General features: G+C 44.6%; 1 protein-coding gene across 13 annotated transcripts; it reads right to left on the reverse strand.

The window, feature by feature from the left end:
* Window positions 1-19,682: 19,682 nt before the first annotated feature.
* PHF20 (PHD finger protein 20) lies at window positions 19,683-211,382 on the reverse strand. 13 transcript variants are annotated; one of them, XM_075900751.2, is made up of 20 exons: window positions 211,226-211,372; window positions 196,144-196,344; window positions 192,556-192,670; window positions 167,520-167,691; window positions 166,649-166,733; window positions 157,722-157,801; window positions 140,215-140,599; window positions 139,078-139,185; window positions 134,226-134,405; window positions 133,462-133,638; window positions 121,936-122,214; window positions 114,268-114,456; window positions 99,414-99,503; window positions 85,496-85,654; window positions 79,298-79,473; window positions 62,478-62,577; window positions 58,387-58,582; window positions 38,476-38,875; window positions 24,936-25,119; window positions 19,683-23,499 (listed from the first exon to the last, which is right to left on the reverse strand). In XM_075900751.2, exons 3-20 carry the CDS (start codon window positions 192,636-192,638, stop codon window positions 23,357-23,359), a joined length of 3,186 nt encoding a protein of 1,061 aa, XP_075756866.1. In that variant the 5' UTR covers window positions 192,639-192,670; window positions 196,144-196,344; window positions 211,226-211,372; the 3' UTR covers window positions 19,683-23,356. The 13 variants fall into 13 exon arrangements, with proteins under 13 accessions (XP_075756866.1, XP_075756867.1, XP_075756865.1 ...); XM_075900752.2 differs by lacking the exon at window positions 196,144-196,344 and having other exon boundaries at window positions 121,936-122,169; window positions 211,226-211,382; XM_075900750.2 differs by lacking the exon at window positions 196,144-196,344 and having other exon boundaries at window positions 211,226-211,382.
* Between the last annotated feature and the right edge of the window lie 18,014 nt (window positions 211,383-229,396).

A 229,396-nucleotide genomic window follows, 5' to 3' on the forward strand; every position in this document is an offset into this window, starting at 1 on the left:
GTTCTGTTCAATATCTTCATCAATGATTTAGATATTGGCATTGAGAGTACGCTTATTAAGTTTGCAGATGATACCAAGCTGGGAGGGGTTTCAAGTGCTTTGGAGGATAGGGTCATAATTCAAAATGACCTGGACAAACTGGAGAAATGGTCTCAGGTAAATAGGATGAAGTTTAATAAGGACAAAGGCAAAGTCCTCCACTTACGAAGGAACAATCAGTTTCACGCATAGAGAATGGGAAACGACTGTCTAGGAAGGAGTACTGCAGAAAGGGGTCTAGGGGTCATAGTGGAACACAAGCTAAATATGAGCCAATAGTGTGACACTGTTACAAAAAAAATCAAACATGATACTAGGGTGTGTTGTGAGCAAGACCTGAGAAGTCATTCTTCCGCTCTACTCTGCGCTGATTAGGCCTCAGTTGGAGTATTGTGTCCAGTTCTGGGCACCACATTTTAAGAAAGGTGGAAAAATTGGAGAAGCTCCAGAGAAGAGCAACAAAAATGATAAGATCTAGAAAACATGAGCTGTGAGGGAAGACTGAAGGAATTGGGCTTGTTTAGTTTGTAAAGGACAAGATTGAATAGGGACGTGATAGCGGTTTTCAAGTATCTCAAGGGCTACGTTTAGATTGCATCCCTTTTTCGGAAAAGGGATGCAAATTAGACGTATCGCAATTGCTAATGAAGCGGGGATTTAAATCTCCCCCGCTTCATTAGCATAAAATGGCTGCCGCTTTTTTCGGCACGGAGCTTTGCCGGAAAAAAGCGCCAGTCTAGACGTGGATCTTTCGGAAAATAAACCCTTTTTGAAAGATCCCTTATCCCTTATTTTAAGAGGGATAAGGGATCCTTTGGAAAAGGCTTTATTTTCCGAAAGATCCACGTCTAGACTGGCGCTTTTTTCCGGCAAAGCTCCGTGCGAAAAAAGCGGCAGCCATTTTATGCTAATGAAGCGGGGGAGATTTAAATCCCCGCTTCATTAGCAATTGCGATACGTCTAATTTGCATCCCTTTTACGAAAAAGGGATGCAATCTAGACGTAGCCAAAGGGTGTTATAAGGAGGAGGGAGAAAAATTGTTCTCCTTGGCCTCTGATGATAGGACAAGAAGGAATGGGCTTAAACTGCAGCAAGGGAGATTTAGGTTGGACATTAGGAAAAACTTCCTGCCTGTCAGCATGGTTAAACACTGGAATAAATTGCCTGGCTGTGGGGAGGTGTGGAATTTCCATCACTGGAGATATTTAAGAAAAGGTTAGAGACCTGTCAGGGATGATCTAGACAGTGCTTGGTCCTGCCATGAGGGCAGAGGACTGGAATTGATGACCTCCCAAGGTTCCTTCCAATTCTAGTGTTCTATGAACATTGCCTCATGGATGCCAGAGTTGAGGGTGATAGTGAGACGGGGGCCCTTAAAGCAAAGCTGAGGGCTGTCTATATGGCTTCATGGAAAATTGAACTCCGACCTAATTCTGTGAGGGGATTACAGGTATAGTTGGTAAAGGTAATTGCATGGATATAATAGACCTAGGTCAGGTAGTTTAACTTTGAACCACATTCTGATTGGCATTGCATAGTAATATATTTTGTTAGCGCACAGTAGATTCTCATCATTACGACCACCTCAAGAATGAAGGTTGTTGGTAATTCTGAACAAAATGGTGTTGAGTGGTGTCCCTGTAGGTGCTCCACTGTGGGTGTCGGGTCATCCCAGTGCTGCAGCTTGGAGTTTTTGTGAACAGTGGTCAGCCAGACTACACATACACGGCATGCGCTTCGGGCCGTTCACGCCCTTTTGATCTCTGTTTTGCAGCCCTCGACCTGCAGGATGCCTGCTTTCACATAACTATCCACCTCGCACACAGACAATTCCTGTTCTTCATGGTGGGAACAGATCATTACCAATACCAAGTGCTACTGTTCAGCCTTTCTTCTGCACTCAGAGTATTTTTAAAGACTCTGCCTGTTGTTGCGGCATACCTTTGCAGACAGGTGGTCATTATTTTTCCCTACCTGGACGATTGCTTGGTGAAAGGCCCATTGGCGGCAGAGACACAATGAATGATAGCAACAACCAGGCAAATATTTGAACTCCTGGGCCTCATACACAATATACAAAGGTTGACTCTACGGCCAACACAGTCCCTAGAGTTTATAGGTGCTCAGCTGGATTCTGTAGCAGCAAGAGCTTACCTACCATTGCAAAGGTTTTACACAATTCAAGATCTTGTTACTACTCTCACCAACAGCCCCACAGTTCCAATACTCACATGCCTTCAAACTAATGGGTCACATGTCCGCTACACCCTACGTGGTCAATTACGCATGCCTGCACTTTCGTTGTCTTCAGCATTGGATTGCTTCTGTTTACACCCATCAAAAACAACAGGTACACAAGTTTGTATCCCCTCCACTCCACGCAGTACAATCCCTCATGTGGTGGACCAAACCACACAATTTCCTAGTGGGCATGCCATTCCACTGGGGTCAACCCTCTGTTCACATAACTACCGTTGCATCTCTCATTGGATAGGGAGCCCACATGAATACCATGTCAATACAAGGCCAAGGGACCACTCAAGAGACCACTTTTCACATCAATTTATTGGAGCTCAGAGCTGTTTTCAATGTATGCAAGCATCTAGCAATACACATTCACAGCAAAACTGTCGGAATATTGACGGACAACATAACAAAAATGTACTATATAAACCATCAAAGAGGTGTCCCATCCTATACTCTCTTCACCGAAGCAGTTCGCTTATGGAACCGATGCATAGAGAACAAAATCATCCTTGTAGCCTCATACTTAGTAGGAGTAAACAACATAGCAGTGGACGCTCTCAGCAGATGCTTCACCCTGGACCACGAATGGGAACTGCACCCTCAGATTCTCCAATCCATCTTTTGACAATGGGATTTCCCAGACATAGCTCTGTTTGCTTCCTATAAAAACAAGAAATATCATTACTGTGCGAGTGTGTGCATTGGTCTGGGATCTTTAGGGGATGTCTTTCTCCGCAGTTGGGAGGGTCCTCTCCTGTATGCATTCCCCCCCCTACTCCACTGATTCCTAGAGTGCTGGAAGAAGGTCAGCAGAGAGCAAGTCCACAGTGATCCTCATAGCACTGTTTTGGCCACGCCAGATATGGTTTCCTTATCTGTATCAGATGTCTCCTCTGCCTCCTTACTTCCTGCCGATTCAGCACAATCTCTTGACTCAGAAAACAGGAATCTTACTCCACCCACAACCACATGTGCTATGTCTAATAGCATGGCTTATTGTTGGTTCTACCAGGAAGAACTACAATGTTCAGACCAAGTAAAAGAGGTCATACTACATAGTGGGAAGCAGTCCTCCCAATCCACTTACCTACAGAAATGGATTAGGTTCCTTTCCTGATGTTCTAACAAAAAGCTAGATCCAAGAACCCTTACAAAAAAAAATCCTAGATTACATCCTGTCACTTAGGGATGCCAGATTGGCCCTTGCATCATTAAAAGTGCATTTACCTGCTATTATTGCCTTCCATCAACCAATAGAAGGGTTTTCGGTCTTCGCACACCCCATTACAAGAAGGTTAATAAGAGGTCTCATCTACCTATACCCACCATGCAGACCACCACCACTGTGGAATTTAAAAATGGTGCTGGACACTCTTACTCATGCCCCCTTTGAATTCTTAGCCCCCTGTTCACTTTCCATGATGTCACTAAAGGTAGTCTTCCTATTAGCAGTTACTTCTGCCCACAGAGTATTTGAGCTGGCAGCCCTAATGGCAATTTTGCCATATACCATCTTCAACAGAGATAATGTGGTACTACGTCCTCATCCTTCCTTCATAAAGTATGTTCTGACTTCCACCTAAGTGAACCAATTGTACTTCCTACCTTCTACCCTAAACCACACCAAACAACAAGAGATGTGATGTTTCATTTGCTAGACATATGAAGGGGCCTGGCATTCTACATAGACAACTCAATTTTTTCGTAAATCAGACAGTTTACTCATTTCCACTACTGAGCGTACTAAAGGGCAACCTCTATCATCATGACGAATTTCCAGACTTATAGTTTCATTCATCACACAATGCAATGTCTTAAGGAATAAACCACTGCCTCAGACACTAAGAGTATACTCAATGAGAGCGATGACAACATCTACAGCTTTTCTTCACAGGGTTCCCCTTAAGGACATATGCAGGGTGGCTATATGGTCCACCACCAACACATTTATGAAACACTACACCATATCACAGATTCAGGCAAAAGATACAATCGTGGCCTCTACTGTATTATTGACTATGGTTAAACCGTGAATCTGAGACTCGCCTTCCACTGGTCCTTAAGTACTGCTACACACTCACCAACAGTGGAGCACCCATGGAGACACCACTCGAAGAAGAGGAGGAAGTTTCTCACGTTGGTGCAGTAATGACTGTTCTTTGAGATGTGTCCCCCCATGGGTGCTCCTCTATCTGCTCTTCTCCCTGCTCTAGGTTCTGCCATTATATTTTTCAGATACCGGGGCGGACTCGAGGAACTGGCGAGAGCTGGACTGTGTGAGAGATCAAAAGGGCGCAAACGGCCCAAAGCACGTGCCGTGCATGTGTGATCTGGCTGACCACTGCTCACGAAAACACCGAGTTGTGGTGCCGGGACGACCCGATATCAACAGTGGAGCACCCATGGGGACACACATCTCAAAGAACAGTTGTTACTGCACCAAGGTGAGTAACTTCCTCCTCTTTCAAAAGTTTACAACTGAACTTAATACAACTCTGAAACTTTACCATGCAGAAAAAAAATTATGCTGTTTTTAACCAACTTAATTTAAATGAAACAAGCACAGAAACTTCTTAACTTATCAAATCTTTATTTTAAAATATTCTCTTTTTTAGTAATTTAATACAGTACTTTGTTTTTTTAATACAGCATTTGTTTAAACAAATTTAATACAGAATTTGTTTTTTGAGGGGTTTTTGGTCTCTGCTGCTGCCTGATGATCTACTCAACTTTGGAAGCCCCAGTGCCACAGTGATACAGCATATGGTGACGGCCACAACTTAAGTGTGGTTGCATATACCTGCAAATAGCTTCTTTCGCACTGATGGATATCAATACAAAGATTGAGGCAAGACTATACAACATGCAGGCCCCATTTAAGTCAGTTTTGCTGATATCAATAAAATGCAATATTTAACCTATTTCCACCCCTATGGCAGCACTTTTAATGAGCAATGACAGTCCAAGAATTTAACTACCGAAACACTTCTTAACAGAAGACCATTATATTGACTCACTGTTGTGGAGCGTGTTCCTAGCAGAGGCCATGTTCAAAGGATCCCAGCTGTGGGCTGCATGTTGAGCCCCACGTAAACCCAAACTGCACGGTGGGCTGCAAACAAACTGAGTAGCCCTGATCTAGTCCATCATTATCAGCCCTTTTTTCTCCCGGCACAATTCACATTTTCTTGAGTGCTAGGTTTTTGTAAACCGTGTTCATAGATGCCGAAGCACCTTCCCTGCCTACTGGCACTGAGCTCTTTAAAGTGTGAAGATATCTGCCAGGGATGCTAGCTCTCACAAGCAGATCTTGTCTTCAAAGAGTGTGATCAAACTGGAAGGCTGCTGTGTGAGGTTTTGATTTTGCTTCATAACACTCATCCCTTTGATGAGTGTTATATCAGCAGGGGAAGAGATATGCAGCAGGTCCAGTGGAACCTGTTTGTTAGAGTATATCCCAGCAGAGGATAAAGACTATTACCTAGTTCAGGGCAGCCCAGATGGGACTCCCTGTCCTAGGGGGCCCTGAGAAAAGGTCAGGCTCTATGAAAATGAGGCTCCCCAAATAGAACAAACCTTCACTGACCAGTGCCTTCCTAGCATCACAGTTGGTCCGAAGGTTATAGGAACAAGTAAAAGATCCACAACCCATACTGAGGTCACAAAGCCAAGTACTGTACAGAGGGGATCCCTGTATTGATGCCCACAAAGCTCAGTGGTACCTTGGGCAGGACAGGTGTCAGACACCTCTTCAGCTTGCTCTCATGGAGGAAGGGGACTCTTAGCTTCAACCCAATCATTGACATCCTCTGATTAACTCCTGCCTTCCAGGCATACAGTGTGGCTACAACAGATATATATGAGCCTTCATACTACTCAGAGCTCCAGCACATAGGCAGTGAGCTATATGGACCAGAGGTGCTTTGGCATCATGCATATTTATGGGTGGGGTTGGCTCCAGCAATGTTCACTGTAACACATCTGAGATGAAGTGGGAAGCTAGAGCAGCCCAGCCTTTGCAGCAAGGAGTGTTTATAAATAGAAGTAGGGTGACCAAGGTACCAAAGTGAACTAAGGATCATTAGATTGTCCCAAAAGTATTGTCAGGTTCTCCAGTCCAAAGATAGGAAACAAAAGGCGGGCAACTGGGGAGTTTTGCTGAGGAATTCAGAAGCAGAGTTTGAGGGAAGCTAGATACACTTGAACATTCTTTAAACTAAAACCAAACCACCTGATTAAAAAAATAAATGTCAAGAAACGATAAGCTCTAGGAGTAAAAGAGAATGCAGACAGAAGCTTCTCAAGAGAGCGGAGACTATCCTATTTATTGCACCGAATGTAACATGTATGATTCCCTGCAGGTGGCATGTGTGCATTCAGTGCAAGGAGCTCCTGGCCCTCAGGGCTTAGGAGACTAGCCTAGCTGAATTTGAGTTGCTAAGGGAGGCAGAGAGGTACACAGATGAGACTTTCCAAGACTCAGTAGAATGATCCCGTTAGCCAGCCTCTGAGGTTGAAAGTCTCAGGGATGGAGAATTCTCACCACTCAAGAGGAAGATCTTGGAGTCGTGGATAATTTTCTAAAAACATTCACTCAATGTGCAGCAGCCATCAAAAAAGGATACAAAATGTTAGGAATCATTACAAAATGGATTAAGACAGAAAATACTTTGTCTCTATATAAAACCATGTGTGGCAGGGTGGGGCTAAGCCCCTAGGTTCTGCACTTCTTGGTAGGGTTTTCTTGGTGTGCCTCACAGGCTCGCAGTGTCCCTAACACTGCCATGAAGGCAAGGGTATCCCGCTTTCCAAGCCCTTTTCATCATAGGCACATCCAGGGTATGGGAGGTCAGCCCCTACATTAGACCACAGGGCCTTTCCTATTTTTTGCAGGCAGCCCACCAGCCAGGACGGGGTTGGGGGAAACCCGGGCCCATCCACTTGCTCCAGGTTCTAGCCCAAGGCCCTATGGGGGTGGGGGCAGATAGACCTGAGTGGGTTGTGGGGCCTGGCTCTTGCCCCATGGAACAGTGGCCGCTCCCTGGGCCACTTCCCCAACCCCTCTTGAGTACCTCCTCCCAATGCCTTGGGTCAGGCTTTTTGCAGGCTGTCTAGGGTCAGTCTCTTGTGCTGGGCTGCTCTGTTCTACTTCACTTCTACTCTGGTCAGTTGGTTGGTCGGTCCGCCCATTCCCCGTCTTGCCTGAGGGAGGGTTATTTATGGTGCGCTCATCAGCCTTAACTGGCCTCAGGTGTTTTGTTTAGCCTTCCCTTCAGGCTGATGACAGATGGGCTTCAGGTGTTGAACTGCTGGGCCACAGTCTCTGGCAGCCTATACTGGAAACATAAAACTGCATACCCAGCTCCCCATTTATCTGCCTTCCACTAGGCTTTGGCAACCCCCTACTCCCAGCCTGCCATACATGGTTCACCTACATCTTGAATACTGTGTGCAGATGTGGTCTTCTCATCTCAAAAAAGGTATTTTAGCATTGGAAACAGTTCAGAAAAGGGCAACAAAAATGATTAGGGTCATGGAACAGCTGTCATAAGGAGAGATTGATAAGAGCAGGACTGTTCATCATGAAAGAGATGACCAACGGGAGATCAGGATATTCTAGACCTCTACCTTAAGGGTGTAGAGAAAGTGGAAAAAAGTTTACTTCTTCCCATAACAAAAAAATTAGGAGTCACTCAATGCAGTTAATAGATAGCAGATATAAATCAAACAAAATAAATTATTTCTTTAGTCAAGCTGTGGAACTCCTTGCCAGGGCTGTCTACATGAGACATGTCTAGTGCTAGGCACATTGGGAACATGAAAAACACCCCATCAGCCATCTCTTTCTTCCCAGACGTGCCTGGGTTTCCAGCTTAGTTTTGTGCCAACTTGAGCATCCGTGGCAAGAAAACCCGGATCCCAGTCTCCTGGCCCTTGTCATGAGCAGTGTACACAAGACATCGTGCATTGCAGCATACCTACTGTGACAGGGTTGGGCCAGAAAAGTACTAGAGAGGGATAGGAGGGATGTACATTAGCTTTAGATTGAACAAGTCTCTGACCCAACAAACCCTTCACCAGATCATCGCACGTCCTTGGCTTCTTTCTCCTCCTTTGCTGTAGGCTGATGGTGGACAAGATGGCGATGTTCTCAAGGTCTGGTCTTCAGAAGTAGCCATTACCAGTAGGGTGACTATCCTCTTCATGGTAACTCCACTAGCAGGCATACCCCTGAGGAGAACTTTCTACTTCAGTGGATTAGCCTGGAGGCGCAAACACCTCTCTGCAGCCATTGTGATCAGGGTGAGTTTTAAAAGTGGAGGGCAAATGGAGCGGGGGAGTGCTGCTTATGACTCCCCAAGAAAGCACAGACCGCGGTGGTGCAGCACTTGTACAAGGAAACAATGTTTGATAATCCTGCACCTGTTCACAGGCTGCAGTCACTGACATATCCCCGCTGAAGGTTAACAGGCAAACCTGGGCTCAGCTGCTAGAGGCGAGTGGAGGGTTCCCCATCCATGTGCTGCCTTTGTTCTGGCAACACACATTGAGGGCTGGTTTGGGAAAGTGTCATACGGGGTGTGGGGGAGGAAGGGGAGGAGCAACAGCAGCCCTGCCATGGAATCTCTGTGACAAAATGAATAAGTACATCAGGCGAATCTTGGACACCATTTCCCAGGAAAATTCTATTGCTATACGTGCATGCATCCATGCTGTGTTTGGCCAGGGAGTGCTAGCCAGCTCACAGAAATTAGCCCTTGTCTGTCCCATACTGCTGCCCCTGCCCTGACTGCATAGAGCAACTTACCATGCTACATGGCTGCCACCTGCTCAGCCTCCAACCCCGGGTGCCTACACAGCAAATACTCGCTGGGTACCAACTCCCTCCTGCCTTCCAACATACCCTGCGTCCCTTCTGTCACTTCAACACACTGTCTCTTCCACGATGAGTTGTTGCGTGTCCTCGTAAACATGGTGTAAGAACAATTCCTTGCTGCTAGGCACACAAGTTGTCACTGGATTGACCCTGACCTCCTGGCTCTCTTCCTCAACTTGTCTGTGTATCCAGGACAAGTATTTCTGGCTCTTTTCCCTGAGACCGAGCCAGTGTCCTGGGGTTTGGTTGTGGGGTCCTCACTCAGCGTTCTGTTCAGTTCTTTATAAAACCTGCATGTTTTGGGTGCAGCACCAGACCAGCTGTTGGTTTCCTTTGCCTTGTGGCACACCTGCCAGGGTTCCTTGGTCTTGGCTGTCCATTGTAGGGTGTCTCATGCATATCCCTTCTCACACCTGGTCAGAGAAAAGTGAGCATTTGAAGGGCCAGTGAAAGCTGCTTCCCAAACAAATGTTTCAGCAAATAGTGAAAGACCAGCTGCTGTGTCTAATTAAATATGTATCCCACTGCTTAAAGACAGAATGCAACAAACAAACACATACAGCGATGAGATTAGTTTGCCAAATGTGTGGAGGCAGTCATAACACAAGACAAAGGAGTCCAGCACACAGGGTGGATTTTCATTCATACAACAAAAGTAAACATGTCATTGCCAGCATACGTAGTAAAGAAATACAAAAGTAAGATACAGTACATTGATGGACATACTGACGGAAGACAAAGCTCTGAAAAAGATGCAGAACAGAGTTCTATTCTGGCTCTCAAATTTACAAAGCAAGTGTTCTACTATAAGTTGTTTTGTGACACTGGAAAGAATTAATCAAAGGTGAATTTCAAAATAGCTTCTGGAGCTGAGTACAGTGGAATCACAAACAGAACGCTTAGAGGCGTCTGCATTGGCAAGATTTTGCGCAAATACTTTTAACGCAAGAGTTTTTGCGTTAAAAGTATTTGCGCAAGAGAGTGTCTACACTGGCATGTGCTTTTGCGCAAGAGATGTGCTTTTGCGCAAAAGCATCCGTGCCAGTGTAGATGGTCTCTTGCTCAAGAAAGCTCCGATGGCCATTTTAGCCATCGGGCTTTCTTGCGCAAGAAATTCATGTTGCCCGTCTACACTGGCCTCTTGCACAAGAACAGTTGTGCAACAGGGCTTATTCCTGAGTGGGACCATCATAGTTCTTGTGCAAGAAGCCCTGATTTCACACATTAGAACGTCAGTGTTCTTGCGCAAGAACTCCCCGCCAGTGTAGACAGGTGGCAAGATTTTGCGCAAAAGTTTTGCGCAAAATCATGCCATTGTAGACACAGCCTTAGTGACCATGCCATGTAAAACAAAACAAGCTGATCTCATGATGTGGGCACAAAATGAGCAGCTGTGGCAAAGCTACATTGGCATACCTGTGTAAGGACAGATGCCACCTTACCATTTGAAATGGCAGAACAGGCGTTGGTTGGGCTGAAGAACTGTTGGCAAGTGCAGGTTATCAGCTGGGTATATTGCTTGTACCCAGGCACCAAACCTGTGGGCAGTTGCTACACATGCCTGTTAGGGAACCTGGCTATTTAATGCAGACAATTCTGGGAGACATAGTCCAGAGGAACAATTCATAGCCGCAGTCCTGGGACACATGATTAGGAGCAAACATGTGACCTACAGGAAACAGGATATAAAAATTCCTGTTAATCTAGTTACTTTAATGTGCTCATTCACATCTTGTTTTACTGGCTAGTTGAGTTTTATTTCTAAGACAACTTTTTAAGAATCATAGAATCCTAGGGCTGGAAGAAACCTCAGGAGGTCATTGCGTCTAGCCTCCTTGCCCAAAACAGGACCAACCCCAACTTGAGACCATTTGGTTGTGTCTACATTGGCAAGATTTTGCGCAAAAGCGCGTGCTGTCTACACTGGCCCCGAGTATTCGCACAAGAACACTGACGTTCTAATGTACGAAATCAGTGCTTCTTGCGCAAACACTCTGCTGCTGCCGCTCAGGGATAAGCCTTCTTGCGCAAGAGGCCAGTGTAGACAGGCAACGTTAATTTCTTGTGCAAGAAAGCCCGATGGCTAAAATGGCCATCGGCGCTTTCTTGCACAAGAGTGTGTCTACAGTGGCAAGGATGCTTTTGCGCAAAAGCACATGCCAGTGTAGACACTCTCTTGCGCAAATACTTTTAATGGAAAAACTTTTCCGTTAAAAGTATTTGCGCAAAATCATGCCAGTGTAGACACAGCCTTCCTCTTTGTTCTGTCATCTGCCACTACCGAGAACAGCCTCTTTCCGTTCACTCTTCTCTTCTGCAGATTATATAAGCCAGAATCCCTCAGCCTCTCCTTGTAGGTCCTGTGCTCCAGCCCCCTCATCATTTTGGTTGCCCTCCACTGGACCCTCTCCAATGCATCCACATGCTTTCTATGGTGGGGAGCCCTGAACTGACCACAACACTCCAGACATGGCCTCACCAGAGCCAAATAAAGGGGAATAATCACTTTTCTAGATTTGCTGGAAATGCTCCTACTAATGTACCCTAATATGCCATTAGCCTTTATAATGAGCCAACCAGGTCAAGTCTTTGTGCAAGCACCAGGAAACAATTTGCATATGAACATCAATTCCACACACTCTCTCTCTCTAGTTGGCTTGTGAAATTCCTTTGTAGAAGAACAAGTACTTTTAAATACATTACTGAGTGCCCAGGCAGGTTGAAATATCCCTCCTATAGGTTTCTCTGTTACCATTTCTAATACCTGATGTGTGTCCACTAATCATTTGTTGCAGAGACTGTCCAGTTTGGACAGTATCCATGGCAGAGAGGCATTGCACTTGATGCAGTTATATGAGGAGTGCAGTTATGAGAGCTTCTGCTAGTGTGGCTGATGTAGTGAGGTCCTGTGATGGTGTCCCTTAGATAGATGTGTGGCCAGAGTTGGCAACAGGGTTTGTTGCAGGGATAGGTTCCTGTGTGAGTCTGAGGTGAGGCTGCTGGAAAGAAATTGCTTCAGGGGGTTGGCTGTAGGTGAGGGACGGGCCTGTCTTCCAGGCCTGACAGAGAGAGGGATTGTTTTCCAGGCTAGGTTGTACATTGTCAATGATGCACTGGAGGGGTTTAAGCCGGGTGCTGTAAGTGATGACTAGTAGGCTATGTCTAGATTGCATCCCTTTTTCGTAAAAGGGACGCAAATTAGACGTATCGCAATTGCTAATGAAGCAGGGATTTAAATCTCCCCTGCTTCATTAGCATAAAATGGCTGCCGCTTTTTTTCAGCACGGAGCTTTGCCGGAAAAAAGCGCCAGCCTAGACGTGGATCTTTTGGAAAATAAAGCCTTTTCCGAAAGATCCCTTATTTTAGCCGTAGTGTTATATTCCTTGTTGGGCCTGTCCTGAAGCAGATTCCTGGGTACTCAGCTAGCTCGGTCAGTCTGTTTCTTCACTTCCCAAGGTGGGTATTTTACTTTTAAGAATTCCTGATAAAGATCTTTTAGGTGTTTGTCTCTGTCTATGGGATTGGAGTAAATCTGGTTGTACTTTAGGTACGGGCTACAGCTAGACTGTAAGCCTCTTTCTAAAAAAACGTTTCCAGAAGAAATTTTGGAAAAGCGTATTTTGAACTAGAGCACCCACACGCAAAAAGTGCAAGGAAAGAGTGCTGTGCTATTTCGAAAGAGCACATCCACACGGATTGGATGCTAGCTCTCATTTAAGGCCACCCGAAACCAGTTCAGGCAGGGCATTAGGTCAGCAGTTGCTTGTGGGTGCTTTTGCCTAAAGCTAGCTGGGGCATGTGCTTAAAGGGCCCCCCGGACAACCGTTTCTCAGCTTCTGCTTGCTTGCCTACCCCTCCGAGGGACAGCAAAGCATTTGCAGTGTGTGCTCTGGGTGCCCTGCTTCAGGCCATCACACAACTCCCTGCCATGGAGCCGGAGCGGCCTCTGGGCATGAGATGCCCCCACACTACCATGCTGCAGTTTCTGCAGGCTGCCTTCATGGCCCTGCATGAGCTCAACTCCGAGTTCATCATCGAGACCCTCTGCCTGTGTGCGAGAGCAAGGCCCTTTCAATCGTACCCCACAGAAGTACTCCAGAGAAGGTGCTGGAGGCTGGGCCACAGTTCCAACGGGTGGGACCGGCTAGTGATGGAACTGTGGGACGACCAGCAGTGGCCCCACAACTTACGAATGAGGAAGGAGACCTTCATGGAGCTGTGAGCTTGGCTTGGCCCTGCCCTCCAATGACAGGACACCCAGATGCAACCCGCCATCCCCATCTGGATGCTCGCTATGCCAGACAGTTACCTATCTGTGGGCAATCAGTTCGGCATGGGAAAGTCCACCGTTGGGGCCCTCCTCATGGAGGTAAGGCACTCGCGGGCTGCAGTCCCTGGTGTACTGCAGAGGGACCCTAGAGAAAGGGGGGGTTAAAGGTGTGGGGGGTGGGCTGGGGGAAAGCCTCGTCCGCAGGGGGTTCTGCAATCCCACCCTCACAGAGCCCTGCAGGGGTGAGGGGGCTTCAAAGGGATGGCTCCTGGGTGTTTGTGGGGGGGGAAGGAGAGGAGGATTCTGGGACCCCCTTTGATTCTGTTGTGTGTGTGTGTGGCTCCTTCTGTAGGTAGTGAGGGCATAAACTCCGTCCTGCTGTGCAGGGTCATCCGCCTGGGAGATAGGAATCCATTGTGGCTGGATTTGCCAGCCTGGGCTTCCCCAACTGTGTGTGTGGGGGGGGTGATAGATGGAACCCACATCTCCATCCATGCCCCAGACCATGCCATCCACTAGATCAGCCGAAAGGCCTATTTTTCCATGGTCCTGCAGGCCCTGGCTGCCCACTTTTGGTGGGTGGTTGGGGCTGGCGCACAATGCCTGCATGTTCAGAAACTCCAGCCTGTGCCGGAAGCTGGCACTTCAGGGTCAGGGACATGCAGATGCCACTGTGACTTGTGGGGAACGTGGCCTACCCCCTCATGCCACGGCTTATTAGGCTGTCCGCTGGCCACCTGGACCCAAGCAGGAATCATTTCAATGCCTGCCAGGGCAGGGCCCACATCCAGGCAGAATGTGCCTTTGGGCGCTTGAAGGCACAGTTCAGGTGCCTAATGACCTGCCTCATTGTGGCAGAGCACAACATTGCCCAGGTAGTCTCAACCTAGTGTGTTCTTTCACAACATCGTGGAGAGGAAGGGGGAAACCTTCCTCCCAGGGTTGGAGGCAGAGGCTGGCCAGGAGAGAAGGGCCTTCAAGCAGCCATGCACTAGGCCCCTCAACTGGGGGTGTGCATCGGGAAGGCCCTGAGGGAGCGTTTCTCTGAACGACCCTAGTAACTCTCCCCAGGGCCCCCAAGCTAGGGGTCTTTGCCTTGCCCCTCTCTGCCCTTCCCTGTAGAGTCAAACTACAGTTCAGTGTGGAAAAAACCAAACCAACCCTTTTAAAAAAAAGTAACTGGGGAGAAGGGGGCCTGTGAACTTTGGAGTGGGGAGGAGCGGCTCAGAGCTGGGGCTGTGTGGGGCACGTGGTATGGGTGGTAGTTCCATCTCAGCTCTAGGGAGCTCCGCAACCTCGGGAGTGGGGGTGTCCAGGGAAAACAGCGGGCTAGGCAGGAATGGGGTCAGGCATGGCAGTGGAAGCAGGAGCAGGAGCCGGGTAGGCCATCATGTTCTGGACGGTGGCACGTCTGCACCAGCTTGGTCCACATGTGGGCCCACCTGTCAGGCACCTTCTGGGTCAGGGTCTGATGCATGCCCCGCAGGATGGACACACCCTCTCATGAGGACCTTGTGGACCCTCCTATGCCTGCTGCTCCCCCAGGGTCAGGTAGCTGGTTTGCCTGGTGGTGATCGCCCCACAGTCCTGGCTGTGGAGAAGAAGAAGAGATGGTCAGTCATCCCTGGAGACACTGTCCCTGAGGTCTTGCCCTCATCAGTGAGCTGAGAGCAAATCTTCAGGCCAGAGGACGGTGGTGTCCTAGGAGCAAGGCCATGTGTGTGGCCTGGAGAGTGGGCCCGGTCTCACAGGGGGCCATACTTCCAGCCCAGCCCCTCCTGTCCTATGGGCAAGCAGGCAAGGGCTGTGTCTGGCTACACTGGGATCCCATGGGCCGTAGAGGGGCCTTGAGCAGCCTGGGTTTCCATCAGGGCTGCACAGACCCCTGTGTCTGGCAGTGCTGTCCCTGGGAGCGTGCAGGTTTGGCTGTGCGGCACTCCAGAGTCTCTGTATTGGCATGAGCGTGCCCTTCTCCACAGCCTCCTTCCAGTGGTGGCTGGAGGTGGGAGGGTGTCCCCCCAAACCAGAAGTGTTTCTGGCCTTCCCAGAGCCTATGAGCAGGGGCCCAGGGGTGCTCTGGGGCAGCATGTGCATCCATGTGTACTGACTGGTGTGAGGGACCAGGCTGAGCCCACTGTATGCTCCCTGTTAGGGCCAGTGGGCTCTTGGCTGGGACATTGGTGCCAGCAAGTCAGGAATTAGCAGTTGCGCGATGAGTTGAAGTTCCTAGGGCCAGCTTCCTGTAACAAGCCTGTCCTGGGTGTCTGCGGCTTTAAGAGCTGCCAGAAGGCAGGAACTAGAGAGTTGTGATGAGCATAGATAGAGTGGCCAGCAGGGCACCTGTGTTATTCCCTGACGCCTCTTTATGAAGTAACTCCCTCTTCCGCATCCACATGCCTTTTTTGGAACTAGTGTTATTCCTCATAAAATGAGGGTTACCATAGTCAGAAAAAGCTCTCCGTTATTTCGACTGTAACGTTATTGCAGTGTGGACACACGTATTGTTTTCCAGAGTAACGGACATTATTCTGGAAAAATGCTGCAGTGTAGACGTGCCCTATGTGATGTGTCCTGCATGGAAGCTAGAGGCATGTAGGTAAGAATAATGGCCGGTAGGCTGGCGGTTATGTGGCCCTCATTCAGTTGTACTGTAGTGTCCAGGAAGTGGCTCTCTCGTATGGACTCTGCTCCAGGCTAAGGCTGATGGGTGTGTGTGTGTGTGGAAGTTGTTGAAATCTCTGTGGAATTCTGCAAAGGGACATTGACAAGGTAAGGAGCTGCAGATCCAGAACACTTGATTAAAGCCGACTCCCATAGCCACCACCTCAGAAAACCAGCCAAAAGTAGTGACGGGAAGTGTCAGGGCTCCCCTTTGGGTCCTTGTGTTTCAGGGACTTCCTTAGATGAATGCTGCATGGCAGTGAAACCACAACAGTGCAGCTCATGGCTCTGGGGATTTGTTGACTCAGCATAGGAGTGAGTTACTATGTGACTGAGTAACATGCAAAACCAAACCAAACCCCACATTGGAGACTGAACAAAAGCAAGCGAGAGACAGGGCAACAATGAAATTGGTGTGGCAGGGAGCACCCATAGTTTTACATCCAGGGCGTGCTGTTCTAGACATTGCACAGTCTGTGTTAATGACCAGTGTAGTTAGTTTTCAGACTGTCACATTCACAGACGAAGTGGATCGAAATGATCAGGTTAGCTGAGCTTTCCTGTTCATACTAGGGGAGCCCTTTTCCCTCTAGTATTGCAGAACTCTGAGACCACAGTGCCTAACTCTGAAGCATCCAGAAACCACAGGGCTGGTACTGCTACCCACAAAGCTGAGCTCAGTGCCAGATGCTCTGGACTAGGACTGGGAAGAAAGATGCACTTTAGACTGTGATCCACAAAAATCAGCTCACAAGCAGGGAGCTGCCAACCAGAGCCGTGTGAGCTCTTACAGATCTGGGAGCCTAATGCAGAGTTCCAGAGAGATGGTACGGTGTCTGCAGTGCCTCATGACCATGCATGTCAGCCTCTGGGCAGGTTGTCAAGGAGGGCAGAGCATGCAAACTGGTTTCATATTCTACAATTTGGTTTCACCAGCCCAGTGACAAGTGATACCCTAAAGCACTGTAAACACTTTTACCATGAGAGGCAGACAACCCTCTGGGCATTCCAATCTATCATGCCACCCAAGTAAACTGGGCTTAGTGACAGATGGTGGATTTACACCAAAGTTCACGAAGGACACTGGTTACTCCTAGTCCCAAAGAACCAGTCACTTACTCTAGGACAATTTGTACTTTAGCTCTCACACCAAAGACAATGCTTGTAGTCAAACGTTTAGTAAACCACCAAAGGATTTATTAACTAAGAAAAGAAACAAAAGGGAGGTTTTTACAGGGTTAAAGCAGGTATGCATAGACAAATAAGTTATATATTTTAGGGAGTTCTCTGCCAAAAATTAAAAATTCTGCATGGAGTACTTTCAAATGATCAAAATTCTGCATATTTTGTGTGTCAAAATAAGACAATATGATCACACCAGTTTCAATAATTTTTGGTTATTTATTTAAAAATATGTTAAGTATGTCTAACAATACAGATGACAAAAGATTCAGGAAATGTGTTTTGACAGATAGATTCCTTACTAGGCAATTAGTGCAGAATTCGGAGTAATAATGCAGTTAAACTACCATACAGAACTGTATTTCCTGCACCCTGCAGAAGCGGTGCAGAGACTTGTGGGAGTCAGGGGCAATGCAGGAAATGAAGGGGAGAGAACTAATCGCTGGGAATGAGACTGGGTGTGAACTTGAGGGTTGCTGGGCATGCATGGGAAAAGCATGGAACAGGTTTGGGGGTTTTTCTGGTGGGGGAGGGATTATTAGGGAGCTTCTCTGATTCAGTCAAGCACATCTGACCCTGTCAGCATGTGTCCCTCCATCCCCCCCAGACACACTCCTCCCTTGTAGCCTTGCACTCTCCTCTGGCCCCATGTGTGTCTACCCCTACTCAGTCCACTGTCACTACATGGCTCTAGGCCCCTTCCCTGTCCCCATGTGGCCCTGTGTCTTCCTCCTCCCTGTGCTCCTGCACCTTCCCTGCCATCCAGCCCCTGCCTCAGACTGTCCTCTACCACCAGCTCTTATGAGCCCATGTGACTCCTAGTAGTCCCACAGTGCTGCTCTCCTCATATCCCCTTTCCTGACCTGGCCCCACAGGTGCTGTGGGCTCTCTCTTTCCTAGCTGGCCAGGAGCTGCTTCTCCAGTCTCTCGCCCCAGTGCTCATTGGTGGGAAAAAGGCAGAACTGCAGCAACTTTCCAGCAGAAGCATTTTTTTTTTGCACAAAACAATTAAAAATATGCACAGCTCATTAATTATGCATGAAAAATTCCCGACTTGTTCCAGTCCATGGTTTTGAAAGGTGACCGAGCGGTAGGAATCTGTCAGCTCTGGATGCGCATTGGAGCGAATGGATTGACCCCAGGATCTCTGCTTCTGATTTAGAGCTTCTTTAGAGAGTCTAAACAACAAGAGATGAAAAATTCTCTGGTTGGCCATCTCTTGCGCTTTCTTCCAGAATTCAAATGGACAGGCTAAGCCCTTTGCACATGGCCGCATCATGAGCGCAAGGAGGCAATTCAAGTCTTCGTATTGTGATGTCCCACAACGGTCCATTAAGGCTGTTTACACGAGCATTTATATTGGCAAAGCTTTTGTTTGTCAGGGCTTTGAATCCCCTCTCCCCCAACATAAGGCCTCTACTCCTTGGCAGGGTTGAATTCTGCCAGTGGCAGAGCAGTCTGCCATCAGCACCAACAGCTACGCAGGAGCCCAGCTGTGCTGCTGGAAGCGCTGTCGTGCAGACACAGCTGTAGCTTTGATCAGCCTCCTTGATGGTTAGACGTTGATCCCCCACGTGGGGTCTCAGTTCCAGAGAGACTTTTTTTAATACTTCCTAGGAGGTGGTGCCTGCTGCTCACTACGCTCGCCAACCCCTCCCTCCCCCGCCCGTAGGCAGCCCCCAGTCACCAGGGAGGACCAGGCTGTGGCCTAACAGCCCTGGCTTGCCTCGGCTCTCCTCCCTCCAGCTGCCACAGCTAGCCTGGCTGTCTTTCCTTCCCCCTGCTGGGGGATGGGCGTTAGGCTGGCCTGAGGTCAGCCTGGCTCTCTCCCTTCTGGCGGTCCAGGGGATGGGATGGGCCAAAGCAGCTGCTGGCCCAGCCCTCTCCTGACACAAAGGGGATATGGCATGTTGTCCTCTTCCTCTGGCAGGGAGGGCGGAGGGGACATGGCACAGGGCCCTCTTCCTCTGCCCACGAGGGGCAAGGCCACACAGCTCCCATGCGACCCCTCCCCCTGGATCACCAGTGATGCTGCACATGTCCTGCATGCCCCCTTCCCCCTCCCAGATCTACAGCTCCCACATGCCCCAGCCCCTGCATCTGAACCCGTGCTCTGCCCCCTCCATCCACTCGAGCCCTCATGGCTCCTGTCCACCTCCTCCCCGCACCCAAGCCCCCCTGCAAGGCTGTGGGGTTCCCGTAGGCCCCCCAGCCTGAGAGATTGCACGGCTCCTGTACCTCTCCCCTCCCCACAGCTCTCGCATGCCCCCCATGGCTCCCACTCACCTCTTCTCCCCCGCCAGCGGAGGAGCTGTGTGGTTCAATTTAAATTGTGGCAGCCCCTGCCCATGTGGCAGTTGCCAGAGGGATACTCAGGGGCCGGTGGTGGTTTTTTTTTGGGGGGGGGGGGGGGGGGGAGGATCACCACCGGCCCATGTGGCATGGAGCCAATAGGGGTTTATGGGCACGGGGAGACCAAGTAGGGCAGCTGTACAGCCTCTCCCTGGAAGGGGGGAAGCCGCATGCCGCAGGAGTCCCTCAGCTTGTGGCTCCCGCCACCCCAGCCTGCACCAGGTCAGGTCAGAGCATGGGGGAGGCCACATGGCTCCCAGCTCCCATGGGGAAGGGGAGGCCACGTAGCGGAGGGAGGGGCTACAGGACACAGTGTGATGCATGACATCACTCTGTCGTCCCACAGGAAAACCCTTTTGAAAGTATAGACAAAGCAAAGACATTTCCTTCTAGCAGGGCGTACAGCCACAAGTGAGATTATGAAATGCGTGTAAACTGCTGCTTGCACTGAAGTTGAAACACTGAACACACATTTCAAAGTCATAAGAATGGCCAGACTGGCTCAGACCATCTAGATCAGCAATCGGCAACTTTTTCAAATCGAAGAGACAAACTAAGTGCCCATTTGCATGACTAAACTACAGTATCTAACTTTCATAGAATCATAGAATAATAGGACTGGAAGGGACCTCGAGAGGTCATCGAGTCCAGCCCCCCGCCCTCAAGGCAGGATCGAGCTCCGTCTACACCATCCCTGACAGATGTCTATCTAACCTGTTCTTAAATATCTCCAGAGAGGGAGATTCCACCACCTCCCTTGGCAATTTAATTTCAAAAGTACTTTGAAGAGTACTATGCAAGGTCCAGAGTTTGTGTGTCTCAACAACAGGAAATGGTTCAATAAAAGACATTAATCAACAGCCCTAGTGGGAAGATATTGTTCTTAGGGATGGTTGAAGGTAATTCAGATAGAAATCACAATTCTTTATCTTAGGTGAAGACTGCTCTAAGGATTCTTCACCAGCTGTAATTCTAAAATATTTCAGAAAACCTTATTCAAGATTACTCACCAACTGTCTCTCTCCACAGTCCAAAAATCAACATTTTAATGTAAAACTATCTTGAATAATCATTAAACTGAAACAGAAATAGACTTTACGATGACTTAAACAACAAAAACCTATTTATTCCAAACACCAAGATACAGAAATTTTTCAAGTTTTGCAAATATTGCTCCAAAGCAAAATTCTATATACAACGCCCTCAGTTCTAATAGTGCATAACAAAGACATATATACTCATGTATCCACAGTGCAATGTTTGCTCATTTTATCAAGGCTCCATGTCGCATTCACTTACCAGTGATTTAAAGAAACAACAAAATGATTTGTAGACCAATACCGTGTTGGTCAAGAACATGGACAGCTAAAAAATGTGGAAACTTATAAAAACAGGGACAAAATGATTCAGGCAGAGTACAATACAGAACTTTTCCTGAATGTGAAAATCTCTAACCTATTTCAAATAAATATTTTCAGTCATCCATATCTGTTTAATCATCAAGGGGTTCCCTACTGTAGAATCATTCTGCTAAAGGAAAACAAAGCCTTCAGTATAGCTATTAGATTCAGCAAATTGAATTTTCTTTGCCATGAGCAAAAATAAACTGGTAAAACAAATTTAAAATGAATGCTCCAAAACCATTCTGGAGAGAAAACCACCAACTATTCCATTGCTTTAAACAGTAACAAAGTTGATTTGTTAACAATGTACATGTATTGAATTATTTTCAACTCTGAGTGCTCATTATACAGATTTCAAACAGGGAATAATTTACTGGCAAAACAGTAATCTGATAAAAATCTCACAGCTGTTTAAAACCCTTGTTGAGATACCCTTCTCAGCATTTGGTTACTGCTGTCTGTTACTAGAATTCAGACATCATTAAAAGGAACGACATGGCTTAAACATTTGTTTTTAGCTTTGCTTTCTAAAGTGACATTTAAGATCATATACACTTTATTCCAACTGTGTTACGGCAAAGTTTATTTTACTGCTGTACATATGTGAAATCGAATATATACCAACTAGTGCCATAAAATAGCGAGACAAATTATTCCCTGAAATGAGTCTTGGCAGAAAAGCCTTAACCACTAACTCGAGTAGCCTAGTTATTCCATTTTCTGAAGGAACTAATCTGATCAAAATATTAATTGTAGATATTATTATTCCTATGATGATAGTGGATATTTCAAGTTTACATAGTAAATCATTATTCTTTGCAGCATATAAACTTTACAGATTCATATATCCATAATTAACAATTTGTACATTTATGGGTCTGTTTGATTATAACTGTGCTTTAATTTTAACCTTTGGCGGTACCATCACAAATAGAACTAAAGGAAAGATTAAGGTAACAGAAATATTCTGCTTTTTCAACACACCCTCTCAATTCAAAACAATTTACCCTCTTCCACAGCAAAGCTATACTCAGCAATACTTGGGAAGAAAAACTAAAATTGCAACCATTATTTATGGAGATATGATCTGCACACAAAAGGCCTGTAACATATCAAACACAATACACCAATGTTTCGAATGGTATTATATAATGTATCTTCAACTTAAGCAGCATTTTCATCTTGATCTCACAAAATAATACAAACAGAAAATAAAAATAAAATATAAAGAGAGACTTTGAGAACATATACTATTTAACATAATACCTCACTTACTGTATGTGAGGACAGTACCTCATGCATAGCTTTTGAGGCTTCATTTAAACAAATATAAAATTAACTGATTCCCAAAACCACACATTCATAAGAAGTCTTTACAATGAGAACGTTTAGAGTATTGAAAAGTCTACATTTCAAAACAGAACCGGAATGGCAATTAACCAGTAGATAGAAAATGACACAATGTCTATTATACACCTGAAGTTTGGGACTCCTGGTACATCTCCCATCTTCCAGACATAGCACGTGCACAGTCACAACCAGAAGCACTAGTTCAGGAGGCACAATATGGCCGAATTTAAGAGAATTCAAGAATGCACAAGAAGCACAATGTAAATGGATTTCCTCAGTACCATAGTCATATGATAGTGACATAAATATGGAAAATAATCATTTACTATGAAACTAAGTGCAATCCAATTGTGACATTCTGCTACCTCTATTTAAATGAACAGAAGTGGGGTTTTAGGCCAGTATTACTTGCAAACCTCCATGTAACATTTTACAACTCAAGATGGACATTCATATTTACTATGCTTGAAAACTGTTACAGCGTTGCCTATTGATTAAATACTGTGCTGTGCATAAACCAGTAGGAATAAAGCATGACCTGACCTGGTATACAAGTCACTTAAATAAACTCTGTAAAACATAATTTACAACCTTTGTCAACTAAACATTTTTGGCTCTTAGAACTCTGTTTTATCTTCAGTGGCACAAATTTAAATCCATTTAATGATGAAAAAAGTGTATTTCATTCAGCAACTTGTTGCAAGGAGTGAAAAAAAAATCTAATAAATTTGTTAGCCTGCTCCTACCCTTGAAGACAAGAGTAATATCCCCTTCCATATTGTTAAAATTGCCTAGTAAACTCTCAAAGAACAAAAGATAAGGAAAACTTTGTTCAGTCACACTTCTTCACAAATCCCTGAAGTCAGTCTGCATCACATGCAATCAGCATGCTAGTTTCATTTAAATATATAGAGCTGTTTGTGTCATACACTCCGCATTCATATTCAACAGCAATTTCAAGAGCTCTCTAGTCTCATGTTGAGCAGCAAAAAGCTATTTGTTGCACTTTGCCTAGGTCCGTAATAAGCTGTTTTATGCAATGTTTGAGCTGTGGAAGTCTAGCTAGTGGTTCTGGTGGTTCCAGCTCTCCTGTGTAATCCAACCAACTCTCCAAAACTGCAAAAGAAATAAAAAAAGTTAATATTATTTCACTATTCTTATTAGCTAGCACATTTATATACATATTTTCAAAGCCATAAAACTAACACAGTATTTTGGAAATTAGAGACAACAGAACTTCCCAAATAGTGTTTGGTAACCTACTGATGTACCATCTGCTTAAATCAATGTATTCATCTCTGCCAGGCAAAAACCACACATGGCAAACCCGGACTGGGGTAAAAGCAACACCATACCACTCTGCTGAGTAGAAACAAGTGTTTTCTATCACTGGATTGGGGGGGGGCGGGCGGGAAGAGAAGAATTCCCAGCTTTCCGGTAGGACATGCCGCACTTGCTTTTAATCCTTGCAGAACCTAAAATACCATACTTTAAAGTCACGTTTTTTGCAACATTTTAGATCAGTTTTACTTTCTCTCCCCTTCCAGATTCATAATCACTAGGCTTTGACTACGGAACCAAGAATACAAACATGTCCCACTAAAATTTTTTAAAAACCTTCTGAAGGTTTTCTAAAATAGCTGTTCTGTAAGGCATGTTGTAGACCAAAATACCTAACATAGTGAAATGTGGTATAAAGGTTTTTATCAGCATAGTTTTGAGCCAATCTGTATAAAAATCTAAACTCACAGGCTGCGTCTAGACTGGCATGATTTCTTGCAAATACTTTTAACGGAAGTATTTGCACAAGAGAGTGTCTACACTGGCATGGTGCTTTTGCGCAAGAGACATCTTTTGCGCAAAAGCATCCATGCCAGTGTAGACACTCTTGCGGAAGAAAGCTCCGATGGCCATTTTAGCCATCGGGCTTTCTTGCACAAGAAATTAACTTGCCTGTCTACACTGGCCCTCTTGCGCAATACTTGCGCAAGAGGGCTTATCCCTGAGTGGGAGCCTCAAAGTATTTGCGCAAGAACCACTGATATTGTACAGATTATTGTTGCAGTATCTCCACTAAGTTATATTTCTGATTACTTTCAGCACTTTTTAATTGCAAGTAGTTCCAGCAGCCACCCTGCCGACACCGTGTGTTACACATTGAACACACCCTATGGTCTTCAGCCCTCCACTGGGACCCTTTGGTCCTGGAACATCTGTGGCTCAGGGTCACAGAGTCACGGTTTAGAGAGGTTCAGCCTGTAGAAATGTCTATAGAAATGAGTCCAACTGCAATCTTCCCTACAAGAAAATAAGTTTTCACCACAGTGCCAAAAGGGATCCATAGTAAATTTGGTTTTGATATAGTCCTATCAGAAGCATGATTTTTAATTATTAAAGATGGGCTATTTTGATAAAAAAGATGCTGGTATCTTTGCAGATTTACAGAAATAGGACTTGGATCTCAAAACAAAGCATTTTGGATCAAAACTATAATACGAACGGGATAAAAGCGTACATGCAGTTTAATCTATGAAAGAAAACATTTAATTTACCATCTAATTCTTTCTCAATGAAATCCATCCTGTGAGTAACTTCATCTTGTAGAGATTCAACATGGGCTAGAAGGTTAAGTTGCCACTGCACCTGTGAGTTCATAACTACATCCTTGTCCTTTTCCAGCAGTTTCATTTCAATAGCTTCCTCTGAAGGGATTTTCTTCGATACGCACTCTCTTACCTGACAAAGGTATTTAAAATTAGTATTTACCATAGTGAAAAATAAACAGTTCACTTAGCCAATCAGGCTGCATGGATTTTTATTGACGTGAATATTCTTTCAGTTCCCTAATATTCTTTTTTTCCTGTGTTTATGATTTGAAGAATTATTGTATTATTTCTTAATAACTAGTCTGAGAATCCTTGTAATTTGACACAGTGCCAAACATTAATATTTAAGTCTCTAGCCTTATCCCCTGTCAAAAATATCCTGTCTGCCCTACCCTCCTGGCTAGCAATAGGGCAATTTAGACGAATTCACAAAGTTCCAGGGGTGAACAACACTGCACCCAGATGAGCATTTCAAAAGCTATATGGAAACACACTTTTTATTAGGTAGATTAAATGTAACTTAATAGTAACACCTAATAAGTTTGTGTTTGGTGTGCATATGGACCCTAGAGAGCCCCAGTTGCTTTGACATGGAAAGCACTTATCTCACATAAAGCAGCATCCCAGCAACAGAATGATCTTGTAATAAACTTTCCATTCCGGATCCTGGCCATTTCCCCTGTCTGAGATGTTTGGACCATAGCAGCCAAGAAAAAAGTTACTCACTTTGTGCAGTAGCTGCAGTTCTTTGAGCTATGCCCCCCACAGGTGCTCCACACCAGGTGCCCATGAGCCTCTCTGTTTTCCATTAGCAATGTCCATTCAACCCATGATGCAGTCTCTACCTCCTCGTGCCACACACTGTGACTATCCAGAGATGTGCAGATCAACTGTCAGTTCCTTTTCCATCCAAATGCTCCATGTAGAATAGTCTCATTCGGGGGTAAGAGGATAGGCAGTGGAATATCGATAGGAGGACATGTGTCAAAGAACTGCAACTACTGCACAAGATGAGTAAACTCTTCTCTGAGCAGTGTCCCTATGAGTGCTCCACTTCAGGTACCTCCCAAGCAGGATCTCCACAGAAAGGCATGAGATGTGGGGCTGTGTTCAGAACTGAAGGAAGTAGTGCATTACCAGCTGCTGCCTTGGATCTGAAGGCATGGATCAAGGCATAATGATCAGAAAACACATGTACTGAAGACTATATAGCGGCCCTACATATTTCAGATGTTGGCACATATTTGGATAATGCTGTAAATGTTGCTTGTGTTTTGGTAGTGTGCGCTCTCACCTTTGGAGAGAGGATGAATACTGGTGGGTTATATACCCAGAGATCCACAATGAATATGGAGAGAGATTCCAGAAGACTGGAAAAGGGCAAATATAGTTTCTATCTATAAAAAGGGAAATAAGGACAACTTAGGGAATTAGAGACCAGTCAACTTAACTTGTGTACCAGGAAAGATAATGAAGCAAATATTTGAGCCCTTTGAGGAAACGTTTGGTTAATGGGAGGGGGGAGGAGGGAGGGAGGAGGAAGGGAGCGAGGAGGAAAATATAGAGTAACGATCCCCCTTGGGGTGAAAAGCTGTGATGGCAGATAGGTGGAAAGACCTGACCATTGGAGTTGTAGTGAGTACTCCCATATCAAGGGTAGTGAGGGAGCTATGCCATCTATTTTTGTTGGCACCAGACTTTAATTTGTGTCCATTTCAGGGCACGCATGTGATGAGTTGTATATCTGCAACTGCATAAAAATATCCCTTGTATCCTCCTCTGCTGCTCTGGTTCCTGAGCTGTGGAGGAGCTAGGCTCTGAGATGGAGTTTCCGTGGACACCAAGTTTGGTGAGACCACGCTGGGCTTATTAGAATTACTATGGCCCCATCCAGACTGATCTTGGGGATTACCTGAGTCCAAAGGGGGATGGGAGAGAATGTGTAAAGGGCATAAAAGGGGCTGTTCCACTTGAAGAGGAATGTGTCACCTAATGACTAGCTGTCAAGACCTGCCTTGGAGCAGAACTGTGGGTATTTGGCATTGTGGGAGGTTGCCAAAAGGTCTATTTTGGGGATCCTACACAGTTAGGAAATATGTAGGACGACAGTATTGTTGAGCACCCACTCATGGTCCTGAGAAAATTTTCGGCAGAAGGCATCTGCTGTGGCCTTTTGATATCGACTTTATCTTCAAAAAAAGAACTAGATACATTCATGGAGGTTAGGTCCATCAATGCTTATTAGCCGGAATGGTGTCCCTAGTCTCTGTCAGGGACTGGAAATGGATGACAGGAGAGGGATCACTTGATTACTTGCTCTGTTCACTCCCTCTGGAACATCTGGCATTGGCAGGATACTGGGCAGACGGACCTTTGGTTTGACTCAGTGTGGCTGTTCTTATGCATGTAAGTGGCGGTGATGTGGATATTGTGGCTGATACACCATCACCAGTGTGTGAACATTCTCCCCGTGGCCTATTTATGTAATGCATACAAACTATGTTGTCCATAAGGATTTGAATGGCCTTGTCCTTGAGCTGTAGTAAGTGTGAGCAAATGTTGTGGACAGCATGGCATTCTAATAGGTCTATGTATAAGAGGAATTCTGAAGGAGACCAGTGGTCTGGCATAGAATGCGGGTACAGGTATGCTCCACATCCCAGGAGTGAGGCATGTATTCTGGGTGAAGGGCACACCTGTGTACACGATGGCTGGGTGCAGCCAAAGGAGGGAGTCCTTTATTATATCCAGTTTTGTAAAACACTTGGGTATACCTGTGCCTGTGTGGAATGTAGTTTATGTGCAGCCATCCTTGCAGGCAACACACATTTAATCTGGCATGTCTGAGGAGGGTGTTGGTGCTTTTAGCAAGCAAACGTCCAGGTAAGGGAATATCGTAATTACATTCCTGTGTAGGTGGGTAGTCACTACAGCGAGTACCTTTGAAAACAACCAAGAGGCTGTGGAGAGGCCAAAAGGGAGTAGCTTGTAGTGAAAATGGCCTCATCCAATTGTAAAGCTGAGAAATCTGAGGTGTGAGGAGTGAATTGTTACATGAAAATAAGGATCCTTGACGTCGAGGACCAAGAACTAATCCTCTCTTTCCAATGCTGGGATTATTGTGTCTAGTGTAACCATCTTGAATCATTGCACTTTGACAAATTTGACTTGTTTGAAGTAGAGTATCCATTGGACTTCCTTTTCAGGAGAAAGAGATGGGAATAAAACCCTCGTCCCTTGTGTTGTGTTGGCATAGGCTCTATTGCTCCAAGTTGCACAAGATGGTTTACTTCACGTTGGGCCAAGGCCTTGTGAGAAGGTTCCCTGAAGAGTGAGGGGGAGGGAGAGTGGGGAGAGGAAGAAGATGGAGTAAAAAGAAATTACTCACTTTGTGCAGTAATGACAGTTCGAGATTTGTGTCCCCATGGGTGCTCTACTGTGTCGGGCTCTGCCTGTGCTGCAGGTCAGTGACTTTTTTAAAGCAATATCTAGTTGAGCCATGCATACGTGACCATGGTATGTGCCATTCAAGTCTTTGGAGTTCGCATGCGCCGTCTTACTACCCTCAGTTTCTTCATGAATTCCCTCTTACATGAATTGTTGAGCTGAAGAAGGAAGGTGGGTGGGTAGTGGAGCACCCATGGGAGGGCGGGGGGGCACATCTTAAAGAACTGTCGTTATTGCATGAGGGGAGTAACTTCCCTTCTTTCTTCCAGTGATGTCCCCGTGGGTGCTTTCTTTGAGTGATGTCCCCTGTGGGTGTTGTTAACTACCTAGCAGTATTCCAAAGATGGAAGGTGGGCTTCGACTAAGTTTTACGTGTGGATGAAAGTGCTGTGTTGGCTACAGCAGAGTTCGTGTCCGCTCGTGTAGAGATTGCATAATGTTTCATGAAAGTGTAATTTGAGGACCAGGTGGCAGCATGACATATATACACAAGTGGAACCTCTTTCAGGAAGACTGTTGATGCTGCCACTGCTTGAGTGGAGTGCACTTTAGGAGGTATAGGGAGAGGTGAACCTTGGAGGGAGTAACATTGGAGGATACAGGCAGTCACCAGTTTTGAGACCCAATGAAACAAGAGTGGCATTCTTCCAGAACACTCCTCCAGTGAAACACATAGGGCTTGTGATTTTCAGAAGGGTCATGTGCAGTCTATATAGAACGATCATGTCCTTTGGACACTGGAGCATGCAGGGCAGCCTCTTCTTGAGCGGTGAGAGGCTTTGGGTAGAAGGTTGGAAGGACTTTAGGCTCATTGATATGGAAATCAGAACAAACTTCAGGCAGGAATGAAGTGTGGGTGCTGAGAACCATTTTCTCTTTGGGGAATATGGGTAGGGAGGGGATGCTGTGAGAGCAATCATCTCACTAACTCACCTCACCAACGTGACAGCCATTAGGAACACAATCTTTAGTGTTAGTAGGTAGAATGAGCACTTTTCTGTTCGAATCATGGCTGTTTAGAAAGTGCATGGAATACCAATTCCAAACCCCACATAGGAGGAATGTGTCTATACCTGTGGTCCCCAACACGGTTCTCGGGGCTGGCCTGGCACCGGGCACATGGCGGGGGGAGCGCCAGCCTTGGGCGCGTGGCGCATGGCGGGGGGAGCGCCGGCCCCGGGCGCGCGGCGCATGGCGGGGGGAGTGCCGGCCCCGGGCGCGCGGCGCTTGGCGGGGGGAGCGCCGGCCCCGGGTATGCAGCTATGGGGGGGGGGCCGCCCCGGGCATGCGGCTACGGGGGGGCCGCCCCCGGGGCGCAAGTGTCCCCGCCCCCTGGCGGGCAAACTGCCACGCCCCCTGGCACCCGACAACCTTGAAAGATTGGGGACCACTGGTCTATACGGTGGAGTAAGGTTATGTAGTCCTTTGAAGAATCTCTTTGAAATAGGGTGAGCGAATACAGAGAAACCGTCAATAGGTTGATGGAATGCTGCAAGGGAAACTACGTGCACCTTGAATGATGAAACTAATAGACCTTGTTGCAGAGACAATGTCATCAAGGATCACATGAAGGTGTGGACGAGGGCTGGATGCCATTTCCTTCACACCAGGCCGTAAATTGTCTCCATTTATAAAGGTAAGTATCGCCAATGGACTGACACCTACTACAGAGTACTATGTTTCTTACTTGTTGTGAACACCTCTACTCCTCCTCTGACAACCACTGAGGAGTTACACCATCAGGTGCAGTGTCTGTGGTTGCGAGTGGTGGAAGGTTCCTTTTCTGATCTGTGAAAGGAGATCTGGGTGAGTCAGAAGGGGGTAGCGAGATCGGACAGACATCTGATAAAAATAGGAAAACCGAATCCGTTTGGCCCACACAGGGGTTATAAGGATGACTAGAGCATTGTCCAACTACTTTGCGAAGGACTTTGGGGATGAGTGGGATAGGAGGAAAAGTGTGGTATGAGAAAAGCACCTCCAAACAGTCTGGGTCCTATGCCCGCCCTGGAGCAATAGTGAGGTCACTTGGTATTGTGGCCTGTCACAAAGAGGTCTATCAGCGGCCAAGCCCAACAGCGGAAAGTGTCCTGTAGAACAGCGGTATGGATTTCCCACTTACGCTCTATTGTAAGCTTGAGGCCAAGGGTATCTGCAATAGCATTCTTGACTCCAGGTATGTAAGATGCAATGATGGTGATGTTGTTTCAGATACACCAATTCCACAGGTATACAGTCTCCACGCAGAGAGCACAGGAACATGCATCTCCTTGTCAACTGATGTAAAACATTGTTGTAACATTATCTCTAAGTTTGGGGGGGGGGTGGAGTGGCCGCCCACTGACTAAGGGGAGGAGCCCCTCCCCGAGCCTTGGTGGGCAGCACCTGGGCTTAGCAACCCACCTGACAGGAAGCCACGAGGAGAGGCCAGCGAGATAAAAGGCCAACCAGAGAGCCCAGTCAGGCCCCAGCAGCCAAGGAAGCCAGAAGACTGGCCAGATGACCTGCTTTGGACCCAGGTACAATCCAAGGGGGGAAATGGAAACAGCCTAGGGATAGCTGACTCAGCAACAGAAGATCAGTGTGTTACGGTACAGGTCTTTGCTGACCCAGCAGCAGATTACTCTGTTGCTGCTAGGGCCCTGGGGTGGGACGCAGTCGAGTGGGTGGGCCTGCTTCCCCGCTGCCACCCCACTCTTGGGTGGCAGTCTCCCCCTTGGCTGTTCCTGTTCAGCAGCCTTCATCTGCCAGACACCTGCCTGAGCAAGGAGACCCAGTTGCGGTTGTTGTAAACGAGCCTTGAACTATTTAGATGTGTTTGCCTGCTGCCCTGAACCAGGGCCCAGGCTTATAAACTGCTTTTATGCCACCCACCCTGATCCAGGGTCTGGGCGTTTAACTAACTGTTTAATTGCCTGTTACCCCTCCCTGAATTAGGGTCAGGCCTGAGGCCTGTCTTTGGGGTGTATTGTTGTCCTGCCTGGAACAAGGGCTGGTGTGTAGAGACTTTTCATTATCGACCGTGTTGGCGTAGTGGCCGCCCACTGACCCCATCGGGCTACAGTAAGTATGCACACTGTGGAACCTTGAATGTATTGACAGAAATGTTTGCAGGTGCTGTGTACAGCTCGGAGCTCCAGCAGGTCGATGTGGAGTGTGGACTCATGGGCGGCCCATCTCCCTTGAGTAAAGTGATGCTGGAAATGGGTGCCCCGGCCTAGGAGGTAATGTGGCTGGGTGGTTGTGCCTGATGAAATGGCACACCAGCAAGGAGGTTCCTTGGATCCGTCCACACCATAATGATGAGAGGACAGTGGGAAGGTTGCGGGGGGAGGGGGGCGGGGAGAAAAAGAGAGAGAGACCAAGATGCATCTGTGCGCCCAGTGTTCGGATGGTGTGTAGATTGAGGCAAGCCAGTGCTCGAGGCATCAGAAAAATAGATGTTCATGTTGGACTACACAAGTTGTAGCAGCCATATGTCTTATGAACCAAAAGCAGGTGAGTATAGGGATCATGGGGCTCAATTCCATGGTTGAAACTAGGGATGTAAAATGTTGATTATTTGTCTAATATTTGATAAGGATGCTTCCACCTTTGAAGTGTAGCAACAGCCCCAGGAGCTGTTGCTACACTTCAAAGGAGAAAGTACTGCAGGGAGCATGGGGTCAGCAGGAGACTCTAGCTATAACTCCTATACATAGGAAGCGGTGTACCTCTTGGCAGGGCAACATCTTGTAAGAGGGGTCGCTGAAGAGGGACAGGAAAGGTGGGGGTTTGCTGGAATTGAAAGGAGGGGAATGGAGTATGCATACTTAAGAACCTCTAGAGCCCAGTGGTCCTTGGTAATTGCTGCCCACTGGTTGTCAGAGGGGAATAAACAGTGATTGAATACAGCATATTGGAAAGGCACTGGTGGAGTGAAAAGGTCGTGCAGGCCCTCAACCAAGGCCTCAAACCTGCTGCTTACAGGCTATATGAGCAAGTGTTATTGGCTAATTGGCGCTGGTTTCTTGGCATGGAATGGTTGTTGTCTAATAGACTTTGCAGTTGTTGCCTCCTAAAAGTGAAGTCTCTCTGTCTTTGGTAGGGAGTATACTGTCTCCTGTGATATGGGGGCATAACGTGCCCAGTGTGTGTAAGGTGGTCCTCCAGTCCTTGCTTAGTGTTTGTTGCAAAAAGCTTATCTTTATCAAATGGTAGGTCCTCCACTTTGGTCTGGAGCTCTTTAGGGACCCTTGCTGTTTGTAGCCATAACATGCATCTCATCATGATAGAGGTCACCATTGCTCTTGCACCGTGTTGGTGGAGTCAAGCGCCATTTGCAGTGCTATTCGAGATGTAGCGTAGCCTTCCTGTACTTTAGATTTTATTATACTTTTTTATTGCCAGGAAGGTGCTGCATTAATTCTGTCAATTTAGAACAATTGTCAAAGTTGTGATTTGCCAAAAGTGCTGTATGGTTGACTATCCACAACTGCAGCATCGAGGAGTACCTTCTCCTGCCTAGAGATCTAAGTGCTTATGATCCTTGTCTTGCATGGCAGATCTGTACTGTGGCATCTTAGATCTGTGGTGAGCTGCATCAACCACTAGAGAATTTGGTTGAAGGTGGAGGAATAAAAAGTCCATGTTTTTAGAAGGGACAAAATACTTTGTCTGCTCTCTTGTTGGTTGGTGAGGCTGTGGCTATTGTTTGCCAGACCTCGTCTGCTAACTCTAGAATTGCCTCATCTAAAGGTAGTGCAATTCTTGACTGAGAGGAGGTTTTTCAACAGTTTTTCCGGCACCTCTGATAGCACAACCTCTTGGCTAATAGCAACCCCTTTAAACAAATCCTGGAATTGCTTCAGGTCATCAGCTGGTGATAGACCTTCGGGGATAACCGTCTCATCCAGTGCCAAGGATGATTTTTCTGTTGGCGACACCTCAGGGTGGTCGGTGTCCAGGTTGTCAATGATCTGTCCCTCTTCTGTATCCACAATCATAATTTGGGAGGGGGACAGGTAGGGGCATGAAAGAGGTATTGACCTGTGGCCTGGCACCATGTGGATGCCCAATGACAGTATGGAGACCAGCGGGGTAGGTGATGTGGATGATAGGACCAGTCCAGGTGCCACAGGGGATGAATGGGGATAGTGTGGCTGGTGTGTACCATAGGATGAATGCATTCTGGTTGGAGAAGAGTGCTGTGATGAGAATACACTCTGAAGATCCCCTTCGTGATCACTATAGTTTGACAGTACTGGCAACCTTGGTGGGGGAGGAGAGCCATGCAATGAGTAGGGGGATGGGGAGCAGTGCCTGAAAGAGGAAGCATCCAGAGATCTAAATCTTGGTTCTGTATGTAGCACTGACGGGATTGCATTCCTGCGTGTGAGCAGCAAGATGGTGACTGCTGGGTGCTGGTTCCTAAAGTGATGGGGAGTGCAATGCCAATGGGGGTGGCTTCAGTACCAATGGGGATGGCACCAACTCCAGACTCTGTGCGTGCAGCACTAGTTTTGATTTTGACCTGGCTTTGGTTGGTGCTGAGGTCTTGGACAGTGCTGGAGTCTTATCCTGTTCCCTGCACTGGGTCTTTTCAGTTTGTTCAGAGTGCAGTGTCAGTTCTGTCACTGATGCTGCACGTAGTTATGTAGTGCCTGAAGTGCCAAGTTTGTCTCCTGCACTGACCTTTGGTGGTAGGAAGCAGGTTGGAGAACCCTTCTTTTGGTCAAGGATTTATATGGTAGCAAGGGTTTATATTCTGGCAGAGTCAGTATCGCTGCCTGTCTGTGGCTCGAGCCCCTTATCAAATAACAACATGCATACCCTGAACTCCCTGTCCTTATGGGCTCTGGCTGCAAGGCTACGTCAATAGACAAGGAATACAGGTCCCGTGGCCATCTGAGGCGGGCATAGGGTCACAACACTTCCTACATTTTTTTAATACTGAGGGAGCCCTGCCATTTTTGTACTTCCCCACTCTTGTCTCTTCTGATTTTTTTTGGGGGGGGGGGGGGGAAGAGTTATGTGACAGGCAGTTCTTATTCTGTGGAGTTTACCCTTATGAGCTGTGAATTGTGCCTGTTTAGATTTATTCTCTTCTTCTTCCTCTATTAATTCATTTACAAATTTGTTTTAAGCAGAGGCCTGAGTGCCGCAGCCCTCAAGGTTAGCAATGCGCTTCCCCCAGAGGCTGCGTCTTAACTATTTACAGCTATTATGACTTTTTTGAAGTAATACCAAATATAAAATTACAAAAAAACCTAAACGATTTTAACTAATTCCAACTAAATTCCTATCTACAGAGAACTGCAGAGGAGAGGGATTGAGCTCCGTCTGCAACCGAGGGCAGTCAAGACGGAACTGAGGGGAGTGAATTCCAAAGGTGTGAATGGTAGGCACCACTATTACGCATGCGCAGCCTAACAAGCCACTGCTAGAAAATGTCTCCAATCAGTGGCATGGGTCAAGCCCAACACCAACAGTGGAGCATCTGTGGGGACATCACTCGAAGAACCACCAGTTTTTACAATTTCTAATACCCATTTGTTAAATGTGATGGTTTTCCAATGCTGGTAAAAATGGGCTAGGCAGTCCCTGAATGAGTAAGAGAAAGATGACATCAGCACAGAAATAGCTGAGGTTCTTGGGCCCTTGACCAAGACCGAAATGTGTTGCTGCAGTAGATTGCCATCCCCTCGAGGACCTCTATCTGCACCCCTGTAGGTCCAATTGCCTCTGTTGGTGTCGTGAGTATATAGGCTGTTGATACTGTTAGGATGTGAAGTAATTCCTTTGTTTTTTCTTGGGGTTGTAGATTCCCAAGAATCAGAGTGTCACCTGTGAGTCCTTGAGTGAATTGAGGGATTCGTCTGTCTTTTCAGCATATAATTTGGGCTCTTCAAATGGCAAATATACCTCCATGAGCAAGCCAGAAAGGTGCAGCCATGAAAAGCGCTTTGCATTACAGTGGCTGTTGCCACAGATCTTGCATCCGTGTCTGCAGAATCAAGTGTAGCTTGGTGGGCCGTTTTGGAGAGGTGTTTGGCCCTCAGTTATAAGTGCGGTGAATTCACTCATCAATAAAATTTATCAGTTCAGATATTTCTGGGCAGCTCATGTCATCATATTTCAATAACAGTGCTGTGTAGTTGGCCATGCAGAGGTGACTCGTGGTTGTTGAGGAGTAAACCTTACTGCCAAATACATAAAGTCTTTTCCCGTCTTTATTTCTTATCAGATCTCTTGAAAGTTGGAGAGGCAGTTGTAGGGGTCTGCCAGATGGTTTTAACAGGGTCTTCATTCGTAGTGAGGGTGATTTTTGGAGGACATTCATTTCTGCAAAATGTCCACAAGCTTATGTTGTGATATGTGGATCTCTTCAAGTGAGATGCAAAGGGCTAGCTACCCTCTTGAATAATTCTTGGAATAGTCTGAAATCATACTCTATATTGGAGGAGAAAGCATACCAATGTCCTCTGTAGACATCAATGATAAGTGGATAGGTGAAGCCCTTTTTTCATGAGTGGTGTTCCTTCCTCATCTTTCTTTTGTACCACAGTTAAAGTTAACCAATCGGTGTTGGAACAGTTCCCCGCCTGCTGAGGGCAGCTGCTGCTGGGCTGTAGTAGCCCCTGCCGGGTGGCAGGGGAGGGGAGCACATACACAGGCAGTGGCTGCTCCAACCCAGCCAGTGCAGCCTCTGCCTGTGGTAAGGGGGCCCACTCCAGTTGGGCTAGAGAGACCCCCTCTGACCATCCCCCCTTTAATCAATTAACTAGTTAAACAATATGTTAAACCAGTTAACCAAGTACACATGATTTTACATCCCTGTGCCAAAGGGGGTGCTGGTACAGAATTCACCTGAGATCGCTGTGTGGTGACTAGTGGTGCCTGTTGTGTGGAGTATGTAGCTCATGGGTTCCACTATGGCCACTGGGATAGAGACGATATGCACGGTAGGGCTGTCCATACCACTGCCAGTAGTTGACAGATCTTGCAGTTCCTTACCCTCCTTATCTTCCTCGCCAAGTAAGGAGCAGGTGATGTTGGAGACAACAGGAGGCTCTGTGCCAAAGGTGCCCTGTCCCCTTCACTGCCAAGGACAGGGAACTCTGAGCCAGAGCCAACTATCAGGTCCCACTGCTGGAGGAGCTGCTGCTGTGCTGATTTAAACGGACCCTTGGCTGCTTGCTTCTCAGTGCCGGGGGCTGTGGAGCATTAGGCAACGCTTTCTGCTGTGTCTCCAAAAGATACATTCCTCATGAAGTTGTGCCCCCTTTCGCAACAGTGCTGCACTGCTTTTTGAGGGTCTGAGTGTCTTGCTGGCTGAAGCGAGGGGCTTTGATTTCCATGTTGTGCCTCTATGGGACCCTGTAGAGTCCTTGGCTCCTTCGGTGCTGAGGTGTGCTGTCACTATAGCTCCCAGTAGTGATAGCAGTCAGTTCCAGGGTTTGCTGCCTGTGGTGGGGAGTAAGATGCCTGACTCTTAGCATGAGGTTTTGCATGTTGCTCTAAGGAAGATTCCTTATCTGAAACTGCAATTGTGAGGCAAGTCGAGGGGGCAGAAGGGAGGGTCCTGAGTTTCAGGCTCCAATGTGGGTATCAGGCTTCTCCATAAGGAGGATTTCAAGCTGCAAATCTCTAGTTTGCTTTGTTCTAGTCATGAGCCTGAGGCAATGTTGACACTTCTGTGAAACATGTGTTTCATCTAGACAGTGAACATACTGACTGCGGCTGTCAGACAGGAATTCTGAGCCTGGCGGTACAGCAGCATTTAAAGCCTGGGCATTCCTGTCAGTGCATTTCATCCTCAATGAGGCTCTGCATGCAGAGGGTTACTGAAAGTCTTCACAGGCAGTGCCAGCAATTCAATGTAGAAAATATAAAAAAAGTTTTGTTTTGTTTTTTAATAAGGAGAAAAGAAAAGGGAAGGAAACTGAGGCCAGGTCTATCTTACACCCAGAAGGTTGGCTTCAGGTACACAACTCCTGCTATGTAAACAACATAGCTGGAGTCAATGTATCGTAAGCTGAGCTTAGTGCCATCTCCACAGTGGGAGGTCGACAAGAGAAATGATCCCATTGACTTCCCATACTCCTCGCAAGAACTGGGGCTGACCCACTAAATTGAACCCTGGAAAATTGATTGCTAGAGCATCGACCTTCCAGTAAGTGGAGACATGGCCTGAGTATCTGCTAACAGGGAGCTAAATAACTGTAAATTAAATAACGACAAAGTAAGGAGGTGCTGCTGAATGCTCCAACTCCTGGGGCCATAGAGAAGGAACTGGGAGGGGGAGGGAAGCGAGGGAAGGTTAGTAGCAAGGCATCAATTAACTGTCTGGAACAGCGTGAGACAGGGCCAACACACACACAACCCAATCAGGCACTGTTCCCAAAAGTCTCTGACTTCAAACGCAGGGGTGCAGACACCTCCAAAGTGGAGCAGCCACAGGGACAGCACTCAAAGAAGGATGGCATACATTTGTAGAAACCCAGCTGTTTGGGTGAATCAAAAAAATCAAGTGCATCTCTAGGGAGGCTGAAATTCTCATCTGAGGCAGAAGTACTTCAGGATCGGGAGACCTCACTGGTAGCGAGGTCATGGAATGGAGATTATTTGAACTTTCATATATTTGCCTCAACTGTAAATCACCAATCAAATCAATGCTCAAAAGCTAAAGCTGCAAACAGAACAGAAAAGCCTTAGTAAACTAGTATTATAAATTAACTTTGTAAGGTGAAATTTTTCAAGGATGAACTTATATGGGAAGTAGAGCAGACATCACTAGGTTCCAACCAGAAGCCATATGTGGTAAGAAGGATGACTGGAACAACACTTTGAAATATGCCCTCAGACTAGGGAGAGCATGTACAACCCAAAAGCACCACTCAACAGAAAATTCCAGACTCTGGAGCATGAAGTAAACATGCACCAGCGTAGGCCAACACAGATAATACTCAAAGCACTCAAGGATTTTCATAAAGCACATTGGGTTAGCCTGGAAAAAACAAATGACCTATAGAAACAGGGCTATTCCAACACAACATACCTTTGAGTAATTATGTTTGGACTCATTCTCCAACTTGGATAATTCTCTGTCCAGATTCCATCCAAACCTCTCCGACAGGACATCATCTCCATTCTCCCGTATTCTATTCACTCCATCGTCCATGGCTAAACCTCTGGTTTCCACAACCAGTCTCTGCTCTATAGCAGGGTAATAGGCCCGAGGTTTCTGGTAACAGTGTTCACTGGTAATATAGGATTCCTCCACAGAAGGAATGGTTGAAGGTTTCTCAACTGTCCCATTGAAAGTTCTATAACTTACGGTTTCTTCTTTGCAGCAATTTTCTTCAATGTGTATGATGTGTTTCGTATGAATTTTTTCATCAGTTGTAAGATGCTTCCAAGGATGACACCAAAGTTTTAAGTCTGGATGCTCTTTATTTCTGTTTATAAATAAAGCAAGTAAAAGTCACTTTTTAAATTTATTTTTATTAAATGGTAAGCTTCTTTATTACCTTATTTCACAAAGAAGTGAAATGAGAATATTCTATGTAAGCAGATCAGAACTGATGAACTTCCTCACAAATAAGCTTCCCTAAATAATCTGGGGTGAGCTTTCACTTTCCAGTGATCTCTATTTAGTATCTTTCAAGAGTCTTTTTTCAGTACAGTCACTATTTTTAATGCTTTCTGCTTAATGCCATGACATTAGTTATCTTACATACCCACAATGTTTAGTTCTATCAGACAGAATGCAATTTGAAAATATTTAAATTTGGCATTTTCATATTACTGTATTTTGTGGTGCAAATCTGTTATATTACAATTATAAAAATGTGAAAAACGTAGAGAAAATATTTGCAGTTGTGGGTGGACCACATGAGTTATCCATGAATTTTTTTTTAATGGAAGCAGAGATTTGTTTCCATGTTTTTAATTTAATAGCAAGAAAAGTCTTTAAAATCATTAGAATGAGAAATTGGTTTTGGTGAATGTTTTATAACAGCTTATAACTTTATATGCATACTGAGCTGTAACAATCCTCTACTCGTACAAATAATTTCATCATCATATGATCGACATCTAGAAAATACGCCCAATTTTAGATAAGACCACAAATCAAAGCAACTTCCCTTTCCCAACATTCCAACCCCCCCCCCTTCAGCCTCCATCATAAAAATATCACACAAACACCCAGTATTTGGCTTTAAAACACTTGCAATTCCCTAGGAGATAAAACATTCAACAACAAATTCTCTAACACGTTAATATTCTAAGAAATCTTTGTAAAAAAGAACTCAAAAAAACTTGAGTCAAGAAATTGTCTGTGGTGCATATGCCATGAATTGCTTGTACAGCGTGATTCGTTTGACAATTAATAGGGTTGCCAGATGGTTTCAACAAAAATACCAGACACACTTGACATTCCATCACAATCTACATTACATCTTATTTAGAAAATACTGAACATTTATATTTTTCTCCTTTATATTTTCTCAATTTGTTTCCCAAACAGAAAACTCAAATACTGGACTGTCCGGTTCAAAGCTGGACATCTGGCAACCCTAACAATTAAGTATTCTTCTCTATTGTTCTAAAGAAAAGTTGATTTTACCATGGAAAGAAATAACCCATTACTTAAAAACTGGGGAAAAATAGTTGACATTTACTCTTTGTTCCTATCTACATGCCATTTATATGATAAACTCTAATTTACTATTAAGAGACAAGATGTAATAAAGGAACAGGAAGCAAGGCACTTCAGTTGTAAGCTTGTGTCACATGAATTCACGGATCACAGCACTTGAATGGTCCTTCTGGGCCAAAATAATTCATTCCTAACAACCTATACAGACAAAGGGGGTAGCCAAGTTAGTCTGTAACTTCAAGCAGCTATGGCACCTTTGCGACTAACAAAAATATACAAAACCATGAGCTTTTGTGGGTAAAACCCACTCGGGGTGGCCTGAGCTGGGCTGTGGCAGCTGGCGCCCCAGGCGGAATGCGCAATCAGCGCCCCCACCTGCACGATCCTCAATGCCGTGACAATCTTTGGGCTCCCCGTTGAAGGAGGAGCCCTAGGCGACAGCCAAGTTGGCCTATTCTCACAGGCCGCCCCTGAACCCACTTCATCAGACAAACTGATTCTATGTATTTTTGCCAATGTAAGGTGCCACAGGATTACTTGTTTTAACCCTTTAGTTTGTCCTTCAAACAAAATCCATAAATTTAACAACATATGCTATACTGGTTCCTCAATGACCCTTCCTTTGAAAATTATTCCATTACTTGAGTATAGTGCTGAAGAAGTTTCGCACCTAACCAAGCCTATCTTTGTGTACAGTAAAACCCTATACCTTTCCCAGTAAATTGCTTTCTAAACAATGCCTTTTTTTTAGTTAATTTAAAATTAATCAGGTTGAATAATACAGAATAATCCTGAAATAATTTATGTGGCAGAGACAAATGGATATGTTTATAAATAGGGGTAAGGCGGAACCAAATATTTTAGATGAACATGAATACTATGTTTCTTAATTTTCATGGAGTTCTTTCATTTATCCATTTAGGCATCAACAGCAACAAAAAGGAAAGCAAAGTTCTTAGCATCTTAGGAATGTCTGCAAAGATTACTCCCATAGACTAGAACCAGGCCCAAACTAGAAGAAAATATAAAATAACTCCTGTAAAGAATATTGGAGGAGATCCTGGAAAAGTATGCATCTACTGTAGTTTGAAATCCCCATGCCACTGCACAGTCTATCTAGACTTAGCTTCACAGAGTGAAGAGCCGGAGGGAAAAAAAATTCATTATAGCTCTTTGAATAAATGATAAAAAGGATAACGCTGAGCTAAACATATTTGAAACTGAGTTGTCAACGATATAAATTTTCTGGACAGCATGGCACAATTGCACAACTGAAAAATTCCATTTAAATCCACACTTGAATGGCTAAAAGTGTGCTTTTTACAGGTTGTAGGAGACTACCGGTGCCTGTGACACATATTGGTAACACAAGCAGCATCTTTGGAGACTAGCATTTCAACTTTGTTATCTGGATGTTAAACCAGACCCTAAAAACATGAAAACTTCAGAGAGTTGGTTGGAAGAGGTCCAGACAATATAGGCCCAGACATCTCTGTATGTGCTATGCTTATTTGTGTGTTTCCAGCTCATTGTGTGGATTACTTGTGGGATCTGAGATCACCAAGCAGGGATTCATGCAGAATCCCAATGCTGATTCTGGAGACACCCAGAATTTGAAGTCTTGTCCCTCCCCTTGGCAAAGAGGCACTGACTAGTTTACATGTTTCAGGAGCCCTAGGAACAAAATCTTTTTTGCAATAATGGCTGTATTTAAATGGATAGACGGGGAGGTTGGGTTTGAGCCAAACAACTGACATGAAATGGTGGTTACCTGCTAAAGAGTCTAAATGACTGGAACCTGCTAGGGTTTCCATAGGTAAGATGAGGAATGTTTAAGGATGCATGTAGCCAAGTTAGTCTGTACAGGATAAACTTGAACAACAAAAGGTCTGGTAGCACTTTATAGCCTACCAAAACATGTAGATGGAATCATGAGCTTTAGTGGGCACAGCCTTCTGAAGAAGTGGGCTATGCCCACAAAAGCTCATGATTCCATCTACATGTTTTGGGAGGCTATAAAGTGCTACCAGACCATTTGTTGTTTTTCAAGTTTATAATGAACCACTGTCATTGTGTATGTAGAGAAAGTGCTCCAGGTGCTAAGCCTCAAATCAGACCTGCTAGGATAATCACCATGAATTGCAAGGGGGAACTGAAAGCCTAAAACCCTGCTCTGGGGGAGAGGGAGGTGGGTGCTGGCTCAGTGAGAACTGACAGCTGAAGGTCTGAGACCTAAAGAGAAACTCCTTCAATAGACCATGCAGAGGTACTGTTACTCCACAACAGACGTGTGCTGCTTTAACACAATTAATCTTTTTAAAGGGCAAATCTGGTCAGTAAAGAATTAGAATTCCCCAATCCCAAACAAAAACAAAGATTTCAAAATATGACAGTGTTCACCTTGCTAGATTCAGCAGGTAGTCTGTATCTGCAAAAACAAGGAATGCTATGGCACCTCAAAGACTAATAAATGTATTTGGGCATAAGCTTTCATGGGCTAGAACCCACTTTGTCAGATGCACTCCTTTAAAATACCCCAAGGCTTGTTTTTACCTTTCTAGAAGTGTCTTAAAATACAGATTTATTCCCCAATTTAGGAGGCTTGTATATATACAGTAGAGTCCCTATCATCCGACCCCAACGGGACCGACACATGGTTGGATTATTGAATATGTCGGAATGATATGGACTCTACTGTACAGAGCAATGGAACAACTGATGCCGCTCCTGCTGGGGACCAAGCGTCCCCAGCAGCGTAGCATCAGCTGTTCCCTTGCTCTCTAGGAGAAGCTGCTACCGCTCCTGCCGGGGCTGCTTTGTCCGCGGCAGGAACGGCAGCAGTTGCTCCTAGAGAGCAACGGGGCAACTAGCAGGGCCATTCTCCCGGCCCATGCTGTATCCTACCCTGCAGCTCCCGGGGACTCTGTCCCCGGGAGCTGCAGGGTCAGATAAAGCAGAGTGTAGGATTACTGGGTGTCAGTTAATCCGGACTCCACTGTACATCTTTTTCAATCCAGTTCCAGAGCAGAAAGCAGCTTCACAAGAGAAGCAACAAAAGTCAATCTAAAATGGATTGGCCTACTGCGGACAGGAGGAACATCTGAAAATGAAGCACCCAAGGAACAAATTAACACTGAACCCATGAACTGCTTATTAACCCTCTGAAGACTGGCTTAACACAATACTGATTCTGTCAATGCCAATACCGATCTTTTTACCCTTTTCTTTCAGCAGTGCTGAAGAACATTGTGCAAATATTTCTTCAAACAGTATGAAGAGGTTTTTCTAACCTATCAGCATGGGAAGGTCACTCACCTTGGAAAGGTACTGAGGCTCTTTACGATGTGCATCCTTGTGGATGCTCCACTTCAGGTGATTGTGTGCTCACACGCTTCAAATTGGAGAATTTCAACACCGATACCTGGTTAGGACATCTTGCATGCAGAGCAGCAGTTTACTAGTGCTCTGACACCACCCCCAATCCTGGTTCCTTTTCTACCACAGAAGACTTTGAGAGAACTCTGAAGTAAGGGGAGGAGAGTGGGCACTGGCCCACTCACAGGGATGCACATCTCAAAGAACCTCACTTACTACATAAGCGGAGTAATCTTTTCTTCTTCTTGATAGGACCATGAGTCCTAGTAAAAGGGTCAAATGTAGAATGTTTCTCTACTGTGTGGTGCTGAATGAATATGTGGGAACATATTCCCAAGTGGCTGCTTCACATATGTCTGTAATAGGTACATGATTAAGGAAGGCTATTGATGCGGAGAGGCACCTGGTAGAATGTGATCTAACAGTTGGTGGGGGTTGTAGTTCATGTTGGCGGTGTCAGAGATGAAAACACCGAGTCTTCATTTAGATGGATCTCTCCTTTAGATCACATTATAGTTGTACAAAATCTCTTCCTTTTGTGGCGGTAAGCTGAACATGAAGTCAACCATCTGCTTTTTAACAAGATAGCCTTCACCTCTTCTGAGCAGGTCAACTTCTCACCTTCCTACCATGGAAGATCCGTGCTTGGAGATGGAACATTACCAGGTTTCGGTGCAAGATTTGGTCTACACCTTGTGACAGATATGGAAGAAGAGGGAGAATGCATGGATGACATGCTGCAGGTATGAAAACCAAGTTTGCTGGGCAACGTGGGGACTATCAAGAGGACCCTGGATTAGCTAGTCTTGATCTTTTGTATGACCCTGAATAAAACATAGAGAGAGGTGTGTCCTCTCTGAGGAAGAAGGCATCACCCCCCTCCCCCAGTATCTACTGTTGTAATCCCATTGCTGAAATTTGTCCTATATATCCAAGATATTTCTCCCACTTGTGATTGTTGTGCTATGCTTAATACATCTGTTATGGCATTCTGAAATCCACGTAGATAAGTGACTGATATGGTGATATTGTGAGGGATGCACCAATTCCACCGTCTTAAGTCATTGGTGCAGGAGGGCAATCTTGCTCTGACCATGATTAAAAACAAAATCATAAAGTGTGCATGTGTTACAAACTGCTCGCAGTTACAGAATATGTATGTATAGCATTGATTCTGGAGAAGACAATCTGCCCTGTACTGTCAGATTGTTTAGATCCGTGTTTCTCAATCTTCTTTATAAAGTACTCCCTTTAAAAAGTACCCCCAGTACCTACAGTTTTCAGAGACACAATTTTTTTTCTACCATTACAATACATTTGTTTAAACAACTTAATCGTAGCTGGGCGGGCGGTGAAATTTGTGGGTATAAAAAGTACAAAAAATAATAAAGTGCTGTAAAACTTAAAACAAAAATTCAGTTTTCTCCAAATTTCAGTTGTGTTGATGTACCCCCAGACTTCTCATGAGTACCTCTAAGGGTACTTGTACCACTGGTTGAGAAACACTGGTTTAGATGAGCAGACCAGACCACTAGGCATTATCCTTGTGATTTACCCTTGCATGGAAAATCTGTAGTTTAAGTGACCCTTAATCAATACTAGTTCCTGCACGGGTGTCAGCATTGACTTTTGAATGTTTATTTTGAGACCACACTCTATAAAGAATGACAGTGTCATATGTGTGGTTTCAACAGCTTTTTCCCAAGTTGGGGCCTTGATTAGACAATCATTTCAATATGGGTATAAGCATGACCCTTTGCTTGTGTAGATAGGCTATGGCCACTGTTAGAACTTTGGGAAAAAAGCACAGGGAGACATGAAGAAGCCGAAGAGCAGCACTATGTGCTGATAGTGATCTTGTTCCAAAACAAACTAAAGAAACCACCTGTGCAATGGCTGCATGGGATGTAAAAATATGCATCTTGCAGGCTGAAAGCTGGAATTATTTTTGCTGAAGTAACCATTCCAAATGGATTTATTTTGGTAAATTTATATTTCTCAGGTCAGCTCTAATGTACCCAATTGCAGGAGATGATCTAATTCTGTCTTAGAACACGCTTGCGAGAGGAATCCCTGAAGATGGAGAGATGGTTGATAGGGGGAATGGAGGTGACCTGGATGGAATAAACACTGGCGATCATTTCCAGTACCTATTTTTATTAAGTAATAATTGTAAATAATTGCTGGGTAGAATGGTATTAAAAGAGTAGAAAGTGGTTTCAGCAATTGGAACTGGAGGTGGTGTCTCAGGCCCTCGACCAAACCCTCAAATTAGATGTTTCATTCCAGGTTGTTGCGAGGTGGTAGGCTGACATGGGTGTGGCCTGTATCTTGATTTTTACCTCCACCTCTGTGTGTAGGGCATCAGCTGTGTTTAGGGCATCAGCCTTGAGTATCGTTATAGCTGCCTTGTATTCATTCTTGTGCACCTGAGGTGCTGCAGATATGCCTAAAGACAAAAAGAATTGCTGTGGAATCTTTCAATGTATGCAAGGACTAGTTTTAGTTGTAAATATTGGTGGACCTTCAGAGGGAAGATTCTCTATAGTGGATTGCACTTCCCTTGGGAAACCAGACAGGTGGAGCCAGTAGAGCCATCATATCTCTATGGCAGTTGCAATGGATCTGACCATCGTGTCAGCTGAGTCTAAGGAGGCCTGTAGAGCTGCTCGTGCCAGGCGGAGACCTTCAAAGATGACTGACCTAAATTGTGCCTTTTTGTCTTCTAAGATAAAGTCAATACATTCATACAGTTTGGAGTAATTTGTATTGTACTATTTCACCATCAAGGCTTTATACTTGGCTTTTCTGAGCTATGATGTTGCTGACAAACAGGTCTTGTGACCAAAGATCCAACCTTTTCCACTTTGTCATGTGGACTGGTCCTTGAATGGTTTTGCCTACTCAATTTACTCCAGTTCTTTCCCAGCAATGAATTTGGCCGGGAGTGTGAAATTAAGATACTGTGGCAGCTACATGCAGGGGAGAGGAGTTCTGCTCCTTTCCCTGCTGGGAGGGGCAATGGGAAAAGGCGTACAACGTTGGCAGCATCTCTGGCTGCCATAGCACTCCCAGCTCCACTCCCAAAGACCTATACACAGAGATGGGGCAGCTCAGTAGAGGGGCTGGCCAGCAGGGAGTCTCTGGTACACCGTACTGGCTAAAAATAACCTACTGGTATGGTGTACCAGTCCATACTGGCCCAGTTGCACAAAAACTGCTGTTTCATAGGGAAGCATCAAAGGGCCAGAAGACGACGCTGTAAGCTGAGGCACTGCAGAGTTGCTCGATATTGAATGTATTCATTGCTGGAGTCGGTGCCATGGTTCCAAGACTAGAACCGCCTCTCGTGGGAAAGATAACATTTAAAACCTGGACTCTCAGGCACTCTCAGGTGAAATGGTCTCCAAAAGGGGTAAACAAAATGTAAAGTAAAAGTAATTGTATGATGTAGGCATGTATATAATGGGGAGGAAAGGGATAGGAATGAGTTCTAATCAGTCTATCCACTACACTATGTAGCTAATCCTAAATCAAAGTAAGTAGTGTAGAAGTACTATGGGAACTTCAATTTGGACCAAGAGCAATTCAGATGAGATGAGCTTGGTCGCATAGTGCTCATTAACCAACACTACAGCTGTGAGATGGGGACAGCGCATGTGCCGCTCAACTGAGCAATCCTGCCAATATTCTCCAACCAAAGGGGCAGGGCACACAATCACTTGAAGTGCAGCACCTACAGGGACATCACTCAGTGAAGACCATCAGATACTTTCTTCAAATCAGGGAATATCTTGAAGAGCCTTTCATCATACAAATTGATTAATTTAGTACAATATCTTATAGTAAGATAAAGATAAGGTGGAAGCCAAAAGGAAAAAATTCCATAACAAGCAAAAACACTGCTGTGTATTGGTCCATACCTTACTGCTACAAAACAAATATTGTGCTGTTCTGATGAAGAATCTGAAGATTTAAAACTCATATCCCTGGCTGAATAACATTGGGAAGAAAGGTCTTAAAGAGACTAAGATATTTAAGTTTTACTTCCCTACTACATAGAAAAGAATTCCAAAGAAATGATTAAGGAATCCTACAGTGAAAGGATACATAATATTTCCAAAACGCACGACACTGTATTTTTTTTGCAATCCGCTATTCAAGCACTTAAAAGTACTGCAATTATCACATTGCAGACCCTAAAAATTGAGGTGAAAAGGGAACAAGTTCTAGAAGGAGGCCAATGATTCCAGAGCTTTGCTTTCCAAATGGCTGTTGCTATGTGACCACCTGATCAGTGAAGGGAGACACATTTAAGAGATTATACACTGCGATTTCGGATTTGAGGTTAGGAGAATTAGATTTGTATCCCCAGAACATTAAGGAAACCAGAAAAATGTTTCTCAACCCAAATACTGAAAAAACAGTTACCTACCTTTCATAACTGTTTTTTTAAGATGCATTGCTCATGTCCATTTCAATAGGAGTGCATGCACCATGTGCATGATCATTGAAAGCTTTTACCTTAGCAATGCCTATTGGTTTAGCTATGGAGCTCCCTGAAGTGATGTCTTTATGGTTGCATGTATAGGTTCCTGCAAGCCACCTCCTGCTCAGTTCCTACTTGCCAGGATATTCTGACAGATGGGAGGTTGGCAGGATTTGGAATGGACATGAGCAATGGCTCTCAAAGAACAGTTACAAAAGGTAGGTAACAGTCTTTGCCTCTGAGTGTTTGTTCATGTCTATTCCAATGACTCCTAAGCAGTTTTAATGGAGGAGGGATCACAGTTCACCAAGTTGCTGATTGCAGTCCTGCCCTGGCCAAGGCTATTTTGTCCCTCACCTGTTGAGTGATGGCGCAGTGCAACATGAAGGTGTGGATGGAAGACCGTATTGCTGACTTCTGTATGTCCTGAACAGGGATTTGTGTGAGGAATGCAATGGAAGAGACTTTCATTCTTGTGCAGTGCATGCTGTTAATGGTAGGGCTGGAATCTTTGCTAGGTCATGTTATGTTTTGGTACAGGGCATGATACATGATGAAATGTGCCGGGAGATGGAAAGCCCTTGTATCTTCTCAGTGACTGCAATAAAAAGATGTAACAACTTACAAAATGGTTTTGTGCATTTCATGCAGAAGGCTAGGGCACACCTCATGCCCAGAGAACGAAGTACTCGTTCTTTGTCGATGGCATGAATTTGGGAAAGAATACCAGTAAAAATGTGCCCTGGCTTACAAGAAAGTGTGAGACTACCTTGGGTAGGAAAGCTAGGTGTCGGCATAACTGCACCTTTTCTTTACAAAAGATGCAAGTGCTTTGAGCTCTGAGACTCTTCTGGCAGAGGTTATGGCCACCAGAAAAGCCACCTTCCAGGAAAGACAGGATGACAGGATAAAGGGCAGGTCACCAGTGCTCAAAAGGGGGACACATAAGTTTAGAAAGGACCACAGTAAGGTTCCACTTTGAGACAGACTGGTATACCTGAGGGTAAAGCCTACTGAATCCCTTAAGAAACCAACCCACCATGGAGTACTGAAGATTGACTTACCCACCTTGCTTGGATGGAGGGCTGAGAAGGCTGCTAGGTGTATCTGACTAGCAATGCCAATGCCTTGTTGCTTCAGGTAGAAGAGGTATTCTCACACAAGAGGAATAAAAGCTTGCTGTGAGAAGGTACCTTTCTGTAGCAATCAAATGAGAAATGCTTCCACTTTGCCAGGGATATAGTGAGTGGAGTATTTCCAGCTGCCCAACAGAATTTCCCTAATGGAATTCAAAGATTACAGTTCAAGCTGGTTCAGTGATCGTTCCCATGCCATGTGAAGGGACTCCAATTAGGAGTGTTGTAGTTAGCTATGATCCTGCATGATGAGGTCAGAGAGCGTAGGAAGGGTCACTATTTTGTCCTGATAGCATGGCTCTGACAGCATTAGTTCACCATGGTGCTGAACCTATGAAGATCACAGAATCCCTTTCCTGCCAGATCTTGAGGAGGACCTTATACATGAAAAGGAAGGGCAGGTGACTCGTCCACGGTAAATGAAAGATGTCTGCTATGGAGCCAAATCCACAATTCTGAATGAAGCAAAACAGAAGGTGCTTTCTGTTGCTTCACATCACAAACACGTTCACATGCAGATGGCCCCACCTCTGGAAAATCGAAAGGGCAACATCTGCTCTGAATGACCACTCATGAATGTGGAATGAACAGTTGAGGAGGCCTGCTAGTTCATTCTGTACTTCCAATAGATGTGAGGCCTGTAGCTGGACGTAGTGTGTGATGCAGTAATAAGGGAGTCACTTACTTTGTGCAGTAACGACTGTTCTTTGAGATGTGTCCCCCCATGGGTGCTCCACTGTTGATGAGAGGTTGTCCAGAGCCACAGATTGGAATCTTGCAAAGTAGTTTCCCCTGTTGGGCTGTGTATGCATAGGAGGCATTTTGTGGCACCCCCTCCCAAGTGTTTTGCTAACCTGGCCTGACTCCTCCCTTTCAGTTCCTTATTTATGCCCAAGTAACTAATACTCCAAGCAGAGAGGAGGAACGGAGGGTTGTGGCGCACCCACGGGGACACACATCTCGAAGAACAGCTGTTACTGCATGAAGTGAATAACTCCCTTTTCTTCTTCGAGTGATGTCCCCGTGGGTGCTCCACTGTTGGTAAGTATAGAGCAGTATTCAATTTGGATGGAGGGAGTCAGTGATTTTTTGGCGGTGGGGGACAAAACTGCAATGGCCACTGCTGAATCAGATGCGAGTTGTGGTAGTCCGGCATAATGTTTGGGGAAAGCCCACAGTGCAGTTTGGGTTTATGCAGGGCTCAACATGCAGCGGGGATCCTTTGAACATGGCCTCTGCTGGGAACACGCTCCACAATGGCGAGTCAATATAATGGTCTTCTGTTTATATATGATTTAGTAGTTAAATTCCTGGACTGTCACTGCCTATTAAAAGTGCTGTCATATGGGTGGGCAATTGGGTAAATGTTGCATTTTATTAATATCAGCAGAACTGTCTTAAATGGGGCCTGCATGTTGTGTAGTCTTGTCTTAATCTTTGTATTAATGCCTGTCAGTGTGAAAAGCTATTTGCATATATTTGCAACCACACTTAAGTTGCAGTCCTCAGCACATGCTAAGAGTATCACTGTGACCCCTAGGGCTTCCAAAGTTGAATAGCCCATCTGACTATGCACGTCGATATCCACTTTGAGATCCATTGAGATGAAATGGGTGTACCTCTTAAGTGCTCAGCAATAGAAATAAAGTGTCGTTGAGATTTACGAAAGGCTTGGGTTCTACCTAAGAAGGCCAATGCTCCTCAGATATCCAGAGTGTGCAGCATCGCATCCCTTGGTCACGTGTGAGGCTTTGGGAAAAAAAGGACATAATACAATTGGCTCACTGATGTGGAACGCTGTGCAGACGTTCAGCAAGGAAGCCGGATGTGGTTTTAGTGTGACTATCTTTTGTAAAGATAGTGTAGGGGGACTCTGCCATAAAGGCCTCAAGCTCTCTGACTCTCCTGACTACTGAGGTAATGGCTGGTAGGAAGAAGACGTTCATAAAGAGTAAGGAAAGAGCAATGGTGGCCAAAGCTTTGAAGGGGGGCATGATCAAGCAATCCAAAACAAGGTTTAAGTCCCATGAGGGAGGTGGGGTCCTATGGGGTGGGTGTATATTCTGGAGACCCTTAAGGAACCTTTTTGTGATAGGGTGAGTAAATATGGAAAGTCTATCGACAGGGACATGGAAAGCTGTTATTGCCAAAAGATGGACTCTTAGAGAAGAAAGTGAGTCTGGACGTCTTAAGGTGTAGCATGCAGTCCAGAATGATGTTCAATGGAGACGTGCAAGGGTCTATCATTGAGCTCTGGCACCCCTGAGAGAAACATGTCCATTTTTGTAGGTAAGTCTTTCCTGCTGTGGGAGAAGAACATCCTTCACTTGTTGCTGAACCAGATAGGAACCACGCTTGAAGATGCAGTGTGTGTGGCTGGGGATGCCGAACAGTACCACTGATTCTGGTATAGGAGGTCACCTTGGCATAGCAATGGGTAGGGAGGCTGAACTGTCTCTGCAGGTATGGAAATCTGATCTGGTGCAACCAAGACGGAGCTATTAGAATGATGCAAGCCTCGTCTTGCAGATCTTGTGTAGCGCTCTGGGAATAAGCAGGTGGGGGGAGGCATAATGTAGAGGGGCCTTCCATTGGATTAGAAATGCATACCTGAGGGAGTCGTCTTTGCGGAGTCTCTCTCAGGAGCAGAACTGGAGGCATTTGGTGTTCTGGGGGAAAGCAAAGAGGTCTATGGGTGGCCAACCCCATTGGAAGGAAATTGAATTTGTGACTTCCCAATGCAGCTCCCATTCTACTTTAAGTAGTGGCTCAAAGAGTCTGCACTGGTGTTGCTGGCTCCAGATAGGTATGATATTATGCGTGTAACCTGTCTGCAGACACACCAATTCCGTAAGTGGATGGCCTCTGCACATAGGGAGCAGGAGTGGATGCCTCCTTGCTTGTTTATGTAAAACATTGAGGAGATATTGTCTGAGAGGATCCAAACTCTGCGATTGGCAATACTGGGCGCAAAACGTGCACAGGCATTTCTTACTGCCCTCAGCTCCAGCAGATTGAAGTGCAACAATGCCTTGTGTGAGGACCATTTGCCTTGGATCACGTGATCATGCAGATGGGCACCTCAGCCCAGGGGGATTCGTCCATTGTAATTTGCACTGTGGGCTGGGATTGATGAAATGGATCTCCTACCAGAAGATTGTCCACTGACGTCCACCAGCATAGAGGTAAGAGAGTATATGGGGGTATGGTAACTCTTAAGTTGAAAATGGCGGGATGGAGTATACACGGATGCTATCGGGAGTTGAAAACACTGGAAGTGCAAAAAGGCATGATGGACCACATAAGTAGTTGCAGTCACATGGCCCATCAACCGAAGGCAGGTAACTATTGTGGTGGAAGGGCTCCTGGATATCATGCTTATGAGATCCTGTATAATTATGAACTGTTGTAGAGGTAAATATGTGTGGGCCGAGACCGCGTTGAGGCGGGCACCAATGAACTATGTCCTGGACCAGCTACAATGTCAATTTTTGTTCATTGATAGGAAGGCTGAGACGACTGAGAAGGGCTTTGATCTTGTTTCTCACTTGACCTTCCTTTCATCAAACAGTTGTTGAGGTATGGAAAAATGATTACATAGTGTTGTCAGAGGTATGCTGTGGCTACTGCTAACGCTTTTGAAAATAGTCAAGAAGCTGATAAAAGGCCAAAAGGTAGCACCTTGTACTGATAGTGATCTGCCCCTAGTGTGAACTGCACATAACACCTGCGTGTTGGATGAATGGCAATATGAAAGTAGGTGTCCTGTAGATCGTGGGCTGTGAATCAGTCCTCTTGCTCCCATATTGGAATGACTGTGGTTAGCGTGACCGTTTTGAAGTGGTGCTTTCTGAGAAATGTGTTCAGTTCACGGAGGTCAAAGATCAGTCTCCAACCCCTCTTTTTTTCTCAGTCAGGAAGAATGTGGAATAGAATCCTCTTTGGTGAAATTCCTTGGGTACCCTCTCTATGGCTCCAAGCATCAGGGGGCGATTAATCTCCTGTTTTAGTAGGCTCTCATGAGAAGGGTTCCTGAAAAAGGGACGGGGTAGTGGGTAGGGTGTGTGCATGGAGCAGAGGTAAAGGGGACAGTATATCCCATACGGATTATCTCCAGTACCCAGTGGTCCAATGTTATGGACTCCCAGTATCTTAGGAAGGAATGCAGACAGTGGGTAAAAAGATGGCAGTGCTGTGTTGGCACTGAATCAAGAGGGAGGTCGTGCAGACCCTCGACCACGCTCTCAAACTTGCTGCTTTGAGGCATGGATGGTAGAGGGGCGACCCTGGTTGGAGAGCCTCCTCTGTGCATGCCGTCTTGGTTGGGCATCTTCATATGGTATCTGGTCGCCAATTATATTGGATTTATCTATTGCGGTTATACGGGGTGTATCACTTGCGCCAATTAGGCGGAGTGTACATGCTGAGGGTACGGAGCATGGTTCTTGAATCTTTGCTACTGTGCAGCACCTCATCTGTGTTAGCTGCAAATGATTTTTTTGTCAGTCAAATGGGAGGTCCTCCACTTTGGTCTGAAGTTCCTGAGGAACACCTGAAGCCTGTAACAAGGATGCCCTCCACATAACCACCGCTGTGGCCGTTGACCTAACTTCAGTATCAGCAATGTCCAACTCTGTAGGGTGGTGTGGGCGATTGTATGACCCTCATGGATTATGGCCTTCAGGGTAGGTCTCTGATTCAGGGAGATATTCAATGAGATCTAATTTTGAATAGTTATCAAAATCATGATTTGCCAAAAGGGCACAGTAATTTGCAATACTCAGTTGCAATGTGGAGGAAGAGTAGATTTTTCTGCCAACGAGATCTAACTTCTTGTGATCTTTGTACTGGTTACTCATCCTATACTGTGGTAGCTTGGATCTCTGCTGGGCCGATTCTATAACCAAAGAATTTGGTCGGGCGTGTGTGAAATAAAAATTCCGTGTCTTTCAGGGGAACAAAGTATTTCCTGTCCACCCTTTTACAGGTAGGCTGGACAGATGCATAGTTCATCTGAGATCTTCATAACTCCCTCATCTACGGGCAAGGCAATTTTCCCCTATAATGTGGAGGTGTAAATTCTTCAACAAGGAATGCTGTTTTTCTTGGCCTTTTTGAAGTGGAACTTGTTGGCTTGCTGCTCCTCTTGAATAACTCTCAAAATTGTTTATCATCCGTTGGGTATGTGTCAGATGGTATGACTGAATCCTCTGGCAGTGACAAAGAATTTATCTGTTGGAGATGTGCCCGGTTCATGAGAATCCAGGTCCCCGTCATCTATCTGTCCCCCCTCCTCCTCAGAGTCTTTGGGTGAGGGAAGGGATTGGGTTGGAGGCAAGCCTCTTTTTGCTGGTATACAATAGGTTGAGAACCACTGCCTATACGGATCCCAGTGTTCCCCGCTGCGGTAGGTAAAGTGGAGGGGTATAAGCCCAGTGGGGGTACCATGAAGCCCCACTATATAATAGTGTGACAGTGGCCCCGTTGGTGATGTATGCTGCGATGATAATACTCTTATCTGGTCATCCTCATGTGAAAGACTGCTGAGAGAGTACTGGAGATCTAATTACGCAAGGAGAGCAGCGGGTTGGAGAAACTGCAGGTGATAGAAGTATAGAGAAAGGGCAAGAGTCATGATGTTTGCCCTGGCTGTCAAGTGCTGATTGTGGCCTCCCCGCTGTTGCCCACGTCAGCTGTGGGTCTGAATCTATCACTAGCGTGGCAGGAATTGAAAGTGGCCATGTCTTTGGAAGCTCGAGCCACGTCTTTGGAAGCCCACACAGGTTCCAGTGCTAGTGTGGAAGCTCTGCCCACCATTTTGATAGCGGGATCACTGAGGTGCCTGGTCTCTTTCCCCTACTGACTCTCAGGGAGGAAGAAGAGCGAGTCCCAGCCCAGGGGGACTCATTCTGAAGAGAGCAAGAATGAGCCCTCACTTACTGAAAGTGGTTTGTGCCAGAGCCACGTGCTCCAGCACATGCACTCAGGATTTGCCCTTGATGAGCCTTTTGTCCAAGTACAGGAAGACTGAAACCCATGTTTGTGCAGGAAGGCCAACAGAACCACCGTGAACTTTGTCAACTCAAAAGATGCTGCTGAAAACCCAAAGTAAAATGGGTGGTCCGGGTATTGACTACAAATCTCAGGAATCTCTTGTGCGCTAAAGTAATCAATATATGAAAATACACATCCTTTAGGCCAAGGGTGGTGCGCCAGTCTCTTGAGGAAATGGTAGTGGTCAGAGACCATACCAAACTTGTTTTCTTATGAACATGCTGAAGTTTCACAGATCCAGGATAAGACCTGAGCCCACCTCTGCCCCTGGAGATAAGGAAATGTCACGCGTAGAATCTCCTGCCCCTGAACTCCTAAGGAACATCCTCTATTGCCCCCAATGCAAGGAGTGATTCTGCCACCTATAGCAGGAGCTGCTTGTGAGAAGGATCTCTGAAGAGGGATGGGGAAGGCAGGTGAGAGCAGAATGGCACAGAATTGGATAGAAGCTCTCAACCATGCCATGCTAAGGACTCAGTGACCTGAAGTAATCTGGGTCCAGGCACAGAAAAAGTGGGGCAGACAATTCACAAAGGGAGGGCAAGAAGCCAGGATCTGGGCTGGTGCTTCATCTCCAGGAGCATCTTTGAAAGTTTGTCTTCAAGCTGTGGGGCTGTTAAAGGAGCCAAGACCCCGGCCAGGAGGGGATGTCTCTTATTGTTTCTTCCCCTTCATTGATTATACTCTTTCCTTGGGGGAGTAGTGAGGGACTTGGATAGAATCCTGAAGGGGGTTGGCGCCTGAATAATTTTCTCTAGGATGCTGGCATGCAAATGAGGTTTGCTCTGGAATCCTTGAAACTGCGCAGTCTCAAGTTAGTCCTCTATAGAATTCGGTACTTTCACTGGGAGCCCAAACACGTGCAGCCATGGTCTACACGGCACTATAACGGTCATAGCCATGATTCCCACCATCAAGAAACCAGAGCAGTCTGAAGGAGGTTTAAAGAGCAGCCTAGCCAGTAGGTATATAGTGGCTGGGGTCTACCAGAACACCTTCATGGATCGTTTTTATGATATTACACCCTGGAGGGACCCTCTGGGGGCAAGTATGCAAACCATGGGGTCTGAGTTCCGCACAACTTGTTCAGTCTACATGCTGAGGCTTTGTGCCACTCTAAGGAGGCCCTGGTGGGCTTCTATGTCCATCAGCAGAAGTGACATGGTAGTGCCCTCCACTGATTCATCCAGAAAGGAAGATGAGGAGGCTTGAGGTGGGCTGGAGTCTTCTTGCCCCTCTGGTTCCTTGGTGATGTGCTCAGGGACATCCAACCCCACTGCTACTGATGGTACAGGAGCTACTAGCATGGGTGTCTGTGACCCTGCACTAGATGCAAGAGGCCTTGGGTCTGATCGTCATGGTGGGTTCTCTGTTGTCCCTGATGAGTCATGGGCTCCTGATGTCACAGTAGGAGGGGCATGGGCAACAGAAATCACCAATGCTGCCCTGGAACTACGCCCCTGATTCTGGTGATAAGACCAAGGTGTTTAAAAGGGCATTGTATTGGGCCCTGCCACTGGGGTGGCCAGGACACCATCGGTATGTAGGGTTTCTCTGCTCTACAGTGCCGAGATCTCAAGCAATACCAGCTTTTTCAGGAAACAGATGACTCCATCTCTGACTCAGAGAAATTGTCTAAGCCCAACAAGGGAAGAATGGACCCCAACAATGATGGGGAACAGTGCTGCATCATAGTGGGCTTGCCTTGGTGCTGGATAGGTGGTGTTGCTATCTGCGCTGCCGACGGTGCTGGAAGTGGTGTAGCAGTTAAAGCTTGTGCAGCCTTCATCTGAGCTGGTGCATGGGAAAAGGAGGGCCAGGGACTGTGCTATCATGGCAATCAAATCCCGGGCAACCGTAACAATGTCTAGTGTGGAGGGAAGGTACAGATCCTCCTCCAGCACTTCCTAGACTAGAGACTCCATTGACACTAGACTCAACCAAACTCACCTAAAGGCTGGAGTCAATGGCGTGGGAACCAATGAACCAGACCTCTAGTGGGATGCACTGCATCGGAGACCTGTCTGCTCTTCCTGGCAGGAGAGTGGCCCCATTATGCCTTGTGGTCATGCTGCACCAATGAGCTGGCCTTTCATGAAGGGAAGCAGTGATGATGCTCCTTATGGGAGTCCATCCTCAGTGCTGAGGTATCCCACGCTGAGGCCAGTGTGCTGTGCACGAAAGCTGCCGGTGCTGACTGGGGCCAAAAATCTGACTCCATTAAAAGGTGCTTGCAATATGAAGTTCTGGGCTTCATTCTTCTTCAAATGGAACACTTGTGCAATTCACTCTCTGGCACTTAAGCAGCATGTGGATCCCCTTTGAGCATAGGCATACGACACCAACTGCATGGCTTGAACCCAAGGACCTGCATCAAGTCTGGCGACAGGGAAACATATTGGGTGGGGACTCCCTACTTCAACTCAGTAATTAGTGTAAAAGAGAGAACAATTACTATGTACAGGCACTTGCTAAAGCAAGAGATCAGCTGCTTCAGTGGTGATAAAGAGAAAATGAAGTGATGGCTCGGCAAGGACCTATATACACCTTCGTAAAGGAGCCACTGCAGGGGGCTCTACAGTTGACCTAATGGGTACCACTAAGGTAAAAATTTTCAATGATTGTGCACATGGCACGCACATAACTACTGGAATGGACATGAGCAATCACTTGAAGAAAAGCTGGTTATTGACTGCCCATTATCTACTAATTTATATATGTGTGTATAATGGAATGTTTTGCAATTTTTCTGATTCTGGTGGTAACCACAAAATAAAGCTCAGATAGAGTACGAAGTGATAGCCAAGCCACTGACAGGATACTGAGATATGAACACTCATCACACTTCATGGAGAAGGGTGAAAAATGTTTCCAATAGCAAAATTAAGTAGTATTAAGCAGTAGTAGTGTCAAGAGTTTGTAAGTATTATATACGTATCATCCATATTCTACTTTTGTGTGTTCTGGAAGAGTTTTCGTCTATGCTTGCTTACTCTTTCTCCACATGTCTAAGTATATATGCACACCACATACCTATTTTTATTTAAAAAAATATAAATAAAAGTTTCACTGCACCAAAGAATTGCAGCTACGTTTTTTGCAAATCACAACTTAAATGAAAGTACATTTCTCTATGGCCATGGAATAGTATATACAAATCTAAAACAATCTGCATTATCAGTTACTTTTCTACTCTTTGAAATCTGTTTCATATCTAGTACATGCCAACTAAGACTTCAAAACGCTGCTTACTGTAAAATGCTCATCTTCAGCTGCAGTCCATGCAGTACTTCTATTACTTTCTGCACATCCCCAAGAAGTTGGTGAGTGGCTACAATCTTCTTGGCATTCTGGTGGGAATAATTTTCTTCCAGAAATGCTAAGCCATGCATGTGACCATTACTTAACCACTCCTTCTCATACCAGTATTTTAAGCTGGACCTCTGACCTAAAGCAACAGTAATGAGTGGATTAAAATAGTCATTATGGTAACGTTGGTATGTGAACATTACTGGTAACAGTTATTAGCTTGGTATCTACTAATATCTACAAATCCAGCACCAGCTTATTAATAGTAACTCTTAACAGTAGTACTAGTAAAAAGGTCTATTAGACATGGAATGTACCCCTTTCCCAAAGACAGAACAAACATATGAAGTTGGAAGTACATATGACACTTTGCTCTATCTCAGAGAATTCTACCCCAGAATACAGCAGCAGTATTCAGTGAGGATTTCCACGCCAGACAGTTGCAACTGATGGACATCTTCATCTTTTTCATGTATTCTCATCAACAGAATACTGCATATTCCAGTAACTAAATCTTCAGACCTAAAGACAGTCTTCACTATGCAACTCAGTGCAAATGATTTTTAAAAGTCTGTAGACAAAGAAATACATGACATGCCTGTCAACTTCCCCATCACTAGTAGGTTTCTTAGATGCTTAACTGGTCATTTTATAAGGAAAATGTATGCACCAAGATGCCAACATTGAAATTTACCATCTAGATGTCGTTTTGACCAAAACCTCATGCAAATATACAAATACGAAGAAAGCTACCCCTTGCTGAGGAGGTTGAAGTATCAAAGGAACAGCGAAAATGCAACTAAGTTTATCACATCTATTTTATAATGTGATAAACACAATAGTAATACATTAAAAAGCCAAGCAAAGGAGCATCAATAAAAAGAGTGGTATTGGGCTGTCATTGTTTTAATTGTTGTAATTGTTTTAAACAAAATGCCTCTCTTAAAAGTAGGCTATTCAATAAAAGTGAGTTTGATTCTGAAGAGCAGAGGCAGGGCTGCAGTAGGTGCTCCAAAAACATGTTCCACAGACTGAGAAATACTGGATCAAAGAATAAGCCACCTGTCCATAAAAGGCCGCAAAGAGTTACAGCAGGGACCTATCTAAATGAGGCTCCCAGAGGAATTTTAAAACATACTCAGGTCAATACCTATTAGGGGTTTTTGACAGCTAACAGAGCCAACTTAAAATCAAGACAATTTAAATTGTCAGGAAGTATATAAGAATGCAGATAAGATGTATGGTACCAACATCATTGATGAGAGTGGTCATTGGCCATGATGCTGCATTCTGCACGAGTATGAATGTTCCCTTTTTCAAAGTCCTACTAAGGGAATTATCACTGAACCTCAGTCACAAAGCCTTGTATTGCTGCTGAATGGTCATTATGGGATGAATAAAGGTAAAGTATTTTCATTCCATGCACAATATGGGTTTCTGCGGATAGGGTGTGGTTGAAAACAATGCCAAGTTTAATGTCAACTAAGCTATCTCCAAACATGCCCTCTCAATGAGTAGGGATGGGAAGGTGGAAAGAGTACACTGATGATAATTCCTAACTGCTAGGCTTGGCTGGGGCATCCACACTGTGTGGAAAGAGGCAGTTCAGATATACCTAGTCCTAGCTACTACGGTTCACGGTACAGGAGAGGAGATGTAAAATGATGTACCATCACCACTGTGATATGATCATCCAATATTTAGAGATGACCTCAACCAAAAATATTATCAATGCAAACACTGAACAACATAGTAAACAGGACATCCTCAGTGCTGTAGCTGTGTTGGTCCCAGAATATTTGAAAGACTAAGTAGGTGAAGTAATATTTATGTCGCTTCAACAGAAATTGAACCAATAAAAGATAGCAGCACTTCAAACCCCTAGACAATGACACACATTGTCTAGCAACAACATGAGGTCTCGCAGATGTGACTAAAACCACTGACCAGTTCCAGGCATACCAACAACATCCCTTAATAAATTAAGAAATAACACATGGTCAATGGTAGGAAAAGCTGCTAAAGATGACAAAAAAATTCTGTCAACACATCTCAATCTAAAAGCCACAAATGATTTAGGACCCTGACTAGCAGTCTGAGCTCTCCAGGACAAACTGAATCTGAACTAGGGATGTTAAAATGCAGGGTAATTACAATTGTGTAACAAGTGAAAAACTCAGTGGTTACATGGCTACATGCACCTGTAGCCAGCTCATGCTTGCAGCCCTGCTCCTAGGGAGCTGGCCATTGCTCCCGCATTGCTGTGTCTGATACAGAGGCAGCAGTACAGGGTGGCAGCTGGTTTTCCAAGAGGGAGCAGGAGCCTGCCTATAACTGTAAACATTAACCAGTAAGTCCAGGCTTATCGGTTACCTGCTTACATGGTTATACGGTCATATTCCTAACCTGGACTGAAACCTATCCAGGATTTAAGAGGTGCAGGTGGAGCCAAAAGTCCACTACCTTTCTGGGACAGAGAAGCTATAGCAAATATTTCTGTACTTGAAGATCTAGTAAATGGTGGATGCCAGTCAGATAAGTCATGTTTTGATAATATTCTCAACAACAGTAACACAATGACAGTTTTCTAAGTAGCCAGAGTGGACACAGGCCAGAGTATGTAACACACAAACCCTTGAAGATACTGGGGACAGTGGAGAAGACAATCTCAAAGTTACTCCAAATTCTCACAATTGAGAGAGATGGGAAGAGAAGCCCCAAACCTCTCAACCCTTTCCCCAGCACGCCCCCCCCCCCCGAAAACTAAGCATGATTAACTGAAGGAATTACCAAATCATAGATTGTAAAACCAGAAGGGACCAATGTGATCATATAGTCCATGGGTTCCCAAACTTGGAGGGGGGTGGGGTGGGGAGGGGAAGAAATTCCTTAAGCTGCTATTTTTGTTTTTCAGTCCCTGGTCAGTCCCCCCCCCTCCCCTTTTTTTGCTCAACAAGTTTGGCTGCTATGGGGGGGGGGGGGAGGGAGGAGAGAGAGAGAGAGAGAAGGCGTGAAAGTTTCTCAAAAATGGGGCATGATGCTGAAAAGTTTGGGAATCACTGATCTATCGCACAGGTCACAGAACTTCCCTGAATTAATTCCTGTATGAACCAGAGTAGAGATACAATTTCCAAAGCGGATTTTTTTAAAGATATGCGATGATGCAATCTGAATACTTTAGATTGTGCTCTATACAGAGAAATTTATTTTGACAAAATGAAAGAAGTGGATCACAAGTGCATTTCAGAGATGAAGAGGGGGAAGAGGAGAGATAGTGATGGCTATTAGGAATTTAGCCAGCAGGAGGCTGTTTCATGATGTAGGATTACCATCAGGTTTAAAAGGAGTCTACAGGACTGCTGGTGATGAGCCAGTCAAAGCCATCAAAATAGGCATATTTAAAATAAAAGTGGTGATTTGTAACTCAGTCAGGCACATGTTCCACCACACTGATGCATGCTCAGAGGCCTGTGTGGGGAAATATTGTCATAAATATTACATATGCAATATTAAATTATTCCATTTTATTCTATTTACCATCTTTAACATTACTTAATTCAACATTATTTCAATTAATGGCTTTGGTTAACTAAATTCAAACTATAGCATTACTAAAGTTGCACAATACTTAGTCAACAACAATTTACCATTAGTTTTAAACAAGTTTAAAACTCTCAAGAGATAGAAAAATTAGATAATTCAACCTGTATTTGAGTTAAAGAGTACTCCCCAAATTAAATCCACATTTTTAGCAAAATATATGTTCTATGCAGAGTATCTTTACAATTATACAAAGTTAATCCTAACTCCTATTACGATTTCAAATAAAGTATTTCCGCAATATTTACTGAACAATGACAAATAAAAGTAAATTAAATTCACGTAAAAAAATCCAATGTAAAAGTAACAGACAAACGAACAGGGCAGAAATTAGTGACATAAGAACACAAACTATACACATTGGTTTTTTATATTAATTAAAAAATATAAAATTACTACATTAGAAGTGTCTGTAACCTTAGAAATCTTTGTACCTGGAGGATCTTGGCAAATATAGCAGGTATATTTCTCAGGTACATTATCTTCCAGTAAACCCATACAGACTCCATGCTGCCAGCACAGACACTCTTCACACTGTTTGAAGTCAAGAATTGCACATCAACAAATGAAACCTCAATACGTTTACCTCAGTCAGACTAATATATAGTTTCTGTATAACAAAAAAGCCAATACACTTAAGAGAAATATAGGCCTAGAAAAATGACACCATGATCCCATCTTATTTTAAGAATAGCAATTAAAAGATTAGAATTACAATGAAATTTCCACCTTTCCCATCATTTTTCATAAAATCATAATGATTTTAGAGTGAAATTAGAGATAATAAGTAGCAAACTGATACCCCCAGAAATCAAAATCCTCTAGCCGGTGAGCATGTACAGCCAGTTTTGTTGCAGTCATGTTGGTCCCAGGGTATTAAGACAACAAGATGGGTGAGATAATGTCTTTCACTGGACAAACTTCTGTTGACCAGATCTGCAGAAGAGCTTTATGTAGCTCAAAAGCTTGTGTCTTCATAATCAGAAACTGGTCCAGTAAGAGATATTACCTTATCCACACAGAGCATAGTCAGCCACAATACAAGTTCAGGCATCCCTATCAATGGAGTTAAAAGTGAGAGGATACCAGAGTCTCCCTCCATTTGATCCTTGTTCAGAGCATCACAATCCAGGTAATCCACAATCACAATAATATCGAAGGTGAAGATACTTTAAATGCAGAGACATGCAAGGCTGGTGGTTTAACCTGAAAGTTAACCGGTATTAAAGAGGCAAAATTTTCCAGTGCAGATAAGGCTGCAGCTGCCTTATCCTCCTCTCCCCCCTTTTTAAAAACCATGAAAAGTAGCCCAACTGCAATTTCCAAACAGCGCCTAGAAGTTACCACTAGTCCCGCTTATACCGCCTCAAAGGGGTACCAAGAATGTTACATATAGATAAGGTAACCAAGTCTCTGGTCCAAGGACTTTCTACTTTAAGTTTGGTAATCAAAAATACAGTGGAAGTGGGACCAAACTGGTTAACTAAATTCAAACTATAGCGTTACTAAAGTTGCACAACATTTACAGGACTGTGTCATAGTTCTGAATGCCTTCTTTTATATAGGCCTGTTAGAGAGGCACAAGAGGAAGAACCCTTCCTGATTGTCCCTAATTCCCTGCATTACTCTACAGGATGTGCCAACAGGAACAAAAAAGTATGTTTTTCTGTCCAATTAGCTCAACTAAAGAGTTACCACCCTCCATGTGATTTCCCCCACCCACACTCTCCAGTTCTTTCCCGTGATCCACCCCACATCACCGGCAGGAGGGGAGAGAGCACCCCTCCTCAGGTTCATCAGACTTTCGAACTGCAGTGGCGAACGAAGCAGAATGGGGGGGCCATTGGCAACTCCATGCTGCCAGCTCACCCAGCGTGGCTCTACTGCCCCAGCCCTTCCACACAGCAGCTCCGCCAAAGGACACAACTCGGGAGGGGCAGTACAGCCATGCTGGAGAAGCTGTTGGCATTCTGCTTTTTTCCCCGCTGCAGTTCCCGGGAGAGCCCTGAATTGCAGGGCTCCCCTGGGAACCACAGCAGGGAAAGGATCAGAACATGGGGCCTCTGAGGGTGTGTCTAGACTACAGTTTTGTCGACAAAAGTGGACTTTTGTCGACAAAACTATACCTGCGTCCACACTACCGCTGAGTTCTGTCAACATAACGTCGACAGAACTCAGCAGTTTTGTCGACGTATGTAAACCTCATTTTACGAGGAATAACACCTTCTGTCGACAGAGTTTCTGTCGACAGAAGGTGTTATTGAATGGAAACTGTCCTTTGCGCCCAGACTACCATGTCGACAAAAGCAGCTTGCTTTGTCGACAGAACTCAATGTAGTCTGGACGCGCTTTGTCGACAGAAGCCTGTAGTCTAGACGTACCCTGAGTGCCCCACACTGGCAGTTCCTCCTATGCAGCTTGATTGCTCCAAGCCCTGCTCTCAGCCCTGTCCTCCAGAGACCCTGTGTGGAAGGGCGGTGTGTGGTACACCCACAATGGAGGAGCTGCCACCATGGAGCAGCTAGACAACTTCACATTCTGCTTCTCCTCGTTTTTCCAGTACTGGCTATACCATCTTGCTGGCATAGCATACTTACGTACTGCCTACCCGCACTGCTTGCCACAAAGTATGTTTAGAATAGAATTGTGGGCCTGTTTGGAGAGAATTCATTCCCAATTAACTCAGGCTATACTTTTGTCAACTTAGAAACTACACCAATGTCTGTAGCTTATTCCTGCAAGAAAAACCCCTCTAGACTAGACATGAGGGACATCCCTGGGGGGGACAGGGCCTGTAGCAGAAGTGATGAGCATATCACTTTTGACACTTGTGACTGTTTGCAGGTCCTCCCAAAGCACGAGGCCCAGTTTCACCATACACTAGGGACTACTCTGCTAGACATAGTCTTTGGTATGTATCTTCCATCTATGGCTAGAACACATCACTGCAAAGCACATTAGAAAGCACGAGCAGATTCAGAAGTCCCAACTTCATGGTTAGGTCCTGTGACCATGGTGCAGAGAAGACTATGAAAAGAGGGTATGGGCCGAGAAGTGGAGTGGGCCTGTGGAAGAGCAGAGACTCTTGCCCATTGTCCCCCAAACAGACTGCAACACCCACACACCCTGCCTCCAAGCAGGTGGTGATTAAGGAGAGTCTCTCCCACAAAAGAGGGAGAAAAGAAAAGGCATTTCTTCACCCTAAGTACTGGAGGGGAAGAGTGGTGGAAAGAAGAGGAAGGAGACAGGCAAGTCAAGGATGAGATGAGAGTGTTTGTAGCCAGACAGGAACCCCCCTTGTAACATCCATTTTTGCTTGCCTGGAGCATACAGGGCACACAGAACAGAAGGCCCAGGTTGCTGTGACCGTGAATGGCTGTAACAGAGATACGCCAATTGCTGACCAAGAGGCTGCCAAGGAGTGTCCTTGACTTAACCCATATTGATACGAACACACAGCCGTCCGCGGGGGGAGGAATCTCTCGCCCAGTAAAAAAAAAAAAGTCTCGTACGCACAATTTAGTTCTCTCTCTCTTGTAAGTGTAAATTAACTGGCACCACAAAATGGACCAGTACAATTCGGCATCTTAGATAAGAAAGAGGATACGGACCCCCAGGGGTATAAAGATGGGTCCAGCAGCACATTTTCTCTGAGTGTCAATCTACCATCTATCTGCTGGTCGGGTTAGGTGTTTGATCTCCCGAAGTTCCAGAGGGGACGCCCACCTCGTATTCGTCTTTCCTAGGAATTGAGAGACCGGCCCTGGCCTGACACGCTGGAGTCGAGAGGCACAGAAAGGGGTAAAAATTGTACCTGGATGTGGTCCTTTGTTTAAGTATATATATATATATATACATAGTGTTAGAGCTCTTTAAAGATTAAGCTGTCACTTGGTACCATTATTTCTATTTTCTATCTTTACCTTTTTCCTGTAACCATTTTTAAAATCTATATTTATATTTGCTAGCATTTAAGAAATAGAGCAATAGCCATTGTAACCATATGCTTTTATAAGTCTTTTAATAAACCTGTAACTGTTTAAGCTTTAACCTGACCCCTTCAGTTGCTGTAATAGAACCAAGCACAATTTAAAAGAACTTCAGCCGGTCATAAAGGGACAGACATAGGGAGAGCTTGGGCCTTTGGATCTGTGTCACTCCCAGGTGACAAGATCCGTTGGGGCACCTTTTCAGCCTTTCCTAGGCTGCCCGCTGCGAAGAAACCCCTGTGTTCTAGCAGCTAAAATCTAAGGTGTAATAAGCTCTTCCTATATAACGGGGCGTCTGTTGGCCTGCTGGCCACCCTCTGCGACAGGACCCCGGTCCTAGCAGTAAAGACACGGACGTTAAATCTTTTCTCGGAAACACACACACACTGCCCTGACCGTCGGCTGACAGAATTGGCGTAGTCGGCAGGATTGTGCTATTGGTTCAGATACAGCAGTGTGAAGCCAGTCACGCTGGACATGGATTTTAGCTGTATAGAAAAAGAGTTTGCCCAAGAGGGATGGGGCAACCCTAAATGGGATAAAGAGATGTTAGGGAAAGACGCTTGCATCTGGCTGTTAAAGGGTGTGTGGCAAGCAGCCTGTACTAGCTACTGGAACTCAGAAGCAGAGCTGATAAGGGTGCAGAAAGAGAGATACGAACTCTGGGAGCAATGGCAGAACCTGGATACCCGGGTGCGAACCCTAAATAAGGACATGGAGCACCTACAGGAATGGCTCCTCCTGAGGCTAGAGAGGGGAAGGAGAAAGTAATTAATGGAGAAAAATGAGCTTTTGGAGCTGGCTTTAAAATTCTGCTAGCTCAAGCCCCCGCTCTCCCGCCTTCCACTGTAACCAAGATAAAACAGTACAGCATTCCAGCCGAAGCTATGGCTCCGGTCTGTGGACTAATAAAGATTTAGAAAAACGGGGAATCTTAATTCGTACCTACTCCCCGTATGATTTGCTCAGGAAGCATGCTCGATGGGAATGAGCCCCCACCCACAAGGAAGCTCTGAGATAGCTGGTAACGAGATATGCACTTATCAGTCTATGGGTCCGATTCACCCGAATGCCCCATTTCATTTGTACCTTACTGTGGGAAACACAGGGATGTTCTATGCTTTATGGCAAGAAGGAGAAGTGGTACCCCGCCGTCCCATACAGTTTGGCTCGAAGTTATGGCAGGGGTCACAGTCAAATTACTTGCCTTATAAAAAAGTGCTTCTGGCAACCTACACAGCACTAAGAGAAACAGAAGAGCTAACCCAAGCTCAAGCCATAACACTTCACACTCCTCTCCCAATCATTAAGCCCATATTGGAGAGAAAGGAGTTGCCACCGGGAATAGCCCAAAAGAAAATGACTGTCCAAAGATGAGCACTCTATTTACACCACAGACTCTGCTGCAGCATGGATGTTATGAAAACCCTGTACTGAGAAGTTTAAAATTAGTAATAGCTGACTGCAATAACACACAGTCAGATTTACCTACTGAAAGGAATCAGGAGGTGTGTGTGGAGCTAATTGGAAAGCCCACCCTCCTTACCAAATTGATACTGAACAAACCTGTGTCATCGGGAAAACTCATTTAGCAGAAATCAGGACGTATCATAAGAGGAAAAAGCATGTGAAGGTAAAAAGTGAACTCCGAGGGAGTGTAGAAAGAATTAACCGATTGTTGTAATATGTGAAGGGAAACCTGCTTTAAAAATGACACCTCGTTTCTTTGCAGCCTCTTTCTTAAGCACTGTGCAAACCATCTAGGCAAAGAAACAATCAAATGTAAACATTTGTCTACGGACACTTTGTTAAATCTGCAAAAGGAAAATTAAGGATTCTACTGAAACTTAATTGGTTAACTGCATAAGAGAATGAGCTCTATATATTGTAACTTTATTTTGTAGGTTTCAAATGAACTAGTTTTATTTTGTTTTGGACAATGTCCTCTTGCTTAAAATTGCAAACAGACAATGCACAGATTAGTTAGTGCTTCTGTTAGGCATTCAACTTTTAAGGTTAAATTTGCTCTCTAAGAAACCAAGTTATTGTTTTAAGAATCCAAACTCTGAAACTTCACTGTGTCTATGTTCAAGGCTGAGTTGATAATACTTTTGGCTTGCTCTCAGATCCAAGGTTGTGAGTGAGTGCAGACTGCCTTTCTGTTCTGAAGAAGTGTGAAACCAACTATCCCTCATAAGTAAGCCTGTAACATTGTACATATGATTCTTTTCAGGAAAATAAAAGCTTTTTGCTTGCTGGAACAGTAACTGGCCAACCAACACCTTGTGCTAAGGAAAAGCATTATAGCTTCACACATTAAGCCTGATCTGTGGTACAAGAGGGAAACTGAGGCATGTCACTGTTAGGGAGGGCTAGCAACTCTAAGGTAATTCATGGGAGTGGAAGGTCACGAGTACCGATAAAGCGCCCTTGTTCTAGGAAAGTTGTAGCTCACTCGCCCATAGAAGTGTTAAGGAGCTAGCTGTAACAGGTTCCCCTAGCAGATCTTAGGCAGTACTTTAAGTTATAATAGGCCACCCCGATGGGGGTAGAGATGTTTTCTTGTCTTTCAGATCATCAGAAAGCGCTGATGCCAGCTGAAGAAACAACAACCACCACCACCACCACCACCCATGGTTCTGTGTCATGACACAGTAAGTTTGTGGTCTGTCCAAGTTTGTCTTGTGTGTCTTAATTGTAATAAGCATTGCAAATAGTGTTGTGTGTAAGATATTGTTTTAATGAAAGGATAATTTGAGTAAAGCAGAAGCATCAATTTAAACCAACAAAATTCATAATTGGGCCCAATCAATTGGCAACTTTAAAATTCTGTGAAAGGATAATAGTTTGGTAATTGTTTAGGTTTGGAGAATGTTAACAATGTCTCCACAGATAAATAAAAAAGGAACTGGAAAGAAGCAAGGAGTGCATCATGTGAACAGAAAGACTGGGAGTGAGGTACCAGCCCTCTCCCCCACCGGATTGGTTTTACTTTAATAACTCTAGAGCACCAGAGATAATAAGAAATCTATAAGAAACAACACGAGCAAGTGGGACATCAGCATATTTAAGTAAAGATGCCCACAACAATGAGGAAACTAGTAACCTCACCATTGCAATAACAGCTACTTGCCCTGCTACTCATTGGTGCCTGATGCCTTAAAAAGGCCTCAAGAATTATGGAATTGCATGGGTTAACAATTAAACATCTGTGAACCACTTCACTTCATGAGACCCGCTCTAAGACCTCCTCCCACTGTCCTCTACCAATAGGGATGAGTTGGGGCATTATAGGAGCCCCCCCATGCAACTATAGTGCAATTGCATTAACTCAGGCCCCAGACCTAGGATCCCATGACAGTGCAGCATTAGGGGTCCAACCTCCATTCAAGAGGCGATCCAGGATCCGAGACGTATTACTTTGCAGTGTAGATGCAGCTCCATTTGACTCAGGGCCTGTGAATTATCCAGAGCTACCCCACAATTTCACAGAGCAATTTCTTTAGTCCTGTTAACAGATTATGCTTACTGGTTCCAATTAACTGGTAATCAGAAGGGGCTGGAGCAGCTCCCTACCTGCTGTGGGCAGAAGGCTGCTCTTGTCCAGAGCAACCCCTCTCTCTGAGGAACCCAGGGGCCCTGCAGGCAGGGACTGCACCAGAATCCAGAGCAGCCCCTGACTGCAGTCCAGCTTTCTGTGGACAGGGACTGCTCCAGAGGGGACTGGAAGCTGATGGCAGCCCCAGTGTCACCTAACATGAACCAGTTAACTGATGAATGGGAATTTACATCCCTAATAAGATGTACTACAACTGCATTTTTTGAAGTTACTGTAAAACTATCAAGTGTCCTTTGTTTCCACAAGCCAGAATGACAATATTGAACTAACCATGATAATTATAGGGTGGAGAAGACCTTGTCACTAACCTTCACCATCACTGCTTGAAAAGTACATTTCCCATGGAGGTCTGGGTTATTTTATATGTAAAGCTACTGGGAAATGTGTTTCAACAGCATGATGGCAATGCCTATATTATGTAAATAATACCTAATAATAATTGCCAAATGAAACCATTTTCCAACCTGCTTACAAAGGGCCTGATCCGATTTAATTTTAAGCTAGGATTGGGCCCAAAGCAATCTGTTATTACCCAAGAAGATCCAGTAAAGATTTAGTCACTCTTCAAAAACAAAGAGGATCAATCAGTAAAAGACCCAGTGCCTGACAGAGGTGATCTTTGAAGAAAATTGGAGAGAGTTTGAATTGACTTCTGACAGCAGCACTTTCAGGACATGAGGTCTTGAGCACAGGTTTCACGTTGTGTGTCAGAATAACTCAGAAATGCGTTGTCACAGGAAACTCCACAGCAAACTCCATTCAGGTCTAGGCAGAGTGCAGCCCAAAGCCCTTGAAGCAGCAAGTGAAAACATCTCATCTCTTCAGCGCTCACAAGGGGCTTGTTTACTCAAGACATACAAGTGATGACAGTCCTCTCTGGAGAGAGGTGATACATCCCGCCCGCCTCTCTGTGGATGCACCAAATGCTTTCATGTGGCATCTTAAGACACTATTTAAATCATCAACTGCTTGGATGAGGAAGACTCAAAGAGTCTGTCCATCATCCACATTGGAGTGACACGGTGATTGCACTGCCGTGGTAACAGACCCATCCTCTCTGTTGGCTCTCCTGGAGCAGCAGGGAGCCTGGGGAGGTCTCTCAGGGGGAAAGGTTGGGGGTTCTCAACCTTTTTGGCCTGTGGACCACCTGGTTCATAGCAAACCTTTCTGAGGACCACCAGTTGCTAATGGAAACTCACCATTAATTACATAATTATGCCCAAATCATTTTGCTAGTGCTGCAGCTAAGGAGAATGATTTAATTTAAATTATTAAGCCTTTTAACTTTCTCATGTTAGTTTATCCAAGTCCAGCTGAGCCAAGTGCTGGTTCCTGGCACCCCCCCTGCAAATTACTTGCTTTCATGTGCACCCAACAGGCACAGCCTCTGGCTGCTCCTATTGGCAGATTCCCGAGCTGCAGGGACAAGCTGCAGGAATTGTACGACTCCTATTCTCTAGCCAATGGGAAACAGTAGCGCACAGCTGCTTCTAGCTGCCTTTGGAGTCTCTGGGCTTTTCAGGATATTTCAGAGCTTCATGGGGACACCAGGACAGGAGATTGAAAATCAGGACTGTCCCAGAAAATATGGGATGGACGGTCAGCATACCTATTGCTGCACAGCAGCAGACCTGCACCAATGGGAGATTTTAGGGAGCATGCTAGGGTAGACTATAGGATTATTATTATCAATCACACACAAAACATTTTCAAATAGAAGTGGTTTTTAGCTTATACACCTTAACTGGATGTAAAGCAGACAGTGAAAAAGCAGAAAGACAGATTAACAAGTATAAAAGTATAAAAGGAAAGAAAAATAAAAAGATCAGGATACATAATAGAAATACATTACTTTTGTTTCAAAGTTTATAGCAAGTTTATAATAATGATAAAAATACACATAGAAAGGTACTTAGTTGGAGTTCACATACTGAATCAGGAGATATCAGAGCATGCGATTGTGGAATAAAGCAGGGTGCAGAGATGATGCTCAAGAGCCCAGTATCACTACAGAAGACCAACGGTAAACCTGTTTTGGCATTAGATGTTTTTACAATACTGATGCTGGCCTCCTGATATTTTAAAAATACATGTATGCAACAGATATAAATGAGGAATACTCAAAGCATATATGGCCTCAGAGGCAAAATACTAACTACAGAATTTAAGATAACCCGTTAAAGTGAATGTTTTGACACATCTTAAAATCTTCTAAAACGTGAAAAGTTGCCCCAGATATTTCAGCACTAATTGTTGTCCAGACCTTACCATGATGATGTACACCCAAGAAGAAAGGGTGATCAGTGTAAAAACTAAACTGCTGCCTATGTAGTGCCAACAAAAAAAATCTTGTGGCCCTCCAGAATTAAAGAGACCACAATGAAGCTCCCGTGACATTTTGATGCAGGTCCATATTTAAATAGATTGTTTCAGTTCTAGTACTATTAACTTAGTAATTCTTGCTATACAAATGTACTATTTAAATCTATATGCATCCACCTTTCTATAATTGTTGTTTTCAGACACATGGTGAAAAAATTATACTATATATTAAATGATACATGGTACAGTTGAAGCCTTAACTTTTTGCACTTTCTGTTACTGGGCCTAATCCTGCTCTAACTGAAGTAGGTGGTTTATTGTCAGTTTCAAAGTGAGCTGTACCAGACCTTTCATTATTTTAACTGTGCCAATATTAAGATTATATACAATCTTGTATGTAATATTTTTGTAAAGAAAATGAAGCTATTGTCAGTGCTTAATGGCACTATGCTACTTAGAAATTAACAGAATGGGGAAGTGAATATTACTTGTAATTCTGCCTTTAAAAATAAGAGCTTACAGAATGCCCAGGTCTTGTGCTCCGAGTGACAGTCATACTGCCCTAGCTCTTACGTCTTTGATGGCACAAGGGCTTCCTAGAACATGTAAGCTCCAACAAGCAAGCAACACAAGTCCCAGAAAATTCTAGCCAGTTCCTTTCAAAGGGGCACGAATGGATAGCATTGTGTCACATTCTAATTGACAAGAGAGCTCACATTTAAAAAAACCCACAACTTCCACCAGGAGGGATGGAGAAGTCTTCAATGAGCTCTTAGCAGGTAGATAATGAGACACCTCAAAGCTCAACTTCCAAACTCTGGGGTAAGGTAGAGGTGTGAGTGAGAATCAGTGAAGGGATATTGTCAAAACCACAGGTCTGCACACAAGTAGTTTTTTGTTCTTTAAAGTTACCAACTGCAGAGTATTTTCACTCTTTTAGACTAAGTGGCTTGGGGAATGACCCAGATAAAAAATAATTAGAACGCTCCAAGAAAGCATCAAAAGGAGGTTGGTAACCAAAAAAAGAGCCTCCTGTCTTCTCCTTCAGAACCTCAATAGTATAATAAAAACTAGATACACGGCACCAAAGGATGCACCTTTCTACAACAAAAACTTTCAAAAGTCAGCCAACTTGAACAGAAGACGCCATATGTAAATCCAGACACACTCATATGTAATCTTCTGTTATGCAATTCTCCAGACAACACAACCATTAAGAATCCAGGCAATTACTAATTATTTCAATGCTGATCATTTTAGGACAACCTGAAGCTAACTAATGTGTATCTCACTACCCACAGCTTCATACGTGTTCTCAAGTCTGACTGTTAAGGATGTTAAAATGCAGTTATTTGTGTAAATGTGTAACCACTGAATTGTTTAGCTGTTAAAACACATTTACACGGGGGGCAGGGGGACGGAATGTGTTTTTAAGCCAGGTCCCCATCAGCATGGGCTCCTATTACCCCCCACCCCTGCATGCTGCTGCTTCTGTATCAGAGGCAGTAGAATGAGGGGAGGGGGGAAAGTCAGCTCTACATATGCCAGCTCCAGCCTACCCCCCAGCCCCAGATACAGAGGCAGCAGGTGTGTGGGTGTTATATGTAACCATAAAGGTTCACCAATGAGCCCAGGCTCATCGGTGAACTGTGTACTCTGAAACATGTTCACATCCTCACTAAGTATGCTATGCAGGTGCTATAACCCCGCATCCACCAATAATTATGACAATGCAGTCAGAGGTCATGAATAAAAAAATCTGTTGCAAATCAAAGACTGAAGAGACACAAAAGGCTAGTTAATTTAATATTAACATAAAATACATGTTACTGTACTGATTGCATTATTCAATTATATATTATATTTGTAAAAATGGAAAGATAACAATAGTGATCATTTTTGAAGTATACTATGTCTACAGATTCCAATTTATGGGAGGTGAAGATTTGGCATTGCTGAGCTTCAAAAACATTTTAGAAAGCAGCCCTAACTGGGACTGCATAAGCACCCTCTAGAGGTACCTAATTTTTACAACAGTGATTAAAAAACAATTTAAAAGCAAAAAGAGGATAATATGCTGGCAGATATACACTTTGGCTGAAGACAAGGAGAGACCAGAAATGTTTACTACAGTAAAATGTCTATGTTAGACAATATGAAAACAGTCTGCAGAGACATTTTATCTGATACTCCTGGTGAAACCTCTCCCACTTATGAGAAAAATATTTAACATGTAGGTTTTTTTAGACACTAATAGGATTTTCCTCATTTCCACAGTACAAGTCAGGTCAATCAGCATCCTATTATCCAAGATGAGGGGACACAGCATGCAAAAGCCTTCCTGGGTCAAGATGTCTGATATTACTGGTAGGAGGTATGGAATTTTCCATCCAGTCTGATGAGACATGGATACAAATATTACCTGGCACAAGCTAAGGCAATCAATATAACCTAGGACTGGTAAGGAAGCAGTGGCAGCAAAATATAGTAAACTTACCTACCAAAAGAACCCAGGAACCAAATCTTAGAGCTCTAAGCCACAGTGCTCAGAATCTGTTGAGATTCTCCCCATATCTCCTGGTGACCTCCAAGCTTGTCCACATTAGCAGTAGTAAAGATTTTGGTTAAAGGATCTCTCTCCCAGGCAACCCAAAATGTAAATAAAATCACTAGCTTTTTTCCATCATTTAACTTGTATCCATTTTCAATATTGTTTAGGCTCAAGAAAAACAAAAGTCCACAACCCTCTGAGTCAGGATCAAACAAAAACAATCTCTGATCTTCACTGCTTCAAAGGTTAAGGTAAGCAAAAGATCTCAAAATGCATTGCCTAAGGATTAAAACAGTCTCTAATTAAAGACATGAGACATTCAGAACCCTGAGGTATTTAAAAGGCAGACAGCCAGCTTCCCTCAAAGCTTCCAACAGACAAGACATCACCTGATTTTCCTCTTTCTCCGCCTATGTACCAAACTGGTTCCTGCAAGGTTAATGAGACTCAGCTAGTTTTAAACCCTGCTCATTAATCCATATGTCCCACTACACATAACGTCCTCTCTCAGTTTAAGGATTCCTAATCCATGCAAGTCCTATCCCAGAGACACAGATGTTGGCATCTCAGACTGAGGTGTAGTTTTTTCTGCCACCCTGAACTTGGGGAGAAAAGCCTGCAGTGTTTTCCATACTTTAAGAACATAAGAATGGCCATAATGGGTCAGACTAAAGGTCCATCTACAAGGGTAATCCTGTCTGCCGACAGTGGCCACTACCAGATGCCCCAGAGGGTGGGAACACAATAGGTAATCATCACATGATCCTTCTCCTGTCATCCATTCTTCAGCAATTTACCTGAAATAGGATGCAAGGACATATAAAGGGCTTCCAAACAAGTTTGAATGTTGAGAATAGAAGCTAATTCAACCCCAGCTGTCTTAGTTAAGGGCTTTAAACTTTTGAGGGAACAGAGATACTGGATTCTCTAGAGCAGTGGTCTCCAACCTTTTTACACCGAAGATCACTTTTTAAATCTCAGAACAGGCGAAGATCTACCACCCCGCCCCTTGCTTGAAGCCCCGCCCTCTCTATTTTCCTCCTGTCCATCACTTGCTATCCCCAACCCTTACTCACACACTCTGATACACAGTTTATTTTTAAATTATGCGATATATAAAATTAAAATCACGTGTTTATAGTTATGAAATAAATGGTCTGTTTTTTATTCATGCTATTGAAATCTAAAATGAAGCATTTATAATTATACATTTTGTGGGGACAGAGTTCTGCGGTTGGGGGCAGAGGAGAGGGAACAGGGTGCTGGGAAGGGAGAGGACAGGGTGCCAGTGGGGACAGCGTTCAGGGAATGGGGACAGCGTTCGGGGAATGGGGACAGCGTTCGGGGAATGGGGACAGCGTTCTGTAGCTGGGGACAGGGGAGTACGGACAGGGTGCCAGTGGCAGCAGAGAGTCCCCTGCATCTGCCTCCACCCAGGATTCTCTTCCCCCGCCACTCAGAGGGAAGCCAGCACATGCCTCCTTCAGTGCCCGACTCCCCCTTCTCCACCCCCCTCGCGGGGAAGGGAAAACCCTCGCATGCCTGCCACGGGGCCAAGGCCCCCCTTACACGGCGTGGCCCTGCCCATCCCCTCTCCTCCCACAGCACGGCCAACCCCCGCGGGAACCTGCCCCAGGGCCAAACCACCCTCCCGCGGCGCAGCGCGGCCAACCCCCTCCTGCAGCATGGCTAATCCCCACGGGCGCCTGCCCCGGGGGCAAACCCCCCTTCCACAGCGGGGCCCGGCCCAGCCCAGCCAACCCCCGCCCTTCCCTCCCGCAGCATGGCCAACCTCCACAGGCACCTGCCCAGGGGCCAAACCCCCCTTCCACAGGGTGGCCCGGCCCAGCCCAGCCACCCCCCCCACTCCGGGCAACCCCCGCCCTACCCTCCCGCAGGGTGGCCAACCCTAGCGGGTGCCTGCCCCGGAGCCAACCCCCGCTCCCACAGCGCAGGGAAGCCTCCACACTCCTCCTCCGGGGCCGACACCCCCTCCCCCAGCACACAACAGAGCTGTGGGAGGGAAGCAGCCCGCGCACTTCTGGAACTCCCGGAAGTGACGTGGGCTTCAGACAGGACTTCCGTCCACCCTGCGGGAAGCCGGCACTACACTAGAGGTAGGTAGTGGGGCTTCTCGGGGGTGGAGGAAAAATGGGGGGTGGGGTTGCCCGAATGCCTCACGATCGACGGATTGGTGTCCACGGCTCTAGAGCACAGTAACTGTCTTTCTGTTCCTCTGTTGCAGAGATGTATCCAGCCTCTGAAGAATTCTCCCCATTAGCAAGCTAATACTTATCCCCACACAACCTGCTGCATTGATAAGGGTAATACAGGATTTGCAGTAATGCCAGTGTCAGACCAGCTTGCCTTCTACAGATTAATCCTATGTGTAAGGCACAGATATCCATGCTGTAATAAAAACAGTGGTCCCATACAACTAAGTGCTCAGACATAAGGGATGAGTGTTGACCCTGGTGTCAATATGACACTATAGGACTAACCTGAAACTCTTTAGTATTTCTGTCAACATGCACTGCGTCTCCAAATGTTGCTCTCTACTTGCAACAGGAGTATCAGAAGGGTAGCTATGTTCGTCTGTAACTATAAAAAATGAAGAGTCCTGTAGCACCTTAGAGACTAATCTGTGTGCGCGCATGCACACACACGCACACAGAGAGAGAGGGAGAATCATGAGCTTTTTTGTGGGCAAACTCCACTTGCTCAGATGAGCAGAACTGAGAGAAAAGGGGAGCCCTCACAATTTATAACAGAAAAAGAAGGGACAGGGGAAAGTACCTGTCAATTGTAGTGCCAGTGCAAAGTAGGCTGAGTGGGCTGGAAGGGTCTCATAGTTAGCTTTTGATGTCAATTGGGTGTTGAAGGAAAGCAGGTCGGCAATTAACAGCTCACAATACTATTTATATATTTTTGCTAGTCTCTAAGGTGCTTCAGGACTACTTGTTCCTGGATAGTGTATTTAGAGCCTCTGGTGCAAGAATGTTCAAGTCAAAGATAATTCACCAAAATGACAGCTAGCTCTCAGAACCTCCTGAACTACAGTTTTCATTAGATGAGTGGGAGCTCAGCCACTGACGTGGCACATGAATGCACCAAGTATATCAAAGCATGTCCACTTGGAGACCTCTGCTTTAAAATGGATTTAATAAAACAGATCTGCTAGATCAGTATCAACAAAAATGACAACACGCCAAAATTATGGGCATCTGTGATGGTGGCCTCCAGAACTGATAATCCTATCAAAGCATATACAACCCATATACCTAGTCACATTGACACCAAGTTCCTCTCCCAGGTGCAGAGCACACCAGCCTCAGATATATTCAAGCCAGTCAAAAGCTTTCAAATTGTTCTACTTTTTTCCATCTGACTTTATAATTCTGCTAGGAGAAAAAGAACAGTCAAAATAATGACTAATCAACAAAGCAAGAAAAAACGTAACAGGAGATAAAATACTACATCGAGGACAATTATGAGTGAATAAGCTGTGCAGACTTGACTTGAAGACTTGTGAACAAGCCAAACTAATTAAAGGAGTTTGGGGGATTCAAGAGTGAGCCAAGGAAGCTTCAAAATATTCCTAAAATCCACAATTTCCCCAAAAGGGAGTAAAGAGGCCTTTAATAACTCATGTTCAACGCCTAAAGTATCAGCAATCCAAATCATTCAAGTGCCTGTCAGGCGCTTTTTTACTGACTGAAGTTAGTAGGGAACTGGTGAAAGGGTCAGTAGTTGGTGTACATTCAGTACGTATGGCTCTCCTGACAACGTATGTGTGCTTCAGAGGATCCAAGCACTGAAGTTCTGGGAGCTTTCTGAAGACCCAAGTGTGGAATCTTATGCTGATATTTATAAATAAAGGGAAAGTTCCACATTTGCTGCTGCTATTGTGTGGCCCAAGACAGGGTGTGGCCAGATCTTCAAATAAGTGAACAATCATAATGTGCAAAGTATTACATAATGCATCAGAAACTGCAGGACCTTCTCCATCCAAAAGATCAGATTCTACTTCAAAAATATTTAAAAAAAAAGAAAAAAAAACACAAACTTTTTTCCTGCCCTGATTTCAAAAAATGTTTTAGGGGATTTTACTAAAGCATTTAAGCATATCCCAGATGTAAACTGAGTCAAACACTGACTATCTGTACTTGTTCATCTTTTTTGACTGGGCAATGTACAGTGAACATACACTGTGATCAGGTGATGCTTTTGAAGCTATTCAGATAAATAGCTTCTGAGAATGCTCAGACGTTTGGGGAAGGTTTCAAATCAATTGGTTAACATTTTTACTTTAAAATATTTATTCTCTAACCTAGCAGACACATCTTCAAAGAGAACTATATCCATGACAAGTTAAAAACTTGAACCATTTTTGATACAGCTCTATTTTAAAAAGTATATTTGTAGAGAAGTACAAAAATCTTTCCGCCCTCCCATTGACCCTTAACTCAAAACTGACTGCAGATTCTGCTGAAACTTTGAAAAATACATTAATCATAATGGCCCTGATAAAAATTACATAGAACGCCACGTTCAGAAGTGAGCTACCAAAGCATAATTTGTTCACATGCTACCATCAGTTGTTCACCCAAGCTAAACTGATACTTTTCTGAGATTCCGGAGAAGAGAAATGATACATTTTATGGGGAATCCACTCTCATATTCCTACATAGACACTTGCATTGTTAGGCTTTGGATGACATTCTTTCCTGTATTTGGTGAACTTCACTGCACATCTAATCTACAATCATATACCTGAATCATAAAGTCATTTTCTTCTTCCACTTCACAAATGCATCGAACAATCCCAAAGTCACTGTCTTCTTCATCGAGTTCCTCATCGGGGTTAGTAGTTACATCAATGTCCTGACTGTAGTCGTCATCACTCCAAAGCAAACTATCTGTAGATGACTCACTCAAGGTATCTTCCTCTGTATCAAAAAGTTAAATTGAATAAATCCGTCAGCATGATTACAGAAAAATTTGTGGCCATTCTAAATTACTGTATTTATTGCAGGCACTATAAAATGTATCAAACATTGTTTTTAAAGTAATAAGTACAGTAATTAGGCTTAGAAAGTGTTTGTTGACCGTCAATATTACTAATTGGCAAAATCATACCGGCTAATTAATAGCTATTCCAAAATATCTTTTGCCTTATTAAAACCTTCCGAATTCTTTAGATTTTACTTCTCAAAATATATCTGAAATTGATTCAAAAGAAAATAAAGTCACAAAATCAGGGATGGTCTAGACAAACTTGGTCCTGCCGTGAGGGAAAGGGACTGGACTCAATGACCTCAACGTCCCTTCCAGTTCTAGTATTCTATGATTCTAAGATTCCTTTCCCACTTAAAGTGTGGGAAAAGCACAAGTGAGAACCACAATCTAAGTTTGTTTCTGTAATGAGGAGTTTCTCTCTCTGAAATATGGCCAATTCTATGCAGACAACTAACAAACATTTCTGTTGTCAATGTCTGAATTTATTGAACTGGGGCAGATTTCGTGGTACTATTACCAGCTAGATGTACAAGTATCTAGAGGGAACAAAAATTTTATGTTCTTTGATGCCTAAGATTTTTCGCCTTCATGTGTTGTTTAGAAATCCACTGATGTTGGCACAGGAACTTCTACAAATTTAGGCTCTTTATCAATAACTCAATATTTCCAGAGATGGAACTGCTTTGATAATGAGCATTCAATTACATATTTCAAAACCATAGGAGACAGTGCAGTAGACTATTACATCACTGGAAGCCACTGTCCCTCCAAACAGACACAGTATGTCCCAAGAGTGGTCACTGTACCACACAGTCTCAGAGTGTAACATGCATTCCTCCTGTGCAACTGCAGCGCTTTAGTGAAGATGCTCTTATACTGATGGGAGAGCTTCTTCTGTCTAAATGGAGTCAATCCACCTCCCCAAGAGGCAGTAGTAGCAAGGTCATTTGGAGAAGCTCTCCTGTAGACATCACGTTGTTTACACGGACGGTAAAGTTGCTGTAACTACATTGCTATGGGGAATGGATTTCCCCCCCTCCCCTCCGAGTGATATAGTTACACAGGCACAGGTCTGTAGTGTAGACCTGGCCCCCAGTCCCCACAGGGAGAGTAACAATGGCTTTTGTGGAAGAGCAAATGCAAATAGAGTGCTCATTTGCATATGCCGCACTCTCATTTGCATTTCCTCTTCCTTTCCCTTTTGCGCAAGAGGTTTTTGTGCAAAAAAGCATTCTATAGACAGCCCCTTTTTATGCAAAAGAGAAAGGAAGAGGAAATGCAAATGAGAGTGCAGCATATGCAAATGAGCACTCCATTTACATTTGCTCTTCCACAAGAGGCTCATAGTGTAGACATAGCCTGAGTGAAAGGAAGGCTTTGAACTCACATGAGTGTGCATATGATACAAAGCTGGGAACAAACGTATATCAGAAACTGTTCTTTAAGTTTATAGCCAAATAAAAAAATGCTAGGGTTAAGGTTGCCCAAGTAAACCAAACTCTGCACTTTTGGGCATTCAGTTAATCATTACATTACAGCAGTGATCTCCAACCTTTTTACACCCAAGCTCACTTTTAAAATCTCAGAACAGGGGAAGATCTACAGCCCCGCCCCTTACTTGAAGCCCCACCTTCTGTATTCTCCTCCTGTCCATCACTTGCTATCCCCAGCCCTTACTTACACACACACTGATAAACAGTTTATTTTTAAATTATGCGATATATAAAATTAAAATCACATGTTTATAGTTATGAAATAAATGGTCTGTTTTTTATTCATGCTATTTAAATCTAAAATGAAGCATTTATAATTATACATTTTGTGGGGACAGAGTTCTGTGGCTAGGGAACAGGGTTCTGCAGGGTTCTCCTGTGGGAGGGGAGAGGGCAGGGTTCTGCAGCTGAGGACAGGGTGCCAGTGGGGACAGAGTTCGGGCAGTGTGGACAGGAATGGGGACAGCGTTCTGGGGTTGGGGACAGGAGTGAGGGCAGCGTTCTGTGGCTGGGGACAGGAGAGTGGAGAGGGGAATGGTGGCAAAGAGTCCCCTGCATCTGCCTCCTCCCAGGATTCCCACTCCTCCCCTCCCCCTGGAGGGAAACCAGCATGTGTCTGCCCCGGGGCCAACCCCTTCCCCACAGCGCAGGGAAGCTCCACGCAAGCACCAGCCCAGGAAGCCGACCCTCCCAGCACAAGGAAGCCCTACACGCGCTTGTCCCTGCGCCAACCCCCACCCCCGTCCCAGTGCATGGAAGCCCCGCCATGCACCTGCCCCGGGACCGACCCCCCCTCCCTGCACAGGGAAGCCCCACACGCGTGCCTGCCCCTGGGCCAACCCCCTCTGCCTGTACCTGACCCTGGGCTGACTCACCCCTCCTGTGAGGTGCAGGGAGCCGATGCTCCCTCCCACAGTACACCCAGCAAGCGCACTTCCAGAATCGCCGGAAGAGGCGCTGAGCTGCACGACTTCTGTCCATCCCCAGGAAGCCGACACTACCTCCATTTTCACTTGATGTAGATAGTGGGGCTTCTCAGGGGTGGGAGGGAAATGGGGGCGGGACAGACAGGACGCCTTGTGATCGACTGGTCGAGGCCTCATGATCGACCTGTTGGTGACCACAGCATTACAGCGTACTACTTAAAATACAATTATACCAATACTGTGCAACCCCAGACAGAGGAGGACGTTTTGTAACATTTTTCATCTATTTTATAGGGCTGTTGATTAATCACTGTTAACTCTAGTGATTAACCCCAAAATTTAATCATGATTAATCAGTTTTAAACAATATCAATTGAAATGTATTCATTTTAGATGCTTTTCTACATTTTTCACAATATAATACAAAGTGTACAGTGCTCACTTCCTATGTAAAAATGATAAATGTGTTTTTCAATACACCTCAAGCACATACTATAGTACAATCAATCATGAAAATGCAACTGACAAATGTGGTTCTGTTACATATTTACACTCAAACAAAATAATGTGCACACAAGTCCGTTCAATCCTACTTCATGGCCAGCTAATCACAAGAGAAAATGCTACCTTCTTATTTACAATGTCACCTCAAAGTGAGAACAGATGTTCACACAGCACTAAGAATGCACATTAAAACAATCTTAATTAAATTTGTAACTGAACTGCCTGAAGGAGAATTATGTCTCCTGTTCTGTGCTTTACCAGCCCTCTCCCCATTACTTCATGTTATAGCAGTTTTGGATGATAACATTACACGTGTTTAAGAACATTATCACTGTTACCTTCTTTGCATTTTGGCACATCTGCAATGTGACATTTTTAAAGATAGCTAGAGCATACTTTCAGTGCTTTCTGCCCTAGTGAGTCTAATGCCAATCATGCAATTCAGATTCCCTGAAAGCTACTCTTGGCCCCCAAGGGAGCCCTAGACTCCTGGCTGAGAACCACTGGAGTAGAACCAGTAATCAGCATAGACACATGTCCTTCGGAATGGTGACTGAAGCATGAAGGGACATATGAATCTTTAGCACATTGGCATGTAAGTATTTTGCAACATCAGCAATAACAGTGCCATGTGAATGCCCATTCTTATTTTCAGGTTACACTGGAAAAACAAATCAGGTAGCATCATCACATACAAATGTAAACAATATTGTTTGAGCATTTGGCTGAACGAGAAATAGGACTGAGTGGACTTGTAGGTTCTAAAAGATTTACATTTTTTTATTTTCCAATGTCGGATTTTATGTACGTAATTCTACATTGGTAAGTTGAATTTCATGATAAAGAGATTGCACTACAGTACTTGCATTAATAGAAAAATAATATTTATTTTGTTTTCTTCCAGTGCAAATGTTTTGTAATAAAATAAATACAAAATGAAGCCTGTACTCTTTGTATTGTATTACAATTAAAATGGATGCATCTGAAAATGTAGAAAACATCCAAAAACATCCAAAAAAATGGAATTCTATTGTTCAACACTAGGATTAATCACTCGATTGTTTGACAACCCTATTTTAGTTATTCTCAGGGCTCAACAAATACACTCACCCACGGTGAGTAGATTTTAACAGCTGGAGAGTGCAGGGTGGACTGGCCTAGTGGGCTGTTCTGACGGGCTGGCCGAAGCCCGCACTACAGGAGGCATGGCCCCATCCAATCCACCGGCTGGTGGAGGAGCAGAGCACCACTGGGGAGGGGGAAGTGTGGCGATTCTCAGTGTTGGGCTGCCTGTGTGCAGTTCCGGTGCGAGGAGGCAGGGCGCGAGCCAGAGGGTGGGATGCCGGCAGATGCCAGGACACTGGTATGACGTGGTGTCCTAACGTCACAGCCAGCGACCGCCGGATTAAAAAAGGCTCCGGCAACCCAGCAAAATGGAAGACAGAAGCTAGGAAGGGCTGGGGCTGTGCTGAGTGGAAGGGAAAGGGGATTCTGGGGGTGAAGCAGAAGGGCAGACACCTGGGGGGGGGGGAAGAGAGGAGATCAGCACCAGAGGAGAGAGGAAGGGCAGGTGTGTAGAGGGACATGTTAGGAGAGGGGATGAGGAGGGGTAGCTCACATGATCAGAGTGGGGCTACTGGAGGAGTGGGCACAGGGGGGAGAGAAAGGCTGGTGGAGCGAGACAGGTCTCAGGAAGGCTGAGGGCAGTGAGAAGGCAGGAGTCAGGACAGCAGAGGAGGGTGAGGGGTTGGGGGGCAGCAGGCACCAGGGGAGCTGACGGAACAAGGGGAGGAGACATGAAAGCAGAGGGAAAAGGTAGAGGTTTGTAAGATATTTATTAATAAGTTAAGTTATTAATAAATATCACCCATTAGTAATTACTGTTCTTATTCTTATTAGGAATTTATGCCATTAAAAAAACACTTGGGGGAGGAGGGTGGCGAGTCCCTTTTTTGTCTGGCGAGTAGGGTTTTCCATAATTTGTGGAGCCCTGGTTATTCTAATATTTCTCTCAGAATGGTCCAATATCTTACTGACATTGATTTGTTTCTTCTCTTATGGAAGTATTCTAGTAACTTGTGTAATATACATTTTTCTATTCAATCATCAGCACAGATGTTTAGATACAACTTGTGACTGCATATGTATGTCACCAATGTTTCACTATTCCTGTATGTATTTTACTACATGAATTGTATGTTTTGTAAGTATGACTTTTATGGACTGTTTCACATACATTAAGAGTATGCTTTACAAGTTGCTATGCTTGTATCTACAGTTGCAGAAAAAGTATGATATAGATCATGTGAGAAACATAATCTTTAGTTGCCAAATAAACACAAAGGGTGGTTATACACACCACTCTTACTTTGACATAAGCTACACAATTTCCACTATGCAAGTTGCATAGCTTATTTCAATGTTATTTCGAAATAAGGTGCTATTCCAATATGACCCTTCACCCTCATGCAATGAGGTTTACAGAGATGTCAGAATAGTGACACTGTTATATCTTGATATAACAGGCTTCCTCTTAAAACACGGAATAGCTATTTTGGGATACCAGAGATATCCTGAAATAGCTCCACTATGTAGACATAGCCAAGGGGAGAGTCAGGATTGTGCATGCAATTACATTTTCAATATTGTTAAGTAATTAATCATACAACCTTTATGTTTACAACAAACCAGGTGTGGAATATACAGAGGCACAACTCTCAACGAACCAACATGATTTACAACCATCTATTAATATTAACACTTTCTATTTATGTGTTTATAGCACATTACTATGTACACATGCTGTGTACAAACATCTATTTATAACTTATTAGCCCTTCATGAACTATTTATAATTTGAAACATAAGGGAAGTGTAAACACAGACCTGAACTGGTATAGAGCAATTTATATCACTAATGCTGCTTAAATCTATCTGCTGTAATAGGGAGTGGCATACTACGTTTCCCTTTTACTCACATTTGCCACTTACACACAAAGCTATCAAGCCACAAAGGACATCCATCTTACCATTTACTTTCACTCTATGGTGCCCAGAATCAGAAACATGTAACGGTGTACTTAGGTGGGGATAAGATTTATTTGAAGAATAATATCTTGTGGTGATGACTGATTTTTTTGGGGAAAGCTCCTGGGAAATGTCAATATTTTCGTCACTGCCAGGGTATTCTGTAAAATTATAAATATGTTAGTACTGGAGGAAAAAAAACAACACTCGGGGGCAGGGGAGGAGAGCTACAAGCTGGATATTTAGAATTACTAATAGCATTAATGCCCTGTCATCCTGGAGTGGAAGAATGGTGGCGTCCAGTGTGGAAAATTGTGTACGGATAGTGGAATGGTAGCCACTGGACTCTGCCTGACGTACATGAAGGATGACTACTTAAAAATGTTGTTGCAGTAATTCTGATGTCAGAAGATAAAAAGGAAACTGGAAACTTTAAATTTAGTTATTTTTAAAAAGTGAAAAGTAATTCCAGGTATTACACCTAAGTTAGACTTTTTGATCCTTTTCTAGTTTTAATAATTAACATCTTACACACATCCTTTATAGCAATCCTTCTGTATTCCTCTGACTCTTCCAGCTGGGCTCCAAGCAAAGAAGAGGAAGAAGGGTCATTGTGGGGCTATAAAGGCAAACATTTGAACTAGAGTTATTTCTCCTATGTACTCTCTTCTCCTACTTTATGAGCTCTTAGAACCCTTGTTTTTGGATCATCTGTCACCTTAGGCAAGACCTGAGGAAATCCCCCCCCCCCCCGCCCACACACACCGAAGAACACACAAACCACCCCACACACCACCAGACAGACGATAGCCCAAAGGTTAAATTTAGATGGTCCATTCTACATTCAACTATATACATCGCTTAATTGTGTGTGTTATGGTACGCCTAGAGGTCCCAAATGAGTGCTGGGCATTGCACAGACACATTGCATGTGTGTGCAATAAAAGAAAAACTGATGGCACCAAGTCTCAGAGCCTGGATCAGCTAATGGGGCTCAGGATACAGGGTTATAAAACTGCAGGGTAGATGTTTGGGCTCAGGATGGCACTCAGCCCATGAGACCACATGCACTCACATTGCCATTTTGTAACTGGGCAACCTGACAACCCCATGAGCTCACAAGTCAGCTGACCTAGGCTAGGCACAGCTGTTCTGCAGGTCTTTTCCCTGGCCCTACAAGAGCTCACAGTCTAAATAGACTTGCTCTAACCACCAGACTACACTATATGCTATAGTATATATAGATTATACAAAAACTAAATCAACAGAAAGGAGAAAGGAAGTGATGAGAGTGCTCTAGTCACTGGACAGACAGCAACAGAAGAGGTTTATACACTCATCATTGGGTTTGCGATTGCACACACATCCTAAATGCCAGCTACTGCTCAAAAAAGATGTTCTGCGACTAACTAATTTGTGAATGCTAGAGCAGACTTGCTTTGGGAATGTCACAGAAGAAATGAAAAGCACAAAAATGCTGTTCCCCAAGAATTTGATGTTACGGGGAACAAAAGGAAGGAAAAAATATTAAGACAAGGGTGACTTTTTTGGCTGACTTGTTCCTGCAAAAATATTTTCAGAAGAGAATACTTGTGATAACCATGTTGTGATTAGAATGGCTGGTATCCTATATTGCTTCGATAAATGTTGTGCCCTTTAAAGAAAAATGTATGTGCTATTTTATCAAGACAAGACAGTAATGGATGAAGAAAAGAAAGAGAAAGCTGAATATAAATATCCAGAATAAATGTAGTAGAGGTCAGATTGGAGTGGCTCAGAAAGCCAGTACTTCACCCAAGTGGGTATGTTTGAGCTTCAGAATCAAAAACTTTTTCTTAATAAAATGTTTCGAGACCTTATGGTTGTGAAGAAAACATTAAAAATGTCAACTGGATATAAACCAATGTGATGACGTCTGCCTAAGACTGATGACAGGCTGAAGAGACTGGTTAACTTTCCCTGCAGTAACTGATCCTTAAAGCTGTAATTGGCAGGATCCCACTGTTGCATATGTGCCTCAGACATGTAAAGTAAGATTCTTTTGAATAGCAGCATTCACTGGGGCTGTGCATGCATGTCGTGCTCTCTCATATGTGGCTTTATGTTCCCTGAATAGGCTGTTAAAGACTATGGCCAGCCAGCCACACCTGAAGCCTATCTGGCAGCAGCCTAAAGGAAGGACTAATTGGAACACCTGCAGCCACTTTTGGTGGATGTGTGCACTATAAAAACAGTTCCCCAGGCAAGTCTAGGGGGGAAGGAGAAAAGGGACGGACTAGAGAACTCAAGGAGAAGGGAGCAACCCAGAGCAAGAAAAAAAAACACTTCAGTGAGCTGGTGCGAATGTTTGCTCCATGATATCAGGAACGAGGTATTGCAAGAGGGGTTGGGGAAGTGGCCCAGGGAGGGGCTGCTGCTCAGGGGGCTACACTGCCTGATCAGGGCTGCCCCTACTATAGGGCCCTGGGCCGGAACCCGGAGCAAGTGGATGGGACCAGGTTCTCCCCAACCCTCCCTTCTGGCTGGAAGGGCCAACAGGGACTGGAAAAAGAAAGGCACTGGACTGACCAATGATGAAAGAGGCTCTGGAAGCAGGATACCCTGGCCTTCATGGCAGTTATCAGAGATGCTGCGAGCCTCTGAGGTCCACAAGAACCTACCAGGAAGCGCAGGACCCACAGGACTTAGCCCAGACTTTGCCACAGTACCTTAATTTGAACTTTGGTCCTGTCCCCACAGCGGGAAGTCAACAAGAGAAATGCTCCTATCAACAAGGAGTACAACTACTGGCATTAATGGGAGCACTGTCAGTGTTTGATTTAGCGTGTCCTTACTATATCTGCTAAATTGAATGCCAGAAGGTTGACTTCCAGAGCAGCAATTTGCAGGTAGGTATAGACATGGTCTTAGTTTCCACACAACTTGCAACTTGTATTAATAGGGTATTACAAAAGGATTATGGGATCGACACGGACATCATCTTGAAGAACCACAGTAACAATTGAGTAAATAATACGTTGAGCATGTGTGACTAGCAAGGCACATTCTTTTGGGAGGGTGGAGCAGCGAGCATAAGTTGCATCAGTCCAATAGGGACTGCAGTATTGCTCTCCTGAACTTGGCATCTGCCTTGGCAGATGCAGCCAATGAATAATGCTTGACATTACTCCGTATCACTGCCTTCTATATTTCAAAAAGTGGCTCATTTCTGAAATAATGGGCACGGCTGTTTAGTGGAAGAGGTGCATTAGTGAGTGAGGCAGTAATCCATTTTGATTTTTTTGTGATGAGCTGCAAGACTATCTAAAAGCCCCAAAAGTGCTTCATTTCTCTCCCTCCTCATACTTCCTGTTTCTTTTTAGTAAAACTTAGGGACAGGTCAGCTGGCTTCTGTGAATTTTTATTTATTGTCCATGACTTGTCCCGAACATTTACTAAAAATAACCATGACATTTCGTTACCTATAACATTAGGAAAACAACAAGTCTTCTCCTTGTTCCAGTTCCACAGAACTATCATCGCCAAGGCCAACTCCTTTCTTGTCAGGATAGTGGTGGTATCAGGGGGATTCTCTCAGTCCTCAGGCACATACGAGTAATTCAGGCATGCTTCATGTTGCTTCTCATATGCCATAAGAAGGGTTTTCAATCCACCCATATTTTTCCTGCAATAAATCAGTGTTCTGCACACAACTCTCCTGCTTCCTGGTGTACGTAGTATATATTTATTTGCTCATCCTGCCCTTTTCTTTGCCTTTATTTCTCATCCCAATATAAAGGAACAAAATCAAGTGTAGACTTTTCCAACCTTCACGCTCTTATCCTACCAGTAATTGGCTTACAAAGCGAATTACCTTCTCTTAGGTAAGGCAGTTATATTTCAAATAAAGCTCAGGAGTTGAACTGGCAAAAATTATGTTTTGCACAAAAATAAGAAGTTACTTACCCTGTGCAGTAATGATGGTTCTTTGCGATGTGTGGCCTCCACTCAGGTCTCAGTGCATCCTTGTGCTGCTGATTGGAGATTTTTGCTTAGCAGTGGCCCTTGTGCCACACTTGCACACTGTCTCGCGCGGTTTTTGTTCGCTGAATATACGCGTGGTGCAAACCTCCCTCTGTTCTTTTTCTACCTGAAATCCATTCGAGGACTCCAAGCAGAGTGGAGGAAAGGAGGGCAGGGGAGCACCCACAGGGACACACCTCTCAAAGAACCATCATTACTGCACAGGGTGAGTAACTTCTCCATCAAGTGGTGTCTGGTGGCTGCTTCCCACAAATTTGTAAGCTATGTATATGCAGCTAGCAATCCATTTGGATACATGTTGTGCTAAGACGGCTGTTCCCTTCTGTGGCCTGGACCAAGAGATGAAGAGTCTGTCCTACTTTCTGGTCTCTTTGGTTCTAAATAGAACGCAACAGCTCATCTTGCAACCATTGTGTGCAAGACGAACTCTCTCAAGGAAGTATGAGGTTTAAGAAAATATGAAGGTAAGTATATAGGTTCATATACTAATATGAAGGTAAGTATATAGGTTCAGAAATGACCTTGGAGAGAAACCTGGGGTGACGCCTGAGTATGACTATCTTTAGTAAAAGTTGTGAAAGGTAGTTCAGCCATGAGGGCTCCAATTTCACCTACACGTCTTGCAGCTGTTATTGCCATTATGAAGGTCACCTTCAGGGACAAGTATTGTGGTGATGTGGTGGCCAGTGGTTCAAAGGATTGAAAAGGGTGGCCTGGTGAGCGTGTCGAGAACAAGGTTTAAGTCCCGAGGTGGCATGGAGGGGAGGGAGGGGGGAGGCAGGTTTGGGCGCATCTTCTGCAAGTGGGTGAAGAATCACTTCATCATCGGATGTGCAAAGAGAGAGAAGTCATTAACTGGTTTGTGGAAAGCCGTGAACGCCACCAGATGGACACAAATAGAGCTGATGGAGAGGTTGCATCACTGAGGCCCATCAGGTACTCAAGCATGGTAGATATGGGGGCGGTGTTGGGGTGTAGATGATGAGTAGTGCACCACTGTTGAAAACGTCTCCAATTGTTTAGGTAGGTGCATCTTGAGGAAGGCCATTGACGGTTCAATAGGATGTGTTTGACACTGTCTGAGCAGGTAAGTTCTTCATTTTGGAACCATGGAGAAGCCATGCCTTGAGTTTCAGGGTTTTGATCTTCAGGTGGTATATTTTGCTGTGGTGTTGCGTTAAAAGGTGTGGCACCAGGGGAGGGGGGATCAGTTGTTCTATTGAAAGGTAGTGCAGATAGAGCAACCAGGGTTGTCGCGGCCAGGTGGGAGCTATTAAAATTTCTGTGGCCTGGTCAGAGCATATCTTGTTGATCACCCTGGAGACTAGTGGGATTAGGAGAAAAGCATAGGAGTAGTGGAGCTGTCCAGCGAAAGGTGAAGGCATCCCCCTCCGATCTCTGCACTGCTCAGGAGCAGAATCTGTGGCATTTGCAGTTGACTACCGATGAAAAGACATTTATAACTGGGAATCCATACTTGTGAAAAACTGAGGAGAACATTGGTGTTTATCTTCCACTTGTGCTGTTCTGACGAGCGTCTGCTCAGTTTGTCGGCCCTGATATTTTGCTATCCTGGTATATAAGTGGTGGTTGGATGTTATATGATTCTTGATATACCAGTTCCAAAATCTGATGGCCTCTGAGCACAGTGAGCGTGATTGGGCACCCCCCTGTTGAATGACGTACAGAGGGTGTGTTGTCCGTGAGGTCACAAATGTTTTTGCCCTTTATCAGGGGGACGAAGTGAGTGCACGCTTTGTGAATGGCCCTGAGCTCCGGGATGCTGATATGAAGGTTCATGGAACTGGTGTATCTAGTGGTGTACCCAAGGGTCAGTCCTAGGACTAATCCTATTCAACTTATTCATAAACGATCTAAAGAAAGGGGTGAGCAGTGAGGCGGCAATGTTGGCGGACAATACTAAACAGTTCAAGACAGTCAAGACCAAAGCAGAATGTGAAGAACTTGAAAAAGATCTCACCAAACTAAGTGTCTGGGCAACAAAATGGCAAATGAAATTTAATGTGAATAAGTGTAAAAGTAATGCACGTTAGAAAAAATGATACCAATATGATGGAGGCTAATTTAGCTACAACTAATCAGGAAAGAGATCTTGGCATTATTGTGGATAGTTCTCTGAAAACATCCATGCAGTGTGCAGCAGCAGTCAAAAAAGCCAAGAAGATGCTAACAGAGGGGTAGCCGTGTTAGTCTGGATCTGCAAAAGCAACAAGGAGTCCTGTGGCACCTTATAGACTAACAGATGTATTGGAGCATAACCGTTCGTGGGCAAAGACCCACTTCGTCAGATGCCCACAGGACTCCTTGTCTCTAATAGGATGCTAGGAATTATTAAAAAAGAGATAGAAAAGACGACGAAGAATCTCTTACTCGCGCTATATAAAACTATGGCACGCCCACATCTTGAATATTGTGTACAGATGCGATCTCCTCACCTCAAGAAAGCTATTTTGGCATAAGAAAACATTCAGAAAAGAGCAACTAAAATGATTAGGGGTTTGGAACAGGTCCCATATGAGGAGAGGCTAAAGAGACTGGGACTTCTCAGTTTAGAAAAGAGGAGACTGAGGGGAATATGATAGAGGTATATAAAATCATGAGTGGCGTGGAGAGGGTGAATCAAGAAAATTTATTCACTTGTTCCCATAATATAAGAACTAGAGGACACCAAATGAAATTAATGGGGAGCAGGTTTAAAACTAATAAAAAAAAGTTCTTCTTCACACAGCGTACAGTCAACCTGTGGAACCTCCTTGCCAGAGGAGGTTGTGAAGGCTAGGACTATAACAGGGTTTAAAAGAGAACTAGATACATTCATGGTGGTTAAATACATTAATGACTATTAGCCAGGATGGGTAAGGAATGGTGTCCCTAGCCTCTGTTTGTCAGAGAGTGGATATGGATGGCAGGAGAGAGATCTCTCTATCATTACCTGTTCGATTCACTCCCTCTGGGACACTTGGCATTGGCCACTGTTGGCAGTCAGGGTACTGGGCTGGATGGACCTTTGGTCTGACCCAGTATGGCCGATCTTATGTTTTTAAGGAGCATCTCTCATTGAGACCATCTGCTTTGTACTGCCCTGATGCCACAATGGGTGTTCCAGCCCAGAATTGATGCATCCGTCATAATCACTTCTAATGGATCTGGGTGATGGAACAGTATGCCAGCCAGCAGGTTGGTTGGAGAAGTCCTCTAGTCAAGAGATTGCAGAACTGGCAGTGGGAGTGAGACACTTTGTGAGGCTGTCTCGGTTTGGGATGTAGACAGTTGCAAGCCAGTGCTGTAGACAGCACACATCTAGTCTCGCAAATAGGACAATAAAGGTTGTAGCCACCATGTGTCCCAGTATTTGCAGACATGTGCAGATAAAGGGAATATATTTGACACCCCTCTCCCCCCAAAATAAGGTCTCATAGCATTTTCAATCTTTGTAGTGGCAGGTAGGCTCTTTTACTGAATCTACAAGTGCCCGATAAATACTATCTTTTGAGTGGGCTGTAAGGTGGACTTGTGGGTATTTATGAGTAGGCCAGGTCGAGAGAAGCATTCTCTGGTAGTGTTTTATCATGGCTACAGTTTGTTGACATGTGGGTCCTTGGATTAAACAATCATCAAGGTAGAGAAAAATAAGTATGTTTTGTCTTCTGAGAGAGGCCGGGACCATGGCTAGTGTTTTGGAAAACACTCAAGGGGCCGTGGAGAGACCAAAAGGGAGGACTCAGTATTGGTAGTGATCATGACCTACTACGAACCTGAGAAATCTCCTGTGGGCAGGATGCATGGTTATATGAAAGTATGCATCCTGAATGTCAAGGGCTGAGAACCAATCCCCTTTGTCCAGTGTGGGTATAATAGTTGCAAGAGTCACCATTCTGAATTTTGTGCTGAGGAGGAACTTGTTGAGTTTCCTGAGATCTGAAAAGAGCCTCCCAGCCCCCTGTTTTCTTGGCCATTAGGAAATAATTGGAATAGAACCCTCTTCCCAAATGTTTTGTGGGAACCAGTTCTATTGCCCTTAGGGTGAGTATCTTTTGTACTTCTGCTTGTAACAGGGGTTCATGAGATGGGTCCCTGAAGAGGGACAGGGTCGGGGACTGGGTAGGGTCCCTGAAGAGGGACGTAAAGGGGATTGTGTAGCCTGATTTTGTAATTTCCAGGATCCACTTGTACATACTAATGTGGACCCATTCTTGGTAGAAGAATCTCAGAATAGAAGGTAATAGAAGGTAATAGAAGGTGATATTTGGATGCACTGGATCTATGGGGTGATCACACAGACCCCCAACCAAAACTTCAAATCTGCTGTTTGTGTGAAGTTGATTCAGTGTTAGAAGATTGGTTCTGTTGAGTCCTTTTGTTGGAGCACTGCTTGAGCATGTTGTCACATGACTTCTTTTGTTGTCTATAGTAGTTATAGATGAAAGGGCTGTATTTGCATCTTTTATTAGGTGAAGTGTGGTATGAACCCCAAAGTGTGGAGTGTGGTATGAGACTTTCATTGTGTGTAGCACCTCATCTGTCTTTGTGGCGAACATTTGGTTACTATCAAAGGGGAGGGGCCTCCGCCTTAGACTGTAATTCTTTTGAGACTTCTGATGATTGTAGCCATGAGGCTCTGCTGCGGCTTTTTTTCCTTTTTAACAGAAGGAAACATTGAAAGCTATGAAACTATGACTTATTTATAAAGTAACTATACTATATGTTTGTTTCCTGTCAGAGAAGGAGAGCATTGCTATGACTCCGTCTTCAGCCAAAGACGGTAGAAAAGGAACTGAAGGACGTTAAAACTAGCTGAAAACTCAAAAAGCAATAGCAAAGTGTTTTTTTAAGTACATTAGAAGAAGGATACCTACTAAACAATCAGAGGGGCCCTTGGACGATCGAGATGCTAAAGGAGCACTCAAAGATGATCAAGTAATTGCAGAGAAGCTAAATGAATTCTTTCCTTCTGTCTTTATGGCTGAGGATATTGGGGAGGTCCTCAAATCTGAGCCATTCTTTATAGGTGACAAATCTGAGGAATTGTCCCAGATTGAGGTATCATTAGAAGAGGTTTTGGCACAAATTGATAAACTTAACAGTAACAAGTCATCAGGACCGGGTGGCATTCACCCGAGTTCTGAAAGAACTCAAATGTCAAACTGCAGAACTATTAACTGTGGTTTTTAACCTGTCCCTTAAATCAACTTCCATACCTAATGACTGGAAGATAGCCAATATAATGCCAATATTTAAAAAGGGTTCTCGAGGTGATCCTGGCATTTAAAGACTGGTAAGTCTAACATCAGTACCAAGCAAATGAGTTGAAACTAAGGTAAAAAATAAAATTTACTATAAATAGTAGTAAAGAATAAAATTATCAGACACATGGATGAACATAATTTGTTGGGGAAAAGTAAACATGGTTTCTTCTAAAGGGAAATCATGCCTTACTAGTCTGCTGAAGTTCTTTTAGGGAGGTCAACAAACATGTGGACAAGGGGGATCCAGTGCATATAGTATACTTCGATTTCCAGAAAGCCTTTAACAAGGTCCCTCACCAAAGGCTCTTAAATAAAGTAAGTTGTCATAGTGGGGTCCCCAAGGGTCTGTCCTGGGACCAATCCTATTCAACTTACAGGAAACCCCCGAGTTGCAACCGCCTGAGTTGTGACCCCATCCCCCATTTACAACCATTAAGTGCAGAACGGGCTGAAACCCCCGACTTACGTCCTTGGCCCATATTTAGAATGGTGCACAATGCCTATTGTCAATGAGGGTTTGAGTTATGACTCCCCTGACTTGCAATGCTTCCCCGGGAATCAATCGTGTTGCAAGTCGGGGGTCGTCTGTATTTATAAATGATCTGGAGAAAGGGGTAAACAGTGAGGTGGCAAAATTTGAAGAGCTTCAAAAATATCTCACCAAACTAAATAAATGGGCATCAAAAATGGCAAATGAAATTTAATGTTGATAAATGTAAAGTAATGCATGATGGAAAAAATAATCCCAACTATATATACACACTATGATGGGGACTAATATGGCTACAACTACTCAAGAGAGATCTTGGGAGTCAACTGTGGACAGTTACCTGAAAACATCCACTCAATGTGCAGAGGCAGTAAAAAAGCAAATAGAATGTGAGGAATCATTAAAAAAGGGATAGAGAATAAGACAGAATACACACCTTATTACCTCTACATAAGAACATGGGACCCCTACATCTTGAATAATGCGTACAGATGTGGTCGCCTCATCTCAAAAAAGATATATTCGCATTGGAAAAGGTTCAGAAAAGGGCAACAAAAATGATTAGGGGTTTGAAATGGATCCCATATGAAGAGAGATTGAAAAGACTTGGACTTTTCCATTTAGAAAAGAGGAGATTAAGGAGGGATATGATAGAGGTTTATAAAATCATAACTGGTGTGGAAAAAGTGAATAAGGAAAAGTTATTGACTTATTCCCACAATATAAGAATTAGGGGTCACCAAATGAAATTAATAGGCAGCAGGTTTAAAAACAAACAAAAGGAAGTTTGTTTTTTTCCACTCAGTGAACAGTCAACCTGTGGAATTCCTTGCAGGAGGATGTGATGAAGGGTAAGACTTTAACAGGGTTCAAAAAAGAGCTAGACAGACTCATTGAGATTTGGCCCATCAATGGCTATTAGCCAGGATGGGTAGGAATAGTGTCCCTAGCCTCTGTATGTCTGGAAATGAGTGACAGGAGAGGGATCATGTAAGGATTACCTGTTGTGTTCCCTCCCTCTGTGGCACCTGGTATTGGCCCCTGTTGGCAGACAGTATAGCCGTTCATATGAGGTTTACATCAGTGCGAGACACAGTGTATGCAGACATGACGCAAGGGGCACTGCTAGGCAAAAATCTCCCATCAGCTATGCGAGGACTCTCCGAGACCTGAGTAGAAAACTCACAGGAGCATCACTCAGAGAAGTCTCATTTCTCTGGATCTTTGCATTTGGGAGTACCTTCTGACTACTGGATCTGTCCTAAATTACGGAACCCTCCTTTCAATATTCCATGTTTGAGACAACATAAAAATTATCCAGAACCTTTTGAGGTCAACTAATTTCTTTTTTTTTTTGCACTTATTTAAAAATGGAAGAGTTGCTAGAATCCTTTACTTGGCTCCAGTATGCCCTCACTGATGGAGAAAGCAATCCTGGATACAGTTGTTGAGGGACATCTGGATGACTAATTTTAGAGTTGAAGTTATGTGAAATGTGGGACAGGAGATTATGGAATGCTTTCAAGTTCGCAATCTGGACACAGTATGATATCTCTGCCCCATCAGGCAATGAAGATGACTCATTAAGTAGAGATGGAAGCCTACGCTGACCTTCCATTACTCATGATTGCCAGCATCAGGCTCTGGTGTCAGAGGCCTGGCCGATTATGATGATGGAGATCAGAATCTCCTTCTCTTTCTGGACACACAAGGAGGTGATCTATTCAGGGACATGTGATAAGAGTGTTCAATAAGGCCGGAATCACCAAGCTGGCTTGCTATAGGTATATTGCCATGGTTGAGAATGGCAAGCTCTGCTGTCTCACCTTGGGCAGAGCTCTTAAAAGTCCTTTGGCATCATTCTCTGAAGTTAACATAGAGGCAGTCTTGTTGGGTAAAAGTAAACAAGTGAGCATGAAAATATGCAGCTTTCCTCAAATTGTTGCAACACTGAGTGAGTCTCTGCACTACATCCAATGCCAGCTGCTGCTCAGGCATGGTGGACATAAGAGCTCCTACGGAGGCATACCTCAGGCCTACATAGGTTCAGTTGCGGGTGCTGATATTGGCACCGAAGTCAGGACCACCGCTTCTCCACCCTGTACTGTGTCCTTGGAGAGAAGATGGTGTTTTAGGCATTCCTTGTGGGATGACCCCCTATATTATTTGGAGCTCTATTTATAGTCTGTGCAGGACTCTCTAGGCATTGACTTCTCACATCAATTGTTGTGTAGGTGCTGGTTTTGATATTGAGGCATCAATGCTGCTGGTACCAAGACAACAAGTACCTGGCCAGCTATGCCCTAGTAACTGGTACAGGATGCTGATGCAGAAATTGTTAATGCCAATATGGACAGCATCGTCTTCATTGCTTTCCTTTCACTGCCTGATCCCAAGGTGTGGTACCTGCTTAAAGAGTGATGGTAGACACAGACTCTTTTCGTACTGCTTTTGTAACTGTCGTTACTTATGGATCTGAAACACACCATACAGATTGCTCCCCCAGATGTAACTTGAGTAGTTGTGCAAGTGTAATCCACTTTTTACAGGTGTCGGGAGAAGCAGCTAATGGGGAGGGAGGGGGCCGCCGTGGAAATGTGACCTTCCTGCATAACTCATCTCCACCTCACCCCCACCTCAGAACACCCACACTCTCCTTGTCCTCTCCCCATCATCCACTTCCCTTACCTGGGTGGGGGCAGGGACAGCTCTCTCTCTCGCTCCAGCTATGCTGGAGATTTCAGAACCAAAGCAATGAAAGAAGCAGAATGTGGGGTCAATGGGGACACCAAGCCAGCAACTTTGGCATGGCTCTACCACCCCAGCCCTTCCAGACAACTGGAGTCTATACAACAGCCCCACAGGAGGACAGGGCTGGGGGTGGTACAGCCACATCAGAGGAGATGCCAGTATGGAGCTGCTCAGTAGCCCCATGTTGTTCTTCTCCTGTGTCTTCCCCGTACATCATACTGGCTGTAACTATCTTGCAAGTAAGGGATATTGTGCCAGATCATCCTGCTTGCACTGCAGGACTTAAGATGAGTGTCCTTCAATATGCAAGTCCTGGAGGAAAACTACCGCCACCGCAAGTATTGGTCTGGTCATGGTCCTGCCCCAGGAAAGAAGAGGTAACAGGTGTGTTCATCAGTAAGAGGGATGAAACCATCACAGGACGAGCAGAGTTTAAACCCTGAGTGTGTAGAACCCACTATGTTGGTGTAAAATGTTTTATTGTGTTGTTCACTGATGGTCTCCTCTCTCTCTTTTTTGAGGGGAAGGGGAGAAAGGAGCAACACATTTCCTTCCCCAATCTAGTCAAAAAGGGATTAAATGTGAAGCTCTGTGGAAGTAGAGTTAGACACTCACTGGGTTGCATCTTAGTGTCACAGAGTTCAGTGGGAACTGAGGGAGAATGGAGACTTTTCTGCCCTTTATGCCATCACACCGAAGAACAGGAGTAGTACAGATAGGACACGAAGGACAATGCCATTCAAAAGAATCCAATCTCAATGATCTGAGAGCACACACACACAAATTCAGTGGCATCAACATGGACACACACATTGAAGAACAATAGCTATGAAAGGTGCCAAATTCTCTGTTCACCTTAATGGAAGTGTTATCTCTGAAGCTCAATGATCATTTGCAGATAGATTTTCAAAATTGCTCAACACCCTCAACTAAAGCTACAGTTTCAAGAGTTCAGCTCCCAGTCAGGCAACTAAACAAAAAGTGGCCAGACTTTGAAAAATGGTCAGCAGCTCTTGACACTGAGAACACTGACAGAAAAGAAAAAATACCATTATCACATCATCACTTTCAGGCACCTTGAATTATACACTTTTTGGGGTGAGAGGTTTTGAGGAAGTTCTCCTGGGGGCACATCCATTTATTTACAGATTGATTTATTTTTATCAGCCATCCAACTCAGTGGCTGAGCCCTTCAAACAGCAAGAAAATGCCACTCTAAGTCACACTTCACCTTTAATAGCTTATTAGCTCAGAATTGGTGGCCATTAAAGACAAGACTATGATTTCCCCTATATACAGTCACTGGTCATGGAAAATTTTTAACTGAGGTTGAGACAGTCAAACTGAAAAACTAAGGCCACTTTCTATGGGGAAAAAAAGGTATTTTACCAGACTGAGTTTTCTTTTTCTTTTTCTTCGACTTTGACCTTACACAGTCTTGGGATTTCTTCTCTTTATTCTTCTCTTTATCTTTAACAGCTGAAATTAGATAAAATTGCAATTTATTTCAGGAAAGACTCTCACAATTAGGCTCCCATTCATCATCATACACATCTCAACTTAGATCTATGTTATTTTATGGAACTATGGACAGCTCAGATGTGAGAAGGAAAACACTTTTCTGCTTGCTGCTGCAATTTCCTAACCCTATCTCAAGTATTTTTCAGTAACACCAAAGTTAAGAGTGCCAAATACAAATTGCAGTATTATACTAGTACATGACCCCAACCAAAATTGAAGCTGTGGTGTACATATATATAAAAGAAAGACCTTGCCCAGAAAAGCTTAGTCACCACAAAGAGTAGGGGGGAAAAAAGGTATTATTCCCATTTTATACATGAGTAACGCAAAGATTAAGTTATTTCTACAATATCATACATGGTACAACCAGGAAGTTACTGCTGATAAAGAAATGTGTGCATGCTATTGTTTGTTAACCCATCTCTCATCATAATTTCCTTCCTACACACAAAACACTTAGACAACAGATTACGTTTCTCAAATGATTTAAATCAATAAATCAAAACCACAAATTGCCGGCAATAAATAGCGAAGCCAACAGAGCCAAACACTTCCTATGCATACACACTATAAGCCATCCACCATACACAGCGCCTATGATACCTAATTTAAATACACACCACCCACAGCAAATGCACATTCCTAACCATTCTGGCTGATCAAACAAACTCAGTTAAGACACAGTGATTTGGCAGCTGCCACACGAGTAGGACTCTTAGCTTTTTCCCCTACATAGCTTTAGCTCTGTCTTTCCCTATCCCTGCATTGCTGATTCCTCAGCATGAAAACCAACCCTTATTCCCTCCCTCTTTCAAAGAACCACCATCAATCAGGTTTTCCTGCTGCCAATTCTTCCTTCTACGTTACATGGACATGGTGAACTCTATCATTTATTCGTGGTGGAACTGGTTAATGACATGATAAATTAAGGGAATAATTTTTTAAGATATTAAATGTAATCATTTTCAACTTGCGTTAGCAGACACAGGTGACGAGTGTGACCATAACGTTTGGGGGTTTGTAGGTATTTATCAAGAGAAACATGGAAAAAAAGGAGAGAGAACCCTAAGTTTCTCAGCTGAAATTTTTAAATGTTTACATTGTATTCCTCACCTTCATCCTGGCATCCTCAGACATGCCAATGAGATACTGATGCTGGGCTGAGATACAGAAGTTTTGAAGACCTGACTAGGCCAAGTCCCAGCAGTTCGAACTATGGAGTTGCTACTTAACGTAAGAATTACTTATGGAGAAAGCACAAAGACTTTTTTTAAATGTACTTTTCTGTTTAGATGAAGTTGTTTGAAACCAGATGAAATCTGTCTAAGCCAGCAAAGGAAGTGTTATAGAAACACCTTCATTGAGGTTAGCAGAACTTGTAGTGAGTTCATTTTCAAAAGTCTCTAAAACTGCATAAGAATATTCAAACTAATAAGCTGTACCAACTGAGATAAAGACTGAGTTAGCATGCATATTTCAGTTTATTTGGTCAACCCCCATGACGATAACAACTGAATACTGACTTGTGACCTGTGTCTTACACATTGCGTGACCAAGTGTCCTGTTTTCAACAAGCCATCGGCTGTTCAGTTGGTGGTGGCATGCAATGAGGCAAGCAGGCAGAATGTTCCCCTCCAGCTTCTACATGTAGGAGCATCCAGGGGTGGCCACATGCTGCCTAGTCCCAACCACTGCCCACACAACTCCCACTTAGTGTATGTGTCAACTCGGGGGGTGGCATAAAAAGCCACCCAGCTGTGCCTCTGCATAGGAGTCAGTGGAGGGGGGTGAGAGGGGAGACATACCACTGCTTCCAGAAGCTGCGTGAATTAAGTGCCACTTGGAGCCTACACCTCTGACCCCCACCTCCACCCTGGGCTCTCATCCCCTACCCCAGCCCTGATACTCCTCCTATCATCCAAACCCCTCAATCCCCAGCCTGGAGTACTCTTTTGAGCCCCAAATCGCTTATTTGCAGCGCTACCCCAGCGCTGACACTCCCAGCCAGAACCCTCACTTTCTAATCCCATGCCTTGGTTTAGAGGACCCTCCAGTACCCCAAACCCTTCAGTCACAGCCCAGAACACCATCCTGAACCCCAAACTCATCTCCAGCCCCACCCTAGAAGCCCACACCCCAGCTAGAGCCCTCAAAGCCTCCTGCACCTCAGTCCTGATGCTCCTCCCACCTTCCTTGGTCCCAACCCAGAGCATCCTCCTGCACCCCAAATTCCAGAACAAGGAATGAAAGCCAATATAGAGGAAATCAGACCTTTCCCATACCCACATCTAAAATCTGTTCTACTTTAAATGGCAACAACTTCTAGTAGAACAGTGATCAAGAACACATTGAAAGCATACATCATTCACACCATCAAGTGGACTTCAATGAAACATTCTGCCCTCCCACTGGAGCAGGAGATCCAGGGTTAGAGGAAGATGCATTAAAACAGCTGAAACAAATCAGTAAACAACCATTAATGTGGCCAAGATGAGACAATAAGCATCATATCCCTGCCCTGACATTTTTTACAACCTTCTGGATTAAGGAGATGGGAGGTGACAAAAATGAAGCCACACTCCCAGTAAAGAAAGAAGGCATCCAAGTGGAACTGACTGTCCCTACCCTCTCTGGAGCAGAAAAACACTTATGTTGATCCTTCCTGTGAATAGGTCCAAATCTGGTCAACTACCCCTGCATGGAAAATACAGCTTCAACTTTAATTGACCATTCTTAAAATTGGGAGCTGTCTCTGCTGAGACAATTCACAACTACATTGCTTTCCCCTGCCAGGTGTAAGGCATTCCTCAGGATCTCAGTCTCTGGAGGGTAGAATTGGGTGGACTGTGAACAGTGGAATTTGCACTTCAGCGCACAAGCACAGATGTTAAGAGCAAAGAGTAGCTCTGCAATCCTTCCAACCCTGTCCGGAGGGAGGTCTTCAATAGAGTTTTGTACCTCCCTTTGCAAACCAGAGAAACATAGCCCAGACAACCTATGCATAACTATGGCTGTAGCTATGATCCTAGAGAACAGGGGTGGGCAATAATTTTGGATGGGAAGAGTGTCTGGACGGGAGTTTGGATGAAGAAGATTGTCACCTCAAAGAAAATCTGTCATTTTCTTTGTGCCCATCCCTTTCACATAGCAGTCAGGCCAATCCAAAAAGCACAAGCAAAGCGTCACTGGACGTGGCCCCCAGATAAGGGTTTCTCACATACAACACTGCAGCTGCACTGCTATAGCACTTTTTTGAAGACCATACTATGCTAGCGGGAGAGCTACCACGTCTTTTATCCTTGGGCAGGTTGAATTTTCTTTCGTGCAGATTGAAATTTCTTATGTGCAACACCAATATTGAGGTAGTATGTGGAAGTGCACCACCCATACAAACAAAAAACCATTTGTTTATTTTATTTATCTGTGTGTGTGTGTGTGTGTGTGTGTGTGTGTGTGTGTGTGTGTGTGTGTGTGTGTGTGAACAACCGTCCATATGTGTGGAAGAAAATATATTAAAACAAAGGATATTTAACAAGGAACAATGCTTATTATATTTAATATGAAATTAATAAAAAGAAAATTAACACTATCCTTGGGAGTATATGTATCCTTTCTAACAACTCAAGCTAGTCAACACACCAAAATGCATATTATCCCACATAGCTCAGCATTAAGATGCTAAAGAAATCTATGAATCAACTAGAAACAGTACTTGCAAGGAGAGCATGATTAATACAATATTCACTGGCACTGGAAAGGAGAGTAAAAGGCATTCACTAAGGCTTATACAGTTTCTCTGGGGAATGTTTAGGATCCATGCTGTAAAAACAGATAAAAGTTCTCCTGGTTTGAAACTTTCACCTTTCTTGTGTCACCAGCTCAAAGAGTAGATGCCCTAGAACAAATTAACACATGGCTTCAAGGTTTATAGACAGATGCATATTTCAAAGAGCTTGATATGGTTTCATCCTATAAAACAATTAGCATCACATCTAGTACCTGCTACTTCTGACTCTTAAGAGCCAAAACTCTACCTCATAGCAAAGATCTGGCCATAATGCAATACAATATACCATGTATTAATTAGTAACACAGGACTTAAAAAAATCATTAAGACCAAAGTTTTAGATATCTGCAACACTCCAAAAAACTTGTTAAAAAGAATCTTTCTTTCTTACTGTAAACCATTAATACCTATCTAAACTTGGTTTGAAATGTAATCATGCCAATGTCCTGGCACACGCCCTCCCCTCCCCACTCACCCCCCACCCATGCAACGGGCTTTCCACTCCACATGTCTAACCCAGACAGACAGAGAGGACTGTATCAAGTGAGTCAGGAGGACACCCCAAACAAATTGCCCCCTGCCTCCACCTCACTGTGCAGATGACAACACCCACCCAACCCCTTTCAGAATTTCCCTGTCACTGTTCTTCACCACCATGTCTAACCTACAAAATATGCTGCCCCAGACGGATCCTTTCTTTAGGCCACTATGAACAAAAACAGGCAGTATTATGGTTGTGGAGGTGAGAGGCACAGAAAACAAGACTGTATTTTTTAAAAATAGTTGTCTTGTGTTGCTAAGTATTTACTAGTGGTTTTCTATTATAGCGTGGCTTTGGGCAGAGGTATGGAGAGGTTGCACCATTTTACTGGACACCATAACACCACTGAGACAGACCTGCTTGTCACCAAAACAATATTTACTTAAGAGAATATTATTTCTTTAGAAAATTATATATCGTAGGGACACCATAAAATATTTTTAACATCAGCTCAGCAATATTCACTTTAAAATACTCTGCAAATATACTACCTCACTTTTTTTGAGGTAGATAAAAGATGTGATTTTTTTTTCCTTTTTTTTATAGATCAGAAATTCAGGATTAATTTTTTATTCTGGAAGACTATGGACAAAATCCAAAATCCATAATTCTGATACCTTCAAATTAGCCATATCTGGTCCTTATTTGTCTATCTGGACATTGATTACAAAATTAAGCACAATTCACCACTTCCTTTCCATTTTCTATATAAGAACATTACACTGGGTGAGATTAACGGTCCATCTAATCCAGTATCCTTTCTCTGACATGGCCAGCAGACATCTTGCAATTGGAGATTTAGGGACAACAAAAGTAAGGGGCTATCTCTCTGATGATCCTGGCTCATAGCCATTGATGGACCTATACTTCATAGGCTTCTCATTCTTTTTTTAATCTAGTTATACTTTTGGCCTTCACAACATCCTTTAGCAAGGAGTTCCATAGGTTGAGTGTACATTGCATGAATTACTTATTTTTGTTTGATTTAAATCTGCTGCCTATTAATTTGATTGCGTTTAATTGAATTGACTACTAGTTTTTTGTTATGCAAAAAGGTAAATATTACTACCCTATTTCAGGGGTGGCCAACCCACAGCTGTCGAGCCACATGCAGCTTTACTAGGTTGGAGCTGCGTGCCCAGAATGCTCACAGGCGCTCCATGCATGTGCCCCAGCGCCTGAAGGGAGAATCATGTGACTGTGGTGGCATTAGCTCCAGTGAGACCCAGGCATTGAGTTAGAGTGGGGGGGAAGGATACTGGGGGTGCCTGGCTCTGGGGGAGTGGGTTAGAGTGGAAGGCTGTGGGTGTCTGGCTTTGGGGAGGGGGATTGGATTAGAGCGAGAGGCTGGGGGTGCCTGCTTTAAGAGGGGAAGTGCATTGGGTTAGAAGAGGAGGGCTGTGGGTGTCATACTGGGTCAGAGCAGGGTACCTGGCTCTGAGGGAGAGGTGGGTGCACTGCGTTAGAGCAGGGGGGGTTGGGAATGCCTGGCTGTAGGGGAGGTGATTGGGTTAGAACAGGGAGTACCTGGCTCTGGGGGAGGGGTGGGTGCATTGGGTTAGAGCGGGGAGGCTGAAGCACCTTAAACTCAAAAGTCTTCAAGGATGCAGAATAAGGCAGCCAACACAGATGTCATAGTTAAATTCCAGGGCAAAAAAGGAATCAGCATGTACCTGGTTTACACTCAACAACGAGAAATCCTGTGGTACCTTATAGAGTAATAGATTTATTGGCGCACAAGCTTTTGTGGGCAAAGAGCCACTTTGTCAGATGCATGTAGTGGAAATTCCAGAGGCAGATATAAATATACAGGCACATGATAGTGTCAAATTTGCAAATGAATTGTAGCTCTGCAGTTTTTCTTTGAAGTCTGTTTTTGAAGTTCTTTTGTTACAGGCTCCTTTTAAATCTGCTACTTGTGCGTCCAGGGAGATTGAAGTGTTCTCCTGGTTTACACTGTGTTTCTTTAAAGAAAATTCTAAGGCTATTGTTTCCCAGGCTGAAGCAATTATTCTGAGAGATTAGTCTCTCCCTTACTGATTTTAAACCTGTCATATTTGCAGTCTGGGACAGACCGAGAAGTTACTCACCTCGTGCAGTAACTAGGGTTCCTCGAGATGGGTCCCCGTGGGTGCTCCACTCATGGTGTCGGGCTCATCCCAGCACCGCAGCTCGGAGGCTTTACATAGCTGTTTCCAGCCGGGTGCGCCTGTGCAGTGTACAGCACGCGCCATTCGATCTTCGTGCGCACCCGGCTTCCCTGTCAGTCCCTCTCACCATTCCGTAACTGTAAGGATACAAAGAACAAAACAACTCCGGAACAGGGAGGAAGGGTGGGTCGTGGAGCACCCACGGGGACCCATCTCGAGGAACTCTCGTTACTGCATGAAGTGAGTAACTACTCATTTCTCTTCAAGTGGTCCCCGTGGGTGACCACTCATAGTGACTTCGTAGCAGTGCTCGGGTTGCGTTCCTGGAGTTCAGGCTTGTCAATGACAGAAAGCACGGCCGATGACACCGAGTGGTCAGGAGTCCATTTCCGCACCACTGCATAGTGATTCATGCACGAGGACCATGTAGCTGCTCTGCATATTTCCAATAGAGAGACTCCTCTAGCAAAAGCTGTGGACATTGCTACCGCCCTAGTAGAATGTGCTTTAGGCAAAGTCTGGAGAGGCTTGTTACACATTGTGTGGCACATGGTGATACAGGAAACTATGATGTTAGACAGCCGCTAAGACGACAATGCACTGCCCCTAGAGCGGTTCACTATGGATACTAATAGACGATCGGTCTTAAGCCAGGAGTGTGTTCTATCTAAATAGAATACTAATACCCAGCGTACATCCAGAGTATAGAATAGCAAGTCCCAAGCTGAAGTATGTGATTTTGGATAAAAGACAGGTAAAATCACTGGTTCGTTGATATGAAATTGCGTAGCAACCTTAGGGATAAAAGCTGGATGGGTACGTAATGTTACTAAGTTTTTTGTAAAAACTGTAAAAGGCGGCGTTGCCATTAATGCTGCCAGTTTGCTCACCCTACGTGCCAATATAACAGCCAGAAAGAATACTACTTGTGTTAAGCATCAATAATGAGGTGGTAGCTAGGGGCTCAAAAGGTGGGTACATTAATGCGTCGAGTATCAAGTCCAAACTCCAAGAAGGAGGAATGGGTCTTCGCGGTGGTTTAAGGTTCGCTATACCCTTAAGCATTCTCTTGGTCATGGGGTGAGTAAAAACTGAATGACCCTTGAAGCCTGTATGAAAAGCAGTGATAGCTGACAGATGAACTCTCAGGGTAGAAATTATAAGGCCTGCCTGGTGCAAGGAGAGAATATAACCGAGAATGTTATGCATTGGTGCAGAATGCGGCAGGATGCCAGTTTCTTTGCACCAAGCAATGAATCTGTTCCATTTTGCCAGATAAGGCTTCCTAGTGGCTTGTCTCCTGCTGTTTAACAATACTGACTTTTCCGCTTGTGAACAAAATTGCTCCTCTACTCTGAACCAGCTATGAGCCATGCTGTCAGACGGAGACTCTCTGGTCTGGGGTGAAGCAGTAACCCCTGATTCTGGAAAAGGAGGTCTGGGCAGAGTGGCAAGGGCCGCGGTGGTGATAGGGACATCCTGTGGAGGAACGGGTACCACGTTTGCCTCGTCCAGGTTGGTGCCAGGAGAATAACCTGGGCTGAATCTTCATTGACTTTCTATATGACTCTTGGGATAAGCACTGTCGGTGGATACGCATAAGCAGAGGTACTTTCCAAGGGACTAGAAGTGCATCTCCCAGGGAGCCTCTGCCTATGCCTCCCCTGGAACAGTAAAGGTTGCACTTCCTGTTTTTGTAAGTCACGAATAGCTCTATTTGCGGAGTCCCCCAAGCTTGGAAAATGCTGTCCAAGACCTTGGAGTGGATTTCCCACTCGTGATCCTGCGGGAAAACTCTGCTCAGAGCGTCTGCTGTGACATTGCTCGTCCCAGATAAGTACTATGCCACTGAAGTGGTACGGTTTTTTATGCACCAGTTCCATAGATGGACTGCCTGTGCACACAGTGCTCGTGAGCGTGCTTCTCCTTGTCGATTGATATAGAACATAGTTGCTATATTGTCCATCAGCACTCGGACGATTGTACCAGCTATCTGCGGGAGGAAATGCTTGCAAGCAAGAAACACCGCTTTCAGTTCTAGAAGGCTGATATGAGACAGTGCCTCCGCTGCTGCCCATCTGCTCTGTACAAACACATCGTCGATGTGTGTCCCCCATCCCAAGAGGGAGGCGTCTGTGGTCAGTTGAGTCGATGGCTGCTGACATTTGAATGGAACTCCTGCTAGTAGGTTTCCCAGGCGGAGCCACCAGCCGAGAGATCTCCGAACTAAAGGAGTCGAGGTTATCACCTTGTGCAAGGAATGCCTCGGAGTGTACACGGATGCCAACCAGTGTTGAAGACAACGAAAATGAAGTCTTGCATGCTGGACCACAAAGGTGGTGGCGGTCAGGTGGTCCATAAGGCAAAGACAGGTAAGTATGGTGATCATAGGCACATGGATGACTACTGTGGCTAGGTCGTGTAAAAGCTGCAAGTGCTCTAGAGGTAAGTATGCATGGGCCATGGTGGAATCGAGCCGTGCGCCTACGAAGAGTATTGTCTGCGTAGGGTCTGGAAACAACTTCTGCTCGTTGATTATGAGCCCGAGTGATAAAAATGTCTGTCTGACCAACGCTACCATATGGTGGACTTCTTGCCTGGACCTGCCTTTTAAAAGGCAGTCATCCAGATATGGAAATATGATTACGTCTCTGCGTCGCAAGTGACCTGCTACTACTGCGAGTCTTTGAAGACACCCTGGGAGCAGATGCTCGGTCAAACGGTAGCACTCGGTACTGGAAGTGATCGTCACCTATAGTGAAGCGGAGAAAAAGCCTGTGAGCCGGATGTATGGCTATATGGAATTAGGCTTCTTGAAGGTCAAGGGCTGCAAACCAATAGTCCTTCTCCAGTGATGGTAGTATCTTGGCAAGGGTCACCATCTTGAACCTTTGATAGTGGAGATATTTGTTTAGCCTTCAGAGAGTGAGGATTGGCCTCCATCCTCCGGTCTTCTTCTCTGTTAGAAAATACCGCTAATAGAAGCCCCGCCCTCTGAACTGAGGAGGTACGGGCTCTATGGCTCCTATAGATAGCAAACGCTGAGCTTCCTCTTTCAGACAACTCTCGTGAAAGGGGTCCCTGAAAAGAGATGGGGTTGGTGGTTTTGTGGGTGGCATGGTGGTAAAGGGGATGGTGAGCCCAGATGCCACCAGCAGAAATACCCATCGGTCTGATGTAACTGCCGCCCATTGATTTCGAAAAGGTTGCAAACGATGGTGAAAAAGATGAGTGTGTTGATGTTGTTCCGTCACAAGGGGGCTGGTGCATGCCCTCGATGGAACCATCAAGCTTGCTGTTTGGGATTTTGCTGGTTCGTCCAACAGAATGGTTGGGTTCTTTTATGTTGTGGGCGTTGCCTCAGACGTGATTGGTCTACAGTTCGCTGTTGATATTGCTGATATTGCTGCCTTTGATAGGGATAATTGTACCTCTTTTGGTACGGATAATATTTCTCGCGGCGAAACAGGGGGGTGTACATCCCCAAAGTGCGAAGCGTGGATCTGGAATCTTTCCCAGAGTGAAGGATTTCATCCGTCTTTTCCGCAAACAATTTATTCTTATCAAAGGGAAGGTCCTCAACTTTTGCGTGGAGTTCCTTCGGTACTGCTGCAGAAGCTAACCAAGATGAGCATCTCATCGTTATCGCAGTTGCAGTAGTGCGAGCTGCCATGTCAGCTGCATCCAAGGAGATCTGCAAGCTTGCCCTAGATGCCGTAAAACCCTCCTGTACCAAGGACTTTTCCGGAAGATACTGTAGAAGCTGGGAAATTCTCATAATTATCGAAATTATGGTTTGATAATAAGGCAGCATAATTGGAAATACGCAGAAGAAGAAGAATATACCTTCCTGCCAAATGTGTCCAGTTTCTTAGCATCCGGTGTTGACTTGTATTGTGGTGCCTTGGATCTTTGTGGTGCCTTGGATCTTTTTGTGCTGCATCTACCACGAAGGAGTTCAGCTGCAGATGATTGAAGAGCAACTCCAGATTCTTGGCCGGGACAAAATATCTCTTAAGGCCTTGCGGTAGATTGGCGCTTCTGATGTTGTATGCCAGATGGTGTCTGCAGCTTCCATAATGGCATCATCAATTGGGATGGCTACCTGTGCACTCTGTCTAGGGTGCAAGTTTTTTTTAGCAGTCAATGTTGTTTCATCTGTGACTGTGTTATTTGTATGTCTTGGGATTGAGCCACCGGCCTGAAAAGGTCTTGGAATTGCTTAAAATAGCCTGGTGGGGACGTGTCTGAAGGGAAAACTGCCCCGTGAGATGACGAGGGTGAACCGTCAGGAACTGGATTTATAGATTGATGGTCGTCTTCCTTGGACAATTGACCCTCTTCGAGGTCTGACAGATGTGTGGTGTCTGCACCGCTGCGCGATGGGGATGCCAGACGATGGTCAAAGTGCTATCTTGGCAACGCGTGCCTCGCTGATGGCAGGTTATAATGCGAGGACTGCTGATACCCATAATGACTGGAATGTGGACGAGATGAGCACGAAGAAAAATGGTGATAGTCATAGTAACTATTCGATGGATAAGGAGATGAATATCTGGATGACCTAATGCTGGTATGCCGCACCTCGTGCATGTTGTGCGGAGAGTAACAACAGGATCGCCCATGTGGTGGAGAAAAGGATGGGCGTCTATAATAGCCTCTGCAATTAAGGACGCCCATATGGAGAGTCTTGTCTGTAATAGGCGTCGTGCCTGGGGCTGTGATATCGGTAGCCATGGCGCAATGGTGAGCCATACACTGGCAAAAATCTCAGGGAAGGAGAAGGTGTGCTGGACAGCTGGTGCTGCGCTGCATAGTCCGGTGCCGGGGCTGGCTGTGTCTTAGAAGCCCCACTGTGCAGATGCAACTTTGCTTGGAGGGCTGGTGCCAGGGGGTTTTCCCCCGGTGCTGGCAGCATGCCCGGGATTAGAGGGAGCTCTGCAGCCGCGTGCTGGTAGGACGAAAGCGATGCCGGCGCATTTGAGGTTTGAGCGCCGCTTATCCGCACCGCTGCTGCTTTCTGAGCCGGCACAGCTGTGCTCAGAGTTGCTGGTGCCAGGAGAAGCTTTTGCAGTGCCACTGCCATCTGTGCGGCTTTCTCCTGGCCCTTTGAAGATGACCGATGCGGTGCCGACAGCTTTGCCAGCACTGAGGCTGCTCCCAGCCCGGAGGGGGTCTTGTTTGGCACCACAGGCTTTGCTCCCTTCATCCCCGACCCAGATTGCAGGGGTCGGGGTAAAGAGCTAGAGGATTCATGCTGATCCCCCACCATTATTTCAGGTGGAAGGGATCTGGCTGGGGAGATTTTCTTTCTTTTCTCCCGAAGATCCGGAGAGGAGATTCTCCTTTTAGGGGTTTTCCTCCGTTGCTCAGAGGTTGCCGCATTGGGGTCCAGTGCCTTGCCCAACTAGAACATTTTCAGCCTCATCTCCCTACCTCGGTGAGTGCAGGCTGTCATGTTAGAGTAATGCCCGCACTTGTCAATGCCCGCACTTATGGGGAATGTGGTTTTCCCCAGACAACGGACACACAGAGAATGCGCATCAGATATTGGCATTGGCTCACTGCAGTGAGCAAACTTTGAAACCTGGGGACCTAGGCATGATCAGTAATCATTCCTTTCTGAGAAAACTGTTTGTTTTTTTCTCAGCTGATTCCCAGCTGTAGCAGCAGGGAGCCGCAGGTTTCAAAGAGATGTAAAAATGAAGTTTTTTGTTTTGTTTTTTGGATAAGATAAGAACAGGCAACAAAGTAAACTGACTAACTATATATAATGACTAATTACAGGTTCCCTGAGGGAAGAGATCATTAGCTCCTGTGCTAAGGGAGGGTTAAGAGGAAGTGACAGGGAAGCTGGGTGCGCATGAAGATCAAACAGCGCGTGCTGTACACTGCACAAGCGCACCTGGCTGGAAACAGCTGTTTAAAGCCTCCGAGCTGCGGCGTCGGGACGAGCCCAACACCATGAGTAGAGCACCCACAGGGAGCACTAGAAGAGGAACTGTATTTTTAGAACTATAAAAAGACAATCATCCTAAGTATTCAAATAAATAAATAAATAAATGAGGAAATCATACCGAGATCAACAAGCGGGAGTGAAACAGGCACTCCAAATTGTGCTAATTTACTTCTCAGTTGTATAATTTAAAAAAAAAAAAAAAAACTCACAGAACATAATAGGGCAGTAGTGTTAAATTAAAATACATGGTGGAGATGCTTATTTTTAGTGGGAGAATATTACTGTATTTTCAAAGGTTTTTTTTTAATTTGATGTTTGTTCCTTGTCAAGTTCTCTGAAGATCTATAGAGAGGCTGTGAATTTTTTAAATGACTAAAGACTTTTATATTGGTTTTTGTCCGAAATGTCCTGTAATGTTATTTTTATCTCTACATTTTGTGTACAATAGACAGACAGATAGGATAAAAATAAATATCTAATACATGGCTCTTTGCACTCTATCCACAGCTCTTTTGGTTCACTAACTGGTTGGCCACCTCTGCCCTATTTATTTTCATATGAAAGCAGTACCACTCACCTAATCATTTTTGTTGCCCATCTCTTTACCTTTTACAATTCTAGTGTATATTTTTGAGATGGGGCAATTATATCTCTATGTAGTATTCAAGGTGTGCATGAACCATGGATTTTTACAGGGGCATTATGATATTCTGTTTCTCATCTTTTTTTTTTTTTTTTTTTAAATAAAGTACCCCTTTAAACAAATGTGTTGCAATGGTAGAAAAAAGTGTGTGTCTGAAAACTGTAGATACTTGAGCTACATAGTGTTTTGTTTTGTTTTTAAACAACTTAATCATGGCCAGGCGGACGATGAAATTTTTGGGTTTAAAGCATACAAAAATAATAAAATGCTGTAAGACTTAACACAAAAATTCAGTTTTCTCCAAATTTCAGTTGTGTTGATGTACCTCCCAGACTTCTCTCGAGTACCCCCAAGGGTACTCATACCAATGGTTGAGAAAAACTGCTCTAAACAGTTCCTAACCGTTAGGGATTAATATTTTCAGACAGTGATCCACAATGACTCCAATGCCTTGCTTTTGAGCAATAACAACTCTTTCAGATCCCAAATGGATGGGACAAGATTTTTTTAAGGACCAATTTCTCCGGTGGTCAGAAAGTCAAGCTTCACAGCCATGTAGAGCTCTTCTTCAGATTTAATGGCTCATCTTCCCATACGGCCACATTTCTCAAACTCGAGCAACTTAGAAGGGGGGGGTTGCGATATCACAAAGTTTGAGAACCCCTGCCATATCGTATTACAGTGACAGAGCTGCACCAGTACAAATATGCTGCTGTAGAGTTTTAGGGAAGAAGCTACTAATTCAAGAAAAGAGCATCTCCCCTCAGAAACTCTCTTGTTTACATAGCATAGTCAACAATGAGTATTATGTCACCATAACTATATTTCTCAAGGGTGTAGATTTTTCATAGGAGAGTGACAGTTACAACAATGTAAGTCTGTAGTACAGAGCTGATTTGGGAAAGATACTTCAAGCATCACAGCTAAATGAAAGGTGGAACAGACTGTTTATCATAAGTACTTAGCACATTCTGATGGACCATTCAAGGTAGAGTTCCCCTTAACACCTCTGCAGTCATATGATAAAAATAGGTTATGTTGTAATAGGAGTTCATGATTTTTAGTGACTAGCAAAATTAAGAGCTCTTTCAGACTAGTCTTTTTAATGTGTCCCATAGTTTCCTTTGAGGATGACAACTGAAAAGTGGTCCTCTACAGGTGATAGGGCATTTGTCTTATATTCACCAACTACACAGTGAAATAGGAACTTTCCCTTTTAGCCACTAAATCTGACAAACCACAATAGTTAACTACCAAATAAACCAATGTTTGAGGTTAAGGGCTCTCTCACAGATTATCTTAACTGCCTATTAGGTCTTGAAGTAACTGACAAATTGTAATACCACAATTAATTTCTACAGAAAGATATTGAGTTTCACAAGCAAATTATTAGGATTTCCAGACAGAAGTCAGCAGAAGAAACTGTCTTGTAAGAAAGAGCTCCTCTTTCAGAACTAATTTTTGAAAAAACTCAAGACACTAAAATAGTCTCGAAGAGAAGGTTAAGCAGTATCTAATACAAAAGTAGCTAGTAGGGGACAAAAGTAGTCCACAATATCGAAACCACTATTTATAACAATTCCTTATATTTCATTAAAGTTTTCCAACATAATGCCATGTTAGATGAGTTAAGAAGCCATACCATTTTCAGTTCTTTCCCCTTCTTGATGTTTCTCATGAAATCTGCCTATATGGTTCTCTTGGCTTTGCTCTCTAAGTGAAGGTCTGTGAGCCTTTAATGTGTTTACTGAGGAAGGAGCTGAAGTTCTTCTCTTTCCTATTTTCTCATCTCGATGTGGTGTACTCCTTAGGGCTATGTGAAGAGGCGCATCTAAAGAGAATAAAAAAACATGCATACTTTTGAAACAAAATTAAAGTCTCACTACAACCATAAAAGGACTTACTTGCCAGCAAGATTTTTTGTCTGAATGTATTGCCTCCACAGAGCTCCACTGTAGGATTTATAAGTCTAGCTATGTGATCACAGAGCCACCTATAAGCTGCAGTTAAGCTGTTGAAGAATGTGCACAATATTCAACCACAGTTTTCCATATATAGAGCAAGTAGAAATACATTCCCCGCCTGTCATTCATTAGAAACTCTACCTTCAGAAGTACCCAGGCTTGGAAGCCAAAGGAGGAGGAAAGGGGAGTATAATGCTATGGAGGCAACAGATTCAGAAACAAGAATTCTTATTGATAAATAGTATAACATTTCTTCCACAAAGTGTCACTGCAGCAAACTAGCATTGACCAGGTTGAGGGGCTCTATTAATTAACAGTAACTGAAGCATTGCTCTCCAAAAGCCCCTTTAGCCCTCAATAAAGCATTGAAGAAAATATCTGATTCACAAATATGTGAACCAAGATGCTTATAGTAGCCCTATACATTTCAAATGAGAATACATCAAAGTGTATGCAGCAACTGGAAAAGGTTCAACAAAATAAAACAAATATTCTGAAGGGTATGGAACAGTTTCCATAGGAGGAGAGACTAAAAAGATTAGGGTTTAACAGCTCAGACAAGAGAACTGATGAGGGATATGACAGATCTATATACTCTGTGGGAAAAGTGAATAGGTAAGAGGTGAAGCACTTTGGACAGTGAGTAGAATGCTTCAAGATGAGAAGCTCCACTTCAGATTACTTCCTTGTGTCCCACTCCAACACTACACAGGGTGGCACTGACAAACAGACCTCAAAAACAACGAGGAGTACTGTGGCACCTTAAAGACCAAGAGATTTACTTGAGCATAAGCTTTTGTGGGTAAAACCCACATCTGCCCAAATGCCCCAGGACACCTCATTGTTTTTGCAGATACAGATTAATATGACCACCCAGATACAGACGAATATTACTACACCTCTAAAACTGACCTTAGTTCCTTCTCTACTGCTAAGTCCACAGAGGAAACCCTGAAGAAAAGAGGAAGGAGAGCAGGCAATGGAGCACCCATAAGGATACACATTTGAAGAATTCCAATTACAGCACAAATCTCTCATTCTCAGAATGCTGTAACTATGGGGCTCCATTTCAGGTGACTAGACTAGTACTCTCAGCTGGAGCAGAGGGGCTCTGGAGCCAAGTCCTAGCCTGAAGCCAATACATTTACAATAGCAGCATCTGATCAAGAAGTCCAGACCACCGCATGATGCTTGGAAAAGTATGTCCAGAGGTCCAAGTGATAGTTCTACAAACATCCAGAATAAGAAGTGGTCCTGAGTAATGCCACGGTTGTAGAAACAAGTTTTGTGGAACAGGCTAGCATGACACAATATTGTTGCTGGTAATTCATAACACAATAGAATACAATGAAAAAGCCACATAAAGGGTCTCTAGATCGAAATCACCCCACTGTTAGACAGATCTGCAATTTAGAAATTGTCTGTGAACCAGATGCTCCAAGAAGTCATTTAAGGTGCCAAGAAACTCTCTCTTCATTGGTGATGTGTACCCAGTCAATATAGGAGTAACAAATCCCCTCCTTCATAGTCAGTATTGCCATCCTGGTCAGGTGGTCGGTAATATACCCTTACTGCCATATTCATATTATTAAACCATGGAATTATTATCTAAAAAGACTGTATGGAACAGTTAGGTTCATTTAAGATTTTTACTTCATTTGAATCTTCATTTTCTTTCACATATACAGTGCCACTCCCCCACCAGCACAATCTGTTCTACCCTTCCAATATGTTTTGGACCTTGATATTACTGTCTCCCATTGATTAGCCTCACTCCACCCAGCTTCTCTGGTGGCTATGATATCAGTATTAGCCAATTAGCCTGTCATAAAAAGGGATTTTCAGGTCTCTTCTCCACGTCAGTCTTCTCTCCTGAGCCTCCGGCCTCTCACTCCGTCTCTCTCTCCTCCTCCTGCCTCCCCTTCTCTCTCAGCTCTCCTCTGCCTCCTGCCTCTCACTCGGGGGACTGTGGAGCCCAAGTGGCCATTTGGGCCCCGCACTCCCCATGCAGCATGGGCCACCCAGAGGGAACAGCCAGCATTTCGGCGTTACAGACTCTCAGACACTGGGCTACTATATATATGATTCTCATTCACTATAACAAACTCTAGTTCATCCAACTTATTATTTAGACTTCTAGCGTTTGTTCATAACTGATGTGATTGAATGGAACTCTTTCATTTGACTCTCTCCCATCTGATCTTACCCATAACTTATCTTCCATCCTCTCCTCTTTATTAAGCAGATAATTTCTATTTATAGACACCTCCACTGTATCCAAGCCTGCCTGGAGTGCCACTTGAGCAGCCATAGGCCCCTCTTCTCTGCCAGGTCTTAAAACTCCTTTGAGTCCTTAGAGAGGCTTGAACTGCTACATGTTCACTTTGTAGCAGGCTATGAGGTTCTGGTGATTTGCTACCTGGAGCTGGAGGATTAATACAATCTACGCTGGAATAAAACCAGTCTGAGTCTTTATTGTTTGGGGTTTCCCCAGGCTTGCCTTGCCTCTCATGGTGGTGAACAGCCTCCACCACCAGGGAGTTGGGGACTCAGTGGAAATAAAAGATACTTGTGTCCCTTGGCCAATACAATGTATTTGCATTCCACCCACATAGAAATGAGGGGACTGGAGGACGGCATCTGCCATAGAGATTTTGGCCATCCCCGTTGTAGAGGGGGTAAGGCCACCTTGGCAAGGGCTGCCTGTCCCAACGCCCCTAAAAAAGTCTTCTCAGGATTCTCCAATTCCTCCACCAGAAGATTCAGATTGGTGGCCACCCTCTTAAAGACTTCCTAGTGGACCCAACCATTGTCCATGGGACAAAATGGAGGTTACCACACAATGACCTCATTCACACAAAGCTCCCTCTAAGTTGCAAGGCACCACAGCCCCCCAGCTACTTAATTAGCCCTGTCCAGCCAGGGTCTGAGCGCTCCACACACAGAGCTGCCTGGCTGAGGAAGGGGCACTTCTCCCTCAGCATCAGCAACAGGTCCCTGCTGAGGACAAAGCTCCAAGTTTCTCCGAACTGGTAGGGATGGTCCCCTCCGAACCGTCTGGTTGGGACTGATTAAGCAGCTGCAGGGCTGAGCTGCCTCGCAGCTTAGAGAGAACCTTGCATTTGGAGGAAAAGTCTTACACCAGGGGGAACTTCCTCAGGAGTGGGAAGAGGCCAAAGACTGAGCTTTTACCTCCTGTTCCACCTGCAGTGTAGGAGCCCTCAAGGCTTCAGGTGCTGGAGGACATTAAGCTGAGGCAGACAACAGTGCTTTTGACATACTGGCTACCAAACATGGTATCTTGCATGAAAGGGCAATGCCCTATGGGTTCCAGATGTACCACTGGGATGGCCAGGCCGGCAGCCACTGAGCAGTCTGGGAACACATCTGCCGTTACCAAAAGTGTCGGACAAGATGCGTAAGCTGGAGGCAGTGAGACCTGGTCTGAGGCCAGGCTGACTGATTGTACAGTGCTGGGGACCAGGAATGAAGGCCTGCATTGGTATGGTACTGCACACTGGCCACTGAAGCTGACACCTGGCACAGAACAACATTGAGAACGGTCCCTTGGAGCATGTCATCTGCTGGGGGACCTGTGGTGCAGGCATTGGTTGCCAAATGGCTTGTAGAGGACTTGAAAGTACCTGCAGGATTGGTGCCGATCAGCCAAAGAGCAGTGCTGCAAAGCAGAGCAGGACCACCAACCGCTGCACTCTTCATGGGCACAGTGAACTGGGAAATGGTACACATGTGGTGAACAGTGTCACGCCAGGGACTTGTCTGTCAAAGGATGCCTTGAGATCTGCACCAAAGTCCCAGGGACTCCAGTCATATCTCCTTTGTGGTCTTAGGCCCTACTGGGGACCAAGCTGAGCTGTAGACTCTGAGGCTTTTACCATGTGGATGAAGCCTTTGGCATTTCAGCTTAGAGACAAAGACATCTCTGCAGAGATAAGGTAGTGCCATGGCTGGCTTTCCTTTATAAGGTAGCATCAATAAAATGTCCAAGGCCTCCAGCATTCACTGCACCCGGAGTTGTTCAATGGCACTCTAAAAAGGAGCCAGTGAACGAGAGGAGGAACCACATTCCTAAGGGTTCCGAGGTGTCTGCTGCAGGAGGGTCCACCGGAATCGACATCCTGACCTATCCATCTTAGGTGCCAGAGCACGGCCCTGGCCTTGCCTAGGCTTGTGCAGAACGGTGGCACTGGCAGGTGCTCCACAACTACATGCTGGTACTTGGTGCAGAGTTCAGCTGTTTGCACAACAGAGCTGAAGCAGAAGACATTAGAAGAGCCTTGAGACAAATGTCCCTCTCCTTTATGGTTCGAGACTTGAAAGACTTGCAAATGCAGCCCAACCACTTGTGTGCGCTTCTCCTAAGAAGCGCCTCAAACAGTTGCAGTGGAGGTCATTCCCTAGCATAGGCCGAATGCAAATGGGATGCAACTTGAAGCCCCAGGGACAAGGAATGCCCCTAAATGAGGATAAGTCTCTATGGGACCTACACTATCTACCTAATAACAGCAAACAATAGAAACTATTTACAGAGAAAACAGAGTCCAGCTGGGAAATGCGTAACAGCTAGTGTTGAGAGGAGCAGGTTCCACACACCATCATTAAAAGCAAGGAGGAACTGAGAGAAGAGGGGGCCAGAGTCACCCTGTGAACCACGGCATGTGCATGTCACTCCAGGGGACGCCTGAGCCAGCACCCCTATGGGTACTAAAAGGAAATCTTCTGGCAATTGTGATGCAATACATCACAAAACTAAAAATGAAGCTCAGGACCAGACTATATCAAGCAGGAACAAACACAGACATGACAGACACAGATATGACAGGAAAGAAGAAACCCATCTCCACCATTCTTTAGCATTTGCAGTTCTCCACAATATTTTTTCTGCTAATATTTACTTTTCTTCATTTAAATGTTGAGTGTCAGCGAATAGTCCTGCAGCACTTTAGAGACTAACAAAAAAATGTAGATGATATCATGAGCTTTCGTGGGCACAACCCACTTCTTCAGATGAATGGAATAAAGGAGTCCAGGTTGCAAAAATAGAGAGAACTAAAATAGGTATCTTTTAAACACTAACTCGTTTAAGAATTCTGGTCTATGCTTTTAGTCCGATTTTTTAAATTTTGCATATTTTTGGGGCGAACTGTAAAACCACTTGGAATGTATGATTTTTGGTTTTGTAGGATACTGAAAACTACCCTCAGGTAGAAGTGCTGTATGAGCTGGAGAGGTAGCATCTCAAATGAAGAATCACGGTCTTTGCACAGTTGTGTTTAAAGATATATTTACACACACACACACACACACACACACACACACACACACACACACACGTACACACGTGTGGGGGGGGGGGAGAAGATGTGGCGTAAGTTATATTTCTGAAAAATTTACAAATATTGGCTAACAGCTGCAAAAAAACCCATAAAAACTTGTGTTAATGGAACTACATTAAAAAATAGCACACTGAAATAAAGAAAGAATATCTGTTCCAAACAATAACTTATAAGATATGAAAATACATTACAGAAATTTAAAACATAAGTCTGGCATTAAATGAGACACTAGGAAGTTTTTTTCTGAAATATCAATGCATAATTCTAGTGAGTACATTATTGAAAGAAAGCACAGCAGACAACAAAAATGTCAAGTAAAGGACAATCTTTAAGATTCCATTATCAAGGGTACAAGTGGGTGTCATCTAATGAGAAGCCTACAGTTTCCTATGCCCTGCTGTTTTTCTCTTCTACTCAATTACCCACAATTCTTTCAAAAGAATTCAACTCCCACACCTGTAATCATGCATTCAGAGTTCTGCCAGTAGCTTAGAAGCAAGCAAGATTGTAATTAACACAGAAATCAAAACAGAGATTGGACTCGTAGTTGCTTTTATCCCTTTTCTGAATAAAGAGAATGAAAAAGGGAGAAAGAAAGGAGTTAGATATTTAGATTGGTAGATGAAAGAACTTCTTTTGCCCTTTCCTCTTCAGAGAGCATTGTTTGGTCAAGAAGGAAAGTGCATTTTTTTTAATTGTTAAAGTTTTTAACAGTGGAATACAGTGCTGAAGGGGAGCAAAGAAGCTAGGGCTGTAAGCGACTAGTAGAGAATTCGACTACCCGATAATCCAAGTCACTACTTGACTACTCGCTCCCCCCAAACCCTGCTACATCTGTATTAAAAGCCGGTTCCCCCCAGCACTGTCTCTGCCATGAATGAGATGAACGTAAAGTGCCCTTCTTTGCCTAATACAGATTAAGTAGCCAAAACGATTTTCCACTCATTTCCCTTTTCATTCTAGATCAAGAATAGGCAATAATTTTTTTTGGGGGGGGGGGGGTCACTCCAAGATTTTGGAAGTAGTCAAGGGTCAACATTTTCTCTGGAGATGATATAGGGTCTATTATGGAGGTTGGTTGCAGAAGAGCACAAGAATAAGCGACAGGTGCAGGAGACAGCGTGGGGTCTAAGAAGGAGAGGGGTTGTGATCTGGGGCAAGGGATTGAGGTGGGGAAAGTGTGTAGAATTGCAGGATTTGGGAAGAAGTTGTGACAAAGAAGGGGGGTGGAGGGTGGATGCAGAGGGTTTGGATGGTGACCTGGTTAAGGAAGTTGGGGTGCGGATCTCAGGCAGCCGCCCTGCTGCAACCCCAAGGCAGGCTGGGCTCTCTGCCTGCTGCAGCCCCAGACTGCTTAAAATTACAGGCTGCTCCCTTCCATGTGGCGCTGAGCAGGTTTAAAACAAACAAACATAAGTTTTTCTTCACTCAGCGCACAGTCAACCTGTGAAACTCCTTGCTAGAGGATGTGATGAAGGCTAGAACTTTAGCAGGGTTCAAAAAGGGGTTAGGATAGATTCATGGAGGGCAGGTCCATCAATGGCTATGAGCCAGGATGGGTAGGAATGGTGGCCCTAGCCTCTGTTTGTCTTGAGGTTGGTGACAGGGGAGGGATCATGTGAGGATTCCCTGTTGTATTCCCTCCCTCTGAGGCATAGGCAGATAGGGTGGACCTTTGGTCTGACTCCGTCTGGCTGTTTTTATGTCCCCATCCATCAGGCCAATCTCCTCAGCTCCTACAGGCTGGTTGTTTCCAGCCAATAGGAGCTTGGAGATTGGGATGGGGGTAGGGAGATAACACAAAGCCTTGCTCCCCTCCCCCAGAGCAGAGAGCCACACAGAGCTGCCCTCCGCTTTAACAACAGCTGCTCTGTGCCCGAGGGTCCCAGCAGGGTGGTCTGTGGGCCGGATCTGGCCCATGAGACCCCTTGCCCCTGTTCTATATACTAGAATGCTCCTTAGAAATGAAGAGATAGCCAACATACTTACACAACGAACCAGATGTAGTCCGCCTTCTGTTTAGATTTCCTTGTTTGACCTTTTCAGAAGCCAAAGAACCTCTTGTTTGAATATTTCTTTTTACTGGACTCTGCTGTGATTCTGGTGCCTTCTCCACTCCATGAAAATATTTCATATGATAATGTAGCAACTTGGCTCTGCGGAATGATTTTGAACAGTCCAAGAGCTTGCATCTAAACTTGTGATCTTGGTCAACAGCTGCAGCTTTTGAAGCAATAAAATCATCTGTTTTCTTAAAAGTTTTTATTACTGTAACAACAAAACAAATAAGATTCCCCCATGCTTTTGCTATATTTATCAAAGAGTCTCTAAACTTTTTTTTTTAAAACTAGCACGTATTTAAACATAAAATACTACATTAGCTATGAACTAAACAAAGTACTATTGCTATTAGATGCTTTTGAGATCAACAGCCTAGACAGGGGCTATCCTGAGGGCTGTTTTCCTTAGTGCGGTTTCATGTAGCTACTACTCCAATCACCATAAAAATGTTTTATGAACCAACTGCTATTATAAAAGGGAACATTATAGATTAGAGAGACTTTGCTTAACTGAGCTCACTTGGGCCAATGGTAGATATCACTGAAGCCTGCAGCACGACAGAAGCGCTAGTGCTGTCCACTAAGGGTGCATCTACAGTGCAGCACTAGCTGAAATAAGCTATGCAATTTGAGCTACGCAAATTGTGTACTTTATTTCAAGCTTATTTCAAATAGAGTGCTATTCCATTCATGGACTGAGGTTTACCAGGATGTCAGAATAGCGTGCCTGTTATTTTGATTACATTTCAAAACAACAGGTGCACTGTCAAGACACGGAAAACACTATTTCAGGGTTCCAGAAGTATCCTGAAATGACACCACACTAGAGATGTACCCTAAGGGAGCAGAGTGAACACTACATGTTTCACTCAAAACAGTAATAACACATTCTATTTCTAAACATTAATATCTTACATTCGAGCACTAGTCAAGAGAAACATTTTTGCTTGCAAACGTAACTATTGGACATCCACATTCCTGATGTCAGATATAAGAGTAAATATCTTTTAAAAAGTTAAGAGCTGTGGAGTGCTGCTACAATGAAGGAGAAGCCAGAACTGTCATTCAAGTAAATCAGGTTTATGAACAAAAGAATTTTTAAAATTGCACACAGTAAATGTGAAGGCATGAAATGAAGCAAAGACAAATTTAGGATGAATTTCAGGAAACATTTCCTACTCAGTTTTATTACACTACATATTAGTTTCTCAACAGAGCTGGTAGGAAAAACTTTGTTCATGCCTTAAACTAGCTTAAAGTAAGGATTAGAAAACAGTGTACAGAACATTATTACACTGACCAAGAAATGAACTCAACAGATTTGACAGGTCATTCCCATCTCATCTAAGGTTCCAAACACTTTCACTTCTATTTTTAAATTATTGTACTCTTGAAAGAAACATTGTGATTAACAACAATACAAGCAACATCCTGTTTTGCTGTCAACTATATCTAAAAAATGTTCAAACGGGAACAGTTTCAAAATTAGAGAAACACAAACTAGACCAATTTTCTTAAAAGGGAAAGAATGATTTTGACAATTACCATCACATAAATATAACTTGCATCACTAGTAAGATAAATCACTGAATATCTAGATGTCTAGCCAGTTCACTATAGAGGCTACTGCTATAGTGAACTAACCACACTCAGCCAGCAAAATAGTCACATGTGGATAGCATGTTGGACACCACTGATCTAGCAACTAATAAAATCGTGACAAACAACAAGAGCTTATAAAGAATAATTGTTTTCAAGGACAAGTTTGTGGGGTTTTTTTTTTAAATAAAGTGAATGAAGGCACTGTAGTTCATGTCACGTATTTAGATTTTAGTAAATCATTTCTATAAACCAAGTACTTTACCACAAAAAAACTCCACAAAAGAGATAACATCAAGTCATGTTATTCTGAGTTGGGGAGGGGAACTATTTAGTAGAAGAATGCAGAGGTAGCAAGTTTAATGAATTGGAAATGGAAATAAGTAGCCTGTTAATGAAAAAAATCACATTAAGTTGGGAGGAACTAAAAACACCAACAGGGACACGGAATTAATATGAAGGGAACATTAGAGAACAAAAACAGTCAGAAAAGAGCAGAAAGAAATAATCTGAAAAAACTGATACTGTCACTAGCCAAGATGAGCTAGCATCACAGAGAATAGCAATTTGTATAAATATTTGCAATAAGAGATAAAAGTGGCCAGTACAATTTAAGGCTCAATACACAGAGGTATTATGGAGCAGGAAAATATATGTTCTGGTGCGACTGAACAGGTTTATCACAGTTTCTTTCAGACAATGAAGAATTCCAAGAGAGAAACGCAACCGATAGTCAGTAGAGCTAGGAAGACTGATTTATGGGAAAGCAGGTGAACTTGTACCTACAGAGCAAGTTGCCTAAGAGAAAAGTGCAGAAATTTAAATATCCACAGGTATTCCCTCAGAGCAAACAACAAGAACGAAAATTAATTCCTTTGGGGTTGTACATGGGAGAAACAGCCAGAAGAGAGGAGGAAAAAAAATTAAGACAGACAAAATTTAGGCCTGATATCAGTAAGAATTTCCTGATGGTTAGTGATTTCAAATCATTTTGATAATTTCAACAAACCTAGAGAACAGGGCCATGCTAGTGGAATGGCAAAATTTGCCAGTATCAAAATCTAAAATATCATATTCACAGATATATAATAATGTCAAGAGAAACTATTGTTCTATTGTCATGATTAGACCCAGTGACAAGTTCTGTGAGTCAGAATGCCTCGAGTGAGTTCATTCCCCTCAACCATTCAGCCATGCCACAAAAGCATGAGGGTCAAAATCTTATGTACCCATAATCTTTAGTTTTTTTCCTCCTCATTTTAAAGAATTAAAATACAGTACCTGATAAGATCATTAACCTTTACATTTGTATATAAAATTAGTACAATGCAACAGGCATACACAATTATTCTTAAAAATGTAACCAAACCTTGAGAAAATTTAAACTTTTATAACACAATATTTTGCACATATTAAACATGCTGTAGCTTAACAAGCAATCAGAAGTATTACAACAGACACATATTTTGAATTGCTGAGTAATGCTGAATAGCGTGTCATTGTTTTTAAATGGTTATGGCTGCATCAGCTGTCAAGAGCAGGGGTGGCCAACCCATGGCTCTTCACCCCTGAAAGTGCAGCTTGCAAAGCCCTCCTCCCTTCCCCTCCCATGGCTCACGAAGCCGCCCCATGCACCCCTACAAATGGCCCCTGGCTCCCTGTGCTCACCGGGTGCAGGGGAGCCATCTGGAATGGCAAAATGGCGGCAGCCAACGGGAGCATGATGTGGCCAAAAAGCCTAACCTGTGGTTTTTAAAGGGGCATCTTTTTTTTTTTTTTTTCTTTGCTCAACAACTTTGGCTGGTTGGGAGCGCTTTCTTTTTTTTTTGGCGGGGAGGGGGGCCTCAACAATTCTGGTGCGGCTCTTCGCATTTTTTCCACCACTGTTTCGGCTCTGTTCGTTTAATGGGTTGGCCACCCCTGGTCAAGAGCAAACACCAAACACTGAATCCAGCTCTTGGCAGTTATGTTTAAAAGTTATTGCTAACGTGAACAATACATTACAAAACACAATACAGTAGGTGGAGAGTTGTGTGTTGCATGCAAATTACACAATCTCACAACTGAACATGCAGTACCAACACCACACACACCCAGAGAGAAAAAATTAAAGCTAAGTCATTTTATTTGACTTTGGGGTACTGTCCCAAAAGGAAATTCTATTCCTTATAACATCAGTACTAAGCTGTATAAACAGATGAAAATTGTAAGGAAGAATGCTTTACTTTCCTGAAATACTAGTACATTTTCATCTACAACTTCCAGGGTCTTATACTGCCCATTTAAAAGTATGCACAGATAGGGTTGCTAGATACTTTCACAAAAAATACCAAACATGGTACGGAAAAAAATTGGTTGAGAGAAATGTGCACCCCCCCCCCCCCCACCTCAAAAAGACCAAAAAAAAAAATCGCAGAACCTTCAAATCCCCATGCTTTAAATTCCCGCATCCCTCCACCAGATGCAACAGGGGAAGAATGTCCCAAGCGACCTTCTGTCCGAAAATACCATAAAATACCACTTTTACATGTCCGGTATTTTCTTTTCTTTTTTAAACTGGACAGAGACCACAAAGACCGGACTGTCCAGGCCAATACTAGACACCTACCAACCCTATGCACAGAATACTAAAGGCAGTCTCAGGACATGATTGCTCACAAGGCAAGCTGAACTCTCTAAAACCAACAGCTGAAGAAATCATGTAAGGTATTTAGTCATGTAAAAGTATTTGGTTCATTCATTCATGCAAGGAATCAATTCTACTTCAAAACCACATAGAGTACCTGTTTTTGCTTTCAGTTCCTTAAATACAACCCATCTGAGGTTGTATATACAAGAATAGATGGACAGAGTAAGCACAAGATAAATCAGGTACACCTAGAACAATAATATTTAAAACTAGTAGATATACCCAGGGTTGACAGGGTCCTTCATGTCAGGGCTTCGGGGATGGAGAGGCTGTGCGCAGCAGGGTGCGGGCCCAGGACCTGTTGTACCCCCCACTAAGGGGCAGCCATACCAAGGCAATAGCCAGTAGAGCTGGGGCTCCACCACCTTGGCAGTCCCAGCATACGAGGAAGTAGCCAGCCCCCTGCCCCAAACCCTTCCCCCCCCCCCCACCACCCAGGGCCTGTTCTCCCCCTTCCCCTCCCAGCGCTGTGGCCAAGGACCAAGGCCGGGGGGGGGGGGGGGGGGGGTTTGGGGCACGGGGCTGGCTACTTACTGATATGCTGACAGGCAAGATGGTGGAGTTCCCGCCACAATGGCCACTGCCTTTGTGGTATGGCTGCCTCCAGTGGCCAAAGTGCAGGATAGCTCTCCTCTGCTGGCTCACTGCCCTCAGTGGCCACACTCATATTGTGCCCCTTGGAACAGCAGCCCCTCTCTTTGAATGTTATGAAAAACTGTCCTTTTCCCGGGCTTATGGTTTACTTTGGCACAACTATATCCTTACTTTCATTTAAGTTAGGAGAAGAGGAAGCTGCATACTAAATGTGTTGGCCCTAACTCTTGTCATTTAGGAGGAGTTTCTGAACAGAGGGACTCGCAGACACAGATAAACAGTAAAACTGTTTATATAGAAAGATATACAGAGAAAGAGAGAGAGAGAGAGAGAGAGAGAGAGAGAGGTTTTCATTAACCTTTCTACGCAAATGAGGGGTGAAGAGGAGAGTTAGAGAGGAACCTGGTTACTACCTAACGTGAAGATAATAGAAGCAAGGGGCTGATTCCTAAGGTCTAGTCTGCACTAGATAGTTTTGCAAATTCAACTATATAAATCAAGTTAAAGCAGCAAACATTGCTAGTCATGAAACAATTGCTTCAATATAGAAGTGCTTACAGTAATATAGCTTATTCCAGTTCCATGACGGATACACTGGTATTAACATTTTTATATAAAAAGCAAATGCAGCTCCATTACAACTTTTAGCAGCACAGAGATGCTGGCAGGAATCATACCCCTCACTGACACAGTTCTAGTGCAAAACTTTCCGAAGTCATTTTGACCTAAATTTGCAGAACAAGGAGTTATTTTGAGACTGGTTTACAAAGCTGTCAGTTTCGAAAGACATAAAATAGGACAGTGTCTGACGTAAAGACACAGCCAGGTATAAGTAAGATAGCGGCGACTCACTGTCACAATTATAATTTTGCTGCATCTCACTGCAGGCTACCTATATGTCTATGCAATGGCAAGAACTTTTTTTTTGTTCATAAGAGAACAATTTGGGGGCAATGATCTGAGAGGGATGGATGCCCACTATGGCAACCAGGACAGGTGGGAAAAGATGGACATGTTTCTCATTGAAAGCCAACATACAATTTCTCCTGAGAATATCACACAGTCAAGTCTGTGATGGGATGCAAGACAGTTACACCACAGTTATGGCTGCATTTACTGACAGTAAGCAATAATACTAACACTTTTAATCACGGAAAATCAATTTCGGTCAAATCAACACAGGCTGTGACTCAGAGAAACATGGTCTCTGTTAGAAATGGGCTAGGTTGACTCAGCACTAATTCACTACAGGGGACGAGCTATATTTAATTACCACCAAAGATCCCTTTCAGCCATACATTTCTGTAACACCTGAATATGCTAGGGTTGAGAAAGATGCTGCTTGGGGGCCAGACCAGCCCACCTAGCACTCTGATACGGCCTCTCTCTATTGAATATTCTGCTGTCTGTGCCACTCAATTTCCAGGTGGTGGCTCAGGCAGCATGATCTTATTTAAAAGGCTAATGGCTCCCAATCATGGTGCTACCCCAGCAGGAGCTGGAGCTGACAACCCTTTGCTGTGTTTTTAGTTCAAAGCCTCTGGCCCCATATAATTCTGAAGAGAGACCTGCCCCTTCCACCTCAGGCTCCGCCACTTCCAGGGGTGAGGTCAATGACCAGATAACAAAATTCATTAGGTGGCGCCCCCTTGTAAAAGTTATTGCCCACCCCTAGAATATGCTATGAAATTATCAAATCAGAATGTTTTACTTTTACTTTCTCACAGCGCTTACTCTTTGAAAAAACAAATGATTGCTATTCTTAAAATCTTTCTAATGAAATGTCAGCAAAACAAACTCAGTGTAGTTACATCCAGCACATCTTACCCATGTCCATTTATCCATACTTGACTTTTTATATTCGATATATTTACTAGAAGTAGTGAAAAATAAAATATTACATACAGAAAACTGAACATTTAGTTTCTAGCAATCAATATTTTATGACTCCAAACCATAGTGTAAAGGGAAAAAGCCACAAAGACCTGAATCTCTGAGGTACGGAAGAGTTGGTTCACCATGAACCAGATACAAACAGCCATCACAAGGTATGTACTGTGCCTTTAGAATTTCAATACAGGCAGTCCCTGGGTTACATGGATCCGACTTACATCAGATCCCTACTTACAAACGGGGTGAGGCAACCCCGCACTAGCTGCTTCCCCCCAGCAGACCAGGGAGACGCGAAGCTAGCGCCCCCGTGCGTCCCCCTCCCCCCCAGCAGACCAGGGAGACGCGGAGCGGCTTTTCTCAGCAGACACCTCATCTTGAGAATAAAGGACTGAGGAGAGTGAGGTGTGGGAGAATAAAACTGAGCTCTGGAGAAAGGTTTGGCTAGAGTTTCCCCTACAATATGTACCAGTTCCGACTTACATACAAATTCAACTTAAGAACAAACCTACAGTCCCTATCTTGTACGTAACCTGGGGACTGCCTGTAGTTCCATTCAGTCTCATACCCTATGGAACATCTATGCTTCTGAAGGAAAGAGCCATGGCCTGAGCAAGCTCTCGTATTTGCATTCAATCAATTGACTAAGTCAGTTATTCCAGGACTCTTAAAATGACTAAACCACTGCCAGTTTTCTACAAAATTCTCACAGGGGTATGTACAGCCAGAGCATAGACAAAAACAAAGCTCCACTGTCCTGTGCTAACTGCAGGTTTCCCTTCCCCAAGAGACCAAGCAGATTTGTGAACATGAGAAAAAGTGCAAGTAAGGGGGGTTAGTTACTTGAACTCATGAATATTTGACTGCACCCCATTGTGCCATGTAGCAAGCAGTAAGCAGGACTTCCATCTGACAGGAGCCACAAGTATGTTTCACGGAGCTTAGTGCTACAAACCTGAGAAATTCCTCCTTAAAATTTCAACACATATTCAACTTAAAACTCCCATTGTGTCCTTTTCTTCCTCCAGCCCAATATAATCCCAGCTCAATATCTTCTTATCTCAGCAGGAGGAAGGTTCTAAGAGGTAAAAGATGTCAGGTTCCAAACCTCTTTAAGGGATATGGGAAATTCTCAATTCAACTTGGTAGGCAAATGAAGAAGCAAAAGACTAGCAATTGTTTTAATTCTTAATTCTAAGAAAGACTTGATTTTTTTCCCTAAAATTAATCTAACAAACTGCTTGACATCCCAAATCATTAATATGTAAAAACTTAAACAACAACGAATAGTCTGGTAGCACTTTAAAGACTAACAAAACCTGTAGATGGTATTATGAGCTTTCCTGGGCACTGTCCACTTCTTCAGATGACCACAGTCCTACACTCCAGTGATCTGAAGAAGTGGGCTGTGCCCACGAAAGCTGATGATACCATCTACATGTTTTGTTAGTCTTTAAAGTGCTACCAGACTATTTGTTGGTTTTTACGTTTATCCTGTACAGACTAACTCGGCTACCCTTCTGAAGTATTAATATGTAGACATACAGATCACAAATTTATTTTAAAAGGTGTCAGAACCTGAGTTAAGAGAGCTGAAGGTTCTCGGTTTCTAGTGTAATAATTGATATTAGAAGAAAAAGTACTCTTTATACTGCTGTAGTTTGTGATGCCTCCAACTCTTACTCTGAATTCAAATCTCAACAAATAACTAATTTTCGGTTATTTTGTTTTCAAGTATATATTTGTAGGTCTCTCCATACTTTTATTACTAATTTTGCAACAAACAATTCTAAAAGGCACTTTAGTTTACAATTATTGGTAATCAAACATTTTGAAACTATTTAAAAACTTTGCATTCTAAACAAAAATACAAAAATTATATCATGGAACATACTGGGCCAGACCAAAGGTCCATCTAGCCCAGTATCCTGTCACCCAACATTAGCCTATGCCAGGTGACCCAGAGGGAATGAATGGAAATAGTAATCGAGTGATCAAGTCCCTGTAACCCATTCCCAGCTTCTATCAAATAGAGACTAAGGACACCAACCATGTCTACTCTGGTTAATAGTCATTGATGGATCTATCCTTCATGAATTTAATGTAGCTCTTTTTTGAACCCTGCTACAGTTTTGGGCTTTACAATATTCTCTAGCAGGGAGTTCCAGAGGTAGACTGTGTGTTGTGTGAACTAGTACTTCTTTTGTTTTAAATCTGCTGCTTATTAACTTCATTTGGTTACCCCTAGTTCTTGTGTTATGCTAATCAAAATGTTTTACAACCTATTCCTGTTAATGATTCTAAGGCCAGAAGGAATCATTGTGTCGTCTAACTCATTGTCCTGTATAACACAAGGCAGAGAACTTCACCAAAATAATTCCTAGAACAGATCTTTTTTAGAAAAACATCCAACTTGAGCCTTAAAATGGTCACTGATGGAGAATCTACCACAAAACCTGAATAAATTGTTTTAATGATTAATTTCTCACTTAAAAATTAACACCTTATTTTCTAGCCTCAACTTCCAACTAATGGATCATCTTTTTCCTTTCTCTGCTATACTGAAAAGCCAGCTATTAAATAATTGTTGCCCAAATAGGTATCTCTAATCAAGTTACCCCATAATCATCTACAGCACCTTGAGAAAAGTCTAAGAATTTACATGTAAAACTATTTATAAAAATTAATTTTAAAAATGGGTCCTTTAAGAAACTGAATACACTCGTCAAGATAATTCAGGATTCATGAAGTCTAATGTATTGTCTATTAACATAGACATTAACAGAGAGGTCAATACTTAATCTATCTGGTGTGACAGGTAGGATTTTTTCCTTCCATTCTTGGACGAACTTTCAGGTGTAAAGGCTGCATAGATAGTCTCCTTCAGGGGCAGGCAGTAAATTTTTTCTTTCAGAACGGCCATGATCTATCATTGCTTTGAACAAGAATTAAGCCACAGGATAGCCTTAGTAAAGATGACAATCATCTAATCCACCTGTTTCCAACAGTGCCACAGCACCATCTTCCCTAAAGGTAGTTTGGTTTCATTGCCAATGACAGCAATGGGAACAAGGACCGTCTTAGCTACAGGTAAGCTGTTTCTCAGTCTCATTGAGAAGATTGGAAAATGGCAGCCATTTTGAAAGAGGGCGTTTCATGAAATTAGGTAAAGGAGATTTTTTTGCCTAAGCAACGCCTGAAGAAACTTTTGGTTAAGAAGAATAGCAGCAAAAGATGACAATGCCATTTAAAAAAAAAAATCTATTTGTTGCATCAGATCTACTTAACAGAGATGGAGGAATAGGAACTGTGGGGTATACGTACATAGGGATGTAGACGGGCAGGAGAAAGATCAAGTGTGTACAATCTCCTCTAAGAGTGTCAAGAAGCTGTAAATCCAGAACAACTGTTCAATATACTCTGGCTGCTTGCACTATTTCAAAATAGCATACACTAGCAAGAATGAACGGATTAATCAACCCTATAAGTTAAATTTCCTATCTTCAGATAACTGAAATTTTCAGACCATGACATTTTGGGCCTTCTAATTTATGGTTTAAAAATTGTAATAATTATAATATATATAACAAGAAAGCTCCCAGACAAATACTACGTTAAAATGGAGTTAGTTTTTAAAGTATGTATTATGATGTTTAGAGTAAAGAAACATTAACAAGAGATGTCAATTATCCCTACAAAGAATTATAGCCCCCAGAAAATTCAAAGGTCAACATAAGAAAATGCATACATTTTATAATGTGGAAATGCATAGTTGGGATGCCCCAACAATCTTAATTCTCCCCTGAGAAATAAAAAGGAGAAAAATGTACAGAAGAAATGCATATCACTTTAAACATCAGTTTAATTTGGGACCACAAAACAAATATATCAGTCATGATGTTAGTCTTTGTTAGTCTTTAAAGTGCTACATTGTCCTGCATTTTGCTTCAGCTACCCCAGACTAACACGGCTACATTTCTATCGTTATTTAATATGATAGACTTTGGAGTTACCTGGCCTTTCACATAGATAAAACCCAATTTGAAGTCCAAAATTCCCACTGTGCTTGCAGAAAATTATTAACAACCCAAAGCTAATCTATAATAGCAGAACCGAGAGCATCAGAACTTAAAGCTTGTATTTTTCCTTTATCGAGGATTCACAGAAATGCTCGATTAACCCCACCTCCATTTTTTTAAATAGGGATGCTAGAATATATCTGTACACACGATTATCCAATAAGCTTAGGACCATTGATTAATTCTAATGGTTACAGCTGCACCCTCTACCCCCCTGCTGCCTCTATCAAGAGACAGCAAGGGGAAGGATGGGAGTTGGTGCCTGTGGGGAGCCAGGCAGCAGCGTGGAGGCAGGTGGGGGATGGAGGGTGGGAAGAGGGCAGGCAGGAGCCAGTACATGCGGAAAGCCAGATTTCAAGCTTGCTCCGTGCGAGTACTAGCTCCCATGGGGCCACCTACCCCTTACACTGCTGCCTCTATCAGCACCGCCTCACGCCTGCATGTAAATTTGTAAATACTGAAAAATTTGTTAACATCCCTAGTAAATCGTCGTTGAGAGAAATGGTAGCAAGGGAAAAGATGCCTAAAATGAGCATTCTATCAAAAATACACAAAAATGCAACAGACATATCACATTTTAAATTTATTAAATCTAAATCTGAACCTGTAACAGAAGGCTCTTGGCTTTCAGTAGGTGCAAAGGAAAGCTCATGGTCATCAGATTTTTCTTCCTTTAAACTGATGTTCTCATCAATTGGTGTGGTTGATGACACATCTCCAGAAGATTGAGATGCTTGTTCACAGGAATTTTGGTCAGACTTAACAGGAATTTCTAACTGAACTAAAAGAAAAAGAAAAAAAGGTTTGTGGAGGCAAAATACACAAAAATAATCAGATAGACAAAGCACTGGAGCACTCTAAATCACAAGACCTAATGCAAAAGCAGACCTGTTGTGTCTCTCCATTTGTGTGTTAGGTGGATAATAAGAAAATGTGAAACAAAACCTGCATTCCCCTCCCTCTTAATTTTTGAATAAGCATATCCAAAGTAATACAAGCACGGTAAGGCAGGTAGCGTCATATTGTTTGGTGTTTGTTCAGAGCCTAACAATGCAGCGCTAGTCTACGACCAGGGTTCCAAAGGTGCAACAGTAATTAATAAGTGACTAAATGAATGGTTATTCTATCGAGTTCAACTAGTTCCAACAAGGATACCCCTATCTTCGAGAAACTGTTTCTCTGGATTATTTGGACAATCTGTCCACAGTGTAAGTGAATTCTAATGTGTCAAACTGCACACAAAATTGATTTCACATTCAGCTTTAATCAATCTTCTGTGCAAGGCAAAGTCACTTAATAACAGTTTATAACACGATTCAACTCTTGGCTATCATTACCCAAAAGCATACCATTACAACAAATACTTACTTTCCTCAGGTTCCTTTGGACTGGATGTAGGATCTTTCAAAGGTCCAATTTCAACAAAACTTTTTTTTACAAGATCTGTATTTACAATCTCATGACTACCACTGGATGAGAGCCTTGAGGATCGTCTCCTAATTTGGTCTCTTTCATTGCTGTCTGGAGAGTTTTTCAACTTTTCCTGAGCTAAAAGGCATAATAAGTTCAATTTTATTGTGAAATATGCTGTTAATCATGAAAACATTAAAGCTTGACAATGCCTGCAGGTCACTTATGCCTCTACCTCTCTCACGTTATTGAACTGCTAAGTAACTTCCCATTCTCCTTTGAGTGATTGTCCATGTGCAGGTTCCACTGCTTGCAACTACTAAGCAGGGATATTATGAAACAGAGATGGAACCTTGAAGGCTTTTGGAGAACATAGAATGCAACACTTTTCACTGAAAACACATCCAGAAAACATGATCTATGAGACGAGGAGTCCTGTGGCACCTTATAGACTAACTGAAGTGTAGGAGCATAAGCTTTCGTGGGCAAAGACCCACTTCGTCAGATGCATGTAGTGGAAATTTCCAGAGGCAGGTATAAATATGCAGGCCAGGATCAGGCTGGAGAAGACAAGGTGGATCCAATCAAGAAGGATGAGGCCCACTTCTAGCAGCTGATCTGGAGGTGTGAATTCCAAGAAAGCAGAAGCTGCTTTTGTAGTTAGCGAGCCATTCACAGTCTTTGTTTAATCCAGAATTGATTGTGTCAAACTTAAAGATGAACTGTAGCTCAGCAGTTTCTCTTTGAAGTCTGGTCCTGAAGTTTTTTTGCTGCAGGATGGCTACTCTTAGATATGCAATTGTGAGTCCAGGAAGATTGAAGTGTTCCCCTACAGGTTTTTGTATGTTGCCATTCCTAATATCAGATTTGTGTCCATCGATTCTTTTACGTAGGGACTGTCCAGTTTGGCCGATGTATATAGCAGTGGGGCATTGTTGGCACATGATGGCATATATTACGTTGGTAGATGTGCAGGAGAATGTACCAGTGACAGTATGGCTGATCTGGTTACGTCCTGTGATGGTGTTGCTGGTGTATATATGTGGGCAGAGTTGACACCGAGGTTTGTTGCAAGGATTGGTTCCTGAGTTCGAGTTATTATGGTGCGGTGTGTAGTTGCTGGTGAGAATATGCTTCAGGTTGGCGGGTTGTCTGTGGGCAAGGACCGGCCTACCTCCCAAGGCCTGTGAAAGCGAGGGATCATTGTCCAGGATGGGTTGTAGATCACTAATGATGCGTTGGAGAGGTTTTAGCTGGGGACTGTAGGTGATGGCCAGTGGTGTTCTGTTGGTTTCTTTCTTGGGCTTGTCCCGTAGCAGGAGGCTTCTGGGTACACGTCTGGCTCTGTCGATCTGTCTCCTCACTTCCTCGTGTGGGTATCGCAGTTTACAGAATGCTTGTTGAAGATGTTGTAGGTGTAGGTCTCTGTCTGAGGGGTTGGAGCATATGCGGTTGTACCTCAGTGCTTGTTTAAACAAAGACTGTGAATGGCTCGCTAACTACAAAAGCAGCTTCTGCTCTCTTGGAATTCACACCTCCAGATCAGCTGCTAGAAGTCGGCCTCATCCTCCTTGATTGGATCCACCTCCTCATCTCCAGCCTGATCCTGGCCTGCATATTTATACCTGCCTCTGGAAATTTCCACTACATGCATCTGACGAAGTGGGTCTTTGCCCACAAAAGCTTATGCTCCTACACTTCAGTTAGTCTATAAGGTGCCACAGACTCCTCGTCGCTTTTGCAGATTCAGACTAACACGGCTACCCCTCTGATACATGATCTATGAGGAAAGATTAAAAATTGGGTTTGTTTAGTCTGAAAAAGAGAAGACTGAGGGGCTGTGATAAAAGAGTAAAAGGATGTTATAAGAATGGAGAAAAATTCTTCTCAACCTCTGATGATAGTACAAGAAGCAAGGAGCTTAAATTGCAGCATGGGAGGTTTACTCTGGACAACAGGAAAAAACTTCCTGTTAGAGTGGTTAAGCGCTGGAATAAATTTCCTACAGAGGTTGGGGAATCTCCATTATTTAAGAGTAAGTCAGATAAACATCTGTCAGAGATGATCTAGATGGTGAATAGTCTGACCATGCAGGAAGGGGACTGGATTTGATAAGCTTTCAAAGTCTCTTCCAATTCTAGTATAATAGGATTCTATGAAGTCATGGGGATTAGAAACATAGCTTTCATTTACACATGCAAAAGCAGTTTCATTTACATATGCTTTTCATAACTGTTCAAGGAATACTCATTAAAAAGTCAAACAGTAATAGAGAGGTAGTTGTGTTAGTCTGATCTTTCTAAAACAAAAGGAAAAACTATGTAGCACTTTAAAGACTAACAAGATGATTTCATAGCTGATAAGCTTTCGTGGGCCAGACCCACTTCCTCAGATCATATTTTGGAAGAGAATTGGCATGACCATATATACCCAAGAAATACAATGAAAAAAATGAACACATCATTAAACTGACAAATCAGATTTAGTACAGAAGGTGGGGCCAGGGAGAACGAGGGGAGGGAGGGAATAGCTATTTATGAGTCAATGAATGGATAATCAGGGGTGATAAGTGGGAAAGGTATCTTTGTAACGTGTAAGGTAATTAGCATCTTTGTTAAGGCCCATTTGTAAAGTGTCAAATTTAAGCATGAATGAAAGTTTTCAAGTTTCCCTCTGTAATCTGGGGTTAAAGTCTCTTTGAAGTAAGATGCATGTAGTAAGGTCATTAAGACTATGTCTAGGTAGACTGAAATGAAAACCAACTGGTTTTTCCTTGTGAAGATGTCTGATGTCTGTTTTGTGGACATGAATTCTTTGGTGAAGTATCTGTCCAATATACATAGCAGGAGGACACTGTTGGCACATGATGGCATAAATTATATTTCTGGATGAACAGGAATATGTGTCCTTGATCATATAACTGACATGGTTAGATCCAGTGATGGTGTCAAGACATTAAAGTAAAGCCAGCTACACTTAGAGCCATGGAGTGACAGTGTCCTTAACCAATGAGAATACCCTAAACAGGCCTTTGAAGAACTTGATCACAGTTGGATAGGAGGTGGATGATGGGCTAAGATTGACATCAAGTGTAGCACCTTCATTGAATTCAAGGATAAATTCCTTGGTTTTATCTTGTACACATCAGAATTCAAGATATCAATCAATCAATTATAAGGGGTAATGGACCTCTACTGGCACACATGTGAAAACCTTACAGGATGACACCTTAAGGCAGGGGTGGGGAACCTCAGGCCCGGGGGCTGGATACAGCTTGTCAGTATCTGGTCCCCGAAGCTCAGGGCTCACCCCCAATACTGGAACCCACAACGGTGTTACCCCACCTCACATGACTGAAGCACACAAAGTCTACTAGCCTGGGCCCCATAAGGCACTGGTGTACAAAGGGAATGCAGGGCATGTCTTTCTCCTTCTCAATTGGGTGGCCACATCAGTGAGGTTTTTTGCTTCCCCCCTCCCCCACCTCTTTTTCTCACATATGCGCAGCCCTACCCAAATAAGGTTCCCCAGCCCTATGTTTTACGCGATGAGCTTAAAAACCCCACAGAGCCAACTGGCAAGGAATTCACTGTTCTGATAGCAACTCCTGTCACGCCGGACAAAACTCACACCTATCATATTGTTCTAATATTGACGTATCAAGAATATCAAGATATCAAACGAAAACTGCTGATAAACCGATCATTAATATCACTACATGAGAAATTATGTATACCTACTAATATTAAATGTCTAATCTTTAACTAAAGGAAGAAACAGGTTTCTTCCAGGCAGGCAGGCAGTTTTCTCAACATCAAATGTAAATTAAGAACAGCAAGCCAAAAACAATGGGAGGTATATTTCCACAGGTTGACTGTGGATTAGGGATGTGACTAGTTACATGGTAAGCAATGCCCTTACCTGGTGATGCTTACTGGTTATGGATAACATCCCTACTCTGCATTGTGTGAAAAAAAATACTTCCTTTTGTTTTAAACTTGCTGCCTACTAATTTCATTTGGGGACATTTGAGCAGTAGAAAGGCTGGTAGTGTACAAGAGCTGACAACACAGCTATCACAGGGTAAACTCCCTTTACACTAGCAACAAGGACTCCACAATCCTGGGCACCAGAGAAAGTGTCACATGAGGCTATTCCTGACTGAAGAAGAGCAGGTATACTCTCTGATCAACAACTATCCAGCTTCCATTCCCCAAGACAAATATTTCCAATAACACTCCACCCTCCCTTGATTTGTGATTGGGAAACCAATGTTGCCTCCTGAAAGCAGAATGAAGGTTGTATCATGGTCATTGCCAGTGATCTGGTGGCAGTGTCTGCTGCATCCAGAGCTTCTTGTAGGCTTACCATAACCACAACATCATCTTCTGAGACTCTTCCCACAGTCTGCCCCTCAGGGCTGAAGAAAGTTTATCAGAAGCAGATCCTATATTGATATCTACTCCCAGCCTCCCCTCTGATCTAAGAATACAACAGCAGATGCTTTTACAATTCCTGAAGGTCTCAGCAGCTCAACAGGGCTTAGTACACGATGACACTAACTTCAAGGCTCACAACGAGTACCCTTTTCAACTCCAAACTAGTTTCTTGGGATTGTCTCTGGCAATGACCATGCTTTCAGAAGGCATCCCCTCTAAAGTGTAGGTGGCAACAGGAGGTTTCACATTTGAAGTACCTGAAGCTAGTGGTGGGTGACAACCACAAAAAATACCATCGACCTGAATCCCCATCTCTGATACTTGACATCATAAATACGTTGTTTAATCCAGATACTTGTTTTAATACTCACACAAGTTTTTTTCAATCCGAGGACGTTTCGATGGGACTTCCCCTCCTTTGGGTATCTTCCTCCTCCTTAATTCTAATGTTATTGACTGCAATGTTTGAGAACTTTGCGCTATAAATTTAGATAAAACCATAGGAAGGAAAGTTGACTTTTACCATTAAAGTCAGTTAAACTACTTACATGTCTATATTTTTAAAAATTCACACTCATTTTTTCATAACTTTCTCATAGGAATGTGAACAACTAGTCGACTATCCGATAAGCAAATGCTTATCCGATAGCAGACATACTAGTCAACTACTCACTTCCGCACCCCCCTCCCTCCACTGCCTCTATCAGAAAGAGGCAGCAAGGAGGGGGAGAGCTGGGGACCGGCTTCAAAGTGGCAGTGCTGCATGGAACCCAGGGTCAGCTGGGGACTCCTCCACTGGTCCCAGGCTCCATGTGGCACTGCCACTATGAAACGCTGTGGGGAGCGCAGGGCCAGAGGGGGACTGCTTGAGTCCCCCACTGGCCTCATGTTCCCCACAGCGCTTTCACCTTTGAAGTGGAGCAACGCCACCAGGGCTGTTTCTACACTTCAAATGCGGAGGCACTCTTATTGATTCATCAAATTCAATTAGCCAATTAATCAAAATTTTACATCCCTACTTTCTCAACAACAAATATTACTATCTCTATATAATTCTGGAATATTTTGTTCATCTTATTAGCTATTTTGGCACATCATGATTAACTCTTATAGTAAGCATATTAATTTAATCATGTAATGCCATTTATATAATCACATATTGTCATATTAGCGTGTCTATATATCAGTTCTGCAATCATCTCCTTAAAAACGATGTCTCTATTACTCAATTTTTTGACCTCTCTACCAATGCCACTTAAACACAACCAAACATGTCGCTGGCTGTCATGACCTTAAGGCTGTAAAGAATGAGCTGAGCTCTATCATTTCCACAGTAACGATTGATTAAAACAAGTGCTATCAAAGCAACATTTATTTCCACTTAATTGAAACAAAAATTCCCAAGCCCCAAATCAGTAAAGAACACAATGCTGACTGAGCAACTCAGCATTTCCAATTCCCTAGAAGAATTTTAGAAAGCTGCCTAAATATGCATTTTAAGTACTAACCTGTTGGAGGTGTTATAGGTGGTCTGCCACGTTTTCTTTTAGTTTCTTTTGTGTTTTCTGGTGGACTTTTTACACTTTCATTTTCAGATTTCTTCTCAACTTGTGTATCTACTGAATATTCCATGTCATTTTCCGATATATTTTCTTTGTCTTCTTTCCCATTCTTAGGTATATTTTTTTCAGAGACCTTGCATTTTTCTGAGATAATTATTTTTCCTTCCTTATCTGGTTGTTTTGATCTTTTTTCTGTCTTTAATGCCTTTTCATCCTTGCCCTTCTTAGTATTCTCAGATGCTTTCCTCTGTTCTTTAAACTTCTCCCGTTTTTCAGGAGATGAAGGGATTTCGTGAACTCTTTCCTTAGGCCTAGCATTACTCACAATGTTCTAAAATAGAGAAGATAGGAAGTGAAAAATACATGAGTCTTTGCATTTTGAAATGGTTAAATACAACAAATATTTAAAAACCAAAACACACAATAAACAGGAGTTGAAGTTTCATCAATATAACTCATAATTAATGCATTATAGACAGAGCTACAGTAAAACCTGCCACGAGTGACCATTCATGGGAATCAACAGAAGGGGTCACTTGTAAAGGTGGTCTTTCCTCAAAGGCCTGATGTCAAATACACACTTTTACAATGTATAAAAAGGCTACTAGTGGTAATACTTACAATGTTTTTCATTATATTCTGGTTTCAGCCTCAAATTATTCTTCCCAGGAGTTCATGGGAACCTTTGCTACCCCCATCATCAATTTGTATGTCACTGTGAGAGTTGTCACATGGCTTGAAGTCTTCTAGTTTTGTAGCAGGCTCTGACTAAAGAATGGCCTCATCAGCTATTGCAGTGTCATTAAACACTTCTCAACTGGCACAGCAAAAACACTTGCCACATGTTAATGACTCCAAAAGGAAGCTCATATTCATTTTCTAGATTAAGATCTTCAGTTGGTCAGTCTGCATTTATCAAAGCATTTTTTGATGCTTGGCTCAGTCTCACTCCATGCTCAATGAGCAGAGAGTATTGCATCCAAAAGTAAAACCCAACTCAAAAACCACTGGACCCAATGAAGTTAGCTCAGATTCCCTCTGATGAAAAAATATAATTTGCTGTTTCAGTTTTAGAATGTGGATAATTCCAGCATCTATAGGCTGTAATACAGGTGCGCTATTTGGGGGAAATGAAGCAGAGTTTAATATTTATGAGTTTAACAGGAATATGGCCTATGGTGTCTTCTGCTAAGAGAATTTTACATCCCTGTAATAGCAATCTGAAGTCAAATCATTTTTCCAGATGCGCAGAGTTCATCTATGCTTTTCTGTTAAATTCACATTCCACAAGCAACTCCTTGACGTTCAACTTGCCAGAGCCTCATGGATGTTGGGATTTAGCCATCAGCATACACTTTTATTTCCGTTCATGTGGCTACATAAAGTAAGGGTCACTCTTGGAATGTTTCACACATTGCTTGCCTTTGACATGGAGGATTTTGCTAACTCTGATATCTTTAAAAATAGTCCAGTTTCATCTATATTACGTATAATCTCTTATGATTTCAGCAAATTTTTGCTTCCAATCTGCAACTATGTCTTAATTAATGTCGCCATGCTCATGCATGATATGCCAAAAGCAAGGATGTCTGTCTCTCTTAAATGATTCAAGCCCAGTCACTGCTGGTTTTAAACTCCCCACTTTCCAATTCCTCTGAATTTCATGGCTTGGATTTGTAACACTGGGCCAGAGACAATCCATGATGAGCAACATTGCATTTAAACGAATCATAAGTGAGAAACTTGTTTGTTTCTAGTTTGAGCAGAGGAAGTTACTCACCTTGGGCAGTAACAACGGTTCTTCAAGATGTGTGTCCCTGTGAGTGCTCCCCTGTACGTATCAGGCACATCCTGGTGCCGCAGATAGGAATTTTGAAGAGCAGTAGCCAGACAGACCGTGCATGCACAGTCAGTTTCACGCACCGTTCAAACAGTTTTCCTCGTGCGCGCGGCCCAGTTCTTCTCGGCCTCCCGAGTATCTAAAACAAAACAAGTACGAATAGAGACTCCAAAGTGGGGAGGAGGGCAGGTAGTGGAGCACCCACAGGGGGACACATCTCAAAGAACCATTGTTACTGCACAAGGTGATTAACTTCCTCTTCTTTGAGTGATGTCCCCATGGGTGCTCCACTAGAAGTGACTTCCCAGCAGTGTCTGAGAGCACCTGGATGGTGGGACTCGGAGTCATGGTCTAATAGTGGAAAGTACTACTGAGGCCACTGACGAGACCACAGCCAAATGGTGTAGTATAGCGTAATGCTTTATAGAAGTGCCATTAGATGACCATTTGGCTGTCTGACAAATGTCCCTAAGAGGAACTCCTCATAGGAATCCATTAAGATCAACACAATCCATTAAGATCAACACAATCCATTAAGATTCATTAAGATCAACACAATCCATTAAGATCAACACAGACTAACACGGCTACATCTCTATCCTCATAGGAATGGCATGGATGTCGATATGGCTCTGGTAGAATGAGCATTGGATGCTGATGAGAATTGTTTGTTGTGGACGGTGTAGCACTTCTCAATACAGGACACAGTGAGATTCGAGATGCATTAAAAGGAGAGTGGCTGTCCCTTATAACAATCTACTGGAGACACTAGTAGACGCTGGGTCTTCCTCAAGTCCTGCGTTCTGTCCATGAAAAAGGCTAGTGCTCTACGTACATCGAGGATATGTACTAATGCCTCTCTAATGGAGGTGTGAGGCTTGGGAAAAAATGCCAGAAATCAGAAGGTTTGTTAATATGAAACTCTGAGCAAATCTTAGGGATGAAAGCTGGGTGAGGGCAGAGGTTATCACCTTTAGAAAGACCAACTTCATTGTGACTATTTGTAGAGGTTTTGTCGCCAGTGGTTCAAAGGGTGGTTTGGTGAGGGTGTCCAGGACTAGATCCAAGTCCCATGGAGGTGGTGGGACACACTGAGATGGTTAACCTTGAGGAACCATTTAGCGGTAGAGTGCGAAAATATGGATATGCAGTCTATAGACAGTCTGGAGACAGTGATAACTGCTAGATGTACTTTTAATGATGTGATAGCTAACCCAGAGTATTTTAGGATGAATTTGAGGATTTCATGCAAAGGTACAATATGTGGGTCCAGCTGCCTATTGTTACACCAGTAGACAAATCTTCACCACTTTTGTCCTTCTTGCGTCCTTCCTGCTATGTATCAGGACCTGTTTGACTTGTGAAGAGCAGAGGTTCTCACAGTCCAAGAACCAATGAGGAACCATGCTGTCATTTGGAGAGCGTGAGGTCGAAGAAAGGTCCTGTGGTTTTGGGTCAGTATGTTGGGAAGTTTGGGAAGGGGATAAAAAGAAACATCCCGAGAAAGAGAGGGAAACCATTGCTGGCGAGCCCATGCAGGTGCTATAAAAAATCACTTTTGGCTTCATACATGTTCATCTTTTCTATGTCTCTGGGGATGTGCATGGTAGGCGGGAACGCATAGCGCAGTAGACCTTTCCAGTTAAGGAGGAAAGTGTCACCTTGCCGATCCTGGCTCTGGAACAGTACTGCCTCCATTTCAAGTTTTTGTAGGAGGCAAAGAGGTCTATTTGAGGAAAGTCCCAGCAGCACAAGACGTATAGGAAAACATCTCACTGGAGTCCCCAGTCATGGTGTGGTGCAAAGTGTCTGCTTAGAGCAAGGGTTCTTAACCTTGTTACCTTCACACCTCCCCTGAAAGTAAACTTCATGTTCACACACCTGAGAGCCATTTTGTGCACAGCCTAGCCCCACCCACTCACCTGACAGGAAGCTAAGGGGCGTGGCTAGGATAAGAACTCTGCCAGGGAGCTCAGTCGGGGCCCAGCCTCTGAGGGAGACAGAGGCCTGCCCAGAGCTCCTGGCTAACGAGGCTGAGACCTGGCCTGGGCTTCCCACAGCCACCTTCCCTCAGGCCAGCGAAAGCTTCCCTGCCTGAGCCGCCGAGGCCTGGCCAAGCCGACCAGAAGGGCTACCCTCTGACCTAGAGGAACCCATGGCTCTACAGGTGCCTGGCGATTCGGAGAACTGGCCTGAGCTGAAGCCGAGGCCTGCCTGAACCCTAGGACCTGGCGAGCCAGCTGGATGCAGCCATCTGAGCTAATTCCCAAGTCCGATGGCTAGTGGCACTATGGGGTTAGCAAACTCCATTACAATGCCTAAATGAATAATACGAGCTTTTTACTTTGAACCTTCTCTTAACAAATTTACGTAATATTTGAAGATGAAAGTCAGCAATGCTCGCATACTGTTATTGTAGTGTGTCATCACATAGGCCTGATTGATTCGCACTGCTATCGTACTGTGCCGATTTCTAGAAGTAAAAAGAAATTACTGTTTATAATTTTAATTCATAATATTAATTAAGAAGCATTCTAAACTTTAGAATTTTATTCAGTGAGAAGGCAATTGCGATAAATTTTCTTGGAGGCACCTCACACCTCCCCTGTATCCTCTTCACGCCTCCCCTGGGGAGGTGTACCTCACTGGTTAAGAACCCCTGGCTTAGAGCCTCCACCGCAGTGTTGCTGATTCCTGGTAAGTATGATTCTATAAGCGTGATCTTCTTGTGGACACACCAGTTCCATAGGTGAACTGCCTCCATACAAAGGAAGTGGGACTGGGCTCCTCCTTGGTGACTGATATAGTACATCACAGCGATGTTGTTGGTGCAGATGCTGACTGTGGCACCAGAAACATGTGTTTTGAAATGTTTGCTGGCATTGAGAACAGCCCTGAGCTCTAGGACGTTGACATGCAGAGTTGCTTCCAATGATTTTTAAGATCGTCCATAGATGACGTATCCCCCTGGGGATGACTGGGGCTTCGTCTGGAGATGACAAGGAACGATCAGTCGGGGGAGAGAGGGGGGGGGGGAGTAGATGGTTGAGTGTTGGGTTCTGATAACTGACCCTTCACCAGTTCCGAATGGTGCAGTGGGGAGAAAGGTATATGTGGTGGGCTGTGATGCCTAATGGTAGGCAGAAGGGACGGCTCATAACGTTGTGGATGAGGGGGTCTGTAGCAGCAGGGCGACCAGTGTCTTGAATATGAAGATTGGTGGCAATGACAATTAACTGACCAATACTGTGAACGGCTGTATTTGTACCAATGGTGATCCTTGGGGATGAGTGTCTGGAAGGGTAGATGCTCCTGTTTTCCTCCCAGCACACTGCACATCCTGATATGGTTGGGGAATGGTAAAGTGTCACAGAGCCCCTAGAGGAAGGGAGAGGAGAGACACATGTGCCTCAGGTGGGTGGTGCAATGGAAAGCATGCCCCGGTGTAGGAGGTAATGGAGAGAGAGACTTGCAGCACTGTGGTGGTGACTTCAGTGCCAGTGGTGAAAGGGACGGTGCTGGCAAGAAGGTTGGCGAGGGAAAGCTAGGGCTACGAGATCTATCTGATTTTCCACACTCCTTCCTCTCTGCCGGGGGGAGGAGGGGTGCCCATGCCGATGCAGCCGGTAGTGCTGGTGCCACGGACTGCGGTGCGGGAATTGTAGGTGCAGCTCCTGGTGCCTTCAGTGCTAGGCGCTGGGAGTCGGTTCCCGTTGTCAGTAGTGACAGTGCCCTGGGACAGTTTTTCAGGTCCTAGAAAGTCTTTGGACCATTGGAGGCGGTACCAGACACACTGGGCTTGTCCACAGTGCTGACCCTGGTCGTTGGTGCTGGTGGTAGAGAGCGTGCCAGAAAATGCGCTTTTCAGGCAGAGACCCAGTAGTGGGGGAACAAACCCTATGTTTTTGGGCCCTGGGGGGGTCAGAAGGAGCTGTGGATGATGTTGATTCCGAAGGCAGAAGCGCTTTATCCAACAGGAGCATGAAGAGTCACATCGCTCTGTCTCTGCAAGCCCTGCCTATAAGTTTTGAGCAATTTGGGCAATTCTGAGGCACATGTGCCTCTCCAAGGCATCTAATACAAGAAAAATGCATGCGTTTGTGACCAGTGTCACATTTTTTTAAACCTAGTGAGCCCAACACTGTATGAGAGGAGCTATCGTGGGTTCACCTCAAGTTTAAGTATTTTTTGCCTTGTCGCTCTCTTCCTTTTTTCTGGTTGTTTCTTCTTTTTTTTTGGGGGGGGGGGGGGGGCAGAAAAAATAGCCAGTAAGCCAAATATTTTTTTTAACGAAGATCTACTAACTACAAGTATAACTATTAACAAGAACTAACAACTAACTACAAAATTCTTATTTTTGTGACTAAATAGCGAAGGAAAGGAGTTTGCTCCATCTGGGACCGAAGGCAGCAACAAAGGAGCTGGCGGGAGCCGGACTGCACACGAGGAAAAGGGTGTGAATTGCACGAGACGCTAACCACACATGCACAGTCCGGCTGACTACTGCTCTTCAAAACTTGGATCTATGGTGCCAGGAGAACAACATTCACTCGAAGAACATTTAATTTTCATTGAAGAATTTGCATTTCAATCAAATCGGTGAGGATGTCTGCCTTCCATTGTAACAAGTTTTGGATTTGTGTTTTTCCAATTCCAAATTTCTGGGCAATTTGACAGCAACACATGCAAGCTTTTGACTGTGACACTGCAGGTTGAAACTCTGTAGTGTGGTACGCTCTGGTCTGCATGATTTTAATTAGCTGGATATCCAGTTCTCATAAACGTAGCCAAGTTTCCCCGCAGTCCCATAAAGACTTTTCTACCAATACTTGCCCTCAGTGTTCCATGCTGTTATTTAGTTCTAATTTACCATGTCTTTTAAAAGCCCAATAAGCAGTAGAAGTGTTCATAATGCTACTAGACAATACTGACCTTCTGTGGTTCGGTAAATTCTCTGGTCCAGCACTGCTCAAGTCCCAAGGGTGCCAAACTAGAGAGGATCAACCTGTATTTTGCTTTAGTGTAAGGAATACTTTGGATTAGCAGGGCTCAACAAATTAGGCAATTTACTGACCTGTGGTAAGTAGATTTTAGCCTGGAGGGGCCGCGCAGCGTAGTCTGCATATGCGCAGCGTGCGCTTCCGCGCAGCTGGCAAGCAGGACTCGCCGCGGCTTGGCAAGCCCTACGGATAAGTATTTTTTTCTTCTTTTCCATATTGACTTTTTAACTTTAAACTGTAACATACAGTAATGTACACCATTCACATCCTTTAAAGTTACTGTTTGTTCAAGTTTCCAATTCATGGTGTGTACCAGGCTGTATAATGCAGTTACCTTAACATTCAAAAGAAAACAAAAATATTTCCCTATAAACAAAGAAACCAACAGACTGATCAGCGAAGATCTGTTTCTCCTATGGGTTTGTTTTTATAGATAGGAGTAAGAAAAGGTCATCAAAAGGAGTTGCTCTTCTCAGTTAAATTATAGGGAGGAAACATTCTGTGGTCTCTGCAAGAGGTCACTCATGACATATGGCCCCTCTTCAGAGGTAGTCACGAAGGCAGGTTTTACTGTATTCATAGTCACTGAACACAATCTATACATCAATTTCAGACAAACCTAATCATCTGCCAAAGTGCTATCAGCACTATTACAATGCATATTAATTTTCTACTTCATTTAAACACCTACAGAATACACAGTTATCTGTCATAGAATTGAATACCATGATGTGATTCTATGAACTGAGCTTCAAGAAACGCTGGACAAGATGCAAGTACAAGCATGCTGCCAAACCGTAGCATAATAGTCTCCAAGTTTTTCTTGGAATCTGTCTCAGCAACCTCAGACCTGTTTGAAAGCACTGATCTGACCCAGTGTTTTCATCTGGTATATTTTCTGATAGGAAAGTTAATTGTTAATATTCCTTTTAATACGGAAGTGAAGTAACTAAGCTCCACTTGAAAGAACGCTTCAGAAACAATACTGAAAAATTTAATTATAAAATCAAATATGAATATGTCAGAACTATTACAAATTGTACTAAGAGGTTTCTGTCTTGCAACCCTGAAAGTCTTGCAAATGTCATAGGCACTAGGAAAAAAAAAAAAAACTTTCCCTAGTAAATACAGACTGCAAAGTCTCAGAGTGGGAGCGGTGTTAGTTTGTACCTGCAAAAACAATGAGGCACCTTAGTAACAAAACAGCTTTATTTAGGCATAAACTTTCATGGGAAAAACCCACTTAATCACATGAATTGGAGTTACAGAAGCAGGGGTATATATAAGTTAATATTTGTGTTAATGAAGCTAATCAAGTCATGGATCAGACTTCAGTCATACAGTCTCACTGATCAAATAACTGAAAGATTAACATTCAGACTGAGGAATCCTGTCAGGAAAGGATGAAAAAATAATCCAACCCTCCTCCCTCAAAACAGGAATATGGTAAGCAGAAAAAGCTGTTATGGCAAATCCCAAATCTATCAAGAATAAGAGACAAAAAAAAACAAGAAATTAAGTCTTAGGTAAGAACTTGTAACCCCATTTTTGGATTTTGCATAACCTTTTCAGTGATTCCAAAAGATGACTAATAAAACAACAAAATTAAAACAAACCCACTCACTACACAGCAGGTTCATCTGATCCAATCTTGTGATTTCTCTAGTTTGCTATGGCATTTTTCATTCTTTACATATTTAGGGCTAAAGGAATTACTTTGTTCTGAAAGGCCACTGCTCATACCCTTTCATAACCTAAGAAATTCTGGAATTCTAGCTCCCCATTTCAACAACATTTAGACAGTCTTCTGTGCCAGCGTCTGTATAGCCTGTTCCCTAATCAAAGGAACAGAAGAATCAAAGACAGTTTAAAAATACTATTTTTCCAACCTTGCAGACAATAAGTCTGCAGTTTCACAACAGATGAATGACTTTTTACTACCAAATCCAGTAACCCTTTATACACACAGATTTGACCAGAGTTCATACTCCTGGGGAAATTGTACACCAATTTGCACCAGAATAACATTCTACACACAATAGGTGCTACAGAGTGTTTGACCACCACCACCAGAGCCCAGCTCTTCAGCTTGCAAAATCAGGAAATGGCCCATGCAAGTCCCATGCATCAGCAGTTCCCAGCACTTTGTGAAGGAAGGTGGGAGCCAGCAGGAAATTTGCATATAAGCCAACACCACAGCATCTGGCTCTCGCTCTCTCTCTGGATTCTAGGGCTTGGGGATGTTGGTGGTGTGAATAACCTAGGCCGAGAGATCACCCTGTGGCTGGGCTACGGGGTGCAATTGCTTCAGCTAAGGAGATGAACCATGGCTTAGCTTTGGAGGGAATACAATGTGCTGGTGTCTGAAACAGGAGGGGCAGGATTCCCTTGAATTGTACCCATTCAACAACAAGATAACAGACACACACTAACTGGGTTGCATCTTTTTAGTTGTCTCTACGTATAGGTATTTTGAAATAAATTACCAAAGAAACTGGTATAATTATATTGTGTTATTTTGACAAATATACAAAATATTGTGCACAAAATAATTTTTGCAGAATTCCTCCCAGATGTAATAGATTCTAAAGCCAAAAGGGAGCAATGTAATCATCTACCCTATCTCCTGTATAACACAGATGAGAACACTTTCCTAAAATAATTCCTAGACCAGATCAGAATCATAGGATTGGAATAGATGTCTGGAGGTCATTGAGTCCACCCTCCTTGCCCAGAGCAGGACCAAGGCCAACTAAGCCATTCCAGCCAGGGCTCTCTCTATCAAGCCAGGATTTAAAAATATCTAAGGATGGAGATACCACTGCCTCCCTAGGTAACCCGCTCCAGCGCTTTACCAGCCACCTAGTAAAATAGTTTTTCCTAGTAACCAATCTAGACCTCCCCCACCGCAACCTGAAACCATTGCTCCTCATTCTGCCATCCATCACTACTGAGAACAGCCTCTCTTTATCCTCTCTGGAACCTCCCTTCAGTAAATTGAAGGTTGCTATTAAATCCCCCCTCACTCTTCCCTTCTGTAGATTAAGCCCAACTCCCTCAGCCTCTCATTCTAAGTCATGTGCTCCAGCCCCCTAATCATTTTGGTTGCTCTCCTCTGGACTTCCTCCAATGCAGCCACATCCTTTCTGTAATGGGTAGCCCAAAATTGGACACAATACTAGAGATGTGGCCTCATTTAAGAATTGAGACTCAAGAAGAATACAACACAATGCTTGGCAAATTGGTTTAATGGTTAATTACTCGCACCATTAAAAACATATCCTTTATTCCCAGTCTGGAAGTTGAAGGTAAACAGATTTAAGCACTGGATCATGTTACAGCTTCTCTACAAGACTAAAGAATCCATTATTAAAAATGTATTCCCTTTGTGGGTAAAGGCTAATCAAGTCCAGGGATGTAACAGTGTAGTTGATTAACCAATAAGCAAAAGCTTGGAGGTTAATGCTATAGACTACACGTATTTCTCTCTTCCCCTCTTCCTGCCAGTACATTTTTTAGCAGACTGGCCAGCAGCCTGGCTCAGCCCTAGTTTGTGACAGGCCTCGGATCTACCCCTCCTGTGGCTCTGCATTCCAAGTGTATTTAGAGTCAGGTGGGCAGGTAGCCCAGCTCAGTTCTGGCTCGTGCCAGGTCCAGGAGCTCAGACCTCACCCAGACTTTGCTGCCAGCCCCCGCTGCTGCTTCTAAGAGAGAGGCTGCTTTTTTAAACTGGTTCCTCTCATGGACCAGGTCCCATCTAGCACCCTGCACTGATGCCTTTGATACAGTGGATGATGGCCCCACCCCCGAGGACTACAGAATAGGTGACTAACCGATAAAATCTCATGAAGTTACTCGACTATTCAATTAACCATGGGGGTGCTTGGCTCTGGGGGAGGAGAGAGGCATTACATTAAGGGGGCATAGGGGTGCCTGGCTCTGGGGGAGGGGGAGGCATTGAACCACAGCCCTTTAGTTCTTCCCTTTATACAAGCATACAATTCAGTGTTATTGCATGGTGTGTCATACTGTTTCTCAAATGATAGCATACAGTTTTTTTCCACTGAATGGAATGGAAACAAGAGTAGTGTAATATATACACACTCATGGGGCTGATTTGTGGTGCCCAGTTTAATTTTCATATGTCCTGAGTTTTAAGTACTTAACTGTACTGTGTTAATATTTATCTCATTATTTCCTTGGAATGTAGGCATTGCCAAATAAGCCAATGGGACCCTCTAGTTTAGTCCAGTATTCTAGCTACAAAAGTGGCCAATACAAGATGTGTCACAGGATGGGGTGTGAGTGTGTTTGCCTATGTGCTCAAGAAACTACAGTGGACAGTTATTCCTGGATAGGGAATGTTTCTTCTTCACTCCCATCAGTTTGTGGCTGGCTTATGACCTGAAACATGAGTGGGTTTTAATCTGTTTTTTATCCGATCTATGGTATTTTATATGTTTTCGTTCTCAAGAAGCCTTCATCCTTTTAAAAATCTTAAACTTTTGACCTCACTGCTATTTAATGGCAGTGAGTTCCACAGATGAATTGGGTAAAAAAAGTTTCCTTTTATCAATTTTAAATTTGTTATTTAAGTAAATGTAAAAAGATAGTCAATGAAGCTAGGTGAGGGCACACCATTAAACTTATTGTAATCCCATTACAATACTTTGTGTTATTTCCTGTACCTTTCCTTATGGATTTTACCCTCTCTCTTACCCTTTTAACATCTATTACATATTGAGCAAATGTTCTCTTTTTTATGTGTAGCTGGTCAGAAGGACAAGAAAACTGGGTGTCTTCCTTTACAGCAGCAATGCTAACTACTCCTAACAGTCCATATTTTTCAAAGTGTTAATTATTCTTTTTTTTTTTTAAATATGGTTTCAACCATTGTTCCTGGTATTCAAGGCCATACTCTTTTTTTGTAATTCCAAGATCCATTTCTAGTGCCTTTAAGATAGAAATAATATTCACCACTCTCCAGTCCTCTACAAAGAACTTATTTTGATGAGACTGCTGAACTCCATTAGTAGCTCACCAAGTTCCTTTTTAAATTTCTTCCAAACCTATGATCATTTGATCTGCACCTACTGCTCTTAGATTTATCACTTTGTTCTAGCACCTCATCTTAAATACATCCACAGCGGTTGAGGAACAGTTTCTGTGGAAATGGTATTACTTAGCTTCTTCACAATGTCTTCATTCTCCTTTATTTTTCTGTTTACTCCCTGGTAGTCTAGCAGACTCAACAGTTTCCCCTCATAGACTTCCTGCTTTTGAGAAACAAATATTTTTGTAATGTTTTGGCTGTTTGCTCATCAATTCCCACTTTGCACACCTGATAGCTATCTTACATTTTACCTATCATTTCATTTTCTGCTCTAATAGACTTAACTTGGGATGGGTTTCCAATTTCTGAAGGATACCCATTGGGCTCAAATAAGATCTGCTTTAAAGATTAAAAAAAGAAAGGAAATTATCCAGTTTTATATCCAAGTACCACTAGCCAGTCAAGGGTAACTGGGGCATACAATATTGCTAATAAATATACACTTGTACATCAGACAGCCAAAGGGCAATTAACTTGTTAGTCTTGCATGGATTACCTGTGTAAGAATATTACATGTACCTTTGAAATTGCAAAGTTTAAGAAATCATAAGGATAGCATAAAGGGCAGCTTTGCAAGCCATTTTATTCGTTTTGGTAATTGTCGGAGGAGGCCAGACCCCGCAAGGCCGGGGGGGGGGGGGGGGAGAGGTAAGGTTGACATCCCTTTTTACAAGGGCTGTAGGGTCTAAACATACGAATTCCCCTTTTTAAGATGAATACAGCCCTGCAGGCCTAGTCCAAAAAGTACTATTCCCTCTTTCAGGGAGAATACGGCCCTGCAGGCTTAGTCCCAAACACAGTTGTCTCTTTCTGGCAGGCTCTCCGGCCTGAAGGCCTAAGGCCCTGGTAAGTCTCCCCCAGCTGTTAGGGAGACGAGTGCTGTAGGGTACAGAGGCAGGGGGTCGCAGGCCCTACCGCTCCACCAGGTCCCGAACTAGGGCCCTGTTAGCAGCGGACGCTTTTCATTGCTAGCTCAGCGGGGCTTCCAGCCGAAACATGCTGAGCTCCCGGGAGGGACAACCTGCCGCCCCAGATTACTTCCTACTGTCCCTAATGTTACCCGCTTCTCGGGGCATTACTTGATGGGTCTGACTCAAGAGGATGGCCTCCCTGCTCGGGGCTGTTGCTGAGGCTGTGGCAACTGCAATCGCTGCTGCCAGGGCTGCAGCCCCTGGGTCTGGTGTGGCTGATATGGCTGCAGCCAGTGTTGCTGCTCCTGGGGCTGCTGCGGCTGCAGCAGCTGCTTCCCGAGCGACAGGGGCTGCAGGGACTGGTCGGGAGCTCTGGCCTGAGCTCCTTCCACACTGGCGGTCCACCCAGACTGAGCTGCTCCGTTGGCTTTTATGCAGCTCCAGCACTTGGAGCATGCCCAGTCAGGGAAGAAGGGGGTGGGGGAGGGGGGAAATCTTAGCGAGCCCCCACCCTCCTTTCAGTGTGGGGCACATCTGCCCCATCATAGTAATCCTTCTGGGGACAGACAGACACTTAGAGCAGACGGGGGAGGAGGGTATGGATGCAGAATAAGGCAGCCAATACAGATGTCATATTTCAATTCCATGGCAAAAAAAGAATCAGCATGTACCTGGTTTATACTGTGTGTCTAAAAAAAATTCAAAGGCTAGTGTTTGCCAGGCTGAAGCAATTAATCTGAAATATGAGTCTCTCCCTCATTGTTTTGGTCTATACTTGTTTTTATTTCAACAAAACAAGTTACGTAACATATAAAAATTTAGAAGTACCTTAAATTTATATTTAAAATTATAAAAATTATTATATATGAGCAAATAATTTTACACAAATTATGGCATTATATTGAAAGACCTGAAAAAATATTATATAATACACTTAAAACAATCTATAATAATAATTAATTACAACTTTCCGATAGAAGTACACTGGTGGCCCTGAAAGCTATCCGTTTTCATTTGTGTGGCCCACAGTAGGCTTTGAGTTTGACATGCCTGCCTTAGAATCATTTCCTTGACTGTTTTCTGAATCTTCTCTAATTTATCGATATCTTCTTGAACTGTGGGCATCTGAACTGGACACGATACACCTTTGTTTGGCACTGGAATAACCTCCACATCTAAAGATCTCTACCATCTTAAATCCTGTGACCACACTAGCATTTTGGCCAAAGCATTGTCCTAGGAGTGCATATTCAGCTTATTATCCACCTTTACCCTGTGGGAGGCCTACTACTGGTCACCCATTTCTTCCTGGGGGAATTATGTGCCACTGCACAATGCAGAACTTTGTACAAATTAAGGTTGTGTGTGTAGAATTTCCTTTTCCCTCCTTCTCCCAGAAATGAACTGCAGAAATGTTGACTGTCACTAGGGGCCATTGGACCCAGCAGAGCCCAGCTTGCGAACAGAAGACAAGAGTGGGGGAAAAGGAAAACTGGAGGATTCACAGCCACTCTAGTGACCAAGCACACTCTGCAGAAAGAAGGTAGCAGCAAGCAGGAAACTCTTTGCTAGCCCACGACCAAGCATTAAGCTGTTTCACCCTCTGTATCCCTGGGCTTTGATGCATAGAGGATGAGAGTATCTAGGTGGGATGCTACCAAAGCTGGCATTGGGGAACACAGGGTGAATGTCTGGGCAGGGTGGTCAAAATTATGGTCCTGGGGAGGAAAGGGTGTGAGTGAATGGTCCTGGCCAATTTTAAAGTAAAGGAAACACCTGCAGTCTACAATAAATCAAAATGTGGAAGTATGTGTCCTTTAAATCAAGAGACACGTACCAGTCCCCTACATTAAGGGAAGGGATAATGGAAGCTAAGTTACCATTCTGAGCCTTGCCTTTCTTATGAAAGCATTGAGATCCCTGAGGTCCAGTATAGGAGTACGGGGTTCCCTTGGCTTTTGGGATTAGGAAATAGCAGGAGTAAAATCTCTTGCCCCTGAACTCTGGAGGAACCTCCTCTATCACTCCTAACTCGATAAGCAGTTGATGCTCATGAGCGGGGTCCTTGAAGAGGGATGGGAAAGGAAGGCGGGAGGGAACAGAACAGGAGACAATCTCTCACTCCCACTGTGTCTAGGACACAACAGTCTAACGTGATGTGTTACTGCTCTGTAAGGATTCCATGGCTGCCTGATAGCTTGGGCAATAGTGCTTAAAGGCTCTTCCTGGCATGCCATAGTGCATGGGGAACAGACATAGGAATGCAAACTATCCCTTAAAAGCATAGGCACTGGTCCCCAGGGACTGGGTTCTGCCTTCCCTCCCACATAGGCACCTTAAGACAGCCCTAAACTAAACTAAGGCAATTCTAAATGAACAGCCAGAGGCAAACTGCTATTCAGCCGGTCCCCAAGTTGCGAACGGTCGACTTATGATCATTTGCAGTTATGACCAAAGCTGTCGTAAATGGCGGACCCCGAGTTACGAGCGCAATCTGCACTTACGAACAGCATGGTCGCGTGTAACTCAATGGGGTCCGACTTACGAACGAACCGAGTTACGACCAATTGCTTGGTCCGTAACCGGTTCTAAGTCAGAAAGAGGCTGTAAATTTAATCAACTGGCCAGCATCTTCTGGCTACTTTGGTGTGCCAACAAGTATGCTCCTACATATTAAGATATATGATTTTATAAAAAGATTTCTGGTTAATATCTTTATCTTTACATCAGAAACACTTAGCTGCAGCTTATTTTGGGGTTTGCTGTTTCATAATTTATGCATGACATTTGATATACCTGTAATTTAAGGATAAAAAAAATCACTTACTACAATGATATTGTAATCATCCCAAACCAAGCATTATAAAGTAAGGAAATTCAGACTAAAGGCTGTACTTACAATACATACATAAGGCACCCAAAAAATGAATTCTGCCCAGTAGCAGACAGGTAAAAATCTACAGCAAGTATCTACAATGTCTTTATAAATCAGTTTAACCAAAAACTGAAACACCTGAATGATAACATGATTATTGCATGGTGTCACTACGGAACTTAGTTAAGGCCATTGGAGTGAATCAATTATTCATTGATTACTGACAGGGAAAACTCTTCTGCACCAGTGCACAAGACACACACACACACGTCGACAACGGAACAGACAAATGAAATCATTTAAAGAAAAACTTGTTCTACAGAACATAAATCATTTCATAAAAATATTAAGTGAAAAATACATATTTAAAATAAAATAAATGCACTTATTGTAATAAAGATTCTTCCAAGATCTGTGTCTGTATTGACAACACATGAGGTTAGCTAATAAACTCAAGCCTAACAATTCCTGTTGGCAGTGCATATCAATGTAGAACCTTCAAATCTGGAATACAATTCCCCCACACATCTGGACAGATGCCCAACCTACTGGCGTATAAGAATTGGTACAAAGCTTTTGACTAAGAACATGACTGTGGGTTATATTTACAACCTAGAGATGGATTCTGACATTTTGAGTAATCAGTTTTTTATTGTTTTAAGAAGAGTGTACACATGTGCTCAGGAACAATTGTGTGATGGATATTAATTTAAAAATAGTAAAGTGTTATCACAGGATTATTAGGACAGTTGGTTAACAGTATTGACAATACATGACAAATGATACAAACCACATTCCTGTAGTGACAAATTTATAATATTTCTTAAAAATCACCTTCTGGCTCAGTTTCTAGATAAAATAATATTACAAAATGTTACTATTAGCTTACACTAAAAAGTTACCAGTTCTATTAGTTTAAATTCACAAATTACAATGAGGGAAAGAGAAAGTGTTTCATTCTACAATCATACCCAAATTTGAGGTAAATCTTTAGAAGTGGTCCAATTCCTCTTTCTGCCCTTGGCTAAAGGATCTCATCAGTATAAATGAGGAGATGGGGAGTAGCAATGAATCACCCTATCCGGCAAAAGTGATTGCCTATGGAAGAACATGGGTAAAGAGAAAAAAGTATCCCTCTTTCAGCAAATAAGTGAAAGCTTACACCACTTACTGAACGAAGCCCTGAATCCTCCCTCATGAAGTTCTACTTAAAAGACGACACTAGAGAATAGTCAGATTATAACTGAATTCTAAGGAAATATTGGGTAGGAAAATAATTGATGCTTAACTCTGCCCTCTCCCCCCTTTTTTAAATTAAGCAACTTTAGCAGTTTTGTTTCTTCTGATATATTATTCTAAGTCAGACACCTGTACTACATTTGAAACCTCCTCCCATACGCCTAAATGGTCTCATTTTGACCCTTTCACAAATCCAGGAAGCCTTAGCCAGAGATACACAGATCATCTTTGTTTCATGACAGATTTCCTGTGAGAACAAGAAGCAGCAAGCTTTAACCTTCATAAGCCATACCATAAATTGCTCTCTTCCGATTAACATATTTTTCACCGCTGAGTATCATATTTAGTGATATGTAAGTTAACTGGTCACTTGATGGATTTGTCATTTGATGCTAACATGGACAAACCAACGGAATTCTTAGATTTAAGAAAGTAGTAGTCTTAAAATTAAATTTCAAAACACAACATTTCTCACCTGATCTTTGGAAAAAGCTTTGACGTGAATATTTTTGACAGTCTGAATTACTCCATCATAAAATTTCACAGTGTAAGTACCTAAAATTTGAGAACACATCCTGATTAACAGTGTAATTTAACTTACATTTTGATAATTACTCAAAGAATGAAACACTGAGCACTCCAGTACTAAAGATGCACATCTCGTTCAAAATAAAAATTGATTCTTTCAGGGTTACAAAAATGTATATCAAACTTTAGACATTTTATGAAAGATGTATGAAGGGAGAATACAGTTCATTTCTTCTATTGATGTCCATATTAATGTAAGAAGTTACTCACCCTGTGCAGTAACGATGGTTCTTTGAGATGTGTATCCCTGTGGGTGCTCCACTCAGGTCATGGTGCACCCTCGTGCCACTGATCAGACTTTTTTGGTGAGCAGTGCCCCTCGCACTATGCCTGCACACCCAGCATCTTGTGCTCCTGCGTTCCTTTTCTACCTGTAGTCCTTTAAAGACTCTAAGCAGAGGGGCGGAAGGGGGGATAGTGGAGCACCCACAGGGAAACACATCTCAAAGAACCATTGTTACTGCACAGGGTTATTTACTACTACTTAATCGAGTGGTGTCCCCGTGGGTGCCCACCAGATGGTGGTGAGCATTTGAGTCATTTACATAGAGGAAGGAAGGCCCACATCTGCCAGTCATGTGGAGGGTATTGGCCCTTTCTGTAGGGCGTAATGTGCGAAAGCGTGATGGGAGGACCACGTAGCTGCTCTACAAATGTCCATCAATGGTACATGATTTAGGAAGGCCATTGTTGTTGCCATCACATGCGTAGAATGAGCCCTGAATCTGTGGCAGCTGCTTGCCACGAAGTTCATAAGCTGTATATATGCATCTGGCAATCCATTGAGATGGACGCTGTGCCAAGACAGCTGTCCCTGTATGTGGTCCAGACCAAGCTACATAGAATCTATCCAATTTTCTGGTTCCCCTAGTTCTATCCAGGTAGAACGTAATCGCTCGTCTTGCTTCCAATGTGTTCAAGGTGGCCTCCTCAGAGGATGTATGAGGCTTAGAAAAATAAGCAGGTAAGTAAATGGGTTCATTTAGGTGGAAGTCAGATATAACGTTCAGGAGGAACTTATGGTGGAAGCCTGAGTATAACTTTATCCTTGGTAAAGGTAGGGAAAGGTAGGTCGGCCATGAGGGCAGCAATTTCACCTACACATCTAGCTGATGTTATTGCCACTATGAAGGCCACCGTCATGGACAGGTATTGTAGTGATGTAGTGGCTAGTGGCACAAAGAGTGGCCTGGTGAGCACGTCAAGAACCAAGTTCAAGTCCTACGGAGGCACCAGGGGGAGAACGTGTGGGAACGTTTTCTGCAGGCCTGTGAGGAATCACTTCACCATCGAATGTGCAAAGAAGGAAGTCATCCACGAGTTCGTGGTACACGGTGACCGCCGCCAAGCGGACATGGATTAAGCTGATAGGGAGAACCGTGTCGCTATGGTCCATGAAATACTCCAGCACTGTAAGTATAGGGGCGGTATTGGGATGTAAGTGGCAAGTTGTGCACCATTGTTGAAAACATGTCCATTTGTTCTGGTAGGGGCTTCTCATGGAGGGGGCCTGACTGTTCAAGTAGGATGTGTTTGACGCTGTCTGAAGAGGAAAGTTCTTCATTCAGAAACCATGGAGAAGCTATCATAGAATCATCATAGAATCATAAAACTGGAAGAGACCTCAGAAGGTCATCAAGTCCAGCCCCCTGCTCTAGGCAGGACCAATTCCAACTAAATCAACCCGGCCAGGGCTTTGTCAAGCTGAGACTTAAACACCTCTAGGGATGGAGACTCCACTACTTCCCTAGGTAACCCATTCCAGTGCTTCACCACTCTCCTAGTGAAATAGTTTTTCCTAATATCCAACCTGGACTTCTCCCACCGCAACTTGAGACCATTACTCCTTGTTCTGCCATCTGTCACTACTGAGAACAGCCTCTCTCCATCCTCTTTGGAACCTCCCTTCAGGAAGTTGAAGGCTGCTATCAAATCCCCCCTCACTCTTCGCTTCTGCAGACTAAACAGACCCAACTCCCTCATCCACTCCTCATAGGTCATATGCTCCAGCCCCCTAATCATTTTGGTTGCCCTCCGCTGGACCCTCTCCAATGTGTCCACATCCTTTTTGTAGTGGGGGGGCCCAGAACTGGACACAATACTCCAGATGTGGCCTCACCAGAGCCGAATAAAGGGGAATAATGACATCTCTGGATCTGCTGGCAATGCTCCTCTTAATGCAACCTAATATGCCATTAGCCATCTTGGCTACAAGGGCACACTGTTGACTCATATCCAGCTTCTCATCCACTGTAACCCCCAGGTTCTTTTCTGCAGAACTACTACATAGTACTGCTATGCTATGAGTTTCAGAGTTTTGATGTTCAGATGGCATGTCCTGCCATGGTGCTGTGTTAAGAGGTTCGGCAAAGCAGGGAGAGGAATGGATTGATCGATCGAGAGGTAGTATAGGTAAGGGAACCAAGGTTCTCTCGGCCAGGTGGGGACTATTAGAATTATTGTGGCCTGGTCGGAGCAAATCTTGTTCATCACTCTGGCAAGTAGAGGGATTGGTAGAAAGGCACAGAGTAGGGGAGCTGTCCAGCGAATGGTAAAGGCATCCCCCTCCGACCTCTTGTCCAGCCCTGCATGGGAGCAGAACTTGTGGCATTTGCGGCTGAGTGCTGTTGCAAAAAGGCCTATAGGTGGGAAACCCCACTTGCTAAAGATGGAGAGGAGAACATTGGTGTTGTTCTCTCACTCGTGTTGTTCTGAGAAGTGTCTGCTCAGTTTGTCGGTCCTCACATTCTGCTGTTCTGGTATATATGTGGCGGTTGGCGTTATATGGTTCCTGATACACCAGTTCCAAAATCTGATTGCTTCTGTACATGAGTGTGATTGGGCACCTCCCTGTCGACTGACGTAGAACAGAGACCGTGTGTTGTCCAGGACGACACAAATGGTTCTACCCTTTATCAGAGGAAGGAAGCGGGCACATGCCTTGCGAATGGCCCTGAGCGCCAGGATGTTGATATGGAAATGTCTCTCCCATTGGGACCATGTGCCCTGTATCGTCCTTGCACCACAATGAGTGCCCCTGCCCATAAGTGAGTGGTCATCATTATAGTTACTGATGGATCTGGGCAGTAGAAGGGTATTCCAGCAAGTAGGTTAGCTGGAGAAGTCCACCAGTCGAGAAATTGTAGCACCGGCAGAGGAAGCATAAGACGCCTCACGAGACTGTGTCAGGTTGGAATGTAGGTGGCTGCGAGCCAAAACTGTAGGCAGCGCACATGTAGCCTCGTGAATATGACCATAAAGGTTGTAGCCGTCATGTGCCCCAACAAATTGGACACACAGCCAGACTGTGGAAAAGGTCACAGAGCACCTTGAATCTTTGTAGTGGTAGACAGACTCTTGCTGTCACTGAATCTATAAATGCTCCTATGAATTCTATCTTTTGGGTGGGCTGTATGGTTGACTTGTGCCTATTGATAAAGACGCCAACTGGTAGCGGTTGTCATCACTATAGTTTGTTGACAAGTGGAGCTCTTAATAAGACTAGCGTCGAGGTAAAGGGAAGATGACGACGTTCTATCCTCTGAGAAAGGCTGTGGTTATGGCTAGCATCTTCAAGAACACTCCAGCGGCTGTAGAAAGACCAAAGGGAAGGACCCTGTATTGGTAACAGTCTTGACCTACAACGAATCTGAGAAATCTTCTGTGGGTAGGATGGATGGTTACATGAAAATATGCATCTTAAAAGTCGAGGGCTGAGAACCAGTCCCCTTTGTCCAGTGCGCATATGACAGTTGCAAGGGTTACCATCTTGAATTTTGTGTTGAGGATGCACTTGAGTTTTCTGAGATCCAAGATTGGTCTCCATCCCCTGTTTTTTGGGCTGTTAGAAAATAGTGGGAGTATAAACCTCTTCCTCAATATTCTGTGGGAACAGGTTCTATTGCCCCTAGGGTGAGTAACTTTTCTACCTCTGCTTGTAATAGGGGCTGGTGAGATGGGTCCCTGAAGAGGGACAGGGTAGGGGGCATGGATGTGAAGGGGACTGTGTAACCCAATTTGATAATTTCTAGGACCCATTTGTCTGTAGTGATTTGGGCCCAGTATTGGAAGACGGGTCTCAGGCAGTGATGGAAGGTGACATTAGAATGCACTGGATCTGATGAGTGGTCGCTCAGACCCCTGACCAAGATTTCAAATTTGTTGCTTGTGTGAAGTCTACTGAGTGTTGGAGAACAGGTTTTGCTGCGTCCTCCTCCTGCTGGGGCATTGCTTGGGCTTGCTTCTGCTGTTGTGTATAATAGTTATAATTTTAGTCCCTTGGCCTTTGGTAGGGGGCATATTTGCGTCTCTTATCAGGTGGAGTGTACATCCCCAGAGTGATGTGTACATCGAGTGTAGGATTTCATCTGTCTGTGGCAAACAGATGTTTTCTATGAAAGAGGAAGTCCTCCACCTTTGATAGCAATTCTTTTGGGACCCCTGATGACTGCAGCCATGAAGCCCTACACATTCCGATTGCTGTAGCTGTGGCCCTAGCCGTCGTGTCAGCGATATCCACTGCAGCCTGGAGGGCAGTTTTTGCTATAAATGATGACTCCTTAATGATGGACTGGAGGTGTGGTCTCAGTCTCAGGAAGGTCCTGTAGCAGGTCCTGTAGTTTAGCATAGTTTGCCTGTTCATAGTTAGCCAGGAGGGCTGTATAATTTGATATCCAGGATCACAGGCTGGCAGAAGAGCATACCTTGCAGCCAAGGGTATCCAGCCTCTTATGCTCTTTGTCTCGGGGTGTAGACTTAAATTGTGGGGTTTTAGCATTGTGATTAACCAAGACTACAACCAATGAGTTCAACTGGGGATGTGCAAAGCATAAGTCCATGCCTTATGCAGAGACAAAGTACTTTCTGTCCGCACTGCAGTTTGTTGGGGGTATAGAGGCTGGAGTTTGCCAAAACATGTCTGATGGCTCCAAGATAGCTCTACCCATCCACAAAGCTATCTTTGAGGATGCCGTGGGTTGTAGTATCGTCAGTAATTTGTATTGCTGGTCTTGTATCTCTTGGAGCGTCATGTCCTGTGACTAAGTTACCTGTTTAAATAATTCTTGAAATTGTTTTAGATTGTCTACCGGTGGAGAGGGCAATATTTGGAAAACTACCTCATTTGGTCTAGTGCAGGCATGTCCAAAGTCTGGCCCGCGGGCCAATTGCGGCCCGTGTTCCGGTTTAATACGGCCCCACAGGTAATTTGGCAATATCTATCTTTTATGGCCCCCAACGAATCCATATGTATTGAGATGAATACATTGTAAAATCTCAGTTAATGTCAGTTGGTCTAAATCAGTTATAAATCTATTTGGACACAACATGTATACTTGGTGTTATGTTCCTGTTCATATTTTTTGAACTTAAAAGTTGACAGACAACCTTTATTACAAATAATATGTAATGTACTTTACAATGTTCCTGACATATATTTCAGCTTCTTGGATTTTTTTTTCATCTGGCCTTCAGATATGAAAGGCAGAGTGATTTAACACCTGTTTAGATTTGTCATCCATGTGACGAAATGAAAAGTATGCTGTTTGCAATAAACTTTGCATAAAATAGTTAATTTGCATTTAATTTCAATGGTTCAAATAATGTCAGACAAAATGGTCGGCCCTCACGCATATTCACTTCATCAAATCTGGCCCTCTTTGAAAAAAGTTTGGACACCCCTGGTCTAGTGGATCTAGGGTTGTGTGAGGAACTCTGAATCCGAATGAGGTAAGTTATCAATGTCATTGGAGCCCGCTTGTGTTATTACTGAGGATACATCCTCAGCTGGTTGGGCCACAGAGGATGTTGGTGTAGGGAATGATCACAAAATGAATGCCAGGAAGCCATTGATCCCAACGGAAATGACTGGCATGACGAAAATATGCTATGTTCGCTGCCACGGTCAGTTCTTGGTGAGAGCAGTGCAAGAGAGTGGGGAGCCCTGTCTGGAATATGAGTATGCCCCTGGGCATGAGACACCAATGAGGAGCGTGGTGAGCAAGCTCCTGATCTGAGCCGTGTGCCTGGCTAAAGAGATTTTTTTAAGTGTCGCGTCTTGTTCAGCGCTTACTTATGCTGCAGTGCCAGAGGGCGGTCGAGTACCGTCTGACCAGAGATCGTTTGTTCAGGCACTGTCATGGTGCCTGTGGGAGCCATTAGTTGTGGCATATGTGGCTTTGTAGGTGCCACTGCCTCAGCTGCACTGGCTGGTGCAGTGCGCTTGGGTTCTGACTCAGCTCTCCTGGCTGGGGCAGACTTGCGTTTCTCCATAGTGCCAGAGACTGACGGCACCAGGGAACGAGAGGCTTTGGGCAGAACTGGTAATGAGCATGCCGGGGAAGCCTGCGAAGCTTGTGAGCCTTTGCAGGCGGTGAAGTCGCCCTGTCAATGGGCTTTTGCGGTCCCCATGTATCCTCAGGTTTATCCCATGATAGTTGTAGGGACTTCTCCCAGAGGAGGTTTCTGAGCTGCATTTCACAGTCTCTTCTGGCTCTGGCTGTAATGTTCTGACAGTGCGAGCACTTATGTGCTGCATGAGTCTCTCCAAGGATTTAACACAAGAGGCATGGCCATCAGAAATAGGCATCGAGTTCCGACATGAGTTGCATCTTTTAAGGCTGGGGAAACTTGGCATGCTGAAGGAAAAGCCATGGCAGCAGTGCTTCTCTCTCTCTCTCTCTTTTTTTTTTTTTTTTTAATAGAAGGTTGAAAACTGTCATTAACTGACTAAACTATGAAGAAACTCTAAACTAACTATAGTCTTCTTTTGTTTTTCCTCTCAGGAAGAAGAACACTGCTCTGACTCTCTCTTCGGCTGAGGATGGTAGAAAAGGAATTGAAGGGGCTCACACCGCACGCATACTTGGCAAACAGCAGAAGCCGAAGATGCTGGGTGCGCAGGCACAGCGCTCACCAAAAACCTCCGATCAGCAGCGCAATGATGCACCAAGACCTGAGTGGAGCACCCATAGGGACGCCACTCGATGAGAAGAATGAATTCACTAGTGAAATCATTTCTTATTAAGTCTATGCCTTTGAGTGAAAAAGCAAAACAAAAGCATTAGTTTTCAGACTTAAAAGATTCAAAAGGGATCCAAGCCAAATTAAGGAATATGAGCAATTGCTTCCAGTTTACAGTATTCATATTAGTAGTGCCACTGAAGGAAGAGTGTGCAGAAGACAGGAATTGGATGTGTGCTTAACTTCTGGAACAGCAATAATTAAATATATTTGCTATTTGTTCATGGAGTTTTGTAATTGGTGAAGAATAGATTTTGCTTAAGCTTTCTGCAACTGAGGCACTTCATATTATTTTGCATCTTTCCTCATTTATGAAAATATTCGAATAGATGTAAAAATACCCCAAATAGATATTTACCCATGACAAGTTTTAAATTGCCTATACCAAATCAGTTACTGAATGATATATATGAAAAATTGTTTAACATCTGAAAATTTTAAGAAGCTGCTGAAGAATTCCACGAGACAATAATCCACTAACAGCGGATACCCAAGTCTAATGATCCAGTTGCCTTAGACCAATTGCCTTACTTATGCTGGACAAAAGAGTCCAGTAATTATGAGGCTGAATACAGGTCAACTCTGCTTCTGCATATCAGTGTGTCAAACTGAGTGTTTCACATATTTTAGTGACCTATAATAAGAATCTTTAGGCTGAACATTGTTCTGTAACTTAAGCTTCAGAGGGGTAGCTGAGTAGATAGCACCTTAAAAACTAACAAAACATGTAGATGGTATCATGAGTTTTCGTGGGCGCAACCCACTTCTTCAGATCCTCTCATCAGAAGAAGTAGGTTGCGCCCAGGAAAGCTCAATACCATCTACATGTTCTATTATTCTGTAACTCAGCACAATCTCTGAATGAGTTCCACAGCAAACAATCTCTGGAGAGCTGTACAAAGTGATACAAACCTCAATGACATTTAAAAATTATATTGGACCAAATTCTATTACCTAGGCTGAATCAGAACTTCTGAACAGTGTTTCCTATATTACATTTTCTAGGAAGCATACTGAAGATAAATTTGAATTCCAAATTCTATGAGGCAGAAAATATGTTCTGCTGGAAGTAAAGCATACCTGATTTAAATGTAGAATAATTTCAGTTTCAACAGAAAATACCTATCTACATTCTTTCCCACTTTTCTGTATTTAATAGTAGACCTGACACACTCATCAAGAACACAGAGGTAGTTTTGGTGAAAATGTTTTGTGCACATTTGAAAAAGAAAAACTTCAGACCACTGCACTTCAAGGTCCCACCATGACCATTTCACTAATATGCAAGAAGGTCCCAGATATTTCAGAAGTTCTTTATATTTTATTTATTTAGCGGTCATCTGCCAAACAAAAATACATTAAGGGTGAAAGCATTAATATCAATCTTAGAGAAAGAAAGTGTCTCTCATCAATTTGGATCCTCTCCTTTACAATGACAAAAAAAAAAGATGTTGGCCTCTTTCTGCTGCAAACATTTCTTTAGCAATTGTGTCAAGTTGCTAAAATAAATTTTAATTAATTGATTATCTTTCTTCCCCCTCCAGTTATGCCATTTTCAAGGTAGGTCATTAGGTAACTGATCCTAGCTGCTGGAGAAAAAAATACCCACTTCGCACATCGACAACATTTAATGAGAAATTACAGAACAGAAAAACTATTTTTTATACAAGTAACATTCTGTAGCATAATAAATACTTGCTTTCAGACATGTGCCATGTTCTCTGGAAACGAGGAAATTCTGAACACAAATTTATCCAGTTATTAAGTACAACAAAATAAAGAGCTGCATCTTACCATCCTTGTTAACAGAAGTGACTTTGGCTGGATAAAACCGACAATCAGACCAGCAAGCCAATACCTGGTCATTTATATGAAATCCCTACAAAAAGAAAAAACAAACTAACAATTTACACTTGCTGAATTTGAGAAACAAAATTAGGAAGGTTTAAAAAAAGATATACTGCTTCATTAAACCAATAGAATGGTTTCCTTGTTAAAAGCAGGGTTGAGAGAATGCACCTGTTTAAACAATTAACCGATAAGCCTGGGTTCATTGATTAATCCTAACAGTTACACGCAGGGCCCTCTTTCCCTTACCCCAGACCCCTGTTGCCTCTACATGAGGCGGGGGGAGAGGGGAAGAGCTGGTGTGCATGAGGAGACTGCTTTTACGCTGGCTTCCCACACATGCCAGTTCCCACGGAGCCCCCCCCACACTGCTGCCTCTGAGGGGAAGGGGGACAAGCAGGAGCCGGTGTTCACGCCTGGCCCCTGATGTACAAACATGTAACTTCTGTAAATATCAGCTGTTACACGTTTACAGAATTCAATGCAATTTAACATCCCTAGTTAATAAAAAACCCTTATCCTTCCGCAGGCAAACACTGCAACAGCGCCTGCTCATGAGGAAGAATTTACATTCAGCTACAGATGTAAAAAAGTTGACACCATTCTATGTAGACTGTAAGCTCCTTCAGGCAGGAACTGTTTCTTCTTCCGTCTGTACCACACTAATGGTACAGCACTAAGCTTAAACAATGACAAATTACATCTGGCCACGTACATGCTGCATTGAGGGACCTCAATGGGTTTTGGATGTAAATAAAATGCAATATGTAACTAGCTGAATAATGCGAATTCATTAAATACACTGTTTTCAACTTACACCACATCCATCTTCCTCATGTAATCCCTCTTTCCTTAGCTGAATTTTCTCTAAGGGACGCAGATAGGGACTGTCCCAACAAAACCATTCATCATAACGGTGGTTCCAGCGTTTGAAATGAATAAGCACTTTTCCTTCCTCGTAGTCAATTTCTTCAATATGAGCTGGATACCTATGCAAATTAAGAGCTCACTGAAATAACTCTGGTTAAGAATAAAATGAGATGCCTCAAAAATCAGTAGCATGATTATAATGTAAGGCCATACATATAGTGGTTCTACTAACACTAGCAAAACTAAAAAGAATGATGCATAAGCAGTTTGTTCTTGTACAGAGACAGCAATATATGGGAAAAATGTTTTCCCATGGTTTCTCTACTGCTTACATTATTTGTTTTATGTATAGTTTCACCCCTTAGACTAGATCCTGCGCTCTACTTAGGACTAAATCAAGAATTGCCTCTTATGGGTTCCAGAACCAGCCTCTCCAAGAAGCAGTCATTTAGTTTGTTAAGAAACTTATCTCTGCATCCCATCCTAAGGTGATGTGTAGCATGTCAATTTGGGGATAGCTGAAATTATGAAGCATGCACTCTAGAAATATTTCATTTAACTGTAACTGCAAGCTCATCCAGGTCTCAGCAAAAGTAATAAGTTTAAGACCCCTAAGGATAGTTCAAATTAATACCAATTACAAAACAGTTACGCTTCTTAAAACAGTGAAAGCATACTGTTAATACAAAATTGTACAAGTACGATGCAAAGACTTGTGAAATACTAACAGTTAATTAATCTGCTATAGAAAAGAAGCAACCTCTTAAATCCTCCATTTGAACGTGAATAATTTTGTTCAAAACACACAGTTTAGGAGGAAAAAGTAATTATACAGAAAAAGTAAAATCTTTACTAGAGTTAAGCATCTGCAGCACTTGCAGAAAACATTAAAATCAGCACAGAAAAGCTGACAAAAATTGACCAGTTTAATCTATTTTGTTGTGGACATACATGTTGGAGAGATACTTACATTTTCTGACAATTTTTCATGTAAACTTTGAATACTGTAATTAGCATTCTAGGATTTTTTAATAGAAGATGGATGAGTTGATACACAGGGCGAGAGTAACAATGAACATGCAAATCTAGTACATTTGTTTCTAATTATCAGATGGAACCTCTATGAAACATTTTAAATGAATCATTAATTTTATGCAATTCCAGGAATGAACAATTGAGGGAGGCTTCTCTCTCTATTATTGCTTCTATAAAATCAGTTAGGAATAGAATGGTAACATATGCCACACTTGAATTAAGACAACATGAGACTGGCTTCAAGAATTCCTCTAACCAGAGTGACTATCACTCACAAAGGATGTCTGCAAAGTCACTTCCTGGCCAAGAGGAAAGTGCTACCCAGTTCAAAATGCACCCACCATGCAACGGCAATATTGTTGAAAATATAGTATAACGATGGGATGAACCTTGGCATCAGCTCAACACGGAGCAGAGTAGAGCAGCTTCAACTAGAGTAACAGCAAAACTCAACTACAACATACAACAAATTTGTTCTCCCAAAATGATTCAAGACAGATCTTGCCCGCTCAATATCACAGAGGGTCATGGCAAAAAGATGGACTCTCAGAAGCTCTCAGAATTAGATTCCAGAACTACCTGTATTGATCAGAGAACATGTATATGGAATTGCAAAATTAAGCCAAAATGCATGCAGAAAACAGAAGCAATCACAGCAGTTACTGAAGAAAACACAACAAAGCACACATTTTGGCAAGTCAAGTATAATTAGCAAGCCAAAATAATTTTAAGAGCAACTACCACAAGACAAAAACTAACAGCAATTTTTTTAAAGTCCATCAGAAGCAGGAAACCTGCCAAATCCAAGGGATCACTAGATAATCAGTGCTAACAAAGCATTCCAGGAAAACATAGGCATTGCAGAGAAGCAACATGAACTATTTGCATTGGTCCTTCCTGCATATGATGTGAGGGAGGACTCCCACACTAAATTTTTAGATGACATATCTCAGGAACTGCTCCAGACAGAGATGTAAACAGAATAGTTTTTTGAACACAGCTATAAATTAGTCACTAGGACCAGATAGTATTCACAGGAGTTCTGAATGCACTCATATGGAATTGCAGAACTACTGTGGTATGTAACCTATTGTTTAAACCAGCCTCTGTACCTCTGAATGAGTAAGTAGCTGATGCAAAATCTATTTTTAAAGGTAATAGGCAAATCCTGGAAATTGCAGGCTGGTAAGCCTAACTTCAGTACCAGGGAAACTGGATGAAACTATAATAAATCAACAGAATTATCAGACACATAGATTAACACAATATATTGGGGAAGAATTAATGTGGTTTTTCTAAAGGGATTATATCTCACCAATATATGAAAATTTTTTGATAGAGTCAAGCAGCACATGGACAAGAGCAAGCCAGTTGTACATAGTTTCAGAAAGCCTTTGCATGGTCTCTTACTAAAAGCACTATATCAAAGTAAGCAGTCATGCGAGAAAAGAGATGGTCCTTTCATGGATCAGTAATTGGTTAAAACATAGGAAATGGTAGGAAAAAATGGTCAGTTCTCACAAAGGAGAGAGGTGAGCAGGGTCCTCCCAAGATCTATAGCAGAATATGTGCTGTTTAACATTCATAAATAGATTTGTAAAAGTTAATAAATAGTGAGCTGACAAAGTTTGCAGGTGATAATAAATTAAGGATAGTGAAGGCCAAATCGCACTGCAAAGAGATCTCTTAAAACTGAATAACAAAATGACAGATGAAATTAAATTGTGATAAATGCAAAGTAAAACTGGAAAACAGTCCTAACTATATATACAAAAATATGTAACCTGACACGCAAAAAAAAGAGAGATCTTGAAGTTATCCTGATAATTCTTTGCAAACGTTTCTTGACTGTACAACAGACGTCAAAAAAGCTAACAGAATATTAAAAACCAACAGGAAAAGCACAGATAAGACCAAAATTTCATTATAAATCAGTGGCATGCCCACACCTTTAACTGCATGCAGTTCTGGTTGCCCTCTCAAAAATGGATATATTAGAAATGGAGAAGGTATAGAGAAGGGCAACAAAGAATAGAGCTATGGCACAGCTTATGCATGAGGAGAGATTAAAAGATTACCTACCGTTGATCTTGGAATGAAACAACTAAGAGGAAATATGATAGATGTGTATAAATTCATTAATTGTATGGAGAACATGAATAAGAAAATAATTTACTCCTTCCACATAAAAACAGTTACCCAACCTTTTCATAACTATTGGTCTTCGAGAGATGTAGCTCATGTCCATTGCATTCTGAGTGCGCAGAGTCAGATATTTTTGCCTTAGCAATATCTGCGAGATCAGCTGTGACATCCCCTTGAGCACCGCATTTATGCTTTGGTATTTCAGGCGCCGCCAGCCTTATGCCTCCTCACTTATTGTCAGTAACTCCAGCAGAGGGGCAGGAGTCTAGATAATGCAATCTGGACGTTAGCATTACAGCTTGAAGAACATTTATGAAAAAGCGGGTAACCATTTTTAGTTAGTGTTTGCTTGTGTCAATTCCATTTTAGGTGATTAACAAGCAGTGTCCATGAAGATGGGCTTGGCGTTCACAGCGGTGCAGCTTGGAGCACTGCTCTACCAAAACCAGCGTCATCTCAAGCTTGCTGAGTAAGCGCACAATGAGATGTGACCATGACGACTGACAGTAAGTAGCAGCTCTACATATCTTTTGGATTAGAAGCCACACCATGAAGGCCACTGATGGCACCTGTGTCCTGGTTGAGTATGCTATTTCAACTGCTGTTGGATGCAGTCAAGCTGAACCCATGAAGAATCCTTGAAGAATGCTGTACTGCGATCATCTCAGACACACTCAGGACTGACATCACAACCAAGAATAAAACTTTCCAGGGTAGGAGAGAGAGCAGGGTAACAGGCTCTCAAAGGGAGGCCTCATTACTCTTGGCAAAACAACAGGAAGTTACTTACCTTGTGCAGCAACGACTGTTCTTTGAGATGTGTCTCCCCATGAGTGCTCCACATATGGTGATGAGTATCCCTGGAGCTGCAAATCGGAGCTTCTTCTAAGCAGTTGCTAGTTGGGCCACGCGTGCGCAGCAGGCATCTCGTGCTGCTGGCAGTTTGACAGTTGAGTGCAGCCTGACCCTCTCCCCTCAGAGCAGACCTACTCCAAGTAGCAGGGAAGAAGGGAGGGTCATGGAGCACCCACGGGGACAAACACCTTGAAGAATAGTCGTTACTGCACAAGCTAACTCCCTTTTCTTCTCTGGGTGATGTCCCCATGGGTGCTCCATGCATGGTGACTACCAAGCAGCGTCCCATGCGGTTGATGGGACTCGGAGTTACTGCTTAATGGCAGCGGACAGAACTGCTGTAGCCACCGCTAGATCGTTTGCCAATTGGGGCAGGATTGCATAATGTTTAGAGAATGTGTGATCAGAAGACCATGCAGCTGCCCAGTAAATGTCTCGTAGAGACACATTTTTTAAGAATGCCGTGGATGCTGCCATAGCCCAAGTAGAATGGGCTCTCGGTAAGGCTAGCAGCGGTTAGCCGGAGGGTGAATGGCATTGGAGAATGCAAGTCGCTATCCATTTTGAAATTCTCTGAGTCGAGATGAAAAGCCAGTCATTGCAACAGAGTGTCGTGGGGTCTCTCGAAAACCCTGAGTTCTGTCAGTGTAAAATGCCAAAGCTCTTCGTACATCCAATGTATGCAGCATTGCCTCCCTGGAAGAAGCATGACGTCTTGGGAAGAATGCAGGCAGGACAATGGGTTTGTTGATATGGAAGATCGTGCCGACCTTTGGGAGGAACATTGGATGCGTCCTCAAAGTCACTTTATCCTTACTCAACACTGTACAGGGTTGACCCTTTATTAGCGCGCCTATTTCACTGGTGCTCCTCACACAAGTTACGGCTACAAGAAAGAGAACTTTCATGATGAGTAGAGAGAGTACACAAAGCCATTGGCTCAAAGGGGGGCTTCATGAGAGCAGTCAATACCAGATTAAGGTCCCATGTAGGGGTTGGCATCCTACGAGGTTGATAGAGATTGCAAAGACCTTTGAGGAACCTCTTTGATAATGGGCATGCAAATACTGAAGCCCCCTCAATTAGTTCGTGGAAAGCAGAGATAGTGACCAGGTGGTCCGATTGAAGAGATAGATAATCCATCCGTCTTCAGGATGCATCCGTAGTCTAGAATGGCTTGTATCAGAGCTTCACTAGGGTTGACTTGTGTCTGCTGACACCAGGAGATGAAACGCCTCTATTTCTGCAGGTAAGTCACTCTGGTGGATTGTCTCCTGTTGTTCAGTAGGACATCTTTCACCCGCTCAGAACACTGGAACTCATGGTCATGGAATTATTGAGGAGGCATGCACAGAGGTGTAGTGACTGCAGGTTCGGGTGACACAGCTTGCCCCTGTTCTGGAATAGGAGGTCATGTCCATGTGGTAACAGGCAAGCTGGTTCTAGAGACAAGTCCTGAAGGGATGGAAACCAAATCTGCGTGGACCAAGCAGTGGCTATCAAAATAATTCAAGCACCGTGAAGCCGAATTTTGTGCAACACCCTGGGAAGAAAGGCATAATACAGTGGTTCATCCCATGTGAGGAGGAACCCTTCGCCCCTGGATCTCCTGCCCAGTCTGGCTCGAGAGCAAAATTTGGGACATTTGGTGGTGTTCGGTGTTGCAAAGAGATCCATGTTGGGATAGCCCAATTTGCAGATGATGATATCCGTGACTGCAGGGTGGAGTTCCCACTCGTGGTGAATTGTAAAGCTGAGGTTCAGGGCATCTGCCACAGTGTTGTCGACCACCCAATAAGTACGTAGCTTTTAGGATGACCCCGTGCCTTATACACCAATTCCAGAGACGGACTGCCTCGGTGCACAGAGGTCTGGTCTCGGTGCACAGAGGCGCTCCTCGCGCCTGTTTATGTAGTACAAAATGGTCATGTTGTCTGTGAGAATACAAACTGAGCAGCTGGTTGTGGAAGAGGCAAAGCAATTGCAAGCATTTCTGACAGCCCTGAGCTCCAGAAAGTTGATGTGTAATGGAGCCTCTATCTGCGACTTAGGACAGTTGAAGAGGAACAGAGGGAAGGGGGTCGGACCATGCTCAACAGTCAAATGGTCAGCAGGGGGACACACCTGCTGCGCATGCTCGGCCCAACTAGCAACTGCTTAGAAAAAAACTCCGATTTGCGATTCCAGGGATGCCTGTCATCATACATGGAGCACCCACGGAGACATCACCCAAAGAAGAAAAATCAGTTCCCAAGGAGAGACTGGACCCTGGACATGCAAGTAGAAACACTCCAGACCTTTCAAAAAGTGAGTCGTATTATGAGTGAAGACTGACATGCATTGGAATGGATGGTAGAAAGCCTAAATAGCAGCAGGATGGATCCACTGATCAATGACAGGGACAAACCTTGAAGTTTGAGGTGCAGAAGATAATCCCAGATCTCCTGAAGCAAGCCCTGTTCATTCCTGATACACCGTTCTAAGATGCAGCACATGACTTTTTCCATTTGGACAGATAAGCTGCTTTCGTGGAGGGTTTCCTGCTACCCAGGAACCCTCCCCATGGGTGCTCCATGAATGATGACAGGCATCACTGGATTCACATTTCCATTCATCTGTCTTTAACCATGCAGTCAATACAGCATTGTCAGGCTCATGTTTAGAAAGTTGCCTGGGTTCTGGAACAGCAGATCCGGCCAGTCTCAGCTTAAGTGGGGCAACTACTGAAAAGTTCAGCAGGATGCTGAACTAGTTCGAGTGAGGCCATACAGGGTTTATTAGGATAAACTACAGGTATGAAAACATCCACAAGAGCCAGTGTTCCCTCTAAGAGGCAAGGCAGCGCAGCTTCACAGGGGATTATCAACCCTGCCCAATCAGCAGCTCAGGGCTCCATGCAAGGAGCTGACTGACTGGGAGGAGCTGATTATCACCTGTGAAGCTCTGTGCAGATTAGAGGGAACACTGATAAGAGCCCCGAACAGAAAGAAACATGCCTCTGACAAGGGGGCCCATGTCCATCTCCCGGATCAAAGAGAACATGTGTCATTTCTTCTTCTGCATGGATGTGAACGGGTCCATCCCGACTTCTCCACCCCCTATAAAATTACACTATCCACTTCTGGATAGCGTGACCACTTGAGGCAAGACAAGATAGTCCTGCTGAGATGACCTACTAATACATTCCTAGTCTCAGGCAAGCGCACAGGTACCTGAGGAATGGCATGCCGTACATAAAAGTCCTGAAGGTGGAGTGCTTCTTGACAAAGGGTTGACAACCTGGATCCACTCTGCCTCTTGATGTAATATATTGCAGCAGTATTGTCCATCAGAACCCACACCATCTTGCCTTTCAAGTGGGGAAAGAAAGCCTTGCATCCCATGCAAACTGCTCTAAGCACCCTGACATTGCTATAGAAGGACAGATAATCAGCAGCCACAGATGCTGAGCTTGACCTGCCAGGCTCTGCAGACCAGGGCCACCAAGGGAAATCTCTCCAGGGATAACCCAGCATCGCACTACCAATCCAGGGGTAACTAGATGTGATTTAGCATCCTAATTACCAACTCTAAGTCATGCCTGCTACGGATGTAGACTGAGGCCCACTATGCTTTCAGACGAAGGAGCTGGCCACGTCTTCACACACATGTACATGCAGCCCAACAACCACAGCAAGGTATGAGCCATGGTGATTAAGTGATTCTTTACATGGACGATGAGATTCAACGTGGCTTGAAAACAAGCTTCTGGTTAGAAGGCTCTGACTCACGTGTAGCTGAGAACCATCCCCAATGAATTCTATTCACTGGACCAACTTTAAGGTGGATTTTTTCTTATTTATCAACAGGCTCAAACAGCACATGGAATTCACCTGATTAAAGCTCCTCTGCACTTACTCCTGAAATCTGACTTGATGAGCCAGTCAGCAAGATGAGAAGGTAAGCAGCCATTGGCACCAGACATTTGGTGAACCCCCTTGAGGCCACACATTGAAAGTAACATCTGCCCACTATGAAACTAATGAATTGCCTACGATCTTGGACTATAGAAAATATGCATCCTTCAAGTTAAGGGAAGCGTCCCAGTCTCCTGGACCTAGGCAGACCACAAGAAACATCAACTTTCTGAGAGATTTGTGGAGGCAATGCAGGCCCAGAATTGATCTGGAGCCCCCTTTTGCTTTTGGGATTAGGTAATGAAAGGAAAGCATTTCTATATTCTTGCAGTATCCAGAGGGTCTCTTTCACTGCCCCCAGGTAACTGGAAGTTCTCAACTCTTTCAATGGGAGTTGCTCATGAGAAGGGCCCATGAAGGAGGACAGGCAAGTGGGAGGAAGGGAAAGGATATCCAAGAATTGCAGGTTATAGTCCTGAGATCCTAATCTCTTACACCCGCTGGACCAAGGAGTCCCCTGACCAGGCCAAATGGTAGAAATGAAGACAAGTGAGTTAAGAATAAGTTAGATCTGGAAAGCTGACTAAGGCATCTCTCGAGCTCACCTTCAAAAAGTGCATTTATGACCCCTGGGATGCTCTGCAAGGCTTGTCTGTGAAGATGAGCAGGAGGAGGATGGGTAGCTGTAGGGTAAACTGTCCATGGTATCTTGCTGAGTACTCAAATCCAAAATCATTAGGCCAGGCCTGGGAAGCACACAGACAGCAGTTAACTTGACCCTGGTTCCCCTGGCAACTACATTCCAAAGGGGCCTCTCTCTCTGATAAGGCCTGGCTGGTAGCAGCCAGGCTGCATGGTTTTTCTTACTGTCTCCTGTAATTTCAGTCTCCTGTAATTTCAGATCAATCAGCTTGGATCCCAAGGACTGTGCCAACACAAGGAAGGAGTCATCTCACAGTAGCCATCACAATTTCAGCAAAACAAGTTAACATCAATATGTCCATTTTGGAGCTTCCATCCTGTTTATGTTGGCTCATTTAGCTTGTTAGGAATAACTACCTGTATTAGTGATAACATGTTTAATTGGCAATGGGCGGAAATACTGTGTAACCTTTATATTTCATTGGCTTATGTGCTTATCTCATTTCCGCTGCTAGACCTATCAAATCACTTCCCCTCTGTCCATCTGCTACCTATATAATCTAATGATAGAAAAGTAGGCGTGTTAGTCTGGTGTAGCTGAAACAAAATACAGGACTATGTAGCACTTTAAAGACTAACAAGATGGTTTATTAGATGATGACCTTTAGTGGGCCAGACCCACTTCCTCAGATCAAATAGTGGAAGAAAATTGTCACAGCCACATATACCAAAGGATACAATTAAAAAAAAATGAACACATATGAAAGGGACAAATCAAATTTCAGAACAGAAGTGGGATGGGGAGGGGGAGGTAAATGTCTATGAGCTAATGATATTAGTGGTGATAATTGGGGAAGCTATCTTTGTAATGGGTAAGATTACACCTGAGTCTGAACAAAGGCTCTAGTTAAGTTTCGAATTTTAGCATGAATAACAGGTCGGAGGATTCTCTTTCAAGTGCAGTCTTAAAAGGCTTTTGAAGCAGGATGCAGGTAATTAAGTCGTTGAGACAATGTCCTTTCTGATTGAAATGGCAAGAAACTGCTTTTTCTTTGCGATCCTGTCTGATATCTGTTTTGTGGGCATTGATCCTTCACCAAGGACATTTACCTCCCCCTCGCCCCCCCCCGCTTCTGTTCTGAAATTTGATTTGTCCTTTTCATGTGTGTTTATTTTTTTAATTGTATCCTTTGGTATATATGGTTGTGACAATTTTCTTCCACTATTTCATCTGAGGAAGTGGGTCTGGCCCACGAAAGCTCATCATCTAATAAACCATCTTGTTAGTCTTTAAAGTGCTATATAGTCCTGTATTTTGTTTTATATAATCTAATGTATGTTTTGGTTAAGTTAATGCTCACCAGGTTAACTCCTGATGGGTACTCCACCAGCTGTCTGAACCAATAAATCCTCTGTTTGTTTTCACCTGCACCCAGTGTGTCCAGAATTATTCCCTACAGTAGCAATGACAGACAATCATGTTTCTATCCCTTCTCCTTGCAGGCCCCTGTCAAAACGGCCAAGGCTTTGAAGGCAGGGGTAGCTGGAACGTGCTTTCTTAAAGGCTATGATGTATGCATGCCCAAAGAGTGAAGGGTGGCTGAAATGTCCTTCAGCCCATGCAGCCTTGCCTCCATCTGCTCTGCAAAGAGTCCATTCTCATAGAATGGAAGATCTCGACTGAGGTCTGCATTTTTTGAGGCAGGCCACTATTCTGAAGCCAAAAGCTGCACCTCATGATCACCACCACCAATGTGGTCACCCTAACTGCCAAGGCCACAGTGTCCCAATTCCATATGAAAACACCTTACTGTGGTATCCTTCTCCACCAAGGTGCTTAATTCCAGGGCTAAAACTTCCCAGGCGGGGGAAGGGGGGAGACAGCACACCATACATTTACAAACGAAGTCCCATAAGTGAAAACTGTGGAAACTATACCTGTCAAAGAAAGCCTGTTGGTTTGATAGCCTGCAAGACCAGCTATCAAATAAACGGTCCTCTCACAAAGGTCCTGGGTTTTTGGGACTTATTTTGGCAGCGGAGAGGGGGGAGTTCAATCAGTGTGCCCATGTTTCTCCTTGTTGTAAACAGAGGACTTGTGAGCCCAGAGGAGGGCAGGTATTCATGTGCTTGAACCCTTCTGTATGGAACAAAATATTTTTTGGCCTTTCTGTAGAAGGAAGGGTTGGAAAACAGGGTTTGCCAGAGGACCTTGGCAATTTTCAGGAGACCATCATGCATTGATAGTGCAACACAGACAGGATAGAGGTTGGGAGCATATTAAAGAAGATGGCTGCCTGCTCGGCCATCTCTTCCAGTTCTATGCCCAAGATCTCAGCCACTCATCAAAATCTAGCTTTCTTTAAAACTTCAGGCTGGCCCTCAAGAGTTACAGGACCACCTCATCCAGGGATGAGGATAATGACTGTAACACCCAGGAAGTCTCCATGGAATCATAACCCATGTGGGAAGAGGGTTTTAAGGGCAGGTACTGTCACTTCTTCCCCTACCTCTTAGTGGGTTTCATGCATGCAGCCTGGTGCTGACAGTGCCACCCAATGCTACTCCAAGATGATGAAAGGGCAGACAGCAGAATGCAGCATTACCAGCATGCCCCATGCACCCCAATAGGGCCAATACTCTGGCTAATGGCAGAGCTGCCAAAGGTGGCACTACTGAAGTCAATGTGGTTTAGTGCCCAATCGCACTAGTGGAGCTTTCCTTTTGTGATGAAGGAAACCACTTCCAGTGACCACATCAAGGTCACTGATGATGGTGTTAGTCTCCTGACCTTTACCACTGGAGACCAGTGCTAGGAATGGACAAATGGATGACAGGGGTATGACTGAGCACTCCTGTGGGATGGGTCATAGAGATCTGTGCCAAGAGGAAAAATGGTGGGAGGGTGAATGGTGAAGATAATACAACAAACAGTGCCTCCCCCTATGTGAACTGCATTTAAATGGTGGGGGACTATGAATGCCATGCTAGTGATCCAAAGCGAGCCCCAGAGGACATGAGCTGCAACACTGGAGTTCTGTGACAGAAGGGGAGAGCACTGCCTTGGCTCAGTAATCTATGGCACTCAACTGTGCTGTGGCCGTCTTGGCAGCTAGCTTACTCTTGTAGGCAGCCTTTGCCACTTCCTGCAGAACACGCAATGCCAATAGCACAGGTGGAGGGCTTTGCTCTCTTGGAATTGGGAGAGCTTGGGAAGGCATCAATGAGGCTACAAATTTGCATCTCCTACCCATTCCTAGAGTCCGTGGTGTTATCCTTTAGGGAGCTAAGGGAACTGACTATGGAGGCACATTTCCATGGCTCTGGAGTGGTCAAGAGGCCTGAACTGAGACCTTTGTCCAATGCCCCAGTCTCTTTCTTGCAATGAGCAATGGATCCATGCTTCATAAGTTTGGGTTTTTTTGTTTTGTTTTGGGGGGAGGGGGGTGGGGGATACCAGCAAAAGAACACAGAGCCCAGTGCCAGGCGTGCACTGTGCACTAAATTTCTAGGCATTGAGTCCAGCCAAGGCAGCTCAGAAACTGGCTGGAGGGAAGCCTCCACAAGGAGAGCCCTCAAGCAAGTTTCACACACTTTCTGGGGCCTGGGTCTAAAGTTATTCAAGATATAAAATTTGTCCTCTGCAGGGTGGTATTGTTTAAAAAGAGGTGATTAAAAAATTCATTGATTTAAATCAAGTTTCCCATGACACTTCTTCACTTATTCCTTCAATAATGGTACAAATCTGATTACTAAAACAAGTTAATTTACAGCTCAGTACAGCACTTTACAACATCTAAGAGGTTATACTTTATGCAATTTTTTTAGATAATTTGGATTTTTATTGATTTAGGAAATAGCACATACTACTCATTACCTGTGTAAAGCTGCAGATAGAGCAGCCATACATTAGGAATGATAAGAAACTACAATCACACATACAAACACAATAGCACTTATATTTTATTAATTTAAATAATATATAAATGATTCCCATTTGCTATTGCAGCAGTCTCCAGTCAATGAAAGTGTTCATTGTTAACAAATGCGAAAAGGAAAAATATTAGCATAAATGAACCAAGAAACCTTTTCATTTATCGTCTCATTGGTCTTTGATGATCCTTACCACAAACTCATCCATAATGGTGGTTTTACTGGATGATTGAAATCTTTTGTTTTCTACAGATAATTTCTACTGAAATGTGTTTAGTTGCAGCACTGCTGCTAAAAGTACCAACGGAAGACTCTGAAGTTGTTGCAGATAGACAGATTAAGTCTTTATGCTTAAATGGAATCCTGAAACAAAATTCAGAAGTGATTTTGAATAGTCCTTAGTTCTTCTCACTCTATTATTCATTTAATAATTTAGGGTATGTCTACACTACCCCGCTAGTTCGAACTAGCGGGGTAATGTATGCATACCGAACTTGCTAATGAAGCCCGGGATTTGAATTTCCCGGGCTTCATTAGCATAAAGCCGGCGCCGCCATTTATAAAAGCCGGCTAGTGCGAACCCCGTGCCGGGCGGCTACACGCGGCACGGGCTAGATAGTTCGGAATGGCTACGTAGTTCGAACTATCTGTACTCCTCGTGGAACATTTGTGTGCGCCCGCCAAGTGCTCGGGGTTGGCCTGGCCCCGGGCACGTGGCGCATGCACGGTGCCGGAGCCAGCCCCGGGCACATGGCGCACAGTGAGCGCAGACCCCAGGAGCGCCGCCGATAGGCCGCCCACGCTCTGGGCACGCGGCGCTTTGGGAGGGGGAGGGGGGAGCGCCGGCCCCGGGCGCGCGGCGGGGGGGGCGCCGGGCCCGGGCGCGCAGCACTTGGCGGGGGGGGGGGCGCGCCGGCCGCAGGCGCGTGGCTATGGGGGGGCCCCGCCCCCGGGCGCACAAGTCGCCCAGCAACCTCTAATGGTTGGGGACCACTGAGCTAAACTAACCTTTTTTCCCCTAGCAACATCCAACAGTTTGGGAATTTACTTGTCAAATCACACTTGTACTGACATGTAGAGAGAGTTTTGAACAATACATTGCAAAATGAATTTAAGCTACTACTAACCAGTTGATCCACTCAGCCATATGCACATCTTCATCCACATCTTTTTCTCTCAATAAACAGTTTTCCTTATGATGTTTCATTCTTGCAACTAGGCCCTGCAGCTTGTTCTTGTATTGCTTACACTTCACACCATTTTCCTTCTTTACTCAGGGAAAAAAATTCTTCTAAATATTCCCAGATATGGCCTCTCTTACACCCAGAAGCTACAACACTTATTCTGTGGCAAAACTGTGGGGAAAGCGAAGTTACTCACCTCCAGTGCAGTAACTGTCGTTCTTCGAGGAGGTGTCCCCGCGGGTGCTCCACTATGGGCTGCTGGGCTTGCGGTGCCGCAGACGGAAGCTTGTCATGAGCAGTGTTCGGCTAGACCACGCATGTGCCGTGGGCTCGCGGCTTTCGTGCTCTTTTCTGTCGCGTGGGCCAGCCCCCCTCCAGTTCCTCAAAACCGCCTCTGAGTCTGTAAGAGACAAGAGCAGAGAGAGAGAGAGGACTCTGAAGTGGGGAGGAGGGTGGGCAGTGGAGCACCCACGGGGACACCACCTCGAAGAACGACAGTTACTGCACCGGAGGTGAGTAACTTCGCTTTTTTCTTCAGGGATGTCCCCGCGGGGGCTCCACTATGGGTGACTGCATAGCAGTAGTCACCACAATGGAAGGAGGGCAAGGATTCCTTATTTATCCGCTGTGGAGAGTACCGCAGTCGCCACTGCCTCATCTGAGCGAGAGACTAGAGAAATAGAATAGTGCTTAGCGAAGGTCTCATGTGAGGACCAAGTCCCCGTTCTGCAGATATTCTTCAGAGATACCCCTCTATGAAACGCTGTAGATGTGGCCATGGCTCTAGTGGAATGAGCGCGTGGACGGGACGGAAGGGGTAAGCCTTTCATTGCATACAATTGCACTATGCATGAGGTTACGAGATTGGAAATCCTCTGGGAAGATAGGCGTTGACCCTTTGACCTGTGTGCCAAGGAGACAAATAAGTGTTCCGTAAGCCTGAAATGTTTAGTACCATCTATGTAGAATGCTAAGGCCCTGCGGGTGTCCAAAGAGTGTAGGGCCACTTCTCATGGTGAGGCATGGGGCTTCGGGTAAAAGGTTGGCAGGATGACTGGTTCGTTAACATGGAAATGGGAGACAATTTTAGGTATGAATCTTGGACGTAATCTCAAGACTACTTCATCCTTACGGAAAATTGTATATGGTGGTGTGGCCATCATGGCAGAAAGCTTTGCTAACTCTTGCTAACTTTAGTTTGGAAAAAAGAAGATTAAGGGGGGACATGATAGCGGTTTTCAAATATCTAAAAGGGTGTCACAAGGAGGAAGGAGAAAATTTGTTCCTCTTGGTTTCTGAGGACAGGACAAGGAGTAATGGGCTTAAAGTGCAGCAGGGGAGGTTTAGATTAGACATTAGGAAAAAATTCCTAACTGTCAGGGTGGTCAAATATTGGAATAAATTGCCAAGGGAGGTGGTGGAATCTCCCTCTCTGGAGATATTTAAGAACAGGTTAGATAGACATCTGTCAGGGATGGTGTAGACGGAGCTTGATCCTACCTTGAGGGTGGGGGGCTGGACTCGATGACCTCTCGAGGTCCCTTCCAGTCCTATTATTCTATGATTCTGCGTGCAGATGTTATGGCGAGCAGAAAATGGTTTTCAGAGTGAGCAAATATAAGGATACAGTCGCCAGAGGCTCGAACAGCGGCCTCATTAGGGTGTCGAGTACTGCATCCAGGCTCCACACAGGTGGAACTGGGTCGTGCGGTGGATCCATGTTGATAAGGCCCTTGAGAAATCTTTTAGTCGTAGGATGGGCGAAGATAGAAACGCCATCTATCAGTGATGTAAATGCTGATATTGCTGCAAGGTGCACCCTTATGGAAGCTAACGAGAGACCCTTGTTCTTTAGGTGCAGTGCGTAGTCCCGTACGGAAGGAATCGACGGACGTATCGGATCGTGGTTTGAGGTACACCAGGAGTATCATCTGCGCCATTTGTGAATCTAAGTTTTTCTCGTGGTTTGTCGCCTACAGTGTACTAGGACGTGTTGGACTGGAACAGAGCAGAGAGATTCGAATTGAGTCAGCCAGTTAGGAACCATGCTGTTAGGTTCAGCATTTGTATCTCGGGGTGTTTCAGGCGTCCTCGGTCTTCTGTGAGGAGATCGTGGAGAGGCGGAAGGTGGATCAGTGTCCGTACAGAGACACGGTGCAGGAAGGGAAACCAGTGCTGGCAAGGCCAGTCCGGGGCTATGAGGATTAGCGTAGCCTTGTCCGCCTTCAGCTTCTGGAGGACTTTGGGAATCAGAAGTATGGGGGGGAATGCATAAAGAGGGGTCCGCGCCAAGTCATAAGGAAGGCATTTCCCAGGGATGTGCGGCCCAGGCCCACCCTGGTGCAGTACTTGCGGCATTTTGTATTGGCAGGAGTTGAAGAGGTCCACTCGGGGAGTATCCCAACGTTGGAAGATGTCGCATACAACGCCGTCATGCATTTCCCATTTGTGTTTTACACAGAAATGTCTGCTCAGGAAATCTGCCGTCACATTTGTGGTGCCAGGTAAGTAAAATGCCATAGGAGTTACCCCGTGGCAAATGCACCAGTTCCAAAAGCGGATGGCTTCTGTGCATAGGGAGCAGGAGCGAGCGCCGCCCTGGCGATTTACGTAATACATGGCTGTGATGTTGTCTGTAAGTATCCTCATCATGGTGTTCCGAATGTAGATGAAGAAGGATTTGCATGCGTTGAAAATGGCACATAGCTCTAAGAGGTTTATGTGTAGCCTTGCTTCTTGTGGGGACCATTGGCCTTGGACCGAAAGGGAGCCCATGTGGGCCCCCCAGCGGAGGTCTAGGATAGGGTGCCAACCTCTGGAGCTTTTCTGGGTGAGGAAATAATGTGAGTAAAAGCCCCTGTTCCTGAAATCCTTTGGGACTGGCTCTATGGCACCCAGAGACAGAAGGCGGTCGACCTCTAGTCGGAGGAGGGTCTCGTGAGAGGGGTCCCTGAAGTGGGACAGGGTGGGAGGGGTGGTTGATGGGATGGCTATGAAAGGGATAGGGTAGCCAGACTGAACAATCTCGAGGACCCATCTATCCGTGGTGATTTTTGCCCATTGATGTAGAAAGGGCCTCAGCCGGTGGTGGAAGAGCTGCGCCATACGATTCATGATGCTGCCTGTGACTGTCTGCTCACCCTCGACCAACGCATCAAACCTGTTGCTTGTTGTTGGGAGGCATGTTCGTTCTGCCGGTTGGGTTTCGGCATCGCTGAAGTCTCTGGCGAGAGCATTGGTTGTCAAAGGGCCTCTGTTGCTGGTGCTGTTGCTGCCACTGATGTCTGATGTAGGAGTAGTCATATCTGCACTGATATGGTGAGTACCGCCGTCTTTTAAGGGGGGTGTATACATCCCCAGAGTTCACAAAGTTGTTCGGTATTCTTTAGAGGAGTGTAAGTGAGTCCGTGGTCTCTGCAAAGAGCTTCCCCTTGTCGAAGGGTAAGTCCTTGACTTTGGACTGTAGTTCCTTTGAAACTCCCGCCGCTTGAAGGAAAGAAGCTCTGCGCATAACAATGGCAGTAGCAGTGGAGCGAGCAGCGGCATCAGCGACGTCCATGGCTATTTGGAGGGACATTCTCGCTGATGTGTAGCCCTTTTGGATTACTGATCTCAGGATCGATTTTTTTGAATCAGGGAGATGATCCATGAGGGGAGTGAGGCATGAAAACGTATCGAAGGTATGATTGGAGAGATGCGCCGAGTAATTGGCGATTCTGAGGAGTAGAGTTGCTGAAGTGTATACCTTCCTGCCCAGGAGGTCAAGTCTCTTTATGTCCCTATCGGAGCCCTGTTTGAGATGGGGGGCTCTGGACCTCTGTTGAGCTGCGTCGACTACTAAAGAGTTAGCCTGTGGATGGGCAAAGAGAAATTCCATGCCCTTTGGTGGTACGAAATATTTCTTGTTGGCTCTTTTGTTGGTGGGGAGAGCCGACGCTGGAGCATGCCACACTTCATCGGACAGTCCCAGGATGCCTTCGTCCCAGAGGAATGGCCAGGCGTGACCTATGCTGCGTTTGGAGATTCCTGAAAAGCTTGTGTTGCTTGTCTTTGAGTTCCTGCAGCGGGATCTCTTGTGTGATAGCTACTCGCTTAAACAATTCTTGGAACTGATGGAGGTCATCTGGTGGAGAGCTGTCGCCGGGTGTGACTGCCTCATCTGGAGGAGATGAATCTGGGATGGAAGACCCCAAAGTTTGGTGCATGAAGGGAGTATGTACCGGCTCTGATGGGTGGTGAGATGGTGATGGTGATGGTGAATAGTGCGGAGGAGTAAAGGGAGCTGGAGTTGGAGAGCGCCTGCGTGAAGCGTAGTCAAAGGCTGATCGTGATCGGCAAGAGTATCTGCTACAAGAATGTCGAGAGTAGCGGTCGTCACAATGGTATGTGCCATGTCACGGTGAACAGTCATCATGGAAGCTAGAGCGGCTGCAATACCGATAGTGGTACGGGGAGCAGGGCGAACAGGAGTGGAGCTGTGATGCCCTGGAGGAAGCAGGAGAGGCAGAGAGCTGCCTGTAGTGGAGCCTGTGATGATAAGATGCAGCAGCCAGAAACGGGGAAGGCAGTCTTGAAGAGGCGTGAGGAGACCCATACCGGTGAGAGGACCGGAGTGGGAATTGGAGTGCTGGCAGAGAGGACAGTGCCAGGGAGAGGAAGCGGGAGCGAGAGCAGCTGCGGCGTGGAGATCGGAGAGCAGCAGGGCTCCAGGGTGGTTGTGTCGTGGCATGCACTGAAGCGCTAGCCGCTAGATTGCTCTGCTCTGGGTGCGGAAGGGCAGGAGCAATCGGTACCGCGCCGGAAGCGGAACGGGTCGGCGCCATGTAGTCCGACACCGTGCCGTGACTCAGAGGTGGTGCCGGGGCCGGTGCCGTGATGGTCGGGTCCGAAGCTGCTCTCAGAGCCAGCTTAGCGCTCTGCGCCGGGGTAAAGAGAAGCGGCTGAGCTGGCGCTGCCTAGGGAGCTGGCGTTTGGGAAGCCTCCCGTGGCCGCTTAGATTTCAAAGCCGCTGAGGCAGGGGGATGTGGCTTTACATTGCCAGACGTTCCAGGTGTGTCTGCCTGCTTCTCTCTGCCATTTAAGGCAGCTGCCAGGGATCTCACTTTCTTTTGAAGTCCAGTAGTGGGGGAGGAAGCCCGGCGTTCGTGTGGCTGCTGATTCGAGTCAGCTTGCTGCGGTTGCAGGGCTGTGTCGAAGAGGAGCATGCGAAAGCGCCTCTCCCTATCTTTTCTGGCCCTGGAGGTGAGTCTTGAACAATGAGTACACTTCTGGGGGATGTGAGACTCCCCCAGGCAACGGATGCACTCTGCATGGCCGTCGGAGGCTGGCATTGCCTCCCGGCAGGAGCCGCATTTTTTAAACCCGGTCACTGACATTTTGCCAGCAGCCTGTTTGTTGGGGGGTTTTTTGGGGTTTTTTTTAATTGCAGAGACACAGGTAGTTGTTCAATGTTGATAGCCTGGTGGTAATGACTCTGTCCTGCTGTCTTTGTTCCTTTTCTCTTTTTACAGTTTTTCTTTTCCAGGTGAACACAACTATATACAATGGAGTTGACAGGAGAACAGCTGAGAGGCAGGAGGTAAAAGCGGTATGCGGTTTGTTTCTGTTCTTACTCCCAATAGTTCTGTCTTTTGTCTTTCTTCTCTTATTTGTTTTGTTTGTTTTTTTGTTTAATAGGACAAAGAGAAGGAAAAGGGAAGGAAAAAGGGATTTCACGTACAAGGGGAAACTAGAAGCAGTCTAGTTCCGTGAGTGAGGTAAGGAGTACGGTTCCAAGCATCTGCAGCCTGAGGCAGTGAAGAAGAACTGGCGGGGGGCCAGATCGTGCGACAGAAAAGAGCGCGAAAGCCACGAGCCCGTGGCACATGCGTGGTCCGGCCGAACACTGCTCATGACAAGCTTCCGTTTGCGGCGCCGGGGCAAATCCAGCAGCCCATAGTGGAGCACCCGCGGGGACATCCCCGAAGAAGAAATATAGGAAACTACGTGTTCAGGATAATGTCTTCCCAGTCTACTCTAAGGATGTTTTAAGGCTGTCAACGACTAATCGCGGTGTCGACAATTTGTATCGACTACACAATTAGTCGACAAAGGAAAGGCTAGGTCCTGGCTCATGCCAGTCCACAGGCTACCCCCACTGTAACTCTGCAGTTTAAATATAGTAGAAACTGGGCATGCAGGCAGCCCGGCTCCTAATACATTTAAACTACAGAGCCACTGTGGAGGTAGGTCCTAGGCCAGGGGTGTCCAAACTTTTTTCAAAGAGGGCCAGATTTGATGAAGTGAACATGCGTGAGGGCCGACCATTTTGCCTGACATTCTTTCAACAATTAAAATTAAACACAAATTAACTATTTTATGCAAAGTTTATTGCAAACGGCATACTTTTCATTTCGTCACATGGATGACAAATCTAAACAGGTGTTAAATCACTCTGCCTTTCATATCTGAAGGCCAGATGAAAAAAAATCCAGGAAGCTGAAATATATGTCAGGAACATTGTAAAGTACATTACATATTATTGGTAATAAAGGTTGTCTGTCAACTTTTAAGTTCAAAAAATATGAACAGGAACATAACACCAAGTATACATGTTGTGTCCAAATAGATTTATAACTGATTTAGACCAACTGACATTAACTGAGATTTTACAATGTATTCATCTCAATACATATGGATTCGTTGGGGGCCATAAAAGATAGATATTGCCAAATTACCTGTGGGGCCGTATTAAACCGGAACACGGGCCGCAATTGGCCCGCGGGCCGGACTTTGGACATGCCTGTCCTAGGCCAGTGCGAGCTGGGTGTGTCTGCATTTTAAATGTAGTAAGAGCAACCCAACTCTTACTACATTTAAAATAGACTCAGACTTTAAGGTCAGAAGGGACCATTATGATCATCTAGTCTGACCGCCTCCACATTGCAGGCCACAGAATCTCACCTACCCACTGCTAGAATAATCCTCTCACCTCTATCTCAGATACCGAAGTCCTCAAATGATGTTTTAAAGACCCCAAGATGCAGAGAATCCTCTCGCAAGTAACCCATACCCCATGCTACAGAGGAAGGTGAAAAACTTCCCGGGCCTCTGCCTATCTACCCTGGAGGAAAATTCCTTCCCAACCCCAAATATGGCAATCAGCTGAACCCTGAGCACGTGGGCAAGACTCACCAACCAGACACCCAGGAAAAAGTTCTCTATAGTAACTCCTATCTTCTAAAATGCAAAGCTGTGGTTGTCCTCAACCGACGTGAACCAAGACTGAGTTGGGCTTGCTTGGTCCCAGCTTACGCCAGGTACAGCCTGTTCATGGCCAGCCTGGACCACCAAGAACAGAGGCTGCTCCAGCAGCAGCCCCCAGCCACGGGGGGTCCCAGCCTCCTTTGCCCTGCCACACGCTGCTGCCTCTGATACCACAGAGACAGCTTTTAAGCTGGCTCCCCTGAGCACCTATCAGAGGCAGCAAGGGAGAGGGAGCAAGTAGTCAACTACTCACTTACATCCCTAATCCACCCCCTGTTCGTTTCTCTGTTGTCTCCGTCCTTTCCTATATATTACCTCTCTGTCTTCAAGACAATGTCTTAACTAACTCCTCTGCCATTCTTGGCCAAGGTCAAATCACAAACAAACAAAACAATTAGATCCAGCCTGTATCTTTCTTTGCCTGTGTAATTTTAGTCTTCTGAGAAACAGAAACTGAAAGCCCAGAACTTCCAAGAAGCAAGAACTGGCAGTTAGGAAGCACAGACTAGAGCCATTAATTCATTTTTATGTGACTATATGCATTAGATATGTAATTGACTAGTCCCTTGACTAGTTGCTTCTCCCCCTCCCCGCTGTCCACCCCGCTGCCTCTATCAGAGGCAAGGGGGGGGGGGGGGAAGGAGTGCAGAACAGCTGTCAGTGCTGGGGAAAGATAGCTTAAAAGCCAGTTCCCCCCAGCATCATCTCTGTGGGGGACAAAGGGAAGCTGGGACTGGGCACAAGCTGGGAATCAGCTGATTCCTAGCTCACGCCCAGTCCCAGACAATACATTTTAAAAGCAGAGGTGCAGTAAGAGCCTATCAGTTCTTAATACATTTAGAAGACTAACACATAGCAGGAGGGCTCCAGCATGACCATCTGGCATGTAGGCTGCGGGCTCAGGGCTGCCCCCCCACCACAGTGAGGCGCCTACAGTAGTGCTTCAGCCCACACCCCTCTGAAAAATTGGTTCCCTGCTGCACGAGGTAAAGGGGAGGAGAGAGGGAGAAGCCCCAAGCCTCAAAGGCTGGATCCAACTTATGGGGGGAGGAAGCAGCTGGGTGTGCTATGGCTTCCCATGTCCCCAGCTGGGGAAATGGCAGTGCAGGAAACTGCTCACCTGGAGGCTCCCTGCTGCTCCCATTGGTCAGTATCTCAGCCAGACCACCATCTTCAGCCTACTTTTTCACCCAGCCTCCTGGCCAGACCCCGCACCTCCACTTCATCCTGCACCCATTTTGTTTTAAGTAATTGAGCAGGGTGATCCACAAGCCAAGAGGTTTGAGAACCACTGCCCCAAACATTTAGGGCGGCTGCTGTGGGCATCACTTACAGCGACAGGCCTGTTGCAATCCGCACAGGGCAGTCTCAATCCACAATGGGACTAATTTCTAATTACCTTAACTACTTAAACAGTAACTACTATAAACAACTATTTACAAAGGCTCAAAGTCAGAAGAGATGAAACCCATGCCTTTGCTATGCAAGAAAGTCACTACAACTAACCACCATGAACACTAAGAAGGAACTGACACAGAATAGGGCTGGCAGCACCTTATATACCAACACATGAAAACACATTCAAGAGGACACCACAGCCAAACTTATTGTTACCACTGAGACAAACATGTCCAACGAGACAAACATGTCCAACGATCACAGCCGTGGTCGCACGCACACCTAGATTCAAAATGACGAGAGCAACACTCAAAGAACAACAACTAGAGTTTACCCAATGAAATGAATAGGCATCAAGTTTAAAACTAACATTAAGGAAGAACAGGTTTAATGTCTTCGATCCAGCAACATCTGCGGTCCAGAAGGACCGCAGATGTTGATGGACAGAGAACCTCAACAAAAGAAGTTACCAGCAACCGGAAGCTCAGCCAGTCTGGTGGGAGGCAGTCCATAGGGCCAGTGGATTTAGGAGCAGGGAGCCCGGCCAACAGGCCAGAGGCTGAGGACAGAGGGCAGAGCAGGCCACCAGCCAAGGGACAGAGCGGCCTGGACTTCTTGAATTAGAGCTCTGCCTGTGGGCCAGGGGCAGCACTCTGGCCAGCCCAGGAGAGCCTCAGGCCTGATCTTCCATCGTTCAGCAAACTCCCTAGTTCGGAATCCCTCAGGTCCCCAGGGTGCCAGATAAGGGAGGTGCAACCTGTACTTCTTCACACAACACACAATCTGTAGAATTCATTGCCAGGGGAATGTTATAAAAGCCATATGCTTAACGGGGTTTAAAAAAAAAAAAAAAAGAGAAATTCATGGAGTAGAGGCCCATCAGTAGCTATCAGCCAAGATGGTCAGGCATGCATCTCTTGATAATTTTCTTGCTCTGTTCTCATTTCCTCTGAAGCATCTGGCACTCCCACTGTCACAACACAATACTGGACTACATATACTTTGGTTTGACCATTCTTATATTGTCAGGAGTATTTTGGAGTATTGAATACCAGCACAGTGGAGGACCAAAAAGGCTTACATAAAATATAAATCCAGTAATAGCTGTCATAAGTACATATCTTGGGAGTACTTTATCTACACAAAGTGTGTTACTGGTAGGCTTGTGAATTACTGTAGTTTGGCATGCTGAACACTGTTGAGAAGAAAGCCAGAGAGGAAGGAATACCACAAATTAACAAAGATTCAGGACACAACCATAATGAAAACAGCCCTCCTAATCTGAGCAAAAGCTAAGATTTTAAGATACGAGGCAAATGCCCTTGAATATATGTAGCTGTAAAACTATCATGGCAACTTAAATTATTTCATACCTTGTACTCAGCCAAGCATGATTTAAGATCTGATGTATTTACATTTCTTCTCTATTTTCTAACTAACAATGTTAATGGTATTTCAGATATAATAATCTTGTTTTGGCACATATGCTGAAAAGGGTGTCAATGAGCACTTCATCGTCCTAGAATCTGTTGTCATCCTGCTGAAAAATCAGAAGAAGCAAGACTAATAAGGGAGATGGACAGATGTTTGGGTTGCAATACCATGTATAGTTGACAGAGGCAAATAGCTAAGTATTATCACTGTAATTAAAAGAACAACATCGATTGCCTCTGCTGAACCAAGAATGCTTCTTGGAAGAAAACAAGGCTCAATGAATATAAAGTGGAGTTGAAGCAGGCAGACTGAAGGAAAAGTATAGTCACTGGTCAAAACTGCCTGACCTTTATATCCAGAAGGTACACCTCAGATTCCAGTCATTTTCAATTTCAGGGCCAATTACCAGACTGCTGTTATTAAATGCCCCCAGATGACATTCATGGTAAAAGACATTTCATACTATCTTCAGATGGTTATTCTCTGACATGGGTATCTAGATGCTTATTAACTCCAAATTTCACTAGCATAGACTACCTTACTGGTATCTGAAACCAGTTGGGGGGAAAAAAAAAAATGGCTCAAAAATTGCCTTCTGTTTCCACTGAGCAGGCCCAGCAGATAACACGAGCAGTGAATTAGCTTCCTATGACTTTTAAATACAAGATTCTCAAGATACCGAAAATTATTTCTCAAGCCTAAATACTCCAACACACACTCACTCTCACTCTCTGCCACATCACAGAATTTATAGTCAACAAATATTCCTCCTCAGAGTTCAATTCCAGAGAGCAGGCAACAGAGCAGCACTCCCAGGCTAAGACCATACAGGATCATAATCCTACTTTCAAACTCCCAATGCAGTATTGGGCCACCTTTAGAAATCAGTACAACAGGTCCTATAAAATAGGAGTGTAAATACTTCTGGATGAAGGCAAGGTGAGGTTCTGTCTTGGGTATTTTGAGCTAAAAAGAATCTCTTCTTTCAAACACCAATAATTTTTAAATTGTATGCCCACTTTGAAACAGTTGCTTTATAATTTACATATTGTACACACACATGCAATTTAACACAAAATTAATAAACTAATTTTCCACAAAGCTGAGAATAGGATTCCATTAACACATACAATAAGAAACTATAATGTCACCAAGTCTTTGTAATATTGTAATAAACTTATAACATTAACTATCATATTAAGTTTTTAAAAAATACCAGTTTTTTAATCTGTCACGGGCTTCCAACTGGGCTCCCACCTCAAAGTTGATCCCTCTTCTATTTGGTGGATGTTTTGTCATGTTGTATTATCAATATCGCTGTTTTTATTCCCCTGAAAAATACAATTGAATAGCAATCACTAATAAAGACATATAAATATAAATCTATATACTCAATTCAAAATATCTAAATGTTAAAAAGTATTAATTTATTGCTCAATGTTTCCTATTTATAATGAATAATCTAGCACAACTGACTGTCAAAGATTCAAATCAATATGAAGGACCTAAGAAGGGCTATATTAGGTCAGAAGAATGGCCCACCTAGCCCAATATCCTGTCTTCCAACAGTGACCACTGCCAGGTGCCCCAGGGGGAATAAACCAACAGGGAATCATCAAGTGCTCCATCCTCTGTTGCCCATTCAAGCCCTGATAAACAGGTACTTCATACCCAAATGTTTTAGATACTCTAGGACAGGGGTCAGCAACCTTTCAGAAGTGGCATGCCAAATTTTAACTTATTCACAGATCTGTGAGATGGGGAGAGAGGGGAGCAGGGGCAGACTGAGTATTGTGACCATATTTTCTGAACTAACTACAGCTAGGAAGAATGGTTTCATTTATATTATTAAACAGATTAACCATTTTAACTCTGTTTATTTAAAATGAAGTTTGATAAACTAAGTAAAACATGTCTAACAAAAAATATTTCAATGTTTTCTTTATGGCAGAGGTAGAGAATCAGTTGGGGACCACAAAATAAGCAAAAAACCTCCAAACCCCTCCAGCCCTCACTGCTGTGACACCCAACTGAGAACTCCTCTGTTGCTCCAGTCTCACAATATGAGAGGAAAGGACATCGAGAACTGAGGTTCAGAGTTTCTCATAGGCTAGATTTACTTTTCTGGGGTGCCGTAATTACTGGATTTTATGGACCCCCTTAGGCTTTGGGGTGGGGGGGAAAGGAGGGGTTCAGTGAGAGACAGGGCTGCAAGTGTGAAAGGGTTGCAAAAGGGGGAGAAGTTGCGAGATCTGGGTGGGAGGTTGGGTGCAGAAGCAGGCTGGAAGTAGGGCGTTTGGCCAGGTGGAGGGAGCAGGAGCAATGATGGATGCAGGAGCAGGGTGGGAGTAGGCATCTGGCCAGCCTCAGCCCCAGTGTTGTGTCTTCCCACTGCAGACTAACCTACTGTGGGGGAAGAGGGACGGCTCTCCAGTGCTTGCAAGGGGGATGATGGGTGGAGCTGAGTTCCCACCCTGTGTGCCACTGAAAACTGACCTGTGTGCCACTTATGGTTGCCAACCCCTGCTCCAGATGAACTGCTAACATCTTTGAATGAGGGGAGCAGAATATTAAAGCTAAAAAGTTATCCACAGTAACTCACAGCGTACTCTTTTGAATAGGTTTATGGAAACATTAGCGTGAAAAAAAAAACTGTATCAAAACAGCAACCGTTTTCAGAGACCTAAAAAAGGAGTAAGATAATATGGAACACTTCTTAGTGAAGTATGGCTTTTCCTTTTCGGGTGTTAAGACTTGTGGTGTTAAATTTGAGAACCAGAAAAATAGAAACATAAGGTGTAAAGCAAGGGTGGGCAAAAGGGCCTCCAGGGGCCAGATCCGGCCAGCCAAGCAGGTTGATCCAGCAAACGGAGGCTCTGTCGCTCCCCCACCCTCAAGCCAATTAGAGCCTGGGGACAAGGGGGAAGTGCACGAAGTTTCCTCCGCCCTGCCAGGAGAACATGGTGCTTTGAAGCCCCATACGCTCCTGGCAGGGTGGATGGAGGCTTCGCGTGCTCCCCTGCCCCTAGGCCCTGATTTGCCTGGGAATGGGGGAGCACAGGAAGTCTCTTCCCACACTCCCAGAGAACATGGGTGCTTAGTGGGAAGGGGGGGGGGAAAAGGAGCTTCCCCACCCCCAGACCAACCATGATTGGTCTGGGGGTGGGGAAGCCTGAGGCCTCCTGGCCCCGCCCCTTCCAGTGCAGCCCACAAATTTTTCAAGTGGCCCCTGGCAAAAAATTATTGGCCACCCCTATCTAAAAGCTCTAGTAAGCAGTAAAACTAGAGAAGACTCTCTTGAAGAGTTAACTATGTACAGAATAGGGATGTTAACTGATAAGCCTGCACTTATCGGTTAACATTTACTGTTACATGCAGGTTGTATTTCCCTAGTTTATTGTAAAGGAGGTCATGCAAGACACATTCAAATGCTTTAGTAAAATCTGGGTCAGTAATCACCAACCAGTAGACCGGGATCTACTGGTAGAGCTTGGAGCCTCTGACAAGTGATCCTGGCTGTTTTGGCCAGGAACTTATCAAGCCCTGGCACTTCAGTTGCCCCTCCATCGACTGTCACGCTGCTCTTGCCCTCTGCCTTGGAGCTGCCCCCGTGGGAGTCTCCTGCTTGTTGGGCAGAGTGGGGGAGGAAGAAGAGGGCAGGGCGCTGATGTCAAGGTGTCCCTTCTCCCCCCAGTCCTGTACCCTAACTCCACAGAGAGAGAAGAGGATGGAGGGAGCTAGGCAATGCAAAACTCGTTACTCTCACACACAGTGTCTCTGTCATTCTCACAAACACACACTGTCCTTCACTTTCCTCTCCTGACCCGGTACATACGTGGGGGATTGTTACTCCTTTTACTGTTTGCAAAGTGTTGTACTTTTGGTTTTAACAAGTCTGCACATTTCATAATTTTCATTTCTCTCTTACGCTTACATTTAATTCATTGAGTAGTAAGTTCTAAAATGCTCAACCTGTTACGGGTGGAGTAATTTCTCTCTATGGTAATTGCTGCTCCTGTAAGTGGGTGCATGTCCCTGCAGCCCCTGAAAGAGAGAGCAGGGGGTCTCCACATGCTGTCCACTCCTGCAGCTCCCATTGATCAATAATGGGGACTGTGGGCTCAGTGCATGTAGATGAGGGGGCAGCACAGAGTGCTATAGAGCCGTTGCTATATATGCCAGCTGCTTTGAGGAGCGGTGCAGGGTCAGGGCAAGAGTAAGCCTGCCTTACCTCCACTGCTCCACCACCTGGAAGCCATCTCAGTTAAACCGTGCCCTGCAAGAGCCTGCTTCCTGAACCCGTCCCAATCCTGAACCTCCTACTACACCCAACCTCCTGGCCAGACATGAGTCCCCCTGCACCCAAACTCCTTCCCCTGAAATCCCTCCTGGACTCCTTACCCTGGGCTAAGCCCAGAGCTCCTCCCACACTCCAAACTCCTTGGCCCAAGATCAGAGCCTGCACCCCAAACCTCTACTCCAGCATGGTGAAAGTGAATGAGGACGGGCGAGGAAAGAGGATGGATTGAGCCATTGCAAGGCCTCAGAGAAGGAATGGAGCGGAGGAAGGGCCTCTCAGAAGGGGAAGGAAGAGTGCAAGGGTATTTGGGTTTGAGGTAGATCTTACATTGCACTTAAATTGAAAAAGTGATCTTGTGTTTAAAAAGGTTGGAGACCACTGGTCTAGATATATCATGTCCACTGCTTCCTCATCAATAAGACTTGTTATCCTATCAAAGAAAGCTATCAGATTAGTTTGATATTATTTGTTCTTTACAAACCCATGCTGGCTGTTCCCTATCACCTTATTTTCTTGCAGATGAATTCCTCAATTATTTGCTCCATTATCTCTCCTGGTACAGAAGTTAAGCTGACTGGTGTGTTGTTTCCTGGGTTGTTCTTATTTCCCTTTTTATATATAGGCACGATATTTGCCCTTTTCCAGTCTTCCGGAATCTCTAACGACTTCCATGACTTTTCAAAGATGATAGCATTTCATCAGGACCTGGCAATTTGAAGACATCTAACTTTTCTAAATAAGACCCACGAGAGGACCACCTTCCCACTTATCACATGACAGTTTACTTTACCTTTGGTGAGGGACCCTGTAAGAGACTTTCTGGACATCTAAGCACACTAGATCTACTGGATCCCCCTTGCCCACATGCTTGTTGACATCCTCAAAGAATTCTAGAAGATTGGTGAGGCCTGATTTCTCTTTACAGAAACCATGTGGACTTTTCCCCCAACAAATCAACGTTCATCTATTGAAGAACAGAATTCTCAGACACAGTTTAAACCAATTTGCCCTGTACTGAAGTAAGATTTACTGCCTACAATTGCTGAGATTACATTCAGACCCCTTTTTTTTCCAATTAGCACCACATTAGCTATCCTCCTGTCATTTGGTTCAAAAGATGATTTAAAGGATAGGTTACAAACCACAACTAGTAGTTCCACAATTTCACATTTGATTTCTTTCAGAATTCTTGGATGAATGCCATCTAGTCCTAGTGACTTGTTATTCTTTAGTTTATCAATTTGATCCAAAACCTCCTCTAATGACATCTTAATCTGGGACAGTTGCTCAGATTTGTCACCTACACAATGGTTCAGGTTTGGTAATCTCCCTCACATCCTCAATAGGGATGTAACAGTACAGTTGATTAACTGATTAGCAAAATCTTTTAGGTTAATGCTAGAGACTACATGCATTCTCCCCCTCCACCCAACAATTATTTTTAGCAGGCTGGCCAGTAGTTGGGCACCTAATCCTGCTGCAGCTCTGCATTTCAAGTGTATTAGCAAGCTAGGTGGGCAGACAACCCGGCTCAGTTCCAGCTCACTCAGGGCCCAGGAACTCAGACCTCCTCTCCCCCACCCTCCCCAGACAGGGCTGCTGCCTCTATCAGAGGCAGCAGCACAGGGCGACAGGCAGCCAATCTGTGAGGGGAGCTGGTTTTTAAATTTTGTCCCTGCACAGACCAGCTCCTGCCTGGCACCCCATGCTGCTGCCCCTGATACAGAGGCAGCAGCGCGGAGTGGCAGGGGGTGGGGCTGGAGCACACTGGCTGTCAACCCCACCCCTGGGGGCTGTGAAGACTGATGCAAAGAGTTAATTTAGTTTCTCCACAAAGACCTTATCCTTGAGTGGTCCTTTAGTATCTTGATCATCCAGTGGTCCCACTGGTTACTAAGAAGGTTTCCTGTTCCTGATGTACTTATTTATTGTGACTGGCAGAAATGAAGAGTGATTTTGAAGTGTCCACATCAGGGTAGCATCATCAGCTTTAAATTAAGCATGTACCTTTATATCTCATGTTAATAATGTTCACAAGAAAATGAGGTGGATTTAGCATCTTATCCATTTGCTTCTTTATTGCCTATAGTTAAGCTTTCTGGGGAGATATTTCTTTCGTTAATGTCTTTTTAAATTTGGACAGCATCAGTAATGCAGCAGCAATTTCTCAAGTTTTTTTAAAGCTCTGAATAATAGATTTGAGTTTACTGAGCATATCCTCTACATTCCCCTGTAATCCAATGTTAGATACTTTGGATGAGATACTTTCACCTATTTAATCACCATTTCCAAAGTATTGTGAGAATAGACCAATCCTTAATTGTTTAAAACCATCAACCACAAAATTCCATCAAATATTTTGAGGGGGAATTAGTTTGGATTCTCCTGCTCTCTTCAGTAACAAGTATTTTGTGACTTCAACATTTTCTTTTATTCCTGCAGAAGAGGTACTTAAGTCTTTGACTAAAAGATGCATTAAATGTGCACTGCAGCCATGTTACTTCTGTTTCTTCTAAGTATCTTCTCATCTTTGCCACGTTTAGAGCATTGAGACAAAACTGCACGTGACAGTTTATTTTTTTTGTTCATGGTTTATTACAACTTTCACTGCCACTTCTTTTAAATATTCTATTGCACTGGCATTTCCCAATATATCTATTACCTGTGAAAGTCACACAACTCCATCTTCTCTGGTCACATATCTAACGAAGCGGGTCTTTAATCTGTAAAGTGCCACAGGACTCCTCGTCGCTCGTCACACAGATACTTATTACTGAATCATCTACCCATCAAGGTTTAAACCCTCAGTATTTTTCGCAGCATGTTCAAGTTCCTTCTAGCAACCTTCCACCAATGTCTGCTCTACCAGCTGGAGTGTAGCCTGGCTGTAAGGACTCAACTGTAAAATCTTTTCTTTTATGGGTCTTGTCGCTATTTGCTGGTCCTTACTACAAACCCATCCAATGTGGTGGTTTTACTGGATAATTGAAATCTTTTGCTTCTGACTGATACTTTGTTGTCTGAAACACATTTAGTTGCAGCAGTACTGCAACAAGTACCAACGGATTACTATAAAGTTGTTGCCGACAGACAGACAAAGTCTCTTATGCTTAAATATGACCCTAAAACAAAATTCAAAAATAATTTTGAGTACTCACTCTCAGTTCTGCTCATTATTATTCAGTTAATCATTTAGATTTTTCTCAACAAGGATGCGATTCCAAGGTACCAAAAAAAGCTAAGACTGATTGTGCTTACAGTACATTTAATTTTGGAGTAAGGCCCACTGAACGCACTGGCACTTTGGTTTTTTGAGAAAACAAGTACAGAATGGGGTTCCCTTACAGAAGCTGAGTTATGCTCATATAAAACAGGGAATAGACATATGGCATCATCATTATGGTCTGTGGTCATTATGTTCCAAAATAAGTATTTATTATATAATATCAACTCTCACTCAACAGCAACTGGCAACTCTTGATATTTACATTGTATATGTGAGTGATAGTTCACTAAGTTTAGAATCTAATTAAACAAGCCATAAGGATTAGGAATTTACTTGTTAATTCACACTTACTAAAATTCACATAGTGCCTTAAATCCACTCCCTGTAAAGTGAATTATTTAAGTTACTAACTAGTTGATCCACTCAGGCATATCCACATCTTCATCCACATCATTTCCCTCCCAATAAGCAATTTTCCTTATAATATTTCATTTTTGCAATGAAGCCCTGAATCATCATCTTGCACTGCTTACACTGGACACATTTTCCTTTTTTACCCAGAGAACAAATTTCTTACAATATCTCCATATAGGGTCTCTTATACCCAGAAGCTATGACAGTTTGTGGCAGATAAGTGGGGAAATATAGGAAGCCGTGTGTGTGCTCAATAATGTCTTCACTTTTTTCCTTCCAGTCCACTCCACTGTTCCTTTCTGTGCTTGCCTCCATCCTTTCCTATATATAGTTTCTCTGTCTTTAAAACATCTTATCTAATTCTTCTACTATGCTTGGCCCGTATCTTCCATCTGGGCCCACAAAACAAAACAGTACAGAACAAAAACAATTCTAAGCAGCCTGTGTGTCTGTGCATATGTTATTTCAGTCTGCTGAAAAACAGCTGGTACTTAAGGTGAAGATTAATTAATTTGTGTGGGGACTAAGTGTAACATGTTTGTGATATTTAATTATAACCTTTTAAAATAATAAATTTATCATTTAAAAGATCAAAATAATCCAATTTAAATAAAATGTCTGATTTTTAGGTTTATAAATCATTGATTTGTATCAACTCCTTGGGACAAGGGTGATCAAAAACCACAGTGATTTGTGGAATGGTTTTGTGCTGTCTTAGGAGTAGCAAAGGGCTCTAAAAACGTACATCTTAACTTTCCCACAGTGAGAATGGAGCATAAGAAAGAAAACAAGCTTCATTCAGGTGGAAGTCAGAAGATGACTTGGAAAAAAATGAGGTAGCATGCTATCATCAATTTATCCTTACGGTATAATGGAGTGGCATATTGCCTCACTGTCTGAAGCTCAGCAAAATCTTTTGAAGAGATAAAACCACTAGGAGAGCAGTCTTGTGAACAGGCAATAAAGGAAACAGTCCTTCAAAAGGAAGGACCTATCAGACTGATGGGACCACACTTTTGTTCCTAGGGTTGTACAGGCAGGAGTTTCAAGAATGCTACAGAGAAAGAATAAGTTAAGTAAAATGTGCAAATCTCCCCAGATTATGGCAATTTTGGATGGCACAATCAGAGTGTCTCAGCACCCAAAGGCACCAATTTGGTCAGTGCTTCTATCAGGGACATATCAGCACCTAGAAAGAGGACACCAGAAAAGAGACTGGCGGCTTCTCCCATGCAAGGGTTGACACTGAAGACTGTACTTAGGAAACCAAAGCCTCCATGGCATGAACCAATTCTACATGAAATTCTGAGTTGTGCTACCCTGGACAGTCATAACTCCTCTTCCCTGGAAGAGAGAAGAAAGACTGGCACAGTCACCTTTGAAGCAACATTCTGTTCTGCCCAAAGAGCTCAATGCCAAGGTCAATGCAGCAAGAAGAGTCAATTCAGAGCATGCAGATACTAATTAGAGGCGTGAATGGTTAACTGGTGGGGACCACACCACCCTTGTTTTATCAAATATAATGTTTAACTAAACAAACAGGGTTTTAAATCCCTAATACTCAAGTGTTTGGCTTTGTGGACCATAAGCAGATCGAAGACAGAGAAAACCCCAGACCTATCCCACCGGCTGAAATGTGTTAAGTCCTAGCTTGCTCCTTTAATGCTCTTGCAAGAACACTTGTGAAAGTACAGGCAGTCCCCGGGTTACGTACAAGATAGGGACTGTAGGTTTGTTCTTAAGTTGAATTTGTATGTAAGTCGGAACTGGTACATATTGTAGGGGAAACTCTAGCCAAACATTTCTCCAGAGCTCAGTTTTATTCTCCCACACCTCACTTCCCTCAGTCCTTTATTCTCAAGCTGAGGTGTCTGCTGAGAAAAACCGCTGCACGTCTCCCTGGTCTGCTGGGAGGGGTGCTAGCTTTGCGTCTCCCTGGTCTGCTGGGGGGAAGCAGCTAGTGCGGGGTTGCCTCACCCCGTTTGTAAGTAGGGATCTGATGTCAGTCGGATCCATGTAACCTGGGGACTGCTGTAGTCTGATGCTCAGAATCTGATGCCACCTTTGCTGTCCATTAATAAATGTTGCCCCTGGCCTAAAAGATCCTGTTACAGAGGGACCCACCAGAGAAATTGCAGATATTACCTTCTCTTACAGAACAATAACTCAGGGTATGTCTATACTACAGCGCTAATTCGAACTAAGCTAATTCGAACTAACGGATCCAGACTAAAAAACTAGTTAGAATTAGCGTTTTGCTAATTCGAACTAGCATGTCCACATTAAGTGGACCCTTAACCGGGGTTAAGGATGGCCGGAAGCAGTGCAGGCAGGGCATCAGATGAGGACTTAGAGCATGGAGCTGCTGCCTCAGGCTAGCCGAGGCCTGTGCTTAAAGGGACCCGACCCACACCTCGGACAGACAGTTCTCAGGGGTGCCCCACTTGCAAAGCAGTCCTGGCTTGGAGTGCCCTGAGTGCCCACACTGGGCACATCACAGCACTCAGCCATCAGACCGGCTGCACTTGCCACAGGCTGCCATCTGGGGAGAGGGGGCAATTGGGGGGCTGCAGGAGAGCTACCACCCCCAGAAGCCCGCAGAGCCAGCCCAGTGCTCCCCATCGGGGGCTCGTACCCCATACCTCCCTCACCTCCTTCCACTTATCCTTCCCTAGCCCCCCTTCCTGATGTACAAAATAAAGAAAACGTGTGGTCAAAAATAGAATCTCTCTTTATTGAACAAAACTCGGGGAGACTGGGAAAAGGAGGTGGGAGAGGGGAGGGCAACTAAAATGATCAGAGGTTTGGAACAGGTCCCATATGAAGAGAGGCTAAAGAGACTGGGACTTTTCAGTTTAGAAAAGAGGAGACTGAGGGGGGATAGGATAGAGGTCTATAAAAGCATGAGTGGGGCGGAGAGGGTGCATCAAGAAAAGTTCTTCATTAGTTCCCATAACAGAAGGACTAAAGGACACCAAAGGAAAGGAATGGGTAGCAGGCTTCAAACTAGTAACAGAAAGTTGTTCTTCACAAAGCAAAGAGTCAACCTGTGGAACTCCTTGCTGCAGGAGGCTGTGAAGGCTAGAACTAGAACAGAGTTTAAAGGGAAGTGAGATAAAGTGATGGAGGTTGGGTCCATGGAGTGGTACTAGCCAGGGGGTAGGAGTGGTGTTCCAGCCCAACGTTTGTGGAAGGCTAGAGAGGGATGGCACGAGACAAATGGCTTGGTCACTGTCTTCGGTCCATCCCCTCCAGGGTCCCTAGGGTTGGCCGCTGTCGGCAGACAGGCTACTGGGATAGATGGACCTTTGGTCTGACCCAGTACGGCCATTGTAAGTTCAGGGCTCAGGGTTGGGGGGGGCTCAGTGGACCACCTTGATTTTCATGCACACCTGCTCCTGGGTGGCCAGGCTGGCCGTCTAGGGCAGGAGAGCTGCCACTTTCCTGTGCCTAGTATGGAGGTTGTGGACGAGGTCCACGATGTCCGCACTAGACCACGCGGGTGCCCGCCTCTTGCGGTCCCGGGCAAGCTCCCGGGAGCCGCCAGCCTGGTACCGGGAAGAGGGGGAAGGCTGGGGGGCATCGGGTGGCTGGCTCGAGCAGTGCCAGGTGCAGGGTCTGCTAGCTGGGTGCTGGCAGGCTTGCACCTGGCACGGGCACCGTAGCCAGCCCGTGCCCCTTTAAGAGGTCCGGGGCCGGGAGGGGAGCAATAGAGTTTCCCTGGTGTTGGCCAGAGTGGCCACCAGGGAAAGCTGGGGAGGGCTAGCCTCCCACTAGTTCGAATTAAGGGGCTACACACCCCTTAATTCAAACTAGTAAGTTCGAACTAGGCTTAGTCCTCGTAAAATGAGGTTTACCTAGTTCGAACTAAGTGCTCCGCTAGTTCGAATTAAGTTCGAACTAGCGGAGCGCTAGTGTAGCCCCTATCAAAGTTAATTCGAACTAACGTCCGTTAGTTCGAATTAACTTTGTAGTATAGACATACCCTCTGTGTTGCCACTGCAGGAGCAACAAAGTTTGAAGCCCAAGGTTTTAAAGTCAGCCACAAAGCAGAAAAACAAGTAATGGTGCTCACAAAGCAATCAATAACTTACAGAAGAATAAATGCCTACAGGGTAGATTTTTCCTTTTAAATATACAGAAAAACTAGCTAAAGGAATAAAGTGGGATAAGGCTTTTTACAAAAATAGGAAATCTGTTTGAAGTAAATTTGCTACAAGGAGAAGGGAATTCACTGCCATGCAAGGTAAAGGAACAGAGCTGTACTTGGGGGGAGGGAGGGAAGAGGGAGGAGACTATACTCCTCTACATGCTCTCAGATGGCAGGAATGCAAAGGCATGTAATGTGCCATATACAGTCTAAGACAATGCCAGCTAATTTTTTCAAACCTGTGAATACATGGATGCACAGAGGAACATCAGTATTACACTCTCAGTTGTAGCTGTTAGGAATATGCAAGACTACTAGCTGCCACTGCTACCTACACTTAATATCCTAAATTACCATACATACATGCTGATAAAACAAGAGCACCTAGATATTTCACAGAGGAAATATTTACAAGCACTTGAGCATAAAATCCACTATCACCAACAGAAGTTAGACAAATAGTACCAAGAGAAATAGTTTTTTGATCTTATCAAACATTTGTAATCATAGAAATGTACTACTGGAAGGACCTTGAATCTTCAAATCCAACCCCCTGCATTGTGACAGGGCCAAATAAACCTAGATCTGTGACAGGTATTCATCCAATCTGTTTTTAATAACCCAGTGATGGGAATGCCATAACTTCCATTGAAAGGCTATTCCAAAACTTAACTAACCTTGTAGGAAAAATAAGATACTGGGAAAAACTAAGCTTTTCTTGCCGAAAATTAAGCCTATTGTTTCTTGTGCTACTGTCAGCAGACATGGATAACAAACGATCCCCATCCTCTTTGTAATATACCTTAACATGGATGAAGACTTAACCCCTTCCCCCCCCCCAGTCTTTTTTCAAGATAAACATGGACAGCTTTTTCACCTTTCCTCATTGATAAAAAGGTTTAGAAAACTGGACCTTTTTATTATTCTCCTCCAACATTTCCAATTTGTCCATATCTTTCCTCAAATGTGGCAACCAACTGGACACAGTGTAACTGGACACAGAACAACTCAGGCTTCACCAATACAGTGTGGGTCAGTTACCTCCTATGTCTAACATATGACACTCCTGTTAATACATTGCAGAATTCTATTAGCTTTTTCCAATATGCATCAAATCAATGACTGATATTCAGTGATTCACTTATAACTCCCAGATTCTTTTCTAGAGTGCTACCATTCAGCCAGTTATTGCCCATTTCATATCTGTGCATTAGATTTTTTTTTAAGTCCTGTGAACTTGTTTTTACTAAATTTCATCTTATTGATTTCATAAAAATAGTCCAATGTGCTTAGGATATTTTGAATTCTAATCCTGCCCTCCATATAACTCGTCATTCTCTCCCCTTCCCCCCCACTGTCTCTATCAAAAAGAGGCAGGGAGGGAAGAAGAGGAGGTGCTTTTAAGTGGCAGTGCTACGTGGATCCTAGGATCAGAGATTGGGCTCTCCGTGGTGTTTCAAAGCAGCAGCACCACATGGAGCCCAGCAGCACCCATGGAGCAGGGGAGTCCCCATCTGATCCCAGGCTCCACGGGACAGTGCTGCTTTGAAATGCTGCAAGGAGCATGGGGGCTGCCCTCATGATCCCCGCAGCGCTTTCACCATTGAAGAGTAGCAACAGCCCTGGGGCTGTTTCTACACTTCAAAGGCAGTTGTGCCCTTATCAACTAATCAAATAGTCAATTCAAATTGCATCAACTATTCAATTAGCCAATTAAATTGAAATTTAACATCCCCTAGCCCTCCAAAGTGCTTGCAACTCCCTCCTAGTTTGAGGTCATCTGCAAGCTTCAAAAGCTTAATCTCCACTCCAATATCAAAATTATCTAATACTGACCACTGCAGGTTATCATTGGATAAGCCTTCCTAGTTTGACAGCAAATCACTGATAACTACTCTTTGAATAATCTTTTAACCAGTTGTGCAGCCACCTATGGTGAGTGGAAAAATTCAGGTTCCATCTGGCTGATTAGCAGAGTGGCTACAGCCAGCAGCAAGTATTTCTACTAGTGGTGCACATGCACACATGCCTAAGTGCACATAAAATGTATCCCACCCATGGATAGAAAAAATTAGGGGGGGGGGACCATTACTATCAGCAATTTCATAGACCGTGTTTCCTTGGCTTATGAGAATATTTCGCAAAACTATTAAATACCTTACTAGTACCTCACATATACAGAAGCGTTCCCCTTTATACACAAGGCCTGTAACTGGTCAAAGAAGAAAACTGGTTTGGTTTGCCATGATGTATAAGGAATAGACAGCACTCATTTATCAAGAAAAAAAAAGTAATATCCTCCATCTGCTTACAAACGGAATGTTTAATAATTTGTTCCAGTATTGCTCCAGTCATCAAAATTAGGTTTCTTTATAATTCCACACACCTTCTTCCCCTTTTTAAAAGCTGTAATTATGTTTCTCCTTCTCTAGTCTTCTGGGACCTCAAATGTCCTTCAGGATTTTTCAAAGAAAACAGCTCCAAGATTTCTTTACCTAGTTACATGACTCCAGGTCCTTCTGACTTGAATATACCTAACTTTTAAATATTTTTTAACCTGATATTTCCCTATTTTGACCTTTAATTCCTTTCCCTTTAATACTAATTATGTTGAGTAGCTGGTCACCATTAGCTTTTTTAGTGAAAACTGAAGCAAAATAGGCATTAAACTACCTCAAAGTTTTCTTGACAGCATCCATTAGCAGCTTTCATTCCTTCCTTCGTCTTCCCCTTGCTCCTAGTGCGCTTAAAACAACCTCCTATTCTCCTTTTCTGCCAAGTGTCACTCATTTTGTGACTTAGTAACAAAATCAGAAAGGCTATATACTTGAACTATAAGGTATGTGTTGGTTTCACTATCCCGAAAAATGTATTAGAACAGAATTACAAGACTGCAAGTTTCCCATTAAAAGCCAAATCATGACTCAACATTATTCATGGAGAAGTTAATATATATCAGTCAAATATGTTTTTATAGGTGTGGCATACGTAACGACTGACATACAGACATAAAATTAAATGTTCAAATCAAAAAACTTGCAAAATGAGATTTTTGTAGGGTTGCAGCAACAAGTAAAACTTTAGATTATGAGGAATAAAGGAAGTAAAAATCAATAGAGGCCATACAAATAGCAGCACCCTACAATGAATTTGTGTATTAAGAAGGCTCAATTCTGAGACCAAATAAAATATTGACGCATACAGTATACATGTGCAAATTTGATCTCTTCTTCTGTTAAATGTATCCTTTTAATGCTGGAGAGCAATTATCTTAAACCGGTTTAAGTCATAATTATGCACTAACAAAGTACACAGATTAATGGTCAGAATTAATTTGTTACAAAGAATTTAACATTCCCTATTTGTTTTTACTTTGCAGAGCATTACTTTCTCAATCCAAGTTTCAATTCCTCAAACTCTAATTGTAAAATTTTACCCTTTTGCTTATAGCATACAGTTCCAACAGTTCCAACAAGGACCAAGAAGGCAAACAATACTTTTTGCTGCGTAACCCCTTCAAAAGTTACAAATATCAACAAGGACCATGACAAATAATTGAAGTAAAAAACACGCATTCTAGACACTCATCACTTTGCAACACACTTGTCTCCACACGCTATTGGAATAATCTCTTGCAAACTCACGTCTCCTAGGATGAAGGTTACAGACCTTCAAATCTAATCCCAAACCAATATACAACATGTCATATTTCCTCAGAATAGAACTTGAGTGTGAGGTATCACAATTGACCAAGAAAATTAAAGAGCTCCAAGTAATATCAGCAGCAGCCATCTATCTAGTGGATAGCCAGAAGTACTGAACAGTGTGAGAATTGGCATGTTTTGGGAGAACATATGTTAAGAAAAAACTTAACATGTGACAAGAGTTTAATTACATTCCTTACAATGTTTGAACACAGGCAGCACCAATTATGAACTACTGCCTACATCAGTGAATGGGACTGCATGACTAGCCCTCCATCTCAGTGGGCCAAAAGACTGTCATAACCAAGATGGTATCCCAGGATACGGTAGCTTTGTTAACTCCACTTGCATACCTAAAATTTGCTGGGTGTGCCGACTGAACTGTGGCACCATTTTTATTGGATATAGAGGGAGCACAAGACTCTCACAATGTAGTACGCAGTCAGCCCACACCTCACTTCACATCAGGGAAGTTAGCATATAGCTGTTTAAACCATTAACGGATAAACCTAGGCTTATCAAGTATCAGAGGGGTAGCCGTGTTAGTCTGAATCTGCAAAAGCGACGAGGAGTCCTGTGGCACCTTATAGACTAACTGAAGTGTAGGAGCATAAGCTTTCGTGGGCAAAGACCCACTTCGTCAGTGCATCTGACGAAGTGGGTCTTTGCCCACGAAAGCTTATGCTCCTACACTTCAGTTAGTCTATAAGGTGCCACAGGACTCCTCGTCGCTCTAGGCTTATCAGTTAATCCAAACAACTACACTCAACTCTCCTCCCTTTCTCCCCCCTTACCATTGTATCTGCCTGTATGAGAGCCGGCAACCGGGGGGAAAACCAGCTTTAAGCTTGCTTCTTGCACTAGCCGGTTCCCGCGGAGGCCCCTGTTCCCCACCTCCCCGCTGCCTCCAGAGCAGCCCCAGTCTGTGGGGAGCTTGGTTGTTCCACAGACAAGGGCTGCTGCCATCCCACACTACTGCCTCTTCATCAGAAGTAGCAGCGCAAGGTAGCAGAGAGCTCGGACCGCACTGGATGCCACCCCCCCCCCCCCCCCGGGACTATTTTAATAACCATGTAACTACTAAAAACTGTTGCAGCTATACAATTACTAAAATACACGGTATCTAACATCCCTACGTCAAATGCCCTTGCTTTATGTGAATATCACTTTACTAATAATTGGTAGGAAAAAATCTACATGAACGAAAACCAACAGAATCTGGCAACCCTGTGTGTAGAGAACGATAAACAAAATGTCTAGCAGGACACAGAACCCCAATGGGCAGCATGCTGCAAATGGCCCTTCAGGAAACAAGGCATGAAGAACAATAGAATTTCAGAGAATGGAGTGCAGGGAATGTCAACTTCACTTTCTACCATTTAGCTATTGTATTTAGCGAGCAATCAACACCTTAAAAAAAATAAAGATTTTTTTTAACATCCCTCTCAGATATCCCTTTAGTTTGGATAAGACTTGTAATTTCTATACGCCAATTCAAATTATTTTTCCAGAGCCACATAACATTTAATGCTACACATTAATTTGGGAGCATAGACATACTTTTCTATGTGGTTCTCAAAAGTCAGTTAACTGCCCAGAGTGAAACGAAGAAAAAAATAAGCAGATGCATCGCTTTCACATTGGCTGTGTCTAGACTGGCATGATTTTACGCAAATACTTTTAACGGAAAAGTTTTTCTGTTAAAAGTATTTGCGCAAGAGAGCATCTATACAGGCACGTGCCTTTGTGCAAAACATTTGCTTTTGCACAAAAGCATCCGTGCCAGTGTAGACGCTCTCTTGCGCAAGAAAGCTCTGATGGCCATTTTAGCCATTGGGCTTTCTTGCGCAATAAATTAACGTGGCTGTCTACACTGGCCCTCTTGCGCAAGAGGGCTTATTCCTGAGCAAGAGCATCGGAGTATTTGTGCAAGAACCACTGCTTTTGTACATTACAAATTCAGTGTTCTTGCGCAAATAGTCGCAGCCAGTGTAGACAGGCGGCAAGATTTTTGCACAAAATGATTCCAGTCTAAACGCAGCCATAGAGTATTACCAATACAATTACATTCTAACCTAAACTACCTGTGTTTCTAGTAGGGATATAATTGTGTAGTCAATTAACCAATAAACAAAAGATTATAGGTTAATGCCATATACTACATGGATTTCCCCCTCCTCCATCCCCACCAGTAAATTTTTAAGCAGGCTAGCCAGCAGCCAGGCTCAGTCCTTGCTTGCACCAGGTCTGGGACCTACCCCTGCTACAGCTCTGCATTTGAAGTGCATTAGGAGCCAGGCAGGCAGCCCAGCTCAGTTCTGACTCACACTGGGTCCAGGAGCTCAGACCCTGTCCCCCACCCTCTCACAGGGATTGCTGCCACTCTGTGCTGCTACCTGTAGATCAGAGGCAGCAGTGCAGGGTAACAGGCAGCAGGTCCACCAGGGAAACTGGTTTTTAAACTGCCTCCCCTCATGAACCAGCTCCCACCTGGCACCCCACGCTGCTGCCTCGGATAAAGAGGCAGCAGCGCATAGTGGCCGAGGGCTTCTTGGGATGAAGCTAGTTTATGTTTAGCTAGAAGCCATCTTGTATAACAGAAACCATTTCAGCTTTTTGTCTTTGCATGTAAGCCAGAGTGAACTTTCTATCACCCCATGCGCCAGGCCAAGACAGATGTGCTATTAGAATGTGTTAATTAGGCTGGTTCAGAGAGGAGAGGTACTCCCTCGTACCTGTCCACCATCATGTTGATAAGGCTTTGTTTTTCCTAGTCTAATTGATTATTTCTGTAATTAGATGCCCTGACGTCAGACTGTTTGGTTAAGGGTATAAAGATACTAGGATTGATTGTATTAGGTAGCCTTACTGGACCCAGCTTTGCTGAGACCACGTTTAGCTCACTTTGCTTTTATTGGCCAATAAAACTGTCTGTTTAGCCACGTAAACTGAGTGAAGCGTTTGCTTCGACAGTCACATTGGCTGCTGGCCCTACCCCCAAGGACTACAGAATAGTCAAGTAACTGATAAGTATTCATGAGTTAATCGACTATTCAATTAACGGGTATTTGACATCCCTAGTTTCTAGTCTTTCTACAAGAGATTAAATTCTGCCAAATTTCCCAGTGAGTCTGTAAACCAACTTGCCTGATGAAACAATAGGAATGATTTGAATCCAAGTTCACTAGAAGTGAGAAACTCAGTGCAGACCCACTTTGCCCATTATTCTGACACGTGCAGTGTTACTTTCTGTTTCTGCTTTACTGCCTAACAAAAACGTCAACGTCTCCCCTTTAAGTGTAACTAAGTGCTTGTGTGCGCGACTCATTCTGAAACCCATATGGTTTTTACCAAAGCTAACGAAAGCAGCAGCCATTCACCAAGGTAGAAACAGAACCAAGTGTCAGTCCAGAGTTTTCCCCGGCCAGATTCCCTTCCCGGGACAAACAACGTTCCCTACGCTCGCTGCCGTTTTCTCGCGGAGACATTAGACCCCCCCCCCCCCCAGAGGCGCTTCCTGCTCCCCCAGGGCCTCCCCCCGCCGCGGTGTCTCGCCCAGGCGGAACGGAGCCCAGCGTCCCCTGCAGAGGCCGCGGGGCTCAGACACGCACGGCCCCGCGCCCGCTGCTCAGCCCGGTTACACAACCGCTCGGAGCCAGGCCGCGCTGCCCGCCCGCTGCTCCCGGGCCGCGCGCGGCTCCATCCCGCCCGCAGCGAGCGGGCGCCCCGGGCCGGCCAGGCCAGACGCTGCAGCGGCTCCCGCCGCCCCCGGTTCCCGCCCGGCGCGCGCTGCCCTCGGTTCCCGCCCGGCGCGCGCACCGGCGGCGGCCACGCGGGCTGAGGCGGCAGCGCCCGGGAGAGCCCCTCGCGCCGCCCGGCCCCGCCGATACTCACCTCCCCGCGCCGGGCCCCGCCCCGGGCCACAGCGGAGCCCCGCGAGCGCGTCCAGCCCGCGCCCGGGGCCTCCTCAGCCCATCCCCGCCCCTCCCCCCTTTGTGCGGCTGGGCGGACCCGTTCCGCGCGGGGCCCGGCCTCCTCGGGACGGGCCGCTGCGGGGCGGGGCCGGGCGCCCGGCCGCTGCCGGTGTCTTACCGAGGGATCGGCCGCGAAAGGGCGAGAAAGGAGCCAGTCACCGCCCGGCCCCACTCCCCGCGCGAGCCCCGCGCCACCGACCGAGCAGCGACACAAAATGGCCGCCGCGGCTGAGGCGCCGCCGCGAGGGAGGGGGCTGGCGCGGGCTCTCGGGGGAGGGGCGGGGCCAAGCGGAGGGGAGTGGGGCGGGGTAGAAACAGGGGTCCCCCCCCAGGGCGGGGCCTCGGAGGGGGCAGGTGAAGGGGCGGGGCCTCAACTGTGCGCCGGAAGGGGCGGGACGAGGCGGAACTTTCGCGGGTCTCCTTTCCCCTCCCCTTCCGGCACGTGTGAGGCAGGGCCCCGCCCTTCTCTGGGATGCAGGTGGCTAGCGAGGCAGCTGGCCGAGCTGGTACCATCCCCTGCTGCAAGCCTGACCCTGGCTTGTCACCCCCCCCCCCAGGGATTGGCCGAAGAGCCCCTTGATCCTGAAGCAGCTGGGCCCAAGACATCAGCATTGCAGCACCCCACCCCGCAGGGCGTCTATGAGCTACAGCCCCGAAGTTCCCAACCCATCGACCCAACAGAATTCTTCCCCCCATCCTCCTCCTGTTTTTCCTGTTAGTGTTTCATCATGGAGGTGTTAGAGCACTGCAAATGGGCAAAAAGAGAAAGTGAGGAGAGACTGAAAGAAGGTGCGCAAAAACAGCTGTTCTTGGCAAAAACTTGCCCGGTATCTACACTGCACGCATGTTCTTGCACAAGTATATTTACAGTATAGCATTGTAAAACAGGGCATCTTCTGGAAGAGTTATTCTTCTCCCCAGGAGGGATAAGCCCTCCTGTACAAGAGCTCTTCCACAAGAGGGCAGTGTAGACAGGCAACATGAATTTCTCGCGCAAGAAGCCCCTATGGTTAAAATGGCCATCAGAGCTTTCTTGTGCAAGAGAGCGTCCACACTGCCATGTGATAGAAATGTAGCCGTGTTAGTCTGGGGTAGTTGAAGCAAAATGCAGGACAATGTAGCACTTTAAAGACTAACAAGATGGTTTATTAGATGATGAGCTTTCGTGGGCCAGACCCACTTCCTCAGATCAAATAGTGGAAGAAAGTAGTCACAACCATATATACCAAAGGATACAATTAAAAAAAATGAACAAATATGAAAAGGACAAATCACATTGCAGAACAGAAGGGGGTTGCGGGGGGGTGGGAAGGGGGAGGAAGGAGTAAGTGTCTGTGAATTGCTGATATTAAAGGTAGGGAGAGTGGGATGTTTGTGAGTTAATGGTATTACAGGTGATAATTGGGGAAACTGTCTTGGTAATGGGTGAGAAAGTTCAAAGTCTTGTTAAGTCCTTGGTGATAAGTGTCGAATTTTAACATGAATGACAGTTCAGAGGATTCCCTTTCAAGTGCAGATGTAAAAGGTCTTTGTAGCAGAATGCAGGTGGCTAAGTCATTTAGAGAGTGTCCTTTCTGGTTAAAGTGGCAAGAAACTGTTTTCTCTTTGTGATCTTGTCTGATATCTGTTTTGTGGGCATTAATCCTTTGGCGAAGTGTCTGAGATGTTTGTCCAATGTACATAGCAGACGGACACTTTCGGCACATGATAGCATAGATTATATTTCTGGATGCGCAGGAATATGTGTTCTTGATCTTATAACTTACTTGGTTAGGTCCAATAATGGTATCAGCAGAATGAATATGTGGACAAAGCTGGCAACGGGGTTTGTTGCAAGGGAAGGTACCAGGGTTGGTATTAGTGTGGTATGTCCTGTGGTGGTTGGTAAGAATCATCTTGAGGTTAGGTGGTTGTCTATAGGAGACTATGGGTCTGTCTCCCAGAGCCTCTTTGAGTATGGTATCCTGTTCCAATATAGGCTGTAGTTTATTGATAATGTGTTGGACAGGTTTTAGTTGGGGGTTGTAGGTGATGACAAGTGGTGTTCTATTGTTGGTTTTCTTGGGTCTGTCTTGAAGTAGATGGTTTCTAGGTATTCGTCTGGCTCTTTCAATTTGCTTTTTTATTTCTCTGGGTGGGTAGTTGAGATTTATAAATGCTTGGTAGAGATCCTGAAGCTTCTGGTCTCTGTCAGTGGGGTTAGAGCAGATGCGGTTGTATCGAAGGGCTTGGCTATAGACGATGGATCGTGTGGTGTGTTCTGGATGGGAGCTGGATGCATGTAGGTAACTGTATGAGTCGGTGGGTTTTCTGTAGAGAGTGGTGTCTAATTTTCCATTGTTGATTTGTACGGTGGTGTCCAGGAAGTGGATCTCTCGTGTAGAATGGTCCAGGCTGAGGTTGATGGTGGGGTGTAGGTTGTTGAAATCTCTGTGGAATATCTCCAGTGTTTCTTGGCCATGTGTCCAGATCATAAAGATGTCATCGATGTACCGTAGGTAGAGGAGGGGTGAAAGGGGACGGGAGTTGAGGAAACGTTGTTCTAGGTCAGCCATAAAGATGTTAGCATACTGTGGGGCCATGCGTGTACCCATGGCTGTGCCGCTGATCTGGAGGTATAAGTTGTTCTCAAACTGGAAATAATTGTGGGTGAGAACAAAGTTACATAGGTCTGCTATCAGGTTGGCAGTAGTGTCCTCTGGGATAGTGTTTCTAATTGCTTGTAATCCGTCTTCATGTGGGATGTTGGTATATAGAGCTTCTACATCCATGGTGGCAAGGATGGTATTATTGGGGAGGTTATCGATGTTTTGTAGTTTCCTTAGGAAGTCAGTAGTGTCTCGGAGATAGCTGGGGGTATTGGTTACGAAGGGTTTGAGAAGAGTGTCTACATAGCTGGATAGACCAGTAGTGAGCGTGCCAATACCAGAGATGATGGGACGTCCGGGGTGCCCAGGTTTATGGATCTTGGGAAGTAGATAGAACAATCCTGGTCGGGGGTCAGAAGGTGATTCTGTGAGGATTTGTTCCCGAGTAGCTGTGGGGAGGCTTTTAAGGAGACAGTGTAGTTTCTTTTGGTAGTCCAAGGTGGGGTCAGAGGGGAGAGGTTTGTAAAATGTGGTGTTCGAGAGTTGTCTGGTTGCCTCCTGGTAATAGTCGGCCTTATTCATAATGACCACAGCACCCCCTTTGTCAGCTGGTTTGATTACAATGTCCAGGTTGTTTTTGAGACTCTGGATGGCATGGTGTTCAGCGCGGCTAAGATTGTGTGTCGCTTGTTGTCGTTTGCGAATAATGTCAGTCTGTGCGTTGTTGCGGAAGCTGTGTATATAGAAATCCAGATTGTAATTCCGACCGTCAGGGGGAGTCCATATAGAATTATTTTTCCTTTGGTGTTGGTAGGGGGGATCTGGTAGGTCAGATTGATGTTCAGTGGTGGTTTGGAAATATTCTCGGAGACGGAGGCGGCGAAAAAAAGCCTCAAGGTCACCACAAAATTGTATCCAGTTTGTGGGGGATGTGGGGCAGAAAGAGAGACCCCGGGACAAGACAGACTCTTCTGCTGGATTGAGTTTGTAGCTGGAGAGGTTAACAATATTATCCGGTGGGTTGAGGCAGTTGCTGTTGTAGCCAGTGGTATGGAGCAGGTTAGAAAATTTATTGTCTTTTCTTTGTTGTAGGGAATAGAAGTGTGTATAGTAGATTTCTTGTCTGGTGGAACAAAAGTCTTGCAAGGTGTCAGTCGGTGTGGATGTTTGTCTTGAGATGAGACGATCTAAGTTAGAAATGTCATTCTTGATGGTTTTCTGTTTCTTGTATAAAATACTTATCAGGTGGTTTCTTAATTTCTTGGATAGTGTGAGGCAGAGTCTTTCACTGTAGTCAGTGAAGTATGTTGATCTTAGTGGATTGTTCACTTTCAGTCCTTTGGGTACGATGTCCATTTTCTTGCACTTGGATAGAAAGATGATGTCTGTCTGTATCTGTGCGAGTTTCTTCATATGGTTGATGGATTATGCTCTTGCGCAAAAGCACATGCCAGTGTAGACGCGCTCTTGTGGAAGACTTTTTGAGCAAGAACTCTTCCGCAAAACAGTTCTTGTGCAAGAAGCTGCTAGTGTAGACATAGCCTGAGGGGGCCCATCACAAGAACTCAAATCTCCAACACAATACCATGCTGTAGTGAAGCTGAGTGACCTTCCATTGAGCTGGAGGATGAAGAGCCAACTTGGTGATTCCTAGTGGTCAGAGCTAAGCCAGGCTTGCCTCTCCCACCAGAACCCAAGGGATGAGACAGACAGCCTAAAAGACAGAACCCTTGATGCAGTTGAGTCTGAGCCAAAGAAGGGAGTAGATGGCTTCCAGGCCTAGAAAAGAAGGGAAGAGAATAGGGCTACGTCTACATTGGCAAGATTTTGCGCAAATACTTTTAACGCAAGAGTTTTTGCGTTAAAGTATTTGCGCAAGAGCGCGTCTACACTGGCATGTGTTTTTGCGCAAGAGAAAAGCCATTTTAGCCAGCGGGCTTTCTTGCACAAGAAATTCATGTTGCCTGTCTACACTGGCCTCTTGCGCAAGAACACTTGTGCAAGAGGGCTTATTCCTGAGTGGGAGCATCATAGTTCTTGGGCAAGAAGCACTGATTTCTTACATTAGAATGTCAGCGTTGTTGCGCAAGAACTTGTAGCCAATGTAGACAGGTGGCAAGTTTTTGCGCAAAAGTGGCCACTTGTGCACAAAATCTTGCCAATGTAGACACAGCCTAGGGGTTTGCAGAGCCCTGGAGCTGAACCCACACTGCACCAAGCCCTGCCCCTGGAGGAGACTAGCCCAAGTGAGGAGTTGCCAAGTCTGCCATTTGCCACATATCCAAAGTGTGAAGTTGCACCCCCATATTTTTTATGGAACTATTCTTTTGAATATGAACAAGAACTCAGATAAGCTCTATGCAAACTGTGGCACCGTCACTGAAAAGCTTGCAATCTGCTGAATGTGTATATTCTACTGGCTGGACTTACTTGGCATTTCCCGGGAAACTGGAGGAACAAAATTTAGAAAAACAGAAATTGGTCCTGACAGCCTCCAACCACACTGCAGCTGCCAGTGCCTGACATCTGGCCAGTATGGTAGGGGGAGAGACTTTCAGGCAGTCCAGGGCTTTATAAAGCAGTGAGCAACCGACCAAATAGCTTGCAAACAGGTGAGTGCTAACAGCGAATTTAGAGAGGGAGTTCTCCAGGTAAAGGAGAAGCAGATACAGGACTCTTGAGGGGAGTGGTTGTCTGCAGTGTGTGTTGTGTTTGGGGCTTTCTTGCTGTGTGCTGAGCTTGTGTTTGTGAGCGAGGCTTTTTTTTTCTCCCTTCCCCTTTCCCCTCCCCCTCCCGGAGTGTGTGCTGTGACTGGCAGGTGGAAACTGTTGGCTTCTAATTAAAGTTTGAATTGTAGAAACCTCTGCTGATTGGCTGAGCCTTGGTAGGGGGAGGGACTTTCAGGCACTCCAGGGCTTTATAAAGCAGTGAGCAAGGAGCTTGTGAACAGGTGAGTGCTAACAGGGAGTTTAGAGAGGGAGTTGGGAAGGGGGCAAGGTTCTCTTGCCATTCTTTTAAATCCTTTTTCCAGGACAGCAGGTATGGATGGTGATGGGTCTGCTGTTGTTACCTGCACAGCGTGTGCAATGTTTGTCTTCCTCCTGGAAGAAAGAAGGGATTTCATCTGCAATAAGTGCAAGCTGGTCGCCATTTTGGAAGAAAAAATTAGAGGACTGGAGGCCCAAGTGTAGCCCCTACACTTGATCAGAGAGGATGAAGACTTCCTTTATAGAAGGCAGAGTTTAATCCTGAAAGCAAGGCAGGCGGAGGAGCCAGAGAGGGCAGCACAAGACCAGGAAGAGAACTGGTAGCATGTAACTTCTAGAAGGAGAAAAAGGCCAGCACAGGAATCCCCCAGTGCTATAGAGGTAAGTAATCGCTTTTAAGCTCTCTCCACAGGCTCTGCAGTGCTGAATGCTTTGGAAGGGACCTCACAAACAAGAAACCGGAAGGGAACACCATCTACTGGAAGGCATGGGATGTGTAGTCCTAGGGATGGGGGTTCCACAACCATCAACCCCAAAACAAGACAACAGGTGGTGGTGATCGGGGACTCCCTCCTAAGAGGGACTGAGCCATCCATCTGGCTCTCAAGAGGTGTGCTGCTTACCAGGAGCTTGAATTCAGGATGTGACTGAGAGGCTTACAAAACTGATCAAACCTTCAGATCGCTACTCCTTCCTCCTCCTCCACGTGGGAACTAATGATACAGCCAAGAATGAACTTGAGCAGGTTACTGCAGATTATGTAGCACTAGGAAGACGGATCAAAGAATTCGGAGCGCAAGTGGTGTTCTCATCCATCCTCCCTGTTGAAGGAAAAAGACTGGGCAGGGATCATCAAATTGAGGAAGTAAATGTCTGTTTGCACAGGTGGTGTCTCAGAGAGGGCTTTGGTTTCTTTAACCATGGGACTCTGTTCTGGGCACAAGGATTGTTAGGAAGAGATGGGATCCATCTCTTAACGAAAAGAGAAAGGAGCATCTTCACGGGCAGGCTTGCAAACCTAGTGAGGAGGGCTTTAAACTAGGTTTGTTGGGGGACGGTGACCAAAACCCTGAGGGGAGTGGGAAAGTCGGATACCGGGAAGATATGCAAAGAGGAACAAGCAAGAAAGGAGGACCCCTGATTCTAATGGAGAAGATAGGGTGATCAACTGGTTATCTGAGGTGTTTGTACACGAATGCGAGAAGCCTGTGAAACAAACAGGAAGGACTGGTGGCCCTGGCCCAGTCCAAGAAATATGATTTCATTGGGATAACAGAGAGTTGGTGGGATGACTCGCATGACTGGAGCGCTGTCATGGAAGAAAATACAGGACTATGTAGCACTTTAAAGTGCTACATAGTCCTGTATTTTGTTTCAGCTACACCAGACTAACACGGCTACATTTCTATCACTATTCTGTCATGGAAGGGTATAGACTGTTCAGGAAGAACAGGCAGGGGAGAAAAGGAGGAGGAGTTACACTGTATGTAAGAGAGCTCTATGATTGCTCAGAACTCCAGTATATGGAGGAAGGAAAACCTGTTGAGAGTCTATGCGTTAAGTTTAGAGGTGCAAACAACAGCAGTGATGTTGTGGTTGGTGTCTGCTACAGGCCACCGGATCAGGTGGATGAGGTAGCTGAGGCTTTCTTCAGACGACTGGGAGAAGCTTCCAGATCACAGGCCCTGGTTCTCGTGAGGGACTTTAATCACCCTGACATCTGTTCAGAGACCACTTTTTTCTAATTTTTTGGTAGGGAAGTAGGGGATAGGCATTCTGGGTCTGCAAATTCTCATCCAATAGCTGAGTATAGGGATGTGTCAATCAATGGGGCTGGCCCTACTGAATCTGAGAGATTTCAAGGAGACACCTCAAACTCTTCTACCATTTTTTTTTTTATGAAACTATGAGTTAACCGGTATAGTCTCTCCTCTAGCACCACTCCCTGGACCAGCTGCCCCTCCCATGGGCTGCATCTCTCACCCCCCACAGGATCTTCCAGTATCAAATCCAGACCAGTGCCAATTTGAGGGATTTCCCCCCCCTCGCCTTGGATTAATTTCTTACCCACCCAGCATCATCCAGTGCTGCCCCTTGGGCCAGTGCCCCTCAAGGGAGATCCCCCCCCCCCCACAGGCTTCGCTCTCACCTCTGGGTCCCCGATGTGCCTCCTTCCGGACATTTTTTCAAAGTGGCAGCTGAGCGGTAACACAAGCCCTGCCCCCTCCACCTAGAGCGAGCCTCAGCAGCAGCCATGGTTGGCCACCGGGCCCTGAGCCAATGGCAGTATTGAAGAGGGGCCTCCATATGCTTCCAGCAATGGCAGGGAAGCTGCTTCTCCCTGCACTGCCAAGCTCCATGCAGCCCCCGGGGAGAGGTGTCGGTCTCTCATCTCTTCCCTCCCACAATACCTTAAAACCTTCTCCAGGAAGAAAGGTTAGCCCATGGAAAGTTTGGTTGTGGTAGCTCTTATAGTGTCCAAGTTATTAGAGCACAAACATACTTCTTTATATATTAGATTTGTGTGCATGTATCAGTCCTGTATTAGAAGTTAGAAATAAGAAGTATAAACCTGGTTTATGTAGTTAGAAGTGCTAATGAAGGCCATTAGTAGTACTCAAGGAACTTAATAGCTCAGTACTCATGACAATGATCTGTGACTAGTCCTGCTTTTCCTATAAGCCTGGACTATGGTTGGTCCTGCCAAGACATATGACCAGGTCATCTAAATGCTGGAACCCATTTTGGATGTATTACTTTTCCATGGGGGAGTGAAAAGATTGAAATCAAACTCAAATGATATATGTCTTAGGCAAAATCTATTTATAAGCAGGGAACCAAATAATAAGGGCATTTCCAGACACAGACAATTCCTGCTTACCACTCAGGTGACTACTGAAAACATCTAAGACTGAACAGGGGGAAGAACTGGGCCTGAAATAAGACGCTGCCTAGCTTACGAGAAAAGATTATTGAAACAGCTGTTAGGGTAAGAAATTGCATGTCACAAGTTTCTTTGAGTATTAAGCTTAGCTGGTGGGTTTGGTTTTATTTTGCTTACTAACTCAAATCCTACTTTTTATATTGAATAAAATTATTTTGTTTATTATTCAATCAAACGTAAGTAATTCTTATCTGGTGGGGCCACGGCCATACAGCTCTCTCATTGGTGAAGGGAGCAAACAACTTATGAGCTTGCTCTGTATATAACTTGTAGGATGTATATAACTTGTAGGATGCAAAGTAAGATGGATTTATCAAGTGATGAGATCCTACTGGTGCTGTGCCAACCCCCTACGGCTGAGCTGTTCTCAGCGTCGGGGCTGCTCTGCTGTGGACTGTGACCCCAACTCTGTGCCTTTGCTGTGGGACACCAGAGGCCCTGGCTTAGCAGGACAGGATGGAGAGGCACCCCAGAGGGCAGGCAGGCTGGCACAATGGTATGATCAGCACATCAGGTGACAGTCTCAGGGAGATCCCTGATTGAACCCCTTGAACTGAGGAGACAGAGGACACCTATAAAGTGGAGATCCCCAAAAAGGGGATTGTAGAAAGTAGCCCAGGAAAACCAGACATTAGTCCATTTGGTTTACCCAAATCTATGTCCATGTGTTTTGGCTGGACCAGAGGTGGCACACAGTGGTGGAGTCACCACTGTTAGGGTGGACCTAGATCTCTTCACCCCCTGCTGCCTACCCCATGTCTGCCTGCAGCCTGCCAAAGCTGAGCTCTCAGACTGTTTCATGGCCATCCCCTGCCTAAGTCCCAGAGTTCTAATCCCTGGTGAGGGGGGACACTCCAGAGACACAAGTAGAGTGAGGGGCGGGGACTGCTGCAATCCCACTACACGTGGCAGGCATTGGCCTGGACCCTGTAAAAAGGGGTCCGAAGTTAATCACGCCCCACACAGCCCTACTGTTATCGTACAGCTAGACACACGTTCATCAGGTATTTGGTTAAGAGCCAGCAGCAGCAGCTGATGCAACAGCTGGGGGCCCAGCAGCAGCTGCTGTGGGGAAGTTCAGAGCTTAATGCTTTGTTTCTTGTTAGTGTCCAGTTGTCAAGCTTCACACACAACCAGCCTTTAGGGGCAAAGTGCTTCTGGAGAGGAGCAGCATGTGTCCCAGCAGAGGCAGGGACTGGCTGGTGATCGACTTGTTAAGGGAGTCAGTGCTTTTGATATTGAACACTCTGAGAAAATACTGTTCTAACAGGTGGCCAACCCTAACCCTGACGTGTTCTGGCTGCAGATGTCAAAGCTGCCCTATGGCCCTGAATGCCCAGAGAGAGTCCAGCTCTGAGTAAGGGTGTTAAAACACGATTATCTGGTTAATCATATAGTTGATACAACTTGCAAGTAGCCGATGAACGGCTCTGCAGAGCCACAGAGGGGTCACTCCAGGAGCCGACGAGAGCCGGGACTGAGCCACCCGCGCTGCGGCTCTGCATTTGAAACGTACTAAGAGTTGCTGGGCTCTTACTACATTTAAAATGCAGAGGCGCAGCGATCAGCGCGAGCCAGTACAGCTTGGTCCCGGCTCACAGTGAGTCCAGCAGCCCTGCCACAAACAGCCCCGTTAGCAGTGGCCAGGGCTGTCCGCTGTGAACAGGGGTTGCTTGACAGCAACAGCCCCTGTGCACAGGGAGGCCCAACTCCCCACTGCAGGGTCCCTTATCCTCCCTGCATATCCCTCCCTCATAGAGGCAGCAAGGGGGGGGGCACTGCACATGCTCCCTGACGCACTTTTGCTTTTGAAATGTACAATAGCCCCTAGAGGGAATCAGTGTGAGCAGGGACTGAAGCCATCCCTGCTCAGCCTTTTCCCACTGTGCCTCTGCCTCTCCTGCCCCCCCGCAGAGATGGTGGGGGGAACCAGCTTTCCCGGTTCCCCCCAGCGCTGGCTCCTGCTTCCCTCCCCTAGCTGCCTCTCTCTGATAAATGTGAGAGGAGGGGAAGGGGAAGCGACTAGTCAAGTTGACTGATAAGCATTTGCTTATGAGATAGTCGGCTAGTCGCTTACATCCTCCGAGGGGGCTTTGAAAACCTCACCTATGATTTTAACATTGCAAGTGTTCAAGGGATTGAGAAAAAAGGTGCAGAAACAGCTAAAAATCACCCCAAACTTTAGATATAGTCTTACATTATATCTAAAATACCACATTTCATTGTGGTATTTTTAATGTACATTTATACATTTTATTTTTAACTGCACTAAGTTTAATTGGAGAATTTTTTCAATGCAAAAAACTCTCTGAAAACAGTTATCCAACCAATTAGGCACTCACCTTATAGTAGCCCCATCTAGGTTATATCTCCCTAGTTTATTGATAAGAAGGTAATACAAGACCATCTCAAATGCCTTACTAAGTCTAGATATACCACATCTACCCCTTTCCTCTTATCCTCAAGACTTGTTACCCTATCAAAGAAAGCTGTCAGATTGGTTTGACGTGATTTGTTCTTTACAAATCCATGCTGGCTGTTACCTAGCATCTTATTATCTTCCAGGGCTACGTCTACACTGCAGACTTCTTGCGCAAGAAGCCTTTTGCACAAGAGTTTTTGCACAAAAACTTCTTGCACCAGAGCACGTCCACACCTGAAAGCTTCATCACAAAATCCATGTGCTTTTGCACAAGAGAGCATCCACAGTGCATGGATGGTCTTGCACAAGAAAGCAGAATGGCCATCAGATCACCTGTGCTTTTTCCCTCTGGAGTGTCCACACTTGCCTCTTTGCGCAATACCTGTAGCACAAAAGTGAGTTATGCCTCATAGAAGCATACCTACACCGACAAAAAGCATCTGTTCTGCCGTTTTATTGCTGTTTTACTTGCACAAAAGCACATTTGAGGTGCAGACGCTCCGCAGGTTTTTGCGCAAGAACCTTGCAGTGTAGACATAGCCCAAATGGATCCCTTAACAACTTGCTCCATTATCATCTCTGGCACAGAAGTTAAGATGACTCATCTGTAGTTTCCTGGGTTGTTCTTATTTCCCTTTTTATATAAGGGCATTATATTTACCCTTTTCCAGTCTTCTGAATCGGCTTTTCAAAGTGATAGCTAATGACTCAGATACCTCGTCTATCAACTCCTTGTGTGTTCTAGGATGCGTTTCATCTGGCCCTGGTGACTTGCAGATGTCTCACCTTTGTAAGGAATGTTTAACTTGTTCTTTCCTTTTTTAACTTATGAACCTGCCCCATTTTCACTGTGTTAGGATCCAGTCACCACCAACCTTTGAAAACCAACACAAAGAAGTTGGTAAATACCTCTGCCATTTCCGCATTTCCTGTTATTGTTTTTCCCTCTTCACTGAGCAATGGACCCACCCTGTCCTTGGGCTTCCTCTTGCTTCTAATGTATTTGTAGAATGCTTTCTTGTTGCCCTTTATGTCTCTAGTTAGACTGAGCTCATTTTATGCCTGTCATTTGTGGTGGACTAAATCTGCCCTGCCAAGCCCTGCAGTCATGGCTAGAGAGACTGTGGCTAGAAGGTGGTTTGAGGCTTGCTTTGCTGATTGGTATAGTGACTCTCCCAGGGGCAGATGGTTGTAAATTCTCCACCAATTTGTGGCTGTTCTCTTGTAAATACCCCTCCTAGATACACAAGGCAATGGCTTGGCATGCCTTAAAATCCTAATCCCGAAGGGGCAACGAGACAGGCAGCACAGCATAATCCAGAGAGAATGAAGCCCATAACTGAGCCAAATCTTGGACTTGTTCCTAGAAAGAATGAGACTGGAGGCTCCACAGGTAGGTCCACAGGTGCCTGGACCTGTGGTGGATCAGAGGTCACCGTCACTGCCAGTGAGTGGCCAACCAGTAACCTCTGTCCCATCCACAAGACACACGACAGCCCTGGGAGCTGCAACGTCCATTAGAGTCCCTAGGTGCTGAGTGGGAAGATGATGACCCCCGCTTGGATGCAGAGGAGCCTTGGGAGCCCAGCAGCAAGGCTGGAGTGGAACCAGGAAGAGCAAGTGGGAGGTCTGCCCAGGATGAGGCAGGACGTGGCGCTGCCGACGGGAGGTGGTACCGAGCCTGCCAGCGCGGGAAGTGGTGTCCGTCCACATGGGAACGAGGACCGAGTGACCGGCTGCACCATCACCAAGGGCACTCGTGGGACCATCTGTGGAAATGCCTAGTTGTTCCTGGCACCAAGGCTGTTACAGTGGGTTCACATTTACAAACTCGACCTTTTCCTCAGTGCTTGTCTGATTCTTCAGGGAGACACCTGCTCCAGAAGGTGAGGCCAAGGGCTTGAGGAGCCCTGGAGCAAGGTGAGGGGGGTCTCAGTAGCAAAGAGCTGCCTGGCCTGTTGCTGCCGAGCTGCCCGACAGAGCGCAAGGCAACACAACTGCTATGTGGGAATTGCTCCTCCACACAAAGCACAGTCTTTAAAGCTGCTGTGGCCCTCCCTGTGGCTGCAAACTGTCTCTAACCTACGAACCAAACCCAGCAAGGACGGGGCAAGGTTTGCGAGGTGGGGAGACTGCAACTCCCAGCGCTCTGACTCCAGCCCGGGGCAGGCGAGGGACCTGAGGGGTCAGTGACCCTGCCTCTTATAGCCAGGCAGGGGTCACAGCTACAGAGCCAAGTGCTGCCTCTGGACATGCACTGCTGGGCCACGTCTCTGGCTCCATGCGGCCGGCACGTGCACACCTCAGGGGACACCTGGCTGCCTCTAGGGGAGGGAGACAAGCTGGGGTGCGAACGGTTCCCTTTTGTCTGAGCAGGGCAGCCGCATCAGCACAGCTGTTGCTTTGGCGCTGGCCCTGACTGGAGCCAATTCCTGATACAGAGTTAACCCCTGGGAAACGCCCGTGGAGCTGAGGGTTCTGGAAGAAGGGATTGCCCTGAATGCTGTTTGACTCCTCTGTTCCAGGACCTGTCTGTGTGTCCCAGTGTCAACAGCACTGACTCCTCCAGCACCAGCCCAGCCTGCGAGGCCCCAGGGTCTGCTACTGGCAGGTACAGGGGCAAGACAGTATCGACAATGAAGAACATGTAACTCTTTGCTGCTCTCAGACCTGCCACGACTGAAGAGCCTGAAACTTTGACAAACAAAATTTGCTCCAGATCCCAAGCCTGGGACATTTCAGCCACGGAAGGGGAGTGGCAGAGTTGTTACTACAAACTGCTCTAATACCCACTGGGCAGAACAGCGCAGCAACATGGGATGACGATATTCTTAAGGCAACTTCAGAGAGTGAAGAGCTGCAGAATACAGACTGCTCCCACCTTTCTTCAAGCAAGGAGCAGCAGCTTACATCTACCTGTGAATGCTCACATCAGAGCTCATAGAATCATAGAACCATAGAGCTGGAAGAGACCTCAGAAGGTCATCAAGTCCAGCCCGCTGCTCTAGGCAGGACCAATTCCAACTAAATCAACCCTGCCAGGGCTTTGTCAAGCCGAGACTTAAACACCTCTAGGGATGGAGACTCCACTACTTCCCTAGGGAATCCATCCCAGTGCTTCACCACCCTCCTAGGGAAATAGTTTTTCCTAATATCCAACCTGGACCTCTCCCACCACAACTTGAGACCATTGCTCCTTGTTCTACCATCTGTCACTACTGAGAACAGCCTCTCTCCATCCTCTTTGGAACCTCCCTTCAGGGACTTGAAGGCTGCTATCAAATCCCCCCTCACTCTTCTCTTCTGCAGACTAAACAGACCCAACTCCCTCAGCCTCTCCTCGTAGGTCATATGCTCCAGCCCCCTAATCATTTTGGTTGCCCTCCGCTGGACCCTCTCCAATGCGTCCACATCCTTTTTGTAGTGGGGGGCCCAGGACTGGACACAATATTCCAGATGTGGCCTCACCAGAGCCTAGTAAAGGGGAATAATGACATCTCTGGATCTGCTGGCAATGCTCCTGTTAATGCAACCTAATGTGCCATTAGCCTTCTTGGCTACAAGGGCGCACTGTTGAGTCATATCCAGCTTCTCATCCACTGTAACCCCCAGGTCCTTTTCTGCAGAACTACTACTTAAGTGGTTGGTCCCCAGCTTGTAACTATGCTTGGGATTCGTCCGTCCCAAGTGCAGGACTCTACACTTGTCCTTGCTGAACCTCATCAGATTTCTTGTGGCCCAATCCCCCAATTTGTCTAAGTCACTCTGGACCCTATCTCTGCCCTCAAGCGTATCTACCTCTCCCCCCAGCATAGTGTCATCCGCAAACTTGCTGAGGGTGCAATCCATCCCCTCATCCAGATCATTAATAAAGATATTGAACAAAACCGGTCCTAGAACCGAACCTTGGGGCACTCCACTAGAAACCGACCGCCATCCTGACATCGAGCCGTTGATCACTACCTGCTGGGCCTGGCTTTCTAGCCATCTTTCTATCCATTTTACCGTCCATTTATCCAATCCACATTCCCTTCCTTAAGGATCCCTTCCATGATTTTTCCAGGAACAGAGGTAAGACTGACCGGCCTATAGTTTCCTGGATCGTCCTTCTTTCCTTTTTTGAAGATGGGCACTACATTTGCCTTTTTCCAGTCATCCGGGATTTCTCCCAATCTCCATGACTTTTCAAAGATAATGGCCAAAGACTCCTCAATGACATTTGCCAACTCCCTCAGTTGCATTAAGTCCGGACCCATGGATTTGTGTACGTTTAGCTTTTCTAAATAGTTCCTAACCTGTTCTTTACCCACCAAGGGCTGTCCATCTTCATCCCATCTTGCGTCACTTAGCGCAGAAGTCCAGGAGCCGACCTTGTCCGTGAATACAGAGGCAAAGAAAGCATTGAGTACTTCAGCTTTCCCCACATTATCTGTCACTAGGTAAACTCCTTCATCCAGTAGGGGCCGCACACCCTCTCTGATCACCTTCTTCTTGTTAACATGCCTGTAGAAACCTTTCTTGTTATCCTTCACATCCTTAGCCAGTCGCAATTCCATGTGCACTTTCGCCTTCCTGATAACCCCCCGGCATTCTCGAGCTATACATTTAAACCTCTCCATGGTCATTTGTCCAAGTTTCCATTCTTTGTAAGCTTCCTTTTTGTGCTTAAGTTCACCAAGGATTTCCCCAGTAAGCCAATCCGGTCTCCTACCGTGTTTGCTTCTCTTGCTACGCGTCTTTCTGTGCCTTCAATAAGGCTTCTTTAAAATACTGCCAGCTGTCCTGGACTCCTTTCCCCTTCATGTTAGCATCCCAGGGGATTCTTCCCATCAGGTCTCTCAGGGTATGTCTACACTACCCTTCTAGTTCGAACTAGGAGGGTAATGTAGGCATACTGCACTTGCAAATGAAGCCCGGGATTTGAATTTCCCGGGCTTCATTTGCATAAGCGGGGAGCCGCCATTTTTAAAACCCCGCTGGTTCGAACCCCGTGCAGCGCAGCTACACGGGGCACGAACTAGGTAGTTCAAACTAGGCTTCCTAGTTCAAACTACCATTACTCCTCATTTCACGGCTCCCCGCTTATGCAAATTAAGCCCGGGAAATTCAAATCCCGGGCTTCTTGCAAGTGTGGTATGCCTACATTACCCTGCTAGTTCGAACTAGCGGGGTAGTGTAGACATACCCTCTGGGAGTCAAAATCTACTTTTTTGAAGTCCAAGGTGTGTATTTTACTACTCTCTTTTCTTCCTTTGTCAGGATCCTGAAATCTACCATCTCATGATCACTGCTTCTCAGGCTATCACCCACCTCCACTTCCCCTATTAGTTCCTCCCTGTTTGTGAACAGAAGATCAAGCTGCGCACAACCCCTGGTTGGATCCTTCAGCACTTGTGCCAAGAAGTTATCCCCAACATTCTCCAAAAACTTCCTGGATTGCCTGTGTACTGCTGTATTGGTTTCCCAACATATGTCAGGGTGGTTAAAGTCCCCTATGAGAATCAGGGCTTGTGATCTGGAAGCTTCTCTCAGTTGTCTGAAGAAAGCCTCATCTACCTCATCCACCTGATTCGGTGGCCTGTAGCAGACACCAACCACAACATCACTGTTGTTGTTTGCTCCTTTAAACTTAACCCATAGACTCTCAGCAGGTTTTTCTCACTCTTTATACAGGAGTTCAGAACAATCATAGTGCTCTCTTACATATAACCCAACTCCTCCTCCTTTTCTCCCCTGCCTGTTCTTCCTGAACAGTCTATAACCTTCCATGACAGCGCTCCAATCATGCGAGTCATCCCACCAAGTCTCTGTTATCCCAATTAAATCATATTTCTTGGACTGGGCCAGGGCCTCCAGTTCTTCCTGTTTGTTTCCCAGGCTTCTCGCATTAGTGTACAAACACCTCAGATAACCAGTTAATCGCCCTGTCTTCTCCATTCGAATCAGGGGTCTTCCTTTCTTGCTCGTTCCTCTTTGCATTTCTTCCCGGTATCTGACTTTCCCACTTCCCTCAGGGTTTTGGTCACCGTCCCCCGACGAACCTAGTTTAAAACCCTCCTCACTAGGTTTGCAAGCCTGCCCGCGAAGATGCTCCTTCCTCTCTTCGTTAAGTGGATCCCATCTCTTCCTAACAATCCTTGTGCCCAGAACAGAGTCCCATTGTCGAAGAAACCAAAGCCCTCTCTGCGACACCACGTGTGCAAACACACATTTACGTCCTCAATTCGACGATCCCTGCCCAGTCTTTTCCCTTCAACAGGGAGGATGGATGAGAACACCACTTACACTCTGAGTTCTTGGATCCTTCTTCCCAGCGCTACATAATCCTCAGTAACCCGCTCAAAGTCATTCTTGGCTGTATCGTTAGTTCCCACATGGAGAAGGAGGAAGGAGTAGCGATCCAAAGGTTTGATCAGTTTTGTAAGCCTCTCAGTCACATCCTGAATGCGAGCTCCCGGTAAGCAGCACACCTCTGGAGATTCCAGGTCCGGATGGCAGAGGGATGGCTCAGTCCCTCTTAGGAGGGAGTCCCCGACCACCACCACCCGTCGTCTTCTTTTGGGGGTCATGGCCTTGGAACCCCCATCCCTAGAACTACGCATCCCATGCCTTCCAGTAGATGGTGTTCCCTTCTGGTTTCTTCCTTGTGAGGTCCCTTCCAAGGCATTCAGCACTGCAGAGCCTGTGGAGAGAGCCTGAAAGTGATTACTTACCTCTATAGCATCGGGGGATTCCTGTGCTGGCCTTTTTCCCCTTCTAGAAGTTACATGCTGCCAGTTCTCTTCTTGGTCACGTACTGCCCTCTCTGGCTCTTCTGCCTGCTGTGCTTGAAGGATTAAATGCTGCCTCCTATCGAGGAAGTCTTCATCCTCTCTGATCAAGCGTAGGGTCGACGCTTGGGCCTCTAATTTTTTCTTCCAAAATGGCAACCAGCTTTCACTTAGTGCAGATGAAATCCCTTCTTTCTTCCAGGAGGAAGACAAACATGGCACACGCTGTGCAGGTAACAACAGCAGACCGATCACCATCCATTGCTGCTGTCCTGGAGAAGGGATTTAAAAAGAAAGGCAAGAGAACCTCATGCCCTTCCCAACTCCCTCTCTAAACTCCCTGTTAGCACTCACCTGTTCGCAAGCTCCTTGGTTGCTTGCCCACTGCCTTATAAAGCCCTGGAGTGCCTGAAAGTCCCTCCCCATACCAAGGCTCAGCCAATCAGCAGAGGCTTCTAGAATTCAAACTTTAATTAGAAGCCAACAGTTTCCAACTGCCAATCACAGCACATACTCCATGAAGGGGAGGGGGAGGGCAAAGGGGAAGTGAAAAAAAAAGCCTCACTCACAAACACAGG

Source organism: Pelodiscus sinensis, chromosome 17 (genome assembly GCF_052426305.1).
Source record: "Pelodiscus sinensis isolate ZL-2025 chromosome 17, ASM5242630v1, whole genome shotgun sequence".
Taxonomy (NCBI): domain Eukaryota; kingdom Metazoa; phylum Chordata; order Testudines; family Trionychidae; genus Pelodiscus; species Pelodiscus sinensis.

Bases quoted from the DNA above. Each gene is read 5' to 3' on its own strand.
- PHF20 (XM_075900750.2), bottom strand. From the start codon at position 192,638: ATGACAAAACATCCACCAAATAGAAGAGGGATCAACTTTGAGGTGGGA. The intron at 157,802-166,648 runs GTAAGATGCAGC...CTCAAATTTTAG, and splicing joins CACTTCTGTTAACAAGGATG to GTACTTACACTGTGAAATTT. The intron at 99,504-114,267 runs GTATGGCTTCTT...ATCTAATTTCAG, and splicing joins AGGGGAAAGAACTGAAAATG to CTGTTAAAGATAAAGAGAAG.